The following is a 250,716-nucleotide window of genomic DNA, read 5'->3' as shown; positions in this document are numbered from 1 at the left end:
TTCAGGCCTCTGCAGGGGCTCCACCCTCTGCCTGGTCAGGCCTTTGGTCCTGCTGTGCTCAATGAACTCTGACTCAATTCTCAAGTCCCTCCCCCTGACCTTCTTCCTACCCTAACACACATAGACAGTCAGGGACCCTCTACTTAGGGAACAGGGTAAGAGAAGGGAGCGGATTTGCTGAGCTACTAGGTGTGTCTAAGCTGTGCAGGATGGCTTAATTGGAGGTGCCAGGTCTGAGCAGTGATTAGTCTCCTCCCTCTTCAAGCTGGGCCACAGCTAGAGCTGAGGTTTCAGCAACCATGGTGACACTTCTACCATGTGCCGGATCCTCACTGAGTGCTTTCCATGTGTTAAATTTAATCCTCAAAACAACCCTGAAACCATTTGAGGCACCAGAAGCATAAGCCACTTGCTTAAGATCCCAGGAGGTCTGACCCACAGACACAGCTGGGCAGTTGAGAGGGTACTCTGGCCACACCCTTTCCGTTCCCATCAATCCCTAGGACATCCCCACAGAACCCAGACATAAGGGGTCACTCCATTGTAGACACCCAGGATCTTCTTGAAGGGCACAAAGGGAGTATGGTTTCCCTGATGTCCTGCCCTCTGCCTTCTGCCCTCTGCTACCTGTAGTCAAGGCTGGGTGGCAACAGGCAACCAGTAAGGACTGTGGGGGGAAGTGAGGTGACAGGACTTTGCTTCCACACTCCCCAACCTCAGGACCCATGACCTCAAATCACAACTGAACCATACTTCTGAGTGCTTTAGTACCTCATCTACCCAATGGGGATGCTCATCCCGCCCCTGCCATGAGGCTGGGGTGAGGATGAAAGGAGCGGATGTGGTCATGCCCACCCACCCAAGACCGGGCACACAGACACACTAACAGGCCACAGCCATTCCAGTTGGAATGAGTGGCTTCTGCATGGAATGGATTATGTCGTCTCTGTCCACCGAGATGGACTGTGAGGCCCCTGAAGGCAAAATCTGCCTTGTTCACAATGTATTCTCAGCACCTAACACACAGCATAGTTCAATAAATACATATAGAAAGGAAGAAAGAAAGGAGGGAGAAATGAGGGAGATAACGACATCTCTCACTTAATCTGGACCAGCTAGTGCTCAAGACCTAGTCCCTGGCTAGATCTGCTCCCATCCTTGGCAGTTCTGGAAGCCTGCTGCAGTAGCCATGAGAAGGCCAGGAGACCTGGGTTCTAGTCTGCCCTCTGCTGTCTCCTGGCTGTGTGACCATGGACAGCTATATCCCCTCCCTGAACCTCACTTTCCCATGCCAAGTAGAACTAATGCAAAGGACCATCACAGGCCACAGGTGGGCTGTATGAGAGTGCTTTGAATGTCATGGACAAGGAGAGAGAGTTATCACTATTCCTCGTAGTTATTTTTGTCTCTTGAAAGTGAACAGGGACAGTGTCTTGCCAGCCAGCAGCCAAAATGCATGATATTCTAGGAAAAGAATAATCTACAGCTTTTGCCCATTCCTCCAAGTGACTTCCCTTTCCTCCCCTCCCCCCATCCACCTGAGGGTGAGTCTCAGGAAGGCGGGTGCTGGAAGCTGGACAGCGGCAGGGAACACAGTTCCCAGACCACTCATCCCAACTAAAAGCGACCTCCTCTGCCTCATCACAGTAAACGTTACCACCACCCTCCCTGCAGCTCAGGCCGAAAGACTGGGAGTCCTCCTTGCCTCTATTTCTCTCACATTCCACATCCCTCGACAAATACTATGGGGTTTACTTTCAAAGCGTATTGTGAATTGGCCACTTCTCATCATCTCCACTGTCACCACCCTGGCCAGAGCCATCATCACCTCTTAGCTGGAATATTACTATAGCCTCCTAACCAGTCTGCTGCTTCCACCCAGCTCCACTACTGACATTCCCAACACAGCAGCCAAAGGGATCCTGTTAAATGTAACTCAGATCATGTCGCTCCTCTACTCCAATTCCTCCACTGGCTTGCATATCACTAAGAGTTAAACCAAGTTGAGGCCAGTGTGGCTGGAAAGAAGGTCAGAAAGGTGGTGGGGGCCAGGTCATGGAGGACCTTGCAGCCACACTGGCCTTCTCACTCTTCTTCAAGCACACCAAGCATGTTCCTGCCTCAGGACCTTTGCACTTGCTATTCTCTCTGCCTAAAACACTCCTCCCCCAGGTAGCTGCATGACTCACCTCACTCCTTCACCTGTCTACTCAAATGTCACCTTCCCTCAGTCACATCTCCCTTTTGTCTGCTTTCTTTTTCTCCATAATCCATGTTTGTATACCACATCTTTACTTGCTTATTCTGGTTATTGCCTGTCTCCCTAACATCACTACCATCACTAGACCATAAGCTCCAGGAAGGCAGAAAATTTGTTCATCTACTTCTGTATCTCCAGGGCCTAGTACATTGCCTGGAATATAGTAGCACTCAGTAAAGTGTTCAGATAAAGAGCATACTAACAGATAAAGAAACTGAAGATACTAAAAAGTGTTTTGAAACCAAAAAAAGGGGGATTTGACAGCACCTAGCTGGAAGGGTGGGGACCACTTCAGCAAGGTGGTCAGAGAAGGCATCTCTGAGGAGGTGCCTCCAGACTGGGCATGCTCCCTCCAGGCCCACACAGTGCCATTATCTCCCCCATCACAGCACACATCACTCTGTGCCATTACTGTCTGGACTGGGTGCAACCTAAGGTCAAGGACCATTCTCAGTCCTCTTTGGGTCACCAGCTCCTCCTGAACCCAGGGTCAACACACAGTAGGCACCTAAAAGACACTAATGCCACAGAATGGATAAATGAGAGATCATGGGCAAATTCACTCATAGGTACTGGATTCTGAAAGAGTTTGAGGTAGGGAAGCTGAGCAGTAAGGAGCTAGGCAGAAAGTCATAAAGTCCTGGTGGGGGATGGGGGGACTTGGAGGCCAGGGTCTAGTCTGTACAATCCCCAACATTACCTACAACTCCTGGGTTAGGTGGGAGGGAGAGTGGAGAGGAAAGGCCATTCTCAGTGGACAGCCCCTGGCTGTGAGGTAATGATTCATCCACTCACTCAACAAACATTTACTGAGCACCTACTGTGTCTGTGTGCCAGGCCCTGGGGGGTGGGGGTGGGGCCCAGACCAAGTCCCTCCCTCCACAACTCAGAGGCAAACATCCTCTGAGCTTCCTGGAGAAAACAACTGATTTGCTTCACCCCAGTTATCACAAGGGAAATCAAATTTTAGGTATGGGTTTTACTAGTCTCCTGCCTACTGCCTCCCTGGAATGTGGGCTCCAGGAAGGGCAGCAACTGTGTGCCTTATTAACGCTGGATCCCAGCATCTAGCAAGGGCCTGAAGCGCAGTAGGGTCTCAGTGAGTGTTTGCTGAATGAATGATAGAACATGAGCAGGTCCCTGAAGAAGGCGAGCATTTGGACTTGCAGCAAGGAAGAGAAGGCAAGTGGGAAAAGGGCGCCACCCGAGCAAGCATCAGGTAGGCAGAAGTCACCTGGAGGGGAGCACGACCATAGGCAGGAGGGAAGAGAGACTGACTGCTCAAGCTCTGAGAGCTGCCTGTCCCACCCCCTCCCCCAGCAAATGTAGCTCTGGCAATACTGGTCCAGGGCTGGTGGACAAAGTCCCACAGGGAATGCCAGGGGCTTGAAGAGCCCAGAGCCAGCCGGCTATGGGCCCAGAACTTTGTCTGAGGGCTTTTGTGGGGCTCCAGGATCTTGTCTAGGGGAATGCCAGGAACTGGTCAGGGTGCTATAGGGTAGGCACTGCCCTGCTTCCGGAGGTTGGGCTGGCCATCAGGCCTGGGTAATGGCAGGTTAGGGAAAGGATCCTTACCCTGGGGGAGATAACACTACCCCGTTCCTAGTCGGAGCTGCTAGGATTAGAGTGGCCAGCAGATCCCATCCAGGTTACTGTGGCCTTGGGTCGGTGGGGCTCAGCTGGGGGATGCAGTTAGGGTTGAAGATGACCCTTCCCTCAACCCATGCGTTGTTCCCAAGAAACCCAGCAGGTGGGAGCAGGGCAAATCTTTATCAAAGTGAAGGGACACAAGACAAGTCCACTCCTGCCCAGGGATCACTGCCAAGCCAGGACGGTTCGCAGGAGGGCGAGTTCGGGGGTTGCGAGGAGGCCCGTGCGAGGCCCAAGCGGCTCTCTGTCTCCTTCTGCTGGCGGGACCCAGAATTACCAGAGCGTGCCGAGTCGCCGGCGAGACCCGCGCTCTCTCACATCCAAGCAAGTATGTGAACAGAGATCATATGGGTCATCCCCCTGCTTCAGCACCAAGCCCAGCCGCGCTCCGCTATCCAGCCGCAGGCCCTCTGCGCTGGGATGCCCGCTCGTTCTGGAAGTCCTCTGCCTGGTCCAACCTGAGCATTTCTTCCACTTGGCCCAGGCTGTCTTGGAAGGCCATGCTTTTCCACAATACAGATGGAAAACTGAGGTTTCCCGGCCTATTCCATGGTGACCAGGCCACCTCTTCCTTGGAATAGAGGGAGTGCAGGTACCTCTACCCACGGCAGCGGGGGCAGCAGAGGATCTAACTGGCGGAGATTCGAGAAGCCGCCCCGCCCAAGACCTTACGGAGCTCTTCGGAAAGCAGTTGGTCAGAAATGTGCTTTGAGATCATGGCGCCATCTCCCGGTGTCTACAAGAACTGCATCTGCCCACCAGGCACAATCACTGGCTAGAGGAGACCGCTGAAAACACTAACCATAGCTGCGGACGTCTACTGAGTGTTCTGTGAGCCAGGTTCATGCTAAATTCCTGACATTATCTCATGTCACACATTACATTATTTCATCCAAACAACAACCCTATGAGGTGGAAATCATTCATCCCATTTTACCAGAAGCTAGGAAAGTTACGCGACCTACCCCAGAACACACCTCTGTAGTAAGTGGCAGAGCCCAGACCACTCCCTGATGTGTACTTTAACTGAGCTCTTCCGCCTGTCCTGGAGGAGGGTGGGGGAGTGGCCTCTCAGGAGTGAGCTCTGTGGAGGAGAGCTACCTCTTCCTACCTCCCGCCCCAACGTTGGGCGCAGTCCACCTTAGATTAGTTTACCGCTGGCATAGCAAGAACTGCCCCATTAGTGCACACGTCCTTCTCCCCTGACAACTTGAGAGCTCCTCTAGGGCAGGGCCAAGGAATGTTCCCATGTTCCCTCCATTCAGCACTGATCACTGAGGGCCCTCTATATTCATCTCCACTTGGGACTGCCACACCCTTCAGGCCCCTACTCAACCTCTAACCTCACTTCCCAATTAATTCAGCAGCTCAGGCAGGCACGGTGTAAGCAGTTACAAGTGACAGAGGCTGGCTTTGGTGCAAAGAGCTCATGTAAATGAAAAGTCCAGGAGTATATCCAGCCACAGGCAGTCCCGAATCCAGGCTTCCAAACAGGGTCTTTCTCCACATCTGTGGCCATTAGTCTTCTGTGTTAGCTTTATTCCCAGGCAAGTTCTCTCAGCAGAATGTCAAAATGGCTAAGGCAGCTCTGAGCTTATATCGGGCTTTACGGGCAGAAGGCATCCCCCTCCATCCCCGTGCCATGAATATAAACAAAGGATTCAGTCTCATTGGCCCAGCCAGTGACATACAGTATGGCCAGCCCTGAACCAAACCCTGTGGCCTAAAGCACCACGGGCCCCCTTGGAGTGAGGAGTGGGGTCAGCTCCAGGAAATCCATATGGACTGATGGTGGGAGGGGATGTGGCCCAGAGGACAACAGGGGGAGGGTGCCCAGGGGCAGTGAATGGCTGCTGCCCAGCACTGTGTTCATGACAGCCTGAAGCCCCCCTTTTCCTGGCTCCAACTTAGACCGCAGACCTCTTTCCAGATTCTCATACTTTCTTCCTTCCTTCATTTGTTCATTCAACAAACATTTGCTGAGGCCCTACCTGTTCCAAGCACTATTCTAGGTGAATCATACCAGTAAACAAAAGAGGAAAATCCTTGCCCTCCTGCCTGACCAGGCGGTGGCACAGTGGATAGAGCATCGGACTGGGATGCGGAGGACCTAGGTTCGAGACCCCGAGGTCGTCAGTTTGAGCGTGGGTTCATCCGGTTTGAGCAAAGCTCACCAGTTTGGACCCAAGGTTGCTGGCTCAAGCAAGGGGTTACTCGGTCTGCTGAAGGCCCACGGTCAAGGCACATATGAGAAAGCAATCAATGAACAACTAAGGTGTCGCAACGAAAAACTGATAATTGATGCTTCTCATCTCTCTCTGTTCCTGTCTGTCTGTCCCTATCTATCCCTCTCTCTGACTCTCTCTCTCTGTCTCTATTAAAAAAAAAAAATCCTTCCCCTCCTGAATCATTTTCAGTGGGGGTGGGGGGAGAAATATAACAACAGACACAATAAACAAGTAAAACGTATTTATTATATTATAGACAGTAATAAGTACTACAGGGGAAATAGGCCAGCATGAAGGGAATTAGGAGGGTGGACAGGCTGAGGGGTATCACAACTTTAAATAGAGTGTTACTACTGGTAGACACTTTGAGAAGGTGAATTTGAGCAAAGACAAGAAAGAGGTAAGGGAATTTGTCATGTAGATATCTGGGGGAGGAGATTCCCAAGGGATAAAAACAGCTAGTGGGCCCTGACCGGTTAGCTCAGTTAGTTAAGAGCATCATCCCAAAACAACAAGGTTGCAGGTTCTATCCCTGATCAGGGCACACACAGGAAGCAACCAAAAAATGCACAACTGAGTGGAACAACAGATGCTTCCCTTCCCCTTTCCCTCTCTCTCTCCCTTTCTCTCTCTGTCTTTCTAAAAATTAATAAAAAATTAAGCTCTGGCCATATATCTCAATGGGTTGGAGCACCAACCCTTAGCACAGAGGTTGCTGTATCAATTCCTCAGTCAGGGCACATACAGGAGCAGCTGATATTCCTCTCTCTCCCTGCCTCTCTCAAAGAAAAAGAAGAAGAAGCCAGTGCAAAGGCCCTGAGCTGGCAGTGTGCCTGGCATAGTCCTGGAACAGCAAGAAGTCAAACAAGAGGAGGGAGCAGGAGATGAGGCAGAGAGCTAGCGGAGACCAGATGACACAGGGCCTGTAGGCCATTGTAAGGACTTGGGCTTTGGCTCAATAACATGAGCCACTCAAAGTTTGGGGCAGAGAACTGACCTGATTTGACTTATCTTTTTAAAGGTTCCCTCTGGCTTCTGTGTTGGGGATAAATTGAAAGGGTCGGGACTGAGCTTGGTGACCAGTTAGGAGGCTACCAGGCGGTGGCACAGTGGATAGAGCGTCAGACTGGACTGCAGACTTCCCGGGGGAGTGGATGGGAACTTGGACCAGGGTGGGGAGCTGGTGAGAAGTGGCCAGATTATGGATGATTTTTTAAAGTATTTTAACTTTAAAAAATTTTTTTATTTATTAATTTTAGCAAGAAAAGAAGGGAGAGAGAAAGAGAGACAGGAACATCAATCTGTTCCTGTATGAGCCCTGACCAGGGATTGAACTGGCAACTTCTGCACTTTGGGACAATGCTCTAACCAACCGAGCTATCTAGCCAGAGCTCTGGATCTATTTTGAAGGTAAAGCCAGGCCCCATCGTGTAATGGTTAGCACTCTGGACTTTGAAGGTAAAGCCAATAAGATAAATTGAGGGATTAAGTGTGAGGTGTAAGAGAAAGAGAGGAGTCAAGAGTGAAGCAAGCCTGACCAGGCAGTGGCACAGTGGATAGAATGTCGGACTGAGATGCAGAGGACCCAGGTTCAAAACCCCGAAGTCGCCAGCTTGAGCAGGGGCTCATCCGGCTTGAGCGTGGGCTCCCCAGCTTGAGTGCGGGGTTGCTAGCTTGAGTGTGGGATCATAGACATGACCCCATAGTCGCTGGCTTGAGCCCAAAGATAGCTGGCTTGAAGCCCAAGGTCACTGGCTTGAGCAAGGGATCACTCGCTCTGCTGTAGCCACACAGTAAAGGCACATATGAGAAAGTAATCAATGAACAACTAAGGAGCTGCAATAAAGAATCTCATCTCTCTCCCTTCCTGTCTGTCTGCCCCTATCTGTCCCTCTCTCTATCTCTGTCACTAAATAAATAAATAGAGTGAAGCAAAATTTGAGGACCTGAACAACAGGAAGGATGGAGTTGCCAGAACTATGGAGGAAAAGTGGGGAAGATGTATTGGAGAAGGAAAAGCTGGGGCTATTTGGACAGGTGGAGTGTGAGATGTCAATTGGCCGCTTAAGTGAAGATGTCAGATAGGCAGGTGGTCTGGGCTAGCAATGTACATGCAAGAGGAGTGTTGAGGCCACCCAGGAGTGGGGACAGGGTGTCTCAGAGTATCAAGCTTGGAGCCTGTGAGGAGGAAAGGGAGAAAAGAAGGAGGACTGAAAGGAGTGTCCAGAGAGGTAGAAGAAAAGCAGGAAAATGTAGGATCCTATAACAAATGAAGAAACATCATCAAGGAGGAAAGAGATGGACCGAGTCAAGTCAAATGCTGACATGAAGACTGAAAACTGACTATTGGATTCAGCGACCTGGAGGCCACTGGAGACCTTGGCAAGAGCCATCTTCATTTAAAGGGTTGGAGAGAACCTGACTAAAAAGGAATTATGAAATAACAATTAACAAGCTTCATGGCAGCATTATTCACAATAATCAAAAGGTGGAAACAACTTGAGTGTCCATCAACAGATAAATGAATAAATAGTGCGGCATACACGTAACATTATACAGCTTTAAAAAGTAATGAAATTCTGACACTACAACAGGGATCAACCTTGAAAACATATGCTAAGTGACATTAACCAACACCAAAGGACAATTATTACATAGTTCCACTTACAAGAAATATCTAAATAAGTAAATTCATAGAAACAGAAAGTAGAATAGAGGTTGCCAGGGGTTGAGGGGAGGGAGAATGGAGAGTTACTGTCTAGTGGGGACATAGTTTTTGTTTGAGATGATGAAAAAGTTTTAGAAATAGATAGTGGTGATGGTGACACCATACTTTTAAAGTGCTACCAAACTGAACCCTTAAAAGTGGGTAAAATGATAACTTTTATGTTATGAATATTTTACCTCAATAAAAAATAAAATTAGCCCTGGCCGGTTGGCTCAGTGATAGAGCGTCGGCCTGGCGTGCAAGAGGTCCCGGGTTCGATTCCTGGCCAGGGCACACAGGAGAGGCGCCCATCTGCTTCTCCACCCCTCCTCCTCTCCTTCCTCTCTGTCTCTCTCTTCCCCTCCCGCAGCCGAGGCTCCATTGGAGCAAAGATGGCCCGGGCGCTGGGGATGGCTCCTTGGCCTCTGCCCCAGGTGCCAGAGTGGCTCTGGTCGCAACAGAGCGACGCCCCGGAGGGGAAGAGCGTCACCCCCTGGTGGGCATGCCGGGTGGATCCCGGTCAGGCGCATGCGGGAGTCTGTCTGACTATCTCTCCCCATTTCCAGCTTCAGAAAAATACAAAAATAAATAAATAAATAAATAAATAAATAAAAATAAAAAATAAAATTAAGTGGCCTTCAAAAAATAATTAACAAGCATTTGTTGAGCGCCTGTTACATGCTGGACACTGAGCCAAGATCCAAGGGCTATGGAGGGTTACTAGGTGCCCTCATGGGCTCCAACTTGTGCTACTCTAGCCCCGCTCTGGTCCCTTAATTACTGGTCAGGTAAGCCTGGGGACTGACATGAAATCCTGGATGTGTGGACATTGCAGAGGCAGTTTGATGAATGCTGCCCTGAGACCATGGTGGGAGCCACAGCTGGCTCCAAGGTTTTGCAGCTGGTGAAGAAGTCACCATCGAGGATTACTGACAAATAGAATAGGCCAACACAAAAGAAGCCACCAAGCTCTATCCTCAGCCCTAGACTTAGCTGGTCCACAGGCTTTTCATATTAGAAGCAATAATTTGAATAAAGACCTAGAGGCAAGTACAGTGTGTTTATAGAAACTGGAAGATAGAGGGAGATGACATCAGAAACTAAGGAGAAGCAACAGAGTAAGCAGTTAAGACCACGATGTCTGGATCCAAAGTACTTGGGTTCTAATCCCAGCTCTGACATTTATGACTAGGTCAACTTGGGCAAGTTACTTAACCTCTCTGTGTCTCAATTTCCTCATCTCTAAAATGGGGATAATAGTAGCTACCTCAGGGTGGTTCTGAAGTCTGAACGGGTTAGTTCAGTGTCTGGCACAAGGTGAGTGTATGTGAGTTGTCTACTCTCATCATTATCAGGATCAGCTGGAGGGTTAAGTCAAAACCAATAAGATGGCCCTGGCCAGATAGCTCAGTTGGTTGGAGCATCATCCTAAAACACAAAGGTTGTGGGTTCGATTCCTGGTCAGGGCACATGCAGGAAGAGATCAACATTTCTGTCTCACTCTCTCTCTCCGGTCCTCTCTCTCTAAAAAAAAAAAAACAACAAGTAATTTTTTTAATTAAAAAAAAGATGAACTTTAATGAGGGCTAATGAAAAAACTGACCTCAGGTACCAACAAAACAAACATACAAGTTGAGGGCAGGGAAACCTAGCTGGGCAACCAGCCATACATTCGTCTGTCCATGAGAAACAGCCCAAGGTGTCCATCAGAAGGCATATGGATTAACAAACTGTTACACATCCATGCAAAGAGATTCTACTCAGCAATAAAAAGGAACAAACTATTGCCTGACCAGGTGGTGGCGCAGTGGATAGAGAATTGGACTGGGATGCTGAGGACCCAGATTCGAAACCCCAAGGTCACCGGCTTAAGCACAGGCTCATTCAGCTTGAGCGTGGGCTCGCCAGCTTGAGCATGAGGTTGCTGGCTTGAGCGTGGGATCATAGTCATGACTCCATGGTCACTGGCTTGAGCCCAAAGGCTTCTGGCTTGAAGCCCAAGGTTGCTGGCTTAAGCCCAAGGTCACTGGCTTGAGCAAGGGTTTCACTTGCTCTGCTGTAGCCCCCGATTCAAGGCACATATGAGAAAGCAATCAATGAACAACTAAGGAGCTGCAATGAAGAGTTGATGCTTCTCATCTCTCTCCCTTCCTGCCTGTCTGTCCCTCTCTCTGACTCTCTCTCTGTCTCTGTCAAAAAAAAAAAAGGAACAACTATACTAATAAATCTCCAAAACATTATGATGAATGAAATAATCCAGATACAAAAAGAGTAGATAGGGCCTGACCCATGGTGGCGCAGTGGGATAAAGCAATGACCTGGAACACTGAGGTCGCTGATTCAAAACCCCAGGCTTACCTGGTCAAGGCACATATGGGAGTTGATGCTTCCTGCTCCTCCCCCTTCTCTCTTTCTCTCTCCCTCTTTCTCTCTCTCTCTCCTCTCTGAACATTGAATTAATAAAGTCTTAAAAAAAAAAAAAAAGATTGCCCTCCATCTCTAAAAAAAAAGAGTAGATAGGGCATGATTCCTTCTTTGTGTGTGTGTGTGTGTGTGTGTGTGTGTGTGTTTGAAGCTGGAAACAGGGATAGACAGTCAGACAGACTCCCGCAAGCGCCCGACCAAGATCCACCCAGCACGCCCACCAGGGGGCGACGCTCTGCCCCTTTGGGGCGTCGCTCTGTCGCAACCAGAGCCACTCTAGCGCCTGGGGCAGAGGCCAAGGAGCCATCTCCAGCGCCTGGGCCATCTTTGCTCCAATGGAGCCTTGCTGAGGGAGGGGAAGAGAGAGACAGAGAGGAAGGAGAGGGGGAGGGGTGGAGAAGCAGATGGGCGCCTCTCCTGTGTGCCCTGGCCGGGAATCGAACCCGGGACTTCTGCACGCCAGGCCGATGCTCTACCACTGAGCCAACCGGCCAGGGCCATGATTCCTTCTTTATGACGTTCTAGAATGGGCCATGTGGACAAGAACCAGTGGGGACAGGGGGTGACCAGGAAACTCTCTGTAGTAATGGGAATATTCTGTAGCTTGAGAGGAGTTGGCATGTACAAGCATATACTTGTCCAAACTCAACCAACTTAAGATTTGTGCATTTCATTATGTATAAATTTTGCCTCAAAAAGCAAAGAGCCACACACAAATATTGAACTCTAGTTCGTGATATGCATGCTGAAGTGTTTGGGTGAAATGTATTGCTACCTGCAACTTGCCTTTTGAACTGATGGATGAAGGTGTGATACACAGATAGTGATAAAGCAAATATAATATTAGCATAAGTTATAAATTCTGAGTGGTGATTATATGGGTGCTCACTATAAAATTTGAGAAAAAAAGTCGTCACCATAAAAGAGACCAATCCCGCCTGACCAGGTGGTGGCGCAGTGGATAGAGCGTCGGACTGGGATGAGGAAGGACCCAGGTTCGAGACCCCGAGGTCTCATCTGAGCGCGGGCTCATCTGGCTTGAGCAAAGAGCTCACCAGCTTAGACCCAAGGTCGCTGGCTCCAGCAGGGGGTTACTCAGTCTGCTGAAGGCCCACGGTCAAGGCACATGTGAGAAAGCAATCAATGAACAACTAAGAAGTCGCAACGCGCAACGAGAAACTGATGATTGATGCTTCTCATCTCTCCCCGTTCCTGTCTGTCTGTCCCTGTCTATCTCTGCCTCTGTAAAAAAAAAAAAAAAAAAAAAAAAAAGGGACCAATCCCACCCAGAGTATACCCAGTGGAGAACTACTCAGGATATGAAAGGCTGGGAAGGGAACTAGGACCATTTAAGCTGGAGAGAAGGCTGGCTTGGGGGTGGTATGGTACAGCCCTCTCTGCTGCCAACAGAGGCTGTTCTGTGCACCACAGGACAAGCTAGTTCCAACAGTTGAATAGCACAGGAGGGCCAGCTTGGTATCACTAGAAGGATCTGTCCTACAATGGAACAGGCTGTTTTTTAAGGTAGTGAGCTCCCCGTTACATGAGGTGTGCAAGCAAGTTGGGCAGCTGACTGTGAGAAAGGTTAGAAAGGGGATTGGATTTCTAGGCTGACCAAGAAAATGGACTGAGGGTCTTTGAGATCCCTTAAAGCAACTCAAGAGTGAATTTTTAGCCTCATTAACCAAAGTGTCAAGGGAACTCTAAGGCCATTTCTGACACTGGTGGCAGAGGGGGTGGGTCAGAGAGAACTTTCTGGAGAAGGATGCCCAAACATAGTCCTTCTGGCCCCTCAATCTCCAACCTGTGGTATATATCTTACTTGCCTAGGGTTCTCTAGCCCTTTCTAGATAGAAATAAACAGGACCTCAGGCCCTGCCTTGAGAAATGATCCTGATAAGAAGTAAGGAGTCCCTTATTTCTCTCTGAGCCTCAATCTGCCTCTCTGTTCAATGGTCTCAGCTGAAACCATCCATGTTTTTTCCTCAAGGGACAGCCAAACTGCTGTAGTCACACACTTATATGGAGGACTGGGGAGGGGTGGCAGTGGGTTTTTTGAGGAGGCCCCTGGTTGTATCCCAGCTCACTCTCCTTTGGACATGGCCGGAGACTCAGTAGAGGTAGCAGCAACTCCAGAGGCAGGCCAGGGGCTCAGCCAAGTTTCCTAGATACTGCTCCCCGAACTCGGAGCCTCAGGGGAAAGTCAGAAAGGAGGGCCTGTGTTACTACGGGCTGTTGTTACCATGTGTTCAGGGCATGCATCTGAGCTCATCCCGGGGCCCTGAACCCCTCCTCCCCAGGGGCCTCAGAGAGATCTCAAGTCCAAGCCCCCCTCCCCAGACTGCCCAAGGTGGGAGGGCACTCTGCAGAGGCAGTGAGTAGTGAGGGTGAGGGGAGGCCAGGAGCCTGATAAACAAATCAGCACTGCCCTGCAGATGAATTCATTCAGGGTGGGTCAGTGGTTAGAGCAAAGGAAAAGGCAGACAGGCCTGGGCGGAATCCCAGTGCTGAGTGGCCATGGGCAAGTGGTTCCACTTATCTGAGCCTGTGAGGAGAGGATGTTGCTTTGAGGCACCAGTGGGATGGCGATGACTTCGTCATATCCCCACACACAAAGCTACTTGGAGGCAGAAACAAACCACAGAGCCCCGCAGACGTGCACCCCCAAACCTGCCGGCCTCTGGGTCCACCCCAACTGTCCTCTCGCACCTCTTACTCCAGCCTCCTCTCCGCGGTTCCGTGACCTCGGCTGCCCTCGTGCGGCTCTTCTCGGAACTGCAGCAGCCGGCCCTCCTCACCTAACCCGTGGCCAAGGCGTCCCTGCGGCCTTGCAAAGTTGGGGCGTGGAGTTGGGGCGTGGAGTCATCGCCTAGTCTCCTGCGGTCAAGCCCTTGTTTCCAAACCTTCAAAGACTGGTCGTCATTATCAGAGACTAGTCTGAACCCCCAGGTATGGCTCCGGATCCTTCTTGATGGTTCCAGACCACTGGTAGAAACCAAGGAAGCAACACTACACTCTCCCGGCCAGGGCTGCCACTGTGGGCAGGAGGGCACATTCTTTTTTTTTTTTTTTTTTTTTTTACAGGGACAGAGAGAGAATCAGAGAGAGGGACAGACAGGGGCAGACAGACAGGAACGGAGAGATGAGAAGCATCAATCATCAGTTTTTCGTTGCGACACCTTAGTTGTTCATTGATTGCTTTCTCATATGTGCCTTGACCGCGGGCCTTCAGCAGACCAAGTAACCCCTTGCTCGAGCCAGTGACCTTGGGTCCAAGCTGGTGAGCTTTGCTCAAACCAGATGAGCCCGTGCTCAAGCTGGCGACCTTGGGGTCTCAAACCTGGGTCCTCCGCATCCCAGTCCAACACTCTATCCACTGCGCCACCACCTGGTCAGGCAGGAGAGCACATTCTTGAGAGCGATCACATAATGATCACAGGCTTTGGGAGGTATCCAGACACACACATAAGCACCCACACACCCCAGGCCTCCGTGTGCACACATGTGCACACCCAAACGCACCACTTGTCTATATGGACACACTATCCCTTGCACACAGGGCAACATCACTGCCCAATCAACTCCTGTTTTCTGTGCATGTATCCCTCTGTCCCCACACCCCCCTCCGCCCCACTCATCCCAACAACCTAAGGAAACTATAGATTGCAGGTACAAACTCCTTTTCCCGGACTAACACCCTGAATTACCCAGACCTGCCTGCCCCTCAGACCACACTCCCACCACCAGCCCCTGGCCCACTGTTCGCCTTTTTTCCAGCAAAACTATGCAGCCTTCACTCACACTTCAGGTCCCCTGCACGTACTGTTCCCTCTTCCCAAAATGTCCTTCCTCCAGATCCTCCACTGCCTGCCACCTTCCTCTCTTTAGGCCTCACTTTATCATTTCCTTCATGACCACAGAGCTCCAGACTACTGGAGTTAAAAGGCTCTATCCTCCATTCTCTCAAAACATGTTTTCTTCAAAACGTGTATCCTAATCATTAGAGAAATGCACATCAAAACCCCAGTGAGATACCACCACATCCACTAGAATGACTACCACAAAACAAAAAACAAAACAAAAATAGAAAATAATAGCCTGACCTGTGGTGGCACAGTGGATAAAGTGTCGACCTGGATGTTGAGGTCGCTGGTTCAAAACCCAGGCCCTGCCCAGTCAAGGCACATGTGAGAAGCAACTACTACAAGTTGATGCTTCCTGCTCCTATCCCTCCTTTTTCTCTTGCTCCTCTCTCTAAAATCAATAAATACTGAGGTCTCCAGTTCCAAACCCTGGGCTTGCCTGGTCAAGGCACATATAGGAGTTGATGCTTCCTGCTCCTCACTCCCTTCTCTTTCTCTCTCTCTCTCTCTCTCTCTCTCTCTCTCTCTCTCTCTTTCTCTCTCTCCTCTCTAAAATGAATAAATTAAAATAAATAAATAAATAAAATCTTAAGAAAATAATAAGTGTTGATGAGAATGTAGAGAAATTGAAACGCTTGTGCACTATTGGTAGGAATATAAAAGAGTGCAACTACTGTACAACAGTATGGTCAACTACTGTATGACTCAACAATTCTACTTCTGGGTATTCATACACAAAATAATTGAAAGCAGGGTCTCAAAGAGATATTTGTATACCCATGTTCACAGGAGCATTATTCACAATAGCCAAAACATGGAAGCAACCCAAATATCCATCCACGGAGGAAAGGATAAACAAAATATGGTGTATACATATAATTAAATATTATTTAGCCTTAAAAAGTTAGGACCCTGCCTGGAGAGCTAAGTTGGTTAGAGCATCCTTCCGGTATGTCAAGGTTGCCGGTTCAATCCCCAGTGAGGGGACATACAAGAATCATCCAATGAATGCATGAATGAATAGAACAACAAATCTCTCTCTTCCTTCTCTCTCTCTGTCTCTAAAATCAATAAATAATTTTTTAAGGAAGAAAATTCTGACACATGCTACAACATCAATGAACCTTGAGGACATTATGCTAAGAAAAATAATCCAAAAAAGACAAATATGTATGATTCCACTTAAAGGAGCTATATAGAATAGTCAAATTCATGGAGACAAAAAAGTAAAACAGTGGTCGCCTGGGGCTGGAGGGTGGAGATGGGGAGTTACTGTCTAACGGGAGCAGAGCTTCAGTCCGGGATGATGAAAAGAGGGCTAGAAGGGAGTGATGGTGGTGGCAGCACAAGGTGATGTACTTAATGCTACTGAACTCAACCTTAAACTGGCTAAGATAGTCATCTTTATGTTATGTGTCTCTTACCACAGTTAAAAACAACAAATAAAACATATGTATCAAAACATTTGTTGGCTTGTTCCATCCTGCCTCGCTTTTTTTTTTCTTCTTTTTTTTTTTTTTTTACAGAGACAAAGAGAGAGTCAGAGAGAGGGATAGATAGGGACAGACAGACAGGAACGGAAAGAGATGAGAAGCATCAATCATCAGTTTTTTGTTGCGACACCTTAGTTGTTCATTGATTGCTTTCTCATATGTGCCTTGACCATGGGCCTTCAGCAGACCGAGTAACCCCTTGCTCGAGCCAGCGACCTTGGGTCCAAGCTGGTGAGCTTTGCTCAAACCAAATGAGCCCGCGCTCAAGCTGGCAACCTTGGGGTTTCAAACCTGGGTCCTCCGCATCCCAGTCCAATGCTCTATCCACTGTGCCACCACCTGGTCAGGCCATCTTACCTCACTTATTAAACTTGTGAGCTTAATAAAGCAGGGCTTTATGTGATACAGCTATTATGTGCTGCCAGTCACTGCGGGCATGGAGAACAAGTCAGACAAGCTGCCCACCCACTTGAGACTCACAGCCCGGGGGAGGGAAGAAAGACACTGAACAAACAAGTAAACAGAATGATCACCTATCGAATGCTGTATGGAAAATTAGGACAGTGAAAGGTAATAGTGGCTTCATCAGGAAGAGGTCAGCTGAGAAAGTCAGGCACACTATCCAGAGGAGGTGACATTCATGTTAAGATCCAAGAAATAACAGTCATCAAGTATCTGGGAGACTAGCACTGCAGACAGAGAGAACAGCGAGTGCAAAGGCCCTGAGGTGAGCATGAGCCTGGTATACTAAAGGGAAAGCAAAAAGAGGACGTGAGGGAAACAAAAGAGGAGAAGAGGCAGACCCGAGAGAGAGAGGGAATGGAGGTCATTCCTGCTGGCAGAGGAGGTAGGCCCCAGTAAGTCACCAACGTCTTTTTCCATAACAGGTGAGTTTCTGTGAATGGCAGTCTCTAAGTGTCCAGTTGTGCACTAAATGTTTTTGTGGATTAGCTCAGAGAATGCTCACAGCAATCCTTGGGGCAGGTACAGTCATTATCCCGCAGTATAAAGTAGAAAATGGGGTCAGAAAGCTTGGGCAAGTTGGTGGGTCTGGGACTAGAGTCAAAGACAAACAGTGGGAGAGGAAGTCCCTGCAGCCCGTGCTGCCTGCTCCTCCCCTGGCCCCACCAGAGGCCCAGTCTGAGGAGGCTCACCTTGCTGCATTGCCGGCCCTCCTCCCTCTGCCTCTGGGAGGGCCTCCTACCGGCTGCAGGTTGCTAGCTGATCACTGCCAAGAGGTTTCTGTTTCTCCTTTAACTGCCCCTAAAAGTAAGCCAAGGAAAGAGAACCCCCCTGTACTAAGAACAGGTCTGGGAGAGGGGAGAAAGTACCCATCTCTGGCTCCACAACAGCCTGTTTCTGAGGCCCCTCTGGAGGTCCGGCCCTTGGGAGCCCATCCTAAGGGGAGGGCACCAGGAACCCCATGAAGCTTGCAGGCTGGACAGCAGCCTGGTAGTCAGCGAAGATGCCCCCAGAGGCCAGGGCCAGCAGCACCTTCAGGCCTGAGGGAGCTAGCTTCCCCAGCTGCCCAGCATTGCCCCAAACACTGGAGAGGAGCCCCCAGGGAGGGCTGAGGCCTTGCCCAAGCTGGGAGGTATAGCACGGAGAAGAGGCAGTTCCGACCTCACAGCCCCCCTCCCTAAACCAGATGGAGGGGTCCTCCACCCGGGGCTGGTTGCATTGCAGGACCCCGCACGGAATGAACATGCAGACTCCCTTGTTCAGGCAGCCAGGGAAAAGAACCCAATATGAAAGGCACAAAATAGAAAAGTAAATACATATCAAGCTCTGCTATGTAGTCTACCTCTCAACTTTTCAAGGCTTTTACTGTATCTGCTGTTTAATGTCAAAGAAAAATTAAAAATTTAAATGAGTAGCATGAATCGTACTGTTCATCTTTATATAGTGCGATGCCAATTTTAAATGAAAATATATGGGCATTTCACCTATACTCAGAATCACTAAACTCTTACAATTTGTATTTTGTAGCTTGTGCGTGCACACGTAGTTCATTCTTACCCAAAAGGTGGGAAAACTGCACAAACGACCTCAACTTTTTATTTTACTCTGGACTCGCACACATGCCAGCAACACTCGCTACATTCATCTGAAAGAAAAAGGGCCGGCGGAGGCTCTGTCTTTCCCTGCGCTGTCTTCACGGCCAGCGTAAGGGGTTGCTTATCTGGGGAAATAATATCCAGGCAGGGGCGTGGCAAAGAAAGGGGCTGGGAAAACCTGAGCAGTTACTAGGCAACATTACCTCCCGCCTGGCAGCTCCTGGGGGGGGGGGGGCCTAGGAGCCATGAGAGATGAAGGTATGGAGGTGGCAGGTCATACCATGGAGGTGCTGAGTGCCCTCCATTGAGCCTAATTCTACTCTGACTACACCACCCCTGCCTAGAACCTTCAGTGGCTCCCCAATAAAATCCACAGCCCCATCCTAAGCCCCAAAATCCTATTTCCCCTCCCACCGCTACTCACGGCCACACATTCTGCTGTAGCTATAGCCCTGCCCTCCCGGAACCCTGAGCATAGGACCTGACATTCTCTCTACCCAGAATCTTCTTCCTCTCCATGCCCCTTCTTCTGACTAACTCACACTCATCCTTTGGGTCCTGACACAAATATCACTTCCTCTGAGAAGCCGTCCCTCACCTCCCAGGCTGGGTCAGGCACTTCCTCTAAACTGTCACAGATCCTGTGCACCCTCTTCACTGCTTGGTGACTCACCCTCCTCCCTCACTACAGACAGACTGTGTGAGGCAGGGACTGGCTCCTGTTGGGTTATTAGCCCCAGACCCCAACACATAATAGGGGCTCAGAAATGGTTGTTGAATGAATGCATGAGTGCACAGGCAAGGGGAGTATGTGTGAGCTATCTATTGTCTCATGGATCAGGTACTAGGCCAGGGAGGAGGGACTCACAGTAGGTGTGATGCACCTACTGTGTTCCAGGCTCAGATGGCACTTCACATTCCTGATCTCATTTTCACTCCCATCCAGCCCGGGAAGGAGGTGTTCTTGTGCCCGTTACACAGATGAGAAGACAGAGCATGGGACTCGTCCTTTTCTCTTGACCACCCCACCACCACCACACCAGTCCAGTGGCCTCCCAGCCAGGCCAGTCCAGATGGTCTCTTTTCTTGGCCAGGCCTAGAGACAACTCACTCCCAGCCGGGGCTGGTCCCATCCTTTCTCTCTCCCCCTTCTTCCTCCCCCTCCCCACTTCCTTCCTTCCTGCTCTTGGATATTCCGTTTGCAGGAAAGGCCCCAGGTTCCAGGGCAAGGCCCCCAGGTCCAGCTGCCCAGGCCAGGACACATGCTTCCTCCATCAGCTAGCCCCCTCTGGCCTCCTCAGAGGCCGGAAATGTGATCTGGGCCTAGGGAATGTGGGAGCACTGCACAGGGGACAGCCCAAGGTCATTTTGTCCCTCCCTCTGCCTCCAGCCCTAACACAGGCAGAGGGGCTCTGGAGCTCCTCCTGGAGGTCTGGAGCAGGGCACCAGGCCAGGTAGGTAGGTAGGTGCTTTGTCACTCGGCCTGTGAGCTGGTCGTTACTGACAGCCTCTTCAGGAAGGCCCTGAGCCAAGTGTTTTACCTGTCGACCTCATATAACAACCCTGGATGTCATATGCTGAGTCACTTTGCACAGCACCTGACACAAAGTGAGTGCTCAGCTAACAGTGCCTATGATCATTATTATTCTCCCCAACATCAGCAGCATCAGAATGAATCATCACAGCTCTCCTGGGAAGTAAAGTTTTTATCCTCAATTTATAAATGAGGAAACTGAGGTTTAGGAAAAAAAAAAATTACTTGTCAAAGCTTCTGTAGCAAGTATTAGAAATGAGCACAAACCCAGACCAGATCAGTGCTCTTCATAGCCTCGTGGTTCTGCTACCCACCCATCCACTCCTGGTGATCCTGGAATAATTCTTTACCTGCTGCATGCCTCAGTTTCCCCATCCATACAATGATGAGGAGTATGGAGGAGGCATCTCAAAGTTTATTCCTATAAGTTGAAAGGAACTCACTAATTCACTGAACACGGGCTTGCTGAATGCTGACCTGATGCTAGACCAGAGATGGGCACAAGTTCACAGATCTGACCCTGGATGATCCTACAGACCAAGGTCACCAAATCTAGAAGTCTAACCTGGATTTCTCCTACTGTATAGCTCCATCCATTTCCTCAACTCACAAAGGAGAGGAAACCTCACGCTGTGGGAGGGGAAGGGTGCTCGTACCCCTCCAGCACTGCTGAAGATTGGGGAAAAAAGGCCCAGGCAGATGGGGAGAGGACTGAGGACTGGCAGGTGGGCAGAGGCAGTAATGGGGTCATTGAGGAGTAAGTAGATCTGGACCAATGGGGATGCCATTGCTCGGGCTTTGGGCCAGGCGGGAGTTGCCTGACCTGGAATGGAAATGCCTCATCCTACCACCACCACCTTTCTCCCATTCCCCTTCTGCAAGCAGTACACCCATATAAAAGTCCAAATTGCTGAGTCCTCCCCACACCACCGCCACTCTGTTCCACAGTCCCTTCCCAGGGGCTCTCAGTCCCAAGCTCCTTAACCAATGTTCTCCCTTCATCCCAGCGTTCAGTCCCTCTGCTCAGCGCCCAGAGAGGGTGCTGGTTTGCCAACAACCCCAACACCACACCCACCTCCACTCTGCACTTCCGCTGGAGGACAGACCCAATAAATTAGGACGCTGGATGAAGGAGTAAAAGAATGCACCACCATGTCCAGCGCAGCTGCCCAGGGAGCTGCGCTGCTCCATGACCACCAGAGGGCGCGCGCCCCTTCCCAGAACCAAAGCCACGACAGCGCAGGCGGCGACTGCCCCGGAGGGGCTAGCAGAGGATACGGAGTCGGGGTGCGGTCATTCCCGGCAGTACTCCCCCGAAATGCAGCCCCACCCTGGACGTGGACTCAAGCTCCGTAAGACAAGGGTCTCTAACGCAGCGCCTCGACCTCCACCCCGGCCGCGCCCGGCACTTGTCTTCGGCTGACCGTTTGTGCGCCCTCTCCTGGCCACTGAGAGCACCGTTGTCTGGCGGAGCTCGAGAGGAGGTGAGGTTCAAGTTAGCCTTGGGTGAACGGAGGTACTGTGGAGGTACCAAGGACCACGTTGGATGTGCAGGTACTAGTGGATAATAGGAGGGCACTAGGAGCCACCAGGTATATACTGGGGACAGTGGATTGTCTCTGGGGAATATTAAGGGGCACCATCCCTGGCTAGGTAGCCCAGTTGGTTAAGAGTGTAGTTCCAACGTGCTAAGGTTGTGGGTTTGATCCCCAGTCAAGGCACATATAAGAATCAACCAATGAATGCATAAGTCAAGTGGAACAACAAGTCAATGTTTCTCTCTCTCCTCTCCCTCTCTAAAATCAATCAATAAATTTTTTTTCCTTTTTTTTTTTTTTTTTTTTCATTTTTCCGAAGCTGGAAACAGGGAGGCAGTCAGACAGCCTCCCGCATGCACCCAACCGGGATCCACCCAGCATGCCCACCAGGGGGCGATGCTCTGCCCCTCTGGGGGGTCACTCTGTTGCATCCAGAGCCATTCTAGCGCCTGAGGCAGAGGCCACAGAGCCATCATCAGCGCCCGGGCCATCTTTGCTCCAATGGAGCCTTGGCTGCAGGAGAGGAAGAGAGAGACAGAGAGGAAAGAGAGGGGGAGGGGTGGAGAAGCAGATGGGCGCTTCTCCTGTGTGCCCTGGCCGGGAATCGAACCCGAGACTCCCGCACGCCAGGCCGATGCTCTACCACTGAGCCAACCGGCCAGGGCCTAAATAAAAAATTTTAATGGGGGGGCACCAAACCTAAACTGGAAGTAGAGCACCCAGTGCTGACTAGGTGGTAAGTAGGAGGCTGGAGTAGGTATATGCAAGTACTGAACAGGAATAGGGGGATACTGGATAACAACTGGAGACATTACTTGGAAATACTGGGAAGCACCGGGAAGATATTGAGTGAGTACCAGAGGCACTGGGTGGGAAGTGGGGGGGGGGGGGGGTTGTCATTGGGCCCATCCAGAGAAACACTATTGGGTTTGGGGAAATGGCATAACAGAGAGGTAAATGGGGTATTGGGACAGTTCTTGGCAGGTCCTGGGGACATGGGCATCATCGGTGGGAAGTGGGGATACTGGCAGACATTGGGTGGGTACAGGAAGTCACTAGGCTTGCACTGATAACCTGGACCAGGGTGACACTCCTGAAAGTGCCTCAGTGTCCATACACACACCACACACACACACACACACACACACCACTCACACACAACATCCCTGCAAGCCTGGATAATTGTGCCATTTTCACAGCCAGAACTTAAATCAGAGATGTCCCTAGGCCAGTGGGGGTCTCCTGCCCTGGCCAGAACCTGTTCCTGATTTCCTGGCCAGAAATGGAGCCTAGCGCTGCACGTGGGCAGAGGACAGAGCCCTCATATTGTCTCCCCAGTTGGAGAAAGGAAGTAAAGGCAGGTCAGCTCATCTCTAGAAAAATAAGAAGCCCCCTCCTCAGTCCCTCCCACCAGGCTTTGGCCTCCTGGCCCAGCTCGCTGGCTGCTGGGCCGGGAGGGGCTGCCAGGCTCGGCCTCCTGCCCACTGCGGGGCGCCGGGGGAGGGCAGCTCACGGCTCGAGATGCCGCGTTGCCATGGAGACGCTGCCGCATCCTGACTGCTCCTGGCAACGGGGTCCCGCAGCCAGGCAGGCGCTCCGCGGGGACCCCAGGGAGCGGGCGCGCCAGGCTGCCCACGGCGCCGCCAGACCCCGGGACACAGATACGGCTCCCCCACCCACGAGCACCCCTCACTCACTCCCACGGCACACCACACATGTACACAGGCGCCCCAGCTGCAGCAGCCCAGGCGGAACTGCAGCCTAAACCCGCCCTGCAGCCCCCACTCATTAATTCAGCAAACATTTGCCGACTGTCTCAGTGCCAGGCTCGAGCTGGCCACTGCGGCTGCAGGGACGAGTCACACTGGGACGCAGCGCTGCTGCCCCCCACCCCCGCCTCAATCTCACAGCCCACAGAAGAGGCAGACACAGAACCAGAGCAATCAATATTGTGACCCCAACAACAGCCAGTAGCTGACTGTGGGCTGTGTCCTCCACATGCAGAGTCTCATCCAAACCGTACCACCCTTGGGAAGCACTGTGAGAACCCCTTTTTACAGGTGAGGAAACTGAGGCACAAGAGACCTCATTTATCACCTGAAGCCACATAGTAAGAGGCAGAGCTAGTTTTCTAATTTGGATCTTAACCATTTCCCCACACTAGCCCTGCTGCAGGTGTTTCCAGAACATAGATGAGGAGGACCCAACTCAGCTGGGGAGGTGGCAAGGGGGATTTCAGACTCCAGCGTGGGGCCTGGGAAAAAACACAAATCCGCCAGGCAGAGTGAGGGGAGGTATCAGCTCAAAGGACAGCCATACAAAGACCTGGAGAGTTTGGAGTGGCAGGCTGGGTGTGAGGGAGAGTAAAGGCAGATGGGGTTAGAAAGCTGCCTGCAGACCTGATACATGGGCCAAGGGGCTCCATTCCTTTAGGAGTAGGGAAGGTATGAGCAAGAGAGAGCATGCACTGATTGTTGCTCTAGCAACCGTGGGGAGAGGGGATGGCCCAGAAGGGGGTGAAGCTGGGGCTGGGAGACTAGTGAGCAGGCCATGGTCATCATCCCAGTGAAGGACAAATGGATCCAGCCCAGCAGTGGGATGCAGAGAAGAAACCGGACACAACCTTCTCGCTTCCCAAGCAGATCCTTCTGCCTGAATCTTTGCTGTGGGGTCCTCAGAAAGACTGAGGGCTTAAGGAGGGCAGCAAATGGGAACATGCTTCACAGTGACATAAGGAAAGACCAGGGCTAGACTCCTTGAAGGACTTGCAAGAGGAAGAGGTTTGAGTTTTGAGAGAGGCCAAGGAATCCTTGAGCGGAAAAGAGCCTGTCACACATCTCACACATCTGGGCATGAAGATAAGCTGTCCCCCTTCCAGACTCCTCCTGCCCCAGTATTCTTGCAGCCCCTGTCCAGCAGATACCATCCAGGACACCCCTCTAAAGAGGCACAGTATCCAGCCCCTAACCCACCCCCCCTCAAGGATAGCCTAATTTTTTCCCTTCCGTGGATTTAGGTCATTGCTCCTTGTCCTCTCTCCGAGCAACGCGGAATGTGACTAATTCCCTCCCTTCATTTATGGGTCCTGTTACCTGGGAGGTATTTATAGCGTGACAGCCTCCCTCCCTCCCCAGCGACTCAGCTGCTCTCCCCCAGGCCATCTCTCTCCTACTCAAGCCAGTCTTTGCTTCCCCTCTCTTCTGCCACAGCTCCACCACCTCCCAGCCAGCCACCCTCCCTCTTGCTATTCCCTCATTTCCTCACAGAACTGGCAGCAGGCTCTGGCTGGGAGGGGCTGACCCAGCGCCTTGTTGAGTAGAGTGCTGTCTACAGGGCGAATGCGCCTCCCCTCTTAATCACCCCAAAAAGGTGACTTACAGGCTAGGTCAAAGGACAGTGACAATTGGCTGACCTCTCTGTGATTTCACCATGCCTGATATTTATACTAACAATATATAACAACTATTGAGTGCTTATTATGTGCCAGGTATTATTACCTCTGGCTTGCAGATAAGGAAACTGAGATGCAGAAAAGCCAAATGACCACACACACACACACACACACACACGCACACACACACACGTCTTTATAGCTAGGGAATGGCACTCCTGCACAGCCCCTCTTCAGAACCATGCTTAGTGTGTGGGAATACTGGCCCCAGAAGGCAAGCTAGGTGGGGTGAGGACTGAGAGATGGCCAGGGGATGCCTGACCAAAATAACATCTCACACAGCCAGCAGGGCCCCCACTGGCCACAAGCCATGGCTAATCTTCCCAAGGGTTGATTGAATGACATCAGATACAGGCAGCTGGGCTATAAGACACTGCCTATCCCACACATGTCCCTCCTCCAGGAGTCACTGAGGAGCTGGGGTGGGAGGACACAGATCTGGCCAAAGAAAGAGGAGAAGGAAGCCCTGTGTCCAGAGAGGATGAGTGAAGGGAAGGACGTCAGCCCCATGCACAATTTACAGACTTGGAAGACTGAAACAGGGACCAGCTGCCCTTTCATAGCCCAATCTTACAACTGCCCAGGCACCTTTTCACAGCTGAGAAAACTAAGGCCCTGAGAGGTAAAGAGACCAGTTCAGCATTTCCCAGATCCTCTGACCAATAATTCTACTATGCTGATAAGGTAGCTTTGTCAAGGTTTCTGGGAGACAGGGGAGACAGGAGGGGAAGGCTCAGTTCAAATCCCAACATTGTACTCACAAATTTGGTGACATAAAGTGACTTTACCTCTCTGAGACTTGGTTTTCCCATCTCTAAAATGGGCTGATGTCACACCTCACTCATACTTGGTCATGAGGACTCAGAGATGTGAAGCAGGCAGAGTACTGAGCACTGGGCCTGGCACACAGGAGGAGTTCCATTAAAGTTGGCAGGTAATACTGTGGTTTGTATTTTTCCCACTTCTTCTCTCTCAGATCTGAGCAAAGGGGCCGAATCTCTTCCCTGTGACCAAGGCTTCCTGAAGATGAAGGCTGTGTTTCCACCATCAGCTGTCCTTGGAACCAGGAGATCGCCGGGCAGGCTGCTGTCAGGAATGAACACTGCTATTAACATTATTTCCATTATCATCAGTATATCATTCTCTGTGGCTGTAGCCACATCAGCATGCACCAGCTAGGCTTTTGACTCTTGTTCGGGGAAGCCATCCCCCTTCACATTGCCACAAAGGCATACCACAGGTCTCACAAGAGCCCCATCTGGGAGGTCATGCTGGGTCCAACGGCCCCCACTGTACCCCCCTCACCAACACCCTCCACTGTGGGGTGCCAGGAGCCAGCCTGGAAGAAGAAAGATACTGAGTCATTCTGGTTCCCGCTTCAGGGAGCCAGAGCTGGCAACAGCCCAGCCAGCCCCTCCAGGGGGAAGTCAGGGGCAGAGTTAGGTCCCTGGAACTCACTTCGCAGCCCAACCCAGGCCTGAGCATGGCGTCACCAGGAGGGGGTGCGGGTAGAAAACGCAAGGCTCTGGAGGATGGCCCTGACAGAACAGGAAGGGGCAGTGGAAAGCATCTGTGAGCACCCCTGAGGATCTGGCACTGGGCCAGGCCTCCACTAACCTGGAAGAGAGGGAGCCCCACCCAATTTACAGGTAAATGCTAGAGATTCAGAGACGTCGTCAAATGCCAGTAATCACACAGCACCTGGTAGGTGGTATCAAGCAACATCTGCTCAAATGCCCACAACCCCTGATTCATATCCTGAGTGGACAGCCAGGCCCAGGGCTAGGGTAGGGGAAAATACCCAGCACCCCTGTCCATGCTGGCAGACGGAGGGTGCAACCAGGCACCACAGGAGACTGGGAACAGAGGTCAGGGAGCAGGGCAGTGGAAGTGAGGCACTGTGGGCCAATTCTTCAGCAGAGTGGTGCAATGAGTGCAGCCCAGGACTGAACAGCAGAGAGAGACCTGAGTCTTCAGCCTAACTACTCCAAGTGTGAGCAAGTCCCGACCTCTGAGTCTCAGTTTCCCTAGTCATGTTATCACAACTCTGAGCTCCAACATTCTCCCTAGCAGCTCTGGGTCAGGCCTCCCTAGGCACACCAGCAGGGTAAGTGGCTGAGGGACACAAGAGGGGTCTGTGACCAGGCTGTGGTACTCCCCACCCATGGTCACACAGGGTCCTCATTGAAAAAACACAGTATATACAAATAATTAAACGGAAGAATTGGAGTGATTAGGGCAGATGATTATTGTCAAATTATGATTTATCTTGTAGTGGAATTAGTATTCCCCCAAAGGGCCCGGCGTGGCGCGGCGCCCGCCACGGCCCGTGATTAATCGCCGTCTCCAGAAGGTCACCTCCAGCCACTGCAGATTAACTCAGTGGGGAAACTTCTTTCCGTAATTCAAGCTGTTGTTCCCACAACCTGTCATCCGCCTCGGAAAAGGACGATTTCGTCAGGGAGCCCAGGGCGGGGGGCCATCCGCTCCCCCAGCCCCTCCCTGCTGCAGACATGATATATGGTGCGTCCCGACACGGGTGACCGAAGGGGGGGAGCGTCCGCCGTGGGGTGGGCAGCGGGAAGCAGGAGTCGGGCAGCGTGGCGGGGACGAGGCGCCGCCAAGCAAAAGTAGGCTGTGAGGAGAAAGAGCGCAGGCGGTGGCAATTAGGAAGAAAATTGGATTTTTCAGCGTCCAGAGGCAGCTGGGATCTGCAGTGTGAGGCGCAGCCACCACCCCTTTCCCCAACACACACACACAGGCACCCAGCCCCAGCCAGGAAGGGACTCCCCAGGAGGGAGGGAGGATGGGAGAGAAGCAGACCTTCTCCAGGAAGTTAGGAGGAAAATCAACAGACATTAAAAGAACCTGGTCGGGCCTGAGGCCGAGCCCTGCAGAGCCCCCCAGTGGAGAGCCGCTTTCCTGGCCTGAGAGCTAAGACCCCGCCGGATCTCATTTCCCCCCAGAGGTAGACGTGGCCAAAGCCACATGCCAGTGTCGCTGAGAGGCTACTAATCATGGCCACCTCCACTGGACAGCCTAGACAGGTCTGGAAGGAGTCTCAGGTTCCCTGGTCTGTCTCCCTGTGCCTGGAGAACAGTGGGACAGAGCTCCCCGTCCCTGCCTCCTCACCCCAGCCTTTGCCCATACCTTAGTTCCCTGGGTGGGAGAGGGGTGTGTGAAGGCGCAAATGCCTCCCCTTTCTCTGTCTCATTTACCTTCCATCCAACCCTGGGGGGAAAGGGTCGTGCCCATAGTACAGATGAGGAGGTTGAGGTAGGGTGACTTTCTCCTCTGAAGCTGCCCTGGGTCCAAGCTCCTTCAGGCTCTGCCCTGTCAGGGTCCCACAGCCCTTTCCAGGCCAAGCCCCATGTTCACCACACACACACACACACACACACACACACACACCTCCAGAAACACTCACTGTGCACACTTTCAGGCCTCCAGGTTTTTCACATTCCCAAAATATGCTTCCTGTCTTCTGCCCTCATCAGATAAACTTCTATTTATTCTTCTCAGTCCAACTCATTTGTCCCACCAGGACACCCTGCCCATGTGAGCTCTTACTGACCTTCCCCACCAGAATGGGTGGTCTCCTGAGGTCTTGTATAGCGATCTCCCCAGTGCCAGCCCAGACCCAGCCTAACAGGTACTCAGGAAACCATCTGGAAGGTGCCAAGAGCTCAGGGGCTCCTCTCCCCACCCCACCCCCAGCTTATCAGAGCTCAGATCTGAGTGTTGAGGGGTAGAGGATGGAGGTGGGGCCCCTTGCTGGCTGGTGCCTTCGTGGTCCAGAAGCCTGTTTTTAGTTGAGAACAGAAGCATGTATTATGTATACCGTGGTTTGCTCAGAACATTCTCAGGTCTGAGAAATTTAGAGTTGTGAAGACCCAGCACTATATGAGAAAGAAAATCTATTTCTTTTCCTCTCAAGAGTGGGGGCAGGGGAACGATTCTCTCCAAAACCATTGGGACTAACCACTGACATTTTCCTTGGGGAAAAAGGGGGCTTTCCATCCTTTGTAGGGACTGTTGGCAGACACACTCTCATTCCAGTCTTTGGCTGATGATGATGATAAAAACTCATTCATACTGCATCTTACTTTGAAAATATCCTTTATTACATGCACTCACTGACTCTTCAGGGACAAGCCAAAGAAACTTGTTAACCCCATTTTACAGACCAGATTGGGGGAAGGTGGCAGGTGACTTGCCCAAAACCAAAGGCTGTAAACAATGGAGGTGGCTGTGAGTCTGCCAAGATGATCCTGGTCCCACACCCCACCTCTCCCACTCCATGGAACCATCACCTTCCCACACAGGCAGCTCCAAAACCTTTACCTCCATCCTTCTCAAAGGCCTAGGTGGGGTGGGAGTAGAACAGATAGCTGAGACAGGACCGTCTTCCTATAAGTTCTGGGTCTATCTATCAGCCTGGTTCAAATCCCAACCATGCCCCTCACTGGCTATGGAACCTTCAGCAGGTCACTGTACCCCTCTGTACCTCTGTTCATCTGTAAAGTGACTTCCAATCTTGCAGAGCAGTTGTGAGGATGAAACAAGACCTAGGCCTAGTCTGGCAAACAGTAAGTGCTCAATAAATATGAGTTGTGTGTGTTCGTTTTTCCTGTTCATCATGTGACTAATCTCTCCTGGAGAATGTGAGGGGAGCTGAGAGCTTCCCCATTTCCTAGAATAGGAAACTGAGTCCAGGAGCTTCCAGCAGGCAGAGGACATCATCAGATAAATTGTCCTAAAGTCCCTCAAATTCTGTCCCTGCCCTGTCAAGAACCCTCCAATGCTCAGGGCCCATGCAATACAGCACAAACGCCCAACCAGAAGAACCTGCCAGATTCTTCTCTGTTCCTAAGATACTGCTGGTTCCTGCCTTCTAGCCTTTGCCCAAGCTGGTCCCTCTGCCTAGAAGCCATTTCTCTGCCAGCTCCACATTTGTTACCGAAATCTTTCAAGGCCCTGCCTAAAGGGCACGCCCTCCAGGAAACCACCTCCAACCTCCAGCCCTGAAGGGTCACGGGGGATGCTGGACTGCGCGGTTCCCGCCACTGACCGCCTCTTCACCCTCACGTGGCTTTCTGAACCCCCTCACGGGGTGGGTGGGGCCTTCCCAATCTGACCCTGGCCGCTTGGGCCGCACAGTCGGAGGGTGCCCCGACCCTGCGGGAGCACAGACGGCGCCCCCACCCGACTCCCTCCAGCGCCGCGGCCCGGTCTTTGATCCGGCTGCCTCTGCGCCCCAAACCTGATTGGCATCGAATTACGCCGCACCGTGGAGGGAGATAATGGCGGGAGGCGCGGCAGACATGAAAGGGGGGGGGGGGCGCAGCGGCAGTCCGGGCCGTTGTTAATGACCCAATAAAAAGGAAGAGGGGGGAGAAATAACCCTCCCTTCCATCCCCGCCTCCAAGACAGCGGACGGTGCACACAAAGCCACAGCCGACTCGGAAATTATCGCGGCTCAGCCCAGCGCAGCGTGACTGGAGGGGGGTGGGCTCACCTGGCAGGGCACAGGAGGGCGGGTGTACAATTACAGCCACGCTCACAGTCGCGCAGACAGGCATAGATTCTGGTCCTGGCTTTAATATATTTACACCTTTTTTATCATGGATTTTTTTTTGCATTAATTGTGATTTTTTTAAAAAAAAATATTACGCTAAAATAATTTTCCTGATTACTGAAAAATTTTGTGCCCACCCTAGTCCCAGCTCTGAAATAGTCACACAGACAGCACCATTCAGTGACATGCACACACTGTCTCACATACATACAGATATAGTTAAAGCAGTCTCACACACAGTCACACACACAGATACAGACACGTAGACACCCCATCACACGCACTGTCACATACAGTCACTTGTAGAAACAGACATGGAGCCACATGGACACACCCAGCAGAGCCTGCAGAGAAGCTCACATAAAGACACACCTAGAAGCTGGGACAGAGACAGACAGACACACACACACACACAAACAAATGAGGAGGAAGCTCACAGAGACATACCAACACATCACACAGGCCATGTGGAAAAAGAGAGGCTGATTGATACACACGGAGATCTATAGACAAACACAAACATACAGATACATAGAGACAAGCACAAACCCGTATAGCATCCCAAAGACACCCACACAAACGGGCCTGTATCACAGAAGCATATCCAGTGACACACAGCATCCAAGCACAAATCACACACACCACTTCCTGTGAGATCTGGGACACACCCCATGCCCTCAAGGCCACCCATTTCACACCCTCACTGGTGTTCAAGTGTGTTCAAGTGAGTTCAGAAGAGACAAGGGCTGGGTTGACCCACAGCAGAGAATAAAGTGGATGGGATCACTGGACCACAGAGGCCAGAGATCATGGCAATGGGACAAGAAGTAGGGTGCTACTGCCTTGAATCCATCATGAGTCTGGGGCAGATGGTTTAAACTGTCAGAATATCAGTTTTGTTCACCTCTACAGTGGGACCCAACTCCTCTCCCAATAGCCAAGTACTAAATGTTGGCTGCCATTACCATGTGGACTCCCTTAGGGGCAGCCCAGACTCTCCATGTCATCTCCCCACTCCCTACCCCCTTCACACACACATTTCTCTTGGCTCCCAATCTCTTTACTGCCAGGGAAGTCTCTCTTAAATCTACTCTGAGTGCCTCATGCTGTAAACTAATCCCAATTCTCGGAACAGAGAGGGCTAGACCTCCAAGGAGCTTCTCCTGCTCCAAAATTGAGCACCAGGGATCCTGGGGGCCAGATTGGGCTTCATCATGAGGTCAGGCCCTGAGTCAGTCATGCTTTGCTTTACTATCTGATTTCAAATCCCAGCTCCACCATGAACCAGGTGTATAACTCAGGCAAGGACTTGGCCTCTCTGAGCCTTGGTTACTTTCACTGTCAAGTGGGTTAACAGCATCAGTGCCCAACACAGGAGGCTGCTGGGAGGATGAAATAACTATCTGGATGAGCTCATGGGCCATGGCTGGAGTTGTTAACCCATGTTTGGGTCAGAGGTGAGAGGTCAGGGTGCATACTCCTCGCTACATTATCAGGACAAAGGCTCTCCCAGCAGCTCCTTCTTAGATGGACAATAGGACTTTATGAGCCAAATCTCAGGGCCTAATTAATGCGATTAATCACAGGCCCAGCCACACAGGCCATGGGGACAGCTGGGAGGGAGGGTCACTGCTAGCTCAGTTACCCAAAAGGATGGAGGGGCAAAAAACAAGGTTTACAGTGGCATCTCTTCCTATCACCCTGAACTGAGGCTCTTCCAGCCTTTGCTCCCTGGGGAAGTTCCTTCTCCTATCTAAACCCAGTTTCTCATGCTGCAGCTCAGGAAGCACATGGGACCTATAGTCAAGGTCCTGGGTGTTCCTAGCTAGACAGGCTGTGATTGGTTTCCCAATACCTGGACTATGTGCTGGGTTTGGCTGGGGGACGATGTTGAAGCAAAATCTCTCAGAGCTAGTGTCTGGTCTGGAAGAAAGGCAAAAATGAAGAAAGAAACCTTGGCTGGTAGTTCATTTGGTTATTTAGAGTGTCATCATGATATGCCAAGATTGCAGGTTCAATTCCTGTTCAGAGTACATACAAGAATCAACCTATGAGTGCATAAATAAGTGGAACAACAAATTGTCTCTCTACCTCACCCTTCCTCTATCTCTAAAATCAATAAATAAGAATTTAAGTAAATAAATAAAAATTATAGATAAAAGAGCTGGTGTCAAGGAAGGAAAGGCATTCTTCTCCTTCTAAGGGAATTGTGTGTGTGACCCAGTGTGAGGAAGATGAGGGCAGTGGCCAAAGGCTCTGGCCAGGGCTGAAGCAGGAGGGGGCAACCCACTCGGGCGGGGGCTCTGCCGCGTTATAAATCACCCTCGACTCAATTAGAGCCTGTGAAAGGTTGTGCACACCCAGCAGAAAGCACCGCGCTTGGCGGGCAGCCAGCTCCCCGCGGGCAGTGAGGGCAAGAGAGCTGTGTATGCCTATGTGCATGTACATGTGTGTGTGCCTTACTGCACACATGTACCTGTGTCCTTGTGTGTGCATGTACCTGTTTGTGCCTGTCTGTTCTAGTATACATGTGCATAGGAAGCACATATGCCTGTGGACTCTTGTGTGCAATATGCTTGCATACCCCTGTGTTTGTCCTTGAGTGTGTATGCATCTGTTTGTACCTATTTGTGCTATGTGTGTGTGGATGTTGGTATAGATGTTCTCATACCTATGTGTACCTGAGTGGGTGTGCATGGTTGTGTCTCTCCACCACTTTGTCTTGTCTATCTCCTCCCTGGGCACCAGGGAAGTGTGAGTGGGTACATTTGTGACTGTTACATGCATGTTCCTGATGATTTGAGCCCGATATTGGGATGGGGTGGGGTGGGGGGATGTTCGTGTGGGAGAGAATTCTGTGTATTAAGGGGAAGACACGAATGGATGGAATTATGGTCAGGCAGCAAAAAAAGCAAATAAAAACACCCAGCCAGCCCAGGCCAGTTGGGAGAAATTGTGACAAGGAGGGAACCAAATTTTCAGGAGTGTTGGGGGGTCTGTGCAGTTCAGAGAACCTGCCAAGACTTACCACCTCCAACCCTGAGTAGAAAGGCTAGATATCAGCCATGTCCTGGTTTGGCCAAGGAACCTCCCTCCCTCCTCTCTAGTAACTAACAATGATGAGAAGTCACCGTGGGTTGGTCTCTGGGCTAAATCCTACATCTGAATTTTCCCACTGAACCTTCACAGACGCACTATGAAACATGTACTATTAGAATTCCCACGTTACAGATTTAGAGACCAAGGCTCATTTGGAAACAGAGTCTGAACCTGGGTTTGTTTGACCATAGGTTTGTCTGATTCCAAAAGTCTTGCCCTATTCATTACTGACTCCCCTGGGTTCCCAGTGGTCACACTCTGGGGGAGTCTATGTGCACAGGTGAGTACGCCTTCCCATCTACCTGAGCACTCTCCAAACCCCAGACTTCTAGGCCCCTACTGCCAGCACATAGTAAATTCCAGAGAAATAACTATTTGTTGGAGGGAGTACAGAGCCAAGACATCCTGTTCTGTTCTGATGCTAATAAAAGCTGGGAGAGGTGTAGGGGCAGGAGAGATACCCACGAACCACCCCTTGAATCTGGCCATCTCTGCTTACCTCCTAGGAGGAGGTGCTACCCCGAGCCCCAAAGAGGGCTGGAGAGTAGGGACTGAGGGTTTTCCTGAGCCAGGCTGCTCTCTGCCTCTTTTTCACCCACACCCAGAGGCTGGACTACCTAGAAGAGTTTTTAGACCAACACTGTCTCACCTGTCCCTTCTTTACCCACGCCACAGACAAGGACTTTCAGGAAAAGTCGGAGCCCTGAATCAGGACACCCATGGGACAGGTCTGCATAGGCGCTATTGGCCAGGAGCCGGTTTGGGACCCCTGACTCAGTTTGCTCCATCTACAACAGTATTTCTCTAAGGAATGTGATCTAAACTCTCAGTTCTGGGCCTCCTTGCACAGCCTGGAGAACCTAGCCATAGATATGGGCCCCTGGCCCCACATCCAGCAGCCTGTCCCTCACAGAGGAGGGGAAAATGCAAACCTACAATGGGTTTCAGGCTTCTCTCTGGCCCCAGACACCCAGGCTCCACAAGGGGTCCTCCTTCCTCAGCCTCCTGGGGGACCCCGCCCCACCCTGAACCATGTTCTACTCCCATTTACTGACCAGGTGCCAGGGGTGAATGGGCCTCTCTCAGGCAGCCTCCAGGAAACCTAACTGTGTGACAAACCATCAACCCTGCATCTTCTACAGGCCCCTGCAGGCCCCACATCTGGTACCATTTCAGGCAGGAGAATCATAGAACTGAGCTGCCCCTCTTTTGATGATGAGGCTATGGGGAAGGGTCATGCCCTTTGGGGGAGTAGGAGGTCACAATACATGGATGGCACCCCTCCTGAGGATAAGAAACCAGAGGTGGGGGAGGTAGGGAGAGCAGAAATGGGCAAGACGCAGTTGAGGTCTTTATGTTATGGTGCTGGGAACTGTAGGATCAGAGAACTCCAGAAAGGATCCAGAAGATGACCAGGATTTTAATCCTGGAGGGAAGGGCAGGCCAAGCTTCACTGTCACTAAGCCTCAGTTTTCCCATTGGTAAGCTGGGAATATTACTTCCCAGACAGGATTCTGGGGGAGGGTCTACAGTGAGAGGATGTTTTAAGCATAGAGCCAGTACATCAGTAATGCTCAGGACAGAGTAGTAACTGCTATTGTTGTGATTATCATTATTTTGTTCAAAACAGCTGCTCCCCACCAAAGCTCTCAATACACCTGAGGAAACCAGGTGAACACTCACAAATCAGTCAGGCTTTGTACAGTCAGACTCTGGATTGTTGGGAGGGGAGATCCTGGAGGGCTGGGCCATCAGGAAGAACCTCCCAGAGGAAGTACCCTGAGGATGAACTTCAGAGATTGGGAGAGCCAGGCAAGCTGGAGTGGAAAGCAGAGGTCATCCCAGGGGGCTGATGGGCTGGAGCCAAGCCCTGAAGACTAGGAGGGAGCTCTACCAGGGCAGGTGGGCCTGACTGTATGAGGAGCAGGGAGAGGCCAGCTGGGGAGTTGGCCTGACTTATCCTGGAGAGATGAAGAGAAGGGATTGGATCCTAGCTGCCACTTCTATGGAAGAACTCTGCCCTGAGGCTCACCCTACCCCCACCTGCACTGCATCCCAAGAAAACCTTTAGGATCCGCAGGAGACCACTGACACCCATTCTGGTGTACTCCCTCCACCCAAGGCTCTGAGAAACCAGGTGACTGCTCTCTCCTCTGTTTATTTATTACCCTGTTTTTGTTGTTGTTGTTGTTTTCTCCTTTTCAGGAGACGATAATTATTCAGATCATTGCGGTGATTTACTCGGCAATCAAAGCCGCTCGATGTGGTGGCCCCAGAGCTGAGACAGAGGAGCATCGAGCATTGCCAAGGAGGACGAGGCGGGGGCTCAGTCCCCTCCCACCCACTGGCCCAGCCGGCCTTTGTTCTCTTTGAGGTCTGCACCTGCGCTGCCTGGCGGGCAGAGGAGGCGCCCACCGGAGCGGACACATCAGCAAGCTCTGAGTCTCAGGAGCGGGTGTGCACATGTGTGTGTCCCTGGGAGGAGGATGTTAGGCTGAGAATAATGAAACTCCTGTGTCCGTATTTTGGTGGTGATGGTAGGGGCATTGTGGTAGTAGAGAGTATACCAATGCATGAACCTTGAGGTCAGGTGTGTAATCGGCATGTATGCACCTGTATGATTGCCTGAGGCCTGGGGTACATCTGTCTCTGCAGGTGTTCAGAAGTGTAGTGGGCAAGTGCTCAAATGTTTGTATTTTAGGTACATAGCAGGGAGGGATGAGGACTGGGGTTCCTGTGCTGAAGCCGGCTGAGGTGATTATGAATGGGACAGAGGCTCAGTTCTTCTACCTTGGTCTCCCTGGTCCCGCGGGGGGTGGGATTTTGGGAGGCAGTAATCAGCTCATATCCAAACGCCGAGTTCTCCTGGGTCAGTGCTGGGACCCCGGGTGTCACGTGGGTACAGTGTGGCTGTGTTCACAGGCATGTGTGCACACGTGTACCCGCCGGCCTTCAACCCCTCCTGCCGCCGGCTGGCGCGGTGACGGTGACCTCATTACCGCCTCCGCAAAGGCCCCTTGAAATCCCTGCGCTGTCGCATTTGGCTGCTCTAAGTGATGGGAACGGCCTGCGCTTCCTGATCAATCGCTTAAAATTCAGGGTCGGCTCGCTTGCCGGAGAGGGCTGCCTGCCAGCCCCACGCACCGCGCTCTGCCGCCTCCCCTTACACCCCCCTCCTTGCTTTGGGGTGGGGGGGGGGGCTGTGATACTGCCGTATTGGAAAACATCCCCGCGCTGGCTGGGGGGCCCGGTGGGGCCAGCGCTGGAAGCCGTTCCACTCGAGCAGATGGCTGTGAAACTTTGGCGGCGAGATAAATTGGGTCTGACGGCGTGAGGCCGGCTCACAGATGGGCGGGATTCTCACGCCGGCCCCCACGTCCGGCTCGGCCGCGGACAGGGCCGGCGCCGCTCAGAGCCCCCTTTGGGCACCCGCCGGGCCAGCATAAGCCTTCGGGAGGCCACTAATCCGCCAATAGTCTCTCTCTGCCGGAGGCTCCCTCTGTCGCACTCCTTCTGGCCCCGGATCTCCCCAGAGATGAGCCCAAAAGGAGGACAGTCCACAGCCCCAGCCTGGTCACCTCCGCCGAGCTGGCAGCTGGGCTTTTACCCTCCTCTGCCATCCGCAGAGGCCTGAAGCGTGAAGGTTAATAGCTGGGGGGGGGCGGGGGGGGGGGAGGCTGCATCTCCCTCCACCTCCCTGCTGCAGCCCCGCCCACCTGCCAGCCCTGGGGATGTCGTAAACAGGGCTGTGAGGTGTGCGGTGGGAGGGTGGAGGGGGGTAAGGGAGGGATGGAAAAGAGAGCCAGACAAAGAGAGAAAGCAAAAATGAGCAAGAGGCAGGAGAGTCCTAAGCTGAGACTGAAGGACAGAGACTACAAGAGACAGAGACAAGCAGGAAAAGAAATGGAGACGGAGATGTAGAGATAGACACAGAGACAACCACATGGAGAGGAGGGAGGGACCTCAGAGCCAAAGAGGAAACACACAAAGAGAGTGGGAGAAAGGGGAAGGAGAGAACGAGGGTACTAGATGCAGGTGGGGACAGCCTCAAGCTGCGGGTGGGTGATCATGGGGAGGTGGGGAACGAGCAGAGGGTGGGCCGCAGGGTGCAGCCCTAGGCTACCCTCGTTCCCACCACGAGGGCCATGGCCCTGAACGAGAGAGTGTCTCCGTCCAAGGCCGAGCCCTCGATCCCAACACCACTTCTCCGCCTCGGTTTCCCCGGGAGTGCCGATGAAGGGGTGGGGGTGGTGCGGGGGCTGCAGGGCCATCACTCTGCCGCAGAGCCCGCCCTGTCGAGCCAACTCCCCGGCGCATCAGTCCAGCGGGCAGATATCGATCCGGCCCAGCCAAGCTCGATACCCGCGGCCTGCAGTCCGCTCTGCCGCGGTCCTACAAAAAATAGGAGGGGGCTCACTCCTCGATCAGCCCCCGCAGGGATTCTATGCCAGAATAAATACCCTAGAGCCCGGGCCGAAGCGAGCGACGTCGCCCACGCCTGTCCTTTGGCGGCCCAACTAGTGCAGCCTGGCCGCCTGCTGCAGGGGGGAATGGCCCGAGTGACCCCCAAACCCGCCTCCTGCCAGGCGCGGGAGCTAGAGGAAAAAATCTTTGCTGAGTTGATGAAGTTGAAGTTTCCTAAAGGGCGTGAAGGAGACAGCCAATCAGCGAGCCCTCATTTACATGAGCTCTCTGATTGGCTCTCACCGTGCCTCTTTAGAATGTTACTTTGAAACCTCAAGATGATGAGAGAAAGGGGGGAACACTTGATTAGACCCTTCAGATTCATGTAGGGCCCCCCACGCCAAGCTCTGAGAGGAGGTGGGGAGCCTAGACATGGTCTCCCCCAATCTTCACAATACAGATGACTAACTTGAATAGGATGGGTAGGAGAGGTAGAGCTTGGTAGACCACCAGGTCCTAGGTTCTGCCCAGCACCTTTCCCTTTGCCCACCTCCAGATACCCAGATGTGTGGTCAGTGGTCATTTTGGACTGAAGGCCAGGAGGAGTGAGGAGTTAACCTGGCTTGGGGATGGGGATGCAGTCTTGTCTGTGACAGGAACAGTGTAGGTGGTGTCACCAAGTTCTGCAATCCCGCAAATACAACTTCAAAAGCAGGCCCAATTGATTTCCCAGCTAGTCGCCAGGCCAGCATGACCTTGATTCCTAGACAAGCACACAAGAACACAAGAGAGTATAGTGACAGGCTGACCCCTCAGGGGCCTAGAGGAGTGGGTTTTCTCTGTGCAGAGTGAGGCCAGGCCACCCACCCTAGCAGGCGTTCACTGCCCCTAGTCCCCACTCCTGGGTCCAGCAGACCTGAGTCACTCTTGGTGAAGGAGAAGAGGTCTGGACACTGGCAGCTATGAGCAGAGAACAAGTTTCTGTCATGGGCCTCCACCCCACCCTCCCTCTCCCGCCCATGCTGGGAAAAGGGTCCCCTGGGGTTGCCATTTGTAAATCCAGCCCAGCTTCCTGGCCCACACCCCTCCCTGCGTGCAGTACAGATGACTCAGGCCTGGCAGGAGGATAGGGCATCTAAGGGAGGATGGGGGGTGGGTGCCTGGTCTGTGGCTAATGCTGAACAGAAAGCCCCTCCAATCATCTGCGTATGACGAATTGGGGGACAGGTGGGAAAATTTACTCCAGTGGCCTCTAACCCCACCCCAATTCTTTCCCAGTGACATAGCCTGAAGACCAGGCTCTGTTGCTTAACTCCAAATAGCCTTCATCCTGAACCTGAAATATATGTGAAGGAGAGGCTGTGCCTGAGTCCTTCTGTGCAGGCAGCTGGCCCTGTGACAGGTTATGCACACAGCCCTGTGGGACCTGGAGCAGCAGCATCAAGTGCTGGGGCAAATATCATATTCCCCCATGTATAAGACGCTCCCATGTATAAGACACATCTTAATTTTGGGGCCCAAAATTTGAAGAAAAAAAAATTTACATAAAGTTATTGAACTCAAGTTTTATTCATCATAAAATTCATATAACTCCTTGTCACTGTCAAAACTCCCATCCATTAGCTTGTCCTCATCTGTGTCTGATAACAAATCACTGTCTTCAACAATGAGTGCAAAAACAAGCACAAAAAAGTGGGAAATGCAAGTAAAAAAAAATCTACAACCACTGTATAAGATACACCTAGTTTTTAGACTCCAAATTTTTTGGGAAAATGTGTGTCTTATACATGGGGAAATATGGTACAGGTTGTTCACAGAAGAACCAGGGACCCTACAACCAGTGCTCAAACATCTGAAAGACTCTGCCACCTGCCAAGCCCCATAATTTAACTAGCTGATTGCTAAACTTGCTGTGTGACTTTAGGGGCAGCTCACATATCTCTGAGCCTCAGGCTTCCCTCTATGTCCATGGTCCAGAGGAAGCAGCTGCACAGAAACCCTAGAAGCAGGGGCAGAGTCCAAGAGGGGCTTGGGAGGGCCTTCTTAGAGGCCCAGCTGGTTCAGCCTATGGTCCAAGAGTTGAGTTGGACAGGGACATGATGCCAAGTCCCACAGTTCTCACCAGTTCTCAGAATCTCATCTCTCCTCCTGTCTCCCTGCCCACTTTGTAAATAGCAGGAGGCTGAGCTGGGGCTGGGGCAGGAGTGGGGAGCTGTGTGTGCATGCATTTGTGTGTATGTATGTGTACACACGTAGGGAGGGTGTGAGAGCCTCCCCCACCCCACCCCCCTACTGCCACCATTGCACTCTGAGAAGCTGAGATAATCCCTCACCATCTGTCTTGTGTTGCTAACCCGCTCAGCCGGACAGCTGCCCCAACCACAGCTCTGTAGGTGAGTGGGTGCAGGGCTCTGGGGGAGCTAGTCAGCTCTGAGGACCTAGCAGCAGGACCCCCATCCCAGTGCACCCCACCTCTCCGTCTCTACAGAGGGAGTAAGTGAGGCCAGAGTGAGAACAGGAAGGATTTGTCCATTCTTGCTTCTGACCATGGGAAGAGTAGAGGGATGGAAACACTCCCTGGACTGAGAACTGGGGGTTGATCCTTCCAGAATAAAGGGGCATAGACAGAATGATCTGCTGATTTATGCTCCCATGATCCCTCCACATGTTCACACATATCCCTCTGATGGGAGGGAGGCAGTAGGGACAAGTCAGGCCTTCTGGGCCTGACAAGGGGAGGAAGAGCCATCTCCCCTCTCTCTGGCAGGCCAGTGTCCATGCCCCCACTGGCCAACTTCCAAAAGCCAGGAGGAGAAGGCAGGCTCAGAAGATGTTTGATAGGTGCTCAGTGTGCAGGGCCTGTACCCCAAGGTGTCATGACCTTGTTTTGATGAGAAAACTGAGGTTCAGAGAGGGAAGTGAGTTGCCAAGTTCACTCCAGTGAGTGAAGGTGCTAGGACTTGGCCCCCAGGCTTGAGCAGCCCTCACTCCATCCCCAGTTCTTTCTGTCTCTCGCAATAACCAGATCTGTCACCCTGCCTCGCCTCCCCTGTAGCTGTCCTCCCATGGGCTCTGAGGTTCTGCAGCCAAAGCCAGGTAATCATTCACCAGGCAGCGTGGTGCAGCAGTCAGACTGGATGTCAGGCCATGACAGACAAGGCCTGAAGAAGGTCGAGGTCCTAGGGCTGTGTTGCCTCCCTACCTGCTCCTCTCCTGTGAATCATCTCTCACCTGCCTCTCATAAAAAACATGTTTACACACACACACACACACACACACACACACATACACTCTAACGTATAGATCATACACACTCATCTGGTCACATTAGCGGGTACTCACAAAGACACTTGCAGATGAAAACAAGCACAGTCACACATACATCACTGGTACACATACAAACTCGCAGATACAAATGTAAACTCAGATAGTTACCCACATTCTCACACCAACACACAGATCTCACCACCACACCCAAGCTCACCCACAGTCCATTCCCCAAACTGCAGGCTCCCAGTCCTAAATCCCAACCCACACACCAGCTACTCTATCTTTTCTCACACCAGACAGTGACCCTGCAGGCAGAGCCAATGTGTAGATAGATAGGTCCTGGTTAGCAACACAGAGAGGGGTTGTCACAAGGGCATAGAGGGCCAAGCAGACAGAGGTCTGCTCTGTCCTTCCTGTCTATGGGTAAGGGTCCCCCAAGAAGAGTCAGTGGACTCCCACGCCATCCCCAATACCATGGGGGGCTGTAACCTGGCCACAAAGCCTAGAGAACTGTCTCCACCTCTCACCCACAGGGCTCTCAGGTCACTCAGTCTCAGTAAGAGTAAAGGGACCAGTGGGAGAACATTACCTTCCTCTGAGGATCTCAATGCACAAGGAAATGAGACACACCAGGAACAGTCTGGCATTGGTCTGAGCCCCCGCAGGGTGGTAGACTCTAAATCCTGTCCATGATCCAACCCACTACATACCCTTCATGTCAAAGGTCTGCCTCTCTCCCCTGCACCCAACCCTAAGGTGAGCTGCCCCCTCCCTCTCCAGGCTGATATCTGACTCCCAGATCACTGTGTACCCTTGAGCCAGAGGGACCCCCTCTTTGACCTGGACTTCCCCGCACCACACCTAAGGAGGGCCCAGCCTCCAGATATATTCTCATCCTTACTCATACACAATATATAAAACTCACACATATGCTCTTGCTCACACACTCCTCCTCACACAAACTCATACACATTAATACATACTCTCACACTCACACATGCACAATTCACACTCACAATAGCCACACTTCACACACTCAGTACACTTGCACATGAGCATGCTTACACACGGTCACATGCTCTCACACTCACTGTCACTCCCTCACACTCAGTCACACTCTTACCTTATCATACTCACAGTCCTTCCTGACCAGGCTGAAGTTCTGGGGCCCTAAGGTCAGCAGTGCCCTGGCAGAGCCGTGGAAGACGATGGGCTGCCACACAGGCCTGCAGGGTCCTGAATAATTCAGGGTGATGGCTGCTGTGACAGCGGGGTCCTGTCAACTACAGGAAAAGCTTGAGGCTGAACTATTCTGGTAAGATCACTCCCAAAGCTTTTTTGTGGGGTTTTTTTTTGTATTTTTCTGAAGCTGGAAACGGGGAGAGACAGTCAGACAGACTCCCGCATGCTCCCGACTGGGATCCACCCGGCATGCCCACCAGGGGCGACGCTCTGCCCACCAGGGGGCGATACTTTGCCCCTCCAGGGCATCGCTCTGCCGCGACCAGAGCCAATCTAGCGCCTGGGGCAGAGGCCAAGGAGCCATCCCCAGCGCCCGGGCCATCTTTGCTCCAATGGAGCCTTGGCTGCGGGAGGGGAAGAGAGAGACAGAGAGGAAGGAGGGGATGGGGGTGGAGAAGCAAATGGGCGCTTCTCCTGTGTGCCCTGGCCGGGAATCGAACCCGGGTCCCCCACACGCCAGGCCGACGCTCTACCGCTGAGCCAACCGGCCAGGGCCTCACTCCCAAAGTTTTGAGGAGAATCAGCCCAGATTGGGGGCTCATTGAACCCACAGAGGACTTCTCACAGTCTTAATTTTTAATCCTCACCAAAAGCCTGCAAAGCAGGTATAGTTGCCCCATTTTATTATTATTTTTTTAACTTTATTTATTCACTTTAGAGAGAGAGAGAAAAAAGAGGGGCAGGAGCAGGAAGCATCAACTCCCATATGTGCCTTGACCAGGCAAGCCCGGGGTTTCGAACCAGAGACCTCAGCATTCCAGGTCGACATTTTATCCACTGTGCCACCACAGGTCAGGCAGTTGCCCCATTTCATAGATGAGGAAACTGAGGCTCAGAGGAGGAAGAGATTTGCCCAAGGTTATAAAGCAGGAGTCTCCAGGCTCCCATCTGCATCCCTTTTCCCCATGTACACATACTCATACACCCTGGAAAGAAGTTCCTTTGGTCACTGTGCCCAGATGGAGATGAGAGACCCAGCCGTCTGAGGACACTCTGGAGTGTGTTGCTGGGGTTCAGTCCAGGAAGCACCCTGGCTCAGGACCTGCGTACAGTAGGTACTAAGTTGCTGCCCACTGAAGGAGGGCATTGTACAGGGGTGACACACAGTACCCCAAAGCCATGCCTCTACCACTTACACAAGTTACTAGGCAGCTCTGAGCCTCAGTTTACTCACCTGTAAGGTGGGTAGATGGGTGCTAAGCATCCCGACCTCATGGGGTGTTAGAACAAATTGGCCAGGAAACACAGATATAGCACTTAGCATGGAGTCTGGCCTAGGACCCCATGGAAGGACTTCACATTGCAGCTAAGACTGTCACAAAGAGATGACCACAAAGTGGTAAGCTGTGTATGTGCAGTTCCCTCTGCATGGGGCATCCTCCCACACACCTTTGCTGTCCCCACGTCTCCTCTCCAAGGCTGAGTGCATCTGCCCCCCCCCCCAAGATAACAGCCACGGTCTACTGCTACATCCTATACCCTCACTGACCTCCCTATTGCTCTCCCTAGTAGCCAGTTGGCTGGCCATGTATGCTGAGAGTGGGCCCAGGCTACCCCAGCTCAGGGCCTGCACACAGTAGGTGTTCAACTGCTGCATGCTGAACTGACAGCCCTGTATCACGTAAGCACACAGCAACCAGCAGTTAGGATGTTTCTGTTATTAAACTGCTGAGGTCATTGGTCTATTCTGTCTGTAAAATAAAAATACCTAACAGCCTGGTGAAACCCACAGCAAAAGACCAGACGTGACTGCCTCACCTCCCAGAGGCCAAGTGACAGGCTCCCAGTCAGGCCCCAATCAGAAGGGGCACCTGCCTAGGCCCAGGGCTGCCAACACTTAGAGGCAGTTGGCATGTGACTACTGTGCCCAGTGGGAATGGCAGGTGCTCCATTCCCAGAGCCCTGAGCACTGAAGAGATAATGGTGCATCCTCCGTGTTTAATTCAAAATAAAAACCACAGTAAACCACAGACCCAAAACTTATTCGTCGGCTGAAATTAAAATAGCCTCTTGCTACGTTTTCTGGTTCCTATATTTGGGATCAGCTCATAGAAGCTGAATCAGGCAATTTGTCCCTCTTGTTTCTCTTGTTGCCCTGCTTTCCTGGGATCTCAGCACCTGCTTGGTCTTCCTTCTGGAGCAGACCCTAGCCTGGTCTGGGGGGTCCCCTGGCCCTGCACTCAGGAGGCTGAGCCCCCACACGCCTCCCAGCACCCTCGTCCCCTCCCTCTTGCGGGGAACCTTGCGGCTGGGCCCATGCCTGCGGCGAGTCTCACCCCAGTATTATTTTAGTCGCAGACAGACACGAGGCAGATGGTGACAACATCCCTTTCCCGCTCCCCACTGACGAGCTGTTGCCTCCCTGAAGCCTCAGGGTTCTTCTCCCTCAGGAATATTTCAATCCTGACTCCATGGCTAAATGTGGCTGCTCTTGTGAGACACGGGCACATCTGCTCCTCCTCTACCCTACCCCCCACCTACTTCCTGGGGTTGAACAGAGAGCCCTGGGGAGGCCCAGCCAACTTCCAGCTCCGCTCCATCCCCCAACTGCCCCATACTGTGTGCCAGGAACCATGCCATGAGCATTATACCACTGGGAGGGGGCATTTTTGTGCCCACTTTACAGATGAGGAAGCTAAGGCTCAGAATAAAGCAGAGGCCCATCCCAGGTCACACAGCCTGAGAGGAGACGTCCCCTGGCCCTTCTGCACCCTGAAGTCACAAGGGGCACCCTCCACTGCCTCTGCACACCTGAATCTCCACCTCCTCGCACACACAGCCTTTGGAGATCACCCCAGGCAATCTACTTTCCCTGCAGAACTAGGAGCTCACTATTTAGTTGCTGTACCCACTCTTCTGCATCAGCCAATAGCCTGGGGCACCAGGCTAGCCAAGCGCTGTCTGCCCACCCCTTCGCCTTGTTGGTCCTAGCTCAGTGGGCATGTTGGCTATACTGTAATTGTGAGCATCAAGGGCAGGGGGAGGGAGGCTCTGGCATGAGATAGACCTGGTTTTGAATCTCAGCTTGGCTGTGACTTTGAACAAATCATTTAACTTCTCAGGATCTGTTTCTTCATCTGTGAAATGCACAGCAGCAGTACCCCCCTCCCCCCTAATTTGGTGAGGTGACTGCTACAACCCAGCACCTAAAGCCATGCCTGAAACAGAGCACACTCAATAAATACTTGTTGAATGAATGACACAGGTAATGAACTTAACATCAGGCTCAGTGGGGCTGGTCCTGCCAGCAGCCCCGGCCCCAACAAGGCCTGGGGCCAGCTCTGCCTCCGTGGCCCAGCACGAGCTGAGTTAGCCACAAGAGCCAAACTGAGCTGTGTCTCTGGCCCCTGTCCAGCTTCCACCACACAAAGTGCTTGGAGCCTTAGGAGGACAGGTCCAGGGCACTGGGCCACCATGGTCAGGCTCAAGTGCCAGCAAGGTGTGGGAGGTGGGCCAAAGTTGTTTTGGTTCCCTCATGCCCCCTTTCCAGCCACCCACCCTGACTGGCCAGGCATGGTGAAGCTAGACAGGGGTGCTTTGAGCGCTTGTAAAGCTCTCTGGGCAGGTGAGGACATGTCCGTTCCCAGTCAGACCTCCTGGCTGTGCACTCCCAGTCCAGCCCAGTCCCACCTCCCACACCTCAGGGGCCTCTACTGGGGCTGGGCCAATGATATACATTGACAAACCATCACACAGAAACACAAAGCCCCCAAGTGACACATCCCTAAAAGAAACACGAAGTATATACACAAATATACAACACCCAACTTAAGGGACAAATATAAACATACACACGACTCAAAAGTGCACAGCAGGTTTGATTCCCCAATGAGGGCACATACAGGAGCAGCTCAATGTTCCTGTCTCTCTCTCTGCCTCTCTTAAAAAAGGTACACAGCTCACAGACATCTGCATTGCACACCATGTCCTGTGCCACACTCACAAACACACATGGCCCAGAACGTGCCCAGTCACACAGCACAGCCATGAACACGTACTCATACAGGCCCAAGTACAACTGGGGAGCACAGATGTGCACAGCTGGATGGAGAGGTCTGTATTACACAAAAACTGAGGTCTGTCTCCCAGTATCTTACCTGGCCAGCAGCAGGCCGGGGAGGATAAGCTGGGGCACAGACACAGGCACTGGAGGAAGAGAAGGGCAGGCCAGGCCTGGAGTAGGGCTGGGAGGCAATCCCTGCTCAGGGTCAGCTCTATAGCCCCCCACAGGACGCAGGCCCAGGCCCTCATCACACATTGACATGCCACCACGACCACTCTCTCCCCTTGGCTGCCATCTCTGCCCAGGTCACCCCCACATTCATGCACGGCACAAGAAACTAGGTAAGGCCAGTCACTTAGTCACTGTCACCACAAAAGCTAATACAAAGGAAAAAAAGCTGATTGTCAGTGTAGAAACTGGTGGAGACACTTTTCAGCAGGGGATCTGGAGAGCAGATCATGCTCCGCCAGCCATGGTCATGAAGGTTGGTCATGTCATGGTTCTGTCAACACTACCCTAAGGACACTGCCCTGCCCTGGAAGGGTAACTCAGTTGGTTGCAGCACCATCCTGATATGCAGGGGTGGCCAGTTTGATCCATGGTCAGGGCACATACAGAAACAAATTAATGTTTTTGTTTCCCTCTCTCTCCCTTCCTCTTTCTAAAATCAATTAAAAAAAAAAAAAAGACGTAAGCACCCAGCCTTGAGTTCAGCCAGGCTGGGAAGCCTCCTGGTGAAGGACCAGGGCCCCCTTCTCTGGTTCTCTCTGGCTCCGGGCATATCTCATCCACTACTTCCCCTGCAGCACTGTTCTGTGGTGCCCACTGCCCTGTGACTGGCATTCAAGGCCCTTAGTTATCGGGCCTCATCCTATGTTCTTGTCCCTTGGCCTTTAAACAATGTTCTTCCCTCCACCAAGAATGTGCTCCCAGGCCCCACCCCCACCGTTTGGCATTCTGCCCATCCATCAAGTCAATGCCACCTCCCCTGAGAAGCCTCCCCAATCCCTGCCAGGAAAAAAAATTCTCACTTCAGTGTTGGAATGAGAGCTGAGGACCCATGTGGGGCTCCACTAGGCCTCCGTGTCCTAATCAGTGAGATATGTACATGGTCCATTTCCATTGAGAACAGAATGAGGCAGGATAATCTGGCTGAGGAGTTCTCAAAGCAGGGTTCCCACACTTCTGGGAGTCTCCAAGACCTCCTCAGGGGTAGATGAGGTCAAAATTATTTCAGCCTGACTGGTGGTGTCACAGTGGATAGAGCATTGACCTGGGACACTGAGGTCCCAGGTTTGAAACCCTGAGGTCACCAGCTTAAGCGTAGGATCACCAGCTTGAGTGCAGGATCATCATCATGATCCAAGGCCTCTGGTTTGAGCCCAAAAGTCGCTGGCTTGAGCAAGGGATCACTGGCTTGGCTTGAGTCCCCCAGTCAAGGCATGTATGAGAAGCAATCAATGAACTAAAGTAACATAACTATGAGCTGATCCTTCTCATCTCCCTCCCTTCCTCTCTCTCCAAAAATTAAAAAAATATATATTTTATTAATAATACTATGACATTATTTGACATTTTTACTGTGTTGAAATTGGTATTGATGAAAAAGCAATAGTGGGTAAAACTGTCAGTATCTTCGCACAAATCAAGGCAAACTGTACTGGAAGTCACTGTATTTGCCACTGTCAAGAGCTTCCTTTATTTTTTTAAAACTTACTGATTGAATGGTTTATATTTTGAGAAAGAAGAAGGAAAAGAGAGAGAGAGACGGAGAGAGAAACAGCAATTTGTTGTTTCACTTATTTATGCACTCATTGGTTAATTCTTTTTTTTTTTATCTTTTGTATTGACATGGTTTCAGGTGTCCCACTCAACAGAACATCCTCTACACAAATTCATCGTGCCCTTCGTGCCCCATGTAAAGTCTCTTTACATTCTTATTTGCCCTCTTCTTCTCCCCCTCCCCCTAGCTGTACCCACCCCCTGACCTCTGGCTACTGCTACCCTGTTGTCTGTATATATGTGTTATGTACATATGATTCTGGCTAATCCCTTGACCTTTTTTGATCCAGTCCCCTCTTCCCATTGGTTGATCTTGTATGTACCCTGACCAAGGGACCAAACCCACAACCTTGGCATATCAGGACAACACTCTAGCCAACTGAGCTACCTGGCCAAGGTCAAGAGCATCCATTAAAAAAAAATAGCTAGTTTCACTTAAGGATGTCCTGTTGAAGTGAAGCAGTAAAACTAGTAATTTTATTAAATCTTAACTCCTGCATACACACCAACTGAACATTGTGTGTAATGATATAGAAAATTCACATAAAGGACTTCTGTAACATACTAAAGTATGATTGCTGCCTTAAGGAAAAGCACTTGTACAGTTGTTTGAGTTAAAGGCTGAACTAGCTGCCTTTTTAATAGAACACTATTTTCTTTTCTTTTTAAGTGAGGGCAGGGCAGACAAGAAGGGAGAGAGATGAAAAACATCAACTCATAGTTGCAGCACCTTAGTTGTTCATTGATTGCTTTCCCATATGTGCCTTGACCGGGGGGCTCCAGCCAAGCCAATGACGCCTTGCTCAAGCGACAATAGTGTCATGTCTATGATCCCATGCTCAAGCCAGATGAGCCCACACTCAAGCCAGCAACCTCAGTGTTTTCAACCTGGGTCCTCAGCGTCCCAGGCCGATGCTCTATCCACTGTGCCACCGCCTGGTCAGGCAATAAAACACCATTTTCAATCAACCAGAAAGACTGACAAACTCTAGACCTGAATATTTGGCAGAAATATTCTCAAAAATAATCAAGTGGAAAACAAAAATTAAGTGAGCCTGTCACCTCAAGGAAAACAACTAGTATTTATTGGCAATGATAAAATTCTATTTTTTAAGTGAAAATTCCAATTTTGGAATATTTGTGTAAATCACCATAAGCTTGACAGCTTCCTGGTACATTTCTGATGAAATTGGTGGCACTATCAATGGATGTGATTATATGTATACTAAATAGTGAAATGTGTTAACATTTGAGAGATCTTCATAACTCAGTGAACTAGTATTTTCTAAATGACCAGTGCATGTACATTATAAAATCAGGCATGGGCTGATGATCTATTCAAAGTGTAAGGTAGATTGGTCCTGGCTGGTTGGCTCAATGGTAGAGCATTGGCCTGGCATGTAAATATTCTGGGTTTGATTCCCAGTCAGGGCACACAGGAGAAGTGCCCATCTGCCTTTCCACCTCTCTCCCTCCCCTTCACTCTTTCTCTTTCTTCCCCTCCCACAGCCATGCCTCAATTGGTTTGAGCACATTGGCCTGGGCGCTGAGGATGGCTCCATGCAGCCTTCTAGTCAGGTGCTAAAAATAGCTTGGTTGTAAGCATAGCCCTAGGTGGGCAGAGCATCAGTCCCAGATGTAGGCTGCCAGGTGGATTCTCATTTGGGTGCATGCAGGAATCTGTCTATTTCTCCTCTTCTCACTTGGAAAAGAAAAAGAAAAATAAATAAATAAATAAATAAATAGTGTAAGATAGACAAATGGAGTTTAATGTAATAGAATATGATAGGGTTTCAGATTCTACATGGCAACTAAGCTTTAAGAAATTACCACTTGTCAAGTTTTGGTGTAGTATCAAATTATCTAAAAAGGCTATAAAAATACTCCTCACTTTTCCCACCAGAAATCTGTGTGAGGCCAGATTTTCTTCATATACCTCAACAACAACAAACAAAACCAAACATATCACAACAGATTGAAAGCCAAAGCAGATCTGAGCATCCAACCCCAAGGGGGCTGTTTGCTCTATTAAACCAGATAGTCATAAGATTTGAAAATGTCTAAGCAATGCCACTCTTCCCATTAATTTTGTTTTGTTCCAGAAGTTATTTTTCAAAAAATACATTATCTATGTTAATGTGCAATTGAATTATTAGTTATTTTTAAATGAATGAATAAATATATGTATTTTAATTTTCTCAGTTTTAATTCCTAATATGGTAAATTTTTTTTTTTTGATATTTTTCTGAAGCTGGAAACGGGGAGAGACAGTCAGACAGACTCCCGCATGCGCCCGACGGGGATCCACCCGGCACGCCCACCAGGGGAGATGCTCTGCCCACCAGGGGGTGATGCTCTGCCCCTCCGGGGCGTCGCTCTGTCGCGACCAGAGCCACTCTAGTGCCTGGGGCAGAGGCCAAGGAGCCATCCCCAGCGCCCGGGCCATCTTTGCTCCAATGGAGCCTCAGCTGCAGGAGGGGAAGAGAGAGACAGAGAGGGAGGAGAGGGGGAGGGGTGGAGAAGCAGATGGGCGCTTCTGTGTGCCCTGGCCGGGAATCGAACCCAGGACTTCATGCCAGGCCGACACTCTACCACTGAGCCAACCGGCCAGGGCCCCTAATATGGTAAATTTTGATGGATGTAACACACATCAACAAAAACTCTTTGGGGTCCTCAATAATTAAGCCTGCAATGGAGTCTTGAGAAAAAGAGGTTGACAACTGCTGGTCTGGTACTTCCATAGCAGGAAAGACGAGGGATAGGTATAAAGAAACATCTGGATTGCCTGGTCTGTGTTGGCAAAGTGGACAGAGCATCAACCTGGAACTCTGGGGTCGCAGGTTCAAAACCATGGGCTTGCCACTCAAGGCACATACAACAAGCAAGAAGCAAGCAATGAACAACTAAAGTGAAGCAACTATGAGTTAATACTTCTCGCTCCTCCCACCTCTCTCTGTAAAATCAATAAATAAAATCTTAAAAAGAAAGAAACAAACAAACAAACATCTGGATCAACAGACAGGCAGTGACCAAAAAGAGCTGCCAGAGCTGCTTCTCTGAGGAGGTCCCAGCCCCAGGCATTAAAATCTGGGTGTAGTTTAGGGGGAGGGGGTTTGGACAGGGTAGGGCCACGAGACTTCAGGGTGAGGGTTCTGGCAGAGGCTTCTGGGAGTCCCCAACTTCCCTCTACTGCCCCTGTAGGGATTGTGTGTAGGGAGAGGCCCCAAACCCACCACAGACCTTAGGGCATACAGGACTGAAACCAGCCCAGGAGTCTGGTCCTCCCCAGATGGCCACCCCCCCCCCCACGAAAAGGATTTGGGCCTTAAAATTATCGTCACCACTGTGCAGCAGACAATACAGAGGGGACATTATGCACTGAGAGAGAGGCCTCGTTGTTGGCGCTGCAGAGAGAGACAGCAGCGCTCTGTTCTGAGCAGGCCAGGGGCTGCTCCTGTGCTCCAGGCCAGACCCTCACACCCCGAAGGGTATCTGCACCCCAATGCAGACTCACCCTGGGGGAGCGCTCAGGCACATGTGGCAGCACACAGGAGCCTTCGAATGCACCGACTGCCATCCGGCCTCTCCACTCTGGGCACACCTCTACCCACCCCCACTACCTGCCAGGCCCATATAGCCCCCACTACTCATCCTGGGTGTGCATAGGCATCCACACCCGGGGAGCACTGATGGGGGTACAGGGGACACAAGGCAGCCACACTGGGGACCCTGAGGACACCATGACTACCCTGCCCGCCCCACCCTGCACCGCCTGGCCAGGATCACAGGGTACTGAAACCAGCAGCCGCCTAGGCTGGGCCAGACGTGCCTAGACCCACAGAAGGACACAAAGGCTGCCTTGTTGCTTTGCCAAACCCTCCCAGCTCTGGAGTGGGAGGGAGGGACCAGGGCAACTGGACTCTACCCCCAGTTCCTGGGCTGGCCCTGGAGCAAGACTGGACTTTAACCTCTTAGGCCATCACCCATGCTAGGGCAAGAGGGCAAGGTGAAGACAGTCCAAATCTCCTTATAAAAACCAAGCAAAGGGGCCCCAGGCCCAGAGCTTAAACTCCACCAAAGATCTATTTGTTTCTGAGTTGGATCTCTCCTTCCCAACATTTGCACATGTTGTTCCTTCTGCCTAGAACTCCCACCACCTTCTCCTGTCTGGTGACATTTTATTTCCCTTATTAAGGACATTGTTCAGAGAGCACCTCTGCCGAGAAGCCCTCCTGACCCCTGGGCTTCCCCATCATATTTCCCCAGGGAGCTCCAGGTGCCCACAGGAGAATGTCCGGCACTGCCAAGCCTGGGGCCCATCTCACAGCAATGGCAAGCCCGGCAGAGGAAGAGGTAAGTGGCATGGTCTAGGCTCATGGATCAGTCACACCTCGGGCCCAAAGACCACACTGTGGCAGTGAAGGAGAGGCGGGTAGAGTTACTAGCCAAAATCAAAGACCAAGACAGCCACCATTCACAGTGACACAGAGGGGAGTTCCTTGAAGAAGCTGATTTTCTCACATCCAGGCCCTTGTTCTCTTTGCCTAGGACACTCTTGCCCATCCATCTGCTTGCCAAGTCCTACTCATCCAAGTGGCAGCTGTTTTTATTTTCTATTTAACATGTATAGAGTACTTACTGTGTGACAGGTACTGTCCTAAAGGATATTTACATGTATTAACTCATTATCCCAGTGGTTCTCAACCTGTGGGTCATGATCCCCGCTGGGGTCGCGACCCACAGGTTGAGAACCACTACATTATCTTCACAATAACCTTTTGAAGTAAGTGCTATTATTATCCCACTTTAAAGATGAGGAAAGGAAAGCCCAGCAAGGTTAAGGAACTCTTCCAAGGTCACACAGATACAAGTGGTGAAGCTATAACTAATCATGCACTGCTTAAGAACAGGGACACATTCTGAGAAATGCGTTATTAGGTGATTTTTGACATTAGGTGATTTCATCGTTGTAGGGATATCATAGTGGTCTTACACAAACCTAGTTTGTACAGCATGCTACTGTAATTGTGTGCGCTATATTTTATACAATTGGCAGTACAATAGGTTTATACCAGCTTCACGACAAACATGTGAGTAATGTGTTGCACTACCAAGTTATGACAGTGACCTCAATAGGTGATAGAAATTTTCAGCTCTGTTATAATTTTATGGGACCACCATGGTATATATGAAATGTCATTATGTGACATGACTGTTATCAGAACCCAGCAAGTCACTTTCAGGCAGCCTTCCCTGGACTCTTAAACCAAATTAGGGATCTTTGCTGGGAGCATCCCTAACCTCAGACCTCCACTGATTTGGCTCCCCTTTCTTGATGGTGAGCCTCTGAGGGCTCCCGGTGTGTATTTGGGGGGGGTCTCCAGGAGCCCAGCCCCTAGCACAAACCTAGGCCACAGGGATTCTCATGAAACACTGTTGACTGAATAACTAACTTTAAGCACAATAAGGATGGCTGGACTCCCATTACACAAGAGGGAAGGAGGTAGGGGCTTCCCAGAAAGGCCCAAAAAGTTCTCTCCCCTCACTGCAAGGCCTTTGCTGTTGTCCCTGGGCACATAGGGCTATGGAAAACTGAGGAAGGAAAGAGGGACTACCCCACCCCACAGGGACACCTAAAGGCCCAGCTGCTCCCAGGTCTCCATGTCCCTCCAGGCAAAGATCTCTTAAAATCACCAGGCACAACGAACCAAAAAGATAGCGCTTTCTTTGGATTTACTGTTCTGTTTCTCTCTTCTTACAACCAGTTTTCCAAACTCTTGGACAGTTTCCCCAGCTTTTGTCCAATGTTTTCAAACTGATGCTCAGACTCCAACCAGAGGGACACCTGGATATCCAGGAAACCAGCCAGACTGCAGGGATCTCACACTTAAGGGTTGCCCTTTGGACAGAGCTTCTTCCTTTGAGGAGATCCATTTCCACTGGCTGTGGCCCAAAAAGGAGGACACAATGAAACCGCAGCCTCTATCGGCCCTCTCTGTACTTCCACAGCAGACTCCATCCCACTCCTCAAAGACCCCCAGGTGGGGTCACTGGAACTTCAGTCTGTCTTCCCAGCTCTGAAATTTGGCCAAAAAAAAAAAAGGTTGCAGGTCAGAGGCCTTCTGAGGACAGAAGTAGATTTGTCCTACCTCAGAGTAGATTTCCCTGCCTACCCTCTCAACCCAACTTTCTGTTAATGCTGTTTAGACCTGACCTCCCGTGTGAAGGTGACTGAAGTCAACAATGCTTTCTTCTATAGAAGGAGCTGGGGTCTTCTCCCGCCCTAAGCCCCAGCCACTAAAGGAGAGAATTTGCTTCATAGCCAAGGGAGAGTGGGGTGAGGGAGCTAGACAGAGGGAGCCAGTATCTACTCAGGAAGGACTTCAGGCAGCAGTCTGGAAGACAGCTGAGGGCTTCGCTTAAAGCTGTGTGTATAACCGCTGGTTTTACTTAAATAAGAAGTTACAAATCAATAAAAACAGCAGTCTTCCAAAGGGCTTTACACAGAGCAAAGAAAATGTCAATTGCTAGTATCAAAAAATGAACTATTGTTATAATAATGATGATGGAGATATTGTGGGCATCTGTCATGTCCTCTCCCACCAGGTTGGGTGTGAGGGCTGACTTAGTCCATATCCCAAGGAAATGTAGTCTACCCTAGCTTCAACTGAAAAAAATATGCTCCAAGCACTGAAGCCCTGGGCTGGGCCTGTGAGGGAAGGAGATCTGTGTGATAAAACCCTAGATCTGCCTGACCGGGCCGTGGCGCAGTGGATGGAGCGTCGGACTGGGATGCTGAGGACCCAGGTTTGAGACCCCGAGGTCGCCAGCTTGAGCGTGGACTCATCTGGTTTGAGCAAAAAGCTCACCAGCTTGGACCTAAGGTCACTGGCTGGAGCAAGGGGTTACTAGGTCTGCTGAAGGCCTGCGGTCAAGGCACATATGAGAAAGCAATCAATGAACAACTAAGGTGTCACAACGAAAAACCGATGATTGATGCTTCTAATCTCTCTCCGTTCCTGTCTCTCTGTCCCTGTCTATCCCTCTCTCTGTCCCTGTAAAAATAAATAAATAAATAAAACATCTATTCTCTATTCAACAACAACAACAAAAAACCTAGATCTGGCCCTGGCCGGTTGGCTCAGCGGTAGAGTGTCGGCCTGGCATGCAGAAGTCCTGGGTTCGATTCCTGGCCAGGGCACATAGAAGAAGCGCCCATTTGCTTCTCCACCCCTCCCCCTCCTTCCTCACTGTCTCTCTCTTCCCCTCCTGCATCCAAGGCTCCATTGGAGCAAGGATGGCCCGGGCGCTGTGGATGGCTCCTTGGCCTCTGCCCCAGGTGCTAGAGTGGCTCTGGTCACCACAGAGCGATGCCCCAGAGGGGCAGAGCATCGCCCCCTGGTGGGCAGAGCGTCGCCCCTGGTGGGCGTGCCGGGTGGATCCCGGTCGGGCGCATGCGGGAGTCTGTCTGACTGTCTCTCCCCGTTTCCAGCTTCAGAAAAATACTAAATAAATAAATAAATAAATAAATACCTAGATCTGCCCTCTCTGGTTGGGCACTGTGTGTTGGCACTTTGGATGCCCTTTGCTATTTTTCATGCCCACCCTATAGGGAAAATTTAATTACTGTATTCCCCCATTTTACAGATGAAGAAACTAAGGCTGGGAGAGGCTTTGTAACAACAGTTGCTGTTTATTCAATGTTAACTAGACCCTATGCTGAGTATTCCAAACTCATCATCTATTTGTTCCCCACTATCAGCCCACTTTACTAATGGAAAAACCGAGAAAGAGATTGTTGTCCTCCCAAGATCCCAGAGCCAATAAATGACAGAAATGAGACTTAAATAAATGACCTTAAATTCTGGTCTGTCACACTCCAAACTTTGGGCACACAAAATATGTGCAATAAGGGCTCAGAGAGTAGGCCAAGCAGAACTGTGGGGCCTGAGAGATAAAGCATGGCCCCTTGTTTGTGGGATTAAGCACATGAATTCATGGGAAAGGAAGAAACTAAGCAAAACCATCAAAAATGGTCAGGGTTTCAACAAACAGAGATGGGGAAGCAGGGGACTCCAGGTGAAGGGAACAGCACATGGGAAGGTTCTGAGGTGGGGACCTCTGCAACTTGTTTGGGTGGCCGCCAAGGGACAGTTCGCTCAGTGTAGAGCACAGGATAATGGGAAAGTGGGTCAAAGCAGGTAAGGTGAGGATGTGGCTACAAGAGAGGCAGTAGCAATGAACAGCTCAGGCTGTGAGCTTGAATCCTGGTTTTGCCACTGGTCAGCTGCAAGATCATAGAAAATTATTATCCCCTCTCAAAGCTTCAGTTTCCTTATCTGTAAAATGGAAATAATAGTAGGTTCACCAAACACCATTGTTCTGAGAATTCAGACAGACACTGGGCCCAGCATCAGGTAATATTCAAGAACTGAGACATGTCTTTCTTGTTACTGGGCTATGGGGAGCCACAGAGCACTCCTGACAGAGGGGCTCAAGTAAAGCTGGGCTGGGAAAGGACCCACTGAGCTGCTGATGCCTCACAACAAAGGCGCCCCGAGCTCTGGAAGAGTGAAAGAAGACCCTTGGATCAGGACTAGCTGCCCCACCCAAAGTTTCTTTGACAGCTCCTGTTTTACCTTTAAAGATCCTTATGGCCTGACCAGGCAGTGGCGCAGTAGACAGAGCATTGGCCTGGAACACTGAGAATCCGGGTTCAAACCCCCAACATCGCAGGCTTGAGTGCGGGCTCACTAGCTTGAGTGAGGGGTTGCTGGCTTGAGCGTGGGATCATAGACATGACCCCATGGTCGCTGGCTTGAGTCCAACAGTCACTGGCTTGAAGCCCAAGGCCGCTGCCTTCAGTCCAAGATCACTGGCTTGAGCAAGGGGTCACTCAGTCTTCTGTAGCCCCCTGGTCAAGGCACACATGAGAAAACAACCAATGAACATCTAAGGAGCCGCAACAAAGAATTGATGCTTCTTATCTCTCTCCCTTGCTGTCTGTCCCTTTTTCTCTATATCTCTGACCAAAAAAAGAAAAAAAAAAAGTCTCATGGATTCCCCTATAAGCAATCCATGTTTGTTTTTAATAAAAATGCTGTACTAAATTACTGAACTCTAGAGATGTTCCAGGAAGCAGAGCCATTTATGCAGCCACCCTACTGTTAGGCCCCAGGCTGAGCCACACAGGTTGGTACAGTCACAAGGAACTGATTAGTTGGGGGTTCCCTGCCTTTAAGTTTACTGGTTCTTTTCCCTGAAATGCCCCTTCCTCGTGTCCCAGCCCCAGCCCCAACAGGGCTAGACTGAAGAGTTATCTTCATCTCCAAACAAGTGTCAGCTTACCTATCATCTCCTCAGAAAGGTCTTCCCTACCCACATCACCTTATCTTTTTTCTTAAGTAAGAGGAGGGGAGATGGTGAGACAGACTCCTGCATGCACCCCAACCAGGATCTACCTGACAACCCCTTCTGGGGCTGAGGCTTAAATCATTCGAGCTATCCTTAGTGCCCAGGGCCAATGCTTGAACCAATCAAGCCACTGGCTGCAGAAGGGAAGAGAGGAGGGGGAGGGGGGGAAAGCAGATGGTTGCTTCGATCCTGACCAGGGATCGAACCAGGGACATCACACACCAGGCTGATGCTCTACCCACTGAGAAAACCGGCCAGGGCCATCATTCTATCTTAATGCTCGTCTAGCACTCTTCCCAGTCTGGTATTTTCTTATTTATCTATTACCAGTCTGTCTATCTCACCCAACCAGAATGTATGCTCCATAAAAACAGGACTTTGTCCCCTGGCCGGTTGGCTCAGCGGTAGAGCGTCGGCCTGGCGTGCGGGGGACCCAGGTTCGATTCCCGGCCAGGGCACATAGGAGAAGCGCCCATTTGCTTCTCCCCCACCCCCTTCCTCTCTGTCTCTCTCTTCCCCTCCCGCAGCCGAGGCTCCATTGGAGCAAAGATGGCCCGGGCGCTGGGGATGGCTCCTTGGCCTCTGCCCCAGGCGCTAGAGTGGCTCTGGTCGCGGCAAAGCGACGCCCCGGAGGGGCAGAGCATCGCCCTCTGGTGGGCAAAGCGTCGCCCACCGTGCCGGGTGGATCCCGGTCGGGCGCATGCGGGAGTCTGTCTGACTGTCTCTCCCCGTTTCCAGCTTCAGAAAAAAATAAAAATAAAAATAAAAATACAAAAAAAATTACAGGACTTTGTCTTGTGCATCACTGTGTCCCCACCATAGACAATGCCTGGCACATAGCAGGTGCTCAATAAATACTTGAAGAAATAGGGGAGAAAGAGAGGAGAGGCGAAAGAATTAAAGAACACTATCTGGGTTCTTGTCCCTGAGACTAGGAGGCTCCTTTGAAGCCTCAGTCACACTCTGTAGAATGGGCAGGGCTTCTAGTGCAGAGATAACCATGGCCACACTAGGGTCTTGCCCCCTCCCTGCAGTGCTGTCACAGACCTGCCTCTGGAGCTGCCCTTTCCTTCCCCACACCTCATCGCAGAGAGACAGAAATTAATTTCCCTTTGGCATAAACTGATTTTGATGAGCCCAGTCCCTGGCGATTCATCATAGACCTCTCAGGGAGCATGCAAGGAAGGGTGGGCGGCGGCATGACTTATGGGCCTTGCAGCCTCAGACACTCAGCTGCTTCTGATGGCTCTAGACACTTCCAGCCCCCCCCCCCCAATCAGCTGTGGTGGAACAACCTGGAGAGCTGCCGAGCCAGTCCTCTGGCTCGGCTGGTGCCCCTGGCAGGCGCCTCCCAGGTCAGGGGGCACAGGCTGTGTGGAAGCGGGTGACTTCATCCAGGCTGACTCACCCCAGCCAGCCACTGGGAATGGACTGCAAGAAGGAGGCAGTGGCAGTTTTCTCCAGCTTTGAGCGTTAGGGAAGGGAAATCCCCACCCTCCCTTTACCTCCCAAGGGCGTCCCCAAACCAGACTGTGCCCCCATACCACCCCATACCATCACCCCAGAATCCACACTATGGCCTGCAAATAGTCCAGGCCTTCAGCTCATTGCCAGCCTGGAGAAGTCTGGGGCCCAAGTCCAATGCCCCACTTATCAGCAGACAGAATGGGACCAACCCTGTAACCTCTGAGACTCAGTTTTTAAATCTGTAAAATGGGCATGGTGACTCCTGTTCCACCTACTGCTCAGCAGCATTGGGTGAGTCTGAAGTGAGGCTCCTGAAGACAGGAAAGTACCACGTGGAAGAGGGGACAGGAAACAGGAGCAGTGGGACCCCATTCCAGAGTCAAGACCAGACCTCTCTTGGGCTACAGTGCCTTGAATCAATGCCCTGCCCTCCTCTCTCCCACCTCAAACCCCACTCTCAGCAACATTTAGCTTCTTTAAGTTCCTCAGATAGGCCGTTCTCCTACCTTCAGGCCTCTGTGGTTGTAAATTGTTCTCCCAGCCTTGGACTCTTTCCACCACCCTTTTTTCTTTGCCTGGCTAAATCATACTGAACTCAGTCCTCAGCTTAAATACTACTTTCTCTGAGAAATCTTTCCTAGCCCCCCGGATAGACACTTAAGACACTAGGAGCCCCATGCCTCTGTCCCCACAGTCTAGTCATTCCCCTGCATTCACAATCATCTCTCATCTACCCCCAGATGTTGCCCTTGTCCTTCCCTGCATTCCCTCAGCCAAGCCCAATCTTTCCAGACTGAAAATCCCTGTGAGTGGAGGCCATGCCTCCCAACTTCAAGCTCTCCATAAGACTGAGATTGAGCCTGCCTCGTGGTAGGTGTTCACTAATACTGACTTGCCTGGACTGAATCCCTTGCCTACTCATGGTGGCTGGCAGTGGCTGCCTGAAGCACTGTGTTGAGGATTCTGAAGCTACACAAACACACACAGCACCATATCTACCACAAAGTGAGGGTTCCGTATGCGTCAACTGTTAACATTGGTGTTGCTACTGGGAGTTGGTTCTTGAGAATTTGTACCCTCTCCCTACCTGTCCCTACCCTGTCACAGTTCCAGCAGCCCAGGAATGAGAGTGGGAGTGAACACAGAGAGTTTGTTCAGAAATGACCTGAAGACACTTACCTGCCTCTAGCAGAAAGAATACCCAGAGTCAGGATGTTTGGGTTTGAGGCCTGTGTCACCTTCTGACTTGTATAGGAGACTGACTCCAACATTCTAAGTCTCAGCACCTTCATCTGCCAAACAGGAATAGTTCCTACCCTACTGACCTCACAGGGTGGCTGCGAGGAAACCAACTTCAAGGTGGAGGCAGGTGCTGGGTTCACCTTTAAAAAAAGATACACATCGCCCTGGCTGGATAGTTCAGTTGGTTAGGGTGCTGTCCCAATATGCCCAGGTTGTAGGTTCCATCCCCAGTCAGGGCACGTATAAGAATCAAACAATGAATGCATAAATGTTTCTCTCTCGCTCTCTCTCTCCCCTTTCCTCTCTCTCTAAACTCAATAAATAAATTTTTTAAAAGGGTATACATTACCATCACCATGGATATACTTCAGTGACTACTATCAAGGCCAGGATAGGGTACAGAGAATGGGGTCCCCAGACGCAGAATCATTTCCAGCCATGGTAGAGTGTCACCCCAATGCCCCCATCTTGAGACCCCCCCCACCCTCATATAGTTGCAGGGCCTGATATGAAACCTTTCAGAGCAGGGTCAAATCCCCACTCCCTCACTCTCTAGCTAGGACTTTGGGCAAATCCACCTCATTGAACCTCATTTCTTCACTTATAAAATGGCAACAATAATGGTAGCTGCCTCCCAGACTTCATAGCAAAATTGAATTGGATAAAGAATGCACTCAGCATTCAACCTGAAGCCCAGTATGTGCTCAGTAAATATTATCTATTATCATTATCATCATCACCATCACCACTCCCCTAAATGCTGCAGCTATGCATGGGTAAGATGCCCATGTTAATCCTGGTCCTGCTCTACCATAGTAACAACTCCTAGAAACATCACAGCAAATTAGACTATCATCCCCACTTCCCGGATAAACAAAGTGAGGCTCAGAAAAGCTAGGACTTTTCAGACAGAAAAATCCCTGAAGGCAGAAGCCATCACTCCCAAGTCTGGGCTCTCCATAGGAGTGAGACTGTGCCATCCCTGTCAGACTGGGGGTTTTGTCTCCTTTGGCCAGGAAATAGGTCTCCTGTTTAGTAGCCCCCAACCAAGCACAAAAAAGCAGGAGGGGGTGAGGTCCAGCCCCCCCACACACACACACACTACTTCCTTGCAGCACAAGGAGAGGTTCAGGTTGTGAACACAGGTCGGCATGGGGCCTGCCTGGTCCTAGCTATCCCAGCTGATGCAAGTGGGCCTCGTGACTGCTTCCCCCTGCCCCCACACTGGCTCCAGCTTCCCGCCTGACTGGGCTGAGCACTTCAAAGCCAGCAGCCTCTGAAATGAAGCCGCAGCATCTGAGATGGCAGCTGGTGGGGGGAGTTAGGCAGCCCCCTGGCCCCCTGTGTGTATCTCCAGGCACTCCTGTCATTGTTGACTTGCCGGGCAGCAGGGGCCACCAGGGTCCTGGGGGATGGCTTTAGGTGCCCATATTATGGCCCAAGTAACATTAAAGCTCTCAGCATGCCAGTGAGCCTGGACTGCAAAGGGCCAACTCCTTCATGCGAGCAGATACTAAATGCCCATGTGCTGGTGGGAGAGGGGGAGCCACGGAGAGTGACCACTAGGATACACACCCACTTTCTCTCTCTCTCTCTCTCTGCACTATATAATGGGATGATAAGGTGATACTGTAGGTTCTGGCATTCCATACCTAGGATCAAATCCTGCTTACCCTACTTTCTAGATGTGTGACCTTGGGTAGTGTTATGGGTTGAAATACATCCCCCCAAAACTCATGTTGATATCCTTAACCCCCAGTATCTCAGAATGTGATTTTTTTTGGAGATAGTGCTTTTACAGAGATAATCAAGTTAAAATAAGGTCATTAGGGTGGACCCAAATCCAATACCACTAGTGTCCTTAAAGGGAGGGGAAATCTGGATACAGAGACACATAGAGGGAAGACAATTTGTGAACAGACACAAAGAAGATGGCCATCTACAAGCAAGGAGAGAGAACTGGAACAGCCCTTCCCTCAGCCCTCGAAAGGAAGCTGTCAATACCTTGATTTTGGACTTCTAGTCTCCAGAATTGTGAGACAGTAGATTTCTGTTTAAGCCACTCAGTCTGTGGCGCTCTGTTAGAGCAGCCCTAGGAAACTAATCCAGGTAGTGACTGTTTCTCAGGGCCTCAGTTCCCACAAGCCTAAACAAGAATCCTCACTGTACTTGCCTCACAGGTTGCGATGAGGCTTAGAAGAGATGGCACCTATAACAACAGCACTTACCACAGGATGAGGCACACACAGGTACTCAATAAATGGTATATGCTTTTACTATTATGGATTTATTCACTCATACATTTACTGTATACACTTATACATTTACTTATCTATTCCAGATAATAATGAATCATACATCTTCCAAGTACCAGGCATGTGGACCCTGAGACTGAACAAAATCTCTGTTCTCTGAGGTACTTGGAAATGAATAAAGATAGCTTATCCTCATGGGAAACATACAAGCCACATACACACAAATTAGCTGATGGGAGTGAAAATGCCTAAGTGTTTGTCCATGTGTATGTACACAGGTGTTAATGTGTGTGTGGGTGCATCAGGATACCCATGTGCACCTGAATGTTAGAATCTGTACATGTAGGTACCCAAGTGCATACCTATGTGTTTGTGCATAGTATTATACACGTGGTGTTTTAGCATATGTGTGCACAAAGCATTAAGTAAGAGTGGATATGTGGCCAGTATGTGTAAGAACAACAGGGCCCAAAGCTGGTGCCTTCTGCTACCTACAGCCCAAGAAGCTCTGAGAGGTCATCTCAGTCATCTATCAGCCTCAGGTAGATACATACCCCTTCCCCAAGTCAGACACGAATGCTCTTATGCCCAGAAACCACCCCAGGACCCTCCCCAGTGCCCCAATTTTCAGGAAGTTATTCTCACATTCTGACCACAATCCCTAGGTGACGATTCAGAAACCAGTAGTTCCAAAGCCCCTGAATGAAAGACATCAATCAGTCCTATGTTCCAGGCACATGTTGATCCTATATCCTCATTCAGCTCCCCTCAACCTGCCCTTCTAAAGATGAGAGGTGGGATCCCACATTCCCAAGGGCTTCCCAAATTTGGGTATCCTATTCCTATCCTATCCTATTCCTGCCCTTAGAATGCCCAACATCAACACTCCCTGTCCCACCATCCCCTTGGGGAAGAGGTGGGGCTAAGTTACCTGGCTTCTTTCCTACCATCGCAGGTTCTGATGCTTGACAAAGAAGTGTGGCTAGACATGACATGGGCTTAGGAGGGGCAAACCCTCAAGCACTAACCAGGCCAGGGCCCAATGGGCATCTGTAACTGTTGGAGCAGTGAGGGGAGCCAATACTTTCTGAAGGTGAAAAAGACCCAAAACACTAGTGCTTGCAGGAGAGATCCACAGATGAGACCACCTCCAGGGAACTAACTCTTATCCCACTTCCACCATTGTCCTAGTGGAGTCCCTTCTGGACTAGACTTGGGGAACCAGAGAGAGTTGAGCCAGACTCTCTGCCCCCAAAGCTAGTGTCTGAACCATACAGTTCCAGTTCTGGTGCTAATAGTGGTAACAATGTTATAAAGTTCACATTGATCATGCAGTTACTAAGTACCTGAACTCAGCACTTTCCATGCATTGAAGCCACATGGTTTCAATGGAGTTACGGACTATCAATGTTATCTTCATTTTACAATTGAGGAAACCAAGGTACAGGCAGTTTAGCTCATCTGCCCTCAAGCAGGCAGCAGAGTCAGGCGAATCCACTTCTCTTAGCCATGGAGCCTTAACGTTACAGAATGACTCGAAAACACACCTTTCTCCTCTCTCAATCCTCCAGTCTTGTGCAATCAGGATGCTAATCACCATGACCTCCCATCTCTGTGGGACTCCCAGCACTGACTCCTGTTTTAGGGGCCATGTCTCAGAATGAGAGGTAGGGCCTCCACTGGGATCTTGGGAAGCATGCAGATGACCCACTGAATCAGACTCTCCACATACTATTTCCACAGTCCCCACATCTGCAAGCTCACCAACCAAGTGGACTGCAGTCCACCAAGGTTTGAAAATTCCTGGGGTGGCGGGAGCCCCTAGCGGAAAGACAGTTGGGGGGGAAGCACCCCTTTCACAAGCCCTGCTGGGGGAACTTCACGTCACAAGATTGGGGATCCTTTGAGGTTTGGCTACCACTCTTTTCTTATCCAATTGGCTATTCCTCATCTAATGGGGAGATCCGTGAATTACAGAGGTGCTCCCCACCATGGGGATAGGGAGGAACAAGAAGTGAGTTCTGTCCCCAACTCATCTCCCCCTGCCACGCCTGAGCCAGTCAGGCACAAGGGTCTGAACAGATGCCCTCTAAAAAAAACTTGAGTGGGGTGGGAGCAACCGGCTGAGGGAGGGGGCACCTGGGGGCGGGGAGACGGGAGGCGGCTAGAGAGACAGGAAGGTGGAAACTGGCACAAACAAAGGCTGACCCCAGTCAGGCCAACTGGCCAGCCAGCCTGCCCACCCCCACCCTCCTGCGGCTGGCAGTTTGGCAGGACTGAGCGCCAGCTCCTAGATCCAAACTGAGTTCCCACCGAGCGTGCCTAATGCAGTGGCGGTGACATTTCTGCCGTCAGAGGCAAAAACAGGAACCCGGCCATTTTGATGAAGGGCGCCTAGGGTGCAGCGAGAGATGGAGGGTGAGGGATTTGGACTCCTGTACCCGCAGCTCTAACGGCCCACTCCCCAAGCCAGACGATCACAAAACTAGGGTCTCCAGACAGTAAAGAGCCCCCCTTACCCCCCCCCCCCACACACACCGTCTTGTGTAGGTGGGGAAACTGAGGCTATAGCGCTGACACTACCAGACCTGGACAAGGTAAAACGAGGGATTGAGAAAAGCACTAGGGAGAATGCCTTATGGAATGTTCTGGTAGGAGTGCCTATCTGGAGAGCCAGAAAGCTGAACCGGCCGGGCCGCAACGACCGGTCTCGAGAAGAGTGCACACCTGGCCCCCAACACGGGCTCGCCTTTATCAGGGCACTCGCGGTGTTTCTACCCCTCCAAGCAGCGAGAGGGTTAAGCTTCTTCGCGGTACTTGCCGCAGTAAGTGGAAAGGAAAGAAGTGTCAACTCTGTTCTCACCACAGCGGGGCTGTCGGATGGCACCTCCCCCCACCCGGCGCACCCCGCCCGGCCTGCTCCCCCGCCCTCCCCTCGGAGCTCGCGCACACACACCTCCCACCGCTTTGCCCAAATTATTTTCGATCCCGGGAGACTCCGGATGCCAGACGCGCTCCGCGGCGGCGACGGCGGCCGCGCCTGATTCATTGCGCCAAAGCTGCAGATGCGACCTCCCGCCTGCGCCCTGTGCCCTGGCCTGCGCGGGGCTGCGTGCGCGCCTGGAGAGATGGGGGGAGGTGGCAATTTGTAGGCGCTTCCCCCACCCAAGAGGCGGGCCCAGGCCCTCCCGGGGCAGGTCCCCAGTTCCCAGCTTCCTGGGCTGCGCTAATTAGCTTCCTCGGAGGGCGCCACGCGGCATGAGGGGCGGTAATTTACCGGCTGGGCTGCGGGGGAAGCGCTCCCACCGCCTGGGAAGGTGAAATGGGAAACTCGATTCAAAGAGAGCTTTCCTCCCCCCTCCCGCCAAGCGCCGTAGAAAACGGGTTTGAAATTCCTCCCCTTTTTTTTTTTATTTATAGTGCACCGTCTCCATGGAAACCGCGGAGGAGGTCACGGTAGCTGGGCCCCCGCGCGTCACCCCGCGCGTCGCCGGCTGCAGACGTCCGGATTGCGGCCTCCCAGGCGCCGCGGCCCGCGTGGACTCTACTCTGAGTTCCCCGCCCCCGCTCCACTCCGCCCGGGGCTCCGGCCGTATGACTTTGTCGGGTCTCAACCGGAAACAGCGCACCTGGGCACTGGTGCGCTAGGCAATGCCGCTGTCCCCGGGCACTGGCACGCGGTAATGCGCCAGGAAACACGTGCGCAGCTCCAGATGAGAACACGTGCGGCAAGACGCGACGAGGGGTTCACTGCACTTGTGAATGCCCTGGGGGTTCGACCTATATAGGCGCACAACTCTAGAGCTCTGGCTAAAATGAGACCACTGGTGGTTAAGAACTCTGCCTTGAAAGCCAGCCAAGTCCTGCCTAAGTAACTTGCTAGTTATGTGACTTGGGACGAGTCACAACCTCTTTGCGTCTCAGCTTGCTCGTCAGCAAAATGGAATTTTTGTGAGACTTAAGACAAAGTATATTAAACGCTTAACACTACCTTAGTCACGTGGCTTTGGAAAATGGTAGCTGTGGTTAGGGTTATTTTTTTTCCAGGCTGGGAAAGCCGAGGCCCAAAAGGTGTTGCTAAAGGGCGCGGTCAGCCTGAGGACTGGGAGTTATACCTTGGGAGCTCCCCTCACCTCAGCCTAGACTCACAGGTGGGAGCGGAGGGGACGCGTGCCCGCTGCGCAGGGCCTGGGCCATATCTGCACCCGGAATACTGAAAATAGGACTGCTGGCGGCGCCCCCCTCCTCCGCCCCTACACCATTAGCAACAGGCCTGCCAGCCCTCCCTTCCCTGGGCTGAGGCCGCACCTGCCCCACCGGATGGCCGCCCAGGGACCAGGCCGTGCCCCCCACCGCGCACACTTCCTCCCGGACCCTAGAGCCCAGTCGGGCGCGTAGGGGGAGGGGACTCGGCCGCCCCCGCCCCGCCAGCTTCCCACAGCCTGAGCTGCCCAGAGCTGGGGAGGCAGGAAGTCTCTGAGCCGGGGCGTGGAGGCGGGGTAGGGGCAGGAAGTTGGGGGTGACTCTCCCAGAGACCCTAGACGGGGCCCCGGCGTGGGAGCCGGGTAGGCGGGCGCGTAGGGATTAAGGGTGCCCCCCCCATAGCTGTAGGCCGCGTGACCCCGGCCGGAGCGCCCCGCTGAGAGAGGGCGAAGGCCGCTACTTCTGGCGACCCCCAGCAGCGTGCACGGGGAGGGAGGGACCGCCTTTGTCTACTTTGCCGCAGAGGCAGCCCCCCACAGCCCCTCCCCCCGCGCCCCGCCGGGCCTTGCACAGCCCGGGTTTTCCATCCGGCCCGGCTCGGCAGCTGTCAGGGGACCGAGCTGACCTTCGCGAGCAGGGAGTTTCAATTAGCCGCAGATCAGATAAGCGGGCGGGCCCGTCTCTCCGGGCACCGCGGGGGCGCAGCCCCGCCCCCGCCACGCCGCGCCAAACGCGCTCCAGATGGGAACAAAGATGAGGACGCAGCTCCACCTGCCTCCCTGGGGAGGGGGGTGGGAAGAAAAGGCCCCGCCGGGAAGAGCTTCCCACCGGAGGAAGGGGTAGCGCGCCCTCCCCTGCCCGTCTAGGATCTCATGCCCGGGCAGGGTCTAGCCAAGATATCTTTGCGGCTCTGCTTGCCTCATGCACTGCGGAGAGGTGTCTGCCGCGCTGACCTCATCTGCAGACGGGCATCGTGTCCTCCCTCCCCCGGAGGATGCCTTTTGCCATCTCTGATCTCATCCAGAGCGCTCCCTGAGAGGCTGAGAGAAGGCAAAGTCCAACAGAAAAAGGAAACTGAGGTAGAGAGGGGCTAGGTCACACTAACCACATTTTTAAAGATGTTTATTGGGTATTTAATACGTGCCAGGTAATGTTTAGACTATGGAGTTGCTGGAAAACAAAAATAGTCAACTCCCCAGCCTCATAGGACTTACGGGAGACAAACTATAATCAAATAAACAAATGTTGAAGAAGAGCATTTAAGAGTCTGAAGAGCCATAAAGATATTAAAATAGGTCGTGTGAGACTTGACTTCAGGGAAGGGACTGTATTAGCTATGGTAGTCAGGGAGGGCCTTTCTGAGGAGGTGACATCTGAATTGCAGCCTGAAAGGCCAGCCAGATAAAAGAGAAGGTATGGAGCATGCCATTGTGGACATGGCCCAAAGGGGAAGCAGATACAGCAGGGTTTTGCATAGCAGGGGAGGTGTCAGGGTTTATGCAAATTGGGTTCTAAGCTAGGAGTGACGTGGTCCGACTTAAATTTTTGAAAAGGCCCCTCTGGCTACTGTATGGATCAAGCAGGGAGACCAGGCAGGAGGGGGAGAAGATGAGCTGGAGTGGAGAAATGGATGGAGGAGAGGTTGCTGGATTAGTGGTATATTTTGGCAGATGAAGTAGATGTAGGTGTGAGGTGGAGCAACAGAAGCTTGGTGAGTAAGGCAGGATTTGAACCCAGGTTGGCCTTTGGGGCATGAAGGAGCTGCTTAGAGGTGAAAGGTAACTGTATGTAGCAAGAATGCCAGGGGTCAAATCCTGGTACTCATTCACTAGCTGAGTGACTTTGGGCAAGCATCTCTGTCCATTACCTTGAGCATTTAAAAAGAAAAGGATCCCTGGCTAGGAAGTCCAGTTGGTTAGAGCATCCTCTCAATAAGCCAAAGTGATGAGATATTCCTGGTCAGGGCACAAGAATCAACCAATAAGGCCTGACCTGTGGTGGCACAGTGGATAAAGTGTCGACCTGAAACACTAAAGTTGCCAGTTCAAGACCCTGGGCTTGCCTGGTCAAGGCACATATGGGAGTTGATGCTTCCTGCTTCCCCCCCCCCCCATTCTCTCTCTCTCTCTTTCTCTCTCCCCTCTCTGAAATGAATAAAAATAAAATCTTTTTTAAAAAAAAGAATCAGGCCTGACCAGGCAGTGGCACAGTGGATAGAGCGTCGGACTGGGATGCAGAAGGACCCAGGTTCGAGACCTCGAGGTTGCCAGCTTGAGCGCGGGCTCATCTGGCTTGAACAACAACAACAAAAGAAAAGTTCACCAACTTGGACCCAAGGTCGCTGGCTTGAGCAAGGGGTTACTTGGTCTGCTGAAGGCCTGCGGTCAAGGCACATATGAGAAAGCAATCAATGAACAACTAAGGTGTTGCAATGAAAAACTGATCATTGATGCTTCTTGTCTCTCTCCGTTCCTGTCTGTCCCTATCTATCCCTCTCTCTGACTCTCTGTCCCTATAAAAATAAATAAATAAAAAAAATTAAAATAAAATAAAAAAAGAATCAAATGAATGTGTAAATAGGTGGAACAACAAATCGATGTTTCTCTCCCTTTCAGTCTCTCTCTCATTCTCTTTAATCAATAAATTTTTTTAAAAAATTTTTAAAGAAAACAAGGATTGAACAACTAAGGTATCAACAAAGCTTCTCATCTCTCTCCCTTCCTGTTTGTCTGTCCCTATCTGTCCCTCTCTCTGTCAAAAAAAAAAAAAAAAGAAAACAAGGATTGTTATTGTAAGGTTTGAAATTATATGACATGTGGCCCTGGTCAATTGGCTCAGTGGTAGAGCGTCGGCCTGGCGTGCAGGAGTCCCAGGTTCAATTCCCAGCCAGGGCACACAGGAGAAGCGCCCATCTGCTTCTCCACCCCTCCCCCTCTCCTTCCTCTCTGTCTCTCTCTTCCTCTCCCGCAGCCAAGGCTCCATTGGAGCAAAGTTGGCCCGGGCGCTGAGGATGGCTCTATGGCCTCTGCCTCAGACCTAGAATGGCTCTGGTTGTAACAGAGCAACGCCCCAGATGGACAGAGCATTGCCCCCTGGTGGGCATGCTGGGTGGATCCCGGTCGGGCGCATGCGGGAGTCTGTCTGCCTCCCTGTTTCCAACTTCAGAAAAATACAAAAAAAAAAAAAAAAGAAATTATATGACATGTGAAAAGTTTATCACAGAGCATGTAAGGGGTAGGTGTTCAGTAAATTTTAGCTACTATGGGTGTTGTTGCTGTTCCACCCATCCCCCTCACACATAGCTGATACTTCTTATCAGAAGCCCCTGGCCTTACAACACCATACAATATGGCCCTGTTTTCAGGTGCTGAGGGCAGAAGCTCCTCCTCCCATCTCCTCACAACACCTTTACTTGGAGGGCAGTTGAAGGGGGGAGGGGTTGGGGAGAGACCCAGCCAGGTATTGTACCCTAAACTGACTGCTAGGATCCCTCCTCATCCCAGGAGTTACTCCATCCTGGAGTAACCCTCTCTGCCCCTTGGTGGTCTCAAGATGGGCTGGCCCTCCCTGCCAGCATTTAATGCAGTAGCCAGCATTCAATATCACTCATCCAATCAGTTAAGTGAGCCCTAGTCAAATAGCTTGGTTGGTGAGAGCATCGTCCCAATATGCCAAGGTTGTGGGTTTGATCGCTGGTCAGGGTACATACAAGGATAGATTGATGTTTCTGTCTGTTTCTCTCTCTCTTTCTCACTCTCCCTTCCTCTCTCTCTAAAAATCAATGCCTCCGTTGAGAGACCCTCCAGGAACTGGTTGTAGTGGGGACAGAGGGAAACATACCTCGGCCCTGCCCTCAGTCAGATGCTGGGACAACAAAATTGCTGTGGGAGCTCTAGGAAGTCAGAGCTAAGAACAGAGCTTCCAGAGGTGAAGTGCCTTGCCCGAGATCACACAGCACTTAAGTAGTGGAGCTGGGAATCAAACCCAGGTCTGGATGAGGCCAAAATGAGTGAGGGTAACCATTCTGCTATTTGGTCTCTACACTTAAGTGCAAGAATGTCTCCAAAAGACCTTCACCCAAAGTCCCGTGGAGATGGATTTTGCCCTACTTCCCTCAACTTCCCTGTGTGCCTGAGGCTTTATCTGAATCTTCAGGAGCCCAGCTTGGTGCCAGGTGTACAGTTGGTCATCAAGTACTGCTTGAACAAGGTAGCATCCTCTTGGTCAACAGTTATGATGTCTGCCTTCACCTCCAAATCTCCCCTTGGGCTCTTGACCCCCTATAGCCCATTTCAGAGCCTGTCAAAGCTGTTGACTAGAAAAAGAAGTTCTAGTTTGCATTTGCTTTGCATGCTGTTCACATAATATCCGAACACACAGAAGTGACCTTGGCCAGTTGACTCAGTGGTAAAGCGTCAGCCTGGCATGTTGATGTCCCGGGTTTGAATCCCAGCCAGGGCACACAGAAGTGCCATTCTGTTTCTCCACCCCTCCTCCTCTCCTTTCTCTCTTATCCTCCTGCTTGGAGCAAAGTTGGCCCAGGTGCTGAGGATGGCTCCATGGCCTCCACTTAAGGCACTAGAATGGCTCTGGTTTTAACCAAGCAACACCTCTGATGGGCAGAGCATTGCCCCCTGGTGGGCATGCCAGGTGGATCCGGGTACGGCGCTTGCAGGAGTCTTGTCTGTCTGCCTCCCTGCTTCTCACTTCAGAATAATACAAAAATAATAATAATAATAATAAGTTAATGGTAAACTTTGTGTTGTGTATATTTTTATTACAATTAAAAAGGTTAAAACCAGCCCTGGCCGGTTGGCTCAGCAGTAGAGCGTCGGCCTGGCGTGCGGGGGACCCAGGTTCGATTCCTGGCCAGGGCACATAGAAGAAGCGCCCATTTGCTTCTCCACCCCCCCCTTCCTCTCTGTCTCTCTCTTCCCCTCCCGCAGCCTAGGCTCCACTGGAGCAAAGATGGCCCGGGCGCTGGGGATGGCTCCTTGGCCTCTGCCCCAGGCGCTAGAGTGGCTCTGGTCGCGGCAGAGCATCGCCCCCTGGTGGGCAGAGCTTCGCCCCTGGTGGGCGTGCCGGGAGGATCCTGGTCGGGCGCATGCGGGAGTCTGTCTGACTGTCTCTCCCCGTTTCCAGCTTCAGAAAAAAAGAAAAAGAAAAAAAGAAAAAAAAAAAGGTTAAAACCCACATTTGCTTGGTTAAATTAAAAAAAAAAAGTGCACAGAAGCCAAGCCCTGGTACCCTACTCCCTCTCTTGGTCTCTCCCCCAATCTAATAACCCAAAACAGGGGTCCTTGGGGGAGTACCCTTTTAGGGTCTCCTAAACTTGTCCACTTCCAATGTTGTAGGGACAGAGATGGGAAGTTTCCTGTCTACCCTTGTTCCTCTCTCCCCTCCATCCCTTTCTGAAAGAAGTGTGGTGGGTCAGGGCAGGGAAGCCAGTGGCAAGCCAATGTGCTCCTGTGTATGCAGGTACACACAGGAAACATCTGGGGCCTGGATTGCCTGTCACCCATGACAGAGGTTGACCAGACGGGAAAGGAGGAGACATTGCTGTACTGCTACTGCTGCTGGTGACAATGGCTGATGACTAGGCTGCCCCCAGTCACATCCTCATACCCCAGCATCTCCTCACACAAGGCCAGTCTGCCTTCCCTACAGCCAACCTCACACCTACACACCCATCTGATGTGGCTGCTTGGCTGGAGGGAGGGAAGAGGAGGAACAGGAAGAAATAAAGATGTCAATAATGGGGTGGTAGCAAGGACTAGAAAGAAGGGAACTGTGGATCTGTGATCCTGGAAGAAAAGGAGAAGTCTGTGCACATCCAGGACTCAGTCTGGACCTTTAACCAGGTCAGGAACCTCCTAGACACCCTGATATGGGGATGTAGAAGGAGGCAGCTACTGTGATTGGCTAATGAAGTGTGACCCACGTTAAGTTAAAAGAGGCCAATAACCTATCCTGATTGGACTTGGACACTATTATAATGAGTGCCATGGGTTCTGATTGGCCAAGAGGTGGCAGCAATTGAAGACTGATTTACAGAGGCGTCTTACAGCCCATCCCTTCTCCCACTCCAGGTTGAGATTTCAGGCTTGGAGGAACCCAGAAGCTGAATAGAAACTAGAGATCTAGGAACTCAGAATGGTAGGCTCACATGGGGACCTTGAATGGATGGGAGACAGCAGGATGCTTACTGAATGGCTTTGTGCCAGCCATGTGATGGGCACTGAGAGTGCTGACAGCCTGGCAGAGATCCTCAGACCTACAAACCACCACTGCACAAACACTGCCCTAGGAGTCCTTCCTACAGGAAGCATCACAGGGGCTGGGCTCCAAAAGATGAATAGAGAATATGACAAGACATATAAATGAAGGCACAGTGGGCAGGGACTGCTTCAGAGTGTCTGGGAACAGGGAATAGGAGAAGGGAAAGTTGGGAGGTAGATTGTGCTAGGTAGGCCTTGAATGCCAAGCCTAGAAGCCAGCACTTTGTCAGGCAGGAGGAGGCATGAAAGGTTAGATGCAGGATGGAAGAAGAGGCTTTGAGTCTCTGGCCTGGCATCCTTGCTCATAGCTCACACCTTATCCCTGCCCTACAGTAGGGAAAGTGTCAAGTCTGTGTGCAGGTCCCCATTACATCATCAACTCCATGTGCTCACCACCCTGTGTTGGGTTCTGCCTTTGCAATGGATTGAATGGTTTTTTTTGTTGTTGTTGTTTTTCTTCTTTCAAGTGAGAGAAGGGGAGATAGACAGCGCCCAAACCTGGATCCACCTGGTGACCCCCGTCTGGGGCCGATGCTCTGCCCATCTGGGGCCATGCTCACAATGGAGCTATTCTTAGCATCTGAGGTGAAGGATCCATGGAGCCATCCTCAGTGCCCAGGTCCAATTTAATAGAGCCATGGCTGCGGGAGGAGAAGAGAGGGATAGAAGAGGGTGGTGGGAGGGGTGGAGAAACAGATGGTCACTTCTCCTGTGCCCTGACCAGGAATCAAACCTGGTACATCCACACACTGGGCCAATGCTCTACAACTGAGCCAACTGCCCAGGGCCTGGATTGAATGTTTATGTCTTCTAAAATTTGTACATTAATGTGATGGTGCTAAGAGGTGGGAGACTTTAGAGGTGTTTAGGTCATGAGGATGGAGCCTTCATGAATGGGGTTAGTGCCCATATGACAGGGACCCCAGAGAGCTCCCTCATCCCTTTCACTGTGTGAGGACACAGTGAGAAGATGGTCATCTGTGAACTAGGAAATGGGTCTTCACTAGACACTGAATTTGCTAGCACCTTGATCTTGGACTTCCTAGTCTCCAGTACTGTGAGAAATAGATGTTTGTTGTTTAAGTCATCCAGTCTATGGCATTTTTGTTATAGTAGCCCAAACAGACTGAAACCCCCATACCCAGGAAAGGGTCCCTACGGTACATTCAGCTAAGCTCCCAGAGGGACCTTCCACCCTGGTATAGCCACCCCTGGACCCTTGCCTCTTCTCCTTGTGTGTGCCTCCATCACCAGCCTGTGTTCAGCTGAGCAGCCAGGCTGGCAGAAACCTTCATAATCATCTTTTCAGCCTTTATAATTCTAGGGGCACAAAGTCCTGGGGGAATTCCAGTTACCGTAACTTACAGTCACAAATTCTCCTGAGCCTCAGTTTCCTTACCTCAGATGTAGATAACATCAACTTTCTAAGGTTCTTGTGAGAATTAAGTTGTATGAAGTCCTCAACAGCTTGCCTGAATTTCATTGATTTAATCTCTATTTATTGAGTGCCTTCCAGTATTGTTTTTAGGCGCTGTGGTTTCAGCAGTAAATTACAGGGACAAGGTCTCCTGTACTCAGGGGTTTCCATTATAGAGAGAAAGAATAAATATAAGCCACAAATATGTAAATGAGAAATTTTCACATTATAACCATGCTGTGAAAATATAAATAGGTAATGTGATATAGGGTGATATAACAGCACCATAACTGGAGGTAGGGGACAGAGGTTGTCAGGGAACTTTTCTCTGAGGTTTCATTTGAGCTGAGATCTGAATAATGTGGAGGAGTCAATCATAGTAAGAGGCAGAGGAAGGGTGTTCAAGGAGCAGAAACAGCAAGTGCAAAGGCCCTGAGGTAGGAAGAGCTTGCCCTGTGGGGAGGGTGGTGTGGCTAGAGCTGGAAGAACAGGGAGGACAGAGGTATGGAAACTGGGAGTGTTCAAGAACATTGGAAGGAGTCCGGTTTTAATTCCAAGGACCATAGAAAACCATTGGAGGTTTTCAGCAGGCATGCTGGGAACTGATTTACACAGTAATTGTTCAATAAAGGCTTGCTGTTGTCATTATAAATAATAATAATATGAAGTCCAGAGAGGAATAGCAATATGTCCAAAGTCACAGAGTCCCCCATCCCACAGCCCCTTTGTCCTTTGATTGGTCTTCCTCCTCCCCTAAGGAACCCTGTGGATCAGCCCCAAGCCTGGTGGGAAGGAGGTGAGGGCAGCCTCCCTTCCTTCATTCCCGCTCCTTCCCTCCGGCCATTTCCCGTGCTCCCGGCGCCTGTGTCCCAATTAGCCAGCGAGGCTGACGGCCTTGGCTCCAAATGACAGACACCTCCTGTCACCCCCTGACGGGCGAGGAGATTAACTCTGAGCAGCACCAGCTCCAAGGGACTACAGGGAAGGGAGAGGAAGGGGGAGGGGATGACCAAGCCTCCCCCCAGCAAGCCCCAGTGCCTTGGGAGAAAGGGGGTGAAGAGGGGGCCCCTACTCTCAGAGAGGAGCCCTAGCAGGCTGGAGAAAACTGCCCCCACTCTCCTGATTAGCCACTCCAGCTGGGGAAGCCACTGTCCCAACTTCCACCCTCAGCAGCTGTAAGGGCAGGAACTATGCCATGCCTGTCCATGCTTCAAAGCTGATTCCTCAGTTCTGGGTACAGAGTGGGGTGCCCAGTAAGCATTTATAGACTACTGTGCTAAGTGCTTTTTTCACACATACTCTTTCAATCCTCACAACAACCCCATTTTTTAAAATTTTTATTTTATTTATTTATTTTAGAGAGGAGAGAGAGACAGAGAGAGAGAAGGGAGGGAGGAGCTGGAAGCATCAACTCCCATATGTGCCTTGACCAGACAAGCCCAGGGTTTCGAACCGGTGACCTCAGCATTTCCAGGTCGACGCCTTATCCACTGCGCCAGCACAGATCAGGCAACCCCATTTTGAAATATAGGAAACTAAGGCACAGGTGGAGGGACTGGTTCAAAGATCACACAGATGCGCTAGAATTTGAATTGAGGCTGCCTGATGCCCAAACCAGGTGTTTAACCATTCCTCTTTGTAGGAGGAGACTCAGCTCATGCCGTTTTGATATTTTCTATCCTCTTTGGAGCAATGAGACACAAGCCCTAGAAAAGGGAATTAACATAGCAATTTAGGGCACAGATACTGAGTGCCAGGCAGGGAAGTAACACTCCCAGGTAAGTGGAGCCAGGAGAGAAGGGGACAGAATGGAAGTGAGTTTCCTAGAGAAGAGATGAGTTGGACCTCTCAACACAGGTATGATTAGTCTAGAGAGGGCAAGAGGGGGGCTTTCCAGGCAGGATTACGAGGGTAAATGCTTAAAGGCAAAAGTGAGCAAGGCAGGACTTCAGGTTGCAAGTGACAGAAACCCAACACACACCAGCTTAAGCAAAACTGGGACCTATTGGTTCATTCTGAGGTTCAAAGGGGAGAGTATTTGGCTTCAAATACAAGGATCAGTTTCCCTTTGCTGTCTTTTTTTTTTTTTTTTTTTTTTTTTAATTTATTTACAGGGACAGAGAGAGAGTCAGATAGAGGGATAGATAGGGAGAGACAGACAGGAACAGAGAGAGATGAGAAGCATCAATCATCAGTTTTTCGTTGCGACACCGTAGTTGCTCATCAATTGCTCTCTCATATGTGCCATGACTGCGGGCCTTCAGCAGACCGAGCAACCCCCCGCCCGAGCCAGTGACCCTGGGTCCATGCTAGTGAGCTTTTTGCTCAAGCCAGATGAGCCCGCACTCAAGCTGGCAACCCCGGGGTCTCGAACCTGGGTCCTTCCGCATCCCAGTCCGACGCTCTATCCACTGCGCCACCGCCTGGTCAGGCCCCCTTTGCTGTCTTGATTTATGGATAGCTCTCCCCAAGTAATGGTGGCTTCAAATTTCCACACTACCACATCAGACAACCACCTTCCCAATAATTCCAACCAATGTATGTCCTGAAGTTCAACCTAATCAGCCAGGCCAGATCACATGTTCATCTCTGAACTAATCAATGTGGTCAGGGAGGAGAGATCTGCTGATTGGCCAGGTTTCTCAACACCAGCAGTAGGTGGTCTCCCTCTAGAGCCATGGGGGAGGGGGAGCAGGGGCCAGTCAACACCAAGGCTCCTCAGTTCCAGTGCTAGATTGTGGGCCCTGGATGATTCTCCGCAGGCCAACTGAGGACCCATATTGTCCCCGATTCCAAGAGTTCCCACCTGTGTAGATGACATCCATCAGCCCAGCTCTGGCCAGGTGAGAGAGGGCTCTGAGAAGGTTACTGACTCAATAGGAAGGCCTTGAGGGTTCCCCCTGCTTGAGCTTGCTCCATGGGCCTACCTGATCTCTCCACCCACCATTCACCCTTAGCCCAGCTATAAGTTTCTCCTAGAGTTTGTTTCATTATCAGGATCTTAACTGCCTTTTACAGTCACCAGTTCTGACTGCCAAGAAGGACAGTCTTGCAATAGAAAAGACTGTGGCCAGGTGCCACAAAGGACTTTTCTAAGGAGAGTGTCCCACCATATAACTAGGGATGGGCATGGCTGTCAATGTTAGGAAGCAAGAGAGCACCCTGGCCAGCCCCCAGCTAAAGATGAACACCGCTGCAGGGGCCTATCCTAGAGCTAATGACTCTTGAGATAATGAGCTTACTAGGCTAGGAGGATGAGGGAAGCACTGTACTTTTGGCAGTCATGATCAGAGTTTGGAGCATAAACTTGGAAATCACACTCATAGAAATATGAATTTTGGGTTAGCTGAGTGACCTTGGGCTTGCCCTCTCTAGCCTTGGTTTTCTTATTTGTAAAATGGGGATAATATAAGGCCTAACTTCAAGATACAGCAAAGTTCAAATGAGATACTGCATCCAGTTGCTGGCACAACTCGGTCCAGTGACTCTTCCATAAAGGGGCAGCTCTTACTACTAATATTCTTCTAGCTCTGTCCAAGACTGACCACTTAGCCTGGAGCTCCCTGAAGCTCTTTCGGGATCTACCTCAGTTTCTCCATTTGTACTCCCAGCCCTCTCACTCCTAGAGGGGGTGACTTGATGATCTCACTAAGGGAGGACCCCTCCCATATCAGTCAATCCGTTGGGGGGAGCTAAGGCAGCAGGCAATGCCCAACCAATGTTTTCACCAGGCTGGGCAGGCAGCGCCAGGCAGGCGGGAGCTGGTCAGGTTTTTAATTGAACGAGATGCAAATGAAATGTAAATACCATGCAAATAAGCTCTTGCCAGGAGGCGCTGGGCTAGGAGTGGAGGGAGCAGGGAGGGGACTGCTAGGCAGGGGCCCTCCCCTATCCCCTTTTCTCTCTTTCCTGTGGCTGCCCACGCCCACCCCCTGGTGCTGCCCACCCAGCCAGTCCTTTAGGTACCAGAACAGCGGGCACTGCACCCCCCACAGCTCCCATCCAGATCCACTACCCTAACCCTGTGGCTCCAGGTGGTGGTAGTGATAGGGTGCTGAAGGACAAGTCAGAGATCCTGTAGGTGAGGCTAAACTGACACAAACACTCGTAGTCACACAGAAAGGCCCAATCAGAGACATAGAGGAGACATGTAGATATAAACATAGAGAAGCCCACATTCCCTCTCAAGCCCCTTGCAACACTGAGGCCCACACAGACAGGCCATCACACACAAATATACACAATCGCACATACAGTCACAGATACAACACCAGGAAACTTGACCTGGTAATAGGGGTACAGACGTGTACATGCACACAGAGTCTGCCCTGCCATGAGGACTGCAGGCTGAAGTCCCTGTGCTGGCCTTAGGTCAGGGCTGGGGGGCAGCAGGGACAGACACCCTGTGTGGTCAGAGCCTGGTGGTCTGAGGGAGACCAGATGAGCGGTAGGGGGTACAGGGATCCAGGGATCCTTCCCGGTGGCCTGGGCTGCTTGCCCACTGCCATCACTCCCATCCCAAGACACATCACCATTCCCAGGGCTCGATGCCACTAGAGAATGACAGGTGGGGGTCCATGCCTCAAGTCCTGGGGTACTGGGTTCTAGCCTGGGATCTGGGATTCCCCTATGGTTCCATAGAACCCCCACCCCCAGGCAGCCAGACATTTGAGGGAAGCTGGCTCAGGTGAGGGGGTCTAATCAGCGAGGTCAGGAATCCATGCCGCACTCTGTGAGGCGTAGGGAATGAAACACAGGGGAGTAGAGGAAGAAGGCTGAGCAGTCTGGACAAACCTCCATTCCACCCAGGTTCCACATCTGGGGGTGGTTCCAGCCTCCCCTCTGAGGTGACTCACACCCCACATTTAACTCTCATTAGTGCCTCTGAGCCCAGCTGGGAGGGACAACAGCCAACTTCCCCCAGCAGATGGGGAGCTCTGGGTGGGCCGCCCTCACAGCCTCAGTTTCCCCCCAGGGGCCTGGCCCAGCGACAGGGGCTGCGTGGGAGAGCAGTGGCTCTTAGTCCCCTCTCTGGGCTGTCCTACGCACCACGGAATGAGAGACTGGGTGTGGCCTCTTCCAGGAACCCCCACCCCGGTCCCCCACCGGATGCCACGCAGCCTCAGATAGTCCCCCACCCCAACCAGTGCCCAAGGGTCAGGAAGGAGGGGCGGGGGCAAATGGCGTTGGATCTGAGGCTGCCGAAGTTGCAGATGACCCGCCGCCAATTGGGCCGCTGCGCCCTCCAACCACACCCCCCCCCCCACCCCTCGGCCTTACACAGGGCGGGGGCGGAAGAATGAGGGCCAGAGAAGCAGGGACGTGGCCAAGGACCCATGGCCGGTCTGGCCTCCTTCCTTCTCCCACTCCTCGGGCCTACCGTGCTCTTACTTTAACTAAAACTGCCGTGTTCCTAGTTGCTCACGGTGCACAGGGCACTCTAGGCGCAGGCCCCCAGGAGGCCACGCCGCAGGCCCCCACTACGCCCCAGGAGGGGCCAGTTCCGCTGTCTCCACCACACTCCCTCCCTCCTTCCCCTCTCTGTGGGAAGGAGGCAGCTGGGACGGGGGTGGCCGCGGGAGCGTCTTGCCCGTGTGATCGTGCCGAGCAGGGAATTTGGGGCCATGTGGGAAAGACATTAGTGCCGGCCGCCCTGCCAGCCAGGAATGCGCCCCCCGCTCCGCAGCCGCCGCCTGCCTGGCTCAGAAACGATGACTCACGCGCTCCGTGTTCCCACCCCCTCATTGTGCACCCTCCATAGCCCACCACAGGCCTGGCCATCGGCTTTCCAGCCTCCCTGCCTTGCTCTAGCTGGGTCTGCTACCTGCATTGCCCAGCCTCCAGTCTCTCCCAGTCTCCTATAAATTTGAACTAGATCGCACCTCCTGGGGAGTCCTGAGAGACCCCTCCCTAGGCCTGTCTACTTTCTGGTCTCTTGCTCTGGTTAGAACACACCTTTGGGACCTAGCCCCACTGGCTGTCTCCCTCACTCTAGAATGACTCACTTCTGGGCCCCCTCACCCAGCAGAGGGCCTGGAGCACAGGGCAGATGCATTAAAAAGAATGGAGTCATTGTAACCTGCTCAGTTTGGGAAGCTGTGGGGGGGTACTGTTCCTTGGGCTCCTCCTCTGTGACCCTGGAATAATAAACAATGCCACCTACTTCATAGGATGGGTGACTTGGATTCCTTATTACCCTTGTGTAAGCCTTGCTTTCCTCCTATGATATACAGTGAGAATCACAGTACCTGTCCCATGTGCTAACAGGGGTCACTTATGCTGAAGCTTTTGTCTGTAAAATCCTCAGCACAGACAGGGCCTGCCACTGAGAGGGACTCAGTCTCAACAATGGTGGTGATGATATTACTAGTACATAATTACAACGGTGCCAGGCCTCAGGTGGGGTACTATCTAGACATCTTATATTATACCTACTTCAGTCCTATGAAGTAAGTTCTGTTATTATCCTTCTATAGATGAGAAAACATTGAGGCTTGGTGAGGGGAAGGCACTGACCTAGGGACCCACAAGTGGGAGACCCTCAGCCTACACCTGAGGGGAGACCCTCAAAGTTCTCTAGAGCCCATGCAGGAACATCTTCAACTGACTCTTCCAAAGACCAAACAGGACTCCAGCAGGCAATCTCTTGCAGCCACCACCTCCATCAGAACCCACTACCAGCCTCCCACTTCACCCAGCTCCACCTCTCGTAACTCTTAATAAGAGGTAATATCACCCAAGCAGCGGGCATAGCTTCATTTTTAATTATCTAATTTACATTTAATTTTCCCCACCAACGTGAAGTAGTTTATTAATGTTCTACCTAGGAGCATCCATTTATGGGCTGAAAATACGTTCACAAAACTAATGGGCAATGCTTCTCTTTTGGAGGCCCCTGGTTCAGAGTGGAGGACCCTAGCTGGGGCCTCAGGCCTTGAGACCCAGCAACCCACATAGTTCAGGACACTGGAATAATTAATAAACAAACGAGCCAAAACCCTTTCAGAGCATGCTTCTTCCCTGCCAGTCTCCATAAAGAATGATTATTGAATGCTTGCTTGGCCAGACGCTTTATGGGAACATCTCCTTTAATTCTTGCACCACTCCTTATAGACAGCTAATATAAAATACCTGTTCTGCAGATGGACAAACAGACAGAAAGACAAAATGTCTGCCCAGGGTCACACAATAACTGAAGGGAAGAGCTGGCATTGCAAACTTAGGGTGCATGATGCAAAGGCCACTCTATACACTGTAGGATTGGGAACCCGCTCAGAAAATCTATGCCCTGAACCTGCAGATAGCAGTTCTAAACTTTCAGACCTTGGATCAGTGAGGAAGTGTGTGTCCTGTGGTTCTCAGGATATCAGCCTAATTAGGTGACAGGACCTCAATTACTTGCGTCTCACAGCATTTGACCTCCTAGTGGTCCCTGAGATCTGGGTCTGGTTTTCCAGGTATTTTAGTGCCCAATGGCTATGACTTTCATGGTGGATTCCATGGGCCTCAAGAAGGTCCTGGAAATAGCAGGGGCACACATCTTTCCTTCCTTCATTGGTCCCCAGATAAAACTGGGCCTTCTCTAAAGCAGAGCCAATGAGAAAATATTCTGGCTTCCAGGAGGAAAGAGAGTAGAATACCCAAAATAAAGCCTGACCAGGTGATGGTGCAGTAGATAGTATTGGACTGAGACTCAGAGGACCCAAGTTCGAAACCCCAAGGACCCTGGCTTGAGCGCAGGCTCTCCAGCTTGAGTGTGGGGTCTCTGGCTTGAGAGTAGGATCATAGACATGACCCCATGGTTGCTGGCTTGAGCACAAAGGTCACTGGCTTGAGCCCAAGATTGCTGGCTTAAGCAAGGGGTCACTAGCTCTGCTGTAGCCCCTTAGTCAAGGCACATATGAGAAAGCATTCAATGAACAACTAGGATGCCGCAGCAAAGAATTGATGCTACTCATCTCTCTCTCTTCCTACCTGTCCCTCTCTCTGTCTGTCTCTTTCACACACACACAAAAGGACACAGGCCCAGGGCAAATGGGCAGTGTGGATACTCACCTTGACCTCAGTTTCTTGTGGGCAGTGTGGACTCTCAAGTCAGTCTTAGCCAGGACTGGACAGACAGGTCACCCTAGTCTTGGTTAGATCCAAGTGGGTGAGTGGTACACAGTGACCCCACACCTAAGCCAGGCTTTGGACAAATGGACAATGTGAACACCCACCGGAACTGCAATTACACCCAGAGGCAGATTAAGGTCGGTGAGGCCCCGTGAGCAGAAGAATAATTGGGCCCCTTAGAAAAAAAAGAGACAGGAAAAATAAAAATACATGTTAACCATATTTTTAAATAAATAAAAAATATTATGAACTATTAATGTTAAAATTACACATATGAAACCAAACTTGGTGTCATTAGAAGAAAGTGTAAAGTTGGGGTTTTACGGGGCCCTTTCAGAATTCAGGGCCCAGGGTGCGCGCCTGGTGCACTCGCCCTTAAATCCACCTCTGATTACGCTCTGGGTGGGAGGGTGGACCCTCATGTCCAGGCTCAGCCAGACCCCAGGTGGAGGCAGTGTGGATTGATTCCCAGTCCCTGTCATGCTCTCAGGGCCAGCGACTCCTTTGAGATTTGAGGGTGCTAACTGCTGCCCTGCTTGTGGGGGCACAGATTTATTTTTCAACAAATGCCTGGGAGTCCCAAAAACCCAAACTTGTCACTGCAGAGAAGAGAGGACTACCCTGGAACCCTGATTACCCCCTTAAGCCATCCTTACTTCTCCAGCCTCAGTGAACTTATCTTGCAAAGGGGGATTGGGACCCAGCGCATCCTTCAAGGTGTTGCCAGGAGTAGTTAAGTAAGATGGGGTGGCCAGGGCTTGATCCTCTGCTCCATTCCTGAGCCTTTCCTCTTCCTTGTAGCTAGCTCCCTCATTGCACAAGAAGAGAAACCAAGGCTCAGAGAGGACAAAGAACCACCCCAAGGTCACTCAAATTGAGGTGAGAGGTGGAAGTGGCACTCAGATCTGGCCTTCACACAGGGACAGGACTTCGGGAGACTCCATGGACCACAGCACTGTGTGGAATAAAGTGCACCTCAGTGCCTGGCCCAGGCTGTGTGTGTGTGTGTGTGTGTGTATGTGTGTGTGTCTGTGTTGCTGGTGGGGGGAGTGTGGTGGACAGGGTGTCAGGGGAGCTGCCGCTGCCACCTCCCTGGTATTTTTAGCCTTGAGAATGAGCTGAGCTCAGGGCTCTGAGCAACCATTGGCAGTGAGGGAAATGGGATTGTCCCCGCCACCTCTCCCTACCACGGCCAGCTTGGAGCTGATTTTGGGTGGGGGGCAGCCTAGAAAAGGCTGAAGACCTCAGGGACTGGGAGCAATCAGGTCCTGAGGCCCTATACCCTAGCCCACCCCTAGTCGGGTCATCTTCTGTAGGGTGTATCAACACCCAGCCAAGCTGGCAGGGACAAGCACCCACATTTCACCCCCTGCTACCCTTGGCTTCCCCTGCTAGAAGCTCCAGGCCAGCTCTGCCTGCACCAGGTCAGAGCTGTGAGGTTCCCATGACAACGGATGACAGCAGCAGAGGCTGCTGGCCACAGGGTCAGGGGTGAGGGGAGTGTGGGTGGTGAAGCAGGAGAAGGGAGGGGGCCCAGCACAAGGGTGGTAGAGAGGGCTGGAGTGAAGAACCCCTAAATTACAGCTTCCTCCTGAGCCCTGAATGCCCAGGGAAGGCCTGGAACTTTGGTTGATTGATGCTGGAAGGCACTCTATTACACTGATTGGGAAAGCTGGGACAGGAAGAGCTGGCTATGCCTTTGGTCATGTGATCATGAAACCAGCTAGCGTGTAGGACTTGGATGGATTTTTTTTTTTTTAGAAAGTGATCTTTATTTATTTATTTTTTAAAATTATTGTATTTTTTAGAGAGAGAGAGAGAGACATTGACCTGTTCTTGCATGTGCCCTGACCAGGGATCAAACCCACAACCTTTGCATGTCAGGACGATGCTCCAACCAACTGAGCCATTTGGCTAGGGTTAGATGGAAATTCTAGAACCTTGTTTCCCAGCCCAGGATTCTGCAGCCTCTAGGTTAGAGTCTTGGAGCATGGGGTAAGAGGTGGGGCCCAGATGTCCCCTTATCTCTATCTCTAGAAAATGAATGGGTCCACAAAACCTTCAACCAGCCTGACCTTTTTGTAACTTGGATTCCCCATCCTATAATAACTGGTCAAGGACCCAAAACTGATAAGTCACTTCTCGTCAAGCTAACCCTCCACTTTCTAACACAGAATATGTGTGGTACCTCTGGAAGGGGACATGGCAGGGATCATGGCCTCCTGCTGGCTCACCAACCCAGTTGGTTGGGAATTTGTCCCACATACCCAGGTTGACTGAAAACTTCACTCCAGACTTGAGTCCCTCCAAAAGCTGCTCCCGGTTCCAGAACCATCATTGGTTCCAACTGTTCACAAGACAAAATATATCACTTACCCTGAAGCTTGAGGTTGACTCCACAGTCCTCTGAGCTCCCTCCAGTATGGTCTCCTCACTGGAGCAGAAATACCAGTCTCCAGTCTCTTAGGTAAACAGTGTCATTCTCTGAGGCTTAGCTCTACTCACATCTTCAAGAAGCCTCCTTGGCTCTTCCCATCAACTAAGATCCCTTGTTAACCAAACAGTACAAGGCTTGAGAGTTCACAAGGACCTTTTACACAGACTTCCCATTCTACCCTTATGGTATCCCTGGAAAGTGATGTTACTTGCTGGTGAGTAAGTGAAGGCTCAGAGAGGGAAGTTTCTTGTAGAAAGTCACACAGCCAATGAGTATCAACCTGGTACTCAGCTGCAGGCCCCCTTTCTTCTTGGGTGTTTCTGTCTCTCGCTCTCTCTCTCTTGGCAGTCACCTGCTGTGGCACTACAGTTGGGATCCTCAAGCTCATACCCAACAGTTTATTACTCCAGCTCCTTGTACATAGAGGGCCAACCCATGTCCTCTACCTTTAATTCATCCATTTATTTAACATTATTGAGCACCTAACATGACAATCTTCTCCCCATTGGAGCTCACTCATCTTCTAGCTGGGAAGACTAGCAAGTGAACAGGAGAATTCATCCAGTATGATCCCAGCAGGGTTGTAATGGGGGCACCTGAGGCAGCGGGTACCCAGGAGAGGGTTTTCCAGCCAGACTTGCAGAGTCAAGGCTGACTCCAACCACAGTTCAGCCTCTCTTAGGTCCTGCCTCCCTGGGGAACTTGACTCCCACATATAACCTCAATCCCACTAGCTGCAACCTCTAGAAGACTTTATTAAGTAGGCGACTGGCTGAGAAAGGCCAACACACAGGTCCTTGATCCTAGTGCTTTACCAACCAGCAGCCTTGCTCTATATCTACACAGGGTCCCCTCCCTCCACAGTCTCCACAGACCCTCCAGGATGGTTAGAGGGGGCTGGTTGGACAGCAGGCCCATCAGGCCTAGGGCCAATAGATCCACTGCACTCGTCTTGGAGCCTCCCAACCTTCAGCTCTGCTTTGGTGAAGTGGCAGGCCAGTGGGACCAGTGGGACCAACAGGAGGTAGGTAGGCAGGCAAGAGTAAGAACTTCTACCTCCCAGAGCTCCTGAGACAACTTGGGGACAGTGGAGAGAAAAAGAGGCCACAGGACTGCTGCTTGATCCTCAGGGTCCCCGAGAGCCCAGGAACAGGAGACAAAATGAGAAAGTAACTTAGTCTCAAAATCCTACCAGTTGGACTGGGGAGATGGAGGTTGCAGGAAGCAGGGCAGGCTGCCGACATGCAATCCAGCACTCCTCTTGGGGGTGGGGGAATGGCAGCACTGGGCACCCTCGTGATGAGGCCCGCTGCAGGGTGATTAATCTTGTGAGGCCTACGCATCAGCCCCCCACTCCTCAGCTTCCCATGGTCAACCCCGCCCGTTCTGCCCTGGGAGTTAATCTCTGCTGGGGGACTTCACACAGCCGCTGTCACAGCTGCATTAATTCTAAAACAGAGGGAGGCAGGAAGGAGGAAACATAGGTGGGGGAGTGGGTAGCCTCCTTAGGAAGATTTTGTGGTCAGTAGCTGGTGAGGAGGGGTCCCAAAAGATGGGACCTGGGTCCCTTTCAAGGTCCAGTCCTGGATGAAGGGTGGTGGGGGGTTGTCCATATTACCTTCCTCAGGCCATCAGAGCCCTCTCACCTCCAGCCGCTAGGCCTCTCCGCCAGCTGAGCCCCAAATGCAGTTTGCAGTTTTGACAGCAGATGTCTCTGCTATTATGATTTATCAAAATGCTTAAGGTAAATAATGCACACATATTTATTTATATGAAAGGAGGTGGGAGGGACTATAAGGGGGCATGGAGTTTTGGGGCCTAAGACTCAGAGCACCCTTGCCTCTGCCTCTGTCCTCAGCCGTCCCCTTAGACCCAAGGCTTGACCCCAGCCTGGCCCTGGGGAAAGTGAGATGGGGTGACATCAAGCCTGCCCAGCCGCCTGCCCAAGCCTGGCAGGTCAGGGAGTGGGTGGACCTGTCTTGCTGGGCCCCTGCCAGGCCTGGGAGGCAGCCACCTGGGGGAAGCAGCTGAGCCAGCCTCGCACCTTGGCGGCGTTTCCATGGCTTCGCCGCGTCCTGGCTCCCAAAGGCTCTGTCGCCTTATCAACAGCCGCACTGCCCTTGCTCTCACTCTCTGCGCCACTCCCCCCAGACCCCAGCAGCTGCCTGTGGATCCCACTGAGGCAGAGCCAAAACTCAGCCACAGGCAGTACCCACTCCTGGGCAGGCCTGAGCCGAGTGAGGGGCTGGGGAAGAGGTGGGAAGACCCCAGGGAGGTGGAGGAGAGGAAACGTTCCTGGAGCCAGACCTCACCCACTTTGTGCCCCCCAAATACCCAAACCCTGTCATTTCAAGGGAGGGGGCAGCAATCGTGGGCTACCCTGTCACTCCCCACCTTCACTACATGTAGTCCTCTTTGTTTCCAAACCTTTCTAGGCTTGAGAATGTTTGGTTAACTAACGTTACTGGATTTTCTGATTTTAAAAGCAATATACGTTTACTGCAAATAAATAATAAAAAACAAAAAGTCAGAAAATGTAGAAAAGTGTCAGGAAGTTATGCTTGACCCTAATCCGCAGGATCACAGGCAACACGTGGGGTGGGGGTGGAGGTGGGGGTTCTTTCCAGCCAAAGCCTGAAGCCTAACCAGGCATTTAAAGGCCAGCTTCTGAAACCAGAGGAACCTGGCTGTGTGACCTTGTGTCTTTCTACTTCTACCTCTTTGAACCTCAACTTTCTCAACTGTAAAATGGGATAACTGATCCATGTCCTCCTCATGGGGTTGTGAGGACTAGTGAGCCAGTGTGTGCAATGGACAGGCCCAGTGCCTGGCACGCTGGCCCTACGCCAGAGAAGCAGAGTATGGACATTCTAGGTGATTGAGGAAAGCGGCTCTTTCTAGTAAGTTTTCCCTCACCAGTGGACAGCACTCCAATTAGGGTCAGAGACACACAAGAGAAAAATGTCCGGCCCTGGCCAGATAGCGCAGTTGGTTAGAGCATTGTCTTCATTTGCAAAAATCGCTGGTTCCAGTCAGGGCACATACATAAACATCAATGTTCCTGTCTCTGTCTCCCTCTCTCCCTTCTTCCTCTCTCTCTAAAATCAATCAATACTTTTTTCTTAAATGTGAAGAAAAAATGCCCAGAAAGAGGAGATAAGGTGTTTATTCAGCCCACAGAGGTTTTCTGGTGCCCATGCTGCGGACTGCCCGCCTGAAGCCAGGCAATGCCACCTGGAGTGGTCAGCATGGTGATGGGGGGACACTAGATCTGGCCTGCAGGGGTTAAGAAGGCTCCTGAGGAAGTAACACCTGAAGGGGAAGGAAGGCATCAGTCAGGAGAAAGCAACAGGAAACAGACCACAACTGACCAGGGGGTAGCCCGCCACCAAACCCCATAGACCAAATCCCCTGTCCCCCCAGCCCAGGAGCTGTGCACCCAGGCCTGGAACCCTCAGGGCTCAGCTCTCCTCCCCTGGGCCCGCCCCATCTTCACGCCCTGCTGCCTGGAATCTGAGGCAGCCCTTGTTCTCTGGCAGGAGGGGAATTTAATGCGCTGAGGGATGGCAGGTCGACAGGCGAAGAGATGAAAGTGTCCGCTCTGGCAGCTGGGTCGGCGGCCTCAGGGGACCCTTCTGCAACCCCTCCATCCTCCCTAGCCATCTCTGCTCAGTGGCAGGAAGAGCCTTCAAGGGGCCCTCGGGGGATTGTGGACCTCTGGGACAGGACTCCCTGCAGGGCTGTGTGACCTTGGGGGGGCAGCTGGGCCTCTCTGTGCCAATTACCTGCCTGCAGGGTGCCTGGGCCAAGGTCTGGATTATTAACGTGATGATGTCTGCCCATCTCTCCCCCACACTGCTGTCCTCCACCACTTTGGCTGTTGTCAGCAGTGCCTGTCGGCAAAGGGCTTCAGGTGGCAGTGGGGGCCGGGGCGTGCTGCACAATGACCTCCACCCATCCATCCATTTCTGGCACCTGGGAGGGAGTGGGAGCTGAGGCCGCAGTCACGCTAAAGCAGCCTTGGCTACAGCAGAGTCGTGCGGCCATTACCATCTCCTTCTTTGTGACAGCAAAGCTAGGTTTAGCCTGGGAATAAAGGCTGGGGTTCCAAGCCAGAATCTAACCCCTGGGCCACCAAACCCGTGTCCCCGTTGAAGATGCTGTGAGTCTTGGCATTGTGAGGTGACCTTGTTCTGCAAAGCACCCTGCCAAGTGCCCCACCCCACAACCTCTGGTTATGCTGCCCATCTTTCTCGGGAACACAGGCAAGGGCATTTGGCCAAGGTCATCCAGCAAGATCATGGGTGTACACACACACACACACACACACACACACACACACACACACACACACACACACACACACACACGAGACTCTGACACATGGCGACCAAGAAGTGAAGAGGAACAATGTGTCCAAAATCCCAGACCGCCTTTCCCTGTCATTGAGGAAGCGGATCCTTCCAAAGCAGCCTGGTTCAAGGTCTGGCAGCCAAGAGCCAAATTCTAATCGGGACCCTGCTACCATCTACCTGTGACTTGGGCATGTCACATACTCTCTCTGGGCTTCAGTTTCTCATCTGTAAAACAGGTAATAATCCTTATCCTTATGACTTTCTGGAGACAAAGAAGCAAACTTTCTCAATAAACTAGACTAAAGACAGCCTCCAACTAACCTTCGGCCAAGGCAAAGTACCCATACAGAGAGCTTAGCTCCTGGCCCATATCACCCAGTACACTACAGAAGATGTCCTTCTTCCTTCTTCCTGCACAACATGATTGATCAGAACAAACTCTTAGGAGAGGGTCAAAGGGCCAGTCTGGAGTGTTGAGTCAGGCTCAGGGCATGAGACAGAGGCCCCAGTCCAGGAAGGGGGATAAGGGCCGCAAGGACTGGGTCAGGCCAAGCCCTGCTGCCGTGAGGAGGGGGATGCCTGGCAGGCACTGGGCAGGCTAGAGTGGGGGAGGCCTTTGGCGGCCACAGAGAACAAAGAGGCTGGGGTTGCCAGGATATTCTGTGGAGCTGAAGCCTTCTGGTGGGGCTGGGAGAGGGTCCCTGGTGGCCGTGGGAACTGTGCCTATTGCCCCCACGCCAGCTCTCCCACCAGACTGGGCCTCAGAGCCAGGCTGGGGTAATAGGGGCTGCCAGGGCCCTCACTCTGTCCCCACAGTTGCATGGCTGTCAGGGAAGAGAGCCAGGAAATGCTGTAGACAAAGACACAAGGCACATAGTGTCAGCATCACGGACGGTCACAGGTGCACAATGACCCACAATGTCATGAGCACACATCCAGGGTTGTATGGGCAGTATCACAGGGTCATAGGCCAGCATTACAAAATCACATAGATCCCTGATGTCTCAGGGCCACACCCATGATGGTCTCCCAGACACAGTCACAAACCATATAGAATCATCCAGAGTCTGCCATAAGGTCATGCACGACATACATTATCAACGCTGCAAATCCTGTCACAGAGAATCACACAATGTCACCCATTCAGTCGTACAACCTGGTATCATAGTAGGTGTTATAGAATTGTACAATGTCACAGGATTACACATTCAATTATCACAGAATATCCCAAAGTGTGACTGTTGACATCACATACAAAGCCATAGCCCCATGAGGTCTCATATCATAGTGTACCACACACTGTCACAGACCCATTTTCATGTCACACTCAGTGTCACATAGAGCCATATTGCTGCACAAGGCCTCACATTGTTGTCAGGGCCTTGAAGCATCTCTCTCTCTCTCTCTCTCTCAAACGTACACACACACGTACACACACGTGCATGCAGCTGCATGGAAGCTGGGTTTGTCTCCAGCCCCATGTGCACCTCCCACCTCTCACACTCACCACTCCCAGCCACCCAGGTTAAGGCTCTTGGGTCTCCCAAATGTAGCAGAGTGGAGCTGAGGGCACCTTCTGGGGAGGGGAATTGGGCATACTTCTCCACAGGGGATCCCACCTCTAAGTACTTCTCTGTCAGACAGGAGAGCAGCAGGGGTGAGCCTGCAACGGAAAGACACAGAAGCGCAAGATAGAGATGTGGAGACAGGAGAGGCAAGGTGACTCAGAGACACAGAAGAGTCAGAGCCTACAGAGCCCATCAGGAGAGGGCCCCGGAGAGGAGCACAGACAGGGCTGGAGCTTGCTGGGGAGGGGGTGGCAGGTGGGGTGGCTAGGTTCTAAGGGAAGCCATACACCTTGGGCAGAAGGTGGGGACATCTTGGTGAGATTTAGGTGAATAGCTTTAAATTAGCAACACCAGCTGCCATTGACCAACTTAGGATGAGCCAGGCCCTTCCCTCGAGTGATCTCATTTCATCCTCAGGCAACTTTATGGGAGAGAGACTATTATTGTCCCCGTTTCCCAGATGAGGTAACTGAGGTCTCATCATGTGTTCAGCCTCACAGTTCTCCCCACCTCCGCTTGGGTGGTGGTGGGGGCAGGAGCTATGGTTGGGCTGTAAGTTGGCACACTACAAGGTACAGACTGGCTGAGTCATGGCATACCACCCCCCTTGGGGCTGGCACTGGAGCTATCCACCCCACACCTGAGGGCTGGCCGAGGCCATCTGCGCCTGTGTGCTGCCAGCAGCCAAGTGGGGGCAGGCAGGGGCTGCCTGCCCAGGTGCCCCCTATTGGCCACTCTTCCCACCCCCACATCCCCACAAAGGATCCTCTCCACCCCTAGAGGTTCTGAGGTACTGGTTTGCCTTGTGCAGGGGGTGAGGGTGCCCCAGGCTGCAACACCTCCCCCTGCTCCCTGCTGGACGCCCCCCTTTGGCAGCGCCGCCTGGAGAGATCACAGGCAGCCACATGAAAGGGAATTTTTCTCAGGCAGAGATGGAGTTGAAAGCTGCCTCCCATCGCTCCTGCCTGCCCCCGCTGTGCCAGGCCAGGCTGCTGAGCTCCTGGTGCTGGAAAGAGCTTGTGACACACAGGAAGGGGTTGAGGGTCAAAACCCCCCACCCAACATGGCTGCTTTTTCTTTTCCCAGAAACAATGACAGAGATGTCCTATCTCCCCCTACTTCTCTGCCCATTCACGTTTAGATGTTACCCCTTCCATCATCCTGAAAAGCCTCACCCACCTGAAGCCAGGCCCAACATCTTCAGGAAGTCCTTCCTCAAGTCAAGCCTGTCTCAGCCAGGCTCAAAGCAGCTGCACTGGAAGAATGCCTGCCTGTCAAGTGGATGACAGGCCTTACCTGCAGCCTAACCTATGATGTGCAGGGTTGGAGGGGGGGTGCAACAGCCACCCCTTCCTGTTTGGGCTGCCCTGCCTTAGACCATGTGGCTCTGTGGGCGATTTCCCCAGTCATCTGGTCTCTGAGGTCCCAGACAACTTTGTGCCAACAAACTTTCTGGGGGTGGGGATAGTCATAAGAGATGAAGCCAAAGACACACTAGGCCCTGGTCCAATAGCCCTCAGGCCTAAAGAGGGGTATGTGGGAGTCTGTGTGTGCTAGGTACAGCCAGGTCCCTGTGAACCTGGGCTAAAACTGCTCCCTGGGGACTCTCATCAGTGGTTGGGGACCACTAGATCTCCGCAAGTAAGAGATAAGAACCTGAACAGGCCATTCGTCAGGTGCTGTGGACTTGAGGTGAACAGAGAAGGCAGCCCCAAGACATCCAGGTTCTGAGGTGGGGGGTGTACAGTCAAGCAGCTGAGGTGCTGCAATACCTAGCCACTGACAGATTAAGGGCATTTTCATCATGTTATTCAGGCTAGCGGCTCCTGCTTGCCTCCCTTGTGGATCCAGAGGGCCTCACCTCCCAAGAGATGCCCACTCTAAATGTCCCTGGGTGATTCTTCTTCCTTCCCAAGGTGGTCCCAGACAACCCCGGCCCAGCAACAGCCCCGAAAACCGAGAGCAGGAAGCCAGTGGTTCTGTGACACAAACATGCATTCGTTTTATTCACAAAACAGCCTGGTTTCCTAAAACAATACAAACAGCATGTTCATCAGCAGGAAGCTGGCCATGGGCAAGGGGGCCCAGGCCAAAGGAGACCCCCTGGGCACCCACCCCCACTGGCAGGGGACCACGCAAAGAAGCTCTTTCTTCTGTCACCATCCGCCAGGCCAGGAAAAAAATGACTTGTTTTTTCTAAGGGAAGTAGCCAGGATCAGAACCATCTAGACATGGACTCCCCAGATCTTGATAGATAAACAAATAGAACTTTCATTTCTGCAACATTGTTGTTGGGGTGGAGGATCCTATTGTGGCGACTGTGGGTGTAGCACGCCTGGCCTGGGCCTGGGGGTGGGGGGCTCTGCTCCCTCCCCCTCTGTGAGCTCCTCAAGGCAGCTCTGCCAATGTGGTTGGATACAGAGGGGCTTCAACACGGCGCCATCAACATTCTCTTTATAAACGTGAGTGGGTTCTCCAGGCAAACTATGCACTATTTCATGGTCAGAAAGAATCAAAGGAAGTTTAAATGAGGGTGGAGTTAAACTGTGCTAAATTACAGTAGTGCTTATTAGTAACTAGATTTCAAAAGGTTACAGAAAATTTACATTCTCTACACAAAACTGCATCTCCTGCACAGACAACATTGACATCGACACAGGAAGGAAACTGATTGTCCATTCTTTGCCCAGGAAGTCTCAGTACTTTATAGATTCGTCTTTACCTCTTTTTTTGTTGTTCTTCCGAAAAAGCAGTTAAATTTTTTCTTTTTCTTTTTATACTAAGGATGTGGAGATGTTAAAACGACAACAAAAAATATGTATATAAAAACAGGAATGAAATCTGTGAGAGAATATTTTTGGTTCTAAAGATGGGTGCATCCGTTTGTCTTCGCCCGAATCCCTTGCCGGAGACCACACGAGCAGTGACATTGCACGGAGAGGGCAGCTTTGGGTTCCCGCCGCCGTCACTGAAACCACCGGAAGGCGGCTCCTGTCGGAAGCATCACCTTCTGGCGGGGGCGAGAGACAAAAACAAGGAGAGAGTTCAGTCAGGGTCCGGCTGGGCCTGGTGCAAAGACGTTCCCCGTGGACGGCCTCATGGTGGAGGGATGGGCATGGAGTAAAGGCAGCCACTCTTTGGAGTTCCTGCCATCCTGGCCAGGCCAGAGAAGGAGCCTTGACCCACCGGGTCGCTGAAGGGCCTGGAGCACCCTGAGGCCTCCTGAGTCACTGTGCCCAGGAACCCTCCTTCCAGACAGAAACACCCCTTCCCCTGGTCCAAAGGCCACAAATGCCAGGCGGCTGTGGTGCATCTGGGAGCTGTGTGCACGTTTCTGTTGAATGAGCGTGTAACCATGTGCCCTGGACACATATATGGACGTACGCCGTGAGTTCTGCTACAGTGTGCAGCATGTCTGGAGCAGTAGTGGGGAGGAAGGATACTTGCTGTGTTTATTAAGAGGCGCACTGGGCAGGGGTGTGTGTGTGTGTGTGTGTGTGTGTGTGTGTCCACGCTAGACAAGAGTGGGTGCCGTTGTGTGCGTATAGTTGTGTTCTCTGGGCAGGAGAGCAGATATATGAGGCTTGGGGCTCAGGGGGTGAGTAGCCACAGCTACGATTCCATTATTGTTTTCCAACAATTGTGAACATTTGCATCAAGCCCACTCATAGAGGGGTGGGGAAGGGGCAGGGACAGCAGGCTGAAAAGATGCTTTTGTACCCAGGCCTGGCCCCACAGCTAGGCTGCCACAGCTTGGGGCACAGGGACAGGCCCAGCCATGAGGTACAGAAAAAGCAACTGGCCTTCTTTAATCCAGTCACATGGAAGACAGGCCTTGCCCACACCCTGGGCTCACCCTAACTACAGACCCACAGAATCCCTGGCCATTTGCTGTGCAACCAGACTGATCTTGGGGCCCCAAGGCACCCTAATCTGTCAGCAAGGTGCCTGGCCCAGGGTTTTTCCAGGCCCCAGGGCAGGGTTGTCAGCACTAGGGTGGCCTTGAGGGGAGGGCTGGGCTCTGAAGAGACAAGTGAAAGGTTAACTCTCAAAGCCACAGGGTCATGGGGCAGAACCCCATCAAATGGGACAAGGGAGAGTCCCAAAATCTTAGGTCACAGATGGGATGCAAACTTAGGGTGTGTACAGGAATTTCAATACCTGACCCAGAGCTCCAGGAAGGTGTTCAAAATACTGGGGGTGGTGGGGGTTGGGGGTGGAGGAGACTGTCTGGGAATGCTAGGTCCCTGCCTGGAGTTTTGTTTGCGATGTGGCTCTGATTTGGGGGGCAGTGAATTGGTGTCTCAAAGACTGGCTTAGAACCCCAGAGCCCAGGGGTTGGCTGGGAATCCCCTAGACCCTTACCCAGACAGGAAAGATGGGGTTGGGAGTGGGTTTGGACTGCCAGACAGACGCAAGAACCCACACACCTCCCTCTAAGGCGCCGTTACCTCCAGAGCAGCGGAAGGCTTCTTTTTGAGTTCCTCACATTTTCTGAATTTGCAAATCTGATGGCCAGTCTTTCGGTTCCTACAACTGCTGCACTGCTCGCAGTTGATGCGCCGCCGGCAAGGCGGGCACATGCCACAGCGTTTCCGCTTCTTTTTTCCCGAGCTGATGGCAGAGGCCAGCTCGCCCTGCATGGGGTACTCGGCCAGGCCCGCCATGTGCAGCGCGCTCTCGGCCAGGAACACACCCGCGGGGGTCATGATGAAGAGGCCCGGATTGATGGGGAAGGCGCCCAGGTAGGGGAAGTCGGACTGGCCATTGAGGGCTTCGGCGCCCGCCACGGCCTCCATGTCAGGCAGGCCCGCGCCCGCCTCGCTCATCAGCGGTAGGTGCTCCTGCACCACGCGCTTCAGCATCTCCGTGGACTGTGCGAACTGCTGCAGCGTCAGCTGTCCTTCGGCTGCCAGCTCCGTGGCCCGCTCAGCCTTGCTCAGCAGGCTGGCCACAGCACCACTTTTGTGCTTTGAGGTAGGGTTGCTTTTGTCCACAGCCATGGCTGCCGCCAGGTCGTGCCCATTGGCCAACAGGGAGGCAGCGGCTGCAGCTGTAGCAGCCTTTTCGGCAGATTCCCCGCCCATCATGCTGCCTCCACCACCTCCCCCGCTGCCCCCAAAGGAAGAGTAGTGGGAGAGAGGGCGTGAGCGGCGCAGGCTCTTGTTGAGGGGTTCACTGATGATGCCGCTTTTGTTCCGACGTTCAGGGGGCGGCGCGTCATCCACCACCGAGGCTGGAGCAGCAGCGGCCACCGCTGCACTCTTGTCGGCTCCTCCTGCCTTTGGGCCACTGCCACTGCTGCCATTGGAGTTGCTACTGCTACTGCTACTGCCGCCGGTGTCCTGGGAGCCACTGCTGAGGCTCGACATGGTGGGGCCGAGGCCCAGACCCCGCTGTTGGGGGAGCCTGCCAACTATGGGGGGTCCTCAGACAAGTGCCGGGCGCTGCTGCCCACAACAGAGATGCCTAGTGGGCCTCGATGCTCAGGGCAGGCACATGGTCAGGTGTCTATGTGAAAGTATCTTCACTCTGTCAAGACAAGAGGATACAGGGTCAGGGCAGTGGTAAATAACCTCTTTCTCCTCCTCCTCCTCCTTGTCCACCATCACCACCACTACCACCAATATATCACCATTATAACAACCACAAGCCTGACTAGGTATTTAGTAAGTGCCAGCCCCCTACACCCCATTAAAAAATTTTTACTTGTACTCTCTCAGTTAAGACTCATATGAACCCTACAAAGTAGTAGCTAGTCATACTCTATTTTAAAGAGGAAGACAAGGTTTAGGAGAACTGACTAGCCCACGGGTACACCAAGGGGCTCAGCCTGCTCTCCACAGCCAGACTGCCTTGCTGGGGTCTAGGCAACCTAACGGAGGCAAGCAGTCCTCCTTGGGCAGAGAACAGGGGAGCTGGAGATGTTTATTAATCTTAGGAGGGGGGTTAGAGAGTCACCTTCTGTTACCTAATCTTGCTTCCCCAATCCAGCTATAGAGAAGAGAAGTCGGAAGAGCCTCTGAAGGGTAGACCAACAGAAGGTATAGACCAACAAGTGTGAGAGGCTGCCCTTGGATCCCCATTGGATAGTCCTATCACACATCAATTATCTCAAGGCTCTGGCAAGTCCTGCATGTAAAGGAAACAGTTTGCTTTTGTTTTAAGAGTTTTGCCAAATAGAGTTCAGAAACCTTATTTCAAGGAGCATGTATTCTCCTGCTACAGGGCAGGCAGGATATTGTGCCAGAGGACAAGCCTTCACCTGCAAGAATGGGGGACACGCTTGCGCACACATTGACACGTTTCCTTTTCACTCTCCAACCTCAGACCTCACTGTTGTCTCTCTACTCAGGCCTCACTGCTGTGCTTCATTCAGTCTGGCTCTCAGATGGACCTGGGCTGTAGGCAGGAGGGACCTCTAGCTGGTGCAAGTTGGAACTGAGAGTAGGTGTGACCCTTCCTAGGACACAGCCTGTTCTGCTCAGGCCCCAAGTCTAAGGCACATGAGCAGCCAGTGTCCTTGGCCAGGAGCTCTGGGAGGAACTGTTCCAGATGGAGTGGAGTGGCAGTTTCCTCATCAGCCCTGGCTCTCGAGCATTCCTTCCCTGTCTGCTTGCCTTGGCCCAGCAACCCCCTGGAGAGAGGCGGGAAGACAGGGCCCAGCCAGAGCAGCTGGCGGCTCAAGGGGGAGGCACACATCTGGCCAGGCCTGCCCCGCCCTGGGCTTGGGGGCCGCACACACTGCATCTTTGTCCCCAGGCAACCCCACCATCCCCCAGTCATAGGACTCAGCCTGTCCTAGGAGGTCATCTAGCCCAACCCTCTGCATTTACAGAGGGAGAAATTGAGGCCCCAAGCAGGCAGGGCCCCTGTTCCAAGTCTGCTAAGGAGTGGTAAGAAGGAGGAACAAGTGTAGGAAAGGGAAACATTCTAGCTCCAACATGAGGCAAATGGCAGGACCAGCAGAAAGCCAGACCTTCCTTTCCTTGCCGTGCCCCAGTGGGCACCAGCCCACCTAGGCTCCTTCCTAGTGAAAGTGGATGAACGGTGAGGAAGAGCTGTACGAGCTGGCAATTCCACCAGGACAAACCCAGGAGGGCTCGTCCAGGCTGGGCTTCAGATGTCACAGACGTCAGAGCTGTAGTAAGAGGAAGAGGTTCATGTATCCCCAAGGATAGCTGTGCTCCACCCTACCTCCTAAGAGCCAAGCCCAGGCTAGCTCTCCGGCCTCTTTCCTCTGAGATCAGTATCCCTCCAGGCAGCACTGACCCTGGCTAGGTGTTGAGGACTAGGGTCAGTGATATCAGGCCCAGAGACCATCACCCCAAGTCAACTCACCTAGCCCCCCTACCGATCTGAGCTCAACTGTTCAGCCCTGGACTACATTCCCAGCAGCCCTAGACAGGAGAAGGCAGGCGCCCACGGGCTGGAGAGCTGGTGAGGGGAGCAGTTTGCGCCCTAGCCCCTGTGCGCGTCTCCCGCCTCTGCGGCCTGCTGGCTGGTGGCAGAAATCGATAGCGGCATTAACTCGGCTCTTGCTCTACTCCCCCCTCCCAGCTCCAGGATCTGCCGCTGCGTGCGGGGCTGGCAGGTCAATTAGAAGTCAGCTCCCTCCGACACAGCCCGGCCTGCGTCCAGGGCTGGTGCTCTGGCTGAACCTCCCCTGCTTTTGTCTCTATCCTGTGTCTCTTGTGGTGGAGACCAAACCTCATGTTCTGTTCATCTCTCTGAATCTCTCTTTTAATCTTCCATTTTTCTGTCCTTCCTCAGGAACTACCCTCTCCCAGCCTCTCAGGTCCCGGGACATACCGCACTCAGGATCAGAGGATGTGATATGTCATTGAACAGGTGATGCAGGCAGAACACTGTGGTTTGTCAGCCACAGAAAACAAATGTGGCGGTATACAAGGGGGACAGGCATACAGGGTAACTGTCCTCAAAGCCCAGAACGGGCAGATACCAACATCTAGTCCCTAAGTCCTGGTCCCTACACTGTTCTAAATATGCCTGTGTACCTGGCTCATCTTCTCTTTCAGACCCTGGAAAAGCTGATGTCCTGGTCCCAATGGACCCCTGACCACAGGACCCGTTCGCCCTACTCATGGAACAGGAGGACATTAAGAGCATCTCCTAGGCCCCAGCCTTCCACCGAAGGGCACACAGCAACCCTTCCCAGGCCAGGAAGGGCCTGGCAGTGCCAAGGCAGCAGGGGAGGAGTCGGGGCTGCGTTGAAGCAGAGCGGGAATGAGCAGGAGGGAAAGCTGGCGGGCAGGCGGGCGGCGGCGGGCGCATCCATCATCGGCCCTGCCAGGAACACATCCAGCCCCCAAAAAGAAATACTGCGCCTGAGGAGGGACAACAAAGGGCTCCGTTTCATCAGCAATGTGGAGCCAGCGCCCCGCCGCCCCGCCAGGCGCGGTCAGCCCACAAAGGACCCCTTTGTCCATGCAGGAGCCGGGCCGGCCAGGAGCTGGGACCAGGGGCTGACGGGCGGGACAGAGCCCAGGGGGGCAGGGGTTGAGAAGGGAACCAATCAGTCTCTGAGAGCTGGGGGACCAGAGGGGACATGGGGGCAGAAGAACAGAGACAGGTGGTGCGGACAGAGTGTCATGAGACAGAGAACCTGTAGGGTGAGTCAGAGAAAGGGGCACTTGGAGAGGACAGGGCAAAGGGTAAAGGCTAGAGGAAAGAGCATCACGGGAAGCAGAGACGGGGGGCTGGGTTCAAGGAGACCCAGGGCCCCAACATGGTTCTGATACACGGAGACAGAGCCCTGATGAGTGAATCCCAGACTCAGGGACCTGGGGCCAGGAGAAAGCAGATGGACATACCCATAGGAGAGGAAGGCAGAAGAGGAGGTTTAGGGGAGACTGGATGAGACCCACCTCCTTAGGCCCAACTTCTTATGAGTTCAAGCTCACTGGCTAGGCTGGGAAGAGGGAGAGTCAAAACTGGGGCCAATTCCAGACAGTGCTCCCCCCACCAGCTTCTACCCCCGGACCCTGGTCAGCCCCAGAAGGCATACAGCCTGCCCTTCTCTAAGCAACTCCTACCACCAAGTGACATTGACTGACTCACCTTATCTGCTAGCATTTACTGAGCACCTACACTGTCCCAGGCACTGTGCTCTTATGCTTCACAGGTCTTCTCTCCCTCCTCAACTCCTCCCCAGAACTTGGGAAATAGGAACTATTAACCAATTTTAGGTCAAACAGCTGGGGTAAAACTTGAACCCAGAGAGCTCAAGTGTTAGTTAGTTGCCACAACCCTGCTCTGGTGACCACCTTTGCTCACCTGGACGACTGACGAGAGTAGCCCAGGGCAAGGTGACTCAGCTACCCTGAGACTGCCCCCAAGCCCCAGAGTTGTTACTGTGCCTCCCACTTTACGTGGTCAGGAGGCGAGCTGTCATAGACCCCAGGGGAGTACCCCCACCTGGGGGGGGGGGGGCTTGGAAATACCCATACAGGAACCCAGAATGCTGGGCCAGTGACATCATAATGCCAGCTGACAATGAGGTCACCAGAAGTGGTAGCCATGCCTTCACTCTATCCTTAGTCCCAGAGGAGCCAGAATTCATCCCCAGTAGGGCTCTGTCTTGAGCCTCTCAAGCCAGACAGCAGGGGGTGGGGCACTGTGGGGTGGGATGGTGCTGTCTGCACGTGGATATGCATGCAGGCGGCCCACAGTGAGATGCTCTAGATGTTCAGTTATACACAGCCCCACAGCCTAACCAACAGCATCCCCACGCCTGGTGCTACTGGGAGACTGGAGGACACCGAACCCTAGAGCGGTGCACAGGAGCTGGGCTGCCCAATGTGAGACTAGAGTGGCAGGGGTGCCGACTGGGCCTGGAATGAAGGGTCTTCCTGGAGGAAGGGATCACCAGCCTGTGAGTTCAGGATAAGGAGAGGTTACCAAAGGGGACAATGAGACAAGGGATGGACAGTGTTTGGCGCACAGGAAGCCAGAAAGCGTTAAGAAATGGGGAAGTAGGCGTAAGGTATGGCTGTGAGGTTGCTTAGGTCTTAAGAGGCCTTGAGACCAAGGGCAGGATTTTTTCTTAACAGCTTTACTGAGACACAGTTAACATATAAAATTCCACTATTTGTAAGTGGCTGAATAATTCAATAATTTTTAGTAAACTTACAGAGTTGTACAACCATCACCACTACCAAGTGCGAAGTATGAGCAAGGGGCCAGCCTTCCCTAATTATATGCTGGCTAGAACAGCCTTCCAGCCATCTCGCCTGCTGACAGAAGGCTTCCTGGAGGAGGCTGCATTTCAGCAGGGTCTTCAGGTCCCTGATGCACTAGTACAGGGGAGTCAGAGCTGCCATAACCCGGGCAGGCCAGCTCTGCAGACTTGTACACCCTGGTCATCACATTCTCCCACAGTTCCATGCTCACTCCTGACAGCCCTGTGCCACCCTTACATTCCTCCACCCACCTTGGTGGGCTGCTCTTCTTGGCCTTCTAGGGAGGCAAGATGAACAGATGTTATGCTGGCCAGTGGTGGCAGGGAGTGCAGACCACAGGCTATGGTCGTTGAACTGAGCTGAGCAATTGGGGGGGGGGTGTATGTGTGTGTAGCGAGGGGTTCCATCTCTGATTTCCATGATTCAGGCTGGGGAGTTTCCAGAGGGAACAAAAGCCCCACTCAGGCCGACGAAGATGTGCATGCAACCCTGACCTCAGAGGCTGGGAGAAGTACAGACCTGGCCGGAGAGCACATATCCAGCTATGATGGACACACAAACAAGGACACACTGACCACTGCTAGCACCTATCAGATGACCTGGGGTGGACCATGCCCTCAATACCACTAGGGTTTCCCCAAGACTGCTACCCCAAAGTTGACTGCCAAGGACAGAACGGGGGCAGGGCTGCAATCATGTTTCCTGGACTCCATACCCCCCGACGCTCTCGCAACCCTCCTCCCAGGGCAGACACAACCCCCTTGCTTGGGGCTGAAACATGCTGAGAAAACCCCAAGAGTACACAGGGCTCTGCTGTCCCTACAGATCTCCCAAAAACAGCTGGAAGAGGAGACCAGCCATTTCATGGCTAGGAACACTAAGGCCCAGGCGGGAGGTAATGCCCTGACCTGGAGCTCTAGGACGTGAGGTGCAGAGCCTGGCACATTTCTGATAAAGACAAGGCCTTCCTCGACAGCCAGGTTCCTTCTCTGGAAGGGTCAAAGGATGAGGAAGGCCTTCCTTGCTGTATGACCTGGGCATATGGTCTCGGAGTCAGTTTCCCTAGCTCTACCATGGGACCATGAGGAAAGGGGCTAACTTGTATGGAGGCCTTCCTGTGTGTCACACACTGTTCATTCCTTGTCTCGTTGAATCCTCATATGCAGTTTCTGAAGTACTATTATTGCCCCTTTTAGAGCAGGCAATTTTATAAGCGGTTGTGATATAAAGAAAATTATGCCTTCCCCATTTAACCCCCCCTGAATCTTAGCTAACGTTTCGTACAAAATGGTGATGTCAGAGCTGACATCAACCTGTGATCAAAGCTCATACACTCTTAAGACCTCCCTCCTGGTGGCCTCACCACTGGGCAAGCCAGGGAACGCTAGCTCAGACACCTGGGCCAAGGAATCTGGGGGGCCAAAGAGTCTGTCCTTCTGAGACTTGAGGGTATGTGACACAACTGGCTAGGGGACTAGAGTCCTGAGGTCTAGGTTTGTGCCTTCATCCTAACCCTTCCTGTTGACTTTGACCAAGGCTTTCCCCCACACTGAACCTCTGTTTCCCATCATAAAATGGAGAATGGTTCTTGTTCCTCATCCAACAGCAAGAATCATGATCCCAGAGGGGCCCATGGGAAAGGAGGTAGAGAAATACAGACAAAAAGACTCTTGATAGTGACCCCTCCCACTCTCCAAATCCTGTGAGGACCCAGAGGACCTAGATTAGCCCTTGATGTGATGTAGCTAGTAATACTGAGGTCTAGAGATAAAGGTTTTGGGTAGGTCACAGGGTTGGGACCAAGCCCCAGATGGTGTGAAGCTTACTGAGGTGAAGAGCATCCAGCCTTCTCCCACCTCCATCTTCCCAGATGACATGATGATGGCACGCCCTAATAATGAGCGCTTACTTTCTTCCAGGTGCTAAGCATTTTACATCCATTTTCTCACTGAATTCCCTCTATATAACTCCAGTATTATCCTCACTTACAGATGAGGCCAACCGAGGTTCAAGGAAGTCAAGTCACCTACCTAAGGTCACAAGATCATTGGTGGCAAAGCCAGGACTTGAAACCAGGTTTGTGTGACTCCAGGGCCTGGCTCTCCAACACTAGCCAAGAGCTTTGAGGGACATGGGGGGAGGAGTTTTGGCTGTTTAGCTCTTGGTCTAGGGGAACCCCCCCAGTTTCCCATGGGTCCTGGCTCTCAGGCTCTGGTCAAAACACATTAGGGCACTGTTGCAGAAAAGTCTGCAGCTGTACCTTAAGGCCCAGGAAAAGACAGGGGAAGGGGCTGCGGGTGGGCCGGACGGGCCAGGCTGGGCCAGAGCTCCGGGCATTCCGGCGGCCTCCGCAGGAAGCAGAATGGGACGGAAACCGGCTCCTGCCTCCTCCCCCAGAATCCTGTGGGCAGCCCAGCCTGGCCACACAGAGGCCCTCTTTGTGCCTGCCCCAACCCGCCACCCGCGGCTGGCCCAGGGTTTTGAGTTTCCTGGGGGGTGGGGGCCCTGCCCCTGCTAAACCTCCAGCTACCTCCCCCTCTCAGGGGCGGTCACAGCAGTCCACAGCTGGAGGAGGAAGTGAGAGGATGGACAGGGCTACCCCAGAGACTCTCGGGGGCCTGAAGTCTGCCCACATCTCATTCTCTCAACACTCACACACCCTAATCAGGAGCTGGAGGTAGGCAGAAGGACCTGGAGACAGTGCCTGAGAGGCCACCCCCGAGCCTGTCCTCTCTGCTAGCAGCCTCGAGTTCACTGTGACCCACTCGGAACCCCCCACCACTCCACCTCGGAGCTGTGGGATTCAGGGTGGTGTACATAAAGAGGCCGGCCAGGAGGGTAGGGCAGCCATCTGTCAATTGCCATTTCCTGCTGTCCAGGGGCTTCCTGGAAGAACAGGGTACATCAAGGGGGAGTTCTCAAGCTCACTTTAGCATTTTGGGGGACAGAAGGCCCTTGGATGGGGTAACTGTGCTCATGGAACACCAGACCCCAGGGAGTGAGCTCAGGCTGGAGTGTGTATCATGAGGAGCACTACAGACATGTATATCTGCCTGTGTAAACCCAGGAGGTGTGTCAGACACCTGCGCATGCTGCATGCATAAGTGTGTGTCTGGGGGCTGTGGGTGTGGACAGGTGCATGTGTACAGTCTCAGATGTCACTCTGAGAGTTTAAGCACTGATGTATACATGGGGCTCACATACCACTGTAGGTAGGTCTTTGTGTGACCTCCCCACATACCAGCGGAATGTGTGCTGCCTACATCAGTGATGTACCTGTATGTCTGAGAGCGAATGTGTGTACAAGATAGTGTTTTACATAGTGGCTGAATGTTTGTGGGTTCTTCTGGCCTATGAGCTCAACACATCTCTGCCACGTGTACACCAGTGTGTGTGTGTGTTTCCGCATGCGTGAGCAGACTGTGAGTGGTATCAGGGCCACTGAGGGGTCTGGGATGTGAGTCTGAGGCCCAACTGGGATGGGGATGATGCAGACAGCAACTGCTGCCAGGTGCTGGGGCCCCTATGGAAACAGGAAGCTGCCCGCAGGTGCGCTGGGCTACGCCCAGGTTCACTTTGTCCTCCTGAGAAACCAATCCAGGCTCCCACTAGCCTGTCCCAGCCATGAGGGAGGCACCTGCCTTGTTAGCGTTTAAAACCCAATAGCGTTGGCCAGTATCTACCTGCCTGCCTGGCCTGATTGTGGAAAAAAATGGAAAACAAAAGCCCCCAGACCCAGGCCCTCCCTGCAGAGGCGTGAGGGAGGCAGGCAAGAGGCGGGGGAGGCTGAGGAGGAGGGAGGGAGGTGTCGCCGCAGCCCCGGAACACAAAAATAATGAGGCGAGAGGGGCCATGGGGCCCAGCCGGCTGGTTTCAGAGTCGCTATCTGACCTTGACAGATGCCACAGCTGGGCGCCTGGAGAGGAGCCGCTGCCACAGTGCTGCAGAACCCCCATACCCCCTGCCTCCTCACGCAGGCCAGGTCAATGGGGTTTAGGCAGGCCCCAGCCACAGGAAGCCACCCCACCAGGTGGAAGCAGGGAGACCTAAGTGGGTCCACCAGGGTGGGGGGCAGGGTGTGGGAGGGTATGGAGACAGGGGAGTGGGCGCAGGGCCACTTCAGGGCAGGGAAGGCAGCAGTGGGGTCTCTGGATGGGGTCTCTGGAGGGCGCCCTGGCCCTCAGGTATGGTTCTATGTATGAGAAACACACACAACAAACATGTGATTGTGTAACTGTCAGGCTGAGCGTGTGTGGGGACGGGAAGCAAAATGTGAGTGTGAATGTGACAAAAATCATACTTCTCTGTGTGTGTCTTTGGGATTCACACAAAGCTGTAGAGACGGGCTGATGTCCCTAAATAGGTGTGGCCATGCCACTCAGGGGTGGGCACTGATAACTCCCCTGCCCCCTTTCAGAGCCACAGCTGTCCTAGCTGGTACAAGCCATGCTGGGACCAGGGTGGGGCAGGGGTCACAAAGAGAGTCACAGGCCCCACGACCACCAAGTTCTTCTCACCTGCAGCCAGTGAGGTGCCCCTTCGGTCCTTCGCGATCTACCCTCTCTCCCACTGTGGTGGTGGTCCCAGACACAGGCATCAGTGAGGTGCGGGGCTGGGCACCACTACTCTGGGGACACCAGTGAGGGGCTGGGGTGTGAGCTGCAGGAGGGGATGCTGGGCTGGAGGTGGATTAGCAATTCCGAGCACTGGCTGCATAATTAAAAAATCATTATGGGTGGGCAGGCAGAGCCCAGCTCACGCTCAGAGCAGGCGGGGACACTGCCATGACTCTCCCCCTCCCACCGCTTCCCCGAGGAAAAATCCCACCTGCTAATATAATTATGGAAAAACACAAGCACAGAAATTCGGTTTCAGCAAACAACGTGCCTGAGTGCCCAGGGCCTGCCTGGCCCTCAGCAGAGTGAGCAGGCTGGCCATTGGTGCCCAGGGCTCTTGGCAGTGAGGCAGATCCTGCTGGGTCCATCCAGCCCCTAACCTCCATCCCCTCAGCAGCCCCCAAGAGAGGGGAGTAGGGGGCAAATAAAACCTAGCTGCTCAAATCCCAAATCCAGAAGAAAACTAGTTAGTCCTAACAGTTTACAAATGGGGAAACTGAGGCTAAAGAATCTGCCTAAGATCGCTATCCGTGGAAAAGCTGAGAGGAAGATCCCACTGGATCCTGCTGCACAGCCACACCTCAGGAGCTCACCCCACTCTGGCTCTTCCTCTGTATCCTGCCCCCAGCCTCCATCTCATCATCATCCCTCTCCCTGGGACTGAATGGGGCTCTCCAAGCCATGTACCCCAGTGCCACCCGGAGCCTACCCAAGCCTACACCCCATAGTGGGGGCAATGGGAGCCCCAGCCTCCCAGTTCAGGGACAGGGCGTCCTGGGCTTGCCTGGGTTAAGCCAGGCTAGCAGAGCTGGCTCCCGACCGAGAAACGCGGCCAGCTCTGGGTCACAGGCCCCAGAAGGGCAGGAACAACCGCCATCACCTTGGGCCTGGAGCGGCGGTGGGCGGCGCTGGGAGAAGAGACGTCCCTAATTAGTCGGTCTGGGACCCGGGCGCCGGGGCGGCAGACGCCGCAGCAGCCAGAGCGCGCAGGCACATCTGCGGCCGACCGGGAGACGGCGGGGAGCCGTGGCGCCCTGCGACGCGCTGGGACAGGAGGCCTGGGAAGGCCGGGCCAAGGAGATTCCGCACCGGAGAGGCCTGCCTCCCCTCATTCCTCGGTGCCACCAGGCACAGCAATTAGAGGCTTTCAAAGTTTGTCCTTAATTGGTTTCATTTTTGCCTCATAAATGATTCATGGCCCTGGAGATCTGGGAGGCAGAGGGAGTGGCAGGGGAAATTTGGGGAGGCTTTTGCCTGAAGCCAGGACCCCTACCTGAGGCTGGAGAGGGGGCACACAGCCATAGCCCAGTGGATGACGGTCTGAGAAAGCCCTGGGCAGGTGGGATCCTCCAGCAAAAATAAAAACCCAAGCTGTCTTCTTGGGGCACTGACTAATTAGAAACTGCAACTTCTCTGTAGACCAGAGCTCTGCCCAGGCCCACAGCCATTGCAGCTGCTGGGGCCCTGGGAGCATGAATAATAATGTGACGGTAAAAAAAATAACAGTGTGAGTAATAATAACAATGGGGGACACTTAAGGAGTTCTGAGTCCCAAGCAACCATTATTTCACTTCCCCACTAAGCACTACCAGGGGAAGGTACCAGGATCCCCATTTCACAGATAAAGAAGCTGAGGAGATGAAGGATTGCCCTCTGATGCCAGAACTCCTCACTCCCCAAGCTCTCAGGAGCCCAGGGCGCAAGGCTGGACACCCAGAACACTGCTTGCCAGGGGAATGAGGAGCTGCAAGCCCCAAAGAAGTCTAGAAAGGTCCTGAAGTCTGCAGGGAGACCCCAGAGGGCACTAGGACCTGCACACCCACCTTGGCCAAGTTAGCTCTGCCCCTCAAAAGGCTGTGATCTTGGCTGAGTGACATCCTCACAGGGCCATCTGTAAAATAGGAAATCAAGAGCCCTATAACCCAAGTCCAGCACTAACTGCTGGGCGTGGGATACAGAGATGCCATGGACTCAGTCTAGGGAGCTCCCAGTCTAGGAGGGAAATGGACACACACAGAGAAGGGTTTAACAGTTTATGCAGAGAACCCCAAGTGCTCAGCCTAATATGCTGGGGGCGGGAGGTGGTAAAGAGGTTGTAGCAGGGAGGACTTTTTGGAAGAGATGAGGTGGGCAGAGGAAACTTCTTCCCTGTGATCCCATATCCAGCCCACACAGGATGCTCAGGGAGTGGGTGTGGCCCACTTAAACCTAAGAACATGGGTCAGTCCTTGAAGAAACCTAGAACTACAGAACATGTCAGAGTGATATAGAACACAGAGTGCTCAGCTCAGCGTGCTCATTATGGCCACTTTTGTTCTGAACCACTGAGAGGTAGAGCCTACACGATTAACTGCAGGGCCCACTCGGGGCCTGAAGGTAAGGGAATGCACTATGCAAATCTGGGAGTAGAGGCTATATGGACTGACTCCCCCTAGACGCCCCAGGACTCTGGGCTGTTAGCTGTTGACTCTTGGGTACTTCACAGTTATCATCTCCTCTGTGTCCTTCAGCTCCTGTCCCAAGCACATGCACCAACTTCCCCTCCCAAACCTGCTGGCCTTCTCAGGCCCTGGAGCCAGCACAGTTCCACTGGCTCCCTGCTCTCCCACCCAACCTGGTGTCAAGGTTAGAGGCTTCAAGTGGCTACATCTCCCTGAACTTCACCACAGCCCTCTGAATAGTACATGGGACCATTCATTTCCCAGACAAGGAAAATGAGGCTCAGAGAAGCTAAGGGACCTTCCCAAGGCCACACAACCTCTTGAAAGCCCATGTTTTTCACCTTGCTGGCCTCCTGCAGTCAGTATCCCTGATCTGTCCTGGGCCCAGACACCTCTTGCCCCAGCCTTGACCCTTCTTCTATCTGTGTAAGACTGTACGAAGCCCACACTGCTTCAGACACTAGAACTTAGTTGGGCTGTTGTAACCAGGGACCCTAGAAGTGGGGTCTCTATATACCTGGGAAGTCTTGGGATATGGGGCCTCCTGCCTCAGCCCAGCTGGGCCATCCTGAGGCTTGGGGGGGGGGGGAGAAAGCCCCTACATGCATACACAAATGTCCAAGGGTAGGGTGAGGGGAGAAGAGACACAGTGGTTCCAAGTGTGCCAAGGTGAAAGGAGTTGGCCATGTTCTCTGACCTTCTCCTTGGAAATGTCCACTTCAAGGCTGTCACCCACAGGGAGGGGCTGCCTGTGGGAGCACTCAGCCCTCGAGAAGAAGCCTAACCTTTACACAGCCCTTAGTATCCTGCTGGAGGATACAGCTGAATTCTGAGCCTCAGTTGCTTCATCTGCACAATGGGCTCAATAATGTCCCTTTGAGCCCTTTGGAAAAGCCTCTGAGTATAGGTTTAGAGGTTTTTCTTAAAAAAAAAAAAGGATTCAGAAGAACTGGACAAAACATTCAGTGGTCTATGCTGGCCGGGGGCACTTAAGTCACTGCCCTTGGTGTACAACAGAAGTTTGACAATAGCTTGTTGAATATACAAACAAGTGGCTGAGTTCTCAGGATGCCAAGTTTACCCCAGCAGATCCAGCTGACAAACCCTTTCCAGGTACCTGCTCTGGGTCCCGACACAGATCTGCACTTTCCTCCTCACTATGCACCTGCTCCCTGTCCCAGGGCTGCCCAGCCAGGTCATCGGCGACCCTCTCCCCTGCCTGCCCAGGAAGCTGCATCTCAGGCGGGTCAGCACTAACATCAGTAGGACGGGCTGGGCGTGGAGCCCGCCACCTCTGGAACTGCCAATTAATTAACTTTTTTGAATTAATTTCCCAAGCAAAATTTCATAATTACATCTGTCTCTGTCAGTCCAAGTTGAGCTGGCATGAGGACCCCACAATGAGATAGAATATGGGGTAAGGAAGGGACCATACCAGCCCCAGGACCAGGTCAAAGAGGTACGGGGGTTGGGTTTCTCACCCCAGCAGGGCAACTGCCCATGTCCTTATGGACACTATCTGGGAGGGAACGGGGTCGAGAAGCCAGTGTGCCCCGCCCTGGCCCGGAGGTGGGGAGCTCAGGGAGACCTGTGCAGGAGCAGCAACTCCTGTCACCCCCATCCCTGACCCCACGCCCCCAAACCACAGTGGGTCTCGGCAGGGCCTAGGAGCAGCACAGGCACTGAGGCTGAGGAGGCTGTGGCTGCTGCGTTCTAATTTCCCGACGGGACTGAGATTAATTAGCTCACACACAGGCGCAGAGAGGGAGAGTGGGAGCAGGGTAGGGCAGCGTAGGCGCGGAGCTGGCTGACGCTCACCCCTGCCGCCTGCCCGCCCAGCAGGCAGTCAGGTGGCCTTGACAGCCTGGGTGCTCTGAAGGTCAGTGGCCAAGCCGGCTGAGCCAGCAGACTGGCACTGTCTCCTTCCCAGAATCCCTGAGACCAAGGCTGGGGGGACCGAAACCAGAACAGCCTTGGGAGTGGAGGCGGTTACAGTATTACCATCATCAATCAAGTCTGTGCCAGGTGCTCTGTCTACAGCATCCCAAAGCCATAGACACCATGGTCCATCCATTTCACAGATGAGGACACTGATGTTCAGATGTGAGCAGGTGACTAATCAAAGTCACCCAATTTGTGGATAGTGCAAGGAACACTAAAATCCAGGTTGGCCCGACTCTAGAGCCCACCCAGCCCGCCCCTCTTGGATCCCATGCTAATCTGAGGGAGCTATAGGAGCCTAGGGGACTTGGGGACACCAGTAGGGCATGTGGGTGTGTCTGTGTACTTCTGCCTCAAACAGTGTGCAGAGAAGACTCTCAGTCATTTCAGATGTAGAAACTGAGACCAGAAAAGGGAAGTGACTTGCCACAGCACAAGGCCCCAAACCCAGAGTCTGCTCCTCCATTTGAGGCCAACACCAACTTCCAGAAACATAAACTCAGTGACCTTTAGTGAGCCCCAACCCAGGACCACACTGTGCCTGGTTTTGTTTGGCTAACCAGCATATTGATCAAGGATAGGAATGGGCCTAACCAGGCGGTGGCGCAGTGGATAGAGCGTCAGACTGGGATGCGGAAGACCCAGGTTTGAGACCCTAAGGTCGCCAGCTTGAGCGCAAGCTCATCTGGTTTGAGCAAAAGCTCACCAGCTTGAGCCTAAGGTCGCTGGCTCAAGCAAGGAGTCAGTCAATCTACTGTAGCGCCCCCCCACCCCGTCAAGGCACATGAGAAAACAATCAATGAACTAAGGTGCCGCAACGAAGAACTGATGCTTCTCATCTCTCTCCCTTCCTGTCTGTCCCTATCTGTCCCCTCTGTCTGACTCTGTCACAAAAATAAAAATTAAAAAAAAAAAGGATAGGAATGGGGTGTGTGTGTCACTGTGACTGTCTCTGTGTACAGAAAGGAAGGTATTTTCAGCTCAAGGGCAGCAACTCCCTGCAGGGCTCCCCAGAGGGGAAAGGAGTCCCCAGTGTATGGTGGGAGGTTGGAGAATGGGGATGGGGGTGATGTGTGACCCTGACCAGGCCCCTAGGCGTCCCTCACAATTGAATTTCCCAGAATGTCTGCAAGGAGATCCCTCAGAGCAGCAGGCTGCTCTCTGGGGCATTCCTGTCCCCTTACTTCACACCCAGTGAACCACGTCCCCTGTAGAAGCCAAGGCCAAAAGGGCTTACCCTTCCTCAGGCCCAAGGGGTCTGCAGTTCGTTTAGTCTAAACCTGGGGAGTGCCAATAGCAGAGGTCCCTAAGAGAGTCATGGCATTGGGCATAGGTGAGGAGGGGGCTGGCCCAACTAGGAGAATTATTCATAGTGTGGGATCATGGGAGATGGGGGGGCTTCTAGAGGCACAGATGCAGGCCACAGAAGGGTCCACATGGGCTTTGGAGTCAAGGTTCCTCTCTGCAGGCTCCATCTTAGGTGACCACAAGCAAGTTGCTAGACCTTGCTGAGTCCATTTCCTGATCTGTGAAATGCACACACAATGATAGTCCCACCCCCCTCAGGGTCCTAGAGAGGATATATATGAGGCTCTCAGGGCACGGTCAGCATGCAGAAGGTGTTCAAAAAGTGATAGCACTGTTGTTATTTTTATTTATTGTCATCATAGGCCAGCATAAGAGTGAGTGTCAAGGACAGATGAAGCCAGGAGTGTCAGGGAACCTAGGTTATGACCCCAGTTCTGCCACTGTTTGCCTTTGAGTCTGACTGTATCTCAGTTTCCTCAGCCCCAAACAGAGTATTTGCCCCACACACACATAAAGGAACACAGGAAGATGAGCATACAGTAGAGGTCTGAGGACTACGAGGGTAGCACGCAGCTGTCCAGGCTTACACTGCCTTTTCTGGCCACGGGAAGAACCCATCTATACTTCCTGCCAACCTTCCCTTTTCCCTCCCTGGGCCCCCAGTCCTGCCTACTCTATGTCAGTCCTTCATCTCCCACAATGCCCACAGCTCTTCCACACAGGCCACGTGTGCCAAGCTCCTCACCACCCTGCAAAGGCCCTGTTTGCCACCTGGAAGTCCCTATTTGAGACTAACTTGTGGTCTTACTATGTGTTGGAAGACAGAGAAAGCTTTGGCCTTTTCTTTTTCCTCATATCATGAAGCCAGGATGTCCAGAGACCCAAGAAGTCCAGGTTCCTCTGCCCTGAACCCAACTCATTCCTATCCCTCCCCTCCCTGTGGCCCAAAGGTCAGTCTCTTCACTCCTACACCTCAGCATTCCCATCTGAGACTAGTGCTGGAGAAGGCTAAATCCAGGACATTCTAATTAAAGAGTCCATGTTGTGGGGTACCACTCCCAGGAAAATGCCAGCTTTGGTGGAGCAGACAGGTGGGGAGGGCTTGCCTCACCTGGAGATCCAGGTGTGACATGATGAGAACCACACCCACTCACCTACTTCAGGTCCTGCAGCTTTGAGACACAGAGATAAGGCTCATACCCATTTTACAGGCAGCAAAAGTGAAGTCCGAGAGGCTGGCAGACTAACCTCTAATTATGCAGCAGGCAGTGACCAAGCTTGTCCAACTTCAGAGTCCATGGCTCAAGGGAAATCCAGTCCTCCTAATTGGACATGGCTATTTGTTCTCCTGAGGCTGCTTAGGCCCTTTTTCCATCCATGACCACTGTCTGGGCCTTTATGAAAGAGACCTGTGTGGTCAGGAAGTGCAAGCCAGCCTGGACTGAGAGGCCTTATAGCCATCTGCCCCTTGAACCATGTTGGGTTGTCTCAATTCCATGGGCCCAGAAGGTCTGCAGTCTGGTGTTAGACGACCATGAAGCCATCCCCATCAGATTCAATTCTCTCATCTGAAAAATGGGTATGCTTCTAGTTCTGCTTAGTCCAGAGAAGGCAGGTCCCAGCCCCAACGGGCAGCAGAAGCTTAGAAGCATCCCTTCAACTCAGCAGCCCAGGCCCTCCTTGTACTCAGGCCAACTCTGCACCCATTTTTCAGGCAAGGAGACTAAGAACCAGGGGAAGAATAACAAGGGGCTTGGGAACCAAGGGTACAGAAGAAAGTAGGTGCTATCATGCACAGGGAGAGTGGGCAGACAGACTCCTGGGACCCCCAATCTCCCAAGTGGGGGAAGCAGCTGACCATTTGGCACTCTCAGAAAAACTGATTTCCCCTGGCTTCCCTTCTCCAGCCTGTCCTCTTCCTAGCTCCTCTGCATCCCTCCCCATCTTCCTGCCACCGGTTCTGCCATGGCCAGAGTGCCCATCCTGAGAGAGGGTGGGTTTAACAGTTTCATGCTTAATACTTGCTCCTCCTCCTCAGAGAGCTAGCCAGTCTGGAAGACTGGGGGAGAAGGAAAACGGCTCCCTTTTCATGTGCACCTTACAGGACTCAGCGGCCTCAACATGGCTGAGGGCTGGGCCTCCTTTGTGTGAGCCTAAACAGGGGGCATTTGGGTGAGTGGAGCCCCAACCAGTTCGTGTGTGTGCGACAGGCTCTATTGTGGCAGAGTTCCTGACCCAAGTCTGTGGCACCATCTGCATGTAGCTATGGCCTGAGGATGGCTGCCCGAGCCTATGACAGGATGGGGCACGCAAACAACTGCCTTATGGAACTGTGTGGGGCTCTACCAGGGGCACATCATGCACATGTGACTGTGTATGTCTATTTGCCTCATACGTGCCAGTGTGTATGTGCACCAGAGGATGGGGCTGTGAGTGTAACAGCGAGAGTGCTTCTGGAGTGTCCACAGCATAGGTGATCAAGCCCATACCCTACGTGTCAGCTGTGTGTGCAGGTCAAGTGAACTGTGAGAGCAGTGACTACGCCTGTCCAAAGTGTGTGCCCCTGGGTGTGCTGCATGGGGAGTGCGTGAATGTGCTCTGCCGCTCTGCCTGCCAGGCCTCAGGGCCTCGTGGGGCTGCCGGGGATGGGGTGACTCACATCTCCTGAGCTCATCCTGACGCCCGCCCGCCCAGCTCACCCTGCTCTGCTGGGCTCATGACCGCCAGTGCAAGGCACGGCGGGGAGGCTGGCTTGATAAATAACCTGCTGCTTCCCCAGGCCTCTGAGAAGGGGAGGCTGCATCATGGGGAGAAGGGGGAGGAGTGGGGGGAGGCAGCCCTGGCCCCCCAGGCTCCGGCTGCCCTGGCCCCCACAGCCCAGGCTGCGGCTCCGGTTCCTGTTTCATCGAAACCTGAGCTGGGAAAAGCCTATCGGGTCATCTTGCCTGTCCCGCTGCCCGCCAGGCCCAGGCAAGCTGCCCCTCAGGGGACAAGCCCGCAGCCTGGCCACCGAGGCAGTGGGTGGGTGGGTGGGGGGAGGATATTTCTGTCCAGACTAAATGCAGCTCCAGGCCTCTGTCTGCAACCCCCCCCCCCCAACAACAGCTGCTCCCAGGGGCCCTCTGGCTCTGCAGGACTGACTAAATATAGCCCCCCACCCCCAATGTTCACCTCTTCCCACTGGCTCCACCCATACGAGGGTAGGAAGAAGGCTGCAGAGCCCACTGTGTGACCTTGGGCCAGTGTTTCACCTCTCTGGGCTCTTGGCTATGAAACACCAAGTATACTCTGCTGTAGGCCCTGACCTGCCCAACCGGCACTATTGGAGAGGAGACGACAAAGGTTACTAAATTGGGGTCTCTGTCCAGAAAGATAAGGCCTGTGGTCCCCTCCTCCAAAGTGACTCCAACCTGCTTCAGCAAAATAACTGGCGTAGCCCCTACCCAGCAGCAAGTACCTTTAGTCTTATAAACATGGCCCCCTCCACCCTGCCTGTTCCTTACCCAGGCTGGGCAATACCAGGCTCCTCCAATCTGCCCCAGCCGGACCCTGGCCAGGAAACAAGTTGTGCCAGGCTTGGTGGGGGTGAGGTGGGGGGGGGGGCGCGCGCTTGGGAGCATGACAGCTGCCGTTTCCTGGAGGCCGCAGTCGGACACAACCTGGATTCCTGCCTGGCTCCACACCACCAGACAGCCTCTTCCAGGATCAGGCCCTCAACAGGGATCAGGCCTTCCCCAGTGTCGGTTCTGCCACCAGACCCCAGCCAGGGTCACAGTCCCACTCCCCTCACAGTACTGGTAGAGGCAGAGAGAAGGGGCTGGATATACCTTCTAATCTGGGATGGGAGAATGGTGGTTTCTGCAGGGTTCACCGGGAGGGGGAGGCAGCCCCAGCTCCCCAAGCTTCCCAGCTCCTGCCTGCTTGCCTGCCCACCCGCCTGCTTCCCCCAGCCCCACACGCACCAAATTCCCCACATGCCTGTCTGTCTCTGACAGCTCGCAAATACTTGGCTGCACGGGCACCCGCTGTTCTGAGCCCACTGTGCCTCCTCCCCTGCCTTCCCCAGGGGGGGTCTGCAGTCGCAGCCAGGGAGGGGGCCAGAGCCAAGAAGCCTGGTGGGCAGTGGGAGGAGTGAGTGCAGGAGGGACCAGTCTCAATTCCGAGGCATCACTCCCCACCTCCAGGCCTGGGGGACTGAGGGGCTTGGGAGGCTGTTTGAGCCAGCCCTGGCTGGGAGGCAGCTGCCAACGCCCCCGCTGCCCCCCCCCCCCGGAACCTCCCAGGAGGACCTTCCGGAGGTCTCCCACTCACCTCAGCCCCTCAGCTGATGAAACAGCATCTGCCACCCCCACTGTGACAGCTCAGGACAGGGCAGGATAGGGTGGGGGGCAACAAGAGGCCCCTGGAGAAGGCTTTGAAATCTGGACTATGGCCCAGCCCCTCCGGGCAGCCCTGCCACCCCCCAGCACAGGCCCAGCCTCAGAGACCAGGAAAGCTGATGCATTCCAGCCCTCCTGCAGCGTGAGGGGCACACCCACCCAGCTGCCAGGACTGGGATGTCCCTACCTGGACTGGCTGGGGGGCCTTGTCTGCCCCCAGCTACCCTCTTTCCTGCTTGCCCTGCCTCCCTCCCAGGAGGCCAGTGGAGGAAACACTTCCTGAGATCAGCTGGGATTTTCCGCTGGACATTGCCTGACTGGCCAGCTCCTTATCTCCCCCCACCTCATTCCTTCTCCCAGAGTCATGCCTTCATCAAACCACACTACCACCCCATTTCTGCAGCCAAGGAGCCCCCCTCCCCACTCTACCACTTGCCTCAACATCCCCAGTATCCACAGCACCCAGCACATATCGAGAGACAGAGTAGACCCTGAATGAATGACCTCATGGAGCAACACACTCCATGGGCATACTAAGGTCAGGATACAACCTGGTGAGCTAGCCCTCCCATTCACTGTTCTGTCTTCCTAAAGGAGAGAGACTAACTGCAGGTCCCACCTCTCTATCCATTTACCCCACACCAACACTTTCTGCACTAGGAACCAATTCAGTCCTGCCAAGCTACTGGAGGCAACAGGGTGACCCCAAGAAGGACTTCTCAGTGCTCTGGGTTCAAATGTCCAGCTGGCTAGTTCAAATTCCTCTCCCACAGCCTGACAGTGGTCTTGAAAAGAATCCCAACTATATTATCTTTGTGACGCTAGGCTGGGGGGTACAGCCTCCTCTCCCATTGCACAGATGGGGCTGCTGAGGCCTCCAAGGGAAGGGGGAGCTGCAGGCGGGCCATGAATCAGAGGGGGATCTGGGAAGCCGCCCGGCCCTGCCGGCTGTCGCTAGAAGCAACAGCCTACATTTCCTCCTCACACTGGTGCCTCGGGAAGTGTGGGCAGTGGGCGGGCAGGCACCACCGAGAGGACCCCTACTGTGCCTGCAGGCCAGCCACATCCCCCTGCTGCCTCGACCTCCAAAGAGCAGTAGACCAGTAACAGAACTTGGATTCAGTCTCAGGTATGTACTCATGTCACCTGAGGGCACCACAGAGACGCCCCTCCCTTCAGATCCTCAATGTCCCCTAGCGTCAAACAAGACTGAAACATGACCATTCACGCTTCCCTCCAGCAGTAAAACTCATGGTTCTATGATTCTAGAATCCCAACAAGATAGGAATCCTGACTCAAGAATTCCTCTGTTCCAAGCATTCTATAATTCTAGACTCTGATGACTAAAAATTCTAGGCCAAAAAGATCTGACACTCACAGAAATAAAGGAGGCCAAGCCCACCCTCACCTCCTGCTCTGGGTCCAAGCTAACCAATTTCCCATCTAGCTTTGCGGGAGGTGTGAAGCTGGGTCTCTCCCATCAGAATTAGCAGGAATTGGCCTGACCAGGCGGTGGGGCAGTGGATAGAGCATCGGACTGGGATGCAGAGGTTCAAGACACCAAGGTTCAAGACACCAAGGTCGCCAGCTTGAGCGCAGGCTCATCTGGTTTGAGCAAAGCTCACTAGCTTGGACCCAAAGACGCTGGCTCGAGCAAGGGGTTACTTGGTCTGCTGCAGCCCCACAGTCAAGGCACATATGAGAAAGCAATCAATGAACAAGTAAGATGTCGCAACGAAAAACTAATGATTGATGCTTCTCATCTCTCTCCGTTCCTGTCTGTCTGTCCCTATCTGTCCCTCTCTCTGACTCTCTCTGTTTCTGTAAAAATAATAAAATAAATAAATTAATTAAAAAGACACACATTTAAAAAAAAATTAGCAGGAATTGGACATGAGGCTGGGGGGAGAGGAGGGCCTGTGGATATAGTTGATCTAGTACTGGACAACAGACCAGCTCCTCAGGGCACACACAGCCATTGCTGCTGATGTCAGGAAGCCCAGCCCTCGCCAGAGCAAGTGTGGGTAGCTCGAGGTTTGTGAGCCTGTACCCCCACCCTGCAGTTCAGAGGGAGGATGGGCGTCAGGTCAGGGCTGGTCTCTTTGCTTCTCAGATTCCAAGCCAAGCTCCAAGCTTCATCTTCCTGTCTTCACCACCCACTGCTTCCTCCTTCTGACCAGTCCTCTCACTTCTCAGGCTCCCAGTCTAGCCCCAGCTCAGGCCAGCAGGCAGCCAGTCAAAGCAAAAGCTCCTGAGCCCATTTGATAGATGGAAAAACAGAGGTCCATGGAGCTGATGTGACCCAGCAGCCTACTGGTCTCTAGCCATATCTCTCAGACCTATCCCCCACATCATCTCCCTGGATTCTCTACAGGGCCAGGGGGTCTCTACATACTAGTCTGATCACAAGCACACCTCCCATCCCAGTGTCCTTTGAGAGCACCCATTCCCACAGCCTAATCATCTGGTCATTCATTAATGCATTCTTTCATTTACCAAACTGGTCAATCAGCTCATCTCCCCTCCACGTGCCAGCCCCCTTCACAGTGGTATGGGGAGCTCAAGAAGGAAGGAGAGTAAAGCCTGTAGTCAGCAAGCATCTAGGGAGTCCCTGTTGCGTGCCAGGCAGTGTGGGAAGGCATAGGAAAAACCATATGCAAACCAGCCCTGGCTGTCCTCATGGTGTTCACAGCCAGACAAGAGTTCTGCCAGGACCTAATTCTACTTGTCAGTGGCATGTCCTGGGGCAAGTCACAAACTCCCTAGCCTCAGTTTCCTCATCTGTATATGGGAATGCTAACAACACCCAATTCAATGGGCTACTGTGAAGATTAAAAGGAAATGAAGGAGCCCTGGCCGGTTGGCTCAGCGGTAGAGCGTCGGCCTAGCGTGCGGAGGACCCGGGTTCGATTCCCAGCCAAGGCACACAGGAGAAGCGCCCATTTGCTTCTCCACCCCTCCGCCACGCTTTCCTCTCTGTCTCTCTCTTCCCCTCCCGCAGCCAAGGCTCCATTGGAGCAAAGATGGCCCGGGCGCTGGGGATGGCTCTGTGGCCTCTGCCTCAGGCGCTAGAGTGGCTCTGGTCGCAACATGGCGACGCCCAGGATGGGCAGAGCATCGCCCCCTGGTGGGCAGAGCGTTGCCCCTGGCGGGCGTGCCAGGTGGATCCCGGTGGGGTGCATGCGGGAGTCTGTCTGACTGTCTCTCCCCGTTTCCAGCTTCAGGGGAAAAAATAAATAAATAAATAAATAAATAAAAGGAAATGAAGGCTAGACATACAGTGCCAGTTAGCTTTGTCATTACCATTGTTACCACATTATTATTATTATTGTAATAATTGGGGGACAGCAATTGATTAGAGTAGCAGCTAGAGCTCTTCAAACACTTAGCTCGTGCCAGGCACTGGGGGAACGGGAAGAAATCACTGCCACATCCCACTGCAAGGCTGGCACAGAGCAGACCCAAAGAATCTCATAAGCATCTGATGAATGAGAGAGTCAATGACAGCAGGCATGGCCCTACCTCCCAGGAAGATACAATCCAGCATGTGTTCATGCATGTTGTACATATATGTGCAAACACTTAGGTGTGTACACATATGCCTGTGTGAGGGACTGGGAGTTCCAACACAGAGCAAATTATGTGGTAGGGGGCAGCAGTACAGGAAACACAGCTGCTCACGCTGGGTTAGGCCCCCTCTCGACCCTACTCCACCCCTGCCAGTGATCAGGGTATGTGGCAAGAGCAAGGACCAGGCCCGGTGGGGAGAGGCCCGGAAAGATGCTTTACATAGTTCTGGCCACCAGATTACAGGCCTAGGCTAGGCCCCTGGGTGGGGGTGGGGAGGGTGGTCACCAGGTGCTGGCCCACACGAATCAGGCCCTAGAGCCCACACTTTATGCCTGTACTGGCACCACGTGCAAGTGTTCTTGCTGGCAGGCTGGGCAAGCCCGAGGAAGTCAGAGGAGGTCACAGAGAAGGGAGGGCACAGTGGGCCCAAGGGCCATGCAGGGTCTGCGAGGCAAGGGAGGGTGGGTACCAGGCTCCCCCCACCCCACCCCCGGGGCCACCAGGCAGGCCTGGCTCTGCCCTGCTGGGTCCAGCAGCTGGAGGGGAGTAAATATAGCGCAGAGCGTACCGGCCACATTCCTGGGAGGCCAGCACTGCCGGCCTGCCCGCTGCTCTAGGCAGAACACAGCAGCCAGGGCCCAGAACTGCCACTGCCCTCTTCCCAAACAAACAGAAAAATAAATAAAACCAGCTCTCACGGCCAGCATGGCTGGGGGGAGGGGGCAGGAAGAGGTGGGTCTGGGAGGGGGAGGCAGACAGGCGGACCAGTTGCCGAGGTTTCTGTTCCACTGGGAAGGAAGAAGCCAACAAAAGAGGAAAATAAAGAAAAAGGCCAAAGAGATGGTCAGAGATGTGAGAGAAAAGAAGAGGATGAATATGAGAGATGGAGGATGTGACAAGTAGAGGTGTCACGGAGGCAGGTCAGAAGGGACAGGGAAGGTGTCACGGCCAGTTGGGGGAAGGCAGAGGCAGCCTCGGGTCAGTAATTCAGCAATTCAGTGGCAGGCGGACAAAGGGGCCCTGTGGGCTGGGGCAGGGGGCTGGCTCCAAAGGCCATGAAATATTAAAGAGCCTAGGCCAATGAGTGACAGAGGTCAGAGAAATAAGGGGACTAGCAAGGGAGATACGGGAACTCTCCCACTGCCTGTCCCTCTCCACCACCTCCAGCAGAGCCAGTCTCCCCAGCTTTCTGCCTGCTGTGGCTTCTTTCAGTCTTTCCACCCACAGAGGACAGGCTGAGGGTGGGAAGGGCCATGGGGATTAGTGATGGCAGGGGACCTTAGCGGTTCCCTCTTCCCTCTGGCTGATCTGTGTGCAGCCGGTCTTCCAGAGCTGCCAGCCACCCTAGCAAGAAGGCCAGGAGGCCTGTCAGCACAGCCGCTGCCACGGTGCCTCCTGGGGGAGGAGGGGGTCGACTTCCAGCTTCTCCTTTACGGAAAAAAATCAGCCAAGCTACCACTTTCCACAGAGACCAGCGGGGAGGGAAGGCCATGCCTCAAAGCTTAGCTGAGCCAGCGAGTAAACTAGCAAGCAAGCCAGCAGGTCATCCCTTAGTCCTCCCACCCCACCCAGGCCCCATTACCGGACTCATGACCTTAGTCAGTACCCTTGTCCCTGAGTCTGTACCCCAGCCCTACCCCACCCAGGCTTGATGTGAGAAAAGAAAGAAGGCAAGTAATACGTTGAAAACCTGCTAGGGGAGCTGAGGCCAAGCACCTGCATGCAGACAACCCTCCCAAGCCCCTGTGAGGTCAGGCCTATTATCAGTCTCACTTTACAAATGGGGAAGAGAAACTCAGAGAAGCAGAGTGATGCACCCAAGGTCACACACCTGATGATTAGCAGAATGGAGACAGAAACACTAAGTGTGAGCCACATGTTCTCGTCTTCCTTCTCATTGGGGGATATGAAGTCCTCTTCACCATAAAAGCCAACTTTAATTGAATGCTAACTGTGGGTTAGCCACTGGTGCTAGGCACTGCACAATCATCCTTGTGTCCATCTAAAAATGGTCTTGTGGACCACATACTTTTATTATTCCACTTCAGAGATAGGAATCTGAGGATCACAGAACACAAAGGTCATACACCCAGCTAGACAGTGACATGGCCAGGATTAGGAGCTAGGTCTGACTCCAGAGCTAGCGTTCAAACATATTTGTCTGGGTTAGGTCAAGGAACTGGTTAGGAGGGCTCAGTAGAGGGGAACTCAGTCTTCCCATTGGCTCCCAGAATGGACACTATGAAAGGTCAAGAACAAGGTCACAACCTCTGTGCCGGAGGATGGCCAGCAACTGCTCTGGGAGCCGGAGATGGGCAGAGCCTGTGAGGACGGTGATGAGGGGCCTGGCCAGTCTGGCCAAAGATTTGCTTGGTCTACCCAGAGCCCCCTCCCCAAGGACAAGGATACTGAGGCTAGTCCAAAAAGAGCCAGCAGAGCCCTTTCCTGTTGACCTCCAAGGTTCCAACCTGTACCCCAGGGCCAGTGTGCTAGGAACTAATCTCACCCCCACCCTAAGAGCCCCTAGTGCTAGCAGAAGGGGGGAAGGATCCCCTCCCTCCTTTCTAGGCCCTTCAAGCCCAGAGGGAGGCCAGCATCAGAGGCAGGAAATGAAGAAGAATTTGTGATCTAATTGAGCTGGCGGGGGATTAGGCAGCAGAATGCAATTAAAGGGGCTGGAGCAGGGCCAGGGGCACTGACACCCCAAAATGTGGTCTGGCCCAGGTGACTGGGCCTAACCAGAGACACCCTAATGAGAGAGTTGGGGAAGACAGGAAGAAAAGGATTGGGGCCAGAAGACTCTTCAGCACACAGGACTGCAGGATTCCAGCCCCATTTAACACCCAGAAGCAAGAAGTTTTCCTGGGAATTCTCCCCCAGGGAACAGCCTTGTGGACTCTCACAAGGGGAGCAGGCAGATAAGAACACATGCTCTTACAGGCTCCGTTCATGCATGTACACACATTTCTTCATATTCCCTGGAAAGCCCCACATATCAATGCTCACTTGCATGAATACAGACTTCCAACCAGCAGACACAGAGCTCCGGCCCTTGGCTGCCACTGGCTCCACCAAAGGGGGAGGGGGACTAAAAAAATACACCCATGACCTTAAAATCCTTTTATTCCTGTAATCACAGGCTGCCATCCACGTGGTTACGCGCTGTCACCCCGGCCCCAGCCTGTCTCCCTCTACGGCTTCCAAAACTCCCAGCAGGCAGGCAGACGGGGAAGCTGCCCAGTTACTGCCAGGGAGGGGAGGGGAAGGGAAGTACCGGGTGGGAGAGGATGGATGCTACACACAGTCATACTTGGGGTCTCAATCAGGGAGGGAGAGACTCAGAAAGACAGACTGGCAGACAGAGATACAGATAAAGAAAGGAACACACAGACTGCAGCCACTGGAGACAGACAGACCACTGTCTGCACAGCTCAGATATACACCCAAGTTCATACACACACTTTCCCAGGTAAGATACACCACTTTGGGAGCATCAGACATTCCCGGATTTACAAGCATATACAAACACACAGATATACACAAATCACAAACATACACTCTACAAAATTCCAAGCATACATAACTCAAAACATACATATTCCCAGATTCACAGGGACAAATGCAATGCAGACACACACAACTCCCAGATCAACAGATATACATGCTCTGACTCCCACACCCCAAGATAGACACACATTCAACACACAGATTCACAGATACACATGTCCTGAGTCATAAGCACACACGCCACCTAGATTCCCACGCCCCAGGCCAACAGACTAGACCCACAGCCTCATCTAGCAGCTGACACTGGCTTTGGCTTTAAGGGACAGGTGGAATAGTTTGTGATTCCTAAATCTTTGAAGGGGCCAGTCCTTTCTCACTGCCTGCAGTCTGGGAGGTGGGCTCAGAGTTGGGGGGAATAAAGGGAGAAGTAAGAGAAAGAAAAAAGAAAAAACAACGAGTGGGATATTCTTGTTGGGCAGTAGCGCGTGAGTAACTGGGGAGGCTTTTTGTGGTCTGGTGAGTTCCAGCTATGAGTGAGACTTTAACTATTAATACACTTAATCAAGGACACTCTCTCTCTCTCTCTCTCTCTCTCTCTTAGGGGCTAGAATTGGACCAGAGGATAAGGATGAGAGAGGGAAAGCCCAGAAAAAAAAATGGAAAAGCTCCAATCAGGGCCTCAGGAGGTGGGGAAAGAGGGTGGAGTCTCTACCCTGGGCCAGCCTCCACAGCAGGGGTGGAGTCAGTGATTCATTTCTGCACCCCCCAGAAGGGTGGGGCTTGACACATAGTAGATGTTCAATAAACACACATTGTGCCAATGAATGAATAAGTGAATTACATATGAAGTGCAAGCAATAATAACAGCAATAACAATAAGTAAGCCTTGCCCCAACCTTGGCCAATTAAGGCATGCTCCAGAGCACCATGCTTGGGGATTTCTGACTCCCCGGTCATTCCTCCAGACAGGAGGTCTAGGAAAGTAGGCCTGAGTCTGGTTCATAAGTATTCACCCCACTTTCATCCTATGCTGACCTCAGCCCAGCCTGCACTCCTCCCTCCCAAGGAGAACCCCAACTCCATTCCACTCTCCCATAAATAACTAGGCGGGGTCCTAAAGGTGGGATATTTAATTCCCAGAGATTTGGTTCTTTATCCAGATGCAGCCCTGCCCATCCCACCCCCACACTCCTATGAGCCTCAGTTTCACATGTGCCAAATGGGTAGGGCAAGCAAAAGTTGGAAAGAGGCAGCAAGAGTTGGGGTTCACAGTGGGAGCCCACAGAACATAGTCCTGAGTTGGCCTTGGCCCTGAATGCAGAATCCTCCCTTCCCCCACCCAACCAAGCCCAGCCCAGCCCAGCCGGGTGGACATTCCAGGCCTCACGTGATAAAGACGAGGCCGCTGGCCCACGGGTAAGTCAACAGGCTCTGTCGGGGGAGAGATAGGAGGCCGGGGCCAGGGTCACCTGCTGAGCCGAGAAAACAGCCGGCCCAAATACACACACATAAATAAGGCGCCAACGGACAACCTGCCAGCCAGCCAGCCAAGGGTCTGTCTTCTGCAGAAGAACCTTGGAAAACGAGGTGGCACGAGGGAGGGAGGTGCAAGGCTGGCTAGGGGCTTCCCTGGGAGAAAAGCCTCAGCTTCTGCCAGGATTGGGGTGTTAAGGGGGGGCTTCTACCAAGATCTCCAGGGACCAACCTCCCTCAGCAGGTCCCACCCCTTCCCAGGGCAAAAATCACCCCCTCTCCTCCCTAAGGAGAGAGAACAATTTCCGTTCTGGGAGGGGGGTGACAGCTGCAGAGTGAGCCACTACCCCCCTCCAGCTCTTGCTTGAGTCTCATCCAGGGAAACTGCTAAATCAACACTACGCAATAGTAAGTAACGCCGGCCTCAGTCTCTCCGCAGCGCTCTGAAAAGGGGATTTGGGAGGCGGTTTTGGGTCCCAGTTTCTGGATTTCCCATGGCGGTTGAAACCCAAGGTACGGGGTCTTTAGAGAGGGTGTTCAGGGCAAGCTGAGGCCAATATAACTCCTAAAAACGTCTAATTTAAATGCTTCTCAGTCGCACAGAGAGCACCCCCCGCCCCCGCGGGCCGGGGCAGCAGAGGTGGCGCCGGGCGTTCAAACAGCGCTCCAAACAAGCCCGCAGCGACCGCGCACGCAGCCCCCGCCAGGCGGCCCCAGCAGAAAACTTGAAAGGGACTCTGCCGGCCGCCCTGGGGCAGCTCCGGCGGGGGCAAGGGCGGAACCATCACACACGCCCCCCTCCCCAGCGCTTCCTGCGCAAATGCGGGGCGGGGGGGGCTGGGCCGGCCACAAAACTGAACAGCACACGCGGCGCGGGGAAAGATGGACGTCAAGAGCCCGGTTTGCCCCCCCCCGCAGCTCCCCCAATCCGAAGACTCGACTCTCAGACCACCCAGGGTCCAGGGGGCAAAGTAGGGCGCGGCTGCCAACCCTGTCGCATAAGACAAGAGAGAGCGGGTCTTTCCGGATGAGTCTCACTAACCCCCCCAAATCTGCCGGTGCCTCCTTGAAGCCCATGGCACCGGCCCAACTCCGCGCACCCCTTCCGATTCCTGAGAGGAAAAAAAAATGCGATCTTGCCCCTCACTGGGCGCTTCAGCTCTCTGACAGACCCCGGAGGCTCCCTCTTCCCCCCACTTAAAAACTAGGGTCACTCACTTTCTGTCGATCCTACAAATAAACAAAGCCAGGCGCACCCCGCGCTCTCCGCCGGAAAGCAGCCCATTCCGGGCGAGGACAACTTCCCCCAGCCAGAAAATTAACACATTCTTCACGCCGTGGTTCAGCCCCTCACTCTGGGGAACCCAAGAGGAGGGGGTTTCGGGGCCGAACTTCATGGGTAAATGTGGGGCCATAACCGCGAGGCGGGCGCCTGGGACACCCGCCTCCCACAGCTCCGCAGCGAGAGGAACACCCCCATTCTCCCTCCCTGGCTTTGCGCGCTGCTTGGCCACGCGGGGCTCGGGAGATAGACTGAACCCCCCCCCTCCCCCAGCCCCAAGGCTGGAAGGGAGAGAGAGGCCGTGGGGCGCGGTGAGTGGGGGGGGGGGGGACGGACGGACGACGACGTGATAGTTTGACGGAAAAAAAGGTCAAACTTGATCAGCCCGCCAGGCACCCTGCAGGCAGCTGGGGAGAGGAGCGGGAGGGGGAAGTGTGGCCGCCGCCCGTTCCGAGTGGAGAGGGAGACTCAGCCACGCGTGGTCCAGGGCACTCAGAGCAGTTACCGTCGCCCCCAAAACGCAGGGCTGCGAGTGGGGCCTGACGGGGGGGGGGTGCGCGCCGGGGATCTCCAATCAGCCGCCCCCGCAGGCGGAGCGCCCGCCCAACACTGGGAGGTAAGGACCCCGGCTCCCGCCACCCCGACGTCCTCCAACTATAGAGTACTTGCGAAGAGGAAGGTACCTCGCTGGGAGAGCCCCAGCCCCAGTCGACGGCGTCCAACCCGCAGTCCCCGACCCTAAAACCCCTCTTTTTGTCTGAACTCAGTGATCTGCGACCGCGCCGACTGCGGCTTGGGGAGGCTTGGGTACAGCAGCGGCCACCGAGCGATCACAGGCGCTAGGGCTCCCAGACTCTAGGGCTCCGGGGCTCAGGCTGCGGATGTCCCCCGCCCCTCCCAAACACGGACCCCTCCTTCCCTGTCTCTGGCTCTCCGCACCTGAACTTCGGGGGAGCCCGCGCCGCCAAACTTTCCGCCGACTTGCAGCGAACTCCGGCCCCGGCTGCGTACCGGGCCCCGGGGGAGGAGAGGGAGGTAGGCGGGGAAGGGGAGGGGGCCGGCCTCCGGGGGGGTCGGGGGAGGGCCGTGGCCCGACACCTACCCGCTCTCTGAGTCGTCCAAGCCGCCACCACCGCCGCCGCCGCGAGGACGAGGGGGAGGGGCGGGGCGGTGAGCTGCGCTCCGCTCTGGGCACCGCCGCCGCGGTGCGCTCCGCTCCAGCCTCGCCGTCCGCCGTGCCCAGGTCCGGAGCCGGAGTCACGCCGCCTTGGCTAGCCCGAGGCGGGGAGGGGGGGAGCCTGCAGCACCTGCCCCTCCTCCCCCTCCCCGCGGTCCAAATTAAAAAACAACGAAAAGCAACTAATCACCCCGTAGCAGAGCACGGCGCGGCGGGCGGAGGGCGCAGCGTGAGGCGCCCGGACTCAGCAGGCGGCGCGCATGGCTGGGCGCGGGCTGGGCAGGTCTGGGACGCGGGGCCCGGCTTCAGGGGGTAAGGTTTGGCCGCTCTTCTCGCTAGGCTTGGGCGCCTGCTCTTGCTGCCGCCGCCGCCGCCGCCTCTGCTGCCGCCAGTGCCGCCGCCTCTACATCCACGCTCAGGCTCCGCCACCTCTACCGCCGCCGCCGCCGCCGCCGCCGCCGCGCGCCCGCCCGGGCAGGAGCTCTGAACGCTGCCCGGGGGCTGCCGGCAAAACCCGGACCGGACTCGCCACTCCCTCCCTCCCCCCCCCCCCCCCACCTCGGCTCCCCTCCCTTCTCCCTCCGCCTCCCTCCCAGCAAAGCTCTGGCCACTTTGACGCCGCAGGCTTTGAGGCCGGAGCCGCAGCAGCCACTGCGCCTCGAGCTCCCCGCGCTCTGACGACGTCGGCCCAGACTCAGCTCCCCAGCGCGCCCCCGTCTTCACCTCGTTTCCCACAACTTTACGAAAAATAAGAGGACCTCCTCGGTTTTGTGAGGGGTGCTTAGGCTTGGACACCCACCATACGTTGAAAAACGCCATCCCTCTGCCCCTTCCATCTTCAGCAGGCCGCGAAGCTACCAGGACCAATAGGGAGGTTTTGACCGCGCCCCTCAGCTCAGGTGCGTGTAGGTCCCGTATCCCCTAGCGGAGGGCTCTTGGAGCTAGACGGGGGTTGAGAGACCCCACTTTTCCAGGGCGCTGTCCCTGACTGGTTGGGCGCTGATTCCCCGGGAGAAAAGGGGCGGAGATTCCTGTCCCCATTTCCCAGATGGAAAAACTGATCCAAGAAAAGGCGTTTTGCGTCCTAGGCCGCCGCCAACCTAAGCCCTGAGTTCCGGGTCTAAGCACTCACATTGTGGTACTCTGGAACCGTGGCCTAGGAACTCCAAGCCTGCAATGGTGCCTAGTTTAAAACAGCGCTCAGCAGACACTGGTTGAAAGAGATAACAAAAGCCTAGAGGGTACAGATTTTAGGCCGGCATATCCTTGCCCTCTGTGCCCCTTCCATGTGCCCAGCTTGGGCTAATGATATGGCAGAATTCCTTTTTCGCCATCTCAGAGACCCACAGAGTAAACCCCAGGCTCCTATAATCCCAAACTGCAAATAGTCCCAAAGCGGAAAGTTTCAGCAATTCTGTGGAATTCGTGGGGGTGAGTTTGTGTTTCTTCCGCTGGGCAGAGAAACACAGACCACAGACCCTTGGGGAGTAGGGAGCAGAGCAGTTGGGGAAATCTGCCTAGAGTTAAACAGTTGCAGCCCTAGATCGATTGGGGCCCAGATAACAGGGAGTTAACTGGCAACTCGGGTGCCTCCAGCCTCAGGCCCTGCTCCGTGTGGCCTCAGTGGAGAAGCGAAACCAGCTCCCACCTCGTTGCTTCCTCTCCTCTGTGCAGCCTGCCGATCTCCCAGGAGGCAGTGGAGGGCCTTGAGGTCCAGGTTTCTAAGGGCGCAGTCTTCTAAATTTGGCCTTGGGACCATGACCTAGCTAGGGGGTGGGGGAGTGAGGGACATGTCAAAGGACAGAGTTCACCTGAAATGTGTTTGTTGCCTCTCTACCCCTGACCTCCTATGCCACAGGAAGTGGCCCCTCCCCAAACTGTGGCCATTTCTTCTCTTCGTTTCACAAATGCTACGAAGTGTTTTCTCTTAACTATATTCAAGGAATGGCTCCCTAGGGGAGGTATTTAGCCTTTCCTCTCCTCCCTAGCACCCATCCTCAAAGTCAACCCAAGCAAACACTATGTGAGTGAAAACGAGGCACTTGCTCTGGGAACAGTTTTAAGGCAAATGAACACCTCTAGCCTGACCAGGCGGTGGCACAGTGGATAGAGCGTCGGACTGGGATGCAGAGGACCCAGGTTCGAGACCCCGAGCTCGCCAGCTTGAGCGCGGGCTCATCTGGTTTGAGCAAGGCTCACCAGCTTGAGCCCAAGGTCACTTGGTCTGCTTTAGCCCCCCCCCCCCCCATCAAGGCACACGAGAAATCAATCAATGAACAACTAAGGAACCGCAACAAAGAATTGATGCTTCTCATCTCTCTCCCTTCCTGTCTGTCCCTCTCTCTTACTCTCTGTCTCTGCCACAAAAAAATAAAATAAAATAAAATAAATGAACACCTCTACATCATTACCCATAAATGGCTTAAAGACATTCTAGGCCCCACCCTGAGCGTCAGGTATCATGTTGGCACTGACCATACAAAGAAAAAGGAAGGAGGGTCCCAGGTCTAGATGCTCCAGGATCTTCAAACACTTAGCCCATCCTCATCTACCTTTTAGGGAAGCTGAGGCACAGACTGTGAGGAGACACCTGTTGCCCAAGAGTTAGCAGCAGGCCTCAGAGGACTAGGACCCAAGAAATGAAGCTCAATCCTGCAGAGTTCCTGAAGCTGAAGATCAATGCAACATCAAGTCTGCACACATAAAGGAAGCTTCATGCTGGCATCCACGAGGGAGGATGGGTAAGTAATAGTTTCCACCTTAGGGAATTACTATTAAATATCCACATTTTTTTGGAGACTTCTGCCCCCAACTCATAAAAGCAAAGCCAAGGGGCTGCAGACTGCAATGAAGATAACGTGATCCCCAATGGAAGAGGGGTGTTGGCATATGCCTGGCCCAGTTTAGAGGATGGATCTAGGAGTCTTCCCTTGCTCCTGGAAATTAAGAATTAGAGGGAGATCCAGACCCTCCCCTATCCAACCCAGATAGGAACCAGAGGGGAGAGGGGCAGAATTGTCTACATGGAAAATGCTACATGAACAGAAAATGTCATGTGCGGACCATCCACACAGAATGTGCCACCCTAACAAATGAGACAAGTGTGGGACACCCAGGCAGGACTGGGTATGAGGTCTGGCCTTGGGGAAAACCAACCCCACCCCAGCCCCCTTCCATAAGAAGTGAAGCCACCCTGGTTCACTATTTCCCTACTTTCCCCCTGCCTCCAAAGAGGAATATTTAAATTTCGCATTGCTATTTAATCAGTTTAGATTCAGGAAGCAAGTTCCTTAAGTGTCCAGCTCCTTTGGGGGAAAGAAAGACCCATCTTTTAAGTAGAAGTATGTCAGTCCAGTATTCTGCATTCTGCTCTCCTGGATCCTTGTTATAATATCCACGGCAGGTGCCCTGGCTGGATAGCTTGGTTGCTTAAGGCATCATCTCAATGCACAGAGGTTGCTGGTTTGATCCCTGGTCAGGGTACATACAGGGACAGAATGATGTTCGTGTCTCTCTCTAAATCAACAAATAAAATTATGGATATGGATATATATATATATATATATATATATATATATATATATACACACATATATATATCCATGGCTGGCATTTATGAAGACATTACCCTTGACACAGAGCATTGTGCTAAATATCTCATTTACTCTTTACATCAGCCCAAGCAGTAGTATCATCCCCATTTTTCAGATGAGGAAACTAAAGTGAGACTGGCACTAAAGTTCTAACCTCTGAGATTTGCTGTCCTACTGAGGCTTCTCACATACAGCTCTGCTTTAGGGTTCCCCTGCTTCACATCCTGTAGTGATTTCTCAGAACCCAGACAACTCAGCCCAAGCCCCTTCCCCAACTGGGCCTGGCTTTCCCCAACCAGCCCTATGCGTCCCTGCAGTCCCTGGGCCCTGCTGACCAACACTAGTGGTTCCTGCAGACACCCAAAAATTCCCCCAGGTTTCCAAGGCTTTGCATGCTCCCTCTGCCCAGAAGGGCCTTAAGCAAGCTCAGCCCATGAAATTCTTACTGAAGATCTATAGCACAAGTCACCTCCACTGGGAACCCCTGACTCTCAGCCTCAGTTTGGCCCATAGCTATGGGGCCATTACTAGCCTTTGTGCAAATTTGGAAAAATCACCTGCTTTGGGCAGATCTAGGTATCCCTTTTGGCAGCAGGTCATGGACTTTCAGTCTTCCTAACCTCCTTTGCCAGGGGCCTCCTTGCAGTGCATGCGCTGAATAACTGCACTCTGTGGCTAGGCTTTGGGTCCCCTCATCAGTTCTCTCTCATAGCCACAGTGACCACACTGCACAAAAATAGCTTTTATTTGCTCATTTGTCTCCCGGTCCCCTCACGACCACCACCCATGAAACTTCTTTGAGGGTAAGGGAAGATCCTCTACCTGCCCTGAGCCTGAAGCCTGGGCACTAAGTAGATACCACTAATAATTGTGGCCAACATCTTTCTGAGCACTTACTATATGTCAGGCACCACATTAATTGCTCTCTGTGCATATGCTTATTTAATCATCAGGCTCTGACACCTGCTCAAGGTTAGAAAGTAGCAAAACCAAGATTTAAATCCATGCCTTGTCTGCCCTGGGATCTACCTTTTCCATGGCAGCTATTTATCAGCTAATGTCTGTCATTGATTAAACATCCAATGACTGGGAAATGGCTGCATGGAGAGAAGGTAGGAGTTACGGTCTCCAATAAAGATGGCCAAGACTGAGCCTGGCCTCATAATGTCAACCCTTCTTGGGCCTGGTCCCCCTCTACTCCCCTGCCCCATTATGTATGGGATAGGAATAGGATCATTTGGAGCCCTGACTCTGGACAGTCTTCAGGGGTGGGTCACACTGAACTGTATGACCTCAATCAAAATCCCAGGGCAGGCTAGGAGTGCAGACATGGGCAGGGGAAGAGATACAGGCCCAGGCCTTTGTAGTCTCAGCCTTCACATATGGGCCATTGGTCCTTAGACCACCCCACCCCTGTCCCCATGACCTTTGAAAGGACAGCAGAGCTGTGAAACTAGAGGGGAAAATTAGAAAAGCCAGGTCTGGTGCAGTGGATAAAGCGTAGACCTGGAATGCTTAGGTCGTTGGTTCAAAACCCTGGGCTTGCCTGGTCAAGGCACATATGGGAGTTGATGCTTCTTGCTTCTCCCCACCTTCTCTCTCTCTCTCTCTCTCTCCTCTATAAAATAAATAAAATCTTAGCCTGACCAGGCGGTGGCGCAGTGGATAGAGCGTCGGACTGGGATGCAGAGGACCCCGGTTTGAGACCCTGAGGTCGCCAGCTTGAGCGCGGGCTCATCTGGTTTGAGCAAAAAGCTCACCAGCTTGGACCCAAGGTCGCTGGCTCGAGCAAGGGGTTACTCAGTCTGCTGAAGGCCCGCGGTCAAGGAACATATGAGAAAGCAATCAGTGAACAACTAAGGTCTCGCAACGAAAAACTGATGATTGATGCTTCTCATCTCTCTCTGCTCCTGTCTGTCCTTATCTATTCCTCTCTCTGACTCTCTCTCTGTCCCTGTAAATAAATAAAATAAAATAAAATAAATAAAATCTTAAAAAAAAAGAGAAGCCAGGTTTGTCTCTTAGGAGGCCAAGGCTCGGCCCTCCCTGAGGAGTCAGTTTGGTGGCCCCAAGCCTGGCCCTGAGCTGTGTAAACAGGGGGGAAGGGAGGGGAGATGAGGGGTACTCCAGTTCCAGAACAAAATGACTGGGTGAGGCTGGGAGGGAGCAGAAACCAGGCCAACACACACACTTACACTCTGCATTTCCCCTTCCCAGGCACAGCTACACACATGCCACAACCAGACATAGCCCCCTTCTCTGCCAGGCACAGGGAACTAACTCAGCCTATACCCACATACAGTGGGGAAGGGGAGAGGGGAGGGGACATTTTGAGGGGGCACAGTCTGCCTCTGACAGTAACTTGATTTTTTTAGGCACGATCATGGTTCAACTGTCTCTCTTACAGAAGTGGGACTGCTGTTCCCAGAGGCCAAAGCTGTGGCTCCAGGGTCCTGCCCCCTCCCTGTCAGGAGGAGGCTGTAGGTACATGAATGGGCCTGGGCGGTGGTACAGTGTCCCAAACCTGGAGGCCCCAGACCAGGCGCAAAGGGGAGGGGGGGGGGGCTTGGGCATCCAGAAGCCAGCCTGGCCTGAAAGTGCCCAGCCCAAGATCTGCAGGCTAGGGTGGGGTGGTATGGGGAGGCATGCTGAGGGTGGAGGGGTGGGGCTCAGCTTCCCCTCAGAGACTGGGTCCCAGAAGGCAGGGAAGGGTGGTAAATGCCCATCACACTGTGACTTTTGAAAACAGTACTGAGCTTCTCTACAGACCAGGGGACCCAACCAACCAGCCCCTACTTTGCCTTCCCCTTCAGATTCCTGAGAATGGGGTGCTCAGACAGTGCCTGGGGGTGGGCCCAGAACGAACTGCTCTTTGAACTGGCGGGACTGGTTCTGTGTCTAGCCGCCTGGGAAGTCACGGGTTGCCTGCCAGGCCTGGGAGGAGGGAGGCCTCAGGAAGGGGCCCCTCGTAAATCGTTAACTCCCACAGCTGCCGCCTCCACTGCCACCACTGCCTGTCCCCTCGTGCCCCACCCCCAGTCACGACTCTGGCCCTCACAGGGCCCACCCCAAGGCCAGAAGTCAGAGGTTAAAGGTGAGAGCCAGAAATCCCAGCACCTGGGCAAGTCTCTGCCCCAACTATGAGGAGATGGGGAGGGGTGGGTTCCAGGAAGGAGTCTACAGGGAAGGCATTTCTAAGTTCAAAGCTTCTCACCCTAGTCTGCCCTCCAGCCTTCCTGCTGCAGCCCTAATCTTTGTCTCTTCGGGAAGAGGGTCAGGAGGTCTGGGGGGGCCTCCTAGGGCAGTCTCTGGGCAAGTCCCAACCCCATCAGACCTTTATTCACCTCGGGGAGATAATTATGCCAGTCCCACCCCCTCCACCTCGAGGAGTGTCACCAGGACTAGATAATGAATGGGTTGAGCAAAAGAATTAGATACAGGTCAGAACTGGGATAGGACCCTCAGCATTGCTCCAACCCTGCTTCTTGGTGCTGGGGTCCCCCAAGGGAAATAACAAAGGCTGCCTTACTGGAGGCATTGTGCTAAGTAAACCCTCAGTAATCTGTTTAGCAACAGCATTCCCATTTTGCAAATAAGGAAACTGAGGCTCTGATCTTAGAAGTGACTTACCCAGGCTGTGGCAGCTGTGCAGCAACAAGGACAGGATTTGAACCAGTTTTGTGTTCTCAAGCTGAATCCTTGCTCAGTATCCTCCAATTCCTAAACTACTGGTGAAGAAATACCCTAAAGGCAAAATGGGCTGGACAATCCCCTACAGCAGGGTGTGTGGGGCTGATACGGAGCTGGGAGGGGAGTATATGTGGGCAGGAGACTGGCCAGGGGCCTAAGACTCTCCAGCAAGGGAGAGTGGAGTAGACGAGATTAGTCAGGCAGACCTTTTGAGTCAATTTGAAGTAGTTTTTTCCCCTTTCCAACACCCCCACCACCCCTCTGGGAGCCCGTCCTCCAGTCTACCTTCCCCTCAGGTCACATACCCCCAGGTGTTACTATAGCAGAGGCTTGGCTGCTGCTCCCCAGACCCCCAGTAAGAATTCTCCTGCCCCAGACAAGCTAATGAGGGAGAACTGATGGTGGTGCTACCACCCTTTTCACTAGGGAGGCATCTCAGAAGCAAGGATACAGGAAAAAAAAACACACACAAAAAAACCTTTTAATCAAGATTGCAGATTCAGAAAAGATTCATAAGTGAAATGATTCCCTGAGGAAATATAAAAAGTTACTTACGGCACGGCTAAATTGGGCATGCTTCAATCAGGGGCTGTTGAGAAATCATTAAGATATATAAGACGCTTTTTTAGATATATGTGAGTTCTGTCAGGAGGGTGGGCCACTGCTCCAGTTAAGAGATCTGGCCCTTGGCCTGACCTGTGGTGGCGCAGTGGATAAAGCGTCGACCTGGAAATGCTGAGGTCTCCGGTTCGAAACCCTGAGCTTGCCTGGTCAAGGCACATATGGGAGTTGATGCTTCCTGCTCCTCCCCCTTCTCTCTCTCTCTCTGTCTCTCTCTCCTTTCTAAAATGAATAAATAAAATAAAATTAAGAGATCTGGCCCTGAGCTGGCTTGGCCTACAGTCACCTCCTCCCACTCAGACCCATGGCTGGGGAAGGAGAGGAAAGTGGGGAGGAACTCTACCTGCCAGTCCCCAGGAGCCACTGTCCCCAGGGACAGGAGACTCCAGGAAGGGAGAGTGGAGTAGAAAAGATTAGGGGTAGGCAAAACTTTTTAGTAAATTTGAAGAAGTTTTTCTCCCTTTCCAACAGCATAATGGGGTGTGTCAGGGCAAGAACTACACACTTCCTCTGTAAAATAAAGAGGGGACCCCCCTTTCATTTCCCCTCATTCATGGGTCAGCTTGAGGAAGTGGGCACCCTGGTTGAACACAGAAAGACCAGACTGCCCTTTCAAACTTGTGTCTAAGAACTTTGCCTTGGTGAAGGAGGTAAGTCATTCCATTTGGTCCTTTCTCCAAGAAACACTGGAGAGATGAACCACTCCGGAGAGTTTTCAAGGATGATCACTAGCTTTTTAGAGAACAGTCTCGCCTCCCCACTGTGGCCACATTCATTTCTCTGGTGTCAAGCATATAATCTGAAGTCTGTTGTAGCCTGTAGCACGGAGGGGGTCTTTCTCTTCCTTGTTTTCCCCATGCCCAGGGCTTTCAGAATAAGGCTAGGACATTAGTAAAAGGTACAGGGTCTCTGCTGAATACTGATCACCCTCCCAATTCTGTGCAATCCTGGGGGCCAGGAGTCCTGGGGTCTGGGATAGGGTCAAGGTCTTATTCATCTCCACGCTTGGTTAAGGTCTGGTCCCCAGTTGCTGTTAAATAAATGTTTACCAAAGAGGAGGGGAAAAAAATCAGGAACATCTTAGCAATCTGTCCCATGTGAGTGTGTGTGGAGAAGGGAAATAGGCCAGAGCCTCATCAGGGTACTGTAGTGGCAGTGCCTGGACCCCTTCTCTTAGGTCCATCTGCCTGTTTAGCCCCTCCATCAAATCAAGTAAGGCAAGAAACTCGAGCTGGATGGTGGTGGCCACGCTGCCTTATGGGTGACCTGAATTCGATCCTGGCCAGGCTGAGGCACTATTTTAAACCCCAGCCCCAAGCTGCCCTCTCAGCCAGCCTGGTCCATCTCTGGTTTCAAAGCTACTGCCCACCTCCCAGCTACTTCCTCCTCCCTACCCTGGGACCCCCTAGGCTGCTGCTAGGTTCAGTGTATCTTGGGGCAATGCTATTGTCTGTGGACCTTAGTGTTATCAACTGGCACCAGTGCCCTTCTCCATTCCCTCAGCTTTGCCCATTTAGGTACCCTCATCCCTCTATCCACAGAGGGACCCATTGACCTGTATTCCGAATGAATCTCCCCTAAGCATGAGGGTTCTCTTCTCTTGGAATGACCGCTCATCCTGGCCACAGAACCTAAAATGTTGTGCCCTGACTCTGCAGGGGCCAGAGCATATAGGCTAGAATAGGGCAGAGAGGAGGAAAGGAAGTTAGACATAAGTAGGGACTTCCCAAGCAATGAGATTGTACACTGGCGATTTTCCTCACCTCAATGCCTGCCTGCCTGCCTGCCGGGGCAGGAAGAGGAAGATGACCCCAGAGGGAGTCTCACTCAAGGGCTTCTGGATAGGGGACTCGGGCACCATTTAGCCAGCCCACAGTGCCTTCCTCCCCTTCTTGGAGGGGACAACTTGGCACTCAGGTGGCCCAGCTGTCAGTTGGCTGAGCCTGCTGGACTTGTGTCCACAATCCTTCTCCTACTTTGGGCAGTAGCCCCCACTGGCTTTGAGGCCTGTCAGCCCCACCCCCCAGCCCAACACCAGTACAGAGGAAGGCAGCAGACATTTGCCAGGTCACCAAGGAAAGTGAGGAACCTGATCATCCATGCTGGTTTCCCCCATCTCAAGCTGGCTTGACAGAAGGCCATCCAGGCAACCCGAGTACCCCCCATGACCACACCCACTCCCTTGCCCCCATGCTGTGTAGTCCAGCAGTGAGCTGTTGGCACCAAACCTGGCACAGCTGAGTAGGTGACACCAACAGCCTTGCCATACAAGCAAGCATGGTTCCCTCCAACCTGGCAGTTGGGGCTATAGGAGCTGAGGTGAACTGCTGGCCTCCAACCTCCTGGGCCTGAGAGAGCTGGGAACAAGGCTGTTTTGGAAACCTCTCCACAGAGAGGACCTTGGGCGTTCCCATAGGGTCCTGGCCGCACCTTCCAACTCAGGAGGCTAGTACTCAGGTTAGACCAGTGGTTCTCAACTCTGGCTGATTTTGCCTCATAAGAGACACTGGGCCATGTTTGGAGACATTTTTGGTTGTCATAACTGCTGCTACTAGCACCTAATCAAGAGGTCAAGGATGCTGCTCAACATTCTGTAATGCACAGGACAAAGAATTAGAACGGCCCAAAATGTCAATAGTGCGGAGGTTGAAAAACCTTGGGAACTTCTCTGGCCAATCTGGGAGCCTGGGAGGCGGCACACATAGACAGGAGTTGAGGCTTGGCATCCCACACCACAGGCAGAGGGTCTTCCCGCTATTCCAGCTTGAAGGGCCCCTCGTGGCCTGAGGCATGTATGCAGTCTGCCTGCCTGCTCAACTACCAGCCTACCAGCCTCTGGGCTTGTTAGAAAAAGTGTGTCCACAATGGGGACAGGGAAAGGACTGTCAAAACTTTACTTGCCCATGGAGGGGAACTCAGCCATATCCCACCTACCAGGCAGTCTTCAGAACCCTCCCCCTCAAGCAGATTCCAGGCCTATAGAGAAGCACAGGGACTGCCCTGTCCCTCCAGACCCATTCCCAGAGGGCTGGCCCAGCCTGTGGCTAGTTGGAGGTTCTGGCCTCCTCATTTCCCCACCACCTCCCATTTCTATTTAGGAGGCAGCCATGGTGGCTCGGCTCCTGTCTCTGGTTTCCTAGGGAGCTCTGCTGAAGCAGCCCAGCCTCCATGGGTCCATCTGTCAGGGAGGCTGTTCCGCCCCATCGATTGCTGTTCCCATGGGGCTGTGCTGCTTGAGGGACCCAATGTGGCGGCCAGATAGGAGGGAACCACAACGATAGAGAGAGAGTGGGGGCAGCTTGGCAACAGGCAAAGCTGAGGGGGGCTGACACTTCAATGAGAAGGAACAAAGCTAGAAAGGCATGAGAGATGCAGAGGGCTAGGAGGCTGGCTGGCTCGAATGACCTCTGAAGCCAGCTGGTACCCTCAGGACCCAGTTTTGCCTTTGGACACAACAAATTCCCACTTGCAAAGACAACAACAATAAGAGCTGACATTTATTGAGCAGGAACAGTTTCCAGCATGGGACTGGAGGCTTTGTCCACACCTGCTGTCATTTGAGGCATACACTCATCTAAAGCTGGTACTATTATTCTCCTCTGATAGGAGAGGAAGACCAGAGAAGTTGCAACACTTGTCAGCAGCCACAAAGAGGAGCTGGAGATAGATTTGGAAGCAGGTTAGTCTGGCCCAAGCCCCAAACAGCCAGGCCTGGGGGAGGAGGCATGTCTAGCCAGGCAAAAGGCCCTGCCCACCCTCCCCATGGAGCCACCTCCTCCCCTGGGCACTGTGACATCTGCCCCGCTTCCCAGCCCCAGACAGCTGCCCAGAGCCACGTCAGCACTTCCACTGGGGAGCCTGGAAACTGACTCTGGCCCCTGGGCAACAGAGGACTGCGGAGAATGGGGGAAGGGACTACAAGTTCCTGACCAGGTGGCTCTAAGAGACAGTGACCCACTCAGCTGAGCAGGTGAAGGGTCTTGTGACCTTGAGCCATGCTTCGCTAAGCCTCAGTTCTCCCTGCTCATATGAGCATGGGTGGGTGGCAGGGGCTTAAAAGAGGATACAGTAGCATCTTAGGTGGACAGCAAACATTCCCACAGAGCCAGAGTGGTGGGATGAACTAGTTGTGTGATAGTGTGACCTAACTGTATGGTTGTGTGGGGCTGCCCTGGGCAGTCTGTGACCCTCACTGTCCAGGAGATAGTCACTGCAGGGGTGAGGGGTGGGCTGTTGGGCACTGGGGGTGGCTCATAACCATGAGGGAGAGGGTGGGGAGGTGTGTTTGCCTGCCCAGGACAGTACACTGGCTGGCTGAGGCCAGAGATAACCGGAGCCTCCCGGGAAATCATTAGCATCTGTCTGGGCCACAGCAAAGTTGGTGGGCCCTGCACCTCCAATGCAGGAAAAGACCTGCGCCTTGCAGGGGCACCACCTAGGTACCTGCCCCCTCCCCCAGGCAGAGTTCAAACTGGTGTGGCAGCTACATATACCCACCCAGGGAAGGGAGGGCCTGGGTGCAGGGCCACAGGCCAGGCAGGCAGGGTGACCGCACCGTCGAATGCGTCCTGGCGCAGTGTGGGCGCTCCGGTCCACGCTCTGGGCAATCCAGGCCGGCTCTTGGTGGCGCCCGAGCTGGCAGCAGCCCAGGGAGTGTGTGGAAATGACACCACCAGGGCGGCGGAGATCCCCCCTCCTGACATTGGCTGGAAAGTGGAGCAGCTCGTCAGGGACAATCAATGGCGATCGATTGCTGCACGGCTCCACGGACAGTACGGGGGAAGGGCAGTGGGAGCTGAGGTCAAACAACACACCAACCCGCAAAGGGGAACAGCAGCAGTACCGAGGGGTCACACGGACACACAATCTGTACAGGGAAACACCACTATGGGCCACCACAAAGGAGGCATACTTATCACATGGAGTTACACCACACCACACCGTCCAACATGTCATGACACAGTGGGGTCAAACAAATGGTTCTCATGGATACATACAATAGGGTCACATACACAGAAGGATACAGTTGGGTCACTATCAGACAGCCAATTCACAACACAACAGGGCCTGATCCAACAATGGATGGTCCTTCGCTAGACACCCACATCACCAGGTCACAAAATGAGTCATACATTCCACTAGCTGGTCTCAGCCACACAATAGTAGGGAGTTATATACTGTCTGCACAACAAAATAACAACAAAGTAAAAATGTCACACAGCCAAATTATGCATCACCACCACCATCTATCTCAAAGAACATTGTCAAACGAGTATCACACTACAATACAACAGTGCCCCATATTGGCAACACAATGAAATCAAGAGCCCAAGCATACAACAGAGCCATACACTGCAAGCTGTACCCCAGCAAGTAAGACACAGTTACAGCTGTATAACATCCCCCAACATGAAAATAACATAGCACAATAGACAAACTCTGTGGCAAAGGCAAACACAGGGCCAGGCTCAAAACACAGAAGGTCTTAGGATCATTATAAATGGTTTTGACTACCATTATTATATAAATATATATCATACATATACATATAATCTACACACATCTTGGAAACACAACTCAAGTGTCACAAACCCAATTCATGTTGCTGCATTGCACTCACCTACATAGTGGCCACATATTATCACTTCCTCTAATAAAGGGCTACATATACCCTGGGACTTCGGTGGGGAAACCACCCCCAATATCTCACCAGGTGCATAGCTACTAACCCTATGTCCTGCCACTCACAAAGTTGTAGGACACAAAGTACCTCCCACTCAACAGAGATCCAGTTATACAGGGTCCCAGAACCTCCCACATTAACTCAAGGACCATCCCTAATTAGCCACATAAACTGAGGCATTAGTTCTAGAGCCCCCAGAAAACCTTCCCTAGTCCAAATCCAAGGCAGGAAACAGGGCTAGCCCCTGATCTCAGCCATCATGCCCCCCACCCCCATTCCCAGTGGTGCATGTGCATGGGAGCAAGGCCAGATCATTCCTTCAACATGCCCTTACAGGCCACTCCTGTGGTTCCAGTTGGGCTGTAGCCCTCACTTCCTCCAATTAAGGCCTGGGGCTAGGGGCTTCCAGGATCTCTTGAAGCCAGGAAGCTCCCCCTAAAGGTTTCACCTGGAAAAGACTTCCAACATTCCCTAGTTTTGTCTAGTTGTGTGACCTTGGCTAATTCCCCAAACTGTGGGTATCTGGATCCCAAATCCTGCCTGCTGATCCAAGATTCCAACACCCTACCCCATCGTGTGTGTGTGTGTGTGTGTGTGTGTGTGTGTGTGTGTGTGTGTGTGGGCGACCCCTGTGTTTTGGTCGTTCGACCCCCGGCAGGGTCGCGACCCACAGGTTGAGAACCGCTGCTATAGACGATGCTACAAATTATCCATGGCTCATCCTTAACCTTCATTCTTCAAGTAGGTCTGGGAAACAAAATGATGGTTAAGCCAGGCCTCTCTTCACATTACCCCCCCAATTCCCAGGACTGGAGGCAACTCTTCCTACTACTAGCTCCTGGCTTCTATTTACAAGGGTTAGCTGGACTCCCCTTTTCTTCTCCAAGAAAAGCAGATGGACAGACAGAACCTGGGCAAGGACACACAGGCTGGCTAGGCATATCCATCCAAATGCCTACCCATTCTGTTTGTGAATACACTTATAAGCCTTGCCAAGTGGGTCCCAAAGGGGCCAGACAGCCTGCTCTGAACCCCTGGGTGTCCTATGAGCTGGTCCTGCTCTAAGAGATTAAAATACTGGCTTGTACAGGAACCCAGGAAAGATGTCCCACTGTCATACCTACTTCCCTGAACCTATAAGCACCCACAGTCACAAACTTTTCATTTGATAGACATTTTCAACCAAACATTGCCTTTGGGTGGGGGGAGGGCATTTCCTAGATGAGAAAACCAAGCAAAGGAGAAATAAACTAGCCCAAGAATATACAACTGAAAAACCATAGGCCTGTGATTCAAACCCAGACTTGACTCCTGCTCCTCAAAGGTTACACAGCTCATGCTCACACCCATAAGCATAAACACTAAGGAATGTTCATGCTCACGATTCTCTCACAAGTTCCTGCACACATGGGCAGCCCCCTCCTGCACATACGCACAGAGGCAGGCCTACACTCTCCCACGCCTGAGGCCTGTCAGCCACATTCTCCACGGCTCCCTCCCTCAAACACGGACAGAGGCAGGCAGGAGTCCACATCCACATTCCCAGGTTTCCGCCCTGACCCTGACCTCCCCCCCCCCCCCCCCAGAGCACACATTCCTCCTGCTGCAGCCAGATAACCAGCCCCAGGGGGAGGCCTGGGGGAGAGCAAGGCATTCTGGGGGCCAGGCTGCTGACCCTACTCTGGGCTGCCAAAGCCCAACTCTACTGCCTGCATCCGGCACTGCAGGAGCCAGCTTTCCCTGCAGGGGAGCCCCCACAACTCTAGCCAGGCTAGACCCAAGGCTTCCTTCCTTGTTCCAGAGACTTTCTTAGGTCCAGAGCTTCATGCTCCAGAAAGGGCCCCCAGGGGTCTCCCAACTCACCTTTTGGATGTTAAAATCGCTTATAAAGTTAGGAACTAGAGCAGGACCTGGGGAGCCCCCCAAGACTCCTCTCTCCACTCCTAGTCAGCAGGTGAAAGCCTGGGTTCCAGTACCAATAGCCCCAAGGCAGTTTCCCATCTGGGGGTAGTGGTACTTATTTCTCACAGCTCTGCTTGGGGTACAGCCACTTGGCGAACTCAGCAGTTCTGGAGCTATTTGCATATCCAGATGGCCAAGTCTGGAATTTCAAAGAACTCCCCAAGAGGCAGCTGGCTTTTGGGTAGTGGCCCTGGAGGCTCACAGCTGTCAGGCTGGAAGACTAGGGGACCTAGGGCCCCAAAACACAAGATAGACTGAAAAAGACAAGAGAACATTTCCCAGGCTTTATCATCCCTTCTGCTCCTCAGGTCCCCAGGTCTCCACCCTCCAGGGTATGAAAAGTCATGATCTGGTTGCCCATAGGAGATGAGCAGGCAAGAAATTGAGCTATTTAGTTGGCTGGGGTAACAAGGACTGCCTGCCTCTGGGGAAGGGCAACAGTGGGCACCAGGCAGAGAGCTGCCAGAAATATGAGATTCTCCTTTTCACATGAAGCAATGGACAGACCTTTGCTCCCATGCAACCTGTAGCCAAGTGTGCAAAGGCCCTGGCCTGGACCCCACTAACCTGTCCACACACAGGGATATGGCTGCTATACCAATGGGGAAGGGGAGAAAGGGGCTACTAGCTGGACACTTCTGGCAAGCCTTGGGCTAGAACACGAAGCTGTTCCCTAACTGTAAGCCTATGATGGAATCTCACTGAACTAGGCACTAGTCCATCTGGTTCTGGATAAACTGTGAACAAAGCCAAACCCAGACAGGCCTCCGCATCCCAACAAAAGCCCCTCTCAGGTTCTATCCAAGCCGATTTACTGACCACCCACCTCATAGTTGTTAGAGCTGTGGGTCACCACTGCCCTCTGCTGGCCACTCAGGCACTAGCATTCACTCCAAGCAAATGTATTTCAGATACATCTCCATCAGAGGGCACAGAAACTTCAACCCATCTGTCATCAAAAGTCAGTCGATGTCCAAGCAGAATAATAAGAATGAACCCAGGGACACTGTGTCAGAGGAGAAATCACTAAGAAATTCAGCCCCCCTCCTCAAGATTTATATCTGAAACTTCAAAAGGAAGTGCCCTTTCTCCAGCTTCACCCTCAAATAGTACTGCCCATAACCTCCCCTCACCCCTTCTCTTATACCCTCTTTGTCCCCAAAGGAGGGCTAGCCTGAAATGACCTGGAGCCATCCTTCCAAAAAGGATGATAAAGCTTAGGTTCCTCTGGCTCTTTGTCACACTGCAGCAGGTGATTTCTGGGTGTCCTCAGAAACAAGGTCAGCTCCCCTCAACTTTTACGGCAACAGCACTCTGTAAGAGCCCACACCTTTCAGAGATGGTAGTGATGCTGACTGAAGGTAGGGGAAATTGCTAAGACCTAACTAGTATTGCCACTTAATTAGCTGGAGTTAAGTCCAGACACCCTTACTGTCAGATAGGTTGCCTAGGTTTTTGCTAACTATCAACCAGGAGATGGTACTGGGTCAGGTTGTATTTTGTCAGCTGTTTCTAAAAACCTCTAAGGAAGCCCCAAGCTTGGGAGTTTCCAAAGCTACCCTAATTTCCTATGGAAATTTCAAAGCTGAGAAGGCTGGCAATTTGGGGAGTGTTGGTCCTGAGGTCAGCAAAACTAAACCCTCCCTACACATACTCACTCTCTAGGGGCCATACAATTTAAGAGTCAGGATTTTTCAGTATTTAGGAAGAAATTCAAATAGAACAAGTTGCTCAATGCAAGGAGAGATTGGTGTCTGGGAAAATGGTGGCTACCACCTCTCATATCCCTAGGTGTCTGAAAAGGAGTGTACAGCACTTTTATACCAATGCTAGCTTTGCTCTTCCCTGGACAGAAGTCACCGGAAGCCTGGCTGGGCACTTAATGGCTTCCTCTTGGCCTTTCCAAACATAATCAACCATTTGCTTTCAGAGTATACTGTAGGGCAATCATGAGCCCTAGCCCTGGAAAAGGCCATTCTACCAATAACAACTTACACAGGAGATTAAAAACAAAAACCCCACTCAATTGAAAATATTCAGCTGCTGTGTTGATGCTAAGATATTCATATGTCTTTATGCTAAGAGGCAGATTACAGTTTGCCTCTAATCAAATGCAGCTCCACAAATAATTCAAAGATGAAAAGTGATCACTTTTAACAAAAATATCTGCCTCAACCTCAACCAGCCCAGGAAGAGTCGCTGAGAAAGGGCAAAGCTGGATGATGATTATGTTATATATTCAACCACTGAGGCCCAAGGCCTAAAGGCTTTAGTAGTCAGTCCCAACCTTTGAACTTTCCCACTTATATTAACTAAGATAAAATTTGGCTACAATGAGGGAATATTATAAATATTAACCCTGACAAAGTGATACCTTGGCTGTTGTCTTATTTCTAAGCTCATCCCACAAATGGCCTGGAAATATTCAGAGGGGTTTAAATACTAACTACTTATGCAAGCCAGAGCTAAGTAAGGTTAGAAAAAAGCTTTAAAGAAAGGCTTTTGTGGGGTAGAAAACTCAGAACCACTTTTCATCTGAGTGCATATACAACATAAGGAAAAACTAAATAGGGAACAGGCTCCAGGAATGTCCCCAAGGAAGTCTATTTTCTCTCCTTAAATGTGTATAAATGTATATCTGGTAGCTTACTACCTTCACAGTCCTTTTCATATTAAAACTCTGCTTTCTCTTATATAACATCTCACCCACCAAAATAACCCATCACTTAAAATAGTGTTCACAAATGGAATCAAACGGAGGTAATGGGTCCTTAACACTGGTGACAGTTTTCTGCAGGGGTAATAGACACTTACTGCTGAGTAGGAAGGGAGAAAAGATATGTTCATAATTCAGAAGACCCAGGAACTAAAGAGAGTTCTTCTACTTATTAAAACCTAGCCACTGGGGTGTTAAGAAGTCCCATACAGCAAACTGAGAAAAACACCTCCCAATTACACCTTAATTGTAAACAAGGGAGAGTTTATAGGCATTCCAACTATAATTTAGAAACAATTTCTCATGCCCTGGCTTTGGGAGCTCAGTAGGGTAGAGTGTCATCCCAGTATGCCAAGGTTGTAGGTTTGATCCCTGGTTAGGGCACATACAAGAATCAACCAGTGAATGCATAAATAAGTGGAACAATAAATCGATGTTTCTCTCCCCCTTCTTCTCCCTCTCTAAAATCAATAAATGAAAAATTTTTAAAGATTTCATTTCTCCAACAATCTGCTAAGGATCAAAATAACTTGAGGCAAAGAATGACTCAAAAAGTGAAATAGTACAGGGGCAGCTAGAAGTAGAAAGATTGCCTCTATTACTATTAGATCAGGGCAGAGAACATGGGTTCCTCTCTGTGACTACCACCATATCCTTCTCTCTACAGACCTTCTGCCACTCCCTGCCCCAACAGCCCTCCTTCCAAACTACCTGAAGTGTACAAACCGGAAGGGCAATACTACCTTTGACCACTGGCCAACGAAAGAGCATGCTAGTATCTGAAATCATGCCGTTTCACCAAAGGAAACTACTCCAACTATAACTTGACCAAGCACTCCACATAATTAAAAAGCAAAGCAAAGGAAACCTATACAATTGACACTCCCTTGTAACCACTGCCTCACCAAGATAATCAGGGTTACTGCAAACAAGCTTTCACGTGTGATAAAGCTTTCACAAGATACTCCTGTGAAAACAATGTGATTCCAGGTGACAACCATCCTGAGTGACACACTTCTTTTTGTGACTGGGAAAGATGGGTCCCTGACTGAGCCTTCATTCTGATCAAGGCATATATATATATACAGACTGGACAAAATATCCTCACACTCAAATGAGCAAGGCCAAACTGCATTCAAGGGTCTAATGCAGGGGTCTCAAACTCGGGCCCGCGGGCCGCATGCGGCCCGCCCACCAATTTTGTGCGGCCTGCAGACTGGCCCGTAGACTAATCCACGAAGTTTGATTAGTCTGCGGGCCGCACAAAATTGGTGGGTGGCCCGCGAGTTTGAGACCCCTGGTAATGTTTGTGACCATGTCCACCCTTTCATTAGGCACCCATACACCATAATAATGGCTTTTACTTAGCACTTAAAAAAATACTTAAGAGCACTTTTGTGAAAATATTTACATTATGACCTAATAAATGATAATGAACGGCTGCTCTCTAAGATGACAAAGAACTGGCTTTCAGGGTCTGTACAACTGACCTATAGTCAATAGGTATAGTTAACAACAAGACAAAAATTGATGAATTCCCACCTGCCCATGATAGTGAGAATACAGGGTTATTTTAGGTTAGAGCTCAATTCTAACTCCTTTCCCCACAACTGTTAATAGTTGAACCTTCTTTGCAAGGTCAAGAATGTTAAAGAAATATTACTAAGCAGTCAGCAGTTATAATGCAATACTCTAATTATTAGAGTTTTCAGGTTATGTAACATTTTAATACCAAGATGGAGGAGTAGTGACACTGAGAGGGAAGACAAGTTGAACAAGTTTAAAACCAAAAGCAGTGGACATTTATTCCTCAATTTTTGTGGAAGAGTGTAAAGATGCATTTGAAAGAACCTAATGGCTAGTGAGCACCAGCCATGGCTTTCAGTCTGGCCTGGTTTACAATTATATTAGGAGAAGAGAAAAAAAAAGGTAACTTGCCTAGTTCACATGAACAATGTTTCAGGCAAACATAGTTGTTCACAAGTTTCAAACTATATTTTACTAGAGTCAAGGGAAGACTTCAAAAAGCCACATACAGTACAATTTAAAATTGAATGAATATCCTGCAATGGTAGTGCAAAGTAATTACGTAGACTCTCCAATACAAGATTGTGCTCATGTTTCCCAGGTTTGGTCCATGTTGCTCTTTAACAATCACAGAAGCTTAACTTACCAAATAGCAATGCCTTTGTTTTCTGTCCTGTGTACCAAAGAAATGTCACTAAGTTTTGGTGAAATGCAGCTTAGTTTCATTGACAAAGCAAATTTCTTATTTAGTTTAACAGTCATGTTCCTGGAATACTGCACATATAAGTTTCATGGAGAAGTTTTAAGCTTATGCCCTTATCTTGTCCAGTAAAATTATTTTCAAGATATACTTTTTACTATGTAAACTGGAACTGTTTCATGGTTTTGAAATGCAACCAGTATAAATGAAAACTTTTCAAGTGTGGGGGAAAAGTCACCACTAATCTCAGCTAGAGAAAGTTCTTAAAAATCAAAAAGCCTATTCACACAAAATTATATGTAATGACTGTAGTAATCAGTTTATTACATAGATTAATCATTCTTGAACGTACCAGCTCCAGAGGAGCAACTGGGTCTTTAAATATACACAAGTATTTCCATCAAATGAATTTTCACCCTTACATCCAGAGAGACCTAAGCAGTTAAAAACATAAGAAAAATAAGAGTATTAGCTATGTATTAACTGAGAAACCACATACAAACCAAAGAATATGGAAGAAAGGGGGTTGCTGAAAGGACAAGGGTTAAAGGGTGGGGAGATGGAAGAGGTGGGAACAAAGCCCATCACACTGTATGTACTAATAGCTCCAGTCCAGTTAATCTTAGACCTTAAAATACAGGATGTGGGTAGATTTTAATCTGGTTGGTCATAACTTTCACCTAAGACGTAGGTCCTTCAGCATAAAATGAATACAGAAACAGCTTCGTGTTCTTCACCTTTCCATATCTGTTTTGAGTTTAAAAGGATTCCACTTAAAAACCATCTCCTACAGGTCAGTGGAGCTTTTTTCTTCCCCATCCAAACACACACCAGACCCACCACCCCTCATCTTGGCATTATCCAAATTTAAGTCAACAAGAAAGTTTTTAGTCTCAAACCTAGGTTACGCCTGGAGAACTGGCTTGTCACACACACACTTCTCTGCTAGGAGGCAATGTTGGTACAGAAGTACAGTATTTCTAGTTTGTTGTTCCAAGTATGTACAACATGTAGCACTGCTGTATCAGGTAAACATGTGCACAGGGGAAGATGAGGCGTGGGCTCATAGAAAGCAGTCAAATGGAAATCAAAAGGACTTTCTCTTTCAGAGTTCCCCTATCTTTATTTGTAGAGGTTATCCAATAATCTCTTTAATTACATCGCATACTTCTGAGTCCATTCCCGAGCTATTCTGTTGTACCTGTACACACAAAGAGAAGCTTAGCTTAATATAGGTGAGGAGTCAGTTAGAAAGCAACATTTCATTCATTATCCCATCTAGTAACTTTTTTTTCCTCTAGTGTTCTTTATTAAAAGTCCATATATACTGCTCACAAAAATTAGGGGATATTTCAAAATGAATATGAAGTGATTAAAAAACACATTTGATTTTTTTAATTAAATAGGAACATCAGAAAAGCAAACAAGTCAAAGAAAGTTGTTTTATTATGTAAATGAGACACAAAACCAACTTTTATTTCATTGGTGAAAATGCACTATACAAAAGGCTGAAAGTACTGGAATATCTGCATGTTACCTGATCCCCTAATTTTTGTGAGCAGTGCAGTAACTTGAGGAAGGGGAAATATACAGTACATTCAAGCAAATCTATCTTTTTACCCTAAATTTCTTTTTTTTTTTCTTTTTTAGGTGAGAGGAGGAAAGACAGTGAGGCAGACTCCTTCCTGCATGCGCCCCAACCAGGATCCACCTGGCAAACCCATCTGGGGCTGATGCTTCGGTACCAAGCTATTTTTAGTGCCTAAGGCTGACATGCTAAAACAACCAAGCTATCTTCAGCGTCCAGGGCTGATGCTTGAACCAAATGAGCCACTGGCTAAGAGAAAGGGAGAGGAAGAGGAAGAGAAGCAGATGGTCTTTTCTCCTGTGTGCCTTGACCAAGGATTGAACCCAGGATGTCCATATGCTGGGTCGATGCTCTATCTACTGAATCACTGGCCTGGGCCCTAAACTTCTCATAAGCATTTATTCAATGACAGTGGGAAAATAGCTATAAAATAAAAAACAACGTGCTGTAAATGCTACTAATAGAGGATTCTAATTAAATTTTAGCATTTCCTGGCGTATTTTATCCTTGATTGATCTTATTTCTAAGAAAGATTTTCAACCCTTATTCATTTATTTAGAGTTCTTTTTTTTTTTTTTTTTTGAAGATTTTATTATTGATTTTACAGGGGGTAAGGGGGACAAGAAGTAGTTGCTTCACTCTAGCTGCTCAATGGTTGCTCCTTGTATGTGCCTCAACCAGGCAAGCACAAGGCCTTGAACTGACAACCTCAGCACTCAAGGTCAACAATCTATCCACTGTGTCACCACAGGTCAGGGTATTTAGAGTTCTTCAAACTACATACGTCTCCATTATATAGTTCTTGGAATCATATACAGTACTAATAAGTGATTAAATTGGTATGATACTTACCTCTGTCTCAATAAAATAACTAGTTCTGGCAGAATATATTTTAGTAATCTGGTTTCTAAAATGAATGAATCTATTGCTCGAGAAGAACATGCTATTAAGTAAAATAATCAGGGCAAAAGATTCTACAATTTTTTTTATTTTAAAAGAAATGTAGCAAGTTCTTCTGAACATTACCACCAAGGCATTCATGTCCACAATTCTAGATATTTGACAAAATAGTTCTCTACTCAAAAAAAAAAAAAAAAAAATTCATTTGAATAAATTCACAAATACAAAAAGAGTTTAGATTAACAAATGGGGGGAAAAAAACAATTACCGTTTCCCATTAATTTTCAATAACCTAATGGACTCTTAATGCTAAATGCTTTGTATGTCAAAAGCCAAGAAGATATAAAACTATTAAAAATAAACTATAGGAAAGTTTTTCTAAACAGGAGTCATATGAAATAATTAAGAGATTAATATTAGTATCATCTACATACTATATAATGATACTTAATGCAAATATTCCTCTTTCCAATCCCCAGGTGAGTATATTAGAACATCTTTTTAAGTGTCTGACTCATATCTACCCTTAATTAAGAAAGATTTGAGTTCCTGTCTGTCCCTGTCTATCCCTCTCTCTGACTCACTCTCTGTCTCTGTAAAATAATAATAATAATAATAAATAAATAAATAAATAAAAACTAAAAGAAAGATTTGAGTCGCCTGATCAGGCGGTGGCATAGTGGACAGAGCATCAGACTAGGAAGCAGAGGACCCAGGTTCAAAACCCCGAGGTTGCTAGCTTGAGTGTGAGCTCATCCAGCTTGAGCGCAAGGTCACCAGCCTGAAGCCTGGGGTCACTAGCTTGAAGCCCAAGGTCACTGGCTTGGGTAAAGGGTTACTTGCTTTGCTATAGCCCCCTGGTCAAGGCACATGAGAATGCAATCAGTGAACAACTAAGTATCTGCAACAAAGAATTGATGCTTCTCATCTCTCTCCCTTCCTGTCTGTCTGTCCCTATCTGTCCCTCTCTTTGTCAAAAAAAAAAGGGGGGGGGGGCCTGGCCAGTTGGCTCAGTGGTAGAGCATGGGCCTGGCGTGCAGGAGTCCCGGGTTCGATTCCCAGCCAGGGCACATAGGAGAAGCGCCCATCTGCTTCTCCACACCTCCCCCTCTCCTTCCTCTCTGTCTCTCTCTTCCCCTCCCACAGCCAAGGCTCCACTGGAGCAAAGTTGGCCCAGGCGCTAAGGATGGCTCTGTGGCCTCTGCCTCAGGCGCTAGAATGGCTCTGGTTGCAATAGAGTGATGCCCCAGAAGGGCAGAGCATCGTCCCCTGGTGGGTGTGTCGGGTGGATCCCGGTCGCACGCATGCGGGAGTCTGTCTGACTGCCTCCCCATTTACAACTTCAGAAAAATACAAAAAAAAAAAAAAAAAAGGAAGATTTTAGTCACAAACATCTCCACCCCACCACAGATACCTTTCTATTTGGAGGCCATACTTACTTTTCTCTATCTGTTTTGTAGATCCGAGCAATCTCAGGCACTAAGGGATCATCTGGATTAGGATCACACAACAGAGAACAGATGGACAAGAGTACTAGAATAAAAGAACATACAAGTTAGTAGAGAATAAAAGCAAAGGATTCAAGGAAACATAAGATGCCAATACATGAGAAAATTCTAAGAATCTACTTATACTGCAGTGCCTAACAGCTCTGTAAGCTCTACCTAGCTTTATAGTAACAGTAACCAACTAAGATTCTAAGATTTCTCTATGCTTAAGTCCTTCAGGAAGCTGGCCCAGGCTGGTGTAGTGACTTGCCCAATGTCCCCAGCAGTGAGTAATTAAGAGTGAAATTAGAATCTAGGTCTTCCAAATCCCAGACCAATATACTTTTCATTGCCCAGGAAGTTCAATTTTTTTAGAAGCCCATGTTCAGGGATAAATGGCTTTCAAAATTCTAAAGATACCACACCCACTGAATGTTCTTAGGTATGACAACAATGAAACCCAACAATCACTGCTTTCTCAATGGCAGGTATTATATGCATATGCAATGGATCTGTTTCGTTTTTAGTTGAAAACAATTTAGTCTAAAAACATAAAGGCTAGTACCTGCCCCCAAATGGGGCTGGCTACACTTATTACAGAGGGTACAACATACAACTACTAGGTCTCAAATTCTTTTCAGTAATGGTTCAGAATCTCATCTAAGCCATTTCCTCAGTGACAACCTGGAATATAGCAAATCTCAATAGTACAATTTCCTCTGTTAAATTTGTTAATTTATGTGTTCCTTATTGAATGTAAAAAGAAAGCAAAGGCCACTAATCACATTAAATCTAGTGGCCCCTGACACAAATAAATTCTAATCCTTTCTTCTATTCTGAGGCTAAGAGAACTCAGCTCTAATGTTCTATAGCAATAAACAATGATTCTGATCCCACTTTACTCCCCAAAATATCAAACTCAGCAGAAAAAGAATTTATTCATTTTCCTATCAAATCTGTTCTATAGAGATCAAGGGCTTCTGAGAGGTCAAGAAAAAGTTTACATGCCCTTTGTCATTCAGTTTGTTAACAAAAAAGCTATTTCCTTGCCTTAAGAGTATATGGAAAATAAAAAACATCAGGAAAGATGTTTTCTGACTCTTCATTCCTGTTGCCCACAATTCTGGCAGATGGTACTCTCAAAACATCTTCTCTTCCCATTGTCAGGTATATCACCTGATGCCCTCTTCAAGCACAGAACATTCTAACAGCAATTAGGAAAGATTTCATGTATTTCCTGGAAATGATAACAGGGAGTTACAGATTTTTGAATGTTCATGAAATTACTGACTACAGAAAGACGAAACTTTTCCGTATCAAACTGGCAAGAGTACAACTGATTCTTCACCCAAATCAGACATACTACCAAATTAGTATTAGTTACAAATTTCCTTTATATACAATTCCAATTATTTCAATAAGGCTACTTTTAAAAGAGAACTTTTAAAGAAATAACTTTTTTCTTCTTTCCAGGAAAGGAAGCTTGGGAGGTAGTTATCTGGGCCTGGTGAAAGGCTTCTTAGTACACAATGTAGTTCCTTTAATTTGTAGGATAGTGATTTTGATTCTACAATCTGCATAGACTCTTCAATGAAGTAACTAAATTTTCACCTACATATACATTTTTCATCAGTATATACTCATTTTCATTAGTCTCATAACCCACAGTCACTCTCAATTCTAAATACATATAACCAAGGGGGCTTTTTGGCACACTTATCTGCTTATGTTTCCTGTACATTTATTTTTTTTATTTATTCATTTTTAGAGAGGAGAGAGAGAGGGAGAGAGAGAAGCAGAGAGGGGGAGAGAGGAGAGACAGAGAGAGAGAAGGGGGGGGGGAGCTGGAAGTATCAACTCCCATATGTGCCTTGACCAGGCAAGCCCAGGGTTTCGAACCGGCGACCTCAGCATTTCCAGGTCGATGCTTTATCCACTGCGCCACCACAGGTCAGGCGTTTCCTGTATATTTAGATATCTAACATATACACTCAAAGTAAAGGGAATTTCAAGTCAAAATTATTGCCCTTAAAAACAAACTATGTTAGAGGAAGGGATAATTAATATTACACACACAGGATTCAAGCCTTTCACAGAACTGCTTGCCCATACATTCAATTTACAAAAGGGAGTCATTAAAACATTAATCCTAGATACACAGATATAATCAAATTCAATAAAATGGCACTGCAATTATTTTAAAAGATAGCTACTCAGACAGAGAGAACGTTAAGTCAAACAAACTAACAGCCCTTATAATTTAGAACTGAAAAAATCGGCACTAGGTATAAAAGAGTGAGGAAAAAAATCTGTAGAAACAATTTCAGCTATCTAGACTTCCTCACTCCCCAACACACACACTTCCATCCTCTTGGTCTCATTATTTTACTAGCTTTAGTCTACTGCTAATTGCTACTTTGTGAAGAGCAAGTAGGCCAGGAAATCACAAGAACAAATATATGAACACTTTCATAAGTAACTAACAAATGACAAGGGGCCTAGAAAAAAGCAAAGGAGCCACTTAATTATCTAGGAAACTATTTCAGTCCGTTTTTAAAACTGTGGCCTGCTTTTTTGTTTTTATTTGTATGTAGGTCTCCAAAAATTTCCCTTAAAAAATTAATGTCAGAGTATACAATAGTAACTTGATCCCAGTTACTTGAGTGCCTACAAGAAACCAGGTAATTGTACACTTTGCTTTTTTTTTTTTTTTTTTGTATTTTTCTGAAGCCGGAAACGGGGAGAGACAGTCAGACAGACTCCCGCATGCACCCGACCAGGGATCCACCCGGCAAGCCCACCAGGGGGCGATGCTCTGCCCATCCAGGGCTTCGCTATGTTGCGACCAGAGCCACTCGAGCGCCTGAGGCAGAGGCCACAGAGCCATCCCCAGGGCCATCTTTGCTCCAATGGAGCCTTGGCTGCAGGAGGGGAAGAGAGAGACAGAGAGGAAGGAGAGGGGGAGGGGTGGAGAAGCAGATGGGCGCTTCTCCTGTGTGCCCTGGCCGGGAATCGAACCCGGGACTTCTGCACGCCAGGCCGACGCTCTACCACTGAGCCAACCAGCCAGGGCCCACTTTGCTTTTTTAAATAAATTTTATTCATTTTGAGAGAGAAAGGGAAGTGGGGAGGAGCAGGAAGCATTAACTCCCATATGTGCCTTGACCAGGCAAGCCCAGAGATTCGAACCAGCATCCTCAGTGTTCCAGGTTGACTCTGTATCCACTGCACAATCACAGGTTAGGCATGCTTTTTTAATCTTCACAATAACAATGAAATAGTCATTACCATCCCTATTATATAGCTAAAATAAAAGAAACAGAAGCTTATTTGTCTTAAGTCTCAATGTAAACTTGAGTATGAAAATGGGTAGTTAGAACTAGAATCTGTTTTATTAAACAAAAATTTTATTTAAAATTTTTATTTATTGATTTCAGTGAGAGTAGAAGGGGGGGGGAAGAGTGAGAGAGAGAAACACCAATCTGCTCCTGCCTGTGTCCTGACTGGGGATTGAACTAGCAACCTCTGTGCTTCAGGATGATGCTCTAACAAACCGAGCTATCCAGCCAGAACAGAATCTATGTTCTTTAACATGAAACTATGCTACCTCTTATCTAAATGTGTAGATTAAATAATGATAAGATATAGGTTAGAAAAATATTGTCATACACAAAATTTTACCAAATACCTACTTCTTTGTAGCTATTTAATATATTTCCCTATATAATTCAAGTAACGGTATATACTAATTTTACTTCTTTTCTGCTTTTTTTCAAACATACTAATTTCCCATTTTTCACAATATTTCTAAGGATCGATACCCCTTTAAATGCATGTGCTAGAATTGATTTATTTCTTCCTCTACAGTTGGGCCTATAAGTAATTTCTAATTTTCAAAAATAAATAGCACTGTCACAAATGTACTTGCATACAAAGCTTTCTTTTCTTTTTTTTTTTTTTTTTTAAGCAGGGGGGGATGAAACAGACTGGGACAGATAGGAAGGGAGAGAGATGAGAAGCATCAACTCACAGTTGCAGCACCTTAATTGTTTCACTAATTGCTTTCTCTCATATGTGCCCTGAGTGGGGATCTCCAGGACAACCAGTGGAGCCCTTGCTCAAGCTAGTGACCATGAGGTCATGTCTATGATTCCACGCTCACTCTGATGAGCTCATGCTCAAGCCAATAACCTCAGGGTTTCGAACCTGGGCCCGCAGCATACCAGGCCGATGGTCTATTTTTACTGAGCCACCGCCTGATCAGGCTGGGGTTGTTTTCTTAATACAAATGAATGAAACTAGAATTAAGGGTAAAAGAGTAATAAGTTGCATCTCATAAATACATACGGGGCTATACAAATCTATGCTTCTGTAGTATAGAAACACTTATTTCAGTGTACTTCACCAGCATTTAGCTTTCTTTTAAAACAATCTATGTTAATTCAAAAGATGAAAAATGGGCCCTGGCCAGTGGCTCAGTGGATAGAGCATTGGCCCAGGTTTAATTTCCAGTCAGGGCACACAAGAGAGATGACCATTTGCTTCTCCCCCCCTTCCACAGCCAGTGGTTTGATTGGTTCCAGTATCGGTCCCAGATGCTGATAGCTTGGTTGGTCTGAGCACATCAGCCTCAGGTGCTAAAAATAACTCGTTACTTGAGCATCTGCCCTAGATGGGGCTGCCTGGAAGATTCCGGTTGGGACACATGCAGGAGCATTCTCACTGTCTCCTCCCTCTCATCTAAATAAATAAATAAATAAGGTAAAAAATGGAAACTTTCATTTTGTGATTTAGGGTTTTTTCCCCCTTTACTCATTAGTATGTGTTCTTTTATTTTTAAAAGATTTTTACTTATTCACTTTTAGAGAGAAAGGAGAGAGAGAGAGAGAGAAGGAAAGAGGGGAGGAGGAGCAGGAAACATCAACTCCCATATGTGCCTTCACCAGATAAGCCCAGGGTTTCAAACTTGGGACCTCAGCATTCCAGGTTGACCCTTTATTTGCTGTGCCACCACAGGTCAGGTTGTGTTGTTTTTATTTTAAATACATTAGCCCATTATCTTATTTGCAGTCTATTTCTCGTACTTGACAACTTTAATCCACTTATGATTTAATTTAGGTATGATATTGAAGGATTGCACAATTTAAAATCAACACGTAAGATAATGCTTGTTGCCTGACCTGTGGTGGCACAGTGGATGAGGCATCAACCTGGAAAGCTGAGGTCACTGGTTTGAAACCCCAGGCTTGCCCAGTCAGGGCACATACAAGAAGCAACTACTATAGGTTGATGCTTCCTGCTCCCTCTACTCCCTCTGCTCTCCCCAACCTCTCCCTTCTCTCTCTCTCTCTCTCCTGTCTAAAATCAATGAATAAAATCTGAAAAAAAAAAAAGAGCTAACTACCCACTCAGTTCACGGATTAAGTAATTCTGGGGTTGTGTGAAAAAATTAAGAACTACAAATTTGTAGTCACAAAATAGCTCCAGGAATGTAAAGTACAACGTAGGGAATATAGTCAATAATATAATAAATATGTACAGCATCAGGTGGGTACTTGAAATATTGGGAGGACCACTTTGTAAAGTATATTATTTTCTAACCACTATGCTATACACCTGAAATTAATAAAAATAATATTAAACTTAAACTAACTGAAAAATAAAATTAAAATAACACAAAATGTTATAATTTGATAAAAAAAAATCCACAATCAACTCATGTAATTAGGTATTATTTAGAAGCACTGTTGGATCTTTCATCACAAAGTTAGTAACTTAACTTTCTCCACACCTTTTGAAATACACACACACACCACTGCAACTATATACCAAAGATTGTTAAGGAGCTCAAATTAAAATTTATTTTCCAACCTATGCTTGAGTATCAAAATGGACAGAGTAAGTCATGACATGCAGGACTACAAATGCTTGAAAATCCAACTCTCTCCAGTGGTTTCAAGATTTATTCAAAAATAAGGGGGATTGCTACCTTCTCTTGAATATGAGTAATGTTTTAAAAAACAACCTTTAAAGACTTTTTAAACACAGCTGCTTTATCTTGATATTGAATATCCATTCCATTACCTTTTGAAATAGTTAGTGCTGGAGACCACTGTGATCGTAGAATATCAAGACAAATGCTGCCATTACTGTTAATATTTGGATGATAAATTCTTGTTGTAAATGCAACCTAAATAAAACAAAAAAATTTTTGTAAACTGGTTTATTAGTATCATAGAAAACATATAAAAAACAAGTGACATATCCCAATTACCTTAGGTGGTTTGAAGGGGTAATCTGTTGGGAAATGAATTGTCAAAAAAAATACTCCACCCTGATAGGGACTGTCGTTCTGTTGATAACAAGGAAAAGTGAGGTTAAAATGAGTGAATTACATAAACTGTTTATTCTAAAATTAATCTGCATACTTACTGGCCCCATTATTGTAGCTTGCCAATGGAACACTGCAAAAAACAAAAAAATCACCATGAAGCAATATCCACACTGTATCTATATCATAACAACGTATCATTCCCCATCTAATCTCAGTTAATGAGTCCTGGGCATGATGAGGAATCTAAATAAAGTTTGAGTCTGAACAAGAAAAATGACTAACTGGTCTAGCACACTGTTAAGATGCTCAATGAAAAAGTATTTGTGCTGAAACATGTCAGAGAGAGACTGACAAGTCCTAAAGTTCCACTTTAAAACAGACACTTCCCTCACCTCAAAGGATAAAAAAGAACCAGAAAATTCAATTCTTTGATGGGTTATATTATTTTCCCAACTCAATTATATAATATATAATTTTTTTTTTTATGTACTAGTCTAGAGCGGAAATGTGAAGTCAAAGTAGATAATACTCAAATTAAAAAAGATGGCTTGGCCCTGGCAGGTTGGCTCAGTGGTAGAGCGTCGGCCTGGCGTGCAGAAGTCCCGGGTTTGATTTCCGGCCAGGGCACACAGGAGAGGCGCCCATCTGCTTCTTCACCCCTCCCCCTCTCCTTCCTCTCTGTCTCTCTCTTCCCCTCCCACAGCCAAGGCTCCACTGGAGCAAAGTTGGCCCGGGCGCTGGGGATGGCTCTGTGGCCTCTGCCTCAGGCGCTAGAATGGCTCTGGTCGCGGCAGAGCGAAGCCCTGATGGGCAGAGCATCACCCCCTGGTGGGCAGAGCGTCGCCCCCTGGTGGGCGTGCCGGGTGGATCCCGGTCGGGCGCATGCGGGAGTCTGTCTATCAACCCGTTTCCAGCTTCGGAAAACTATAAAAAAATACAAAAAAAAAAAAAAAAATGGCTTCTCCAATGAGAAAACATTTCTAAGAGGTCTCCTGTGTAGGTCTTTGGGTTTTTGTTTTGTTTTAATTTATATAGAGGAAGAGAGAGAAGCATCAGCTCGTTGTTCTACGTAGTTGTGCATCCACTGATTGCTTCTCATATGTGCCTTGACCAGGACTGATCCAGCAATCCCGGGTTCAATATAGTGACCTCAGTGCTCCAGATCAACGCTCTATCCACTTTACTACCACTGGTCAGGCTCCTGTGTAGGTCTTTAAAATTACTGATTCCTCAATAAAGAAACCATTAGCTGCCTAACCTGTGTGGCGCAGTGGATAGAGCTGTCAACCTGGAACTCTGAGGTCCCCAGTTCAAAGCCCCAAGGTTGCCAGCTTGAATGTAGGCTCCTTGGTTTGAGAGCAGTAAGTGCTGGGTCACTGGCTTGATCCCAAGGTTGCTGGCTTAGCTTGAAACCTCTAGTCAAGGCACATATGAGAAGCAGTCAATGAACAACTAAAATGAGGCAACTACAACTTGAAGTTTCTATTCTCTCTCGTTGCTCTCTCTTAAAATCAATTAAAAAAACACCACCACCATTAGCTGAAAGTTTCAAGCTTGATTACAAGCTCTAATAATCCAGATAAATTATAAAGTTGTTTAATAAGGAAATCTTCTCTTCAACCTGCAAAAAACAATGCTTGTTCTATTTCAAAGGTACAAAAAAAGCTAGTTTTCATTTATAAGCAAGCTACTCAGCACTTATTCATACTAGGATCTTGGCAAAGTAAGGGAAGTTGTCGCTGAGATTATATGTGAACAGCCCAAACCAGTTAACTTTTGTCACAGGAGGAAATATGAAGACTAAGAAGCCATATGAAAATCCACTGGTGTGTCAGTCCAAATCCTTCTGACCTCCTGCATGTGAACCTGTCCCTATGGTTGCTTTGCTCCTCACTGAGGCCCAAAAGCACAATAGCAACCTGTTTATTAGGAATTAAAAATAAAAAATAGGTATTGCTGAATCTCCCCTTCTTAGATTACCCAATTCCTGCCAATCAACTTTCTAAGGCATTAAGTAGCTAAGGAGAAAATACTGAATTACTAAAATTGGTCCTAGTATCTTCAGCAAAGGTCCTAGAAAAGATACTTAATGTCCTGTCAAAAGAAACAAGCAGTTTCACCCTTTTTAATCAAAAATATCATAAACAAAACATACTACACACCAAAGATTGTTAAGATGCTCAATGCTAAGATGATACCTGGAGTAAACAACCCCGGTTAACAATGCTGAAGCTGAAACCGTATCAGACAAAAAGATGACCAAGCTACAGGTCAAGGGACTGGTTTTAAAACAGATCTTTTTCTTCCATTTAATTCTTTTATATTATTTAAATTTGTGGCTATAAATGGGAGGATATAACTATACCTGCATTCTTGTACCAGATTGCAAGAGTCAAAAAAAGTTAAGGCATAAGGAAAGCACTTAGATCAAGTATACAAATATCAAGACGTTAAAAAAAATTAAGTTAAATTTTCCATTACCTATTTAAGTCCTACTTTTTTCTTCTGAGTCTTTTTAAGATCAATCCTTTTCTTGTTAAAAATAATACCTGATTTAAGAAGTTACTAGAAAAATTTAAATTATAACAAATTATTGGCTGAAGGTAAAATACTTCTTTTGTGATTTCCCATTCTTCCTCTGCAGAAAACACAGCATGCTTTATGATTAAAATTTGTGCTCTACAGTATGTCCCTAAAATTTGGACAACATAGAACCCCCAAAGGGGGTTTCTGGAGCAGAAACCTTTGCAAGCTGACAACTAGAACATTTATGATTACAGAAAGGATATTCTTCCTAATAGAAGATGTGGAAAGATGAATATTTTCAAGTAATATTGCAATCTCATACTCAGCACTCCAGCAAGCTGAAGACAATCTATCTAGTGTATCTTAGTAAGATTCTTATATTGTTGAGAACTTTTACAAGCAACATCAACAGGCTACTTCTTTTTTTAAAATTTACTTTAATTTATTGTGTTTACATAGATTCAAGTGTCCCACTGAATACATCCCCCCAACCCCCGTGTTCCCCTCAACATTCCCCTTGCCCCCCCCCCCAACGCCCTCCTCTCTTCCCTCCAGGATACATAAACGCTGTTATGTATATATAATTTCACCAATCTCTTTCCCTTCTCTGATCCCATCCTCTCATCCCCTTTCCCTCTGTCCGCTTTCCCTCCGGTCCCTTTGATCCCACCCCCCATTCCTCAGTTCACATTGTTCATTGGATTCCTCAAATGAGTGAGGTCATATGATATTTTTCTTTCTCTGTCTGGCTTATTTCACTTAACATAATAGTTTGCAGGTCCATCCATGTTGTCGTAAAAGGTAAGATTTCCTTCTTTTTCATGGCCCCATAGCAGTCCATAGTGTATATGTACCACTGCTTTTTTTTGTATGTATGTATATATTTATTTTACATTTGTCAATTTTTCCCCCAAAGTACAATTTATTTTATTTTTTTAAAATTAATTTTAATAGGGTGACATTGATAAATCAGGGTACATATGTTCAGAGAAAACATCTCCAGGTTATTTTGACATCTGCTTATACTGCATTCCCATCACCCAAAGTCCAATTGTCTTCCGTCACCTTCTAACTGGTTTTCTTTGTGTCCCTCTTCTCCCCCAACACCTTCCCTCTCCTCCCCCCCCCCACCCCGTAACCCCCACACTCTTGTCCATGTCTCTGAGTCTCATTTTTATGTCCCACCTATGTACAGAATCATATAGTTATTAGTTTTTTCTGATTTACTTATTTCGCTCAGTATAATGTTATCAAGGTCAATCCATGTTGTTGTAAATGATCCGATGTCATCATTTCTTTTTCTTTAACTTTTTAAAAAAATTTTATTTATTCATTTTTTAGAGAGGAGAGAGAGAGGGAGAGAGAGAGAGAGAGAGAGAGAGAGAGAGAGAGAGAGAAGGGGGGAGAAGCTGGAAGCATCAACTCCCATATGTGCCTTGACAAGGCAAGGCCAGGGTTTCGAACCGGCGACCTCAGCATTTCCAAGTCGACACTTTATCCACTGCGCTACCACAGGTCAGGCAATGATGTCATCATTTCTTACGGCTGAGTAGTATTCCATAGTATATATGTACCAAAGCTTTTTAATCCACTCGTCCACTGACGGACACTTGGGCTGTTTCCAGATCTTCGCTATTGTGAACAATGCTGCCATAAACATGGGGGTGCATTTCTTCTTTCGAATCAGTGGCTTGGTGTTCTTAAGATATATTCCTAAAAGTGGGATGGCTGGGTCAAAGGCAGTTCCATTTTTAATTTAATTTTTTTTTTTTACAGGGACAGAGAGATAGATAGATAGGGACAGACAGACAGGAACAGAGAGAGATGAGAAGCATCAATCATCAGTTTTTGGTTGCTACACCTTAGTTGTTCATTGATTGCTTTCTCATACGTGCCTTGACCGCGGGCCTTCAGCAGACCGAGTAACCCCTTGCTTGAGGGAGCGGCCTTGGGTCCAAGCGGGTGAGGTTTTTTTTTTTTTTAATTTATTCATTTTAGAGGGGAGGGAGGGAGGGAGAGAGGGAGGGAGAGGGAGAGGGGGGGAAAGGGGGGAGGAGCAGGAAGCATCAACTCCCATATATGCCTTGATCAGACAAGTGCAGGGTTTTGAACTAGCAACCTCAGGTTCCCAGGTCGACACTTTATCCACTGCGCCACCAGAGATCAGGCTGGTGAGCTTTTTGCTCAAGCAAGATGAATTGGAGCTCAACCTGGCGACCTTGGAGTCTCGAACCCCGGTTCTTCCGCATCTTAGTCCAACGCTCTAGCCACTGCGCCACTACCTGGTCATGCCATTTTTAATTTTTTAAGGATTCTCTATACTGTTTGCCACAGTGGCTGCACCAGTCTGCATTCCCACCAGCAGTGCAGGAGGGTTCCCTTTTCTCCACATCCTCACCAGGACTTATTATGTGTTATTTTGTTAATGAGCAAACAGGCTACTTCTTGTATAAGTCATATTTACTTAGTTAGTAAATCATGTCTGTTTAATATTCCACAGAAGAACTAAATGGATGTATACAGCTGGCATTCAAAGTTCTAAATAAAAACCTATTAGCACTCAAATGCTAACCTTATCTAATGACTTACTTGTCTTCACCCTTATAAACAAAGGTTCAAACATGCCAGCAGAAAAATGAACAAAAGTATACATACATAGGGCTAAGATTCTAAAACAGAAGGGAAAATAATAAAGAAAATTGCTAATGTAACAACAGAGATGAATGATATTTGTCTCCTGTTGTAGTGATCTAGAACAGGGATTTCAAACTTGCGGCCCACCGAACAATTTTGTGCGGCCCGCAGACTAATCCACGAAGTTCAAAATATTTTGGATAAAATTAAGTAAGCCTAGGGGCCTACTTGTATTTTTCACTTCTCTAGCATCCTAGCTAAATATTAGCTTAGTTAACAGCAGTTGTGATGAGAACTACAGTTTCTGGTCGTTTTGTGACACTGAGTAAACTGCATGTACGATTGTGCTTGTTGTACTGATTTTTTTTTTATTTTCAACTGCAGTGAGAAAAGTGTTGCGTAACAGTTGCCTTTTGTAGACCTAGTGCGGCCCGCCGAACGGCTGTGATCTTGCTCTGCGGCCCACATGCTGAGTTGAGTTTGAGACCCCTGATCTAGAATCTACAAGCCACCCAAGAATGACAAATAAAAACATATTAAGATGAATTTACTAAAAGCAATTGGCCTTGGTCAGTTGGCTCTGTGGATAGCATAGGCCTGGTATATGGACGTCCTGGGTTTGATTCCTGGTGAGGGCAAAAAAGACCCCGTCTTCTCCATCTCTCCCTCAGCCAGTGGCTCAATTGGTTCAAGGATAGGCCACAGGCGCTGCGGATAGCTAGGTTGGTCCAAGTGCATTAGTTTCAGGCACCAAAAATATCTCGACTGAATCCAGCATCGGCCCCAGACAGGGGCTGCCGGGTGGATCCCAGTCTGGGCGCATACAGGAGTCTATCTCTCCTCCTCTCACTTAAAAAAATTAGATATTTATTGATTTTAGCAAGAGAGGAAGGAGCAGGTTCCTGTATGTGCCCTGAAAAGGGATCGAACCAGCAAACTCTGCGCTTTAGGCCAATGCTCTAACCAACCAAGCTATCCGGCCAGAGCTCTAAAAACCAACATTTATTTATCCCTTCATCAGTTGTTGGACATTTGGGTTGTTTATACTTTTTAGCTATTATAAATAATGCTTCTATGAACATTCATGCACAAGTTTTTGTGTGGACATGTGTTTTTACTTCTCTTGGATATATAACTAAGGAATGAACTCACTGAGTCATGTTTAACTTTTTGAGGACATGCTAGGTTATCTTCCAAACTGGCTGTATCATTTTGTTTTCCTATCAGCAATGTATGAAGTTCTATTTTCTCCACGTGCTCATCAACACTTGTTATTATTTGACTTTTCTTTTTTTTAGAGGAGAGAGAGAGAGAGAGAGAGAGAGAGAGAGAGAGAGAGGGAGAGAGAGAGAGAAAGAGAGAGAGAGAGAGAGAGAGAGAGAGAGAGAGAAGGGTGGGGAGGAGCAGGAAGCATCAACTCCCATATGTGCCTTGACTGGGCAAGCCCAGGGTTTTGAACCGGCGACCTCAGCATTCCAGGTCGATGCTCGATCCACTGCGCCACCACAGGTCAGGCTATTTGACTTTTTTATTCTAGCCACCCCAGTGGGTATAAAGTGGAATCTCTATATGGTTTTGATTTGCATTTCCCTTATGACTAATAATGTTGAACATCTTTCCATGTGCTTACTGTGCATTTGTCCATCTTCTTTGGAGAAATACTTACTCAGATCCTTTGTCCCTTTTTTTTTTTTTTTTTTTTTTTGGGTATTTTCCTGAAGTGAGAAGCGGGGAGACAGAGAGACAGACTCCCACATGTGCCTGACCAGGATCCACCAGGCAAGCCCACTAGGGGGCACTGCTCTGTTGCAATGGGAGACATTCTAGCACCTGAGGCATGGGCCATGGAGCCATCCTCAGCACCCGGGCCAACTTTGCTCCAATGGAGCGTTGGCTGCGGGAGGGGAAGAGAGAGATAGAGAGAAAGGAGAAGGGAAGGGGTGGAGAAGCAGATGGGCGCTTCTCCTGTGTGCCCTGGACAGGAATCAAACCCAGGACTTCCACATGTCCTTTGTTCATTTTTAAATTGGGTTGTTTATCTTTATATTATTTAGTTTTCTATGTTTGAGAAAGGGGACGAGGGAGGGAAAAAAAGAGGGAGGGAGGCAAAAAGAAGAATCAACTCATAGTTCCACTGAGTTCGAACCAGCAACTTCAGTGTCAAGCTGGTCCCTGCAGAATCCAACCAGTGACCCCAACATCTGACCAGTGACTTTGGCACCACTAGCCAGGGTCAATTTTTAGCAATATATTTTGGATAAATATTCTTTACCAAAAATTATGACAGGCAAAAATTTTCTCCCATTCTATGAATCTTTTTGCTTTCTTAAATTTTAAATTTTGATGAATTCTAATCTATCAATTTTTTCTTTTATTGTTTATAGTTGGGGGAGTTTTATTTAACTCTCCAGGGTAACAACTTTTCTATCTGAAGATGAAATATGATAGTATTAACTATTACAGAAGCAAAGGCAAATTATTTCAGCAAACTGAAGAGAACTTCAAACACTTTTAACTAATGATCAGCTATTCTCAACTTTGAGGAGTTGCCTAAATAAAACTACTTTTTCAATTGAAAGAGCATATGAATGAATGCAGGTATAATAGTGTTTTTCAACCACTGGTCCTCAGATTGGTCCACCAAAACTTTTGTGCCAGTCCATGAGAGTTAACCACCCTGCTGTTGTGTTATTATAGACCCAATAATCTTAAGTCAAATGCGCTTATGCTTAGGGTAATTTCTGCCTTAGCAGTTACCGAAACAATTCTATTTTCACCAGCCCCCAAATATAAAAAGGTTGAAAGCGACTGTATTTTAAAGTACTGTGAAATGTCAAAACTAGAACCAGAAAACTTGAGTATGCGTTCACTTTGGGAACCTCCAAGAGTCTCTCACTAGATTTTTCTTTAGAACTTCCACCTCTCCTGCACTCACCCAAGAGAACTGTGATTGTGAAGCTTACTTGGCCTGTCCTTTTTGGTATCAAATACTACAGTTACTCTTTTTGAACAGGTCTGAAAATAATAATGTAAATGGGATTTTTTATCACATGTACTTAGTCTTATCATTTATAACACCTATATGTTTTATCTGTAAAGCAATCCTTATAAGGTCTTGCTTTAATTCTTAAGACTTTAGCAAACTGAAAACACCACTCTTAAAAAACACCAGGAAAATATAATTTTAAATACAAGCTAACATAACCTCATGTTTACTTGTCTTAACCTATACACTTCTCTTACACAAATGTTTACAAGTATGTACATTTTTTATTTGCTTAATGTTACATTTTATCTGTGAATTAGTTTTGTGTCAAAAATCAGACTTATTCAAGTATCTTCCTTTGGTTCAATCCCTACTCAGAGCACATACAGGGACAGAACAGCTCAATGTTCCTGTCTCTCTCTCTCCCCCTTCCTCTCTTGCTGAAATCAATAAATAAAAATTTAAAAAGAAAAGAAAAAAACCAAGTATCTTCCCTGTAAAAAAGGCTAGAAGATGGTATTGGGGAAAAGCTATGGTGAAAGTGGAACAAAAGGAAAATTATTATCTAACATGTGTGAGAAGATTTAATAAATTATTTTAGACAGGACTAAACAACTAAGTTGGGCATTAAAAATAAAATTGTACCTGTCTTCACAAATATCAGCTAGTAGAAAGACACAGACACACAATCATCCTTAGCGAGCATTATCTTACCTGAAGAAGGATACCTAGTTATAGGTAAAAGCTCATATATTCCAACCCAAAATACCCAAGTAGGGTGAAGGAAAGGTAGGAAGGGGCCAGAAGAATTACACAGACAATGTCTGGCGAAAGAGGTTCAAAATGTAATGAAAAATACAGAAGATTATGAGATACACAAACAACTGCATCTTTCACAGGTAAGTAAGGGTAAACACTGCCTCTTTTCTATAGCAAATTATTTTTCACCCAAAATAACTTCAGGAGATGTATATTTATCAGTTTCAAAATTCCCCAGAGGCAAACTGTCAAGCACTTTTACTTCATCATTCCTTTAAATACTTACTATCATCTCCAACAGGACCTGCTGAACACTGTGCTGGGGGGTCCCGTGCCAGGTCATTCAATTCCTTAAGAAAGGAGAAAAAAAAATGTATTCAATATAAATCTATTACCCATTAACACAAATTTTCACTGTTACCAATATTCTCTGTCCCCCCGTAAAGCTCTTTTAGGAGCACTGCTTCAGAGTCAGAGATGGGTAGGTTAAAGTATTTTAGATTCTTGAATACAAACGTATGTTTTAAATAGTGGGTCATTTTTGCTTATTGTTCAGTAGGTAAATATACTGCTCACAAAAACTAGGGAATATTTCAAAATGAATATGAAGTGATAAAGAAGCATTTGACTTTTTTTTATTAAACAAGAACATCAGAAACGCAAATGACAAGTCAAAGAAAGTTGTTCAATTATGCAAATGAGATGCAAAACCACTTTTATTTCATTGGTGAAAATGCACTATATAAAAGACTGAGCCTGACCTGTGGTGGTGCAGTGGATAAAGTGTCAACCTGGAACGCTGAGGTAACTGGTTCAAAACCCTGCACTTGTCTGGTCAAGGCATATATAGGAGTTGATGTTTCCTGCTCCTCTCCCCTTTCTTTCTCTTTCTCCTCTCTCTCTCTCTCACTTTCTCTACTCTCTAAATTAAAAAAAAAAAAGGCTGAAAGTACTGGAGTATCAGCATGTTTCCTGATCCCCTAATTTTTGTGAGCAGTGTATAAGGAAGATAAACACAATTTTGTACTAGAGTCACAAATACTGTTTTAAAAGTAAAAACTGCATTTATTAGTTTTCAACAAAGACTCATGAGCACTGACAGAATGGTTCATGGAATAGAGCATGGTCCTAGTGCACCAAGGTTGTGGGTTTAATCTCCAATATTATAAAACTATTAAAAAAAACTATTTAAAATCTTATTAATGAGTTAATATAGTTTTAATATTCCAAATAGTATACAGAGGGTCCTCAGGTTACGAGTCTCCACATATGATATTTCAAGTTTAAGATGCTCCCTCTCTCCTGACCAGGCAGTGGCACAGTGGATAGAGCGTCGGAGTGGGATGCTGGGGACCCAGTTTTGAGACCCCGAGGTCGCCAGCTTGAGCGCGGGCTCATCTGGTTTGAGCAAAAGCTCACCAGCATGGACCCAAGGTCGCTGGCTCGAGCAAGGGGTTACTCGGTCTGCTGAAGGCCCTTGGTCAAGGCACATATGAGAAAGCAATCAATGAACAACTAAGGTGTTGCAATGCTCAATGAGAAACTAATGATTGATGCTTCTCATCTCTCCGTTCCTGTCTGTCTGTACCTGTCTATTCCTCTCTCTCTCTGTTTAAAAAAAAAAAAAAAAAGATGCTCCCTCTCATAAAAACTTTAAAAAATTGAGACGTGTTTCGGCTTACACTATTAGCATTATACTTATGGACTACGTGTGCAAACAAACTAGTTTGGTTGCGTGTGGTGGAAGAATATGCAGTATTCTTTTCCTGTGGTTTGTGTTTTTATGTTCTAGATCAGGGGTAGTCAACCTTTTTATACCTACCGCCCACTTTTGTATCTCTGTTAGTAGTAAAATTTTCTAGCCACCCAATGCTTCCACAGTAATGATGATTTAAATGAGGCTCACCCATTTTTTATTTTTATTTATTTTTTAATTCATTTTAGAGAGGAGAGAGACAGAATGGGAGAGAGAGAGAGGAGAGAGAGACAGAGAGAGAAGGTGGGGAGGAGCTGGAAGCATCAACTCCCATATGTGCCTTGACCAGGCAAGCCCAGGGTTTCGAACCGGCGACCTCAGCATTTCCAGGTCGACGCTTTATCCACTGCGCCACCACAGGTCAGGCAGTAATGATGATTTATAAAGTAGGGAAGTAACTTTACTTTATAAAATTTATAAAGCAGAGTTACAGCAAGTTAAAGCATATAATAATAATTACTTACCAAGTACTTTATGTTGGATTTTCGCTAAGTTTGGCAGAATAAATCTTTATAAAACAACTTACTATCTTTTTATTTATATATACTTTGGATGCTCCGCTACCGCCCACCATGAAAGCTGGAACGCCCACTAGTGGACAGTAGGGACCAGGTTGACTACCACTGTTCTAGATTATGATTTTACAACTGTGTTAGGGTGGGTATGTTTTGACTAACATCAAAATTTGGGTTAAGCCTGACCAGGCAGTGGCGCAGAGCATCAGACTAGGATGCAGAGGACCCAGGTTCAAAACCCCAAGGTTGCTGGCTTAAGCACGGGCTCATCTGGTTTGAGCAAGGCTCACCAGCTTGAGCCCAAGGTCACTGGCTTGAGCAAAGGGGTCACTCAGTCTGCTGTAACCCCTTGGTCAAGGCACATATGAGAAAGCAATCAATTAACTGAGGTGCTGCAACGAAGAATTGATGCTTCTCATCTCTCTCCCTTTTTGTCTGTCTCTCTCTGTCTGTCACCCCCCCACACCAAAAAAGAAAAAGTTTGGGTTAAGTCACTATTGTAGGAAAATAACTGTGACATAACCCAAGGACCCCCTGTATACTTTTTAATTTGCATATTTAGAGATAAGTCCTTTCTTCTGAGTTACCTTTTTTTTTTTTTTAGCGGGAGAAAAGGGTGGGGAGATGGACTGATGGGGTCAGACAGACAGGAAGGGAGAGAGATGAGAAGCATCAACTCATAGCTGCGGCACCTCAGTTGTTCATTGATTGCTGTTTCATATGTGCCTGGACCGAGATGCTCCAGCTGAGTCAGTGACTCCTTGCTCAAGCCAGAGACTGTGGGCTTCAAGCCAGCAACCAGGGGGTCATTTCTATCATCCCACAATCAAGCCAGTGACCCCACGTCAAGCTGGTGAGCCCTTGCTCCAGTTGGATCAGCCTGTGCTCAAGCTGACGATCTCAGGGTTTCAAACCTGAATTCTCAGCATCTCAGGCCTATGCTCTATGCACTGTGCGACCGCTGGGGTCAGGCTTGGTTAAATTTTCAATGATTCAGTTTGGTACATTACATTCTCCAGTTTTAGCCTGGTCTGTGGTGGCACAGTGGATAAAGTATTGACCTGGAATGCTGAAGTTACTGGTTTGAAACCCTGGGCTTGCCCAGGCACATATGACAAGCAACCAAAGAACAACTAAAGTGAAGCAACCACGAGCTGATACTTCTCCCTACACTCCTCTTCTCTCTTCTCTCTCTGTAAAATCAATAAATAAAATCTTTAAAATAAATTAGTTGGTTTTATCCAATCTGTAAGGTTGGAGGACAAAGAATAAAAGCACAGAAATATAAAATTTGTCTTTTTAGTGCTCAGATTGAGAAAAAAATTTAACAATATTTACTTTCTCAAGTATCTCAAATTTTCAATTTTCTACCTCTCTAGAACAGAGATTCCTTGCCCATCTTAAGAAAAATTAGATTATATATAATTCCAATTCCAAAATGTTTGTAATATAGGTCAAGTATAACCAAGAATGTTGATTTAAAACACAAAGGTCGACTGACTGGTGGTGGTGCAGTGGATAGAGCGCTGACCTGGGATACTGAAGACCCAGGTTCTAAACCCTGATGTCACCTCCTTAAGCATGGGCTCATCCACCTTGAGCACAGAATCATTAACATGATCCCAAGGTAGCTGGCTTGAACAAGGCTCAGCTTCCATCCCCAGCCAAGGCACATATGAGAAGTAATCAATGAACAACTAAAGTGCTGCAACTATGAGTTGATGCTTATCTCCCTTCCTTCCTCTCTGTCTCTTTATTTCTAAGAAATAATATATATGTGTATACATATATATACACATACACATATACATACATATATTATACACACACACACACACACACACATACACACAGTGAGTTCGTAAAGTCATGGTGCACTTTTGACCAGTCACAGGAAAACAACAAAAGAAGATAGAAATGTGAAATCTGCACCAAATAAAAGGAAAACTCTCCCAGTTTCATACCTATTCAGTGCAGTTCAATGTGGGCTCACGCACAGATCTTTTAGGGCTCCTTAGGTAGCTATCCCGTATAGCCTCTACAGACTCATCACTGACTGATGGCCTACCAGAACGGGGTTTCTCCACCAAACTGCCGGTTTCCTTCAACTGCTTATCCCACCGAGTAATGTTATTCCTATGTGGTGGCGCTTCCTTATAAACGCGCCAATATTCACACTGCACTTTGGTCACAGATTCGAATTTAGCGAGCCACAGAACACACTGAACTTTCCTCTGTACCGTCCACATCTCAACTGGCATGGCCCTGGGCTGCTCCACTGTATACACAGTGTTACGTCATCATCTGCGCATGCGCATGAGCTGCCACACTATCCTACAGAAACTGGGAGGGTTTTCCTTTTATTTGGTGCAGATTTCACATTTCTATCATCTTTTGTTGCTTTCCTGTGACCAGTCAAAAGTGCACCATGACTTTACGGACACACTGTATATATGTGTGTGTATCTAGATATATCTAGATATATATATATATATATACTTTGGGTCTGGCCAGATAGCTTGGTTAGAGAGCATCGTCCTGAAGCACAGAAGTTGCGGGTTCGATCCCAGTCAGGGCACATAAAAGAACGGATCGATGTTCCTGCCTCTATCTCTTCCTTCCTCTCTCTCTAAAATTAATAAATTAAAAAACTCCTAACTCCTCCCTCTGCCTTTTCTTTTTCTGCTGTCAGACAACTCTGTCTCCTATTTTGCACAGAAGATAGATGCCATCTGACTGAGCCTGCTTTATCCTTTCTCACTTAACTGCAACTGCACTCACCATTTTTTCAAAAAAATAAATATATAATTTGAATCAAACAAGCTATTATATGAAGTACTGCCATGTTCATTAAATAAAATTTATTTGTGATTTATTCTTAACATTTTGTTTCAAGTGTCACCTTTTTCCATACTGAATAACATCAAGGTTTAACAATGAGGGCTAAACTTATTCAAACTGAATATAAGATCCATCAGTCCATTTCACGAGCCAGTATAATTAATTTTAAGAATCTAACCCAGGTGGTGGCACAGTGGATAGAGCGTCAGACTAGGATGTGCAGGAACCAGGTTCGAGACCCCAAGCTTGCCAGCTTGAGCACGGGCTCATCTGGTTTCAGCAAGGCTCACCAGCTTGGGCCCAAGGTCACTGGCTCGAGCAAGGGGTCACTCGGTCTGCTGGAGCCCCCCCCCCCCCCCCGGCCAAGGCACATATGAGAAATCAATCAGTGAACAACTAAGGAGTCGCATCAAAGAATTGATGTTTCTTCTCTCTCTCCCTTCCCTTCCTGTCTGTCTGTCCCTATCTGTCCTTCTCTCTGACGCTGTCTCTGCCACCAAAACAAAAAAAAAAAAAGAATCTAACCAAACTTAGGCTAATAAATGTTTAATACACTCATTCAACACTTCCTTGGTTCAAGGCAAATACGCTAAGAGAAAGTAGTTATAAAAAGACTACGTTCTGTATGATTGCATCGATATGACATTCTGGAAAAGGCAATTTTATATTGACAGAAAACATCAATAATAGTTCCAGGGGCAGCAGAGAGGGAGTTGAAGGAGACTGACTATAAAAAAACATAATGAAAATGTGGGTGTGATAGAAATGTTCTAGATCGTGACTTTGGTAGAAATTGAATGACTGTGTATATATTTATCAAAACCAAAACTGATACTTACAATTGTTGAATTTTATTGTATGTAATATATATCTCAAAGCTCTTTATTTTTAAAAAGCATATATCCAGCCCTGGCTGGCTAGCTCAGTGCTAGAGCATCAGCCAGGTGTGTAAGTCCAGGGTTTGATTCCCGGCCATGGCACACAGGAGAAGCACCCATTTGCTTCTCTACCTCTCCACCTCTACTTTCTCTCTGTCTCTCTCTTCCCCTCCCACAGCCAAGGCTCCACTGGAGCAAAGTTGGCCCGGGCGCTGAGGATGGCTCCATGGCCTCTGCCTCAGGCGCTAAAATGGCTCCCATTGCAACGGAGCAACACCTCAGATGGGCAGAGCATCACCCTCTGTTGGGTATGTCGGGTGGATCCCAGTCGGAGAGAGTCTGTCTCTCTGCCTCCCTGCTTCTCACTTCAGAAAAATAAAGAAAGAAACAAACATATATCCATCCATCTTTGTATATGCATAAAATATCTCTGAAGAACATTCAAGAACCTAGTTAACAGTACTTGTCTCAGGAAGGAAAACTCGCTTTGGGGGTAAAAATGGAAACTGTATATATTCCTTTTATACCTTTTAACTTTTATAAGTGTATTTATTTCCTATTTTTTTAAAAATGACCAGTTACTGACTGAAATTTTGGATTAAAATAAAATACCTATTAATAGTTGTAACCACTTGTCGGATAACTGAAATAATGAAAACACTGAATAAACACAAAAACTACAAAATATGTCTCTGCAGCAAGATGAAAAAGCTGAATCTTAAAATTTGATAAAGACCCTGATCCACACAAATGACTTGGGCAAAATAAAATACCCCAATATATCAGGCTGCATTTTGTTTTAAGATTTGGCTTTATACTTATACATTAATTTCTTTAATTTTTTATTCTAAAAAAACTCCAAAACATTACTAGGATTGAGAGTAGGGCTCAGATAAAACAAAAAACGAAGGAAGCCCTGGCTGGTTGGCTCAGTGGTAGAGTGTTGGGCCAGGCATGTGGATGACCTGGGTTCAATTCCCAGGCAGGGCACACAGAAGCGTCCATCTGCTTTTCCTCCCCTCCCCCTCTCACTTCTCTCTCTTTCCCTTCTCCACTCCTCCTGCAGCCAAGGCTCATTAGAGCGAGTTGACACCAGGAACTGAGGATGGCTCCAAGATCTCTGCCTCAGGCACTAAAAAAAAAAATGACCCTGGTTGCCACCAAGCAAGGGCCCCAGATGGGCAGAGCATTGCCACTAGTGGACTTGCTAGGTGGATCATGGTCGGGAAACATATGGGAGTCTCTCTCTGCCTACCCTCCTCTCATTAAAAAAATAATAAAATTTAAAAAGAGAGAAGAGAACTTTTGACAGTTAAGGTAGAGAAACCTCATAAAGTTTCCTTTTTTAATTTTTACTTACTTATTTTTAGAGAGAAACATGGATCTGTTTCTGTATGTACCCTGACCAGGGATCAAAACCACAACCTCTGTGCATCAGCATAACACTCTAACCAACTGAGCGAGATTCCCCAATTTCTAAAAAGATTTTATATTCTCCCTGGCCAGTTGGCTGAGTGGTAGAGCATCTGCCCGGTGTGTGGAAGTCTTGGGTTTGATTCCCAGTCAGGGCACACAGGAGAAGTGACCATGTGCTTCTCTACCACTCCCCCTTCTCCCTCTCTCTCCCCTACTCCCCCAGCCATGGCTTCATGGATTCAAGCAAGTTGGCCCCAGGTGCTGAGAATGGCTTTGTGGCCTCTGCCTCAGACACTAAAAATAGCTGGGTTGCTTAGCAATAGAGCAATGCCCCATCACCCCATAAGGGGCTTGGCAGGTGGATCCTGGCCAGGGCTCATGCAGAAGTCTGTCTCTCTGCCTCCCTTGCTCTCACTTAATTGAAAAAGAAAAAAGAAAAAAAGCCTGATCAGGCAGTAGCAAGCAGATAGAGCGTTGGACTAAGATGTTAAGGACCTAGGTTTGAAACCCCTTGGTCGCTGACTTGAGTGTGGGCTCATCTGGCCTGAGTACCGGCTCACCAGCTTGAGCATGGGGTTGCTGGCTTAAGCATGGGATCCTAGACATGAACCCATTGTTGCTGGTTTGGCTGGTGCCCTCCAGGCATAAAAGAAAGTAATCAACGAATAACTAAGGTGCCCCAACAAAGACCTGATGCCTCATCTCTCTCCCTTCCTTTCTGTCTGTCCCTATATATCCCTCTCTCTGTCTCTTTCCATCTCTGTCACACACACACACACACACAAATTTCTTTGATGCTGTATATTACCCTTGTTTCTAGGTATATAAAACTAATATTTTTAAAGATTAAGAGTTAAAAACAATTTTGATTCTCTGCAACTTTCCTAAATGTTTCTCATATTAATTCAAATAGCCCCAAAACCTTATAAGAATTATCTTGAACTTTCTATGAACTTTTTAATACATCTCCAACTATTATCTTTTCTGGCTCAGGAATATGATTTCTAATGAAGAGATACACAGGGATAATAACAATACCTTATATTATTCCTTAAGAACACCAATTTTCCTAAGGATTAACTTTATTTAAAATGAACATTAACTAGAACACTAAAACCCTCCAAAAACCTTAGATATGTCTGTTATAGCATTACCGCAAAAAGAAAAACACCTTTCCTAACTCTTTGAGGGGAGGTAGTCCTGAAAAAAATATACATATTTTCCCCACGGTATCCCTAAAGTGTTCAAGTTAGGTCATTACTTGGTAAAAATAAATGCTTTTGTTAGCTATTTTTAAATAACCCTCTTTCCCCATCTTAACAATTACAAAACAAAACACAGACAACTTTGTAGAAATTTGTTTCCCCCCCTATGGGCATAACATGGAAGGAACAAAATGGGAAAATGAGAGGTTATAATTAATTTCAGGCCCTGGCCGGTTGGCTCAGTGGTAGAGCATCGGCCTGGCATGCGAGAGTCCCAGGTTCGATTTCCGGCCTGGGCACACAGGAGCTGCGCCCATCTGCTTCTCCATCCCTCCCCCTCTCCTTCCTCTCTGTCTCTCTCTTCCCCTCCCACAGCCAAGGCTCCATTGGAGCAAAGTTGGCCCAGGCGCTGAGGATGGCTCTGTGGCCTCTGCCTCAGGCGCTAGAATGGCTCTGATTGTAGCAGAGCAACGCCCCAGATGGGCAGAGCATCGCCCCCTGGTGGGCATGCCAGGTGGATCCCGGTTGGGCGCATGTGGGAGTCTGTCTGACTGCCTCCCCGTTTCCAACTTCAGAAAAATACAAAAAAAAAACAAAAACAAATTATAATCAATTTCATAGAAAAATGGCTCTAAAGTCAAATTTTAATAGTTCTGAATATTGTTATATTAATCTTCATATCTTGGTGGTAATAATCAAGATAGAAGATTTAAGCAGATTATAATTCAAAGAATTATAATTTCAAAGTCAAAAGAGATCACAGAGACCAATTTTCAATTTTATTAGAAAATAAGATACAAAGTATCTAACCCAAGGAAGATATTAATAATTAGCAGAATAAGTATGCGGTATTCTACTACACAATGTTTTACTATATCATGCTTCTTTAGCCTGGATCTAAAATACTAGAAAAGTACAACGTGTCTGAGAACCTATCTGATGCCCAGGAAATTAAGCTGAACCTACTTTAAGACGATTAAACGGCAAAGAGCCCTGGCTGGATATTGGTTAGAGAGGGCATTGTCCCAAAGCACAGAAGTTGCCGGTTTGATTCCTGGTCAGGGCACATACAGGAACAGATCAATGTTCCTGTCTCTCTCTCTTTCTCCCCCACCTCTTACTAAAATCAGTACAAATATTGATCAACTTATGACCTGTGCAACTTACAACCATTCAACTTTACGATCACAATCGCTAGCCACGACTGCTCCACGTCTTGCAGCGCAAGCACTGCCCAGCTGGACGTACGACAGTGCGGACCAGCTTCCGGCAGCACTATCATCTCTGCGTGTACCATTTCAACTGTTATCCCAGACTCGGTACAGCAATTTGTGTTTTGTGTCTTGGATATTTTTCATCAAATCCCTCCCAAGATGTCTACCAAGAGGAAATTGTCTTTGCAAATATTAAACCAGTTGTACTGGTAATGCAGTGTTTTACTTAAACTTGATGAATGTAAAAATAAGAAACAAAATGGTGTAGAGATGATACAAATGGCATAAAATGAACAAAGAAAATTATGATATATAACAATGAAAGAAAATTATGATAAAATATGACAAAGATTTTTTTTTTAATTTTTTTTTTTGTATTTTTCTGAAGCTGGAAATGGGGAGAGACAGTCAGACAAACTCCCGCATGCGCCCGACCGGGATCCACCCGGCACGCCCACCAGGGGCGACGCTCTGCCCACCAGGGGGCGACACTCCGCCCCTCCGGGGTGTCGCTCTGTCACGACCAGAGCCACTCTAGCGCCTGGGGCAGAGGCCAAGGAGCCATCCCCAGCGCCCGGGCCATCTTTGCTCCAATGGAGCCTTGGCTGCGGGAGGGGAAGAGAGAGACAGAGAGGAAGGAGGGGGGTGGGGTGGAGAAGCAAATGGGCGCTTCTCCTATGTGCCCTGGCCAGGAATCAAACCCGGGTCCCCCGCATGCCAGGCCGACGCTCTACCGCTGAGCCAACCGGCCAGGGCCATGACACAGATTTTTATAACATCATTTCACAGTACTGTACATATAGCCTACTCAACTTACGACCAAATCGTGTTACGGCCGGTCTGTCTGAACCAATCGTGGTCGTAAGTCGAGCACTAGCTGTAAATAAACGTTAAAAAAAATAAACTGCAAAGGAAAAACAGCTAAACCAATAGTATATAGTTCTCAAAAGTGAAATCCTAGCCTGACCAGATGGTGGCCGTTGGTCTGGGACACTAAGGACCCAGGTTGGAAACCCCAAGGTCACCGGGCTGAGCACAGACTCATCCAACTTGAGGGAGGGCTCTCCAACTTGAGCACGGGGTCTCAGGCTTGAGCCCAAGGTCGCTAGCTTGAGCAAGGAGTCATTGGCTCGGCTGGTGCCCCCACAGTCAAGGCACACATGAGAAAGCAATCAATGAACAACTAAGATGCCACAGCTATGAGTTGATGCTCCTCATCTCCTTTCCTGTCTGTCCCTCTCTCTCTCCCCCCCTCTTGCGTTTGTGCACTTATTAAAAAAATAAAATAAAATAAAAGGTCTTGGCACAGTAGCATCAGTATCACAGGAAAACATAAGAAATGCAAATTATCCCCTGGCCAGTGGCTCTGTGGATAGAGTGTCAGTCTGGCATACGGACATCCTGGGTTTGATTCCTGGTCAGGACACACAGGAGAAGCAACTATCTCCTTCTCTCCCCTCCCTTCTTCCCTTCTTGCCCTCCACACACAGCCAGTGCCTCAATTGTTCGAGTGTGACCCTGGCACTGACAATAGCTCCCTTGGAGTACATCAGCCTTGGGTGCTAAAAATAGCTCTGTACTGGAGGTTCAGCTCTTGATGGGATTGCCGGGTGGATCCCAGTCGGGTGCATGCAGGAATCTGCCTCACTATCTCCCCATCTCAGGTAAAGGAGTAAGGGGTAAGGGGTAAGGGGTAAGGGGGAAGGGGTAAGGGGGAAGGGGGAAGGGAAGGGAAGGGAAGGGAAGGGAAGGGAAGGGAAGGGAAGGGAAGGGAAGGGAAGGGAGAGGAGGGAGGGAAGGAGGGAGGGAGGGAAGGAGGGAGGAAGGAATGCAAATTCTCAGGCTCCAACCAGACTTACTGAATCAGAAGCTCCAGATTTACAAAGTTAATATAGTAGTATTAAGATTTGGCAAATCTGGATGGTAAATTTTGTGGTGGGTGTATTCTGTACTTTTGGTTGAGTTGAATTTTTTGAAGAGAGTAGACTAATTTGTGTGTGTGTGGGGGGGGGGAGGTGAGAAGCATCAGCTTGTAATTGCTTTCACTTTGGTTGTGCATTGATTGCTTCCAAGGGTGGAGAGAGTGAGAAGCACCAACTTGTAGCTGCTTTCACTTTAGTTAAGCATTAATTGCTTCTCGTACAAGCACACAGAAGTACTCATCTGCTTCTCCACCCTTCCCCCTCTCCATTCTCTCTGTCTCTCTTCCCCTCCTGCAGCCAAGGATCCATTGGAGCAGGGTTGGCCCAGGCACTGAGGTGGGCTCCGTGGCATTCACCTCAGGTGCTTGAATGGCTCCAGTTGCAGAGGAGCGATGCCCCAGATGGGCTGAGCATCGTTCCCTGGTGGGCATGCCGGGTGGGTCCTGGTCGGGTGCATGCGGGAGTCTGTCTGTCTGCCTCCCTGCTTCTCGCTTCAGATGAATGAATGAATGAATGAATGAATGAATGCCCTGGCAGTTTGGCTCAGCAGTAGAGCGTCGGCCTGGCGTGTGGAAGTCCTAGGTTCAATTCCCAGCCAGGGCACACAGGAGAAGTACCCATCTGCTTCTCCTCCTCCCCCCTCTCCTTCCTCTCTAACTCTCTCTTCCCCTCCTGCAGCCAAAATTCCATTGGAGCAAAGTTGGCCCGGGCACTGATGACAGCTCCATGGACTCTGCCTCAGGCGCTAGAATGGCTCCAGCCAGAAAAGAGCAACAGCTCAGATGGGCAGAGCATTGCCCCTGGTGAGCATGTCGAGTGGATCTTGGTTGAGCACATGTGGGAGTCTGTCTCCCGCTTCTAACTTTGGGAAAATACTAAATAAATAAATAATTGGGAAATAATTTGCTATATGAAGATAATAGCAAAAAGTTTTATATATATAGTCCTATCTGTTGTACGAAAAATTTTAGATGAATACTGAAAAACTATACTATCCATATCACAACCAGAAAGTCAAGCTTGTTTATGAAGTACCATCTAAAATTCTGTATAACAAAGGAGATCGTGATTATTCTAAGATAAAACAAGAAATTCTAAGAACCATAAAATTTAAAGAAAATGTTTTCTCTAGACTACTACTGACCTTAATTACACAACCAGGGCTATACTTAAATAAAGGGGGCGGGGTGGAGAATCAGGAAGTCACAGAATAATGAGGTTTGTCACTATTTGGCAACTGGGAAAAAGTCAACTATAGGAAATGAAGTTTTAAGTAAAAATTAGTAAGTACAGACTTATAAGATACTTCTATAAAATAAATTGCAGTTGAATTATAAGGCATTCAAATTTGCTTGGCACATTTAAAGTTTCACAAAAGGAGAAACCAGTATGAAATTCTGACGATGCATATAATTAACCCAATTATGAACCTGAACTTAAAAATTGTCTATAGGCCCTGGCTGGTTGGCTCTGTGGAAGAGTGTTGGCCCAGCATGTGGATGTCCCGGGTTTGACTGCCAGTCAGGGCACACAGGAGAAACACCCATCTGCTCCTCCATTCTTGTCCTCTCACTTCTTTTTCTCTCTCTCTCTGTCTTCCCCTCTTGCAGCCATGGCTCAAATGCAACGAGTTGGCCGAGGGGGCTGAGGATGGCTCCAAGGCCTCCGCCTCAGGTGCTAATAGCTCAGCTGCTGAGCAATGGAGCAACGCCCCAGATGGGCAGAGCATCGCCCCCTAGTGGGCTTGCCGGGTGGATCGCCATCAAGGAGCATGCCAGAGTCTGTCTCTGCCGCCCCACCTCTCGCTGAAAAAAAAAAAAAGAAAGCCTTTAAAAGGCTAGACCCCAGTTTATTTTTTATCTATCTTCAAAATACCACAGTTATAGTTTTAAAACTAAACACTAAATACTTCTAATTAAAAAGATTAGTGTTCACATATGGCTTTTTTAGACTAAAAAAATATTTTTTATTCTCCAGGGACATCTTTCTCCGAGCAGTTACAGTATTCATTAACTGTACTATAAAATCTAGTATGGTCCTGTATATAATAGTTCATATTAATTTTTTTTTTTTTTTTTGTATTTTTCTGAAGCTGGAAATGGGGACAGACAGACTCCCGCATGTGCCCAACCGGGATCCACTCGGCACGCCCACCAGGGGGCGACGCTCTGCCCCTCCGGGGCATCACTTTGTTGCGACCAGAGCCACTCTAGCGCCTGGGGCAGAGGCCAAGGAGCCATCCCCAGCGCCCGGGCCATCTTTGCTCCAATGGAGCCTTGGCTGCGGGAGGGGAAGAGAGAGACAGAGAGGAAGGAGAGGGGGAGGGGTAGAGAAGCAGATGGGCGCTTCTCCTGTGTGCCCTGGCCAGGAATCGAACCTGGGACTTCTGCACGCCAGGCCGACGCTCTACCACTGAGCCAACCGGCCAGGGCCCATATTAAATTTTTTATAGTCAATGATCAAAAGTTAACTTCTGTATATCCTCCCCTCCACCTCTGAATACTTAATTATAAATTTCTTGAGCGAGAGACAAGGTATATCATATTCTTTACTGCATTTCCCAGAGACTGAACATAAGAGGCACACAAATGCCTGAATAAGTATTGTAAATAAAATCCCTTCCTTTCAGTTACTGAAGCAGTCAGTGGTCAACGTTCTTCAATATCTATGTCCAAAATAGAGGTAGAACATAGCAAAGCAAATGGGAAGAGTCTATGTGCTAATAGATGATAAAACATTTATGCCAAAAGACTCCACAAATCACTAAGTCAACTCTAAAGTAAATACTGAAATGCTAGGAAAAGAGCTGATTCCTTAGTTAACAACTACTATTGAGCCTTGAACAACATAGGGGTTAGTATAACTTTGATCTCCCCAAAACTTGACTATTAATAGCCTACTGCTGACTGGAAGCCTTACCAATAAGATAAATAATCAACTGCCCTGGCTCAGTAGCTCAGTTGGTTAGATGGAGCATTGTCCCAATATGCTAAAGCTGCAGGTTCAATCCCCAGTCAGGGCACATACAAGAATCAATCAATGAATGCATAAATAAGTGAAACAAAAAATTGATGTCTGTCTCTGTGTGTGTCTCTCTCAAACCAATAAATAAAATAATTAAAACTAGCTGACAACATATTTTGTGTGTTAAATGTATTCTATACTGTGTTCTTATAATAAAGTAAGCCAGAAAAAAAAAAGTTAAAATAATCATAAGGAGCCTGAACAGGTGGTGGCACAGTGGATTGAATGTTGATCTGGGACACTGAGGATCCAGGCTAAAAACCCCAAAGTCGACGGCTGAAATGTGGAATCAAAGACATGACCCATGGTCACTGGCTTGAGCCGTACGTTGCTGGTTTGAGCAAGGTGTCATTGGTTCAGTTGGAGCACCCACCCACAACCGTCAAGGCATGTATGAGAAAACAATCAATGAACAACTAATGGGCTACAACAAAGAATTGATGCTTCTCATCTCTCTCCCTTACTGTCTGTCCCTGTCAAAAATAATAAATAAATAATCATAAGGAAGAGAAAATGCCATATACAGTACTATATGTATTTATTTTAAAAAATGTATAAGTTGACCCCCCACAGGTCAAACCTGTGTTGTTCAAGGGTGAACTATACAAACTAGAAATGAATAGAACTTATTTTGTCAAGGGTCACTGCTACGCTCATCTGTAACACTAATCACCATGTACCACAGTCCCAAGGTTTAGAAAATGGGAAAATCAATGTTAGTTTCAGTATCTTGTTATGCTTCTATGCTAAAGTGACAGAACAATGGAGACCTCAAAAAGAGGTAAAAATGACACACTATTTTCCACTGTACCCTGCAAAACTGTGCCTCTACCCCCTACAAAATCTGAACATACTATTTTTAGTAAGTAGCATACAGTTAAGTTTTGATTTCTGATGTTTTGAATATATTAAAATTGTTCATCTAGAACTATAAATCCTTGAAACTTAAAAGTAGTACTTATTTCTCATGGACTTCACTCTTTCCAGTTTCTGCGTCACAAGTTCTCTTAACACTAACCTAGGGAATTCAAAATGATAAATCTTCCCATAGCTACATCAGTCTTCCTATAGTCTGACAATCTCTATGATACAAGATAGGTAGGTATAGTTAAATAAGCCCTTAAATTTTGCTATGCTGAGAGACTGACTACCTATTTGCAAAGCTGTCCCATGAAATACAATTCAAGCTTAAAAAAAAAAAAGCCTGAACAAAGTCTCAGGTCTTGGATTTTATTTTAGAATAATTAATCAAAACACCAACTGACTTTAGAAAAAGATTTCCCCATCTCCCAGGGACAGTCCAACCTCCAAAACTAGACACTAGTAATATCAAAGTATGGTTAGGTACATTTGAAGAAATATCTTTTCAAAATTACACTTTATGCAAGCTTAGAGATAGGAGTTCTTTGTCCATTTTGAAATCCTTTGAGATGCTACCTAATCAAGTATCTTCTGCATAGTAATAGAAGCATTTACTACTGTCTTGGAGGTGGATATTATAGTACCATGACAATAAGAAAAATGAACAGTTTCTGTTTTCCTATGGTGAAACACATACTCCAAACAGATTTCTATTTTATCTGCAGCAGGGCTGGGAGAGGAATGACAGAAAATTCAAGTCCATAGGTGGCTGGGGAAAGTTTTTGTCAAAGAGCATTATCAGTTTCAAAAATATTTTCTACTTCTTGACATTAAGAACAAAGCAATGGAAAAAAAAACCAACCACAGTAAAGAATAATGTTAACCAGTGTCACCCCAATAAATTCAATTAAAAATAAAAGAACAAAGCAAAGCAATTGCAAGCAGGTTTCTTTTTTTGTTGTTGTTTTTTTTTTTACAGAGACAGAGAGTCAGAGAGAGGAATAGGTAGGGACAGACAGGAACGGAGAGAGATGAGAAGCATTAATCATCAGTTTTTCGTTGCGACACCTTAGTTGTTCATTGATTGCTTTCTCGTATGTGCCTTTAATTGTGGGCCTTCAGCAGACCAAGTAACCCCTTGCTCGAGCCAGCGACCTTGGCCAAGCTGGTGAGCTTTTGCTCAAACCAGATGAGCTCGTGCTCAAGCTGATGACCTCGGGGTCTCGAACCTGGGTCTTCCGCATCCCAGTCTGACGCTCTATCCACTGCGCCACCGCCTGGTCAGGCTGCAAGCCGTTTTTAATACGGTAGATCTGACCAATTAACTTACAGGGAATGCTTAACTCAAATATTCATTACAAGTCATGGCTGGGTACATCAGTTGGTTAGAGCACTGTCTCAATACAACAAGGTTGTGGGTTCAATCCCTGGTTAGGACACATACAAAGAATCTACCAATGGGCCTGTGGTGGCACAGTGGATCAAGTGTCAACCTGGAATGCTGAGGTCACCAGTTTGAAACCCTGGGCTTGCCCAGTCAACGTACATATGACAAGCAATCAATGAACAACTAAAGTGAAGCAACTATGAGTTAGTTTCACTGAAACTGCATCCCCCGTAAAACCAATAAATAAAATATTAAAAGAAAATAAAAAGAACCAATGAATACACAAATAAGTAGAACAACAAATTGGTTTCTCTCTCTCTCTCTCATATCAATAAATAAAAATTTTAAATAAATAAAAAGCCCTGGCTGGTTGGCTCCGCGGTAGAGCATCATGCCGGCATATGGAAGTCTCAAGTTTGATTCCCAGTCAGGGCTCAAAAGAAAAGTGACCATCTGCTTCTCCACCCCTGCCCTTCTCTTTTCCTATCTCTCTCTTCCCCTCCAGCAGCCATGGATAGGTTGGAGCAAGTTGGCCCTGGGTGCTGAGGATGGCTCCATGGCCTCACCTCAGGAGCTAAAATAGCTCCATTGCTGAGCAACAGCCCCAGATGAGCAGAGCATTGCCTCATAAGGGGTTTGCCAGGTGGATCCCGGGTTGGGGTGCATGTAGGAGTCTGTCTCTCTGCATCCTAGCTTCTCATGTAAAAAAACAAAACAAAAATAAATTAATTAGTTAAATAACCATTACAATGGTGCTACTTTAGAAGTCTGAGAGCATTTTTGAGATTAACAAAGAAGTGGCAAGCAGAGAAGTTCTTTAATATTAAAACATTTTAACTCAAGTTAAAAAAGGCAGAGCCCAGTCAGCCTCAAGTTTTCTAATACATGTGTGCTATCAATAAAACAAGTTAAACAAGAGTCTTGGTAGGAACAAGGTTGGTAATAAGAAATCTTTCTTTCTGTAACTCAGTTTTAACTGACATTGTCCAGAACAGAGACAGGCATCCAGGAAGAGAGCTACCTCACCAGTTTTTAGGCTTGTCAAGTATTACAGAAAAAATTAAATACAGAACAAAGTAAAAACTCAAAGAACCTAGTAATTACATTTTAATGTGACAAGAAAGAAATAGTTTAATCCTAGTACATATAGGCTTTTTATATTTTTATTTATTTATTTTTTTACAGGGACAGAGAGAGAGAGAGAATCAGAGAGAGGGATAGATAGGGACAGACAGACAGGAATGGAGAGAGAGAGATAAGAAGCATCAATCATCAGTTTTTCGTTGCAACACCTTAGTTGTTCATTGATTGCTTTCTCATATGTGCCTTGACCATGGGCCTTCAGCAGACCAAGTAACCCCCTTGCTCGAGCCAGTGACCTTGGGTCCAAGCTGGTGAGCTTTTTGCTCAAGCCAGATGAGCCCGCACTCAAGCTGGCGACCTCGGGGTCTTGAACCTGGGTCCTCCACATCCCAGTCCAACGCTCTATCTACTGCACCACTGCCTGGTCAGGCACATATAGACTTTTTAGAACAGTTAGATCCTAATATCTTTTATCTTTTTAATTCCTTTTCCTTAGTCTCCGTGCACCAGGCTGAACAAAGCTTCTTGGGAGTAGAGGGTTGGGATATAGGGAGATGTTGGTCAAAGACTACAAATTTCCAGTTATAGGTTGAATTAAGTTCTGGAATCTAATGTACAGCATGGTGATTATAGTTAATAATATTGTTTTATTTACAGATGATGTTAAAACACACAAAAGAATGGTAATTATGCTGTGATAAAGATGTTAGCTAACACTATGGTGAAAATCATTTTGCAATATGTAGTTTATCAAACCAATACTGTATACCTTAAACTTAAACAATGTTACACATCACTTACATTTCAATAAAGCTGGAAAAAATAAAGTAATTTTTACAGGAAAAGACCAAGCCCCAGATAAATTGCTAGAATTATCAAAACAATCACATTTTTTGGATTTCATATCCAACAAGCCTTTTCCTTTCCTTCTACTCCATCTTTCTTCCCTTCTATGACTAGCCAAATTCTCAAAAAACACTTTGGAAATCAACATTTTAAAAATGTTAATATTACTCATTAGAATTGTAGTTAATGAATCCAAACAAACAATATTCTAGCACAAAATTAATTTTTTTAAGTGAAAGAAGAGGAGATAGACAGATTTCCACATGTGCCCCAACCAGGATCTACCCAGCAACCCCCATCTGGGACTGATGCTTGGACCAATCCAGTTATCCTCAGCGCCCAGGCCGACGCTTGAACCACCCCAACCACTGGCTACAGGAGAGGAAGAGAGAGAAAAGGGGGAGAGGGAGGGGAAAGGAAGCAGATGGTTGCTTCTCATGTGTGCCCTGACCAGGGATCAAACCCAGGACATCTGCACAGCAAGGCTGATTTTATATGCACTAAGCCAACTGACAAAGGCCACAAAATTAATTTTACAAAACATGACCTTATCCAAGAAGTAAATATTATATTATTAAACATCTTATTAAGACATTTACTACAATTTCCCCTGCAATAAAGCATCTTCAAAGATAGCTGCCAATAATATCTCTCCTCCCTATGAAAACATACCACATCTCTTACCAAGAAGTAGCCTATTTCCCTTCCCCTTGAATCAAGACTAGCCATGCATCTCGCTTCACCGCCCCCCCCCCCCGCAAAAAAAGAAGTAAATATGACACTGTGTCAGTTACAAGTAGTTTTTCTTCTTTTGCACTCTTGGAGCTCTGACCACCACACAGGAGGGTACACATTACCTTGCCAGAAAGGCCATTAAAGGATAGGGTTGCACATTCTAGGCAATACTCAGCATCAAGACCCCAGACACGTGAGAGAGGGTCTTCTTAGACCTTCTAACCTTGATGTCTGCCGAATACAGCCACAGTGGCTGACAACATTGAAAAATAATAAATCGGAATAATAGATCCTTCCAACAATTACCACCATGACTGTTTCTCAGCAAAACAATAACAAATTTCTAATTTTGCTAAATTCTAAAAACAAACAAAAAACCTACCGTTACTGAAAGCTATTAGCCAGAAATAGTTTTAATATTTAAAAATACTGTTAAGGGGGGAAAGTCATGATAAGAGTAATTTATTTTAGCTGATTCATGTCCCTTCAGATTTTTTTTAAAGGGAAAATAGTGAGGCCGACTACTGCATGCGCCCCAATTGGGATCCTCATCAGGAGACAAAAGCTCAAATCAATCGAGGCACTGGCTGCAGAAGGGCAAGGGGGAGAAGGTGACATGGGCAGAGGAGAAGCAGATGGTTGCCTCTTCTGTATTCCCTGACCAGGAATTAAACCTGGAATGTCCATACACCAGGTTGACACTCTATCCACTGAACTACCAGCCAGGGCCCAGATTTAACATCCTAACATATATATTGTTTAAGCTCCTTTACAACACCAAACAATATTTAATCTTAGCAGGTACAAATATTTACCTAAAACCTCAAATGGAGGCCCTGGCCGGTTGGCTCAGTGGTAGAGCGTTGGCCTGGCAGAAGTCCCGGGTTCGATTCCCGGCCAGGGCACACAGGAGAAGCGCCCATCTGCTTCTCCACCCCTCCCCCTCTCCTTCCTCTCTGTTCCCCTCCCGCAGCGAGGCTCCATTGGAGCAAAGATGGCCCGGGCACTGGGGATGGCTCCTTGGCCTCTGCCCCAGGCACTAGAGTGGCTCTGGTCGCAACAGAGCGACGCCCCGGAGGGGCAGAGCATCGCCCCCTGGTGGGCAGTGCCGGGTGGATCCCAGTCAGGCGCATTCAGGAGTCTGTCTGACTGTCTCTCCCCGTTTCCAGCTTCAGAAAAATACAAAAAAAAAAACACAACAAACCTCAAATGGAATAAATAATAAGTTAGCAACCTTAGCTAAATTTAGAAGACAGCCATTTATAAAGATTTTATTTATTCATTTTAGGGAGAAGAGAGATAGTGAGAAGGGGAGGAGAGGGGAGTAGCAGGAAGCATCAACTCCCACATGTGCCATGACCAGGTAAGCTCACGGTTTCCAACCAGGGACCTCAGCGTTCCAGGTCTAGGCTTTATCTACTGTGCCACCACAGGTCAGGCAGAAGATACCCATTTTTAAATGTCACATATTGATCTATGAGAAAATCATGAACTTTTCTTGTTTTTATTGTTTTTGTTTGTTTGCTTGTTTGTTTTAAGAGAAAGAGGCAGGGAGAGAGAGAGAGAAACAACGAGCTGCTCCTGCACGTGCCCTAATAAAACCAGCAACCTTCACGCTCCAACCAAGTTATCAGGTCAGGGCCCAGAACTATTTCTGAAATATGTGAATAATAAACATTTTTATCAGCTACATAAAGGTAATTAGATCCACGGGTGTTCTGTACTATAGGACTTTTGAAGTACCTGTTCCATCAGTTACAATTCCTTGAAATGTAAGTTTTGGTATAATACTACAACATGTGTTTAAAAATATATGCAGCCCTAGCCAGATGGCTCAATGGATAAACCATCGTCCTGGTGCACTGAGGTCATGAGTATGATCCCAGGTCAGGGCATGTATGAGGAAGCAATCAATGAGTACACAACTAAATGGAACAGTGAGTTGGTGCTTCTCTCTCTCTCTCTCCTAATCTATGGAAAAATTAAAATATATATACAGAAAGAAACATGAAAATATCTAAGACTTCCAGACAAAGTAACAAAACATTATTTTTACTCTCTCCCAAAATCCTATTCTAATAAGAGAAAACAATTTTTTCTAAGGCTTTTACCCCGTAACTACAAAGAGTAAGAGAGGAGACAACAGCAGCAAAACTTTTGGAAACTAAAAAAGAGATTATCAAGGGTAGCATATAGTAGATGAGTAGACAAAGACACACATATGGAAAATGCAGCAACGGCCACTATCGCTTGAGCTAGTTTGTCCATGTAAGATCATACACAGAACACTACTGGTTGATGGATGGGAGGTGACCAACCACCAGAACACTGTATTCTGTATATATAAATAAAAATATAAGGTCGCTATTTCCCGGAAATTCGCCTATCGCAGGGGGTTCTGGAACCTAACCCCCGTGGTAGATAAAGGACCACTGTATTCATTTTTAGAGAGGGGAGAGAGAGACAGACAAAGAAAGGAGAAGGAACAGGAAGTATCAACTCCCCATATGTACCTTAACTAGGCAAGCCCAGGGTTTCCAACTGGCGACCTTAGCATTCCAGGTTGACGCTTTATCCACTATGCAACCACAGGTGAGGGTGTGTATGTAATTTAGTCCTTATATCTAGGTTTCTCAATCTGGGCACTACTGACATTTTGGGCAAGATAATTCTTCATTGCTGGGAGCTCTCCTATGCACTGTAGGCTATGTAACAGCTCCCCAGCCTATACCTACTAGATGCCAGTCGCACCCAGTAGCCTTCTAGTAGTGAAAAACAAAAATGTCTATAAACAATGCCAAATGTCACCTGGTGGGAACTGCCCCCAGTTGAGAACCAACCACCTTATCTCTTAGTAATACATTCTGAATTATTACTTACAGATAAAATCATAGGACATTTGGGACTGGCTTCAAAATAATCCAGTTAGGGTAAAGAAGTAATCAGGAATTAACATAAAATGATGGTGGCCCTGGCTGGTTGGCTCAACGGTAGAGTTATGGCCTGGTCTGATTCCTGGTCAGGGCACATCTGCTTCTCCACCCCTCCTCCTCTCCCTCCCACAGCCATGGCTCAAATGGTTGGAGAGAGTTGGCCCCAGGCACCAAGGATGGATTCATGGCCTCATCTCAGGCAATGAAACAGCTTGACTGCCAAGCAACGGAGCAGCAGCCCCAGATGGGAAGAGCATCACCCAGTAGAGGGCTGGCTGCATGGATCCCTGTTGGAATTTGTCTCTGCCTCCCTGCCTCTTACTTAAAAAAAAGATCGGAGAAACGGCACATAGAAATTTATTATAGAACACTCAATGGCCTGACTGGGTGGTGGCACAGTGGATAGAGCATCAGATTGGGATGCGGAGGACCCAGGTTCGAGACCCCGGGGTTGCCAGCTTGAGCGTGGGCTCATCTGGCTTGAGCAAAGCTCACCAGCTTAGACCCAAGGTTGCTGGCTTGAGCAAGGGGTCACTTGGTCTGCTGTAGCCCCCAGTCAAATATGAGAAAGCAATCAATGAACAACTAAAGTGCCACAACAAAAAACTGATGGTTGATGCTTCTCATCTCTCTGTGTTCCTGTCTGTCTGTCCCTATCTATCCCTCTCTCTGACTTTCCTTCTGTCTCTGTAAAAACAAACAAACACTCAATGTTTACATGTGTTTTAAAACTTCACTGAAGTTTATTATACAGCTATTTTGTGTGTTTTTCTATCGTATGTTATATTGGTAATAGGAGAAATTTTAAAAAGTTAATCACAATTTCTCATATCCTAAAAACTCTGGAGCTCTGGCAGGTAGCTCAATTGGTTAAAGCATCCTTCCGATAACACCAAGGTTGCAGGTTCAATCCCAGTACACATAAGAATCAACCAATGAATGCATAAATAAATGGAACAATAAAGTGATGTTTCTCGCTCTCTAAAATATAAATAAATATACTCACAAAAATTAGGGGTACTTCGCCTGACCAGGTGGTGGCGCAGTGGATAGAGCGTCGGACTGGGATGCGAAAGGACCCAGGTTCGAGACCCGAGGTTGCCAGCTTGAGCGTGGGCTCATCTGGCTTGAGCAAAGAGCTCACCAGCTTGGACCCAAGGTCGCTGGCTCCAGCAGGGGGTTACTCGGTCTGCTGAAGGCCCGCGGTCAAGGCACATGTGAGAAAGCAATCAATGAACAACTAAGAAGTCGCAACGCGCAACGAGAAACTGATGATTGATGCTTCTCATCTCTCTCAGTTCCTGTCTGTCCCTGTCTATCTCTGCCTCTGTAAAAAAAATAAAAATAAAAAATAAAAAATTAGGGGTACTTCAAAATGAATGTGAATTTTAAAAAAAGCTTTTTTTTTCTTTTTATTTTTTTTCATTGTTCCGAAGCTGGAAATGGGGAAGCAGTCAGACAGACTCCCGCATGCACCTGACAAGGATCCACCCAGCATGCCCACCAGGGGGCGATGCTCTGCCCATCTGGGGCATTGCTCTGCTGCAACCAGAGCCATTCTAGCGCCTGAGGCAGAGGCCACAGAGCCATCCTCAGCACCCGGGCCAACTTTGCTCCAATGGAGCCTTGGCTGCGGGAGGGGAAGAGAGAGACAGAGAGGAAGGAGAGGGGGAGGGGTGGAGAAGCAAATGGACGCCTCTCCTGTGTGCCCTGGCCGGGAATCGAACCTGGGACTCCTGCATGCCAGGCCGACGCTCTACCGCTGAGCCAACCGGCCAGGGCCAAAAAAAGCTTTTTTTTTTTTTTTTTTATTAAACAAGAACATCAGAAAAGCAAACGAAAAGTCAAAGACAGCTGCTCGAATATGCAAAATGAGATGCAAAACCAACTTTTATTTCATTGGTAAAAATGTACTATACAAAAGGCTGAAAGTATAATACTGGAATATCTGTACGTTTCCTGATCCCCTAATTTTTGTGAGCAGTAAAAATAATAACCTTGCCTGACCAGTGGTGGTGAAATGGATAGAGCATCAACCTTGGATGCTGAGGTCCCACGTTCGAAATCCCGAGATCGCCAGCTTAAAGGATCACTGGCTCAGCTGGAGATTTCCCCCCCATCAAGACATGTCTAAGAAGCAATCAATGAACAACCATAATGCCACAATTACAAGTTGATGCTTCTCATCTCTCTCCCTTCCTGTCTGTCCTTGTATGTCCCTCTCTTCACTTGCTTACTCTCTCTCACTAAAAAAATTAAAAAATTAAAAATATAGTGTACTGTGTTGCCAGCATTTCGGAATACTTATTTGGGTTTTCACATCCCATCATGTCTAAAAAACACCTATCTGTGTCTCCCGTTTCTGGTGAGAAGAGGAAGGCAATTTATTCTTGAGATGAAACTCAAGATAACTGCCCAACTGCAGGCTAATGTAAGTGTTCTGAGTATGTATAAGGTAGACGAGGTTAAGTAAGCTATGATGTTCAGTAGATTATGTGTATTACATGCATTTTTGACAGAATATTTTCAACTGACAATGGGTTTATCAGAACATAATCCCATTGCAAGCTGAGGACCATCTACACATTTCCATAACATCCATGTAAAATTTGACAACATTCAAAACAGTGCGTGTCGTTTGTGGATAAAAATCTTAAACATTTAAAACATAAAACTAATAAAGTGAGGTCTAGGTCACTTCCCTGACTCTGGACTCCTCCAGTGAAAGTCCACCCCATCCAAGCAACAGACTGGAGGTTTGTACTCTGGAAAAGGTAAAACAGGCCTCAGGACTGAAAGACACTACGCACACACAGTCAAGGGCATAGAAGATGGATGGAAAACAGAAAGGTTATGTGAACATTTCCATACACACTGTTTCCAGTGGTTCTGAGAACATTGGAAGCCTGGCATATACTTATTTTCCAGTCAGGAGATTATAGACCATCCTCAGGAAAACTTGACCAACACAAAAAGACCTATATAATTCACTAGCATTAGTGGATCATCTGGAGAAATAGACAGGCCAACAAACCATATACTGAATTCCACAGATGCCAAACCTACTCCCATATGCTCAGACCTTTTAATCAGCTTTTTAGTGCTATACTCTCAAAATGTAAAAGGATAGACAATGGACATGGAAGGGATCAGCATGTGATTTATATTCAACATGAAAGACCAAAACAATGTGGAGAAAAAAAGCAGAAGAAAACAAATACTATGCAGGAAGAAGAAAACGTCCCATTGCAAGCTGAGGACCATATGCACAAAAACAAACTGTTATAAATACCCTTTAAAGGTAAGGGAAGCAAATAAATAAAAATAATTAAAAAAAAAAAAAGCCTGACCTGTGGTGGCGCAGTGGATAAAGCATTGACCTGGAATGCTGAGGTTGCCGGTTCAAAACCCTGGGCTTGCACGCACGGTCAAGGCACATATGGGAGTAGAAGTTTCCTGCTCCTCCCCCCCTTCTGTCTGTCTGTCTCTCTCTCTCTCTCTCTCCTCTAAAATGAATAAATAAAAATAATTTTAAAGGTAAGGGAGCTATTGCTTCTATAAAACAAGAGCAAAATCCTTAAAACAAACATACAGTCTGAGATTGAGAAAGTCTTTCAGAAAATAAAGCCCTTGCCTGACCAGGCGGTGGCACAGTGGATAAAGCGTCGGACTGGGATGCGGAGGACCCAGGTTTGAGACCCCGAGGTCACCAGCTTGAGTGAGGGCTCATCTGGTTTGAGCAAAAAGCTCACCAGTTTGGACCCAAAGTCACTGGCTTGAGCAAGGGGTTACTCAGTCTGCTGAAGGCCCGCAGTCAAGGCACATATGAGAAAGCAATCAATGAACAGCTAAGATGTCGCAACAAAAAACTGATGATTTGATGCTTCTCATCTCTCTCCGTCCCTGTCTGTCTGTCCCTATCTATCCCTCTCTCTGCCCCTGTAAAAAAAGAAAAAAAGAAAATAAAGCGCTGGTCAGTTAGCTCAGTCAGTTAAGAGTATCATCCCAAAACAAGGTTGCAGGCTCGATCCCCAGTCAGGGCACACACAGGAAGCAACCAAAAACTGCACGACTGAGTGGAACAACAGTTGCTTCCCTTCCCCCTCCCCTCTCTCTCCCTTCCTTTCTCGGTTTTGCTAAAAATCAATAAAAGTTAAGCCCTGGCCAGATAACTTGGCTGGTTGGAGCATCATTCCCAAGTATGGAGATTGCCAGATCAATTCCCAAGTCAGGGCATGTACAGGAGCAGCTTGACGTTCCCATCTCTCTCTCTACCTGTCCCTCTCCCTATCTCTCATAAAAATAAAAATAAAAAGTAAATAAAAAACTTGCAGTGTAGCCTGACCAGGCAGTGGTGCAGTACATAGAGTGTTGAACTGGGACGCGGAGGACCCAGGTTCAAAACCCCAAGGTCGCTGGCTTGAGCATGAGATCACAGACATGACCTCAAGGTCTCTGACTTGAGCACGGGGTCACTTGGTCTGCTGTAGTCCCCTGGTCAAGGCACATATGAGAAATCAATCAATGAACAACTAAGGAACTGCAACGAAGACTTGATGCTTCTTATCTCTCTCCTTTCCTGTCTATCTGTCCCTCTCTGTCCCTCTGTCTCTGTCCAAAAAAACAAAAACAAAAATTTGCAGTGTTATTTATAATAGCCAAGATATTGAAGCAACCCCAAGTGCTCATCAATAGACAAATAGAGGCCCTGGCCATATAACTCAGTTGATTAGAGCATTGTCCCAAAGTGCAGAGGTTGCCGGTTTGATCTCTGGTCAGGGCACCATATAAGAATGGATTAATGTTCCTCTTTCCCTCTCTCCCCACACCCGCCTCCCTTCCCCACTCTCTAAAATTAATTAAAAAAAAAAAGTCAAGTAGAACCCTGGGTGCATAGCTCAGTTGATTACAGCACTGTCCCAAAGCACAGAGGTTGTCAGTTCGATCCTCAGTCAGGGCACATACAGAAACAGCTTCATGTTCCTCCCTCTGTCCCTCCCTCCCTCTCTTCTTCTCTCTTTCTCCCACCCTTCCTCCCCCAAGTCAATTAAAAATATATAGACAAGTAGATAAAAAAATGCTGTGGTACATGTACAATAGAATATTACTTAGCCATAGAAACAGAATAAAATCTCACCATTTGCGACAGGGATGGACCTAAAGGCTATTATGCTAAGTGAAATAAGTCAGACAGAGAAAGATAAATACCACATGATTTAATTTACATGTGATTTAATTTACATATAAACAGACTCATAAAGAGATTAGACTGATGATTGCCAGAGGAAGGAGTAGGGGCTGAATGAAAAAAGTAAAGGAATTAAGAAGTACAGATTGATAGTCATAAAACAGTCATGGGGATTTAAATACAACCTAGGGAATATACTCAATAATATTGTGGGCTGTGGCCAGTTGGCTCAGTGGTAGAGCATTAGCTCGGCGTGTGGAAGTCCTGGGTTCAATTCCCAGTCAAGGCACACAGGAGAGGTGCCCATCTGCTTATCCACTCCTCGCCCTCTCGATCTTCTCTCTGTCTCTTTCTTTCCCTCTCCTCCTGCAGTCATGGCTTGATTAGAGCGAGTTGGCCCTGAGCACTGAAGATGGCTCCATGGCTTCTGCCTCAGGTGCTAAAAAATGGCTCTGGTTGCAACAGAGCAAGGGCCCCAGATGGGCAGAACATCGCCCCCTAGTGGGCTTGCCAGGTGGATCCCAATTGGGGCACATGTGGAAGTCTGTCTCTGCCTCCCCTCCTCTCACTAAAAAAATAAAATAAAATAAAATAATAATATTGTGTTCTGGCTGGTTAGCTCAGTTGGTTAGAGTGTCATCCTGAAACACCAAGGTTGAGGGTTTGATTCCCAGTCAGGACAAATACAGAAAGCCACCAATGAATGCACAACTAAGTGGAACAACAAATGAATGCTTCTTTCTCTCTCTAAAAAAAAAAAAAAAGTGAAAAAAATATATATACACACATATACATATATATTATAATAACTATGTTTGATGCCAAGAGAGTACTTCAAATATTGAGAAGACCAATTTGTAAAGTATATGATCATCTAATCACTGTGCTATACACCTGAAACTAATACAAAATAATGCTGAATGTAAATTGTAATTAAAAAATAAAATTGCCCTGGCTAGAGAACTCAGTTGAAGTGTCGTCCTGATAGGCCAAGGTTGTGGTTTCGATCTCCAGTCAGGGCACAAGAATGCATAAATAAGAACAATAAAGAGATGTTTCTCTCTCTCCTCCTTCCTCTCTCTAAAATCAATCAATAAACTTTTTTTTTTAAGTGAGAGGAGGGGAGATAGTGGGACAGACTCTCACATGCACCCACACCAGGATCTACCTGGCAATCCCCATCTGGGGCTGATGTTCAGACTAACCAAGCTATCTTTAGCACCTGGGCGGATATTCCAATCAATCGTGTCACTGGCTGCAAGAGGGGAAGAGAGAGAAGGGGATAAGGGAGAAAAAGAGAAACAGATGGGTTGCTTCTCATGTGTGCCTGACTAGGAATCGAACCTGGTATGTCTACACACCAGGCCAACCCTCTATCCACTGAGCCAACCAGCCAGGGCCTAAATAAACATTAAAAGATAAATAAATAGCCTGACCAGGCAATGGCACAGTAGATAGAGCATCAGAGTGGGATGCCGAGGACCCAGGTTCGAGACCCCAAGGTCGCCACTTGAGCGCGAGCTCATCTGGTTTGAGCAAAACCTCACCAGCTTGGACCCAAGGTCGCTGGCTCAAGCAAGGGGTTACTCGGTCTGCTGAAGGCCCATGGTCAAGGCACATATGAGAAAGCAATCAATGAACAACTAAGGTGTTGCAACGAAAAACTGATGATTGATGCTTCTCATCTCTCTCCCTTCCTGTCTGTCTGTCCCTGTCTATCCCTCTCTCTGACTCTGTCACTGTAATAAATAAATAAATAATAAAATTAAATAAAAAAGAAAAGTGCCCTGGCCTGATAGCTCGGTTGGTCAGTTTTGTCCTGGGTGTGATGCAAAGGTTGCCAGTTTAATCAGCAGTCAGGACACACACAGAAATGGGATTGAACTCTCTCCCCCCACTTTCTCTTTCTCTAAAATCAATTAAAAAAATTATTTTAGGCCCTGGCCGGTTGGCTCAGTGGTACAGCGTTGGCCTGGCGTGCAGGAGTCCCGGGTTCGATTCCCGGCCAGGGCACACAGGAGAAGCGCCCATCTGCTTCTCCACTCCTCCCTCTCTCCTTCCTCTCTGTCTCTCTCTTCCCCTCCTGCAGCCGAGGCTCCATTGGAGCAAAGATGGCCCGGGCGCTGGGGATGGCTCTGTGGCCTCTGCCTCAGGTGCTAGAATGGCTCTGGATGCAACAGAGTGACGCCCCAGAGGGGCAGAACATCGCCCCCTGGTGGGCATGCCGGGTGGATCCCGGTCGGGCGCATGCGGGAATCTGTCTGACTGCCTCCCCGTTTCCAGCTTCGGAAAAATGAAAAAAAAAAAAAATTATTTTAAACAGATAAAAGACAAAGATGAAAAGTAGAAAAGAAAATATAGAAAGACTAGTCCAAATTTATACAATCTCTAAAAATACCAATTGTCTTTTTTTTTACATAAATAGCAAGCTGATCCTAAAAGTTTATGAGAATGCAGGGGTCTGAAACAACCAAAACAATTTTGGGAAAGAACAAAGTGGGAAGACTCACACTTCCTGATTTCAAATTTTAATACAAAGCTACAGATTTCAAGACAGTATGGTACTGCTTGATCAGGTGGTGGCACAGTGGATAGAATGGTGGTCTGGGATGCTGAGGACCCAGGTTTGAAACCCTGAGGTCACTGGCTTGAGCACATGGGATTGCTGGCTTGAGTGTGGGATCATAGACATGGCTCCACTGTCACTGGCCTGGAGCCCAAGGTCACTGGCTTGAATCCAAGGTCACTAGCTTAAGCAAGGGGTCACTCACTCTGCTGTAGCCTCCAGTCAAGGAATATAGGAGAAAGCAATCAATGAACAACTGAGGTGCCACAACTACAAGTTGATGCTTCTCATCTCTCTCCCTTCCTGTCTGCCTATCCCTATTTGTGTGTCTCCCCCACCCCCTCTTATGCGCGCTTAAAAAACGACAGTATGATACAAACAGAAGAAAAGACATAGATTAACAGAAAAGAATTGAGAATCCAGAAATAAACCCATATATCAATGGCCAACTGGTTTTTGACACAGCTACCAAAACAATTCAATGGGGAAAAAAAGTCTTTTCAACAACTGATGCTAGAACTGAATATCAACAGTAAAAAGAGAAATTGAGACTCCTCCTCCTATTCATAGCTTATACAAAACTTAAAATAGATCAAAGACCACCATCTCACACCTACAAAGATAGCTACTATTGGCCCTGGCTGGTTAGCTCAGTGGTAGAGCGTCACTGGCATGTGGATGTCCTAGTTTTGATCCCCTGTCAGGGCACACAGGAGAAGCAAACATCTGCTTCTCTACCATCCCTTCTCCCCCTTATCTCTCTCTTTCCCTCCTGCAGCCAGTGGCACTATTGGTTCAAGCGTGTCCCATAGCACTGGGGATGGCTCAGTTGGTCACAGCATATCAGCCTCAGGCACTAAAGATAGCTTGGTTGATTCAAGCATCGGTTCGGGGGGGGGGGGGTTTGCTGGGTGGATCCCAGTTGCAGCTCATGCCAGAATCCGCCTATCTCCCCTCCTCTCACTTAAAAAACATAATTAACAGCCTGACCAGGTGGTAGCACAGTGGATAGAGCATCAGACAGGGATGCCGAGGACCCAGGTTCGAGACCCCGAGGTCGCCACTTGAGCGCGAGCTCATCTGGTTTGAGCAAAACCTCACCAGCTTGGACCCAAGGTCGCTGGCTCAAGCAAGGGGTTACTCGGTCTGCTGAAGGCCCATGGTCAAGGCACATATGAGAAAGCAATCAATGAACAACTAAGGTGTCGCAATGCACAACGAAAATCTAATGATTGATGCTTCTCATCTCTCCGTTCCCGTCTGTCTATCCCTGTCTATCCCTCTCTCTGACTCTCTCTCTGTCTCTGTAAAAACAAACAAACAAACAAAAAAAAAAAACATAGTAACAATCCCGAACAAAAACAAAATAATGTGCTGGTGAGGATGTGGAGAAACAAAAACCCTTGTGCAATGTTAGTGGGAATGTAAAAAGGTATATAGCCACTGTGGAAAACAGTATGACAGTTCCTCAAAAATTTAAAAGAGAATTACCATATGACTAGCAATTTCACTTCTAGGTATATACCCAAAATACTTGAAAGGGGTCTCTCAAAGAGAATTTGCACACCCATGTTCATAGCAGCATCATTATTCAGAATACTTAAAAAGTATAAGCAACCCAAGTATGTACAAGCAGATTAATGCACAGGCAATATGGGGAATATACAGAAAATGGAATATTATTTAGCCTTAAAAAGGAAATGCTCTCAACATGATGAACCTTGAGGACACTATGCTAAGTGAATTTAAAGTAGAATGGTGGTTGCCAGGGGCTGAGTAGAAGAGAGGATGGGGAGTTATTGTTTATGGATATAGAAGTTACAATTGTGAAAGATAAAGACAGTTCCAGAGATGAACACTAGTAATGACTGTGCAAGGATATGAACAAAAATGTAAATCTTTGTATCCTTGGATTAGCAACAGTTTCTTAGAAACCAAACCAAAAGCACAAGTGACAAGAATAAAAGAAATCAGATAAACTAAACCTCATCAAAATTTTAAATTTTTGTATATCTATAAAGTGAAAAGGTAGCCCTGGGAGGTTGGCTCCGAGATAGAGCGTCAGCCCAGCATGTGGATGTCTGGGGTTCGATTCCTGCTCAGGGCACACAGGAGGAAGCGCCCATCTGCTTCTCTACACCTCCCCACCTTTTGCTTCTCTCTCTCTCTCTCTTTTCCCCCCACTCCTGCAACCAAGGCAGGATTGGAGCAAGTTGGTCCCAGGTTCTGAGGATGGCTCCATGGCCTCCGCCTCAGGCGCTAAAGAATGGTTCCAGTTGCAACAGAGCAAGGGCCCCAGAAGGGCAAAGCATCACCCCTAGTGGGCTTGCCAGGTGGATCCTGGTGAGGGCACTCATGGGAGACTGTCTCTGCGTCCCCTCCTGTCACTGGATTAAAAAAAAACAAACCCAAAGTGAAAAGGCAACCCACGGCCCTGGCCGGCTGGCTCAGCAGTAGTGCGTTGGCCCAGCATGTGCAGGTCCTGGGTTTGATTCTCGGCCAGGGCACACATGAGAAGAAGTACCCATCTGCTTCTCCACCCTTCCCCCTCTCCTTCCTCTCTATCTCTCTCTTCCCCTTCTGCAGCCAAGGCTCCATTGGAGCAAAGATGGCCCAGGAGCTGAGGATGGCTCTGGCTGAAATGGAGCAAGGGCCCCAGATGGGCAGAGAATCGCCCCCTAGTGGGCTTGCCGGGTGGATCCCAGTCAAGGCGCATGTGGGAGTCTGCCTCTGCCTCCCCTCCTCTCACTAAAAATTAAAAAAAAAAAAAAAAGAATTCAAATTTTTGTCTTATACCAATTTAATCAGTTTTATCATGGCAATTCACAATTCTAAAAAAAGAGCCTACAAACATGTACAATATATTCCTGGTAAAATCAATAATTTCATAGTGGATTTTTAAAATTTCTAGTCAACAAAAGTGAAGCACAAAAAGCTGTGGTACATATACACAATGGAATACCATGGGGCCATGAAAAAGAAGGAAATATTATTTTTTGCGACAACATGGATGGAACTGGAAACTATTATGTTAAGTGAAATAAGCCAGGCAGAGAAAGAAAAATATCATATGACCTCATTCATACGAAGAATCCAAGGAACAATATGAACTGAGGAGCGGAATAGAGACAGAGGCGGGATCAAAGGATCCAGAAGCAGAATCAAAGGATCCAGAAGGAAAGCGGACAGAGGAAAAGGGGATGATAGGGTGATAGGAAGGGATGAGAGCAATAAAGCAAATCCTGGAGAAAAGGGGGGAGGGTGTTACGGGGAGGGGGACAGGGGGGATGTACTGGGGAACACGGGTGACATTAGAATCTATGTAAACACAGTAAATTAATTCAAAAAAGTGAAGCACAATGATTAAAAACTCAAATAACCTTTTGTTGCTCAGGAATCTGACCTGTAACTAAACTCAGTGATGATATATTATTCCCTTGATGCAATAGGTGAAGTAGGAGAGGTTCTAGAAGTAATTCCCCACCACCTACAACAATGCACCTTTATCAAAATATGAATTATGTTTCTAAATATGCAAAGATGCCAAGCTCATTAATCATCAAGAGAAGTTATCACTCCTGACTAAACTTTAACACTAAGCTAAATTAGGTCTAACTCTTAAGCTGGGCAGTAAGTACATAAGTATTTGTCATATCAGTGTCTCCATGTTTATATACATCAAATATTTCATAATAGCATAAATTTTGGGACTCTAGCTATTTCTAGGAGTGGAGACTACAGTTTAAGAGTTACCAAAATTGTCTCAGAATATCGAGACATAACTAAAATTATGGTCTTAGTTTTCACCAAGAATGGGCTTTAGAAAATACTATGTTTATTCCCTAACTTGAAAAAGTACTATGTGGTCACAATCACTGGGATGAACTTCCTCTATCTGTTTTAAGTTATGTTCTATAACAACTTGGCACTACTGTTTTAGTTTTTATATAATTACTTATTATCAAATAAGTCCTGTATTTTACTTTGTTTTTTTAAAAATGGTGAGCACATCCATAGAGGGATAGACGTGACCCAGTGCAGGATGCCCAAGTCAGGACAGAGTGAAGAAAGGCCTCCCCAGGAGAGGGGGGAGCAAGAATAGTATCTATGCTGCTGAGTCACAGCAATGGGAAGATTGATTATATACAGGGGAACTGATCAAGTGTATAAATATATTAATAATAATAGAAGCCAAGTTTCTAATGGCCAGATAAGGAATACCAATTCTGAAAAGAAATTTAGCCTTATGGTACTAAACTGCAGCCCCAGACAATGACTTGGCTGCAACCTCAAAAAAGACCTGAGCCAGAACCACCTCGCTGTAAGACACTCTCAGATTCCTAATCTTCAGAAATTATGTGATAACAAATGTTTGTTATTTTAAAGCAGCTAAATCTCTTTCTTATGCAAGATTAAATTTAAAAAATACAAACAGGATAAGTACATTTTCTCAAAATGTCTCCTAACAAACCACTTATTCATTATAAAGGGAAAAGGAATGCTGGTAGACATCACCTTCATCAAGTTATGGAAGTGAAAAATCTCAGAAATGGGTCAAAGTGAAACTGTATGCCCCTGACAGCACATAATGAAAAGAATACAACCAAAATCGTTTATCACTTGATAAGATACAGAGTAGGATACAGCACTGCTGCTGTGATATTCCTGCCAAATCTATATGGCTTTAATCTGATCATGAGAAAACATCACGCAAACCTAAATTGTGAGAAGTTCTCCAAAATAACAGGTCCATAATTTTTTTTCTTTGTTACAAAGACAGAGAGGAGGACAGACAGACAGACAGGAAGGGAGAGAGATGAGAAGCATCAATTCTTCATTGCAGCCCCTTAGTTGTTCACTGATTGCTTTCTCATATGTACTTTGATGGGGGGGGGGGCTACAGCAGAGCGACTGACCCCTTGCTCAAACCAGTGACCTTGGGCTTCAAGCCAACGTTTGGGCTAAAGCCAACGACCATGGCATAATGTCTATAATACCATGCTCAAACCAGCAACCCCGCTCAAACCGGTGACCTCGTGGTTTCGAACCTGGGTCCTCCCACGTCCCAGTTCAATACTCTATCCACTGAACCACTTCCTGGTCAGGCTGAAATATAATTTTTAAAAGTATCATGACCGTGAAGCCAAGGGAAAACTAAGGAACTTGAAGCGATTAAAGGTAGATAACTAAAAACAAGGTAAGTCTAAACTGGATCCTTTCCTATACAGGACATCACTGGAACAACTATCAAAAGTTGAATGTGGTCTGAGGATTAGATAGCAGTAAGATCTCAATGGAAATGTCCTAATTTTGATGATTGTACTATGATTGTGTAGCAGAATGTCCTCATTCATAAGAAATAAACATTACAGCATTTGGGGTTAATGCAATATCATGTTGACAACTTATTCAAAAATAGTTTAAAAAATGTTCTCAGTATTGTATATGCAATTTTTCTGTAGCTTTGATATTATTTAAAATTTTTAGAAAGTTAAGAAAAAAGAGCATGATCGGTGGTGGTGCTGTGAATAGAGCAATGACCTGGGACACTGAGGTCCCAGGTTCAAAACCCTGAGGTCGGCTTGAGCTCAGGCTTCCCAGCCTGAGCACAGGATCATCGATGATCCCAAAAATATCACATATATTACTAACACATCCAGTGACAATATTTTGAAGTTTGTTGAAGAAAAAATTTGGAATTCGGTTCCTTTTTTCCACTTAGAAATATTTTAAGACATTACTTTTACAACAATACGATGTGTGTGTCTTTTGTCTTTTTTGGTTGGGGTGACAATGAAGTGAAATGCTAAACAGACATTGGGATCCCATTGATGATCTCACTAACTGAGCCCAAACATCGTTGGCATGAGCAAGGGGTCACTGACTCAGCTGGAGCCCACCAGTCAAGGCACATATGAAAAGCAATCAATGAAAAACTCAAGTGTCGCAATTATGAGTTGATTCTTCTCATCTCTCTCCCTTCCTCTCACTCTTGTTCTCTCTCGGAAAAAAAAAAAATGTCCAAAGGCCTAATGCATTCACTTTATTAAAGTTTGGTGATTTGAGAGTATATTGTGCCTGACCTGTGGTGGTGCAGTGGATAAAGTGTCATTCTGAAATGCTGAGGTCACCAGTTCAAAACCTTGGGCTTGCCTGCTCAACACACATACAGGAAGCAACTACTATGAGTTGATGCTTCCCTGTTCTCCTCTCACTTTTGCTCTCTTTCTCTCTCCTCTCTCTAAAAATAAATAAAACTTTAAAAAAAAAGTAAACTGGATTGAATGGTCCCTCCAAAGATAGGTGGCACATCTTAATTCCAGGAACCTGTGAATGTTATCTTATTTGGAAAAGGGTCTTTATAGATGTAACTAAGTATCTTGATAAGATAATTCTGGATTACATGTGTGGGCCCTAAATTTAACATCAAGTGTCCTTAAAAGAGACAAAAAAGGAGAAGGTAATGATGATGAAGACACACAGAGGAGAAGGTAATGATGATGAAGGCAGAGCTTGGAATAATGTGACCACAAATAAGGAAGTCAAGGAATGCTTAACAGTCAGCCACAAGAAGCTGGAAGAGATAAGAAAGGACTCCTCTCCCAAAGAGCCTCCAGAAAGGAGTATGTCCCTGCTAATACACAGATTTTGGACTTCTGAGCTCCAAAACTGTGAGAGAATAAATTTCTGTTGTTTTAAGTCAGATTTTTGGTAACTTTCTACAGCAGCTACATGAAAATAATATAAATGGTATAAATAAGGGGACATTTATTCTAAACAAAAATCATTCCCATTAGTATACTATTATTTTAAAGAATCTATTTCTAAACTGATATCATTGTGGATTTTATAAAATAAATCTGATTTCAAAAATGTTATCTGCTGCCTGACCAGGTGGTGGCACAGTGGATAGAGTGTCAGACTGGGATGCAAAGGACCCAGGTTCGAGACCCCAAGCTTGCCAGCTTGAGTGCGGGCTCATCTGGTTTGAGCAAAGCTCACCAGCTTGGACCCAAGGTCACTGGCTCAAGAAAGGGGTTACTCAGTCTGCTGAAGGCCCACGGTCAGGGCACATAGGAGAAAGCAATCAATGAACAACTAAGGTGTCGCAACGAAAAACTGATGATTTATACTTCTCATCTCTCTCCGTTCCTGTCTGTCTGTCCCTATCTAACCCTCTCTCTGTAAAAAATAAAATTAAAAATTAAAAATGTTATCTGCTATAAGCTGTAAGAGGTTGGCAAAGGAATATGCTCATTTATACTGTCATGATGATGCCCTACAGTGGTAGGGGAAGTCTCAAAGGACAGCAGCAAGTATTTCTATTACAAGATAATTTTAAAGAAAACTGTTTTCACTTCTAGGCCAACAAAAATATCACATATATTGCTAACACATCCAGTGACAATATTTTGAAGTTTGTTGAAGAAAAAATTTGGAATTCGGTTCCTTTTTTCCACTTAGAAATATTTTAAGACATTACTTTTACAACAATACGATGTGTGTGTTTTTGGTTGGGGTGACAATGAAGTAAAATCCTAAACAGACAACACTGACACCTAAGATTTCAAGATTCTACCAATTCCATGGGTCAACATTACTGGGCAGTTAAGTCACAGTAATAACTAATGTTAAAAACTACCTTTTAAGTAGTGCGTATTTTCTTTCTACTCATCCCCCATAGGTTATAGGGTATGTAAGTAACACTATCCCCATTCTATAGACAACAAAGCTGAAGCTACAGAAAATCATTTAAGTGACTTACCTAAAGCCAAAGGGTTAGAACATGACTCAGTAGGCATGATGCTCCAAAATCCTACAATTTTTTTCCCACCACACCACTTGCTATTAGCATTTCCTTAATGTTGCCGACAAAATCTGAATGGCTACCATGCATCAGGCATTCAGTTATACACAGGGAATATAATAAGACAGGGACTTCTACCAGGAGAGCTCAGTCTAATCAATCATGTCCATATACTAAAAAACAGTTCTATAATGGAACCCTACTGCTTGCACGCTTGAGGCATATATCACAGAGAAGCCATTCCTGTTGGGTCTCCAGGGATGAATAAAAAATTCAGGAGGAGGAAGTAGGGTAAGAAAACATTCTCTGTATAAGAAAAAGTACAAAGTCTATGGGAAAATGATTCTGAATAGGATCAAATAAAATTGTTTCAATTATACTAATATTTCTCAAGATACTCATATATGCAATGTAGAAATAAAGGTGGCAATATATTTGTCCTAAATTTTGTCCACTTTCAATACGTTTTTAAGTACTACATATTTCTGCAGATTTAAAGCAGTAATTTGCCTCAAAAAAGTTGCACACACTAAGCAAATGATAATCATTGTGTTATGATGCACAAACAGCACTTAAACATATATGCATTGCCGTCTACTTGACTCCACTGATATTCCTGCTTCTTGTTATATAATTCAATATTCATTTGAGAAGTTATTTAATCGTTATTTAAGTATTTCTACTATACTAACCCATCCCCATGGACTTATAGCTAGAATACAGAAGTTTTCAATAAAAATCAAAGTCCTTTGATTCTTAAACCCCAAAGTCAGATTATTTTAAAACAAACATGAGCAGAGCATAGCCTTCTATTTTTTTTAAATTAGGTGACCTATGAGACAATAAAGTTGGTACAAGCCTAACTACATGAATATTAAAAAACTAGAGCATGTATTCTTTTGCTACAGTGTACCTGTTTGAGAAACAAATTTTCATTTTATACTAGAATGAAAAGAATATACTAATAACTTTTAATACAGCACCTGAAGAGGATCCTTTTTATTTAAAAAATACTATTCTTAAAGTATTTGTTACTTGGTAAGAAAATGTATTTTGTTTTTAAATAATATTTTGATTTGATTATATGTTTTAAATAATTTATCTGGTACCATTTGTGCTGTCAATTTTAATGCAAGTGTGCATTACTTCACGAATTCATTTGTATCCATCAATAATATTAGTAGTTTGAAAAGCGTTCTAATAAAGTTGGGAAACACTACATATGAGGAAGGAGGAGACAGCTCATCAAAGCTAAGAAAAATGAGTGATATCCATGTTAACTATTATGAAGATTAAGTAAAAACTGAGGTATCCATTGAATCTGGCAATTAAGTAATTATCAGTGACCTTACTAAACAGTCCCAGAACAGTGAGCAGACTATTCTTTCAAGAACTTTGGCACTGAAATGCCAGAGATGGGAGGGATAAGGAGGAATGTATTGGCCCTAGTGGGGGAGGAGTGTTAAAGAGTACTTGGGGGGGTTGTTTGCTTTTTCAGAACAGGGGAAATCCTGGGTAACTCTGAATGCTAGAGGAATTGGTAAAGAAGAGACTGGAACTAGGAGTACAGGGACAACTTTACTAGAGAGCAAGAATCTGGCAGAAATCTTCTCCAAAGAAAAGAAGAGGAATGATTAAAGCAATTTTGGAGAAGTGGCTGGTTCTGTAGTCAAGAATGCATGCATACAGCCCTGGCAAGGTATCTCAGCTGGTTAGAGCAGTGGTCCCCAACCTTTTTTGGGCCACGAACTGGTTTAATGTCAGAAAATATTTTCACAGACCGGCCTTTAAGGTGGGACATATAAACGTATCATGTGACTGAGACAAGCGTCAAGAGTGAGTCTTAGACGGATGTAACAGAGGGAATCTGGTCATTTTTAAAAAATAAAACATCGTTCAGACGTAAATATAAGTAAAACAGAAATAATGTAAGTTATTTATTCTTTCTCTGCGGACCGGTACCGGTCCGTGGCCCGGAGATTGGGGACCACTGGGTTAGAGCATTGTCCTGATACACTAAGGTTGCAGCAGGGTCAATCCCTAGTCAGGCCACATAAAAGAGTCAACCAATGAATGTATAAATAGGCAGAACAACAAACTGGTCTCTCTATAAAAACAATAAATAAAACTTTTTAAAAAGTGCATACATCTAAATCCTGGCTCTTCCTACCATAATCATATAATCATAGGCAAATTTGTTTACTTCTCCAAGTCTCCATTTTCTCATTTAACCAGGGAGAACAGAATTCTAATAGGGACGTTCAGAAAATTCAGTAATTCCAATACAGAGTACTCAAAAGATGGTAGCTGTGGGGTTTTATTTTTATTTTAAAAGGCCTCAAAGGGAAATCTTAAAAAAAAAAAAAAATCACATTTCAATTTTCTCTGTAAAATAGGTAATTGGGTCACCTACTGAGATTAAAACTGTTTAAGTAGGAAAGTGATTCTTAATCTTTCAGAGAGATTAAAAAATCCATTTGATGAATATAAGGAGGACAGAACATCAGAAATTTACCGTTTTAAAGGAGTTAGAGACACACTCCAACAATAAAGAGATGTTGGGGAAAAGATCTTCTGGTTCCAGGGCATACTTTTATGTACCCCATTCTTTGAACAAAAGAAAGAATGCATCCTCTGGATTTACATACCAAACCACTATATACAGTATGTCCATAAAGTTATGGTGCACTTTTGACCAGTCACAGGAAAGCAACAAAAGAAGATAGAAATGTGAAATCTGCACCAAATAAAAGGAAAACTCTCCCAGTTTCATACCTATTCAGTGCAGTTCAATGTGGGCTCACGCACAGATTTTTTAGGGCTCCTTAGGTAGCTATCCTGTATAGCCTCTACAGACTCATCACTGACTGATGGCCTACCAGAACGGGGTTTCTCCACCAAACTGCCGGTTTCCTTCAACTGCTTATCCCACCGAGTAATGTTATTCCTATGTGGTGGCGCTTCCTTATAAACGCGCCAATATTCACGTTGCACTTTGGTCACGGATTCGAATTTAGCGAGCCACAGAACACACTGAACTTTCCTCTGTACCGTCTACATCTCGACTGGCATGGCCATGGGCTGCTCCACTTGTATACACGGTGTTGTGTCATCATCTGAGCAAGTACACATGCTGCCACATCATCCTACAGAAACTGGGAGGGTTTTCCTTTTATTTGGTGCAGATTTCACATTTCTATCGTCTTTTGTTGCTTTCCTGTGACCGGTCAAAAATGCACCATGACTTTACGGACACACTGTATGAGGGGACAGGGCCTACTAGAAAGATTCTAGACAAGGTCAAGAAAGAGACAGAGAGAGGAAAGGGGGGAGAGAGAAAGGAAAGCATTCATTTGTTGTTCTACTTAGTTGCGCATTTATTGGTCGCTTCCCATACGTGTCCTGACAACGGATCAAACCTGCATCCTTGGTTTTTCAGAATGGGCTCTGATCTACTGAGCTGGCCATGAAATTCAGGTTCTTGATCCAGCCCTAGTAAGTAACATGGCCTTTTTAGAAAGTAGTTCCAAGATGTGTTGCAGTGCTAAAATTTTATGACTATTCCTTGGAATCTCAATCGACTCTGTAGACAAAATAAATTATACTTAATTTTTCTATGTCATCGTTTATTATGATTTTGAAGGTTAACCTAGGAACCTAACCAGCAAAACTTTATTTCTACAGAAAAAAACAACTGTGCTTCTGCATTTCTGGGATGAGGCTGCAGAGGTTCCTGGCAGCATCAGGCATGAGTCAGGTATTCCTATCCTGAAAACTGCCTAGGAGCAGCCTTCTATCCCTGGACTAAAATATCCAGAATTGGACTTTGTCAACACTTCCTCTATGTCAGTCACAGTACAGTAATACTCAAGGGGAGACTTTAAAGTTTCTCAACTCAATGAATCTTTTGTAAAACAAAGCATCCTTTTCTATTAAAAAAAAAAAGTACTTCCCAGAGATTTCAAGAAGCTTATCTTTTAGAGTAAGAAGGTATGTCTGCTTTCCAAGACAGAACTAATTCAAACAGCCATTTTCAACCAACCATTTATTTAATATTAAAGTTTCAGTATTCTACAGGACTATTTGCAAATTTGTTTCATCTTTTTAACTAGAATTCCCTCTATCTTTTTTTTTTTAAGTAACAGATTTTATTTGGGTTTTTTTTTTTTTTTTTGGTTTTTTTTACAGAGACAGAGAGAGAGTCAGAAAGAGGGACACATGGGGACAGCCAGACAGGAACGGAGAAAGATGAGAAGCATCAATCATCAGTTTTTTGTTGCGACACCTTAGTTGTTCATTGATTGCTTTCTCATATGTGCCTTGACCGTGAGCCTTCAGCAGACCGAGTAACCCCTTGCTTAAGCCAGCGACCTTGGGTCCAAGCTGGTGAGCTCGGGGTCTCGAACCTGGGTCCTCCGCATCCCAGTCCAACGCTCTATCCACTGCGCCACCGCCTGGTCAGGCCCTTTATCTTTACCTCTGATGATATTAATATATCATGGTATCACACTTCTAATATATTATTTTACATTATTTTAAAATAACTTTTTAAAAATTTAGTAAATTTGTAACAGTGTTTCAACTCCTTACCCCATATCCTTAAGAATCATCCTTTGGTAATTGCCCAATCTTAAATATTTTGAAAGTATGTAGTCTACAGAAAGATGATTCATAACATGAACACAAGACAATGAAGTTAAAGATTAAAATGCAAACTTCTACTATGAGATCAGTGTATTTACTAAATTGGCTTTCCCCATAACTTCACACATAACCACACAAAACCATAGCAAAGTTAATTGAAAGTTTACATAAACTTCCTAATTGTGCCTATCTACATAAAGCAGTTCTCAGACACTTTTCAAAAGATAGAAAATACAGTTTAAATTATTTAATCCTTACATTCCTGATTACTTACTGAACCTCAATGTGTCCTGTTATTTCTAATTCACATATTAAACTGGTGCCTACCAACCTACCAAAAGAAAGTGTAGTGGTTGTTTTAAAATTTGAATTGGTTGCCAAAAATCTGATTTGTGGCTTGGCTTGCCTTTAAAAAAAAGTAAGAAAAGAAAAGAAAGATTTGGCAACATTAGGCCCACAGATTCTAGTAATAGCAACATTTGGAGAGAGCTGGATAGCAGTTGCCTACCCTCTTCTGACAGCACATGCAATTTCTAGCTCTCCCCCAACCCCCAACCCCAATTCTCTTTGCTCACTCAGGTTACCTGCCTTGCCTTTACAGTCATCAGAGTTTGACATCTTTTTTTACTGAGAATTAATTTCTATCTATCTATCTATCTATCTATCTATCTATCTATCTATCTTCCTTCCTACCTACCTACCTACCTACCTACCTACCTATTTTCTCTTAAGGGACCTTAAAAGAAGCTAGCCATAAAAATCTTGATCATAATTATAGAGAACAAACTGACGGTTGCTCAAAGGGGCATTGTGAGGAATGGGTGAAAAAAGGTGACAGGAATGAAGACATACAAATTGCCTGTTATAAAAAAATAGTTACAAGGATGTCAAGTACAGCATAAGGAATGTAGACAATAATAGTGTAATAACTCTGTATAGCAGTGATTCTCAACCTGTGGGTCGCGACCCCAGCTGGGGTCCAACGACCAAAACACAGGGGTCGCCTAAAGCCATCGGAAATACATATTTTATTTAAAATTTTCCGATGGCTTTAGGCGACCCCTGTGTTTTGGTCGTTCGATCCCAGCCGGGGTCGCGACCCACAGGTTGAGAACCGCTGCTGTATAGTGTCAGATGCATACTAAATTTATCAGGGTGACCACTTTGTAAGATATATAAATGTCTAATCACTATACTGTACACCTAAAACTAATAAAAATATTATGTGTCAACTATAATTGGAAGATAAAATTGTTTCAAAAATCTTTATTATGCCTGACATGTGGTGGTGCAGTGGACAATGCGTTGACCTGGAATGCTGAGGTCACTATTTCAAGGCACATCAGAGAAGCAACTACAAGCTGATGCTTCCCACTCCTCCCCCTTCTCTCTCTCCCTCTCGAAAATCAATGAATAAAATCTTTTTTAAAAAATCTTTATCATAGTCCTGGCCGGCTGGCTCAGCGGTAGAGCAGAGCATCAGCCCAGTGTGTGGAAGTCCCGGGTTCAATTCCTGGCCAGGGCACACGGAAGCACCCATCTGCTTCTCCACCCTTCCCCCTCTCCTTTCTTCTATCTCTCTCTTCTCCTCCCACAGCCAAGGCTCCATTGGAGCAAAGTTGGCTCCGGAGCTAAGAATGGTTCCTGTGGCCTCCGCCTCAGGCGCTAGAATGGCTCTGACTGCAATGGAGCATCGCCCCCTACTGGGCATGCCAGGTGGATCCCAATCAGGCACATACAGGTGTCTGTCTCTGCCTCCCTGCTTCTCACTTCAGAAAAATACAAAAAAAAAGAAAAAGAAAAAAACCTTTATCATAGTAATAAACTAAATCAAGTAATGATCCTGGCACTAAAGCTGTATGGAACAAATGTTAACTATAACTAGCAGGATACTGTTAAAATGTACAAGGTACAATTACTGTTAAGAAAAGGGTTTTCAGAATCCTAACTGGTCTGTTTTCAAGATATCCAGCCTTTTACTGTTCTCAAGAATAAAAAAATTAACCCTGTATTTCAATATTATGGTACTGTAAGAGCACCAAAAAGCCTTCTGTGTCTGTATAACAAAAGTAAAGAAGAAAAACAGGAAGGGAGTTAAAAAGGGTTTCTGATCAGCCAAAGAGACCACAACATTCACAGAACACATGAAGCCCTCTTCACTCAGAGCCTACTGGGTCTTATTTTAGACGTAATTTTAATAAGCTCTGTGATCTGGTTTCCCAACTCACAACAGATGAGATGCAGCCAACTGGAAAAGAGCTGGGGGTGGTGCTGCTAGAAGCAAACACTCAAAGCATCAAAATCAAAGCTCAAGACCTATAAAGTCAGCAGAAAACCTCAACATAACAGGCTGGGGCCATTTGGTATAAATAAAAACAGTCACACAGGGTCCCAATCCCTACACTAGATGTTCATAATGACCCTCTAGTACACTGTTAAAACTAAGGTCAGGAGACCTTAGAGTGTGTATCAAAATGAAGCCCTTCAGCCTGACCAGTGTTGGCACAGTGGATAAAGCATCGACCTGGAAATGCTGAGGTCGCCGGTTCGAAACCCTGGGCTTGCCTGGTCAAGGTACATATGGGAGTTGATGCTTCCAGCTCCTCCCCACCTTCTCTCTCTGTCTCTCTCTCCTTTTTCTCTCCCTCTCTGTCTCTTGCTCTCTCCTCTCTAAAATGAATAAAAAAAAAAATAAAAAAAAATGAAGCCCTTCAAAGCTTTTTCCAAAAAAGACATGGCATTTTCAAATTCACTGAACACTATTTCCCGTGTCCAAGAAACAAGACAATGAATTCCTCAAGATGCCATATGTTAAACATACTTGTTCTTAGCAAAATTTTATTAGAACCCAGATACAGCAGTTCATAATAGAGAGAGTATTTAAGTAGAACTATTTTTTCAGAGAATGGTAATTGGGAAGGTTCAAGACCAAGGTCAATTATATAAGCCACCTAAGTCTTTTTGGGATATCATTGTAGATATATTACAAGGGTTGAGGATAAAATAGGACTGATCTCCTCCATATCTAGGTAAATTGGCAACTTAAAACTGGTGTCATACAAAAAGGTTGGGGGAAAAACCTCTGTTCTGTTTTTACAATCTTACTGACTAGTATGCCTTATTTTTCTAACCCCTGGCAGTTTCAGAAGCTGAGCCATACTTAAGGAGGGCTCTAGGTAATAAACTGGGGGGTGGAGGAGAATATTGAGTTTCAAAAGTAAATTATCATCATCTAAACTTGACTTTCCTTATTAAAATTTTTATAAGGACTTATTTTAGAGAAAATGTAGAGTATGTAGTAACTCAAAAAAAACCAAATTACCTGGGGCAAGTACATTTAAAAATTGAAATGCATGCTTTGAGTGCTATTCCCCTCTCTGAAAAAAATAACACCTGTATCAATCAATGTAGAGATTAAATGCTACATTTCTTGACTAAATTACCACACATTATACTCACTCCTCTTCAGGTTTTAAAATAAGAGTACAATTTGCCTCTATAAGAGCCTAGTAACTCCTAAAAGCCTTAAAAATGTATATACAGTATATTTTTACTCAGATTACCATTCTTCAGTGTGCTCCTGCCTCTTGAACAGTTATGAGATCTATGAATCTTGGTTCAAGTTTCTTTTAACAAATAACCTGCTTCATTTCAGTATGAGATTTACTCTTTCTAAAGTCTGCCTTTTTCCATTTGTTAGAAATCAAAGAATTCAAAAGAATTTGGTAAGGATCTAACCTAATTTACAGTAATCACTGGGATTAATTTCACATTAAAGGTCTCTGATCAATAATGAAATGAAGACTAACTGCTGAGCTGAAGTATTTAAATTGCCCAACAATCTTCATTTTCACTAGGTTAAGGCAAGGTGAAAATTGGTTCTCTTCCCCTTGCATCTCCATCCCATCCTTCAGGACAGCTAGATAATCGCACTAGCTACTTCTAAGTGGTGGGTATAATACAGCCAAGTGAAACAGCAAACAAAACTCACCAGAGGCACTTTCCCACTTCTAAAAAAAAAAAAAGACAGTGAAAGGCACTAGAAAGTGACAATGTTGGAGGGGGACCCAGAATTTTAAGCCAAGCCTGTATTTTAGCAGTATTAGAAAAACCGTATAAATTACTAATCGAATAATCCTTTGTCTTAAAGGGCAAAGAAGTCCTTTCTAATGGAGAAATCTAATAAAATCCCCTCTGAATTAAAAGGGTCGCCCTGAATATATCACCTAATTTAAGCTGTAATAGGAAATTGTTTAATTTCTCCAGTGACTTTCAATATTCAGGGTCCTATCTCTATTCTTGCCAATTTAACAGCTTTTCTATTAGATCCATTCCTGCAAAACTGAGGTGTTCGTTTCCGACTACATTTGGCAACCTCAAGGGAGACTAAAATGCTTCTCCCTGTTCTTCCCTCCTCCCTCCAAAGTCTCATGTTTTTTCTCCTGAACTTCCTACTCATAACAGTTTCTGGAAAAGTAGAGTGGGCCGAAGTGTGCGGCCGCCAAGAGGCGAGAGAAGTCAAGAAATACTGTAGATCAGACAAAAAGGCTTCCTCGTCTGAGACATGGGCCCTAAGCTCAGGTGGTTCTGTAGAGGGAGCCAGGAAGGTGCGGGGAGGGGTGGGGCTGAAAAGAGGCAGCGACGGGGCGAGCCCTTCCGACCTCGGTCGCAGGGGCCGCCCAACGCCCCCCGCCCCTCCCCCGGCGTGCCGGGACAATGGCCTTTCAGCCCAGGGGTCCCAGTCCGGGGAGAGGCCCCAGGACTCTATACCACACAAGGCCTAGAACCGAGGTGCAGGAGGAACGCTGAGCGGACCGACGCACCTCCGGCCTAAGCGCGGGCTGCGCGCCTGGGCCTCCCAGGGCGCCATCACTGAGTGGGGTGTGCAGGCCGCCCGGCGAAGCCCTTGCCCGCAGCCGTGTCCGAAGAGGCCGCGAGCCCGGCGGAGGCGATAGCGGGAAGTGCAGGCCGCAGCCTGCTGCTCCGCTGGCCCGCCCAGCGGCCCGAACCCACAGCCGACCTCCGGCCGCTTACCTTGTGGATTCTCTTCAAAGCCATCCTGAGAGGAGGGTGGCGGCGGCCCCCGGGGCGGGGACAGGGGCAGGGGAGGGACAGGGAAAGGGCGAGGGGGCGCGAGGCCGCCTCGGTGATCGCGGGTCGACCGAAGATAGCTTAGAAGCGCGGGACCGACGGAGGGCCGAGCCCCACTCGGCTCCTGAGCTTGTCGCAGCGGTCACCGCATCACCCGGCGGCGGCTTCTTTATGCGCTGCCTCCCGAGCAGCAGCCGCCGCCGCCGCGGTAGAGGCCTCTTAAGCCGTCGCGAATCCCTCCGCCGGGAGCAATAGCCCAGGCGTCGGGCTCGGCCGGCGCCTTCGGTCGGACAGCCAAAGGGACTGACTGCCTGCTGCAGGTGGACGGAGGGACGCGCGGGCGGACGGGCGGGCGACGCCGCCGGGGTGGGGCGGCCCGAGCGCTGGGTGGGCCCAGGCCGAGGGGCAGGTCGGGAGGCGCGGGGATTGGCGGGCCAGGGGAAGGAGGGCTGGGCCGCGCCGACGGCGGAGGGATACGGACCCTCCCTGTGAGTACTCTACGCACCGTCGCCGTCGCCGCCACGGCCCGCAGAGAGGATGACGCCGGGAAGCGCAAGGACATCTCGCGAGAGTCGTTGCGTGGGTCAAGGATGCTCGGGGGAAGCGATCCTTGATTCCCTTGCCTCTGGTCCCGTACTTGAGTGTCATCGGAGATCAATAAATGTTTAAAGGCGAATGTTTTCAAGGTCATTTGACCATTCCCATAGCATAGACCAACCCTGGTAGAGGCTCTGAGGCCCACTGCAACATTCCTGAAGGAGGAAGGGACTTGTCCAAGGTCACACAGCTCCTCAGTAGCAAAGCTGGAACTCGCCAGATTCTTTTCCGGAAGTCTGGGCGGCAACGGAGAATGTGTTACTTAAACATAACGCAGGCAGCCCTGTGATGGCTTTTCCTATCAAAAACTCAGCTGGATGACACCTTAAATGTCTCTCAGTCATGGCAGTTTAGGAGACATGCCTAGACCGCACTGTGCTTGTTGAATTGTTACAAATAAGCACTGTACAAATTATTGCGGGGAAAGAAGGTGGGGTGGGGTGGGGGGGAGACTTGCACAGTGTGTACTCCAGTAAAATCCAACCTCGTGATTCAGATCACTATCAAGAGCAAACCTAGACAACCTATTCTGGAGCTGTTTTTAAGAAGTGAAGGCAAAAAGCTAATTGACAGAACTGCTACTCTGTGTGAAGCCCTACACCAGGACCAGTGAAATCTTTATTATATGTGGCTTAAGTGTCTGTCGCTGATAGCTTATTGGTTGCTTGCATAACTGTACTAGCCAATGGAGTGAAGTTGCCACGGTATTCAAATAGTTCGCCTTCTGGCATGCCACCTCACAAATTCAGGTTAAAGATTGGAGCAATTATTACGCTGTTAAGAAATCTTAACATCAGAAGGGGTCTTTGCAATGGTACAAGACTAGAGGTTCTCCAATTGAAAAATAATGTCATAATAGCTAAGTCTTTGACTGGCTCCTCTAAAGGTGAAATACATGTCATTCCAAGAATTGATTTGGCTCCATCTCAAACAGGGTTGCCGTTTCAATTGAGACGTAGACAATTTCCTGTAAAACTTGCCTTTGCTATGACCATCAATAAGTCTCAGGGCCAAACGCTTAAGCATGTTGGCATTTTTTTTTACCTGAGCCTGCATTTGGACATGGTCAACTTTATGTTGCCTGTTCAAGAGTTCGTGAAAGAACAGATGTAAAATTAAAAATAATTGATGGTCCTCTGCAAGGCGAGCTTAAAGATGATGGAAAGATCTACACAAGAAATGTTGTGTACAAAGAGATCTTTGACATGTGAATTAACATTTTATTATTTAAATCACCTTTATTTATTGAGCTAGCGGTGGCTCTTAAGAAATGTACCACCAGTGGTTTCCTTCATTGCACTCTACTTTAAGCAATTAAGCAAGTAGAAGGGAGAAACCCCGTGGGGCAGTAAGCAAAGGGGCGTCCTCGCCGCCTGCCCTGGGTAATTCAGTTTGAATTAGCAGACCCCTTTGCACAAATCATTTTAATTACAATTTATCATATCTAGAACAGCGGTCATTTCGTATGACCGCCGGGCTTTCTAGTACAGTATAAGGCCAGGCCTGGGCTGGGAGTTGCTAACTATCTGGCTGAGACACTTACATGGAAAATTAGTAAAGGATATTTGCCTGAGAATTGATGCCCACATTCTCAAGTACACCTAGAGGGTGCGCTGATTTCCTAATTCTAAATCTGTTTTTTCCTTTCATCTGGAAAGGATTTTGAAGATCATTTATTCTAATTTCTGAATTTAAAGAGGAGAAACTGAAGCCCTTAAGAGAAGAATCTTGCCAAAAGTCATACAAAGCAGTTACAAAACTTACACTGGTAAGCCTGTTCAGAACGGCGACTTCGGAGTTTCAAACCTGGGTCCTCTATGTCCCAGTCTGACATTCTATCCACTGCGCCACCACCTGGTCAGACTATTTTTTCTTCATAAATCTTGCTAGAGACACCAATTTTATTAATCCTCCAAAGAACCAAATTTTGCCTGACCTGTGGTGGCGCAGTGGGATAAAGTGTTGACCTGGAACACTGAGGTTACTGGTTCGAAACCTTGGGTTTGCCTGGTCAAGGCACATATGGGAGTTGATGCTTCCTGCTACTCCCCCTTCTCTCTGTCTCTCTCTTTCTCTCTCACTCCTCTCTCTCTAAAAATCAATAAATAAAATACAAAGAACCAAATTTTGACCTTGTATTTTCTCTGTTCATTTTCTATTTTATTGGTTTCTGCTCTTATTTTTATAATTTTCTTTTTTTTTAATTTTTTTATTTTATTTATTCATTTTAGAGATGAGAGAGAGAGAGAGGAGAGAGAGACAGAGAGAGAGAAGGGGGGAGGAGCTGGAAGAATCAACTCCCATATGTGCCTTGACCAGGCAAGCCCAGGGATTCGAACCGGCAACCTCTACATTTCCAGGTAGACGCTTTATCCACTGTGCCACCACAGGTCAGGCTTTATTATTTTCTAATGTTTATTTTGGATATAATTTTGTGTGTGTGTGTGAGACAGACAGAGAGAGTCAGAGAGAGGGACAGATAGGGACAGACAGGAAGGGAGAGAGATAAGAAGCATCAATTCTTTGTTTTGGCACCTTAGTTTATTGATTGCTTTATCATATGTGCCTTGATGGGGGGGGGGGGCTACAGCAAATTGAGTGACCCCTTGCTCTAGTCAAAGACCGTGGGCTGGTGAGCTTTTGCTCAACCCAAATAAGCCCGCACTCAAGCTGGAAACCTCGGGGTCTCAAACCTGGGTCCTCCGTGTCCCAGTCCGACGCTCTATCCACTGCGCCACCACCTGGTTAGACTTGGATATAATTTTTTACTCTTTTAGTTTCTTAAAGTAGGAGCTTAGATCACCAATTTTACACTTTACCTTTTTATTTTAATATTATATAAGCACTTCCTAGTAAAGCATTAAAAGCACATTGCTTTTGCTGAATCCCACAATTTTGTTTTCATTTTCATTCAGTTTAAAATAGTCTGCTTTCCCCTATGATTTATTCTTTGACCAAGTGTTATTTTCAAACACTTTAGAATTTATTAGTTACCAGGGAAATGCAAATTAAAATTATAATGAGATATCATTTCACACTTACTAGAATGGCTAAAATAAAAGACAACAATAAGTGATAGCAAAAAAGTACAGCAATTAGAACTCTCATGTTGCAAGTGAGAGTGTAAAGTGGTATACCAGTTTGAAAAACTGTTTGATAATTTCTTATGTAATTAAATATATATCTACCATATGACCTAGAAATTCTACTTTTAGGTATTTACTTAAGAAAATTGAAAATGAGGAAGACAAGATGGCGCTGGAGTAGGCGGACGTACCAACATCCACCTCCCAGAACCAAAGTGGATTACAAACTAATTTTAAGAACTATCACCTGGAAAAACCAACTTTTGACTAAACTAAGAGAACTCTTCAACCAAGGAACACTGAAGAAGCCACACCAAGACTGGTAGGAAAAATGGAAACGCGGAGAGGGCTGCCCAGCTCCCCCGAGCGAATAGCAGCTGGGAGAGACTCGTGTGGCGGGAAGTGAGTTTAGTGGAGAGGGGAGGGTCCTGAATCCCAGGAACAAAGCCCCAGCCTGCAGCCCCAGAGCCTAGAAGAGGCGTATGGACAGTATTTAGCTGGAAACAAGTCAGGATACTGTTTGTGAGAAAGAGACTGATTCTTTCTCAGACCCAGGATTCTTCTTAAAGGGACCGCGCAGAATGCCTCTCTCACAACCACTCACCCGGGGCTCCAGGGGATGGGGAGAGAGGAGAGTACTGGAGTAGCAGGAACAGAGTGTAATCTAGGAGGCACAAGGAGAAACATTTAGAGAGACAGCCACCCTAACCCCTGGGACAAGTCACTCCCCAAGTCTGGAGTGAATATTTCCCCTGGGAACAGCAATACCAGCAAAGGGAAGCAGGACACCAGCCAAACAAGCTCTCCCGTGGCACTCAGAGCAGAGTCACTTAGAGGGAAGGAGCTTTCGGGGCTACAGTAGTGAGTCTTAGGGTCTAAGCAGCAGCGCCCGCACCCCACACAGCTGAGGGTGCGCTGGAGGGCGGGCGGTGGCGGGACACGGAAGCGCGGTTCTGTCGGCAAGGGCGGAAGCCGGCTGGCCACCACTGGGCCCAGGCGTGAGCTCAGTCTTGCCTGGCTGGAGAGGAGAAGGCGTGCAAAAGCTGTCAAGCCCAGCTGCAGGCAGCCAGCAATCCAGCCTGCGGGGGGAAGGGTGGGAACCCTGGAAGGGGTGGAGACCAGCCCTTGAGCAAGGATGAAGGAGCACAGCTTTGCCCCACCTGTGGAACCGAGGCTTGTGGCCTGACTTGGGAGCCAGCTCCTCCTGTGGGGGTGGAGTCAAAAACCCAGAACAGGCAGAGTCCCACTACTGAGCAAGGGCACGCAGTCCCACCTGGCCTGTGGAACCAAGGCTTGCAGGTGTCCCACCAGCAGGCTCCTCCTGCAAGGGCGGGGCAAAATCCCGGAAACAGGTGGAGACCAGCAGCTGAGCAAAGGTGCTCGCCACTGCCCTCAGGGCCAAGCATAATGCCACCCATGGGGGCGGGGCAAAGGCCAAGAACACCAAGGCTTGTACACCCGAGCACGTGATCACAGACACTCCTGTGAAGGAGAAGCGGAAACCACAGCAACAGCCCCAGTGGGCAGGCACCGGCAATGCCCATACCCAAACTCCCTAGGCAGCAACAGCAGAGGGGGTGGCAGGCCTGCAGACAGACCATACCTAGGGAACAGAGGTCACACCCAGTGGACTCCAGTGGCCAAAACCTCCCTTTACACAGAGAAAATGAGAAGGCAGAGAAATGCAACACAAATGAGACAAGAGAAATCCCCAGAAAAGGACCTGAATGAATCAGATATAACCAAATTACCAGATGCAGAATTTAAAATAACGATTGTTAGGATGCTCAAAGATATTAGAACAACAATAGATGGTCATTACGAACACCTAAATAAAGAGATAGCGAATATAAAAAAGGACATTGAAATAATAAAAAAGAATCAGTCAGAAATGACAAATACAATATCAGAAATGAAGAACACAATGGAAGGAATTAAAAGCAGGATGGATGAAGCTGAGAATCGAATCAGCGAGTTAGAGGACAAGATAAATAAAGGCACGGAAGCAGAGCAGAAAAAAGAAAGGAGACTCAAAAAGTCTGAAGAAACTCTAAGAGAGCTCTGTGACAACATGAAGAGAAATAACATCTGCATTATAGGGGTTCCTGAAGAAGAAGAGAAAGAACAAGAGATAGAGACTTTGTTCAAGCATATTATAGCTGAAAACTTCCCTCAATTAAGGCAGGAAAACATCTCACATGTTCAAGAAGCACAGAGAACTCCATTTAAGAGAAACTCAAAGAAATCAACCCCAAGACACATCATAATTAAAATACCAAAGCTAAGTGATAAAGAGAAAATATTAAAAGCTGCTAGAGAAAAAAAGACTATCACCTACAAAGGAGCCCCCATAAGGATGACTTTCGATTTCTCAACAGAAACACTTGAGGCCAGAAGGGAATGGCAAGAAATATTCAAAGTAATGCAGAACAAGAGCCTACAACTAAGACTACTTTATCCAGCAAGGCTATCATTTAAAATTGAAGGAGAAATAAAAAGCTTTCCAAACAAAAAAAACCTCAAAGAATTCACTACAACCAAACCAAGGCTGCAAGAAATGCTAAGGGGCCTGTTGTAAACAGATCAAAAGAGAAAAAGAATATAGCAAAAGAGGAATACAGTTTTAAAGAATAAAATGGCAATAAATAATTACATATCAATAATAACCTTAAATGTAAATGGATTAAATGATCCAATCAAAAGACGTAGGGTAGTTGCGTGGATAAGAAAACAGGACCCATACGTATGCTGTCTACAAGAGACACACCTTAAAACAAAAGATGCACACAGACTGAAGATAAAAGGATGGGAAAAAATATTTCACTCAAATGGAAATGAAAAAAAAGCTGGGGTAGCAATACTTAGACAAAATGGATTTCAAAACAAAGACTATAGTTAGAGATAAAGAAGGTCACTACATAATGATAAAGGAAGCAATCCAACAGGAAGATATAACCATTATAAATATCTATGCACCTAATATAGGAGCACATAAATATATAAAGGAGACTTTGATGGATTTAAAGGGCAAGATCAACAGCAATATGATAATAGTAGGGAATTTCAATACCCCACTAACATCACTAGATAGATCCTCAAGAAAGAAAATTAGGCCCTGGCTGGTTGGCTCAGCGATAGAGTGTCGGCCTGGCATGCAGGGGACCCGGGTTCGATTCCCGGCCAGGGCACATAGGAGAAGCGCCCATTTGCTTCTCCACCCCCCCTCCTTCCTCTCTGTCTCTCTCTTCCCCTCCCGCAGCCAAGGCTACATTGGAGCAAAGATGGCCTGGGCACTGGGGATGGCTCCTTGGCCTCTGCCCCAGGTGCTAGAGAGGCTCTGGTCGCGGCAGAGCGACGCCCCGGAGGGGCAGAGCATCGCCCCCTAGTGGGCAGAGCGCCGCCCCTGATGGGCGTGCCGGGTGGATCCCGGTCGGGCGCATGCGGGAGTCTGTCTGACTGTCTCTCCCCATTTCCAGCTTCAGAAAAATACAAAAAAAAAAAAAAGAAAATTAACAAAGAAACAGCAGACTAAAGGATATACTAGATCAACTCGATTTAATAGATATCTTCAGAACCTTTCACCCTAAAACAGCAGAATATACATTCTTTTCAAGTGCTCATGGTACATTCTCTAGAATAGACCACGTTAGGGCACAAAAGTGGTCTCAACAAATTTAAGAAGATTGAAATTATATTGAGCACTTTCTCTGATCACAGTGGCATGAAACTAGAAATCAACCACAACAGGAAACCTGAAAAATACTCAAACACTTGGAAACTAAATAGCATGTTATTAAATAATGAATGGGTAAACAATGAGATCAAAGAAGAAATTTAAAAATTCCTAGAAACGAACGATAATGAGCATACATCAACTCAAAATTTATGAGACACAGCAAAAGCAGTCCTGAGAGGGAAGTTCATAGCATTACAGGCATACCTCAAGAAGCTACAAAAAGCTCAAATAAACAACTTTACCCTACATCTTAAAGATCTAGAAAAAAAAAATAGCAAGTAAAGCCCAGAGCTAGTAGAAGGAAGGAAATCATGAAGATCAGAGCAGAAATAAATGACATAGAGGCTAAAGAAACAATACACAGGATCATTGAAACCAGAAGCTGGTTTTTTTGAAAAGGTAAACAAGATCGATGAATCTTTAACCAGACTCACCAAGAAAAAAAGAGAGAGGACTCAAATAAATAAAATTAGAAACGAGAGTGGAGAAATAACAACTGACACAACAGAAATACAAAATATTGTAAGAAAATACTATGAAGAACTGTACACCAAAAGACTAGACAACCTAGATGAAATGGACAAATTCCTTGAAACATATATTCTTCCAAAAATTAATCTGGAAGAATCAGAAAACCTAAACAGACCAGTTACAACAAATGAGATTGAAACAGTTATAAAAAAACTCACAAAAAAGAAAAGCCTGGGCCTGATGGCTTCACAAGTGAATTCTACCAAATATTCAAAGAAGAACTAACTCCTATCCTTCTCAAGTTATTTCAAAAAATTCAAGAGGAAGAAAGACTTCCAAGCTCCTTTTATAAGGCAAGCATAATTCTGATTCCAAAACCAGGCTAAGACAACACAAAGAAAGAAAATTATAGGCCAAAATCCCTGATGAATTTAGATGCTAAAATTCTCAACAAAATATTGGCAAACCGGATCCAGCAATATATGAAAAAAATCAGACACCATGATCAAGTGGGATTTATTCTTGGGAGGCAAGGCTGGTACAATATTTGCAAATCAATCAATGTGATTCATCACATAAACAAAAGGAAGAAGAAAAACCACATGATAGTTTCAATAGATGCAGAAAAAGCATTTGATAAAATCCAACACCCATTCATGATCAAAACTCTCAGCAAAGTGGGAATACGGGGAACAACCTCAACATAATAAAGTCCATTTATGACAAACCCACAGCCAACATCATACTCAATGGGCAAAAATTAAAAGCAATCCCCTTAAGATCAGGAACAAGGCAGGGGTGCCCCCTTTCACCACTCTTATTCAACATAGTTCTGGAAGTCCTAGCCATAAAAATCAGACAAGAAAAAGAAATAAAAGGCATCCAAATTGGAAAAGAAGAAGTAAAACTATCATTATTTGCAGATGATATGATATTGTATATAGAAAACCCTAAAGTTGCAGTAAAAAACTACTAGACCTGAAAAATGAATTCAGCAAGGTGGCAGGATATAAAATTAATACTCAGAAATCAGAGGCATTTTTATACACTAACAATGAACTGTCAGAAAGAGGAATTAAGGAAGCAATCCCCTTTACCATTGCAACCAAAAAAATAAAGTACCTAAGAATAAATTTAACCAGGGAGATTAAAGACTTGTACTCGGAAAATTATAAAACATTGATTAAAAAAAATCAGGGAAGATACAAACAAGTGGAAGCATATACCGTGCTCATGGTTATGAAGACTAAACATCATTAAAATGTCTATATTACCCAAAGCAATTTATAAATTCAATGCAATACCAATTAAAATACCAATGACTTACTTCAAATATATAGAACACATATTCCAAAAGTTTATATGGAACCAAAAGAGAACATGAATAGCCTCAGCAATCTTGAAAAGGAAGGATAAAGTGGGAGGTATCACACTTCCGGATATCAAGTTATATTATAAGGTCATTGTACTCAAAACAGCCTGGTACTGGCATAAGAACAGGCATATAGATCAATGGAACAAAACAGAGAACCCAGAAATAAATCCACACTTTTATGGACAACTAATATTTGACAAAGGAGGTAAGAGCATACATTGGAGTAAAGACAGCCTCTTCAACAAATGGTGTTGGGATAATTGGACAGCTACCTGCAAAAAAAATGAAACTTACCAACTTACACCATTCACAAAAATAAACTCAAAATGGATAAAAGACTTTAATCTAAGCCATAAAACCATAAGCATCCTAGAAGAAAACATAGGCAGTAAGCTCTCTGACATCTCTCGCAGCAATATATTTGCTGATTTGTCTCCACAGGCAAGTGAAATGAAAGACAGGATAAACAAATGGGACTTTATCAAACTAAAAAGCTTCTGCACAGCTAAAGACAATAAGAACAGAATAAAAAGACAAACTACCCAATGGGAGAATATATTTGACAATGCATCTGATAAGGGGTTAATAACCAAAATTTATAAAGAGCTTGTAAAACTTAATACCAGGAAGACAAACAATCCAATCCAAAAATGGGCAAAAGAAATGAATAGACACTTCTCCAAAGAGGACATACAGATGGCCAAGAGGCATATGAAAAATTGCTCAACATCACTAATCATGAGAGAAATGCAAATTAAAACCACAATGAGATATCACCTCACACCAGTCAGAATGGCGCTCATCAACAAAACAACACAGAATAAGTGCTGGCGAGGATGTGGAGAAAAGGGAACCCTCCTGCACTGCTGGTGGGAATGCAGACTGGTGCAGCCACTGTGGAAAACAGTATGGAGATTCCTCAAGAAATTAAAAATCGAACTGCCTTTTGACCCAGCTATACCACTGTTAGGAATATACCCCAAGAACACCATAGCACTGCTTGAAAAGAAGAAATGCACCCCCATGTTTATGGCAGCATTGTTCACAATAGCAAAGATCTGGAAACAGCCCAAGTGTCCATCAGTGGACGAGTGGATTAAAAAGCTTTGTTACATACAGAATCGGCTGGCATGCAGGAGTCCCGGGTTTGATTCCCAGCCAGGGCACACAGGAGAGGTGCCCATCTTCTTCTCCACCCCTCCCCCTCTCCTTCCTCTCTGTCTCTCTCTTCCCCTCCTGCAGCCAAAGCTCCATTGGAGCAAAGTTGGCCCGGGCACTGAGGATGGCTCCATGGCCTCTGCCTCAGGCGCTAGAATGGCTCTGGTTGCAACAGGGCAACTCCCCAGATGGGCGAAGCATCACCCCCTGGTGGGCATGCCGGGTGGATCCCAGTCGGGCGCATGCGGGAGTCTGTCTGACTGCCTCCTTGTTTCCAGCTTCGGAAAAAAAAAAAAGAAAGAAAGCTTTGGTATATATATACTATGGAATACTACTCAGCCATAAGAAATGATGACATCGGATCATTTACAACAACATGGATGGACCTTGATAACATTATACTGAGTAAAATAAGTAAATCAGAAAAAACTAAGAACTATATGATTCCATACATAGGTGGGACATAAAAATGAGACTCAGAGACATGGACAAGAGTGTGGGGGTTACAGGGTGGAGGGGAGGAGAGGGAGGGGGTTGGGGGAGGGGAGGGGCACAAAGAAAACCAGTTAGAAGGTGACGGAAGACAATTGGACTTTGGGTGATGGGAATGCAGCATAATCAAATGTCAAAATAACCTAGAGATGTTTTCTCTGAACATATGTACCTTGATTTATCAATGTCACCCCATTAAAATTAATCAAAAAAAAAAAAAAAGAATTTGTCTCACGGCTAAATCAGGCAGTTAGAAGAATAATATAAGGATGCTAATTCTGCTTCTCAGGCCACATCATGCAAAAGGGGCCCCAAGAAAATTGGTGATTTGGCTCCTCTGATTTTGCCAATTGGATTTAAAAAATAATAGGTCAGGAATGCCCTGAAATGGAACTAACAATACATGGGCATAAATTTAAAGGACTTTTAGATACTGGAGCTGATGTATCTGTTATTGCTAAGCCACATTGGCCTCCTTCCTGGCCCACTCATGCAGCAGCCACAGAATTACAAGGTATAGGGCAGAGTAAATCCCCTCAACAACGTTCTAGTTTTTTACACTGGGAAGATTAAGAAGGTCATTCTGGATTTTTTTTAAGCCTTATGCGCTCCCTGGATGGCCAGTTAATTTGTGGGGTAGAGATGTTTTGAAAAATACGGGAGCATTGCTTGTCAGTCCTAATGGTTTAGTCAGTACTCAGATGCTTGATCGGGGATTTTTGCCCACTAAGGGACTAGGGAAAGAACAGCGAGGAATTCTCACCCCCATAGAAGTGGCACTCAATACCAGAAAGTGTGGATTAGGATATCAAAATTTAGCATAGGGGCCTTGGTAGCTCCTGCTACCCCAATAATGCATTGTGCAGACCCAATTACTTGGAAATCAGATAATTCTGTATGGGTAGACCAATGGCCCCTTTCTCAAGAGAAACTTAGGGCAGCTGCTCAATTGGTACAAGAGCAGCTACAGCTTGGGCACATTGAACCATCTAATAGCCCATGGAATACACCTTCATATTTTGATCTTGTCGCCTCCTGGATTATCAAGGGGCATAGGCAACCTTTACAGCTTACAGGTTTTGAGCCTCAAAATTATTGTTGTTCCTTTTTTCAAAGGATCAACAACAATGGCTCTGGGAAACTTACACTAAATAGCAAATCGCTTTTGCAAATCAATGGACAACTTTATACTGAAACAGTCAACTAGCCCTGGCCGGTTGGCTCAGCGGTAGAGCGTCGGCCTGGCGTGCGGGGGACCCGGATTCGATTCCCGGCCAGGGCACATAGGAGAAGCACCCATTTGCTTCTCCACCCCCACCCCCTCCTTCCTCTCTGTCTCTCTCTTCCCCTCCCGCAGCCAAGGCTACATTGGAGCAAAGATGGCCCAGGCGCTGGGGATGGCTCCTTGGCCTCTGCCCCAGGCGCTAAAGTGGCTCTGGTTGCCGCAGAGCGATGCCCCGAGGGGCAGAGCATCGCCCCCTGGTGGGCAGAGCATCGCCCCTGGTGGGCGTGCCGGGTGGATCCCGGTCGGGCGCATGCGGGAGTCTGTCTGACTGTCTCTCCCTGTTTCCAGCTTCAGAAGAAAAGAAAAAAATAAAATAAAATAAAATAATATAGTCTGCCTTGACCTGGTAGCTCAGTTGGTTACAGCATTCTCCCCATACGTCAAGGTTGCAGGTTCAGTTCCTGTTCAGAACACATACAAACATTAACCAACGAATGCATAAATAAGTGGAAAAACAAATTGATGTTTCTCTCTCTTTTAAGTCAATCAAAAAAAAAAAAAAAGAATACAGACTGACTTCGGCAATCAAAGCTTAACCTGGCCATTAATTTTTTCAAATATAAAATGAAGATAATAAATAACAACTGCTATTTTCATTTTTTACATATGTGGACTTTTACTACAAAGAAGGGTCTACAAATGTACTGTTTTAAGCTTTATTTTCTAAAAGTAAATAGATTCACAGAAAGCAGCTAGAATTACATAGAAAGTTCCGGTGTGTCTTTTATCCAGTGCCCCCCCATAGTTGCTTCACATAATTATAGGACAATATCAAAACCAGGAAATTGATGGTACAATGTGTACATACTGCTTAATGCCATTTTATCACGTGCAGGTTCCTATAACAACCACCACAATCAAGATGCAGAACTATTCCATTACCAAAGAGATCTTTTTCATGGTACCTCCTAATAGTCACATCTACCACCCCTCCACCCCAGCATTTCTACCCCTTGGCATTTGCTAGTCTATTTTCCCTCGCTATAATTTTGTTGTTTTGAGAATGTTATTTAAGTAGAATCATACAGTATGTGACATTTTGAGATTGACTTTTCTCACTCTGCATAATGCCTTTGAGATCCATCTAAGTTGTGTGCATCAACCTCTGTTCCTTGCCCTGTAGTATTCCATTCTGCAATGTACTTTTAAAATGGTTTAAGCCTAACCTGTGGTGGCACAGTGGATAAAGCATCAACCTGGAGCACTGAGGTCCCGGTTTTGAAACCCTAAGCTTGCCCAGTCAAGGCACATATGAGAAGCAACTATGAAGTTGATGCTTCCTGCTCCTTCCCTCCCCTTTCTTTCTCTCTCTCCTCTTTCTAAAGCCAATAAATACATTTTTTTTGTATTTTTCTGAAGTTGGAAACGGGGAGGCAGTCAGACAGACTCCCGCATGCACCTGACAAGGATCCACCCAGCATGCCCACCAGGGGGCGATGCTCTGCCCATCTGGGGCGTTGCTCTGCTGCAACCAGAGCCATTCTAGCGCCTGAGGCAGAGGCCACAGAGCCATCCTCAGCGCCCAGGCCAACTTTGCTCCAATGGAGCCTTGGCTGCAGGAGGGGAAGAGAGAGACAGAGAGGAAGGAGAGGGGGAGGGGTGGAGAAGCAGATGGGTGCTTCTCCTGTGTGCCCTGGCCGGGAATCGAACCCGGGACTCCTGCATGCCAGGCCAACGCTCTACCACTGAGCCAACCGGCCAGGGTCTAAGTAAAATCTTTTTTAAAAAAGAATTTTAAAGCCTTGGCCTGGTAGCTCAGTTGGTTAGAGCGTTGTCCCAATAAACCAAGATGGTGGGTTACTCTTCAGTCAGGGCACATACAAGAGTCAACCAACAAATGCATAAATAAGTGGAACAATAAATCAATGTTTCTCTCTCTCTCTTTCTCTGTCTCCCTTCCTCCCTTTCTAAAAATCATTAATAAATTTAAAACTGTTTTCAGTTGTGGTAAAATGTACACGACAAAAATTTGCCATTGCCATTTTTAAGTGCACAGTTCAATGGCATTAAGTACATTCACATTGTTGTACAACCATTGCCACCATCCATCTAAAGAAATTTTTCCATCTTGCAAAGCTGAAGCTCAGAGCCCATTAAACAATAACTCCTCATTCCCTCCCCCCGAGACTCTGACAGCCACCATTTTACTTGTCTCTATACATTTGACTGCTCTAGATAGCTCAAATAAGTGGAATCATATATTTGTCCTTTAAAAAAATTTTTTTTTAGTTTATTGATTTTAGCCAGAGAGGAAGTGGGAGAGATAGAGAGAGACAGGAACATCAATCTGGTCCTGCATGTGCCCTGACTGGGGATTGAACTAGGCAACCTCTGTGCTTCAGGTTAGTTAATGTTCTTACCAGTGGAGCTATCCAGCCAGGGCAATATTTGTCCTGTTATGATAAGCTTATTTGACTTAATGTCCTCAAGGTTCATCCATGTTATAGATGTGTCAGAATTCCCTTCCTTTTCAAAGCTGAACAACATTTCACTGTGTGTATATTCATTTGTCTGTCTATGGGATCTTGCGTTGCTTTTACCTTTTGCCTATTGTGAATTATGTTGCTATAAACATGATGTTCTCTAATGTACTTTTGTTTATCAAAACTATATCATTTCACTGATTAACAAAATAATAAGTGAGGGAAAGTTTCTCTTTATAGAAGCATTCTAGCTACTATTTTAAGGAGAAGGGATAGAATATCAGCATTTTGCAACCTCTAAGGAATTGGTTGAGACATGGAACATAAATGCTGCTAACTATTTTTTTTATTTATTAATTTGAGAGAGAGAGGAAGGGAGAGAGAGAAAAGAACATCGATCTGTTCCTATGCATGTCCTGACCAGGAATCCCTTTGTGCTTTGGGACAAAGCTCTAACCAACTGAACTATACAGCCAGTGCAATGTTAACCATTTAGGAAGAGACAACCAGACACTATGTGCCTCTGGTAGTAGAACACCACACCACTATGACGCAGTCTTGCCATCAAATCTCTACATCCAACTATGAAGTAACAGGAAATACAAAGGAAATCATGTCAAAACCACACCTTAGATATGTAACCAGAAAAATCCAGATTGTGAGGAACTATATGACAAACAATTTCTTCAGCAAATAAGTTGTAACTAAGTTCACTTTCTCTCTCTCTCTCTCTCACACACACACACACACACAAATGCACACATGGAGGAAACTTAAAAACTAAAAAATACTTGAGAATCCACACAAATAACTTGTGCAAAAAATATTCACAGCAACATTACTCATAACATTAAAAAAATAAGAGACAATGCCAATATTTATCAACTGATGAATGGGTAAATAAAATGGTATATAGCCATACAATGGACTAGTATTTGGGCATAAAAAATGAAGTATTGATACATGCTACAACATGAATAAACCTTGAAAACATGCTCAGTAAAAGAAACCAGTCACAAAGATGATATGATTCTATTTATATGAAATGTCTAGAGTAGGCAAATTCATAGAGACAGAAAGCAGGTATAAAGGATAAGAGAATTGGGGGTGGGTGATGGATAAGGGGAGGGGATTACTTAGGAATGACAGTGTTCTAAAAGTGTGGTAATGGATGCAAAACTCTGAAAAGACTATTATTATTTATTTATTTATTTTTGGTGGCAGAGACAGTCAGAGAGAGGGACAGACAGACAGGACGGAGAGAGATGAGAAACATCAATTCTTCCTTGTGGTTACTTAGTTGTTCATTGATTGATTTCTCATATGTGCCTTGACCGGGGGTGGGGGGGCTACAGCAGACTGAGTGACCCCTTGCTCGAGCCAGTGACCTTGGGCTCAAGCTGGTGAGCCTTGCTCAAACCCAATGAATGCGCGCTCAAGCTGGCAACCTCAGGGTCTCGAACCCGGGTGCTCCATGTCCCAATCCAATGCTCTATCCACTGAGCCACCACCTGGTCAGGCTATTTAATTGTTAAGTGGGTGAACTGTATGGTATATGATTATAATTAATTAAATTTGGTAAATATATATTTAAGAAGTATGTCAATCAACCACAATATGTGGATCCTATTTATATTTATATTCTGATTCAAACTGTAAAAAATAAAAATTTATGATTCAACTTAAAATTTGAACACTGACTAGGTATTTGAGGATATTTAAAGATTCATAACTTGCCTTGGCCAGATAGTTTGGTAGGTTAAAGTGTTGTCCCAAAATACAGAGGTTGCTGGTTCAATCTCTGGTCACGACACATACAGGATCAGATCTATGTTCCTGTCTCTCTCTCTCTATCGCGCTTCCTCTCTATCAAATAAAAAGAAAAAACATTTATTACTATTTTTTAAATGTAATATTATGGGGTTTTTTTTTGAAGTTAGAAACGGGGAGGCAGTCAAACAGACTCCCGCATGCGCCCGACTGGGATCCACCTGGCATGCCCACCAGGGGGCAATGCACTGCCCATCTGGGGCATCGCTCTATTGCAACCAGAGCCATTCTAGCGCCTGAGGCAGAGGCCACGGAGCCATCCTCAGTGCCCGGGGCCAACTTTGCTCCAATGGAGCCTTGGCTGCGGGAGGGGAAGAGAGAGACAGAGAGGAAGGAGAGGGGGAGGGGTGGAGAAGCAGATGGGCGCTTTTCCTGTGTGCCCTGGCGGGGAATCGAACCCGAGACTCCTGCATGCCAGGCCAATGCTCTACCACTGAGCCAACTGGCTAGGGCCTATGGATTTTTTAAATAGAATCTTTCTCTTTCAGAGATACATACTGAAATATTTACAGATGAAATGATGTCTGGAATTTGCTTCAAAATAATACAAGAAATAAGGCCCTGGCCGGTTGGCTCAGTGGTAGAGTGTCAGCCTGGCGTGCAGGAGTCCTGGGTTCGATTCCTGGCCAGGGCACACAGGAGAAGCGCCCATCTGCTTCTCCCCCTCTCCTTCCTCTCTGTCTCTCTTCCCTCCTGCAGCCAAAGCTCCATTGGAGCAAAGATGGCCCGGGCGCTGAGGATGGCTCCGTGGCCTCTGCCTCAGGTGCTAGAATGGCTCTGGTCACAGCAGAGCGATGCCCCAGATGGGCAGTGCATCGCCCCCTGGTGGGCATGCGGGTGGATCCCGGTCGGGCGCATGCGGGAGTCTGTCTGACTGCCTCCCCATTTCTAACTTCAGAAAAATACAAAAAAAAAGAAAAAAAATGTGTAAGGCAACATTTTAAAAAAGCAAATGTATGTATGTCCTTGTTTCCCTAAATTGGTTATCAAACATGATTTTGTTAATAAAACTGCGACTGGAAAAAAAATAATACAATAAATAAGCAGGTGGAGATACAAATGAAACAAGACTTCCCATGATGTGGTAGTTGTTGAAGCTGAGTAACGGATGCGTGAGAGCGCATTATAATCTATTCTGTCTACCATTGTATGTGTTGAAAATTTCTATAATAATAAAAATACATATCAATGAACATATTTCTTTTTCTTTTTTATTTTAATTTTTTTAGCGAAAGAGAGAGACAGTTTGTGTCACTTTAATTGTCACTGATTACTTTCTCATACGTGCCTTGATTGCGGGGGGGCTCCAGCCAAGCCAGTGACCCCTTGCTCAAGCCAGCAACCTTGGGCTCAAGCCAGCAACCATGGGATCATGTTGATGATTCCATGCTCAAGCTGATGAACCCTTGCTCAAGCCAGCAACCTTGGGATTTTGAGCCTGGGACCTCAGCGTAGCAGGTTGATGCTCTATCTACTGTGCCACCACTGGTCAGACTAATATATTTATTTGTATAATCATCCTTGGAGGTCTGAAGTGGTATCTCATTGTCTGTTTGTTTTTTAATTTATTCATTGATTTTAGAGAAAGAGGAAGGGAGAGAGAGATAGAAACATCAATCTTTTCCTGTATGTGCCCTGACTAGGGAACAAACCCGCAACCTTTGAGTATCAGGAACAAACACACTCTAACCAACTGAGCTAGCTGGCCAGCACTCTCATTGTGGTTTTGATTTACATATCCCTGATGTTGACATCTTTTCATGTGCTTATTGGCTATTTGTATATATTCTTTGAAGAAATATCTATTCAAGTCCTTCATCCATTATTTTTTTGTTTTTTTCTTTCGTTTTTTTTGTTTTGTTTTGTTTGCGACAGAGAAAGAGACAGAGAGAGGGACAGATAGGGACAGTCATACAGGAAGGGAGAGAGATGGAAGCATCAAGTTTTCGTTGAGGCACCTTAGTTGTTCATTGATTGCTTTCTCATACGTACCTTGATGGGGGGGGGGAGGCTACAGCAGAGCAAGTGACCCCTTGCTCAAGCCAGTGACCTTGGGCTCAAGCTAGCGACCTTGGGCTTCAAGTCGATGACCTTTGGGCTTAAGCCAGCGACCATGGAGTTATGTCTATGATCTCACACTCAAGCCAGCTACCCCTTGCTCAAGCTGGTGAGCTAGTGCTCACGCCAGATGAGCCTGTGCTCAAGTCAGCGACCTTGAGGTTTCAAACCTGGGTACTCCGCGTCCCAGCCTGACACTCTATCTACTGCGCCAACGCCTGGTCAGGCCACCCATTCTTTAATTGTATTACTTTTCTTTAATTCTTTTATTTTTTTGACAGACTGCAAGGTGAAACCTGTTTTTGTTTGCATTTATTTAATTACCAGTGAGTCAGGCAACTTTTTACACATTCATTTGCCAATCATGTTTTTTTTTATTTTGTGAATTGTCAGTATTTGTAAGAGCTTTTCATGTATGAAGAAATATTAATCTTTTTAAAAAGATTTTATTTATTGATTTTCTATAGAGAGAAGAGGGGCAGAGGAGCAAGAAGTATCAACTCATAGCTGCTTCACTTTAGTTGTTCATCGATTGCTTGTCGTATGTGCCTTGACTGAACAAGCTCAGAGTTTTGAACCAGAGACCTCAGTATTCCAGGTCAACATTTTGTCCACTGCGCTGCCACAGGCGAGGCAATCCTTTTTTTGTATACATTAAAAACATTTTACTGGCCCTGGCCGGTTGGCTTGGTGGTAGAGTGTCGGCCTGGCGTGCGGGAGTCCCAGGTTCGATTCCCAGCCAGGGCACACAGGAGAAGCGCCCATCTGCTTCTCCACCCCTCCCCCTCTCCTTCCTCTCTGTCTCTCTCTTCCCCTCCCGCAGCCAAGGCTCCATTGGAGCAAAGTTGGACCGGGCGCTGAGGATGGCTCAATGGCCTTTGCCTCAGGCACTAAAAAGGCTCTGGTTGCAACAGAGCGACGTCCCAGATGGGCAGAGCATCGCCCCCTGGTGGGTGTGCCGGGTGGATCCCAGTCGGGCACATGCAGGAGTCTGTCTGACTGCCTCCCTGTTTCCAACTTCAGGAAAATACAAAAAAAACCCCACATAAAAACCACATTTTACCAAACTTTCCATTTTGACCCCAGTAACTATACATATCATTTTCATACAAATACCCAATAGCTCAGGCTAATTAGATTACACACAGAGTACTTGATCCTACCTAAAGGACATAGAATTTGGTTCTAAAGCCCAGCTGATCTCCCCATGACCTTACCATTCTCTATTCTCTGGACATGCTGAAGCAACTCAATGGAGCAACAGTCCTTTGGTTACATTATCTCAGTGTCCTGCTCCTGAATAATACCCTTAGAGAGACACAAAGATAATAAAGCTTTTCCTCCCATGTCACACCCTGCTTCTCTTCCAACAAGAACCTTAATAATCTCATTTATTAAACACTTAACAATTGTGCCAAACACTGTGCTTCAGCAACTTAACAACTTCAGCAACACTCTGCTTCTTCGCCTCTATATTGAAGTATTTTGTCCCTGGTGTAATAGATGAGGAATGAGGTGGAGGGAGGTTTAGTGACATGCCCAAGGTCACAGAACTAGAGAGTTACATAGCTGGGATTGGACCTGAGTCTTTCTGATACCAGAGACTGTGCTCTTGCCCACTGAGCTACATTTCTCCACTTCCTTGTGTGTCCTTGAGAAGGAAGGCCAAAGTGCAAAGGCTGGGAAATATCCTCCAGTGAATATTTAACATTGGGAAATAGAGTAGAAATTCTTAAGTCTACCATCTCACTAAAATGGAGGGTGATCTTATCAAGAGTGTCTCTGTTTTCGGTCACTCTTTCAATAAGTAGTTCCTAAGCACTTAACAACACTTTCACTATGCCTGGCACATATTGGTGATGGATCAATAATTATTTGTTCAATGAATAAATAAATGATTGAATAAATTAATGATTGGGCATTTTCTGTGTTCTAAGCAGTGTGCCTATCTAGGGGTACAATGAATAATACTGACCTAAAGATGTTCATGGTCAGGTGAGACCATGATATATAAGAAATTGTAATCCTGTGGAATAAACCCTATAGCAAAAGCAAAAAGTACAGTTATCATTTCTATTGAACTCTGACAATGAGCTTGGCCTTATTTAAATCCTCCCAAGTACCCTATAAGGTGAACACTCCTTTTATTTTACAGATGACAAAACTAAAGCTGTGTTAAGGATAGGCATAGAAAGAGTGGTCCTTTCTAGATTGTGGGGTTCAGAAAAGGAGTCCTTATAAGAGAAACAACAAATAAATGTTTCTCTCTTTCACTTTCCCTCTCTCAAATCAATAAATAAATTTAAAAATTAAAAAATGTAAATGATCTCTGAAAAGGGGTATCTTTAGCCTTTAACACCTTAGGACCAATTGTTTCAGTTATTGATAAAGAATGAGCAGAGAAATTCATTCTTTCACTCAATAACTACTCAGTGAGCAGCTCCTTTTACACCCTATGCTAGCTCCAAGGTATAAACTAGATAAAGTTGCAGCTCTCAGAGCTCAAATGCTAATGAAGCAGTGTTCTGGTTCCTATGACTATGTAACAAATTATCCCAAAATTCAGTGGTATAAAACAACAATTTATTATGCTCATAGGTTGCATGGGTCAGAAATTCAGACAGGGCAGTGTTATATGCCAGACTACACTTTTTTTTTTTTTTTAAGAATTATAAAGTATTTCACAATAAGGATTGTATCATAATTTATTTAACTAATCCTCTATTAAAAATTCTTTTTTATTTTATTATTATTATTTTTTTTGGTATTTTTCTGAAGTTGGAAATGGGGAGGCAGTCAGACAGACTCCCGCATGTGCCCGACCGGGATCCACCTGGCATGCCCACTAGGGGGCGATGCTCTGCCCATCTGGGGCATCGCTCTACCACAATCAGAGCCATTCTAGTGCCTGAGGCAGAGGCCACAGAGCCATCCTCAGTGCCCGGGCAAACTTTGCTCCAATGGAGCCTTGGCTGAGGGAGAAGAAGGGAGAGACAAAGAGGAAGGAGAGGGGGAGGGGTGGAGAAGCAGATGGGCACTTCTCCTGTGTGCCCTGGCTGGGAATCGAACCCAGGACTCCTGCACGCCAGGCCTACGCTCTACCACTGAGCCAACTGGCCAGGGCCAAAGATTCTTTTTTAAAAGATTTTATTTACAGCCTGAACAGGTGGTGGTACAGTGGATAGAGTGTTGGACTGGAACGTGGAGGACCCAGGTTCTAAACCCCGAGGTTGCCAGCTTGAGCATGGGCTCACTTGCCTGAGCTTGGGGTCACTGGCTTGAGCCCAAAGGTCATTGGCTTGAAGCCCAAGGTCTCTGGCTTGAGCCCAAAGGGCTCTGGTTTGAGCCCAAGGTCACTGGCTTGAGCAAGGGGTCACTTGCTCTGCTGTAGCCTCCGGTCAAGGCACATATGAGAAAGCAATCAGTGAACAACTAAGGTGCTGCAATGAAGAATTGATGCTTCTCATCTCTCTCCCTTCCTGTCTGTCTGTCCCTTTGACTCTCTGTCTCTGTAAAAAAAAAAAAAAAAGAGAGAAAAAATAATAAAGATTTTATTTACTGATTTTAGAGAGAGGAGAGAGAAAGGCGGTGGATGAGGGAAGGAGCAGGAAGCATCAACTCATTGATGCTTTTTGTATGTGCCTTGACCAGGTGAGCCTGGGGTTTCGAACCAGAGACCTCAGTAGTCCAAGTCTATGCTTTATCCACTGTGTCATAGGTCAGACTCTTTTTTTTAATGCTTATTTATTGATTTTAACAAGAGAGGGAGGGAGGGAGAGAGAGAGAAAGAGAAACAGGCACATCAATTCAGTCCTGTATGTGCCCTTACCAGGGATCAAACCCACAACCTCTGCACTTTAGGATGATGCTCTAAGATGCTCTCTAACCAACCAAGCTATGGGGCCAGGGGGCCAGACCATTTCTTGAGACTGTAAGATTTACACCCTCCACTAGCAATGCATGAGACCCTCATTTCCCCATTTTCGAAAACATCCCTCATCACAAATAAAGTCAGACTTACTTTTTCATGTTTTTTGGCCACTTGTACTTCTTGCTCAGAGTCTTGCATGCCTCTATCTTTCTGAACTTTGATTTCTTCACTTGTAAAAATGAGATGTAGACTCCTGGGACTCCCAAACATGAGATTGTAAGATCAAGAATGAATGGGCTGCCCTAGCTGAATAGCACAGCTAGTTAAAGCATCATCCCAATAAGCCAAGTTTGCGGGTTTGATCCTGGGTCAAGTCACATACAGGAATCAACCAAATGCATGGATAGGTGGGACAACAAATTGTTCTCTCTCTCCCTCTCACCTCCTTCTCTTTCTCTTAAGTCAATAAATTAAAAAAAAAAATTGACCCTGGCCAGTTGGCTCAGTGGTGAAGCATCAGCCCGGCATGTGGAAGTCCCAGTTTCGATACCGGTCAGGGCACATAGGAGAAGCACCCATCTACTTCTCCACCCTTCCCCCTCTCTTTCCTCTCTGTCTCTCTCTTCCCCTCCCGCAGCCAAGGCTCCATTGGAGCAAAGTTGGCCGGAGGCTGAGGAAGGCTCCATGGCCTCCAACTCAGGCACTAGAATGGCTCCGATTGCAGCAGAGCAACGCCCCAGAGGGGCCAAGCATCGCCCCCTGGTGGGCATGCCCGGTGGATCCCGGTCGGGCACATGCGGGAATCTGTCTGTCTGCCTCCCCCTTGCTTCTTCCTTCGGAAAAAATTTTTTTTTTAAATATGAACTTAAAAAAATTCATGGCCTTTGCTTGGGGTGATGGGTGCACGATGCAGTATGCAGGTGATGTTTTATTGAGTTCCACACCTGAAACCTGTACCCCAATAAATTCAGTTTTTAAGAAGGATGAATGATAATGCCTGTGCAGCTCCTGTCTCCCTCATCCTTGCTGCCCTGGGTGAGAACTCCACTCATGATGGCTCCTTTTTTGAAGAATGCCTCTGGCCCTATTGAGAGAACACTAGGAACTTCTGCTCTGAAGGGTTTCTGAGCCCTTTTTGTAACTCATGGGAAGCCCCAACCCCTGGTAGCCAGGATTAACAGCATCCACATCCACCTGTAATTCTAGGTGACAGCTTTGTGGGGATGGCCAGGTAACTACAAATTAAATACAAGAGCCCTTAAGGGCCATTATGGGAGGCTCTAAATTGGGCCCATCCACGCCTTCCCTGAAGGTTGGTGTCCAAGAGGCAGATTTGCCCACTGGATGGGAGGTCTGGCACTACCACTTCCTTGAATAACACAGACTTGCCCAACTCTGAGTGCAGTTTCTTCCTCTGTAAAATAAGGATAATAATAACATTAACAAATGGGTTGCTGTAGGCACATATGAAGAGCATTTGGGAGCATAAAAAAAATAATTTTTCTTCCACCTTAAAGTTCTTTGAGCTGGGCTAATAATCAAATTACCTGAGACAGATTAACACCTTAATGAGAGAAAATGTGCAGTTTATTATGGACGTATATGCAGGGGTGTCATAAGATGTGAGATCTTAAACGCATTGGGCAGTTGAAGCTGAAATGCCCTTCCAGACGTGGGGGAGGAGTCTGGGATTCCCAAGGGAGGGTAAGTAACTCAAAAGTAAGAGGAAGAGCAAACATGGTAAACAAATTCTTGGTGGGACATCGAGAAACAGTGGGACACAGAGGGAAACAGGCTTTGCTGAATTTCTGAGTCAAATGTGTGCTAATTCACATGTGCTAAGGTACATAAGCCAGGGTTCCTTCCTGATACAGGTGATTTTGTTTTTCTTTTTTTAGCAAGAGACAGACAGACAGAAGGGGACAGACAGGAAGGGAGAGAGATGAGAAGCATCAATTCTTCCTTGCGGCATCTTAGTTGTTCATTGATTGCTTTCTCATATGTGTCTTGTTGCAGGGGGAGGAGCAGCTAGGCCAGTGACCCCTTGCTCAAGCTAGTGAACTTGGACTCAAGCCCACTGGCTCAAGCTGTGAGCTGTGCTCAAGCTGGTGAGCCTGTGCTCAAGCCAGCAACCTCGGGGTTTTGAACCTGGGTCCTCAGCATCCCAGGCAGATGCTCTATCCACTGTGCTACCACCTGGTCAGGCACACATAGGTTTTTCTGTATGAATTCCTTTAGGCAGGAAGAGAGAGAATCAAAGGTTCTTTCTGAGTTTTTTGTTTCTTAAGAACCAGTTTAAAAATAATATCCCAAAAGGCACATTTGGGGGTGGGAAATCTTTGGTCCCCCTCAAGCACCAGGCACCTAACCCAGTAGTTACTGTTAATCTTACAGATTGCCAACAGAAGGTTTCTAACCTCTCTATAAACAGCTCACTTAACATTGCTGTCAATAGGTAAATAAAATATCTCCTGCAGGCTAATCTTAATCCCTCCTCCTGTCAATTCAGCTCACTCCTGTGAGTTCTGTAGTGAGGGGAGGCCATTTTTATGGCTCTGTGTAGGCTTTCCTTACCTTTCCTCCTTGTTTCCGGCAGTTTTTCAGATTCTGTGGGAGAGAGAAGGTGGCATGGGGTTGCGCTCATGGGGGCAGCTCCCACTCTTTCTTTGCCCAGCACCTAGCTCTGGGGCCCCAGGTGCTATCTGTTGGCATGTGGGCAGGATGGGAACGTTCACGCCTGGCCCAACTTCTGTATATGGCTTTCTCGCCCATTTTCACCCAGATCTTTATACTTCTGCCAAGGCGCCCAAGGGATTGTTGACCCCTTCCAGAGAAGGAGGGGGTGGGGTGATTGGGCCAAGTTTGGGATTGGTCCCCTGCCTAGGGCTTAATAATCATCATAAAGACCTTCCTGGCTAGGGTAAGGACACTTGGAGCCTCCTAAGGGGCTTTCACAGTCAGGAGCCTTAGGCCTCCTTTAATTCCCCACCCAATGCTGTGGAGATGTGTAAACTGGGCCTGCAGAGGTGGTCAAGTAATGCATAACAATGGCTTCTTGTTATGGAGAACTTACCACAGACAAGACTTCATACTAGGTAACAATAATAGCTAGCTTGTTCTGAGTGCTTATTAGGTACTAAACTGCTCACAACTGTTTTAGGAGGAAGATACTGTTACAGACATGAAAAAGAAGGCTGAGGGTCCTTAACTATTCGAAGTGGCAAGGCAACAAAAAGGTGTAGGGGACAGGGGACGGAAGCTTGCTCTGGGACTCTGAAACCAGTGCTCACTGCCTCCAGGCTGGCTGCACTTCCAAACCTGTTCATTCTTCCCCAAGCTGGTACTTGCACCTCCCCTTGTGGTAAGGTGCCAAAGAACTGCAAAACTTAGTATTGGCAACACCATTTTAAAGAGGAAAAGTCAGGCATTGAAAGAATAAAGTTTATCCGAAGAATTTCCTTTCCCTTTCAATAAGAGACAATGTTTGCATATCCTACACTGATTTTAACTCTCCCTCCCTTCCTGGAATCCTGAGAGTAACATATACCTCTAGACCAGGGGTCCCCAAACTACAGCCCATGGGCCGCATGCAGCCCCCTGAGGCCATTTATCTGGCCTCCCGCCACACTTCCGGAACGGGCACCTCTTTCATTGGTGGTCAGTGAGAGGAGCATAGTTCCCATTGAAATACTGGTCAGTTTGTTGATTTAAATTTATTTGTTCTTTATTTTAAATATTGTATTTGTTCCCGTTTTGTTTTTTTACTTTAAAATAAGATATGTGCAGTGTGCATAGAGATTTGTTCAGTTTTTTTTATAGTCCGGCCCTCCAACAGTCTTAGGGACAGTGAACTGGCCCCCTGTGTAAAAAGTTTGGGGACCCCTGCTCTAGACAAAGGAATGGGAGGTAGACACTGGAAGATTTGTGAATGTCTTTGATATGTAAAACGACATCACTATTGTGTTACCTTGTAAGTATTTTATAGATCCTATAGACAAATGTTATAAGCTTGTTAATGATTGATTATTGTGTCATGTTTCCCCTTCCTTTCCCCCCCAACCTGTATGTGATCAAGTGTATATAACTAGCCTCAGAGCTATATTCTAGGCCACACAATTTGGGTTAGCTGTACCCTGTGTAAGTCATATGCAGCCGGCTTATTAATAAATCTCCTCTTAAAAATTCTTCTGTATCCTGCCTTGGTGTCTCTATGTAAACCCGCGGAATTAAGGTATGCTACTTTACAACACCCTGACTGTAAGGTATTTTTCCCCGCCGAGAAGGAAGGAACAGGTCTTGGAGCCACCAAGTGAGGTAAGTTCAAAAGGCTTTATTCAGTATACAGTGTTCCTCGGACGAGATTCACTGGCCTGGAAGATGGAGGTCAGGAAAATCGCACACTGAGAGACCGCGTGGGTAAATTTAAAAAGGGGTCCCTCTAGGGAAGTTGGGCTAATATGACGTAGAGAAATCTCACTGGCTGACAGTCAGTCGCTTTTTTTCCAAGGACTCCTAGGAAGTTTCTTTTGGCGCGCTTGGCTGTGGGCGGTCCCAGCCAAAGTTCGCGGGCCTAGGTTCCCCACGTGACCATCCCTCATTATCCACCAACCTTACACTGACCTCCCATACTAGATTTTTACAAGACTCTCTCTCACCTCCAGGCCGCCCACTGGGATTTTCAATACCCTCATCATCAATCATTATCCCTCCAATTATTCAAAACCCTCCTGGAGTCACGAAGGATTAGCTCCCCAGTCCAGCCATGCACTCCATCCTTTCTGGGGCTAGCCAACCCCTTAAAGATCAAAGGTCACCAATGAGGGAAGGGGCTCTAGGGAAGTCTCTCTCATCTTTAGGTCAGCTGCTGGCCCTGGCCAAAACATGGCTCTTGGAGAATGTTGGGAGGTGGTCAGGCGAAGCTCCAGCCCCCTTTTGTCAGGTTGCCCTCCTTCCCAGGATAATAAGTTTGGATCCAATTCAAGCAGCCCACCCAGCAGGGTTGAGGGTGGGAAAAGCTTAGTTTCTGCAGAACTCTGACTCCTGCTCTTACCATTTGCTAGCTCTATAGCTTTGGCAAAATCACTTAGCTCCTTTGTGTCTCATTGTCTTCACCCATAAATTGGAAATTAAGATTATATCCACTTTGGTGAGAGTTAAATTATATAATGCCTATAAATCATTTAGCACAATGTCTAAAATTAAATGCTGAGGAAGAGCAAAGTGGTTTAGGTCAATATTTTAGCACCATTGTTCCCCAATGGAGACAATCTTGTTCCTTACTCCCCACTCTCCTAGCAAGAGCTAGGTTTCCCTCCCTTAGATGGCCCTGCAGGATGGGGAACTGGGGACTCATACAGCTGGACTTGGGGAAGTGGAGCTAACAGGTTATTTTCTAGTTTTACCTCCCAGGGTTCCCTAAACCCAGGTCAGCTTCTCCTCCTCCTGCCCCTCTCCACCTCCCACCAGCTTTGTCACCTAACTTGACTCCTAAAATCTGACACTAAATAGGACCACTGTATTTCTGCAATACAGTCAAAAGTGTGCTCCCTCTGACCCAGCAAGTCCACACCTAGAAATGTATCTTGAAATAACGGAGAAGCCTAGCAAGGATTTTCTTATATGGATGGGCCTCTCAATGTTATTTTTAAACAGAAATAACCTCCATATCTAATGTCAGGAGACTGACACACACACACACACACACACACACACACATACACACACACACCTCTCCAACACAATAGTCTATAGCCACTACAAATTCAGCAGCAGAAGGTTTGAATGACAGAAACAAATGTTCAGAATGTATTTTACTTAACTTTTTATAGTTTTGAGAATAAAAAATTACGATATATAAAATATTTTTTCTTTGTTGCTTATCTGTGGTTTCTAATTTATTTGCAAATGAGCACATATTTTCCTATAATAAAAGGGGAAAAGGCCATATTTGGCAAAACTTGGGTCAAAATGAGAGTCAATAGCCTTTGGCTTTATATTTAGCCCCTGGATGGACTCCTGGCTCCTTGTGGCCCAATAAACTGCAGAATAAGCCTCAGCAGATCTAAAAGTTTAGGTCAAAAGAAATGTAGTAGCAAAAAAGAAAACCCAAGTAATACTGTGGTCCCTTTTATTTTAAAGAATTATTTTTTTAATTGATTTTAGAGAGAGAGAAAGGGAGAGACAGGAACATCAATCTGTTCCTGTATGTGCTCTGACGGGGGATCAAACCAGCAACCTCTGTGTTTTGAGACAAAGCTCTAACCAATCAAGCTATCTGACCAGGATTGTGGTCCCTTTTCTCTTTCTTTTCTGTTCTGTTCTTTTCTTCTTTCTTTCTTTTCTTTTTTTTTTTTTAAGGTGAGAAGAAGGGAGATAGTGAGGCAGAGTCCTGCATGCACCCTGACCAGGATTCACCTGGCAACCCCTGTCTGGGGCTGATGCTCAATCAACCAAGCTATCCTTAGTGCCCGAGGATGATACTCAGACAAACTGAGCTATCTTCAGCACCCTGGGCATGCTCAAACCAATAGAACCACAGGCTGCAGGAGGGGAAGAAGGAGAAAAGGGGGAGAAAAGAAGATGTTTGCTACTCCTGTGTGCCCTGACCAGGAGTCAAACCCGGGACGTCCATACTCCGGGCTGACACTCTAACCACTGAGCCACTGGCCAGGAGCATGGTCCCCTTTCTGATACCTTTTGGCATCAGCAGCTCTGTCTTTGATGATCTGGAGAGTTAGGGACATGACACTGGCAATGCCACGAAAGGCTAGGATCCCTTTCTCTCTCTCTCTTTTTTTTTTTTTTTTTTTTTTGTATTTTTCTGAAGCTGGAAACGGGGAGAGACAGTCAGACAGACTCCCGCATGCGCCTGACCGGGATCCACCAGGCACGCCCACCAGGGGCAACGCTCTGCCCACCAGGGGGCGATGCTCTGCCCCTCCGGGGCGTCGCTCTGCCGCGACCAGAGCCACTCTAGTGCCTGGGGCAGAGGCCAAGGAGCCATCCCCAGTGCCCAGGCCATCTTTGCTCCAATGGAGCCTTGGCTGTGGGAGGGGAAGAGAGAGACAGAGAGGAAGGAGGGGAGGGTGTGGAGAAGCAAATGGGCGCTTCTCCTGTGTGCCCTGGCCGGGAATCGAACCCGAGTCCCCCGCACGCCAGGCCAACGCTCTACCGCTGAGCCAACGGGCCAGGGCCTCTCTTTTTTTAAAAATTAATTATTTATTTATTTTTAATTTTTGTATTTTTCTGAAGTGAGAAGTGGGGAGGCAGACAGACAGACTTCCGCATGCACCCAACTGAGATCCACCCAGTATGCCCACTAGGGGGCGATGCTCTGCCCACTTGGGGTGTTGCTCTGTTGCAACTGGAGCCATTCTAGCACTTGAGGCAGAGGCTATGGAGCTATCCTCAGCGGCTGGGCCAACTTTGCTCCATTGGAGCCTTGGCTGCGAGAGGGGAAGAGAGAGACAGAGAGAAAGGTGAGGGAAAAGGGTGGAGAAGCAGATGGGCACTTCTCCTGTGTGCCCTGGCCAGGAATTGAACCTGGGACTTCCACACTCCGGGCCGATGCTCTACCACTGAGCCCTCTGGCCAGGGCTGCTAATTTTTTATTTATTGATTGATTTGAAACAGATAGAGAAAAAGAGAGACATCAATTTGTTGTTCCAATCAGTTGTGCACCCATTGGTTGGTTCTTGTATGTTCCTTGACTGGGGACCAAAACCTCAACTTCAGTGTATAGGGACAATGATCTAACCAATAGAGCCACTGGCAAAGGGACCCCCTCTCTTTCTTTGACGTGGATAATTGATGCTTTCTTATTCTCATGCAAATATACTTCCAAGACAGGTCCACCAGAGACCCTTCCACCAGATGTGCCTGCTGGTGTTCAGCACCTCAAAAAACTGAGCTACCTCTTCTAGAGCTGCCCCAGTCTTTCTCTCTTTGTTCTTCCCTCTCCATGGTCCTTTGTTTAGGTGATCAATCCAGACTATCTGTGATGGGGGAGGTGCTCATCCCTGTTCAGAGGGACTATGAATGATTAACTACAGAGATTTAATGGGGATAGTTCACATTTGTTGGGGAGCACGTAAAAGGCTTAGAAAGGCCCTGGCCGGTTGGCTCAGCGGTAGAGCGTCGGCCTGGCGTGTGGGGGACCCGGGTTCAATTCCCGGCCAGGGCACATAGGAGAAGCACCCATTTGCTTCTCCACACCCCCCCCTCCTTCCTCTCTGTCTCTCTCTTCCCCTCCCGCAGCCAAGGCTCCATTGGAGCAAAGATGGCCCGGGTGCTGGGGATGGCTCCTTGGCCTCTGCCCCAGGCGCTAGAGTGGCTCTGGTTGCGGCAGAGCGACGCCCCGGAGGGGCAGAGCATCACCCCCTGGTGGGCAGAGCATCGCCCCTGGTGGGCGTGCCGGGTGGATCCCGGTCGGGCGCATGTGGGAGTCTGTCTGACTGTCTCTCCCCGTTTCCAGCTTCAGAAAAATACAAAAAAAAAAAAAAAAGGCTTAGAAAATGAAAATGAGCTGGACACTTTTGCATCTTCAATAGAATATTGACTAAAAAGCATCAGGTATATATATATATATATATATATATATATATATATATATATATATATATATATATATATATTCAGTGAGAGGAGGGGAGGCAGAGAGACAGACTCCCACACGCACCCCAACCAGGATCCGCCCAGCAAGTCCACTAGGGGGCGATGCTCTGCCCATCTGGAGCATTGCTCCATTGCTTAGCAACAGAGTTTTTCTTAGCACCTGAGGCAGAGGCATGGAGCCATCCTCAGCATCTGGGACCAACTCGCTCCAATAGAGCCATGACTGCTGAAGGGGAAGAGAGAGAGAAAGAGAGAGAGAGAGAGAGACAGAGAGAGAGAGAGAGAAGGGACAGGGATGGAGATGCAGATTGGGTGCTTCTCCTGTGTGCCCTAACTAGGAATTGAACCTGGGACATCCACATGCCAGGCCAATGCTCTACCACTAAGCCAAACAGCCAGGGTCCAGGTAAATATTTTTGATTACCCTCTACATGTCATGTATGGCACCAGCACTTTTACAGCATCATCTGGTGCCAGTTGAATATATTGCCTGCCCTAGTTCACTTAATCCTCTCACGGCACTGGTCACATCTTGTCTTTGTGCTTTATTCATCTTCCCCACCAAGATGGCATGAATGATATTGTTCTAGCCGCCCCATCTATCCAGCATTGCCCAGCCCCAAGGTCTGGCACATATATTGATAAGTACTGGGAAAGGATTGACATGGTTTGGAAGGGGTTTTACATTCTGTGCCCCTCACCTCTGTGAAGATGACCCAGTGAGCAAAGGCTCTCGATGATCCAGGGGAGGCACTGAAGGAGTTTGAGCATAGGCATGGGCATATGGGGTTATTGACAGGGTCTGCTGAGGTCTAGATTCCCCACAGAGGCTGCAGCTCAAACCCTCCATCAGCTTGTATTGTCTCAGACCTTGCTGGCCACCTCTCATGTGCTGCCCTCTGGTTTTCAGGGTACCAGATGCCAGTGGGCAGGTAACTCAGCGGCACCCATTCCCCCAGCTGGATAGCTGTGGAAAAGATTGAGCAGCACATGCCTCCGAGAACCTATAAATCAGTTTTGTCTGGAAACCTGTCCTGGTTCCTGGGGAGGTGGCCCTCTCAGGGTCTGGACACCTGGTGGGGTAAGGCATTCTTTTTCTGTTCTCCTCCATCTTTTCTCTCTCTCTCTCTCTCTCTCTCTCTCTCTCTCTCTCTCTCTCTCTCTCCCCTTCTCTCTTAACATCCTAGCTCAATGACCTCCCCAACCATTTTTGTCCCTAAAACTAAGCACAGCGTGCTCAAGCAAATCTATAATTGTGACATATGGTTCCTTAATGTTTCCATTTTGTTTCTCAAAATTCCAGTTCTGGTATCTTAAAACTTGGGGCCCTGGCCGGTTGGCTCAGTGGTAGAGTGTCGACCTGGCGTGCAGGAGTCCCAGGTTCGATTCCCGGTCAGGGCACACAGGAGAGGCGCCCATCTGCTTTTCCACCCCCCCCCCTTCCTCTCTGTCTCTCTCTTCCCCTCCCGCAACTGAGGCTCCATTGGAGCAAAAAGATGGCCGCTGCGCTGGGGATGGCTCCTTGGCCTCTGCCCCAGGCGCTAGAGTGGCTCTGGTCGCGACAGAGCGACGCCCCCGGATGGGCAGAGCATCGCCCCCTGGTGGGCGTGCCGGGTGGATCCTGGTCAGGCGCATGCGGGGAGTCTGTCTGACTGCCTCCCCGTTTCCAGCTTCGGAAAAGTAAAAAAAAAAAAAAAAAGAAACTTGGGATATTTGACAGGAGGCTTTTGAGATGAGTCGCAAATGGTGAGGAGAGTTTTTGGCAGGTAGAGAAAATGGGAAAAGGGTATTCAGGCCAAGGCACAGAGGAGTCTATGACAAAGCAAAAAAGGGTATTGGGGAGGAAGAGATGGGAAGTAACAGGAAATGAGACTAAAAGAGCCTTATAGGCCAGCTAAAGGCTTAGACTGGATCCTGACAGTAGTCAGAAGCCGTTGAAGACTTTGAGCCGGTGAGTCTATTCGAATATTCCAGCGCCACAGAGAGAAGTGTTAAAACAGCTGATATTTATTAACCACTTGCTTTGTAACAATAATAATAATAAAAGATTATTTCGTTTAGTCTTCCCAATGATCTTATGAAGCAGTATTATTTCCACCTAACCTTAAAGGAAATGAACATGGTAAGATTGTTTCCTCAAGGTCGCCGATAGAAGTTGACCCCAGAGTCTATTCTTTTTATCATCATGCTAGCGGGTCTGAGAGAGGGTAGGGGTCACGGAAGAGTTCTGGAGACAACTGGGAGACAGCACAACCAGAGTCCACGACTGCCTGGGTGTGGGTGTGAGGATGAGAACACTCTCAGGGATGGTGCCCCGAGCAAAAAACACTGGGCAAAAGCGCGGAAACGGGGCCAAAGCCAGCCAGTCAGCGACCCCAGCTGGAGGCGCTGACCGCTCCCGTGCTGTCTGAGCGGCGCTGGAGTAGGAGCGGGCTGCAGACGGGGTCAACGTGGACTGCTGGGCACAGTGCCATCTAGCGGAGGCTGCTGGGGACCTTAGCCCTCGAGTCCCTATAAGTCACTGCCAGAGGCATGCCGGGAATGGCAGCTGCAGGTGAGGTGGGGGTGGGGCTGGGGGGTGAGTCACCGAGGGTCAGAGGAAGGGTATACACCCAACTCGGTCTGGGCCTCTCTGGTCTCTGTCCAGCTGTAGGCTCAGCTCCTCGAAAATTCCAAGGCTCTCTTCCTTCCCAGCCGGTACACAGTTTCCCCTAGCCTGGAGACTAGACCTCCCCCACTTTCACTTTCTTCAGATTGAGTTGAAAGTTTATCTCTCTCCTGCTCTTCCCCCAGTCTTGGGCTTACTCCTGAAACAGCCTCCTTTTTTTTTTTTTTTTTTTTTTTTTGTGACAGAGACAGAGTCAGAGAGCGGGACAGATAGGGACAGACAGACAGGAAGGGAGAGAGATGAGAAACATCAATTCTTTGTTGTGATTCCTTAGTTGTTCATTGATTGCTTTCTCATATGTGCCTTGACCAGGGGGCTACAGCAGACCGAGTGACCCCTTGCTCGAGCCAGCGACCTTGGGCTCAAGCTGGCGAGCTTGGGGTCTTGAACCTGCGTCCTCCACATCCCATTCCGACGCTCTATCCACTGTGCCTCCGCCTGGTCAGGCCTGAAACAGCCTTTCTTAAGTAGAGTTTTACCTGTCTGCTTCTTTTTCCCTGAACCAGAATGTAAGTTCCTATGGCAAGGTGACTGGCACAGAGAAGGGGCTCAATAAATACTTGTTGAATAGTGAGTGAATGAATGAATGAATGAATGAATGAATGAATAGCTGGGCAGACTCCAAGCTCAAGGTAACTTTAGGACCTGGCATGGTGGCGTGAAAGAGAAGAGCACCTCAAAATAAGCCAGCCCTGAAGATGGAGGAGAGGGGGTAGTGGGTCTTTCTAGGTCCCTTCAAACTATCACCCATAGGACTTAGGGGCACAGGACTCATCTTTCTTCTTTGTGGCCTCCTGGACCTATCCCTGCTCCTCTGATGGAAGGTTTTGTTTTGTTTTGTTTTTGATTTAAAAAAAAATCTTTTTAAGAAATTTTATTTGTTGATTTTAGAGAGAGGAAGGGAGAGAGAGATAGAAATATTGATCTGTTCCTGTATGTGCCCTGACCAGGAATCGAACTAGCAACCTTTGTACATCAAGAGGACTCTCTTACTAACCAAGCTATCCAGCCAGGACTGATGGAGGTTTTGAGCCTCCCCTGTGTCATCCAGGACAATTGGGGACAGCGTCTTTGTACTCCAGCAGCACTTTGTCTCTGTTTTTTTGGCCCATTAGAGAAATCCCAAGCTCAGCCCAGACAAACAACTCAGTACAACCTCAAGGAATGAAAGGCAGAAAGCCAGGCTCAGACAGCAGCCCAGACCATAGGGAAGGCACTAAAGGAAACCAGCCAGCAGATGCCCTCTAGAGCCAGTAGGGATCACTGTCATGTCCTGAGTCTTCTCTGGGTAGAGTCAAGGAATTCTGCCCTCTGCCCTCAATGATGTCTCCATTTGATTGAGGGTTGTGGGGAGGACTTGAATAGGGTCTTAATTACCATAGCAACACTTATAACAGCTATGATTCCTTTTTTTTTAACTGATTTTTAGAGAGGGAAGAAGGGGGAGAGAGAGAGAGAGAGAGAGATTGATTTATTGTTCCACTTATTTATGCATTCGTTGGTCAATTTTTGTATGTGCCCTAACCAGGGATCAAACCTGCAACCTTGGCCTATTTGGACGACACTCTAACCAACTGGGCTACCTGGCCGGGGCCACAGCTATGATTCTTATTAGTATTTACCAGGTACCAAACACTGTTCTAAGCATTTGACATGCAGCCTCTCTCACACCTCAAACAATCACCTTGCAGATTAGCAAACTGAGGCTCAGGGAGGTTAAGCCCATCCACACAGTTGAAGGTGTATAAAGCAGAATGGTTGAGAGGAGGGCTCTGTGTGAGTTGGGAGGCGATGCACATTTAGTTTGGGGCAAACGGTGCTGCTGCTCTTTAGTTGGAAGGAATGGAGTTTGCTAAAGGTATCTCTGGTGATGGGTAGGCTCTGTTTGCCAGGCTAAGGTGCTGTAGTTGCTCCTCTAGGCTCTATATCAACTGCTCCTTTCCTCTGTGTCTTTATCTTAGGTGGTCAAATGCTATGATTTGACCTAAGGAACTGGAGCTGAGAATCCTGGCCCTGCTGCAGTCTGGCTGTAGGACGTTTGGCAGGTTCCTACCCTCACTGGGCCTCAGTGTCCTCTCCCAAAAAGGAGCCTTACTCAGGCACTTCCAACAAAGCCCATGATTCTCTATTCATAGATCCAGAGCACAGTACCGTATTTCCCCATGTATAAGACATTCCCATATATAAGATGCACCTTAATTTGGG

General features: G+C 48.3%; 2 protein-coding genes and 1 long non-coding RNA gene across 8 annotated transcripts; 1 reads left to right on the top strand and 2 right to left on the bottom strand.

The window, feature by feature from the left end:
- Window positions 1-93,540: 93,540 nt before the first annotated feature.
- Window positions 93,541-128,961, bottom strand: CXXC5 (CXXC finger protein 5). Of its 5 annotated transcripts, none has more exons than XM_066344617.1 (3): window positions 128,879-128,961; window positions 95,786-96,866; window positions 93,541-94,344 (listed from the first exon to the last, which is right to left on the bottom strand). In XM_066344617.1, exons 2-3 carry the CDS (start codon window positions 96,704-96,706, stop codon window positions 94,300-94,302), a joined length of 966 nt encoding a protein of 321 aa, XP_066200714.1. In that variant the 5' UTR covers window positions 96,707-96,866; window positions 128,879-128,961; the 3' UTR covers window positions 93,541-94,299. The 5 variants fall into 5 exon arrangements, with proteins under 5 accessions (XP_066200714.1, XP_066200711.1, XP_066200712.1 ...); XM_066344614.1 differs by lacking the exon at window positions 128,879-128,961 and adding an exon at window positions 127,156-127,685; XM_066344615.1 differs by lacking the exon at window positions 128,879-128,961 and adding an exon at window positions 126,993-127,082.
- LOC136377613 (uncharacterized) lies at window positions 127,811-149,757 on the top strand. Of its 2 annotated transcripts, XR_010746335.1 has the most exons (4): window positions 127,811-128,129; window positions 129,790-129,971; window positions 138,741-138,813; window positions 149,373-149,757. It is a non-coding gene; the product is annotated as an uncharacterized lncRNA (long non-coding RNA). The 2 variants fall into 2 exon arrangements; XR_010746334.1 differs by lacking the exon at window positions 138,741-138,813 and having other exon boundaries at window positions 127,823-128,129.
- On the bottom strand, window positions 147,201-215,300 carry UBE2D2 (ubiquitin conjugating enzyme E2 D2). Its single transcript, XM_066344623.1, has 7 exons — window positions 214,792-215,300; window positions 167,223-167,286; window positions 158,130-158,161; window positions 157,972-158,049; window positions 157,782-157,887; window positions 151,650-151,743; window positions 147,201-148,923 (listed from the first exon to the last, which is right to left on the bottom strand). The coding sequence occupies exons 1-7, from the start codon at window positions 214,813-214,815 to the stop codon at window positions 148,878-148,880; spliced, it is 444 nt and encodes a 147-aa protein (XP_066200720.1). The 5' UTR covers window positions 214,816-215,300; the 3' UTR covers window positions 147,201-148,877.
- Window positions 215,301-250,716: the final 35,416 nt, after the last annotated feature.

This window comes from Saccopteryx leptura, chromosome 6 (assembly GCF_036850995.1).
Source record: "Saccopteryx leptura isolate mSacLep1 chromosome 6, mSacLep1_pri_phased_curated, whole genome shotgun sequence".
Taxonomy (NCBI): Eukaryota; Metazoa; Chordata; class Mammalia; order Chiroptera; family Emballonuridae; genus Saccopteryx; species Saccopteryx leptura.
The sequence above is the reverse complement of the archived record's forward strand: the minus strand, read 5'-3'. Positions and strand labels throughout refer to the sequence as shown.

Coding starts and splice junctions, on each gene's coding strand:
- CXXC5 (XM_066344617.1), bottom strand. CDS start 96,706: ATGTCGAGCCTCAGCAGTGGCTCCCAGGACACCGGCGGCAGTAGCAGT. Junction 94,345..95,785: donor AGCCTTCCGCTGCTCTGGAG/GTAACGGCGCCT, acceptor CGCCCCCGCCAG/AAGGTGATGCTTCCGACAGG.
- UBE2D2 (XM_066344623.1), bottom strand. CDS start 214,815: ATGGCTTTGAAGAGAATCCACAAG. Junction 167,287..214,791: donor CTTTGAAGAGAATCCACAAG/GTAAGCGGCCGG, acceptor TCCTTTCTTAAG/GAATTGAATGACCTGGCACG. Junction 158,050..158,129: donor AAGCTACAATAATGGGGCCA/GTAAGTATGCAG, acceptor TGTTATCAACAG/AACGACAGTCCCTATCAGGG.